This window comes from Melospiza georgiana, chromosome 3 (genome assembly GCF_028018845.1).
Source record: "Melospiza georgiana isolate bMelGeo1 chromosome 3, bMelGeo1.pri, whole genome shotgun sequence".
Lineage (NCBI taxonomy): Eukaryota > Metazoa > Chordata > Aves > Passeriformes > Passerellidae > Melospiza > Melospiza georgiana.
The window spans coordinates 62,777,205-63,023,395 of NC_080432.1; the positions used below are offsets into that span (position 1 = coordinate 62,777,205).

Here is a 246,191-nt window from a genome sequence, read left to right on the forward strand (position 1 = left end):
CAATATTGAGCTGACATTTTATTCAATTAATAAGGAAACTTATCAAGGTCATGAAATCAATCAAAAGCACTTGATTTATATTTTCAACCCTTATCTTTATAGCACCTGATTTCAGAGAATGTTTGAAGATCTGTAAACCAACCTTCCACACTGCTTTCAAGCATTTGTTTCAAATCAAAGAACAATTGCCTAAGTCATCAAACTATGTATTAGGACACCTGAGTTTTATGCCTCCAGGCAAATTATAGCCTAATTTTCAGGTGTCATGCACTTCTTTAACTCCCACTTATCTAAAACAGAGTTGCAAGAGCTTGGCACCGCTGAATCTTGTTTTTAAACCATTTTGGGAATATCTTTGTTGTCATTACAATACAAAGGTTCCTTATTGCTAGAGTTTCATACCTCCTCAATGTTTCTTGTACGCATCTCCTCTAGGCACTGACTCTTCCTTATCCTCACAGTCACCAACTGACTCCAGTTCCCCCCCAACCAACCAATCCACTCTTTTATAACACTCTTCTTTATTGGCTACAGCTGTGGCCTGTTAACATCAGGCCTGCTCCTAAGCCTTAATAATTAACCCAGCTGCAACTCTTTAGGCGGTAAAATTACTTTCTGTACTACCTTTGTTTTCTAATATTGTATCCTCCTACAAATCTTCTTTACAGATGCATTGGAAAGCTGTTTTTAGTGTTCGCAGTAGATTTTGAAACGTTTAGTAAGAGTGTTACAGAAATGCAGTCATTACTAGCACATGTATCATTGAAACAGTCCTGTTGTTTTCTCATCTCAGTGCAGTACCGTTCAAGTTACCTTTAAAGAACCTCAATTAACCATTAACAATTAACCATTACAGTTTATTAGACAGAGCAGAGCAAGAGACAGAAGGAGCATGTGATGGGTAGCAGGCTTTTAGGATGAAAGCTGAAGGGTGGAAAATGATGAGCAAAGGTGAAGAGCAAGAGGCGGCAAAAGGAGGGCCTGGCAGTCACATGGGCTCCCTATTCTTTAGAAGAGCCCTACTGAAAGGATCCAGAAAACATGACAAGAAAATAGACATACTAGCCTAGCTTTTGGTAACATTAAGAAACCAGACAGAGATGAGAACTCAATGAATTTGCAGATCTGGTCCAGGAAATAGCCAGAAAAATCAAAATTACAGTTCTTGGTAAAGAATTGCATTATGTATTAGAAGTGTCATATCTTTTGGTTTACCAGTGTAGGTAAACTTGTGACAGGTGGTATTTGTGATTAAGAAAATTACATCAAGAGAAAAAAAAAGCAGTTGTTGGACAGACCAGAGGGGTTTGGGTGAGTCTGTTCATGAGTGTTTGGAGATGGGTGCAGAACAATGGGTTGATTTTCAAACATGATTTATTTAGAAAATAAAGATTCATTAAAGGACAGAGGTGAAAACTTCCCACTAAATGTATCAAATGCAATCATTAGAATAAATCCACCAGATCTATGAATAAGAAGTTAATAAAAGTGATTAACTTTCAGCAGACTTGTACCTACAGGATCCCTAATTAAGGTGACCGTGGATCAAACCAGGTTTTACTGGAATTCTCAATATTACAAAAATCACCTCATGCTGCAAGAATTAAACCAGGGTCATTTGTAAATCTCTTCAGCCAAGGGTGGGCACATGCACCAGACTGGTGAATTAAGCAAAAGGAGAACTGAACATTTTCCTTCACTACCTCTTTCTGCATGAAAACAGCAGATAATTTTTGCATCCTGCCATTGCTAACTTATCCAGCCCATTCAGCAGGACTGGCTCAACAGGAAGAAAATGGTGCGAAATTCATGTGGCCACTGTCTTTTTTTTTTTCCCCTGTTTTCTGTTCTTGCTGATTTGCAAAGTGTCAGGTGACTGAGTTATGAGTTGTTTGTCCAACAGCTCCTTTGTTCTGATCTGTGCTTCAGCAAAAACTGGAAAAACCTGTTCACTTGCCTTTTTTTTTTTTTTTTTATCTTCCTCTCTCCAATTGGTAGCTGCAGCTTGTACACATGCAGACAAGGTGGTGCCTACCTTTCATGTGGAAAGCTGCCTTACAAAAACAGGTTGCATTATCCCAGAGTTTTCTAGTCTCATACAGGCTTTGTTGGATGATCCATAACCTAAGCTCCATTTGCTCTCTATGAAATGTGTTCAGGTCATTAGCTTACTTCTCTTCAAGTGAAAGGAAGGTGTGTCTCCAGTGCACTCATTTTAAATAATAATAATAATAATAATAATAATTTATGAACTTCAGGAGATCTGCAGAAACCAGCCTTGTGAAATGTATTCTTTTGGACTCAGAAGTCTGTCTGCCTTACAGCATCTGTGCACGGTGTGGTGTTAATATCTATAAGACAGAACAAAGAGTGAGGAGGCAAGCTAGTGCAAAAAGTGGACAAATTGAGAAGAAACTTTTGTTTCCATCTCCTTCCTTTTCTTCTTGCTTTGTGCTGCTGCTGGAACAAGAATGGGTCAGCTATGTGGACGATGCATGCAGCTCCTGCGGGACTTCATAGGCTTTGTTCAGAGGATGTCCTCTGACTTGGTGCAAGGCATCAAGGAATGCTTAACTCTGATAAGCAATTGCTCCTGCTTAAAACAGAACAGCTCTAAAAACAGGCAGCTGTACAAGCCCATCCTACAGCCTCATGAGAGAGTGACTGCACAGGAGTTTCTGCAGCATATTGAAACAGGTGAGAAGACTTTCTTTTTCTAAAGGATTGTGAAAGAGCAAGGGGATTAATTTTGTGGGTTGAAAGCAAATTGCTATCTGATCTGCTCTGGTATGGCATTGAGCAGCTCAGTGATGATGAGGAAAGGCCAGAGCTACAGAGCATTTTTTTTGTGTACAGGGCACCAAGGGCTCAAGTCGTGCAACAGTTGGATCTGGGTAGAAGTGGTCAATAACTTTCTTGCTCTGCCACCACTGTTAATATATAACCCATGTAAATGTGTTGCATAAAAGTGAGTCCTTCTAGAAATTAAAGTTACTTTTTTGAAGTCAGTCAAAAAGAACTGACAAAATTGGACATAGGCTTTGATAGGACTGGATGCTACGTGAGTACTGAGCTGTGAGTGGGCAGATCACAGTGTGATGTGCACAGTTGTGCACCTCTGTGTTGGCTGAACTCTGGGACTTATGCTAGGAATGTCTGGGCTACACATGAGGAAGATCAAAGTCACCCTGGGACAAGCATCGTTGAGTTCTCAGGATTCCAAGCAACCGTGCTTTTGTGCAAATGTTTTAGACATCAGGCTTAATCACAATTGTGGGATTCTGTTTGAATCAAAGCAGATCCATAACTCTTCATCTGTCTCCTTTGCTTTACAGGTTATCTGCCTAATTCCTCTGTTTTTCTATTTGTGATATACTCTTTGTCCCGTCCTAGGATACAATATCAATAGGAAAGCTTTTTTTTTTTATTATTTCACTTCTGCAGTCATCTTGAATGAGTGTATTTTGTTGGTTGTCCAATCTAAAAATACTCCTTATCTCAAGATAAAGGGGTCATTGCTTGATTGGTTTTGCTTTGTCTCACAACTAATTTGGTATACTTTATGTTTAACAGCTTTGGGCTAAAGCTACTACACAAAATTACACAGTCCCCTACTTTGGTTTGTGTGAAGGGTGTGGAACTACTATTCGTTTACTTGTCTTTTTGGGAACATGAAACAATCTTGTAAGGGGAACCAGGAGAGACATTTTTCCTTGGTGTGACATGGTTAATTCTATTTGAAATGGTCTGTCATGGAACAACCTGTGGAATAATTGCTGTGACTCTGGTAGTTGGGAACATGTGTGGATTAGCCTCAGTTGGTATACAACAAGCTGGTGCCATTATCCAGCGAATGCGATGGGTCCTGTGCTGCTGCTAAGATTCACTGATTGTTGCACCTTTAGACCTGGTTTAAATCTTGATATTCATGTCCAGAATAGGGACAGATCTTTCAACTTGTTATACAGTGGAGATCTTCCAGGGATGAACTTTCTCTTCCAAAGTCCAGTGTGCTCCTGAGTGTATTGGAGACTGTCTTGGCTGTGTCCCTGCATAGCTGATGGCTGAGATGTAATGAAGGGGAGGCCAGAATAGCTCCTTGTAGCAGCCACTGGTGTTCCCTGAAAAGACTAAATGTGTGTTTTCCTGAGAGATCCTTTCCTCTCTGAGATCTGTCTTCAAAACTCTGCTCTGTCTTGGATCCCTGGGAGCTGGGGCACAGCAGCAGGAAACCTAGGGCTTCTCTGACAACAGTACCCATGACAATGAGGGGCGTCAAGGAGGTCCCACTGTGAATGACAGGACACATACAGCACCCAGGAAGCAGAACCAATCTGGTTGTCTGGATGTCCAGATCTTACTGCCTAGACAAATGGAGGCAGGGAAGCTTCACAAAGAGAACCAAGGCACATTCCTCTTACTTTAACACTCACCTTTGTATTTTATTCCAAGAGGGAACAAGCCTATCCTCAAAACAAAATATAATAAACAAAATATAATAAATAGGAACAAAATATAATAAGCAAACAAAATCTAATAAGCAAAAAGACAGTGTTTGGACAATTTGGGTGCAAGGAGAGACTTCATGGTTGATCATCACACTCATCTGTTCACCAGGGCAGCAAATTTTGATATTTTGAGCAGGTGAAGATTTTGAGTGGTTTCAGTTTTATCACTCTCCCAGATAAAACCACATATAGAAGAATCAGATAGATTCAGGTTCAGATAGTGAAAGGAACAGAATTAAACCACATGAAGAGATTTTTTGGGGTTTTTTTGTCTAAAACCTTGCACACACAGGCGAGTCCTTCCCTTGGTGTATACTACTAATTATTTTTTAAAATTATCTTTATATGAAGCAGTTCTGTGAAGCTCACTTGCCTAATTCTGAGGGTAGGAGTTTGCTAGTCTTGACATGTCAGCAGCTTCTAATGGCTTGAGATATTGGCTTTGTTTTGCAGTGAGGCATGAACACTCATGCTTCTCACGTCCCTCACATTTCTTTGTCTCGTGGGAGGTAATAGCTAGATACTTTTCACAGAATGTTTCAATCATTATTGCACAGCTTTAATCTATTGCCTGAAAATACATCTTATCATTGTGTGCTCCACCAGTTGACCAATCATATTTCCTTTTTAACTCTGTTCTTTCATTCAATGTCCCTTTCCTTTTCCCCTCTGCTGCTCCATTCCACATATTATATTATATAATGCAGTGACTTACAGAAGTCATGCATGACTGCTATTGCTTGATGACTGTTGTTGAACATCTGGTTTATTCATAGGGGAGCTATCATACTCAAGAACAGGTAGACTCATGCTAGAAATTTAAGCCTGAGGCAAGCCAGTTTGCAGTCCATGTTGCTATTCCTTTAAATCCTGTATTTCAATACCCAAGACAGGAAACACAGTGAACTTCAGATATGGTAACTTAGAAATATATACTCTTTCTATACTTATAAATATATATAGAAATACAACATACATTAGAAACATATACTCTTACTTAACACCATGTTCAGTATTTTAACAAAGATTCAGAAAAAGGTAAAGATTTTTGTGGAGAACAAGAACACCTGCATTTATATTAGATAGCATAAAATGTCTAAAGGTTATAATTTATCTTGTTTCCAATCACTAGCTTTATGAGCTTTACAAGAGGTATTGTCAAGGATAGGTTATTCCCAGTTCATCTATTGCTTCTGCTCATGGAAACACGAATAAAGATAGATGGGCTTTATGGAGTACAAAAATCCTTATGTGTTTGGTTGGCTTTAAATTTTAATTTCTTTTTGTAAACTAACCCTTTACAGATGTAATTAAGCCTGTGCTGTCATTTTACATCTTCAGATTTTGAAATGTCTCCACTGGGAAAGGACCCTCTGGAAGCCTTGAGGACCTTATCCTTTTCAGAAAACCCAGGTTTACAGCAGTCGGCTGCGCTCTATTACTTGCACGTGAGTCAGCACAGTAAGTTCTCTCAGTAAGCATTTGAAAATTTTCATGTAATTATAAATAAAAATATTATTTCAAACTGTGAAACTCCTTTTGATTCATTAAGCAAGTTTATTTTTTTGCTTTCATGCCATGTTGTTTGCTAAGGAAGATGGAAAACTGTCATTGCCACATAGGCAGAGTCAGTTCTGGTTTTGCTATAAGGAGATATCTCTTACAATTATAAAAAACTGTTACTTATGAAATTGTTACACTAAAGTGAAGCTCAGCAGAACCCAAAGTATTTAAAGTTAGTGTATACTGAATCTCCTGAAAGCAACACAGTCAAAATATGGTGAAAGGAAATGGACGTAGTGACCAGTTAATGTTAAAAATTATATACAAAAAAGGACAATGCTCCAGAAGACAGATTATAGTGAAAAGTTATGAAGGACACATTCTTCTTTGTTCCAAATATTCTGTGGGAGCACTTGGCTCTTTAGGTAGTTTGTTAATGGTTAGGAGTCAGCCTAGATATCCCAAATAAAATATCAGCAAGAGTTTGAATTCTACAAAAAAAAAAAAAAAATACTAGCAATAAGCCGGTTGCAATTTATTTATTTGTTTATTTTAATTTTACTTCAAAGAGAATATTCTGTCACTTGGATTATAGCTTTATCCCATGTGTTATTTGCTGGATAAAAAGTGCAGGTGGCCATAAGGCAAGGACATGCTGTGAGGCAGAATGACTTGTTTGGTAGCAAGGCACACTGCTTCCCTTCCCATGGTGTTTTTGAAGTACTTGATTATTCAAAACCTCTTCAGGAAACTTGCCCTGTTTGCTAGTAGCAGTGGAATGTTGATGAAGGTGAATACAACTCAGCCTGTGCATGGGAGCACCTCAGGCTTGGGTCCATCAAGGGAAAAATGTGACTGTGATGAACAATGGGACTCATGAATATTTCCTCTCACTCTTGCAGTGAACATCCCCCTGCCTGTGGAACATCTGGAACCCTTCTATGCCTTACTACGTTCTGCTGACCTGGAAGTGCAGCAGATGTCTTCCTTGTCCCTTGTCAACTTCCTGCTGGAAGGAAATAGTGAGTAATTAATGACACATCTCTCTTCAGTTGAAGAAGTATCTGTTCAGCCAGACTCAGACAGAAGGTGGGCACTTTATGCAAATCTAGATTCCTTTTTTTGTGTTCCTCATAGGACAAGTGTGAGTCTGATTCTGAGTGTAAGATACAGAGCTTCTGGTGGCACCAAGATAGATCAGATCCCTCCAGCCACATTATATAATGTGACAAGAGTTCTTGGATCTGTGTGCAAAGGCAGATAAATTATTCCCAGGCCAGTGTGGGAATTCTATTCTCATTCTTGGATCTACAGACATTTTTCCTTTCAACCAATGGATACAGCTAATAGAAATAAACTCTGTGTACAAGACAGTGCTGATTTTCTGGTTATTTATGAACTGGTCCTTAGTCTTAAATTGCTTGTAGAGGAAAAAAAAGTTTAAATGCTTAGTATAATTCACTTGCTTCTGTAACTAAAGGGGAAAATAGACTTGAGATAGAATTTGGGAGATGCAGAAGAATAACTTCCCAATAAAGTTTATGTTGATAGACAGGGCATGAACATGCCACACCTCATCAGCAGAGTCCTTGTTGCTCCTACTACTGCACTCCTGGTCACCCGGGCCACAACAAGTGTTCTATCCTGCAGTCCCATAATAGCAGAAGACAGGGTCAGTCTTCAGTGAAGTTAGCTTTTTTCTTTGCTTTTTTTTTAAAGGATTATGCTGCAAATAATATCATATCCCTGTTTACAAAGAAAAATTATATTTAAAGGGTAGACCTCAGAAGAAAAAGAAAGGGGGGAGCAGGGTTGCTGAGTAAGTTGTGAACCTATTGGAAAGTTGCAGTTGCTCTTGCCAAAATTAACCTGATTTGGGACCTTCTGACCTAAAACCTCCAAACATCTGTTACACTCTTTCATGCATTTAAAGGAGAATTAGGCAAACCTAGCTGGAGACTGAGAGTGGCTTTCTGGCTGTTTCTATCTTAGTTCTATTTAGTATAATCTTAATGTAGATCTCCAAAGCAGTCAATGGATGATGTATTCTTTCCACAAAATCACTGACTGCTTACTTTTTTATTTGTCAATTTTTCTTGAATTTTTGAATAGTTGACAAAGAATTAGTTGTCCAAATGGGTTTACTTGAGCCAATTCTGGATCTGCTTGAATCAGAGGATCCCACTGTCCAGTGTAATTCCTGCGCCTGCATCATGACTTTGGCTGTTTCAGGTGAGTGTTCTTTTTGCCTTTATCCTCTGCTGTGAATTCATTCAACTCTTCCATCATATTTTAAGATGAAACAACCTATTTGCAATTGGTTTAAAAGTCATAAGATGCAGCAACAAGTTTTGGCATTCCCACATCATAAATTCAACCTCCTGAAATTTCTCAGTGTTTCTTACCTTTGTGCTCTTATGATTACAAACCTTTTTCTGATTTTCATCCTAAATGTATTCATGACTGGCTTATCTTAATTAATGTCTGCATTGGCTTTTGCTTCAGGAGTTCTGTCCCTCTGATGTCTGTGCTTATGAGGTTTCTTCATTTTACTAGACTGAGAAAGCCAAGGTCTTTTAAGACTCCTCTTGTAAGTGAGACTCTCCATTCATCTTCAGAGTCCTTCCAGGTGTAAATGATATGTTCCAGGAATGGAACTTAGCATTTGCATGTGCCATATCATGATACCACAGGCCTCAGGCATTGTTACAGTGCCAAGATATAGATAAATGCTACAGGAGTTCTGGTTTGGATTCATCTCTTCTGAAAGAGAAGTCACCAGAAATGTGCAGTACTTCAGCTGGGGTCTCAGCTGTGCCTTTTGTTGTGGCACATATGGAAATATGTTTTGTGGTACATCTCACAGTAACACTTGCAGGTTTGGTCATTGTGCCATGGTGATGTTGTCAACCTACAGCTGACTTAATGACTTAGGCTTGCTCCTCCTTTGCTGCTATTTCCAGCAGACACCAAGTAACCAAGGCTCTGTACCACACGTTTCCAAGTGCACATCCCTGCATTTTGTACAGGTTTCATTCTGTTTCCATTGCTTCAGTATTCTAACTTGTCTGCTATTTGTAAGATATTCTGGTCCTCCACTGCTTTGACAGTTCTACATTCGTATCTTTGTGTTAACTCTCTGGTTCAAAGCAAATATGGACTAGCCCTCATGGAATTCCATCTGTAGCGTCTTCCCAGGTGGTCATTTCCATGCAGCAAAATTTGCTGCCAGTTTGCTTTCAGGCAGTTTTTTATCCATCTTGTACTACTTGCATTTGTCATCTTCTGCTTAACTATGAATATTTCATATAATGATATGAATATTTTCCTGGTATCCAGACAGGTAAGTTCAGCCACTGATACCAAAAGAAAGGTTATCATATTAGTCTGTCTTACTCTACCTTGTGCAAACTCATAGTTCTCCAGAACAAACCGTGTACAAGTCTGTAGAAAAGCTGTGTTTTCACATTTGTTTCCCTTCTTGTAGCCAGCTTCCTTTTCCAGCTTGGGAAGGTGCAGTCTGATGTCCCAGAAGGTTGAGGGAAGCATGATGAAAGTGTTAATTTCTCATTTAAGTATTTATGTTACAAAGGAGGAGTGGATAAGCAGGATCAAACCACATGAAAGTGCTGATTTGCATTTTATCCCACTTTTTTGTTTTATTTTCAGGTTTTTAAACACTCTTCCCTTAGGAGCTTATTTTTAAGCATTGTATATTATTGTCAGGTTAAAAATTCTACATGCTACATTACTTTGTGTGGAATGCAAATTGCCTCATTTAAATGTCTTAATTAGGCATGACATCACTAAACTTTTAGGTACTTGGCTCTAGAAGGACTTTCTTTGTGTAGAATCACTGAAGTTAAGCCCCTAAAAATTAGAGAGATGTCCCTTCACCTGTTTTAAAAAGTCCACAGTGAAAATGATTTGTTTGGGCATCTAAGGATGTTACTTAGTCCTGAAGGCACTCATACCCTTCCAGATGTCTGACCTGGAATACAGGGAGGGAACCCTCAGCTACTGTAGATCCAGGCTACCTTCATTTCCTGTGGTCTTCTTTTGCCTTTGCACACTCCCTTAAGCACCAATGTCCTTCTGAGCACAAGTACTCCAAATTAAGCACTCAAAGAGCTGAACATAGAGGTAGGCAGTCCTGCACAGGCTGGGTTGCTCCCTGGTGTTTGATCAGGGTTGAGGATCTCTGTCCCAGTTTAACTAGAATTCAAATGGGCTGGATCCATTTATTTGTTTTTCAGACTATATTTAGATACCACAGCAATGAGACTAAAGCAAGAGGCAATTCTCCAGGGTTTATTTTAATTTTAGCTTGCAGACTCTGGTATTTTTAGGTGTTTGCTTGAGAAAAGTATCCTGTTCAGTCATATCCTTCAAGAAGACCATTTATGCAAAAGAGATAAATATGGAAGCACAACCAAATTAGGAGATCCTTAGATGGCTTTAAGGTGACTAAAATTCTGCATCTAAGAATGGTCTAATTCTTTTGCAACAAGCATGCAAGACTATGTACAGAGTGAAACTGTTTAGCAGTGTTACTGCAGGTCATGTTACTGCAGGTCATGTGTAAACTGGGTTGTCTCCCTGCTGCAACAGGGAGCTGAAAGTAAGAACAAACTAACTCATTCAGATGAAAAATATTTGAAACTTAGTTTGTTCCAACACCAGCATTTGTTCATGAAGCTAAAGGACACATGCATAGTTGCAATTATCTGCAGCTTTTTAATCACTGAGTGAAAGTGAGTGAATCAGTTCTGAGATAAGAACTCAGAGTACTTCAGAACTAAATGTTCACATGTTCAGGGTTTAAGGGGGTCTGAACATCTGCTTTAAGCTAAAACAAGAAGGATGCACTGAGTGTAAAGCACATTCAAAGTTGTTTTGATGGGAATTTTTAGGTACACAAATGTCAGAGAGTGGAAAGAAAGAATTTATAAATTAGTGAGTTATTCATACACAGCTTGAGTAGACGTTGATTTCCCCACTTTAGAGTAGTGTCTCAAACACATGGCTTCCTTCTAAAAGCCTTCCAAGGGGTGTCAGTGGTTGCAGTGGCATCAGTGGAGGGACTGCATTTTTTAAGATAAACAGGTGGTCCAGGAGAGAAACATGATCTAGCCTGCCACCTCTCATACAGAGATGGCAAGAGTTACGCATCTTGGTGAGATTGATTTCCCCATCCAGTCTGTCGTCATAAACTGGTGAAACAAGTGTTCAGACACACTATCTGATAGAAGAAAGAATTTGCCTAAGTTTTGTCCAAATGTTCATAATCCCTTTTCTCGAAGGTAAGATTCTTTTCCACATTCACAAACATTTATGGAGTATATTGTGTACAAGAATAAGGGAACCAGTGATATCTAAATTCTTCCTTAATCTTTTTACTTCTCTTTTTTATTCACCTGAGTAGTTTGCATCACACCCATTGGAGTCATACAAAAGACTTTCTGCTTCTACTGAGGGAAACAAGAGAATGGTATGTAGGCAGATTAGATTAGAGAAGGGCTTGTCTATGAAAGGGACCAGAATATTTCACCAGAATAATAGCTTCCCACATGGAAAAGCTATTTTCAATAGATTAGTCTTCCCAGAACAGTTATTTTTCTCTATTTTTTTTCAGAATAAAAGTTATTTACTTAAATATATACTCATAGGAAGACAGAAGATTACTTGCCCTGGAATATTAAACTGATACTCTCTGAACTATACTTGAATAAACATCCTGGCTAATCTATGTCAGTTCCTCACTATATAGGTTTAAAGTATAAAACTAGCCACTTTGTTCTCTTAACTCTCAAAGTTAGTTAGCACCTGAAAACTTGATCTCATCCAAATACCTTTTTTTATTTGCTCTGTCTGCTTCATGTTTCTCTCAGCAAACTTCCACAGACTGGCCATTGTTTAAATTGTGTATAAATATTGTTAATTTCCTTAGAAACCTCTGCACTGTTTGTAGATGTCAAGTGAGTAATACAGGGAAATTCCAAGAATGAACTTGGCCCTGAATATACCCTACTAAATTAATTAAACCTTACCTGCAGTTAATGAGGTAGCTTTTGGTTATCACACTGTGAATAGGTTGGCCAGACATACCAAGGGTTTGAAGCAAGTACAACACTCTGTTAACCTGTTTAAAGGATCTTAAGGATATTTTAATTATCGTAGTTACAAACCAAAAGCATTGAACCAGCTGTGATTTATGGCTAATCCAGAAATCATGAATTGGTTTCCTTCCTGTTAAGCTCTCAGAATTTTAAGAGTTTCCTTTGAGCATGCAGAGAAATCAGAGAAGAGAACACCAAGGGATAGTCCTGCTGGTTGTCCTGCTTGTGGCTCACAGTAAGATGGCAGTAAATATTTCTTTCTTTCTCTGATTCTTTTCTCCAGAGTCCAACCGAGAGGCTATTGGTGCTGCTAGAGGAGTTACGCCCCTACTGTCTCTTGCCAATTCCTATGATCCCAGAGTCCAGCAAAATGCAGTTGGTGCTGTTCTGAACCTCACACAATCAGGTACTTTTGGACTAATGGTTTACCTAAATTGCCAAAAGAAAACTCTCTGATAGAAAAATAATCCTAAAGCTTCAGGCAAGAATAAAAGCATATCTGAGCAACAAGTTATTTCCTCTGCATATGGCATTCATGTTGGTACCACAGGTTGATGATTTAAGTTTAGCTGATACAGGCTCTTTTTTGCCTAGTAGCAAAACAAAAAAGCTTGATTTTCAAATCCAAGGGGCTAGTGTAAGAATATTTAAACAATCAGTCAAAGAAATAGGAAAAAAAAAAAAGCTATTTGTTAAAGAAACATTTTGGCCTAAAAGATTAGCAGGACATTTGGTGTACTTTAAAGCAATCTCAGGAGCTTATCCGACAACGTTGAGCTTTAGGAGTTTTTTGCTTGTTCTGACTAACTCAGTGCTGGAATATGCTAAGTATAACTATCACGAGTCAGACATTAAAGGCTTCTGGAATATCTGCAAACAGCTTTATCAAAAGTAGTACTTGGTCCTCTGCAAATATATGTAGACTACCATAATTAACTCTGAAACAAACCAGCATTAAATTTCACCTACCAAGATGATACCATTGTTCCACAGAGCAAAACGATAAAGTCATGAGTAACATCTCTGAACTCTGTGTTCTGGAAGGAAACAGTTGGCAAGAACTTATACAGTTGGCTATTACATTTCTGGTATTATTCAGAATATTTTAAATAATTTGTTGTAAAACACAGAAATAATAGTGAAGATCCTACCGGAGGCTTTTCAGCTTCTCCAGCAATTCAGATTCTCAGAACAGTTTTATCATAAAACCATCTAAGCTTAATCAGACAGCCTGCTTTTTTGCTAAAATATCTGCATACTGCTGCATTACACAAGCATTATAAACTTTCTAATCACACTGACTGGCATATATTTGGATAACATCAGCACTCTTCAGAACCCAAGAATTGTGCACATCCCTTTTGAATGGTGCCTCCAGATGAGAGGGAGGGAAGGAGGAAGACACTTTTACTTTTTCTTTTTAATGGCAGAGAAAATCCAACAAGTTCTATGCAAGGAAGGAGCCCTACCAGTTCTTGCCTTGCTGCTGGAATCTCCTGACTCAGAAGTCCAGGTATGACTAAAATAGGTCAGATTTTAAAACAGTAACATTGTGACTTACTGTAAGGAGAGCACAAACCTCAGTATGCAGAAATGAAAAGGGGGAGAGGAGGAATGGTTTCTCTAGTGAAGTGGAGAAACATGAGAGAGCATCTTGATGAAACTCAGCTCAGTCACATAATATATATTAAAAGACCCAATTTGTCTCACTGCACAGGAGAAAGTTTGTGATCCAAAATTTCTTCTGCCAGCACACATTAATGTATGCACAGGGTTGTTATGTGGCTACCTTCTTGTGTTTTTCAGATCATCAGACATGATGCAGATAGGTCTCTTCCTCTGGGTTTTGTTTTTTTGTTTTGTTTGGGGTATTTTTGCATCCTAACTTTGATCATCCACTCTAAGCAATGTTACTAAGTATTCTGAGAAGACAACTTGAAAAGATCTTTTTCTTCTTGTTGTACATATCTGTAAAACATCCTGTTTTATGCCTATCACAGACACCTGTTTCTGATTCTGCACACTCAGCAGAGAGCTCATCTTAGTGCAAAAGTGTGCTGATAAATAAACTAGCAATCAGAGTTGTAAGCCTTACACTCTGCTAGTTTGTTTATTTAGTCCTTTGAGTAGCACAAAATTTTTTGCCCCATCATTTATGAAGGGATGGACCCTCTGGAGTTGCTTTCTGCAAACTGTTTCTGCATTTTTAGATTTCTCTGAGATTCATCTTGTCTAGGTTTGGAAAGACCGGAGTCTGCTAAGGAAGGCAGGAGCCTCCCCTGAAATGGAGAATGTAAACCCTCCCCACCCCTCCAAATTGCTATAAATTTTAAATTAAGGGGGCTCTCAGGCAAAAATATGGGAGCAGGAAATAACAGTTCTTTAATAGGGAAAATAAAAAAAATAAAGGATAAAATAAACAGTGCAGTACACTAGAACAACACTGACAGAGTCAGAACCCAACCTGACACCCTGTGGGTCAGGGTGTTGGTGGCAGTCCAATTGGAAATGTGGCTGCAGTCCTCCTGAAGTATCAGGTGTGGTTCTGTTGGAGCAAGGGGAATTTGTAGAGAAGGATGTATTCTACCCCTGAAGATCCAGTGGAAGGAGAGGCATCTGCTGTTTCTCTGGGGAATCCCATGGAGAAAGCTGTGCCGGTGTCTCAAAAACCTCTGGATTATATCTGAGTAGCAATGCTTGGCTCCTCCCTCTGGGCGGAGCATCTCACAGTGGGATGTTATAGTTCTTATCAGTCATGCAGTGACATTCAATAGTCTGTTATCAGCAGATGTCCCCTCCCAAGGGAGGTGTGAATGTGGTCACTCAAAGAGATAAAGCAAACTGCCCACTTGACAAAGGTAATCTGCCATACAGGTGGTAATGGAAAACAGCTTACATTGCAATCCTCAACACATCTTAAAATTTCCAACTCTGTAGCTCAACATCTTCTAATTATACCTCTCTAGTAATAGATAATTTTATATGCGTAGTCCTCCTTAGTGTTAATGGTTAGATCCTTTGGAAATGATCTCTTGGCATGCTAGGGCAAGAGCTACATCCAGCTTGAGTAAATCAATGTAAACATATAATACAATAGATGCAGATGACTTAGATGCCAGCAGCCATGTCATTGCAGCAGCAGAGCATGTTCCCAAACAACCAGAGTCCTAATGAATGTACTACACGCCCCAGCAGGATTGCTGGAGCAGCTACAGCGTGTTGTGTCAATCCTATAAACACCCTTAGGATGAAAAAGCATATTATTTTTATTGGTTTTAAATCTGAGCATTTCTCCAATTTATTTGTATTCTCCTCAGTGTGTCACCACTCTGACCTTTCTGTCTACATTTTTTCTTGGTTCTTTGCAGTACTACAGCTGTGCTGCCCTGAGCAACGTGGCAGCCAATGTTCAGCACCACAAAGCCTTGCTGGGACCCAGTGACAGATTCCTGCTGCGGACACTGATCTCTCTCCTATCCTCTTCTGTGGACAAGGTAAAGCTGTAGCTTTCTCTTTGTGAAAAGACTTAGCATCCAAGTAGAGCTATAGATTTGGGCTTCCAGTTTCAGCTTCACATCATTCTGTTCATCTACTGTACAGGTACCTATGCAGAATCTTTCCCATGAGAAAAGACACCTATAATAGAAAATACATGGGTTCTACAAGGTCAATGTATGAAGAAAGCAAAGGAAAATTATTAAAGTTGTTCTACAGCCCTGGACACTTCCTTTAGACTAGGATAGCCAGTATGCTATTAACTTGAAACATTGTGTCAGAAGTGCCCTGTCCAGGCTCTGTCTTTGATCATTGTGTGTGTGACAGAAGTTGTGTGACACATCTGTTGTGCTACTTGTTTTTTTCTTTTTGGTATCCGGAACTTTTACTGTATGGCTTCAAGCATGACATCTTGAGAATTTTGCTTTGTTCGAAGCCACATCAAGGAAACTTCAAGAAACCACAGTTCCTGGTGGAACTTGAAATTCTGTGTAGAAGGGAGGTGAAAAAAACTGCAAAGCAAATGGGACAATTTCTTTCCCTTCATTTTCTTATAACTTATCAGATGTCCTAAAATAAAGCCAACACCTGAGCCCCATTCTTCATCAACAATAGGATGATTGATACTAGGAGGTTGAAAAAAAATTTCATCAAAACTTGAAAAAAAAACATGTGCCAAAACTTACTATTGAAGATAATGTAAGAGCTTACTAGTGTTGTCATGTTTATTTTGTGTGCAATAGGCAAGAACATGCATTACTGAAACTGCTCTTTTTCCTCCTCTCTCTCATTTTTAATTTTTGGTTTTCCTCTTTGACACAAGCAGGTTTCAAGCCAGGCATGTGTTTGCCTAAGAAATTTGGCTACCAGTGGTAAGCAATGTCTTGGAGATAAAGAAACCAAACTATTTCTATCTCTCTCTGCCTTTCAGAGTGAGCACAGTGGGCTGGGAACCTTTCCTATCAAAAGCAAAGAGACATTTTCTACATTTTAACTGGATGTTAAGGGAAGAGGAAGGTGCAGTGCATACCCTAACTAAATCTATTTTAGAGCTCCCAGGTAGCAAGGGGAGTATCTGGAGAAAATGAGAAAGGCAGCAGAGGTGTCCTTATGTACAGAGCCTTAGTGAGTTGCTAAGCTTTCATTCTTTCCATGTTTCCTAAGCATTAAACCCATCTAGGACAGAATGTCTTCTGAAAATGCTTATTGAGTGGGGACCTGTCTTCTCCAAGGCATGATTCTGTCTATCATTAAATATAATTTTCTCCCATGCATTTGTCATTCTCCTAAAAAACCCTATTAAATGTCCAAGATTCATTTCTATGACATATTCAGGAAACAGTGGCAGAGGACTGGCACACTCAGTGCTAAAGTCCCAGACTCCAGGGTAGAGTTTTTCATCTAGAAAATGTAGAGCTGCTTAATTCTCAAGCAGTCACAATTATAGAGGAGTTGAGAGCCAAGGAAGTGCTGTGCCACTCCTTGATTAGTTTGAAACACCCGGTCTGCTTCACCTTTTAGATCTGCCTCTCCATCTGCTGGCTGCTCTGGCATTGCCTTTTAGTGCACTCACTGAGGTTGCAGGAGCAAGTGGGGTATAACAACTCAGTGGGATGGCTGGGCTCTCTTCTGGCTAACCAAAACTCTGCAAGATAGGTGGTGCTTGGGAGGTCTTTCTGTTTGTTAGCAGAAGCTGCCACCTTCATACCTGGCCTTATGCCAATGACAGAGTCAGAAAATTCCCCTCACTTGTTTTTTTGAGGTTCAGACACAGACTGAGGGTGCCCAAACCTACATTCTGCCATCAAGCTTGTATTAATCCCTCAGCAAAAGGAGGCAGAACAAATGAGGGTTTCTTTTTATAACTGAACATCTGGCATTACCCCATCGCACAGAGATGGGGAGGTCCCCTCTAATTTGATACAACAGTCAACTGTTTGAGTCAGAGCCTGAATTACTCCCTGCAGTGCTCTGAGCCCCCCTGACCTCCTTTGTTTTCCCACACCAGTGGACATCCAGGCCGAAATGGTTGCTGAGAACGTCCTGCCCCAGCTGTGCTCTCTCCTGGCCTCTGGAAGTGAGGACGTGCGCCGTGCCTCCATCGCTCTGCTCTGGATACTCTCCCAGCACCCGCCCAACCAGGTATGGGAGATCATTTCCCAAAAACAGAGGGGAAAGACTCCTTCTGGCCACCACCAGGGGTAACACTCTGTTATGGCAAAACAGCCTATGAAATGCAATTTGAGAATGGCCAAGAGACTCTGGGAGCCTTCCCAACCCTTCTCTCTCCTACCCAAAATATCCAGGCTTTGTTTACTGCATCTGCACTATCACCAACTACCTGAGGAGCCATCTGTTGTGCTGAGGGCTATCCCAAGGATACACCAGTGAGAGAGTAGAGAGGCAGATGGGTGTCATAGCCGTTGGATATGTGGATACTGCCTTGCACTCCTTGCAACTCTCTCTAGTCTCCTCAGTCCCCAGATCTATGTATGAGGGGAGGACAAACCCAGCACCATGAGAGACTGCCACCATGAGGGCAACCAAGGAAGTTGTCTCTTGGCTACAGAGCTTCCCCACCCACTGAAAAGCAGAGAAACTGATTTAGAGCACAGATTTAAAGTGCACAAGTGCAGAACAAAGAGCAAATGTATGTTACTCCCTACATGGACAGTGTTATTCAAAAGTGCATTTGTAGAATACTGACATATTTTGAATTAGCATCAAAACAAAAAGGGGGACTGACAGAATTTGAAATCTTGTCTATCTTTAGTTAATGCATTAGGACTTTCACCAGGACTGTGTATCCTCATGTCCTAAGTTACAGAACGATTCTTTTGCCCATGTTCAGGGTAAACACCACCATTAATAGTGCAACACTAGCAAATACATGAAGAAGTCTAACTACAATTAAATTATGGCAAGTACTGACAGATTACTCTCGTTTTTAAATGAACTTTTCTTTGCAGTAATTAAGGACATTCATAAGAACAATAGATGTGAAAGGTTTTGATAAGTGTTTTAAGCTAACAACAACATTTGAAGTTAGTCAAAGGTTGCGTGCATAGAGCAAAACTATGTGAGAACCTTTACTGCCACATTGCTTCAGGCAGCAGTGACAGGGTCTGAATAGCTTCAGGTGGCCTTAGGTGCTTCTTGTGTCTGAAATACACTCAGCCTGATTGGGAATTTACTCTGGGTTTGGAAAGCTTGGTGTGTAACAATTAAGTTGTCTGTATGCAAACCAAAATTGCATCTCCCCTACCTCTGGGATGTGATGGGAAAATGGGTGAGCTCAATGCCTGGGAAAGCAGCAACTAGAGCACAGATCTACTCAAGGCAGAGTGGCTGCATGAGCACAGAACATCCTCATTGATTGTCAAACTGCCTCATGGAATCAAAACACAATTTGCTCTCAACAAGCTTACAATTGAAATGCATTAAGTTAGTTGAAGGCCATTTGCACAGTAAATATGTTATTCAGTAGCAGACATTATGCTGGAGCATGGTCCTCACTCAGATTTGCTTTTCTTATCTCCAAATATCATTCACATTTTTTGTTCTCCCAGGAAAGAGTACCCACAAATCCTTTTCTCCCTGGTCCTGAAACTTGTCTTTACCAGTGTTTCAAATTCCTGGCCACAAAGAGACGTGGTCAGGATCAGTGGGAACAAAGGCACTGCGAACTCAGCCTCGCTACACCAGTGGTGAAACAGCCCATCCTTCATGAGGGAAAAAGGGTCAGTAGCAGGAGGCTGGAAAGCAAAGCATCTCACTTTATTCCCCAGTAAGAAGTATCTACATCTCTGAAATTGTTTTAGCGAGCAAACACGGCTGTCCCTGACTGCTGAATGTTGCTGCTTTGTGCGAGCGAGCCCTGGGCACTCTGAGAAGAGTCTGACCTCTTTGTATTCATATCCTGCCTCCCCATCTCTCTGCCTTTTCTGGCCTGCTTTTCCAGTCTTTTCAACATTTCTTTCTCTAACTCAGGCTGAATTCTCCGTGACTGAAAAAGGGACTTCTCCATGGGAACAACTGTTGGAAAACAAACCACTGAACAAAGCTAACCTTTACAACCAAGTCAAGTGATGCTTGAATTATTACAAATACTATCCAGGATACAATGGGGCAGGATCTGTCTGCCCTTTAGTTACCATGAAGCAAACCCCCAGGAATGCTTCACGGGAACTCCTTGCCCTGCTTCATCCCCCTTTTTGCAATCTCCTGGTCAGGCTGTTGACAGGGATTCCCAGCAAAGGCTGGAAAACTTCCCTCTTGCAGAGGGAATTTTATTCAGTTTTCCCGAGCACAGCCCAACCCTGAAACACTAAAGAAACAGTCTTTGTGAGAAAACAGTCCTTTAAGTCAAATTCCTTTGAGCAAAAGACCTGGAAGTCAGGGTCTGTCTATTCCAGATGGTGCCACTGAATCTCCACTCCAGGTACAAAATAACTTTGCCTTGACATTTTGCTAACTGGTAAATGGGATAATATTTACCTTGTCAAGAAATCCCTGTGTAAGGAGTACGAGTGCAGCATTGCAACTGTAAGCACACTTGCTGTTGGAATTTTTTTCCTTGCCTTTATTTTTTTTTAAATATTCTAGTCTTGGGAGAAGTTAGATCAATATCCATCTGAACCACTCAATCTATTTTTACTCACAGTTTTCTCATGATTCTCTTGCACTGTGCAGAATTGAGCCAGAAAACAAAATCTGGATCTCAGCCATATTCCAGCCAAAAAAAGAAGTTCAGCAAAATTCAAGTACTGTCACTTGCTAATGTAGGTTCTAAATAAACAAAATATCTTGGCAGGGAAGTCATTATGTATTAGAAAGTTCCTTTATAATCCATAGAAAATTTCCTCCTCTCAGGTTGTAGCAAATCAAAACGGGTATCATAGTTGATGGGATTATGTAGAAAAGAGGACATTTGGCCCCAAAAGCGTAGAAGACAGTCATCAGTGGTAATTTAATTGGATTATCTAAAACTATATTATTTCTTCCTTTAAAGAAAATCTAAGGAAAATTTACTGTCATGTCTGCATATAGGATTTTTTAAATGCCCTGTGGAAGAACTGCCCTTTCAACTTACTTTCCTGTCTTATTTTAGGATTGCTGGTTGTGACAGTGCTTAAAATGAGCTAAGTGAAGATGTCAGCTAGTATTAAAAGAAAATAAGATACACTTTTGCAATTTAGCCTAAGCAAAAGAAATATTAAAGTTAAACTAACTTTTAAAGACATCTGCTCTTCACCACTGCTTTAGTGTTCCTGATGTTTCACAGGTTTCAGAATTATGTGATTTTTTGCAGCTATGTATAGGACTAATGATTTGTTTTATATTGAACTCCCTTGCTAATGTGTCTCAGTTTCCAGGCAGTACAAATTATATAGTTCATTGGGAACAAACAGAAGAACTGCATTAAAAACTCCTAAATTCCTAAGGGAAGGAGGTTGAATGAAAAAACACTCCCAAGAGGAGATCTTTTGCTTTTAACTATAGACCTAAAATAAACTCTGTTGAAGTCAGGTTTCTCTTACACACAGCAGTGCTCCCTCAATCCATATGGTTATTGAGGTAACTACCTGTGCAGTAATCCAGACTCCAATCTGATACTACAGGACAAGAGTAATGGCTGCAAAATAAAAGAAAGTAGGTTTAGATTTGATATTAGGAAAAAAATCCTTAATGTGAGGGTGTGAAGCACTGGAACACGTTTCCCAGAGAATTTGTGGATGCCCCATCCCTGGAAGTGTTTAAGGCCAGGTTAGATGGGGCTCTAATCAACCTGGCCCAGTGGAAGGTGTTCCTGCCCATGGCAGAGGGTTGGAACTAGATGATCTTTAAGGTCCTTTCCAAGCCGGGTCATTCTGTGATTCAAGTAATATTAGTGGTAATTGGAGGAAGGCTAAATTCAGAGAGAGATACCCAGCAAAGTACCTCTAAAATATCATCAGACAGCATAGAAAAGTGTGTAAAGAAGATGTTGTTCAGGACATGTTTACTGAAGAGGTGCCTGATCACAAACTGATCTAAAGATACAATCCATTGTTGTAGCCAGGTAAATTGCTGAGCTACTCAAGGATGCACTGCTGCTGCTACTTCACCGTGTAGTTCTGCCTTTCACAGCAACCCTGACAACCTCTCCTTCCAGTCAGGGTTGCACATCCTTCCCCTGACTAGCAATGACCACGGTGAGGCACCTGATGGAAACAACAATAAACTACAGCCTTGAAGATTCCAGCCTTCCATAGCAAGTGCTCAATAGTCAGTGCAATCAGACCATATTGAGAGAAGCAGCACTGGACCCAGCCACACCCTTGGTTTAAATAAGCAAACTAATGCTCTTCTTGCAGAACTAAATTCAATCTCTCCATAGCTCACTGCAAACCTACTTTGTGTTGTCCACACTGGATACTGAGATACTGGTTGTTCTCCTCAGGACATTCTGGCATGTGCTGAGCTACTGCAGAGCCTGGGGATGTTACTGGCAGCACATAAAACAGACCCTGTGATTGTTGGACATACTGCTTGCATCATCAGAAACCTTTCCAAAAACAGACAGGTAGGTACACAATGTTTGTCACTGAACTATACCCTGTGAGGTTGCCATTGCGTTTATGTCAAACCAGCTTTAAAAAAATAATTAATGCTGTGGGTAATTAAACATATGCCAATTTGCTATATATTTTACACAGAATTGAATATATGAATAAAAGGACCATAATGAAAGGTAGTTCTATTCATATTTTCCCAATACAATACAAAACAGCTAATTAAAATAATAAATATCTAATTTTTGCTATGAATGATGCGGTTACCTAATTTGACTGCATCATAGTATAAAAACTTCAGGCAAGAACATTTCATACTAATTAAAGGAATTGTTCAGGAAAATCTGAGGTCTGTTATGAACTGAATTTTTATTTCCTGGCTCTCATGCTTCAGCTGCTGTTTGCTGTGAAACAAAACCCCAGCTATTGATGAACATTTTGCCTCTTTGGCAACACAACTACTTATGCCAAAATGCTATAAAGATCTCTCTTGCTGACTTTGCTTCAAAATCCATATGCAAGGATGCACTTCCTTTCTCCTTGCCTTTTAGAGTACCAACAGTAGCAATCAATAATGAGGAAAAAACCTCACCAAATCCTCACTTCTGCTTTGTTCCACTTCCTAGTACACACTTTTTAAGACTCAGTTCTTTATTTCCCCCTTTGTTCACAATACAATTACTACTAGTTCCAGAGATTTAAACCATCCAGAAGGAAAATTACAGGGTTTTTTACTAAGATAAGAATTATATAAATTTCTAATAGCTGTGACAGCGAGTTTTGCAGGAAACTAGATTCCCTTAAACTCAAGGCCCACAGTAGGAATAAAAATGGACCATCATTCAAAGTTTCACAAATATAGTCTTTTTTTAAAAATACTTAAATTCTGTGACTTTATGCTGTTATCAGCTGGGACCTGCTTTACCTTCAATAAAGCTTTATAGTGTAGAGAGTATCAAGCTCTTGCTGCATAAGTGAATAAACAGACATGAGTGGGAGTGCCAGGTTTCCAGGATCAATTCTAAGGAATGCTCCCTAAAACACAAGTCCTTGGCACAAAAGGAAAAGGCAGTACTGTTTTTATGCCAGCAGGACAGAAACAGAGTGTGGGAGCTTGAAAAGCAGCAGTCTCAAATCCACCTTGAACCTCTAAGCAGCAAGTTAAAAAACCACAGCAAAAAATGCAGCACAAAATGAGTATCAGAAAAAGATACTCCATTTTGCTGATAGACACTTGAGCTCAGTTAGGGAGCCATGAGCAGCTTCCATTGTTAGGACACCCCAGAGAGCTGATGACTTCATGATTCAACTTCACTAGCAACCAGTCACCTCCAGCTGACTCATTCAGAACTCATTTCTTGGTCTCATTTTTTGCTTTTAGTCCAGGCCAGCACAAGTTAAGCCTCCTATCTCTTTTCAACTCAGTCTATAACATATGTATCCCAGTACAGGTGATCTCTGAACAATCCGAGGTGTTTTCACCTGGTTGTGGTAAATCTGGGAGGCATTTCCATTATTGATGGTTTCACCTCAGTACTTCTGAAGCCCCCAGACATCACTAAACCCTAATGGAAGTGCTAAACATGCCTCTCTCTCTTGTGGCAGAGAATCACGGAGAGCCGCTGTGTCGAAGGTCTCCTCCAGACCCTGCTTTTGACCGACACTCAGGAAGACTCCCTTCATTACGTGACATCCTGCCTTGCTGAGCTAGCAAAGCAAGGTATGGCAGCAACCCTCCATCAAGGGCTGAATCAGAGAAGTGCTCATGTGCTTTATTAATTCTAACAGTAGATGGAGCACAGCTGGACACACAGCCCAAGACTTTCCTTTTAAATTCATTGTAAGTTTCAACAACAAAATCCAATTCACTGGCAGGATACATGGGCTCCATTGTCTGCACTTTTGTTCAACTGTTTAAAATTCTTTATTTTTTTGTTTTTGCTGAACTTCACTGCTGTACATGGCCTGTCTACTTCTATTTCTAACATTTCCCTGTTTCTCAGGCTGAAATAATTTTATCATTGCAGAAACTGATATAAAAGACTAAAATACTAAGTAGGTCTATATCTTGAAAATTTTGCACATGGATTTCATCAGAGATACCAAATTGGCACTCATCAAAGGTACAGCACTCTTTAAAGCAGAAAGGACGAGTGTAAATTTTCCCAACATGCCCTAGCATTGGATATTGTCTGTCAAACAGGTCGTCTCTTCTATCTGGTGTGATGCAGCTGGCAACACATCACATTTAATTTTGCGAGTGGAGCACACTCCTGGAGTAGCTGCTGGACAGACTGAGCCCAATGGGCCAAGAGTGGATCTTGCACATAAAGTGATTCATTTTTGCAGAACAAAAAGCCAACAAAATATGAACCAAATCCATGGCCTTACCTTACTGAGAGCATAACCTCAGAACATCACCCTTTTTAACAACCTAAACGTACTTATTAACCAAGTTCAGCACTTATTTTGCTTCTCCAGTTGCATGAAGGATTCACCATTTCAGCAGTTTCTGGCAGAACTCTCAGCTTCATTGCTTTGACACTGGAGTTCCTATTTAGAGAGTATTCTCTTACCTTTCTGCCTTCCAGAAGGAGCCATGTTACACATGGTCCAGTGGATGGATGAACCTTTGACAAGGTGCTTGGTGAGACTGGCTGGCCAACTGGAACATCCTGAGCCTTCCTTTCATGCTGCCTCCATCATCCAGCACATGATCAGTCATGGTAACTCACACAGGAATAACTGTGCTTTGGAAGAGACTTATGGATGTCTGGAGTGAAGTTAGCCTTTTCCCAAAGGACTGTCAGGCACTGAACAACCTTAAATATTCTTCTATCATCCCCCCACTTGGTGTCTACACATTTTTCAGAGTACAAGTGCCCCTTGAAATAAAACAGTCCTTGAGTTGCATGAGAAACTCCAGGGATGAAAGTGGACCGCAGATAAAGGTCTGATTTACATGGGTTTTGGCTTCTTCAAGAACTGCCATTCTGCAGAGCTGGTCCATAGCCAATTCTGAGGTCCTTGCAAACAGCTTCAGTTGGAAGGTGGGAGACCATTAACATGCTCCTCACCACGGGAAAGATGAGAACGTGTTTCAGACAAGGGTCACTTCAAATAAGGTTATATCTTGCCGTTTGACCTTCTTTCTCAGTATGTAAAATGTGATGGCATCCCCCACAGACAGCTGAGGCTGTGTTCCAAAATTTTAGAATAACTCTACTTCCTGATCAGCAAGAGAAAAACTCTTACTCAACCAAATCCTGCTGATATAATTCTAGACTAAATTACCAGGAGCAGTGAAGTAGTTTTAAGAATGTAGCCAAAATTTTTCAAGTTTCAATGAAAGAGAATAAAAAAGCATTATTTTTACCTGTAGAAAATAGTTTTATGCTTAAATACTTGCCTCATGCAGCTGAGAGCCTTTAAGACTTGCAAGAAAAAGCTGTTCTGATGATACTTGCCAACATTCTCTAGAAAGGTATAGTTAGATTTTAGACATTAGACATAAGTAAAACTGAAATGTGTGGTGAGTCCCCATTAAGGGAAAATACAAATCTGTTTCGTTTCTAGCATTGAGGATTTGCAACAGAGCAGGCTCTCTCTCAGGTAGTGAACAGAATCCAACAGCATAATCATCTAATGGATAGCTTCACCTACCAAGCCAACCACTGTCAATCAGTAGGCCCCTTGCACAGGGATCAGATTCCCAGCAGCCCACTCATCTTTTTATTTACTGGAAGTATCAGCAGTATTACCAGAAGCTGTGGTACAGGGAAGTCGCTTGTCAGTCTTTGCAGTAATGTTGGTTTTAGCTGAAGGTGGATGAGTCATTATTGAAATGTTACAAAAATCAGTTTTCAAAGTGCTTAAAGGCTTGTATTGATCTCCGTTGTTTCTCCCATTTACGCAGAAAAAATGATGCTTTTGTGGAAATATCACATTGAAGAGATTCAAGCCTACCTCAAGAATTTTCTTACCCACCAAGAGGTCCGTTTTCAGCAGCTGGGCATCTCCACACTCTGCAGACTACGAACAGGTATGTCCTTCCTGCCAAGGCTGCCTGCACCCATCAGCAGCAAACAGGCACTGCTTAGTAACACAGATCACAGAATCATTAGGGTTGGAAAAGACCTCTAAGATGAGTCCAACCACTGACAGTGCAAACTTCTCCAGGGACTAGCTCTGCTCATTTAAGAAAACAGAATAATCTCAAGGGTAGCTGTTACCTTACATGTTTTTAAGCAGCTCCTCAAGAGAATCTCCCAATAAAGGCAGGAGGATTTTGTTTGTTTGCTTTAAAACTAAAGGCATTCAGAACAGCAGGGAAATGAGACTTCAGGAAAATCTTATCCTATATAAGAACTTTTGGCACTTATTGGAATAAAATCCCAATATTGCTGGATGGAACGTGCCTGGGCTTGTCTGACCCTTGCTCCTTGCAACCTAAAAGTTTTTCAAATGTGATTTTAGTTTATTTTGACGAAGCAAGCAAATAAGAAAGTTGCATGATTAGCTGATAGTAAAGCTGGGAAGTCTCACATCTTCATATTTCAAAGTCCATTAATATTACTTAATATTATGCTGAGTTAAGTTAGTCTTCTTGTCTTTGGATAAAAGTTGAGTACCTATGAGGGTTATAATGTAGCAATAACTGTATATTGCACATATCTTTATGTATGTAGAGCCAGAGCCAAAACCCCACTATATCTAGATAGGCAGCTGCTGCATAAGGCTGAATTTGGCAACTGATATTTATACGTCTGGATCAGGAGAATTTAGCAGCAATCTTGAATGGTTGTAGGGATGAAAACTGAATTTGTTTGTGCTTTGTGTGGTATTTTTCTGTCTTACCTGTAATAAGAATCACCAACCAACTGTATCTAACCTGAAAAATAAGTTTTCTATGCATCTGCATTAGAACATAGCAAAAAATAGCAGGTTGGATCTGAATAACACCTGTTATTTCTCTTCAGATCCAGACTTTTCATTAGCATTCAGAAAAAGCCAAATGGTCAAACTCCTCGAGCAAGTCCGTCAGCAAACAGAGGAAACTCAAGAGCTCCTTAGGGCAGCTATGTGCCATGAAGACAGTTAATATTTAAGCCAAATGGTTTATGAAAACTTACCAGATACAATGGCCTGAACTTTCAGAGCAAACAACTCTTTTTCTTGGTTCCGGTAATTTTCCTGCTACTTGCAGTTTCATCATACAAGAGAGATGTCCCGATAACAAGAATTGGAGCAGGTCAAAACACAATTCCTTGCACCCTTTGGCTGGCTGCTTAAGTGTGCTTGAGGACATGGCTACATGTTGAAAAACACCTGCTATGCTTGGTTAACCTTCCATGGCTTGTTTTTGGTTTCCTCACCCCACCCTTCAGAAGAACCAGCACTGTATTAATGAGGTTTTATTCATGCAACAGGCTGATTCCATTGATGAGGCATCTCTCAAGTATGCAGGTCTGCATTCATCTTTATTCTCTTTCTGTTCCATGTCCTGTATTTCAGAGCACACTCCAAGGACTTTAGAAAATAATTGAATCACCCCATACTATAAAGGTAGAAAACTACATACAGGTTACTACAGAAAGTAACTGCTAAGGGACAATTCTCAAAGTACAAAAAATTTGTAAGAAACAAGAATAGGTAAAGTCTTACAGCTGATCCTTGTCCACACTATAGGCTCTACTCTCCAGCAGACGAGCAAAGGCATGTTAAGGCAAGGAAATGTTGCACAGAGCAAGTACAGAACACAGCAGGAACCATGAATGATTTGGGTGAGATGTGTTTAAGTACAGAACTGTGTTCTGCAAATGTTAAATTCTTTCTAAAGCTACTCGCAACAAGGGATGAGTGAAAATATTTAGCAAAATTAGGATTTTTTGTTACATTTTGTATTGATACTTCATTTTAAATGGAGTTAAAGAACAATAAAAAGGTATTCGTGTTTAAATTCAACTTATTTTCTTACACATATACTTCCCATGGGCAAGCAGATGTTCAGCCATCTCCAGGAAAACTGGCTTCCATCATGTGTTACTTGGGAAGACACACACTGTAACTTCAAACACCCCCCTTTCCTCTTCCTTTCCCCAGCTTTATATGCCCAGCATGACAATGTAAGGTATGGAATGTTCCTATGGTCAGCTGGTGTCACCTGTCCCAGCTGTCCCCTCCCGGCTTCTCATGCAACCCCAGGCAGGTGGCGTGGGGTGAGAGGCAGACTCTGTGCAAGTGCTGATGAGCAGTAGCTAAAACATCCCTGTGTTACCAGCCTTGTGTTCAGCACACACCCAAACACAGCCTCCTTTGAGCTACTGTGAAGAAAATGAACTCTACCCCAGCCAAAAGCAGCACACTGTCTTTTGAGGCACTTCTGACCATCCCATAGCTCTTATGTGCATGTGGAGCTTTAGAGCCGACACTGGGTACAAACATGCTATAAAAGTGAGATTAAAAAAGTAGTTTAAAAAAGTTATTCTGTCAGTTAAGAGCTCAATGTTCCATTTTATTATGGCTCAAATCTCTGAACTTAATTTTGGTGCTTGAGGGAGGCATTTTTGATAATTATTTCTTTTAATATCTGCAAGTTCTTTCCAATGGTACTGTTTGGGAAAAAACAGAACAAAACAATGCACCTCCCCTCCAAAAAAAAAAAAAAAAAAAAAAAAAAAAACCAACCAAAACCCCAAAAAAAACAAAGCAAAAACAAACAAGCAAAAAAAGTAAAACCAACCAAAACAACACTCAGTGCAGTAAAAAGGCCTTATGAAATTGCATGGTAGACAGAAACTTTGGATAAAGCAGTATGGCATTTTCAATGTTTATCCATGACAGGAATTCTATTTTGAATTCTCATGTGACAAACCATGTGCTCAGCCTTGGGCAGGTGGACTTTCTAAAACAAAGGACTGGCTGAATGACACACCTGGGAACAAAAACATCTCATACTGTAAACTACCCCTGTAGGTGATTTTAGATCAGTTTCCAAAAAGAAACAGTGCAATATTAAGTAATGATATTAGAATGTGTCCTGTATCTGTATTCTTAGGTAATCTCAAACATTATTTCAATGTCTTAGCAAGAAAGCTAACAAACAACAAAGGACTCTTCATCAGGAGTGAGGAGATAAAAGACATGAAGCAAACAGAGCTAATGGAGAGCAATGCAGCAGTTGTGATGTCCTGAAATAACTCACAGAGCATCGTCCCTGTGAGCGTCGATGCCGTGCCGTGGAGATGGGAGCACAGAGCTCAGCCTGCCCCGAGCACACAGCTCTCTGCTGGGGAAGGCTGCTGCTCCCAGCCCTCAGAACAGCTCTCTGCACCTGCTACTTGCACCTCACAGAGCAGTTCCACCTCACCCCTCATGGTACAAACAACACAACCAGTTGCAATAGCAGGCAGAGGAGCTGGCCTTCCTCCCATACCATATTTTATTGTCAAAACCAACACTAAACAGAAGAGAAACTGTTTTCCCTGCATTAAAAGAGGCTTAACCAAAAGATTTAAAAATTCAATATTAAATCCTTTTTTAAAATTTCATACACCTACTCTCAATTCCCTTGTTCTTACATTGTATGTCATGCCCTTGAAACAGGAAATTCTTGCTCTCATTTGAAGCAAACCTGGATTGACTGTAATGACAAACTGTTTTTAATCCAGCCCTGCTTTAAAAAAAAAAAAAAATCAAAGCAAAAAAAGCAAATGTGAGAAATAAAGCCAGCCCATTTTTCCACAAACAGTGAAGCAAATGTGCTGAAGTCTCCCCAAAAATAGACCAGCATAATTTATAACCAATCCTAAATAGCTCAAGATCAACACAATTTAAACCCGATCCTAAATGAATCCTAAGACTTAAAACTGAAGCTAAATGTAACTGCCTATTTCATTACTCTCCTTCTTGTTGCAAGTGACTCTGTACTGATTTTCAGTAAAGAAATTAGAGAAAATCTGAAGCAAAATTTTAAACAGACCATGAGTAGCAAGAACAGTTTTCTATCAGAGATTGACTCTTGCTTCAATTATGCGAGAAAATGAAAATATAAGTAGAAATAAATATTTCAAACAAGTTTTATTTGGTACTTACATGCTATATATAGTTTTAAAGAAAAACTACATATTTTGGACACTTCAAAATATTGTGGCTATGTACATGGAAAACTAAAGAAAGCAAGAAAGGAACCCAATTCATTTTACTGTGTCACAAGTTACTATTGAAAGCACTCTGACTGAATGGCTGTTTTTTCCCTTCCATAAATATTCTGGCAGATGAAGTCTCTTTCATTTTATTTCCATTGCTTTTGTCCCATCTCCTCTATAAGATGAACACTCGGCAGCAGCAGAAATTTCTTCAAAAATCCTTCGGCTTTTGTCTCAGAGGATCTCTTCTGCTAGCACAGACCTTCTGCACAGCTTCCTAGAGGCCTCGCTCAGTGCTCACCAGAGGCAAGTGCAGGAATCTTAATGGAAAATTCTCTGTTAGCAGGAACTGAGAGCCCATGAACCTCCATTTTTCCCTACCCAAGGATCTTCTCACTGATTCAGAGAGCAATGCCTCAAGCCTTTGGCGATGCTGCAAACGCAAACACCCAGAGCGAGCTCTGCCTCCAACAGCATTGTTTAGCAAAGCACAAAAACGTGCAAGGTTTTACAGTTCTGCACAACAGCAACCAAAAGTGTGGGATGGAACAATGAATGACAGTAGAAATCGGCATCAAACTAAAGAGAAAGCAACCTGCATCGCTCCTCTTATCACTCAAGCTGCACTGCTTTATAAAAATCACACACTACATAAAAAAGCACAATGACCATTTTCCATTTGCTCTGAAACGAGCAAACCCCAAAAATCCCTGAACCTGCATCATCATCCAAAACTCAAATATCCCAGGTTTCACACAGTCTTCAAAAGTCTGATAAGGCAAAGGAAAAGTCTTCCATCATTGGGAACAGCAGCAATTTACAGGACTCAGAACAAGGTAATTCCTTTTATGTCTGCACACGTGTGTGCACATATGCATACACATCTTTTATAGTATTGTGAACATGGATGTAACTAAAAAAAATCAAGTTTGCAGTATCTTTTTCACCACATTTGTCTAATTTATTCAATCAAATGATTTATTTCTGTACTGAGCAAAATTCATAAATACATCATCTAGGAGAACAATAGGTTATCCTCTTGTCCATGAAAAAATAATGCTTTCAAATTTTCACATTTTAAAACCTTTCTTGTTTTGTGTTTTTAGAGAAAATGTGAGAAGATCATAGTGACGTCTCAATTTACAGAATGTCCCTGTAGGAATTACATTTACAAGAACCTGATACAGAAGCCTATAGTTTGCCCCCATAATTAGAGTTCTCTGCAATAACATTTAAACCAACAGGTTTAAATAAAACACCCCATTAACTCTACTTGTAGAGCAATGAGGCATTTATTTTTCAAGTATTAGAACCATAAAGTGTAAAAGATTCTTTGCCAATTTTACAATTATGCCTTTTAAACCAACACCCACCTTTTTTAAAAACAAAAAAGAATCAGTCCCACCACCCAAATCAGCCCGTTACTTTCAGATTCCAGTGTCTTGTGTCTTAAGGAATGCAGAAATATTCATTTACTAACAAAAAAGCTTGTTGGAAATAGCCATATTAAGTAACGCACATGAAGCATGATTTTTCTAGTGATGAAAGCTATTAGAATGGTGATCCAAGTCTATTCCCCTCATTTCTTCTGCTGGTTTTACTAAAGTCCTTCCAAAAAAGATATTCAAGAAATCTTTAAAAAACTGGAGAGAAAAAATAAAACACTCCTTCATAGCATGGAAGAAACTCCACTGACTGCAGAGATGCTCATATCACCTTTGGTTCTTCAGAAGAAACAATCAGATCACTTCTAAAACAGAACGTAAATATGACAGGTCAGAGTGGCAATTCTTTCTTCAAAATGTTAGGTGTTTATGCAATTATTTTAATGTGAGATGATTTTCCTTACATTTTTAGGCCAGAGAAAAATACAGTGCTATCCAATTTAATTTGCTAAATCAGTATTTGTTTACCTAGCTTTCTTGCAAAGTTATGATGTAATTCAGAAAAACCCAGTGTCCTGGAAACCATCCCTCGATGCCTGCAAGAACTTGACGAGGAAAGCACATCCAGAATTTCAAAAAGTAGTTTTTAAGAAGTAGTTACTCCCCTTCTGCATGTGCATGTCAAGCACTGCACTTGCAAAACTGGAACCCAGCTGCTGATCATAAGGTCAGAGCAGCAGCTGTCACCTATCACTTCTGCCTGAAAGCACAGGGCAAACCTTTCCAAGCAACTCCAAAGGGCACAAAGTAAAGCGTATGTGAGAAGCCCTCATCCAGCAAATGATAAGGCCTCACCACCATTGCACTGCATCTGTATGTGCCCAGCATGCATAGCTTTGCAAAGAGATGTGCCCTTTGTATAGATTTGTTTAAAATTTAAACAAATAAAATTTATTTAAAATTTAAACAGAGTTTAAATATTAAAAAAAAAATAGAGTTCAAAAATCCTTAAATGAATAAGCTTGTCAATATAAGCTGATTGATAGCTCTGAGACTTCTCTCAATTACAACAAATTACAAGTGTTAGTGAACCACAGCAAACCTACCTGCTGTTTGATGTGTTTGAACACTATCTACCTGAGGCAAAAGAGTGCCCTTTTCTTCAAAGGCTAGAATTGGATTCAAAGGAATTTCGGGACTGTTGCTTCCATCATTGTTCATAGCATCCAGCCGGGATGGTTTAGAACCAATAGGCAGGTTCATGATCTCTTCAAAATTATCATTCTGCATAGACATTCCATTTTCATTTGCATTCTCCTCTGGATTGAGATTGCTGAAAGAGAAACAGCAATTTTTCCTTAGGTACTTTATCCAGAACTGAAGTTTAGTCATCCTCAAAGCAGTAGTACAAATGGAAGAGAAGTCTGCATCAATCCCAAGCATTCTTTTAGCCAGTGAAAGCAAAACTATGCTTCTACCACAGTAGGAAAAAATGGTTTTGCAGCCAAGTACTTGGTATTCCTTCCCTCAAACCCGTGGGATAGTAGTTACCTTTGGTTACATGATAGCCAGAACTACAGGATGGACACTGCAGTCTGAGAAGCAACTGCAATGGGAATCAACAAGGAAATTTCTGCAGCACCACCACTACCTGGAACCACCCACATAATGCAATTTACAGCTCCTAACATCTTTTTCAGATCTCATAACCTTTGTTGTACCCTTCCTCTTATTGCAAATCAATGTAATCGCCCTTGGATAAGATCACTGTTATTACTTCTTGGATCTTTTATTATTTCTTCTGCCACCAGTTTCGGAGCAGCTTCTTCTATATGCCACTTATCCAGAGAAAAAACTCCCCTTTCAATATAGTGCTCCTTTCATTCCCTTCTCTCATAAAAGATCTTAGGGGCCATTTCCAAGGCACTACCCAGCTCCACACTTCTCCTATTGATATCATCCAAGCCAAAAGAGCCCTCTCCCAGAACCCCTCATCAATCTGGACCTTCGTTTTCCATCTGCCATGTGAGAAAGGTCCATTATGAGCGAGCTCCTGCACATCTCCCCCATCCAGAGCAGCACAAGCACAGACACTCTGCATTTACATGTACTGTCCCCAGATGATATTGCTCACCTCTTGCAGCCTTGGGCCTCCCCTCCCAACCCCTTTATTAGGTGCTGCATCGTCAAATCCTTCTGACTCTGCAGATGGCATGTCCTATTCTGCCAGAGAGGAGAAACTAAGGTGCTACTTCAGTGAACAGGATGACAGTAATGGGACCATAAGCTCCTCAGGCAAGAGCAAGTGCTCAACAAATACTCAAAAATCTTGCGATCTTTCACAGGTTCTTCCCAAAGCCCTCAAACAGTTAGATCCTGGCAATCCTGGATACCTATTCCCTGTCTGGCCCCATTGCAACTGTTCAGGTTGTTTGGAAATGTTTTGGCCACAAAGGCACAGACACAATTTTCCTAGATTGAAACTTGGCTACCAATTTCCTCAGGCCATTTCTCAGAAGGCAGCTTGGCTTCACAGGCTTATTTTCTGACAGCACATTTACTAGTCTGAAAAAGAAACCTGCTTGTAATTGGCAGACAGTATATTTTCATTTGCCAGCTTCTTTGTACAGCTTTGCACAAACAATTAAAGAATTGTTTTACAGTATTCCCCAAGAGACAAAAAACAATCATTGCTCTTTTGAAAGTGGCAGTGTCTTTTTATCCAAAGCTCAGATTTCCTGTGAGAATCACATGCTGGTGTTCATATCAAGCCTTCCCAGTTTTTCAAACTATCACCAGTTCTTTTTCAGAAAGGCACTCCCCTTTTTTTCATCTGTGGATATGCTGGGCAAATTTCAAAGTGAAAAATATGTTTCACTGCACTGAGTTTGAGAGCAGGCACAGAAACCCTGCTCGGTGCCACCCTTTTGTGCCAAAGACCCACACGTGTAAGAGGAGGACCAGAATCAGTGAAATGCTTTAGGACTATTAAAAGCTGCTCTGTCATGTATGGTCATTAGTTCATTATTCACTAGAAGGTATCCTGCTATTTACTTTATCTCCATATACTGCCAATATCCATATCAGAACTAGGATAAGAAGCCAAGTTTGATGAACAGGTTAGAAAGAGGTGGAAAGAGAGCAACTGCTCATTCATACAAATCAAACAGTGCAGTAGTTCAACAAGTATTAGAGCAATGAAGAACCCTTTTGCTTCTGCAAACATAATTTTTCTACCCAATTTATCAGCTGACTTAGTGAATAAATAATTCTTCATCGTTTATATTTATGTGCCATGGCATTGCCAGCATTACACATGGAGTTAGAGCATAATTCATTCAGACCTGAATAATGTCTTTTGAGACAGAGGAGTCTACAATCACAAAGGGGGTACAGAAAAGGAAATCAGAACGATAAATATTCTAAATTTTGAGGTATAAAATTTTCTAGATTCTATGCTGCTTGATCCACCTAAGGACTGGAGGAGCAAATTTAGACTAAACAAGGGAAACAGAAGAGTGGAATTAATTTCCAGTGGACATCTTAGAGGCCACAAGCTCAAAAGGAGATTAGATGAATTCCTAGGAGATTGGTATGCCCTTCAGCTTCTGGTAATTAGCAGCTTAGGGACTACTTGAGCCTATGGTTGCATTTGGACCACAATGCTTAGCAACCCTTCATTGGCCAGAGGATCTCCTGGTAATTACCTTTTTTCTTTTTTTTCCCTCTACGTTGTGCTACAGGCCATTAAAACAAAGAACACAAAAAAAGAGAAAAGGTTTTTGACCTGCTACAGCTGTTCTTACTGTCTTGTGTTACATTCTTAATGTTGTCTAAGTGTCTAATGCAACACCAGAGATATCCTTTTCAGGCACACAAGATTGCAGAAAGAACTGGATAATTTTGGCATTCTAACATATTCCATAAGTGTGCGTGTAGCAAGACACTTATGTAATAGAGGGAGAAAAAGTTGCCTAAGTTGTTGAGAATGCATTTCCAAACATAACAGTCTTGCAAGCATCTGAAGGACATCTCCATGGCAGCTGAAAAGTATCTCTGTAGCTTCACATTTTGACCTGGACACATCAATATTAACAAGACAGACTGGAGGATGTTGGGAAAAGGGAGCCAGTTTAATTAAAGAATTTGGAACATGCAAACATTTAAAATTACTGAAAATTATATCTGTTGTAGATAATTTTAGCCAAAACTCTATGTAGACACAGCCTGAAATTAGAATTTGAAGAGACTAAAAAATAAAGAAAGCCAGAATTCAGTATATCTGCTTCCGATCATTCATCAGAAATCAACACTGAATAGGAAAAAACGGATTTGCAGGCCTTTGAAAAACACCATTTTCACAGCTGTTACTTCTGATCTGAAGGAAAATGTCAGATACCCCATTTATTGAGAGGATTTTTGCAGAGGAGACATAGATAGACATTAACAGCAAAATGTATTCCAGACTTCTGGATTACTTAAATAAATGGTGCTTATTTTTAATCCACTGAGACAACAGCACTGAAACCAGCCAGCAATGAGGAGCTTTCTTTTCCAGGACAAGATATGAAGGCAATCACACAGACCAACTGTATATTTCTAAAAACTGGTTATCTAACCTGCCCAGACCCAGCTCCATGCACCCAGGATGGAGACACATGAGGTGAACTGTACTCACTGAGGTGTTTGCACTGCATTGCAAGTGTTTGTAGAAAACAGCACAGAAAAGAGGAATTACAGAGTAAATACCATAAGGAAAGTGCTGTCAACATAAACCAGTGGAGTGAAATAACTTTTTCTAAGAAGTAGCAAAGAATCTTGGGCAAAGAATTAGGGAATGGAGTATAAGCAAAAAATCTGTAAGTGGGCTATGGATTAGGCCTCTGTAGGGTTCTGCATCACTCCAGCCTCTCACCCACACAAGCACATGACACAAATCCCCCAGGTAACACCTTTTTGACTTCTGGTCAGAATCCTCAGCACTCTTGTCGTTTAAACATGAAGAAGTATTTTTCAGACAAAATACAAATCTTGCTGAGGGCCAAAGTGAGCTGCTCACTCAAGAGACAACCTGCACCCACTCCCCTGTGTGTGCCACCATGTCAGGGGTATCTGGATGCCAGACAACCACAGCACACAAGATACAGTAGCAATGGTGTTGGCACCTGTGGCTTTTAAAATGTGACAAAAATCTGTGGGACACTACCAAGTGCTTCAGGCTTCACCTTCCCAGTCACTGTAGATGTACCTCTGAAGCGGACACATTCCAACCTGGCATGCCAGTTTTCCCTTCCACATGTGCTTCCTACTTTTGTCAGTGTTCCTCAATCTCATTTATTCATTCTTCACTGTGGTCATTCTGAGGTTCCTCCCACGCAGATTATAATGGTACAGGACAGCACTCATTAGTGTGGAACATTTTATATTTCAAACATCAAGGTGCTTGTAAGGCTGAGAGTGATTAACATTTTAATAGCTGCCCAAGACAATTATGAGGCAGCTCTGTGCAGCTCATCCAATGCACCTCAGTGTCACTGACAGAACTTCCCTCAGCAGGAGCATCCTTGTCAGCATGACAGCAGGCTAAGATCCCCCAGGCATATGGAGGGATCGAGAAAGGGCAAATTCCTTCTTCAATTAGTGCCAATCACACCCTGAAGCATACTGTCCATTACAGACTGCACAATGGCTTCCCACATTCAAGTTTTTCCATGCATATTCTGGCACTACCTACATAAAACATGAAAGGACTGCGAGATTATTTGGCTTTCTGCATCACTAAAATTAAAATAACTGACAGCTCATGCTTATGTAACAGATGTCACTCAGTTCAATATTGAGGTTTCAAGCTTTTCAACAGTTTCTCAGAGTGGCTTGCTTCATGGCTACAGAGCACCCAATCTATAATATCTGCCTCCTCAAATACTCCTTATGAGGAACAAAAGTGTTTTTTTAAAATGCATAACCAAAGTGACTAATCCTGTATCACACACAAAGGACATATGTACATCACCACTTGCTAATACTTCAAGCAGTTTAGAAACCAAAACATCTAGGCTGAAAACCACAGTATTTGTTATCTGAATTAAGAAAAGCAGTGCAAGCCCAGAGTGGGTTTTATAAGCTTAATTCAGGGAAAGAAACAGAAAAAATTCCCTTTCCATTAAGTTTCAATATATGTAATAACTGCTGCCAAACACATTGTTCCAAACACTGCAAAGAACATGCTCTATTTTGTAAAAATTTCTTCCCTATCATTTAGCAAAAATCAGTTACTACTCCTTGAAATGTGATAAAGTTCTTTCCTTAACAGAGGAAAAGATAAAAGGCAGATTGAACAGTTGCTTCTTATTTCATTAACGAACTCACGGATGTGAATACGATTTATCATTCCGGCAGCCCTGTCCCCAGCCAGGGCTCCTCACGGCACCTGGCAGTGTTTTACCTGTCCACGTTCCCGGGGGGCTGGTGCGGAGGCTCCCCACACACGCCGGCGGCCGCGCTCCCGTTGTGGCTGTGCGGGGCTGGCAGCGCTGCGTGCTGCAGCGGGGGCCCTGCTGCCGGCTCCGGGGGACACGCAGGGCTGCCTGCGACTGGGCAAGAAACACAGCGTTGCATTAAACCAAGCAGCAGCCTCTGCCCCGTAGACTGGGGGAAAATATTTTCTACAAAAGCCAGCACAGCTAAAGCGAGTTAAGTTTTAAAAAAATAGAGGGTTCGCACACCCCTCCCCGCCCCTCTACCCAATTCCATCTCCTTTGTCAGCTTTTTGGGCACACAAACCCCATTTCAGGTCCAAAGTAAATGTCAGAAAGTCAGATTTCAAAGCCATAGCTTTGTGAACAAGAATAAACATTTTACAATCATATGCACAATTCCAACATATAAGCCAGTGGGCAAAAGAGGCTGATATCTGATAGAATGTTATGCTGGCACTTTTCAAGTAGCAATAGAGAATGGAATAGAGCAAAACTTGGATATTACTAATTCCATACACTGGTATTTCTTGATTCCAGTGACTGGATGGAACTGAAAAGGAAAAGGAAATAAAGAAAAAAAAATCTCCATTGGGAAGGACACTTCTTTTAATAAGTACCAAATGATTACTACAAAACATTGCAGAGAGCAACATAAAATGAGATTATCCCTGTCCCTCATGCCAAGACCACGTAATACATGTTTCTGGCCTGCCTTGTGGCTTTCTTTTAAAGTACAACTACAGCCTTCTGCATTGTATTTAGAATCCCTCTATTCATATTCAGGTCAGTAAGAGGAAGCAACTGCACCCCACCCTGCTAACATCTGCCACAGTAATTGCAAGGACAATTCAGTATTCATAGGCTTGGACACATTTATCTACATTACCTAAAACCTCATCTGGTAAGCCCCTCCTTCAGCTGCTCAATTTCACTGTACTCCAAATGTCTGGGTAAAGATTTTTATAATGAATGTCTTAGTGTGACCTTTGGCCAGCTTTTATATGGAAGATACTAGAAATAGAGGTTGCTGTGCTTCTACAAATTGAATAACAGGAAAATACTTTTGCTTTAACATTTAGAAGGAAAAAACATTTAGATGTGGAACAATCTCATATTTTTGAAGCAGAGGCCAAACAAATGACAAAAAGCTGATGGATTTTTTTTCATTGTGTGATTTGCCCATTCCCATAAATGCCTCCTCAGGTTTTGGCAAACAGTAAGACTTAAGAAAAAATTTTAAAAACAAATTGTTTGTGGAGAGTCAGGCAAATTTATGTGGCTGGAATATACATTTAACTCAATGGGACATATAGATAATGCAAAGTCAAACAGCAGAGCAGCCCTGAGGCTGAGAGCAGTTTTCTCTTTATTCAGTCATTCAAGGACTCTGGCCTTCCCTTGGGCCTGAGGAAATGGAGATCCAAAGTTTCCTCTGCCTTAGGAAACTGATAGAAGACTACTTTTTGTCTGTCTCTAGAGGGAAAGCACTAGCCAACGGTGGTGGAAGCCTTTATAGTTTCAGGAATTCTTTAAATGGTTTATAACAACTTCAACATTGCTCAAAGACAAAGATGGCATCCCAGATGAGTCCTGTATCAGTAGCTCACAAACCTTTTTCCCCTGAGATAATATGTAAACAAAGAAACACAGGTAATGAAATCTGTGTAAAAAAGGCTTCCTGACAGTACTAATTAAAGTGTTGACTTTAAAAATCAAGAAAAAAAGTCATCCATCAGTCAGTGCTGCTCTCTTCCCTGTTACTCCACCCAAATACAAAGGAGAAAAAGATTAATGTCATTTAATATGTTATGCTACAATAGGATAAGCCATTTGACAGCTTGCCTTCAGTATCTTTAAACAGTGCTAATTCACACCTGGTGATTGCTGAATATAAGCGATATTTTATTTTTCTTCCTTTATTATAAGTATATAATAAAGGAAAAAAAAATATATTCTTATATAGAAGATTACCTAAAAAGAAATGGAATGGAGTAGAAGGGAAGCATAAGAGTGTGAGTGTGACAAGACTAAGCTTTAATAGCAGCTCAATTTTGTCAAAAAAAGAAATAAAGACCAAGTGAATAAGACAGCAGGTGTGGAAGAAAGAAGTCACAGGGAGATATTTAGAACAATAAATGCTTTGTTGTAATGACTAACAAGAAATAATAATCTTTTAAGAAAGTGGACTAAATCTGCAACAACCACATCTAAAATAATATAAAAAACAAAATGTAGAATCAGTTTATTTTGTGATCCAAACCACAAAAGAATTTCTTTTCACTATATAAGTAATTAAACTTATTAAGAAAATTCCTTTTGCTAAACACCAATGTGACAAAGTTGCTAAAACATTGGACTCATTTAGTAACGGCTAACTACCTATACAGAAAGCCTAAATAATTAATGTCTATTAAGATTTCATTTATATTCCTCTCATAGTTTTTATTACTGCAGTTAGTGTGCCAAGTTCCAGAACTGTTTCTCAAATCATTGTGCTCAGTAGGCATTTATTCACCTGTTGTGCTCAGGGCACAGTTAAACACAATACCTGCTTCTCCAGTAATATTTGCCTTTGATATATGTCCATTTTGCTGGTCATTGGATTTCTACAAAGGAAGCACAGTTTTGTAAATTAAGAATGGCACTAGGGAAAAAACCAGAAACGTGTTCAACATTTACACATGTTAAGTAGCAGCACTGACCTTATCTACAGCTTCTACACGCCTAGTTCTCTTCATGATCTCCTCAAGCCTCTACAATGAAATGTAAAGGAGTAAAATAATGTTTGGTGGCATTAATTTGAATATCTCTCTCCCAAACCACAACTGCTTGTCATTTATCAGCTGTATCTGTTTATTGCAAAAACTGAATTATTTATTACTGTTGGCAATATTCCCTTCATTGTCACATCAGGCCAATAAGGACTGCAGCCTTTCTGAGAGCACATTTACATCATTTGCTTCCTACTGCTCAGGTGGAAACAGACTGCTAAGGCACAACCAATCACAGTTTGTCTGCATGGACTGAGTTACCTTCTTCCTTTCCAAGCGCTCTTGCTCTTCTCTTTGGAAATGCTTTTCACGTTCCAATCGAATCCTCTCGGCCTCTTCCCGCAGGCGAGCTTCCTCTTCTTTCTGTGTTGGTGATAAAAGAAAAAGCAGAGAGGAAAAATAAGTGAGGAATGACAAGTTTTATACTCTATATAATTATGTGTGTCTACAACACCCTGAAAACACACTCTTGGGGTTTGCAAGTCAACAAAAATCTTTTCAAATGGAATTGTGCATTTCTTGATTAATTTCCATGTTTTGCATAGTATTAGGAGAGAATAACCAAACAACGGACATCATGTTTGGTTCTGTACCTGTTCCAGAACACAGCACATGACAAATAAGGAATAAATTTTCTAGCCTTCAGCCTTAAAAACAGCAGCTAGGAAAGTATTAGAGAGATCCATATTTTGTGTAGTGGATATTTTTGAGGGTATAATAAATGCAGCTGAATGTTTTGTTTGGCCAACAGAGTAACTGTTTAACAGGATCAAGGGCAAACAGCCACAGGCCCATTTGCACAAACTTTCCATTTCTGCTTTTTTAATGAAATGCAAAATTTGTCTGGAATATACTGGAGAAGGGCCTTGCTCCTTGACTGGGACACTGTTATATGATGGAACTACAACAATAGATAATTTTTTTGCATCTCTAACATCCAAAAAAGCCTTGGTCACGTGCTATCTTTCAGGGCTAAATTGAGTTAAACCTCAGTTTAACGTTTCAAAGAAAGTTGCACAAATTTTCTGGAAAAGAAGAATGGAATTTCTCAGCCATATTCACTAACACAATCCTTTAAACATTTATTATCAGAAGCATACATTTATACATCAGAAGAAAAACCTCGTGTCTACAAGGCAAATTGAAGTGTTGGATTGTGGAAGAACAAAGCACATGCAAGAAGTAAGAGGACATGTGAGAAGAGAAGAATCCTATCCAGAATGCTTACCACAGCCTCTCCTGAAGTCAGTAAACCAACATTATGCCCATCAAAAATGAAAGCACTTGAAAAACTTCATTTTCATTTATTATGACTTTTGACTGATTTCTGGAGTACTGGGCCAGATAAAGGTTCTCCTTGGATTGATTAAATTTACCCCTTCCCACCAGCCCCACACAAATGCAGTATTTGACATAGGATTAGAATTCAACACAGTGAATAGTTATCTTTAGATCTGGACTTGCTATAACTCTTGGGACAAAGAATTCTCTGGTATAATAGCACTTACCAAAATTCCCCAACACAACTATATTGATCTTTTCATCCTAATTTATGAGGAATAAGAAAGGATTTGTTCAAAATACATTGAAAAGGAAGAGAGGGAAAAAGAAAACCCAAAACTCAACTCCCTACCATATGTTTCTGTCAAGTAGAAAGATCTCTCTCTTTGAACTACTTTATGAAATGAAGTCTGTCCCAACACTTTTCAGATAGCATTTAAATTGTAGATATTGCTCTAGTTTGGGAAAGAAGTGCTGCTACACCCACTTTGCTGCCAGCTAGACTGGCCCAGAAATTCCAAGAGGGAAGCATACTTGTCTCTGAACACGCTCCATCTCTTCTTTCTCCCTCTGCTCTCTCTCTTCTGCCTGGCGGCGCAGCCGCTCCTCCTTTTCCCGCTCCTCTGCATCCTTCCTTTGTTTTTCTGCTTCTTGTCTGCGAGCTTCCTCCTCCTCTCGGCGAGCTCTCTCTTCAGCTATCCTCTGTGACAACTCCTCTTTCTTTTGTCTGCAATCGTTAAATAAGCATAAGAAAAACAGGTAATAAAAGTAGGGAGAAAAGCCAAACCACCAGGTTCCTTATCCAGCACTGCTGTCCCAAATTGATAAAGGGTGCACTGCTGTCCTATTCTGTTCTGCTTCCCATAGGGGCCAATATAAAAAACTTTGCAATTCAACACTAATAGTTTTCCAGCATATCTCTGCCTAATTGATGACTTGCACACTTTCTGAGTCAGAAATAGTATCTTTGATTAACACATTCTGCAAAACACTCCTTTCTGCTATAATCATATTTTAAAAAGTATGCATTTTTGTCACCCATCTCACTTCATGGCAATGACTCCTTGATTAAAAAAAGTATCTAATTCTGCCAATTTTTGAAGGTTTCCTCCCAAGCTTACTAATGGCCCCTCATATCCTTGTGTTATGAAGTGAGTGACTTTTCCCTTCACCTTTGATATTTCCTGAATTATTTAGGACTTTTTAGCATATCTTCCCAGCTGAAGAAGCCTCACCTGCTTAGTAGATTTTTATATGGGAACTACTTTGTGCTTGTGATTTTCTTTGGTGTCTGTCAGCACTTATTTTTCTAGTTTTACTAATTTTACAATTGTAAAGAAAAAATAAAACTCAACATTCAAAACATAGATTTATCTTGGGTCATTCAGAATGACATTTTCATTTTGTTTTTGCATATGTTTCACATATTCAACGCCAAACAAGATCTCTTCCCTCAGAAATAATCCCTCAGAGACCAACACCAGTAGTCAAGTTAGGATTATTTCCTATTCCTACATTCCTTTATGCTTATTAGTACAGCAATTCAGCTTCCATTTTGTAAGACATGGCTCAAACTGTTCACAACTGATTTATCTCACTGGAGACCAACATCATCTCACTGGCCTCAACTCCTTTCAAGTTCCTTTACGAAGGCACTGCACAGACACTGAAAACTCCTTTCTGCGAAAGCTGATTATTCTTTACTTTTTATTTTTGATCTTTCTGACTTAGTATTTATTCACTGTATTACACTTACTCCACAGCAGCATTTTTTCTTTAAAACTCTTTTTGAGAGAGTCAGTGTTGTGAGCCTTTCGGAAAGCCAGGCTATTTTAACTAGTTCTGCCTTGCTTCTATTAGCAAAGTGGTTAAAGAAATCCACCAAATTCCAGAGGCACGGCAGCCCTCCAAAAAACACAACTTGTAGACTTGCAGCCAGAGTCATGAGTATCCTGATGGGCTACTCATTTGCTATTAGAAAGTGAGATGTAACATTAATTACCCTCCAAAGCTTCTGGGAGGGTGTTGGGGGTGTCTTTATTTTAAACAAGAAAACAGAGGTCTAAGTCACACCTAAAGCACCACCCACAACAGAGATCTTACAACTCAAAGTAAGAGGCTTTGTGGTGATCACAAAGTTGATAACAGCTGTGCCGAGTTCTCTAGCCAGAATAAATCTCTGAGGAAAAAAACGAATCACAACTGCAAGGATCTACTCTCGCCTCCTGACTTATTTTAAAGCTCTACTTAGAAAAAGTTTTAACCTTACACATCTGCTTAGGTACCACCACCAACTGAAAAACCCAACAGGAAAACATGGTTTTGGGGAGGAACTTGTGCTTTCCGCACTTCAGAGCTGTGCTTCTCACTTACCAATGTAACAGCAGAATACACACTGCTAACAAGCTGCTAAAAACATCTACGTGCTTCTCTACTGCAGAGGCCTGGAATTACCTTTCAAGCTCTTCTCTCTCCCTCCTTTCCTGCTCCTCCCGTTCCCGCTGCTCGCGGGCGAGGCGCCTCTTTTCAGTCAGCAGCCTTGTTGCTTCTTCGGGGTCAGTTGTACCTGCAGAGGGCTTGGGCACTGCTGGGGCTGGAGAAGGAGCTGGTGGGGCAGGAGGTAGGGATGGGCTGGCTGCTGAAACAAATGGGAAAGAAAATTAGTTTGTAGACACAGTAGCCAAGATGTTACTCTCTTGAAAGGAACATATTTCTAAATGCACTGCAAAATGTTTTCAAGCCTATGTGGTTTTTTAATGATTTAGAGGAAGAAGGTTCTAGATGCCAGAGGTTCACATACTTCAGGGAAGTTTGGTTTTGCAGGGTATGTGAAAGCATAAGCACCTGAAAGTGTAAGTCAAGTTTTCTTGACTTTCAGAACAAATGCTGACAGGTGCTTAACAGCAGTTATGCTGACTCAGCAAGTCCCTACCATCACATTACTTAAGCTTGCCCAATTCTGTTTGAAGAGCAGAAATAAAACATTGTGAAATTATATTTTCTTCTGTATGATCATCCACATCTGAAGATGAGAACCAGAATTTTTGGTGACAGTCACTTTTGGTGACTTGGTGATCTCAAACATCAACTGGCTGATGTGATCTGCACCAATGATAGGACACCAGCTATCATCAGTTTTGCAGCTGCTCCGACCTGAGGCAACTCATGGGACATAGCTTTTTAAATTTTGCCACTATTGGTGAACTGTGGCTTGTGTTCAAATTTCAGTAGTGCCTTCATATCAATTCTTTATTCAGGGCCAGCTTTGTCCATGTGGCAGAGATGTTGTTACAGGTTTTTTTCATATTTCTCTAAGTTTGCCTGGCATTCTCTAGCACAGGTACAGAGTGACCTATCACCTTTTCTCTAGACACCACGGACCATTACCAACACACAAGCTAATGTTAGGAAGCATTCCCAGAGTAATCCCATCTGGTAATGCAGGCAAACATGGAGAGGGGAGACTTTGAACTGTCAATGAAATCAGATTCTGACTCAGTAATATATATGTAAAATAAGTCATAAGGAACAGCAAGCAGATGATTACAAATCTGCATTTCTAACCATACACTGAGATGTGGCAATTTTCCTAACCTCACTAACAACTTCTGAAGAGGAGTCTCCTCCCTGATTCCCCCCTTCCTATACCTCATCATGTAAACAAACAAATTCATTTGTTTTCTGTGCTGAATTCCCATCTGTTGACCTCTCTGCTCTCCTCTTCTATCAGCTAAAAACCACAGAGGTCTTTCTATAACTGCTTCAGGGCTTTGAACATGAATTTAAATGATACTTCTACACCAGTAATTCAAAGAGTGCCAGTGCCTGTTCTCTAGCCTTGAGGTGAGCTGGCACAGTTTAGCCCTAGTGCAATGGAGCACTGTTCTCTCACATTACCAAAACAGGTATCCAGCCCAACGGAAGGGAACAGTCCCGAGCTGGGCTAACCTCCAAGATGTAGCTCGGAACTTCAAAAATTCTGGAATGTTGAAATAAAAAAAGGTAAGCAATTTGATCACTCTGAATCTTGGGAGCCATTTAGAGCCATGCTCTCAGTAGCCTTGGGGACAGAAGGTAAGAAAATGAGAGGCTGCAATTATAGCCTGGATCAGAAACATACCAGAGAGCCTTTGTAATTGTAAACAGTATAAATGACAGAGCTCCTGTACCTCAGCCCTTTTTAATTTACTAACATGGGCCGAGGCAGGGCTGTTGCTTTGAAGGGAGCACAGCTTTGTGCTGCTTGGAGCTCGCTTCTTGCCTCAGGCGCTGAAGTTGGCAGCATAACAAGCAGCTTAATGCACACCTGCCCTGCTGTCAGAACAGATAACACCCAAAAGACCTTTAAAGCTTCACTGGCATTAGTAAAGTTGTGTATTAGATTTGCCTGCAAAAGCTTGAGCAGTTTCATCAGCAATTGCCATCTGCTGACCTCCTGGCTCCTGTGAGCACAGAGCCAGCAGGCAGCGAAAGGCCAGTGTGTTACCTGTAGGGAATGAGCTGTATTCACCTGCAACACAGTCCCAGGAGAATCAGCAACGTTCCTCTAGCCCAGATGCTGTACTTGCACCTCTCTAGATTCTTTATTCAACCAGTGACAAAGTTTTGGCAGCTAGAACCTCCACTGGCAGCACAAAGCCATTCCATAACCTCACATGTAAAATGTTCTGCCTGAGGTCTTCATCTTTTGTCCCAACCATCACCTCTTCTGGCTTTGGGAAAACACATTCAATTTGAAGGGCTGCTCACTGCTTTGACTATAGTACCCTTCTCTTTCATTTGTCTCCACTTTATATTGTTGTTTGTATTCTTTGATGTGAATACAAACCGCTTGACTTTTGAATACCTTTATCACACATAACTTGTTTCAATACTAAGAGATCTTGTCACAAACTCAGATATTGACAGATGCTGCAAAGAAGTGGAGCCTCTCTTCCTGAACTAAACAGTCAAACAAGCATAATGGTTTTTCTGGCTGGCACCTTGAACTGGAGAGATACAACTTGTAAACACTTGCAAAGTTATCTCAGCAGTATCTCTGAAATAGTCTTAAAAGGAAGTTTTCTCCTCCAAAAGGAAGCAGGCAAAAGATAGCAATTAAATCTCCTTTGCATGCCCGTGGCCAACAGATACATCCATTCACCCTTTTTGTGGGATTGCACCTTCTGTAGTAGGACTTGTGTATCAGACAGGAACTACTGTAACAGGACTTAATAAAACACAAGAAATCAATCCACGTGAGGTTTTTTTTCACAGAACAGCCCCAAACTATACCTGCTGCAGTTGAATGCAAGATTACTAATACTTAAAAGTGTTACCTGAAAGACATATACAGGGAAGTCTACGAATTTTAAGTTCAGAATTGTAACTAACCCAACTTGTGTATCTCAGTGGTCACACTGGACTTTCTACCTCATCTGCAAGAGACCGTTTATGCCATATTTAGAATGAACTAAATTGTCTGCTAGAAGAAACCTATTTTTTTCATTTTCAGATTTGCCTTTTGCCCTTTCTACACTTTACTGGTTTTTTTTTTGTGTACATCCTTTTCTGCACCGCTACTTTTCAAGGTTGGTAGGGTTTTGTGTGAGTTTCTTGTTCACTGGTTAACTATTTTTAATAACTCATTTTCCCTTAAAAATTCTCCCTATTCCTTTTTACTCTTCTCCTTGCTTCTTTGCATTTCACTATATTCTGCTAATCTCTCCTGTGATATGGTTCTCTTTCAATATTATACACAAGCCAGCAGTGTTACCAGCACAAGTGCACTCTGTCTAGCAGAGCAGGACATTCTCACTGCTCACACACCTTATGTGGTTGCTTCCTGTACCATCTTCAGACCATTATTATTCTACTTCAACAGCTTGTAAAGAAGCTATGTTATGATATGAGGGACAAAATTCCTGTCCAAAAGGGCAGAGAAAAAGCTTGTGAAGCTACACTGTGTGAGGCAACTTGGCATGTTGTTTTGACTTAGAAGAATGAGGGCTTCAACCTGCCTACAATTTCCTCATCATGAACATACATCAATAGGAGTGTTGTGAAGAATTCAGACTGCCTTTGACAGAAAAATACTGTAAGCTACATAATTTCAGAGAATGGAAAGGAAAAATATAAGGCGTCTCCTTACCTTCAGTTAGCTGTGCTTGGACAGTGAGTTGCTCCTGACTTGTGGGTTCTCCAGCATCTGCTGAAGTTCCTTTACTCTCTTCTGTCCTCACCTCATTGGCCTTTTCAGCCTCCTTTTCTGGTCTTTTCTTCTCACCCTCTGGTTTGATCTCTTTTTTGACTGGCCGGATGTTGCCAGGAGAGGGAGGACGTGTCTGAGCAGAGGAAACTTTGGAGGAACCAGGTGGGGAAGTTATCTGCTTGGGCGTGCCAGGCAAAAAAGGCAAAGACTTTGATGCATGCCTGTGTAATCAAAGAGTGACAATGCTGGTTTCCACTTATATATCACTTCTACAACCATAGCAGCTAAAAATAAAACCACTTCTCTGTTTCTCTATCAAGCAGGACTGCTGGCACAACCGATTTGGTTTCACGCAAAATGCCTCTCTCCAACTCTCCAGATGTGTGAGCACTGAGCCCAACCAGGAAGGAAGGAACCAAGAATTTTCCTGCCCCTTCCCCTTCTCCAGAACAGTAGCAAGATATCTTAAAAGCAGAACTGTCTTTCCCTTTCCTTGCAGAGAGAAAACATCTACATCATCAAATACATTTGCCCTGTTTCACATTTGATTAATAGAACAATCAGAGCTGCCTCTAGCTTGTGTCCAGCTAAGCATGTACTTGACTCACCAAACTGGAGAGGGAGCTGATGATCTAGCTTTGAGGCTGGAAGTAAAATGACCTCCTTTAAAGTTGGCTGAGAAGCTGGATGACAAATGGTCCTTTTCTCTTTTGTCAGTCTATAGCTCAGCAAACAAAAAGACAAAGTCAAGCCAGAGTTCACACAGCTAAAGAAAGCAAAGCAAGCTTAGTTAAGGACAAGGAGTTGGGGGGCTGAGAAAAAGCAGTGCTGAGTCAGTGGTTTCTACAGCTTGTTTAACAAGTTCCTTAATATAGCTCCGGTAACCTGACACCATCTTTGTCAGTAGATGTGCATTTGACAACAAGAATCCTTCCTAACCATTCTCTCCTGTCCTAAGATGTAATGGGCTAATTTGCAGAGGCTTATTTTTACACAGGCAAAACAATTACCTTTTATAGTTTGATCTTTGCTGACTGCCACAGAGTACCTTCCACTGCTTCCCAAAACCACAGAATTTCTTTCAAAGAAAACACAAAACGAACTCCCCCTTCCCTTGGCTCATACTTGGTCACAGTCCTTCTACATAGCACAATATTTTGGATTCATGCTTACAAGTGAACACCACAGATGTCCTCAAAGCTTCCAAATATGGTACACCAGCTATCCTAGTCTTTCTTTCCTTGGATGATTTTACAGCACTTACTTTTTGCCATTGGCTCTTATACATGATAGTGATTTCCTTTTTCCTTCTTTATTTTTAAAAAATAAAATCCTAAATTGAGAAACATTTCTAATAACACAAACCAGAGCTACAACAGAACAACTGCTTTAAGGCAATATATCAGAATTTAAGTATCTATATACTCCCCATATATAAGTATGGATGAAAAACTTCATGGTTTTGGAATAAGGAGCTCAGACCCCAGGAGTCTGAAGTACACTGAGCTGCCACTCAGCCAGCATGATGCAGGGGCTGCTGCTCACCACCTTGGCTGGGGCTTAAACACAACCCCTGTAGCAGGTGCGTCATGAGGCTTAAGAGCCTCAGCAGCTGAAAGCTGTGCAATGCTTGTCCCCTGAACTGAAAGCCAGGTTAACAGCTGGAAAAGAATGACTGAAAACAACTTCATGAGCACATGATGTGCTGAGTTGTCAAAGTAAACACAATCAGAACAAATGCACTACAATGAACAAGAGTTTTGGCTTGCTAACAGTAACTCTCTATTGTATCTACTTTATTAGTATTGAAAGCAGAGCATCAGAAAATTTTTCCTCATATCAATAAAGTAAAAAACTGAATTAATACAGAAGTTTGCAGAAGTGTAAAAGATTCTCCACATCGTATAGGCTACTGGAAACAGCTCTTAACTCACTCATTTTATATGAACAAGAGTTTCATATCACCTCCTCCACCAAAAAGTAACAACCTTTCTTCTTTCTAATTTAGGAAAACAAAAGCCAAACCCCAAACCTCTTGCAATCAGAAAGACTTAAGAGGAAGAACCATCAGGCCATGCTCTATGCACGTTCTAGGAAATTTCTCTAAAGATACATACCAAGGCTATGCCTTAGCTTAAACTTCAGTATACTACACTCTGCCTGAAAGATTAAGTAGAGGCTATGATTTGTGGCACTTTAACTAACACTGCTTCCCACAAGGATGGCAATAGCAGCATTGCCTCTTGACCTCCTGCCCATCAGGCCAAACAAAAATGCAAGCACCTCTTACACAATGTTTTGTAGAGATTACTTCAACTCTTCTCACACTCTAACTCAGGTTGTGGAGTACAAGAAAAATAAACTGCTCAGGTTCAGCAAATGAATCTGAACTGGGTCTGACTGCATCCTATTGGCTTGGAGCACAGTCAACAGGAGTTTGTTCTACTGTTTCGATTTTCCTAAAAGTTTAGATCAGCCCTAGTACTGCTATTAAATAATTCTGAATGAACAGTGACCTGTGGAAAGCCTTGCTTATAAACCATGCTCCTAAACCAACTTCTTCCTTCCCAGTGAGGAAACATTTACTAGCCTTTCTTAGGTTCTGGTACCTAAGAAAGAACAGATGAAGTGAGAGTACTCTATGCATTTGTGACAGAGACATGTGAGTGCATGCTTTTCCTCCCCTCTTTAGGGGCTCAGCTGAATTTGCTAGAGGCCTCAAAAGACATCAAATTCTGGAACCTTTGTGGAAACAGCCTGCTGGGATAAACAAGTTCCCCACTGAGGGAAAAATGGCAACATCATCTTGGGCCTTAAAAGGCAGCAAAGAATCCACTTGAGAACAGAGCACTGTGACTGCCTCTGTGCCTTGTGAGAAGCTAAGGCACCTACTCTGCAAACACAGGTGTTTGGAAAACATCAGTGCTTTTCCACATGGATTCTTTGGTGCATAATCAGGCTGTGCCGCCACATAACGTAGCATGTTTCAGTTAAAATCCAGCCAACTACGACACAAACCGGAGAGGAGGGGACAGTGCAGAGGGGAGGAAGTATCCCTGCAGCTATTCCAGTCCCAACAAGCACTGCAGTCAGGTGGCCATGGCACAGGACACCAAGGGCACGCTGGCTGCCAAGCTTACCCCTGAAAGGTGCGTTGTTCTCCGACGTCCAACGGCATCGGTGGAAGCATAAAGTTTTGCTCTTTCTCCTGAATTCCTGCAGGTCAGGGCCTTGTAGGACAGAGGGCTGAGGGGGCTGCAAGATGCTGAACGGGGACAAACGGGGATAACTACGGTGTTGGTTGGTTTTGTCATTTATTAGTTTTAATTACAGAGTAGCATTGGAGAATTGACAGAGGAAAGCCAGCAGGAACAGAAACGACCGAGAAAGACAGAAAAGAAAGAAGGTATTAATACACAGAGAAATGGCTAAGTATCAAATCAGAACCATCATCTGACACGTTAGCTTGGCCACATATACAGTAAGGATGCAAGTTCAATAGGTGCTCATGCACTTTTGCATTTGTAAACTAATAGTTTCTTTCTAAAAAATTAAGAAATATGCCATGACACTGGGTAATAGATAGTATTTTCCCATTAAGGTTTTGTACAACTGGTGGTTCTGAAAAAGCAGTAGAAACAATGGCTGCTCTGACAGATTAGCTTAGTAGACACATTGAAATGAGTTTCAATTACATTCAGAACAGAAAGCAATCAAATGAAATCAGAATGCCTAGGAACTGCATTGGAAGTGAAGAAAAATTAAAGGAGACATACACAAAAAGATCAAAACCCATTAACAATACAAACCAGTTTCAACTAGGAAATCAATGAAATTGCTGTCTACAATTTGCAGCAAATTATTTTTTTTAAATTCTTGTTTTTAGGAATATTTTAGCCCATTATATTTTTGATATTTCTAGAATAACAACTTATCCAAATACATTCTCAAGAGCAAACTATTTTATGCATTAAAAAAAAAACGGGCTGACAACAACAAATTAGCTTGGAAATTAGTTTTTGAGTAACCAGGATGGCAGCTTGTGTTGGTCTGCACAAGCAAAAAGACTGTTACCAAAAGACCTGACAGTAGCAGGTATCAGATATACAATGCTCTGATTTTATCTTCAAAGAGAACTTTAACTGCAAAACATATCATGGGAAACTTCTTGCAGTAAAGTGTTCTTGGACTTTCTCTTGATTTAACTGAAGGAGAAGATTGGGAAAAACTACGTTATTACTGCAAAGTTTTATTTTTCAGCTCCTGTTTGTCTCTTCTAGTCATTTAATTGAGTCTTAGCACAGTTACTATCCAGCATGTCACTTGAGGATAAAACAGGGGCTCTATATAGTATCTTTCCTATTCCTTTCTTTTCCTCCATGTCAAAGAAATTTACATCCTCTATTTCCTTGATGAAAAGCCAAACCAAATGAAACCAAACCAATATTTCTTGCCTGTATATCCCTCCCTGAGCACACCTGAAAGAATGCAGTTCCACATACAGTTAATTCTTCTAGTCTTACAAAAGTACAGCTGCTGCTACAGGAAGAGCTCATAGACTTAACAGTACTAATGCTGCAAATTCTCCTGTACCAAGAGATTAACATTATGAATAAAGAGTCTCATGTAAGTGTTACAGCAATGGCACTAATGCTTGCCTTATAGTTCATAGGGATTTATGTTTAATGAGGAGTTATGACTAACTTAAAAACAAGCAAGAAACAAGAAAATAGGGATTTTTGCTTGTGGTATTATTTTGGTTGAGGGCATCTAAACCAGACAGGAGGCAGTGGCATAATGCTTTACACACCTTATTTATTTATGTGGCTCCTGCCCTGTGATTCAATTCCCCTTCTGCATGCTGATTATGTGAAGTTACCACCAAGGAAGACAACACAAGTATTAAAAGAGAAACAGTTCATTTTCCTTTGTGAAGTTGCCAGACAATGCTTTAGGCAGCACTTCCAATGATTCATGTACTAACAGGATTACATCTATTCAGAGGAGCTTTTTGAAAGCTATTTACAAAACATTTTGGTTTCGAAGGATTTATTTAAAAAAAGATCCAGAGGTATTCTTATACTGGATATCCCTAATATTTCCTTAAAATTCAAGGACATGAGTACATATTTAACTCAGTTTGGAATTTTTACATTGCAATTTATTTTTACAGCCAAAGGGCAGGGTAATTTTCTAGGGAATAATGGCAGGCTGGGATGAGTGGAGTGTTCAGAGCACAGCTGTGAGCCATTGGCATCACTTGATCATTAATCTCCAGGAAGCATCCTGTATGAAGGGGCTGAAGTTACTGCTCCTAGAGAATAATACCTGGAAAACAATGAGCAGATGGATCTTTCTTCTGGTGGTATAGATCCAGTTAGCATAGGGAAGGCATTTCAGGGATGTGCCTTAGACTGAGCTGACAAATAGGCCTTTCCTGCTTTTTGTAGCCTTTCTCAATATTCCACTCAGTTTAGTTGTGCAGTATAAACAAGTATAAACAAGAGCAGTCACAAAAAGCTTCATGCTTGTTCCAAGAAGGTAACACTTACATGAGGCCTTCTCAACTATTCCCTAATGAAGAGCTGAGTTTCCAATATCCTTCTTGGTAGGTGACATTAAATATTAATTTTATGAGTGATTGTTTTTGAGGAGTAAAAAAGAATGCTGTGCTTCTTAATTTTACTATTTGTAGAATATCATCCACATTCTTGCTCCTACAGCATCACCCCTGTGGAAACGTACCACAGCCTAATTAATTATAAGAGCTCTTAAGTGAAAGCTTCTTTAAAAGTAATCTTAGCAGATCTCTGTTCCTTCTTACCTTCTATGTTCTTTAATTAGAATAAAAATCCTGTCTCCATCAGACAAGAAAAACTTGTCTCAACTTATCATAATATATTGCTGCACGTGCTGAGGGTGTAATGGTAAAGTTCCTAGTGGATGATTACAGAACATTCTATTATACAACATCCTATGATAAAAGAAGAGGTAGCTCTCACCTACCTAAAATACATGATAAGCAAGTATGCCCTGGTTGTATTTGGAATACAGTTTTGCCTGGGCCTTCCATTACCACCTAGCAATATCACCACATTTCCGCACATTAATTTTCCCTCAGTGAGTACCATCAGGGAGTTGTTCTGGGCTTGGCAGACAATTTTACAATTATTATAACCCCACTGAACCTGCACACTTAACTTCACAGGTATTAAATGCACAGTAGCCAGGGCCTATCTTTATAAAAACCTCACTTTCTCCATGTGGGAAGTGCTCAGGTAGGGGCTGAAACTCCTTTGCAGCAAGCAGCTCACAGCTTTAGCAGTGGATGTGCTAAATCAGCTCTTTCCAATAAGGTGTGCATTTCCTTAAACAGCCATGGCCAGCATGATGTTGTTGCCTGCATGTTTTGTATGTTATGTTTTTATTAATCTATTGCATTGATGAAGAGGCACAAGTAAGAAACAGTTAGTAGGAGAAAGAGAAAGAGGCATAGCAAACAACTGTACAGGGAAGCTTTCATGCTGTCATGCACACTAACCACAGATTTTCAAGTTCATTCTGGGATGCTACCATACACCCATAATTAGATCAGTGACTTTACAGCATCCGGCAGGGAATCTGGAAAAATAAGTGTCTGAGACATGAAGCCTCTGCTGTTACAGGATTACCTGCATCTCCAGACAATGCAGCTGTGCTTTTACTCCGAGCCAGGAATGAGTGTGTGGGCGTCAGGAGCCTGCTAACGATGCTGCTCTCCCATGGGCTGAGCTGAAGACGGCGAGCTGAACGTGCACCAGACAAGCAAGATGTTAGACCAAACACTTCACAGATAACCACATGCTGCACAGCGTTAGTACTCTCCTCCACTACTGCATACCATGGAAATCTTGAAACTGTCCACAGTAGTTCAGTGTTTTGTATTTTATTATTACTCCTTTTTAGTAGAAGAATTCCTATGGAAATATTTACATCTGAACATTTAATTTATGTTACTGCCTGTGGCATTATGGCAAATTGTTACCAAATGAGTATGGATATTCCGCACATCTGCCATGTTCCATGTTAGAATAACATGATAATTTCCCTACTAGAGGAACAGTTGCCCCTCCTAAATACAGACTTCAACAGAGACATTTGTGTCCCAAAGGCTTCCTACACTAAAGATATAGTGTCATCCAGGTACACTTAAACACCTTCCAAAGTTTTCCAGCCTCCCTAGAAAAACCAAAGAAGGCTGCTTACTGCTATGCAGAGAATTGTGTCAGTGAGGTTTTATTCAAAGCACTGCAAAAGGACAGTGTGCCTCAACTGCAGATACCAAGCTCAGCAGCTGCAGTTGTCTCAGTAATAGGTGAAGCCACCGAAAACAGTAAATATATTTGGTCATTAATTCTCTGTCCACAGATCCTACTAACAATCAGTTTCCATGCAGAACACTCTTCACATAGTTGCTTTGTTTTGAAAATGCAATACATGCTGACCTGGCTGCAATCACACTGCTACTTTGCTTTTCCCAGTGTTGTCTAATGCAAACATAGCTTGTCAATATAATCCTTTTATGTTATAAAGTTTCTTTACTTTTTTTTTTAATACTAATTAAACATTTATCATGGCAAAGTGTTAACCAGAAGAATCCTCTAAGTTACTTTCTGTATTGAATTGATATTTCTTTGATATTCCAATGCAAGAAATTGTTTCATAATGAATATCACAAGCCAAAACATTCAACTACTTCCCAAAGTAGTTCATTACAGTAAGCTTACACCATAGCAGCAATCTTGATATTGCAAGCAAAAGCAGGTCTTTTTACACCTCAGCAGTCATTCACCTTAGTTTAGTGTTTGCAGCAACAAAACTGCAGCTTGAATTTATGAGGCTCAATCTCTATAACACTCATTGAAGTGACTGGCTGTAACAAACTTGACATTCATTTGCATTTTTAAAGGAAGAAATCCATCACTTTTAATAGACATAAACTCTGAATCTGTCTTTAATCTAAGAAACCCATGAAAAGAAAGGCTGATCTCAATCTCCTCCTATGAAAACATAATTGCTTAATCTGCCCTCAGTGCTGTTTTGCACTGCTCAAATTGCTCCCTTAAATTCCAGAAATGCAATAAGGGGCATTACTACAGAAATATAGGACTCTTAAACACAGCAGGCTCTTTTCCTAACTGTCCTTTTACAGAATGCACTATTGCTGGAGCTTTTTGTGATTAATGGTTCCATTCTGCAATGGTAGAGATCACACAGACACATAAAATACCCTACAGAGACCTCCACAGCACACACATTATCATTAAGCTTGCAGTTTAACAATGAAGAAATCACAGAGCTACCATTAAACTGGATGCAGTAATGGCAAAGTCTTTGCTTGCTCTCGTCTCCAAGCCCCATGCTCAGTATGAGCACTGTTCAAAGCTACTGTTGCAAGATAACATTCTTTTTTGTGGTCTCAGGCTTCAGTAGGTGAGGCTCACAGGTATGATTCTGGATGAGTTTGGAGAACTCTTCTACTGTAGTTTAACATAAAGATCACACAACTTCAGAAAGCAATCCTTGATATTTTAGGCCAGTAAACCAGTACTATATACACTATCCATTTCTGGGCATTTATCTTTACATGATAAGTGAATGTCACCATGTAATTACTGCCGTGTGGGGCAGCTGCAAGCCTTATGTCACTATAAAGGCTTATATAAGCTCCCAGAGATGAAATAATCTCAAGAGGACACAGCTAAGAGACTGATGATTTAGAACACCAATGTCTCACCTGCCATGTCTCACATATCTCATATTCCTTGCCCTAAAGATGAGTATGGTTTAATTATCATTGGCCCTAACTCAGGGAAGATTGTATCCACATCCTCTATTGGAAGCAATCCCGTGTGGCCACAGCATCCAACTGAAGCACTGAGGCAGTGTTTGGGAGTGAGCTAGTTGATATGCACAATTGTGAACTAAAACCAAAAACTTTCTTCTCCATAGAAGCAATAGGCCTGCTTCAGAGATGTCAAAATAGTTTTAGCCAGGACCTTGGAGTGAAGTCACCCTGATTCTCTACTATGGGTGTAGATCAAAGTTTGTTCAGATGCACCTTGGCTTTGCGGGCCAGGGCCATCACATAATGAATTTTCCAAATGCACAGCTACCTGAAAGCATCACACTTCACACATTCAATACATATTTTAACAGATTAGCACCACCATTCACCTACAACAGACAAACTTTCCCCCACTGGGTTCCAATTACAAGAGTATTAATATTAAATGCATTGAACAGCTTCAGTTTGATGTCCAAACCACAATGAAGCAAAACTGAATACCAAACAAAGAACATCCCAAAATAATACGATCAACTTTAATACAATGAGGTCAGGGATTTCTTTTCTTGCTCTTTTTGTTTTTAATGCCTCAGGGTGATGTTTTCAAGATTTAGTTTTTCAAACCATCTGACAGACAAGGGGAAACAGTATTTTTTGTTCTCATGATGTGTTAAGCTATCACTCTAAGGGCTATTTCATAGAATTATAAAATGGTTTGGGTTGGAAGGGATCTGAAGGATCATCAAGTTCCAACCTTCTTCTCATGGGCAGGGACATCTTACATTAGACCAGGTTGCTCAAAGGCCTATCTAGCTAGACCCTGGGCATCCACAATTTCCATGGGCAACCTGTTCCACCTGCCTCCTCCAACCTATCTCACCAGCCTCAGAGTGAAGATTTTCTTCATAATATCCAATCTAAACCTTTCATTTTGAAGCAATTACCTCTTGGCCCTATTACAATATGTCCTTGTAAGAAGTCCTTCCCTAGCTCTCTTGGAAGACCCTTTTGCTGTAAAGTCTCCCTGGAGCCTTCTCTTCTCCAGCCTGAACAAGCCCAAGTCTCTTAGCTTTTTTTGCTCCATTTTCACACAGGAAGCACATTTGCGATAGGCTTGCTAGGACAAGGAAGTACGCTTAGCCCCAGCCACAAGCAGGTTATTTTTAACAGATTAAAGATCTTTACAACCTAACTTGTAACTAAAAAACACACAAAGTTGCAGGGTGCTGGCAAAAGTAAATTGGTTACAATCCCCTGTATTTGTCTTCAGGATATACAACCTGAATACTGGAAAGTTGTCTTAGCAGCAGCAGAATAATTTGCAAGTAAGCAAACAGCAGCATTTGATTAGCTGTAGGAACAGATGGGAGGCAGGGATTTAACAGGCCTTCTGATGAGCACCACGAAGGAGACTCTCATTGATAAATGTGGTGTTTGCTTATACACATACACAATATGGTGAGCAGTACATAGGGGGAAACTTCCCTTTCTACAGGAAACAATACTGGAGCCCCTGAATGTCTTCTATAATGGTTGCAGAAAATGGTGATGCAGTGATTGAGACAATCATCTGCTTGAAGAAAAAATCACTGCAGAGGGGGAGGAAAACAACTAGGGTGCAAGTTTTGCAAAACTTCAAGTATGTAACTCATACCTCATGAAAAGTAGTATCCCTTTGCTAAGCTCTCCTTAAAGAGCAGAACTGCCAAAATCTATTGGTCAACAGCAATTTTCTGCAGTTGAATATGTGTTCATGTTCTGTTACAGTTTTAACTATTCACTAATTACAGTAAGATAAAAGCATGAGAAGCATGTTCTAGCTGCCCGATTGTACAACTGTGATAAAGAGCTATACAGCAACAGAATGCTTGAAATGCCATAAACCAGTCTTTTAGCCAATTAGCTAATGAAAACTTTTGTCTTTTGCTGCAGCAAAGCAAAAAAGAAATTGTCCTTCAAATGATAAAAAGGTGCTGCACAACAGATGACAAGTTCTTGTTGACAGCTATAAGCCACTTAGTAGGTAAGCTCATCATCCTTATCTGCAGCTCACTGTTTTGCAGGTAGGAGTCTGTATCACAGAGTGTGTGTGATTGGGTGCCCTCTGGAAGGTGAAATGGGGAGCAGGCAGTCACAGCCTTCCTTTTCCTTTTAAGCACCTGCATTGAGGCCACTGGAGAGACTAGTGGCACTTCTCCAGAAACATGGCTCAACTAGATTTAGATATCTGACTTTGCATGAGAAAAAGCACTCATAGCATTTGGATTTACTTTCTGTCTTGGAGCCTGAAAAAGTCACAAGAGACTCCTAAAGGGCTCTGTGCTGTTTTAGTAAAAATGCCAAGCAAAAATGCCTCAACATTTTGACAAATGGCCATCTCTTCCATATTCCTTTTTTCCCCCTACCATTAGACTGCCTCGTATTCTGTTTACGTTCTCCTGAACTTGAAATGGGTGGCAGAAGCTAAAACACTGTGTTACAGTCCATAAGAGATTATGCTCCATACTTAATGCCTGCTGCTGTTCACCTGCCCACTTCACCAAGATCCTTCCTCAAAAAAAGCATTTGGCAAAGAACAGCAACCATTTGAAAAATGTTGCACACCTGAAAAGCTAATAAAGTTAAAACTGATTGGATTTCGACATTTAGAGCAAGAAATGACTAGTGCTTAGGAATAAATTATTTCCTAAGGTAATACTGTATTTTTCACAAGTTACCAGACTGTACAACTAGGTTTGTCCCCTAAGATGAACATGGCACATCAAATCAACCAGATACACATGTTCACACAAACTTGGAACTTGGTTAAGACACAAAAATAATGACATCAACCAGACAATGCAACTAAAAAGTCCATTAAAAAAATTCAAAGATAATTTTATGGATTGAAATGGGACAGAACTCAGTAGAGGACAAAAAAATCCCTACCAAGTACTTTACTGCAAAGCTCTTTGCACAAGTTACACAAGAGACATTCTTTTATAAAACTTTTAAGCTCAATGCTTCAATCTCATAAGTCCTCAGAACAGCAGCAGCAATTTAGCTAAGTTAATTTTTAAAAGCTTGATGGTTTGTCTTTTTTCAGACTTGTAAACACCAAACATGTACACTGAAATGAAGCAATCTTTGAGAAATAACTGGACATAAAATGTCAATAAACAGACAATATGAAAAACATCCATACCTCTTCCATAAAAATAACGAAAATGGTAATAAAATCAGAAAATGTAATAAAATAACTGCTTGAAAGCTTCATGCAACATGTTCTTAAACATTCAAGAGCTATTACGGAAAAAGAAAGGAAAACAAAATAATGACAAAATGGTCTAATGCAAATAAAAGGTCACACATGATTGCATGCACTATGGAGTGATGTATTTCAATAGTTGTACCTCATTTACTAAAAACCTGACAGAAGCACTGCTTTTATAATTTGCTAAAGTAGGATTGTTTAGGTAACTTCTCTTGTTTTAAAAACAAGAATTATTTGTTCTCACAGGAAAAAATGTTCAACCATTTACTTGTCACATTTGAAGTCTTTCCACCACCACTTAGATGAAGTACAGAAAATGACTTCAGAAGCTTGTTTTATGTGCAAAGTAATACATCAGTATAGAACATTCTTTCTTGCTGCTCTTTAATGCTTTTTTCTTCAAAACTGTACCTCTGTCTGGAGAATTTAGTAATGTTGCAGATGAGGAGGAGAGCCGCTTGTTTATGACTGGATCAACATGTTTCGAAAGGTTCATTGTTGAAACAGACCGCCTGTCTCGATCTAAAACAAATGGAGATAATGCTAATTGACAGCCCACATGCAACAGTGCAAGTTCCTAGCTCACTACTGGGAGGAGGAAAACAGGACTAGGTCACTCCTGCTCTACCACAAGAACTTCCAAAATAGAATGGATTTCTCAGTAGACGTTGTACAGGTGACTCAAAGACTGGGCACAACACAATTTAAGCTTCAAATGTGTAAAATATTCTGTTCATTATCACTCCATGGGTTGCAATCTAAAGACTTTCAATATTGTCAGAAAATCTCTGCTCACAACTTAGAATAGAAAGATTCATGGAAGGACCAAGATGCTTGGAAACACCAAGCTATTCACTAAAACACCACCCTGCCATCTGAATAAAAGATGACAGGGCACTGTTACTAGGCAGATGGCCAATATTGTGGCAATGGCCTGCTGAAAGATTAAGGGAACATTAGTGTATAAAGGAAGTAAGAGTGAGCACAAAAGAAATTAAAAGATTTAGTTAAAAATCCCACAGTTATGTGTAAGTTCTAAACCACCTACCAGAATTATTTTCAGAGTGCTGAAAATCCAGCATAGCACACACCTTAGCAGATTTAAAAAATCAGCCTCTGTGGAAAGTACTTGTAATGCACCTACTTGGCATACATAACATGAAAAATTTATAATTTGATTTCAGTTTCTCTACGTTTTAAGAGTGGTATTCCATCATTTGCTCAAATGTTGCAGTCAGCATCTGCATCCTGCTGAGGGGGTGATGGCTACTTCAAGAACAGAGACTGCACACTCTTTGTGCCTACATCTGCCACGGAAAGTTTGCTGTGTCCCTTCTCTTCTCTCACTCAAAAAATGCCCCAAACAAAAAGAATTCCAAGCTCTGTGCTTCAACTACACATTCCCCGTTACAAACTTTCATCTGCAAATCTGAGATCCAAAAGATGCTGTGAGAATCAATTCTGCTTTCGCTTACGTTTTAGCATGTACTGCACCTCAGCACGACTCAGCAAAGCACTCAACCATGCTGAAATGCAATGAGGCTTGAGCATATGCCTAACTGCTCTGCTGATTCATAGTCTGTGTCTCCAAAAATGTGGCCCCACACTGCAAAGCAGATACAAACTCAGGACAATGACAGCATTAAGGATGCTGCTGCTGAAATATTATTTGCCACTGTTTATTTATGACTAGTGTATTAAGATTGTATTTACCTGTTCTGTCCCAATAGATTAAATTATATTCACTGTGTACAAAAGAATTCATAAAAATAGAGTCTATGAAAAATACCTTAATTCTCCCCATATCTATGAACTATATAGGATCCACTATAACTTGTTGGGCTGAAGAAAGATTCTCCCTACCCCATGTGATTATTTGCTAACTTTAACATTAGAATGACTTGGTGAGGGCATAGAACTGGCAGATTGGATACCGGTAGGGGAATAAAACTCAGAAATGGGTTATAAAAAGGAGAAAGCTAAACGTTATAACTAAGAAAAAGACCTCTGTAGGCTGTCAAGATGATCCCAAATTGATCTATGGGGTAAACTGGAGAATGCCCTGCGCAAGTCACTACTGGACACACTATGTTCAGGCTTCCTGAGAACAGGAATATTTGTGGGAACGGGAGGGGGATCTTGATCTCATGTATAATCTGCCACTGAGAAACTACACAGTGTATCAGTACAGCCATAAAGCTTCTACATTTGGCAGAAAGGATGTACTGCATAAACTGACTTTCTGAAGATGACAAATGACAATATTGAAAATCACCTCTGTTGTTAGGCATGACAACATTTCTCGTGTCAATGAACCTTATTTAAATGAATGACATTCAGCATAAGGATTTGCATACAAGTGTTGGCAGTACGAATCCTATAAATGTAGAATAGGCCAAATGCAATCCGTTGCCTTGAAAATTGCTGCTTTCTTTATCCAAAAAAACCAAAAAAGAAACAAACAAAAAAGGAATTAAAATACCCATGAGCAACGAAACAGCCAACGCAGCTGGTTATGTGTCTGTGTTCATGTGCAAAATTGTAAATCCTACGTGCCAAAAGGGTTTTAGAAAATAACAAAATATTCAAATTTGCTCTCCTTGAATTCCAGCAGATAGAACATTATGCTTCATTTCAGTGAATTGTGCCAAATCTTTAGAGTCAGCCAGCAGTAACTCTCCACCAGAAAAATAAATAATAATGAAAAATCTGGTACTAACAGTTCTAATCTATCAGCATGGTGTTAAGCATGCATTGCAACTACATGAGGGTGGTTTAGTTACTGATGATCTCACTTCCTGAGAACTAGCTACAGGTGAAGGAATAACAAACCACAGCATTATGTACCAGGTTTTCTAGCACCACCCAGAGATTTGAAGTGGTGCTCCAGGCCTGCTAAATCGAGAAAGGTGAATGATGATTCAAAATAATAACCTAGGGACAGAATGCAAGACAATGATTTTTCACAGAAAATAAAATAAAAATCAAATAAGTTATATAAAGTTAAGCAAAAAAGTAACCTTTTATGAAAAATAAATGTTTATTGAAATTATATATGGCAAAGATTTCAGAGCATTCTTTTCTCAACTTTTTTTTTTCCTCCCCTGATGAGAGGCTAGACACATAGAAATTAGCATAGGAAGAAAAGAACTTAAAGCATCACCTCCTGTTAAAAGAAGTAAAGGAAAAGTTCTCTTTTGGGAGACTTGATTCATATTGAACAGGGCATATACACATTAATCATTGGCAGATTAAGTTAGAGAAGATATTTGGGCGGAAGAGCATATAGCTGAAATTCACTTAATTTGCCAATCTTTAGGGGAAGAAAAGGGACTTCTATTTCCCCAAATTTCAGTACACAGCGCAGATCTCTTATTATAAAGAACACTTTAACTTCCTTGTGTCTACTTTAATCTCAGTATTTGGCCATTTCTACCAGACCTACTTTCAGAGGCACAAAGCTAGCATTTGCCACAGTAGCTCATATCACAAGATTGACACAGCACAAGCACACCCACATATACATACACACACGAACAACAGCAAAGCAGCAGGAGCGAGAAGCTGTAGCAAGGTAGTTACAGAGTAAGTCAACTCCCAAAACAAGCTGTAACTTTTGTTCAGATTTCTTTCTCCTTGTTACCTTTTTGCTACACAAGAATGTCACAAACATGTCACTGTTAGCAATAACAGGACCAAGAGAAAAGAATTCAAACTAACATACACTGAAACATCCTTCCTTTCAGAAGAAGAAATGTAAATTCCAGTTGACTGGTGGGGAAGGGAAACTGGCAAGCAAAGCAAGCCTCCCTCTTTACCTGTGTTATTAATGCGGTTGTGCAGTGCTCCTCCCCAGGACCACCTGTTCTGCCTTTGTTTTGGCTTCTGGCTTCTTTCAATTGTGCGACGTACAACAGCTTCATGTCGTTCCTTGAGTACAACAGGATAACACATTTGGATACTACTGGGTTCTTAACTTAATTTTCTTATCAAACCCTGCTACCCTCCACCACATGGACAATACCAAGTAGGCATCTTAGGTCTTTAAGCTTATGTGCTGCCTACTTAAGACACACAGACTAAAACAAAATTAAGCAGCAAGTAAGCCATAAATAAGTTAGAACATAAAACGAAATTTTGAAAAGGTAAGATCTGTTTAAGTGGCCCTGCCACGACACAAACACACCCTAGTGCTACTTCCCATGTACTAAATACCAGAAGAGTGGGACAGATAGGAAACACAACACCCACAAGGATGAGGTGGCTTTGATAGGATCACACTGCTCATACTTCCCAGTTTAACTGGGAGGCAAATCAACCAAGAGCATATTTCACTGCACACTCATTTCTGAAAAGGTTTTCTTAGGGCAACTTATATTTAACTACCCTTAAACTGAATGGCTAAGAATTAACGGATAACCATACAAACCTGACCCAAATTGTTTTTCTGCATGAGTTTGCACAGTGGCATACACAGTAATCCAGGCAGGCTCAACTTACTGCATTTGATTCACAACAGAAGCAGTACCTGTGGAAGTAAGGCTTAAAATCCTTCCACACACTATGTCATACTGACCATGGCTCATGTTGCATTGTCTACATCTGCTCTTAGAGAAAATGCTGATAGTACTGTATCTTAGGGCAAGAGAAGTTGAAAAGCTGTCTCATGACATTCGTTCTTACCTTCTCTTCTTCTAGTTTCTGCCTTCGCTTTTCCTCTACGGCAGCTCGCCTTCTCTCTTCCTTTAGTCTCTGCTCTTCTAGCTTCTTCCTGCGTTCCTCTAGGTGCTTCTCATAATGTTGCCGTGCTCTCTCTTCTCTTTCTAGCCAGACGGATTCTCTTGCAGCTGTGAGAAAATTGAGAAATAAAAGTATTAACTTGTTTTATGTAGTGAAGTCTTTAATACATTTCGAATAACCACGGTAAATGGAAAGCCTTTTCAACTCTCTTTCTTCAGAGATACATAATATCCTTATCTCTCTTCATGTATTAAAATGTACCCTGGCCACACACAGATTTTATCTAATCTCAATATACTTATTATGAATTACCAACAGTTATTTGAGCAGACAGTTTCTTCATGGAAGAAAGGATTTTTTGCCAGTTTAAAATGCCTAAATACTGAAGTCAGATGCATGTGAACAAACTTCTGTTACATAAACCATGCTAAATCTCTGTAATACTTTACTGAAAAAAGACAACAAAAAGAGAGGTGAAACTATCAGAACTTTCACCTTTATTGATCAATACAGATCTCTTATGATAGAAGTGGATGGAATAACAATTCTAGCACCTGGACCAACAAAAGGAAGGAAGTTACCCACCAAAGAAGTCCAAAGGTAAACATTAATCTGTCACATAATTCCACTTATACACAGCTTCAAACAACATGTTTCAGAAGAGCTAATCAAGACAAATCAAGAAGCCCTACACAGGACCAACTTTTTTCCTATCAGGATCTGAATTTTCATTAATTTTGTAGATGCAGGCTCAGACTGCAGTCCACATGAAACCACTGATGATACTCTGGATCTCTCTGCACTGGTGTCTTGAAAGCTTTGGGACCCAGAGTGGAACTAGAGTGTTCCCTTATGCAACACTGTATGTTTGCAGTCTAAGTCAGTGCTACCATCACACAGGAAATGCTCTAGACTCTTACAGAATCCTTTCACTACAGTGACACAAAAGTCAATTAAAAAAAACCAAAATCCAGCCAAAGCAAACCAACCTACCACAAAAAAAAAAAACCCCAAACCCAGTGCATACATCCTGTTACCTAGACTCTGAACACACTAAGTAACCCAAACAATGTAGTTGTTCAAAACTGGAACTCAATCAAACCCTTTTGTAGAAGATTTGGAAAATCCATTATCTTTGCAGGAGCTAAGAGCATCTAAGAAGCATATATCTTATGAAAACCCAGCTTGCTGTAGCATGTTAGCTTTTAATGAATAGTCACTTATGCACAGACTATTGATCATATCAAGACAAGTTGCTGCTCTGAGCCACAAGACTTCCATGGATCCTGTGATGAGCTGGCTCTTTTGTGCCTGGAATATGCTTACAATGCAACCCAGCACAAAAAAGCTCTTTGGTGGTCTACTGAAAATTAGTAAATTACACAAAGGAGGAAAAAACCCCAACAAAACCTCAACAGCTTTCTTAACTGATGTCACTGGAATATTAATTTGCCTATAAAAGACATGGAGATTATTTGTTCTTGCTTTTATTAATGTAAATGGCTAAACTTCCTTGAGACACTGTTCATGGTGATTTCCATAGGATTCAGTCTGTCATGTTGTTTAGAAAAAGCAATGAAAATAGGACATTTGAACTTTTAAGACTAAATTCAAGAAGAGAGGCTAAAAAGATATTTATGTGCATTCTTAGTTCTGGTACAACAATTGAATGCTGGACCTCTGGACAGAACACTTATCTTCATCTTTCTGCTTCTCTGAGAAGGGGTGATAAAAATCACACTATTGTGATACAGCAAGACAGCTCAGTAAGAGAAACAAGCATTAGTGAGGAATTAACCCAGGCAAATGGACATGTTTGACTGGAAGAACTTTTAACAAAAATAACAGATGTGATTCAATACATCTTTCTACCTCTAGGCTACAGGCAAGACAGCAGAAAATGTGCCCACCTGCTAACATGAGGAAGTTACTAATTTTATGCTTGGACCAAGTATTTAACAAGTACATGAAAGTATGATTTATGATATATCTGTTTGCTGAAATAAGTGTAATATCTATTTTCATTAATTTAACTTTTTCACAGATAGAGATATAATCTTGACTACTTTTAATTTTTTTCAATTTTCAATTCCTGCATTTTGTCTTATTAGAGAACCAAAGGAGAACATCTGCTTTGTTTACACTTCTTCCTGCATGCACTACTGACATTCTTCTATGAACTTAAGGGCTCAGTTGTGGTCACCTATAAGGTAGGAATATACAGGGACATAAGTTAGTGTTCTTAGATATATAAGGATAGCATCAGGAAAAATAAGAAGTTTAGAATATTTTTCTTTCATTCTTATGTCCCCATTTATGAATTTTCAGAAACATTTTCCTGCCACCCCAAACAGCTAAGAAAAAATTATCTTGTAGAGTAAAAAGTTTACTCTTTAGACCTCTGCTCTAATGTAAAAAATATTTAAAAAATATATTAAGCTCTATTCTGGATACACAGGCATGCTTCTAGAAGCACAGCATCAAATGCCTTGCTGAAAGAAAGAATCAGTAGATGAGCCTACAGGAAACTGATGATATCTCTAAAAGGTCTCATCAACCTGAAAGAGCAGCCAATTAGAGGATGTGGCAGGGAAGAATAAGAATACCAACTTCTATAATGGTGTCTCCAGAAACTGTGCCAAGAGCTCTGCCTGCTGCTAAGCCAACAAAGAACTCCACTGGGGGTATGGTCCAACAAAAAAGCATTTTCTCAGGCCTGAGCATTAACAGGTTCATGGTCCTTCTCTCCCTTGTAATATCTCGTATTGTATGACAATGTGCAAGATTCATTCAAGGAAAGTCTGGTCACCATTCAGAGAGCACCTGCATGCTGAAAGCTTAAATTCCATTGGAATAATTACATTAAAGCTGGAAAGTACAAACAAAAGTCACAGCCTGATCCATTTTCAATTCCATTCCTTAGTACAATCAATATATTTTAACCCAGTCATGTGATACAAGGACACAAAATTAGAGCATAAAAACAGGATTTAGAAATTGAGCCCTAGACATGCTGTTGAATACCTTCTGCTTGTATGCAAACCAGAATGCTGGGTTAGATTACAAAGCAACATAATTAAGGCTGTGTTTCTGACACTTCTGAAGTGAATAACAGCGAGAGAAAACAAGGTCAATCAAGAAAGAGACACTCTACTATCAAGAGACGCATAAGACTTGAAACCAATAAATTTTACACTGGAATTAACTAATGTAATGTGGACGATGCTAGCTAGAAACCTTGCATATTTCTTTCTTGGAAATAAATTTGCAGTTTATTTCCCCAGCCACACATACTAGAACTATTCTTTGCAGGGGTTTTAGGCAGTGAGGGAAGGAGGAGCATGCACTAAGTGTCAAAGCCTTTATTTTCTGTTTATCTCTGTGAAGCAAAGAATGTGCCCCCAGATTCTCTTTTTCTTTTGGTTTACTGCCTATACAAAGGCAGATCAGTCTATCACCACGCTTTCTCAGTCTGCCTTTTGAATCCACCTCAGATGGACAGCTCACCTGAGCTGTCTTTGCTAGTCTTTGTCATGCTTTCCACCCTTTATCTTTTCTAACTTTACAGCACTGACCTCAGCAAGAGCTTTCTCCTCTGACTGCTTTTTCACCTTTGCTCTCTGCCAGTTCTGCACTGAGGCTGTGATTGCCTCCTTGCTGCATTAGCAGTAAAATGGATCAGTGATGCTTTAACCATACCTAAAAATGGGGACATTACACAGAAGGGGCTGACTGAACAAATTAGAAGGTGAACTTCAGAGCTGTAATTAAAGGTGAAGTTAATGTGAGATTCTCTAAGCCAACCTTTCCCCAGTAACCACAGTCCAAGGGACATTTATCACATAAGTTTTTAAACCAGTCTTCCTTAAAAATTGTTCTCTTGTCTTATAAACTCTTTCAACATTCAAATTCTCCAAGGAGATCCCAAAATTATTCATATGCTAGAGTCAATGATTCCCAGTTTCTGTGGGGCTTCTTTCTGTTGGATAAAGTTCTGCCCCCAAGTGCCAGGGAAGAAAACAGGCCAGAAGGAATTTACTCACAGAAAAAAAAATTGTAATTTTTATTAATGTTATTTTTATCCCAGTGATCACTTTCTGTGATGTTTAAAATACTACTTTAGTGCTTATGCATTGTAAGTATTAAGAATTTAATGAATTTAGCCAACTTGAAACTCAGACATATTCTAAGAGCTAAGATTAATCACTCTTTATTTAAGGAAGTGTGCTAAGTCAAAAAGCAGTATTACCATCTTTTGTTCCCAACACCAGAAACTAAATTAACCACGTGTCCTTGTGGATTAATCAGGATCATAATTCTGATTAAAAAAAGATCAGACTTCAAGCAGGATTAGTGTAGATAAAACATGCACAGAAGTGAGACTCATAAAAGTGAGACTCAGTTTTCTCAAGAATCAGGGACCAAGATATTGCTAAGTAATAACAAGAAAATTCTTCCTCTTTGCCAGGCCACCACCTAAGTTTACCTGAATGAAATCCATTTTAACACCCCAGTTATTTTCCCTGTTGAAAAATACGTTTTGATTTTTCTTTCCAGTTAGGGAGGACCAGGTCTGTGCTCTGGAACCAGAGACTAACTGGCATGGAACAACTTTCATCTCTGTTACTAAACTTCTATCCTCCAAAATGGTGACAGCACTTAATGTGCACATGCAGAAAAGCCCATGGACCTTCCCAGACAATTCCCAAACCTTGTCTGGGAATCAGCAAGCAGACAGCTAGCTGGCTGGAGCCAACACCCTGCCAGGATCCATCATGACAGCTTTATAGTAAGAACAATTAGGTTTTAGCATCAGGAAATGCTCTTCAACACTGTTAATTTGGCAGTACAGATACAATCAGTACAGCAGATAAGGGTAAAACCCATATGATGAAAAAGCAGCAATTTTCAGTAATGTTTTCCAGTTTGAGCAAGCCATCTACCATGGCTGCCTTCATAAAAAGTCAGTTCCAACATGTTTGTCTCAACATTCAGGGCCAGAATACATCTTAGTGCCAAGCTGGAGCCAGAGTGTGATAGCTCCCTTTGCTCTGGCCTCCAGGAACAGAGCCATTTGACCTACCACTGCCTCTCTTGGGATTTCCATTTTGCACAATTCAGGAGGGTTAGTCTCACATAGAGAGATGTGATATCTTTATTTTAAAGGGCAGGTGTTAACTTTTATGCACAGGTGCTATGGGAAAGAGCACTAGTGGAAAAAGCACAAAAATTAAAACATGGTTACTAAAGCGCAAGTGACAACTCTGGAAGCATTACTTAGAAAATCAATATCACCCTAATCCTTTAAGGCCTGAATGTGATATCAGCAAAACACACAATACCAAATGGTCAGGAGATTAAAAAGATTGAAGTAGAAAATCCTCCATGAAATTGTTACAACTTTAGTCATGCAAAAGGAACTGCAAAGAAAAAAGTCAAAGAATTAATATTTTAGAAGTGTTGGGATGGCATTTCAAAAGCAATGCCTTTCCTACAGTGAAGAAACTAAAACAATCACTTTTCGATGGTGTGATTTGCTGATTGTGTCCCTGTGTATCTTCTAGGTTACCTGAAGAAAAGTCAAAAAACCCCCATGAATATACTAAAGGTGAAAGGGGCATTTTTTGTAGAAGCTTCTTTAATCTTTTCCATTAGGTGGCTCAACATGATCCTCAAGAAACAGCAGGTACCGACAGTCCCAACACATTTATGTGCTACACATATATATATATATATATATTCAGACAAAAATGATAGCATTTCCTATTCTCTAAGCACTCATTAAAAACAATACTTAGAAACCCAAGTGTGCTAAGTAGTCTAAGACTGCTAAAATACTATTTCCAGGTGCAAGGAAATCCTCAGGAGTTCAGAGCACATGCCAATCCACCACAGGAAAGCCAAATCTATTACAGCACAGTGGAACTTGAAAAACATAGAATTTGAGAGTAAAAAAGGGGAAATAAAAATGGTCTTAAATCAACTCTTCAATAACAGAATATTACCTAATAAATAAATTTAATCCTTATTCAAGTGGTACTCCACATGTTCTTAACAGAAGCGTCAACAACTTAATTTTCCTGACCCCCAGGAGTTCAAGTTGCTGAAAGTACAAAACAAAATTACTACCAGCTCTACACCTAGAGAGTTGAACCCTGTCCTTTCCTTTTTTTAAAACAAAGAATAATTTTATTTGAGGTAGGACTGAAATTCTCAACTTCTGTATAAAAAGAAGTCTTTGCTAAACCTGACAGATCCCTTGAATCAAAAGGAAAGGAATTAAGTTTAAATCCAACCTAATTCTATTGAAAAAAAATTAAAATTCCTTCCTTCAGTTGCTTTACTGTTGCATGGCTGATGTCCCAGTATTAACAAAATCCAACTCTAATTTTTAGCAAGACACATTTATGTAACAATATTATACAACTTAATGTTTAAGAGAGACAGCTTAGGAATTTCTTTGCTGCGGTTCACATGACATGAGTGACTGATTATCTAGGATCTGCACTAAATGCACTAAAAAAAAAAAAAAAGAAAAAGTTACATGCTGTTGTAAAAATCATTGCTCTGCTGTACTGGAACACAAATCTCAAGAGACAGCTTGAGATATATATACACTAAATCATAGCAGACAAATATACAGATGAAAGTACAATGCAACTTTCAATTTTCTTGTTAGTTCAAAATAATTCTCCAAGCAACAACACGCAATACAGTTATCTATCACAGGGACATGCAAAACTCTCCCATGTGGAAATGAAGGATTCCACATCAACTTACAAAAACTTCTGATGTTGCTTTGATGTTGCTTTTAAAACACATCACACAAAATAGCACATTTATCAACAGAAGTCATGTCCTTCTGGTAATAAATAGTCACTTATCAATAGCTATAAAAATCAGAGTTAAATTCAAAGAAAGTATCTTTCTCTTGCATTTGACTCAAGCATTATTATACAATGATAAAGCCTGAGAAAAAAAGAAATTCAAGACATGGAACAATCATATGTGAATAATTAATTAAAATGAGCCAGTAACATCCATTTGCTCTGAAACCTGAAGAAACTAAGCCTACACATACCATCAACCTCAACTCGAGGAGCAGCTTTTCAGGGATTATCAAATATCCTGTCATGTTACCCCTTGAGCAAGCCAAAACTAAAGCTTTCCCTTTCCCCTCCAAAACAATCCTAGTGATTCATGCATGGCTACTGCAATGTTATAAGGTGCTGTAAACAAGGGAGAATATAAATGCTATCAAGACCTAGGTGACAATTAATGATGGCTCTTCAGGTTAGAAGAAGCAGCATAATTCTGGCTGGAGTTACAATATAGTTCAATAAACTTTCAGAATTGGAAATGGGAAATAAAGAACTTCTGTTTCTCAAGCCCTTAGAACAATTCAGCATTGAAATAAATCAGAGTAAACACATAAAAAAGAGGAAATACTTGTATTTCCCAACATCCCAATTACCACAGAACCTTGTGGCAGCCAAACATTTACACATTTTTCAGAAAGCCGCCAGTCTGGCTTCACATAATTCTCAATTCTCTCACCATCATACTCAGTACACTGTCCATCTGTAGTCACTTGTTAGGCAGCCTTCACTATTCACTCAAACTACGTTATACTTATGCAGGCCTAGCTGACATAACATATTGAGCACACCTATTTGATTACCACTAACGGTTTGACCTGAAAAACGTACCCTAAGTATACATTAAAAAATTCAAAGCATACATTGGCAACATATTCTTCAATTCTATTTTATGATATTCAGCATTTCAATCTTAATTGATAAAATATCCCAAAACCTCAAAATTCCATTTACATCAGCTAAGTTCCCTTGCATGATTTCAGAATTAACACCTACTTTTCATTCACATTCATAGAACAGGTGAGAGATACAGTACTGATGAACTAAAAGATTTGCTTTAAAGATATGGTAAAGTATCTGAGATGATACTATTGCAAATCTAGCACTATCCTTTTGCTGACTGGCCCTAAAAGTAAGCTGGCAATAATGCTGCATGCAGATGATAGTCCAGCAAAAACAAACAAAAAACCAACCAACCAAACACACACAAGAGGGGGCCTTACCTAGCTGTTTTTCTCTCTCTTCTCTCCGTTCTCTGGCAAGCCGTTGCCTGTCATCAACCCTTAGTACTGTTGGGTGATCTACAAATGGAGAAAGAGGAGTATTAGGCACACAGCATAAAATCAAATACTACCAAACCCAAACTTAAAGGACAATGGCTGTTTAACAACCCTAATTATTCTGTCAAAATAATGTTTTGAGAAATCCATCTTACTTTAAAAAAACCCATAAAACTGATAATTAGAATGCATTCCTATTTTTTAATAAATAAAATACTTCTAAAGAATATACTAACATGTGACTGCAAATACCCAGCAAGACTACTGCTTGTGAAAAACTAAGGAAGAAGCTTTATTTTGTTTCCAAGCCTAAAACAACTTGACTTCTAGAGAGAATACTGCTTATTATTCCATAATGTCTCTCCAAAATGCATGCATAGGAAAGGCTGTTATAATCAAGCTTTGTCTTCCCCTTGATATTGCCTCAGAACAGCCAATAAGCCCTATATCATGACACAAGAGCCTCAGCATCCAAGCAAAACAGGCTGGACCAAAACACTGCTCTGGCTGAGTCGTTCTAAAGCAGTTCTGGCTGAGCCTCTGGAAAAAGCAAGATATTGATCTCAAAAGATGTTTGTGTGCACATGTGTTAAAAACTCTGGCAAATATACTAAAGGCAGTGAGGCATCACATGCATGGACTTACAGGTCAAGTAAGATGAGAGTTTTATCTATTGTACATGGAAATTTATCTACATGAGTACTTCACAACTATCTGCAACTGGCTGCTTGGATCACAGCAGTAAGACCGAGGATCACATGAAAGATCTGTGTCAGAGCCCAGGCCTGACGTTAAAAATTCAGGTTTGGTTGGAAAACATCACTTGCTCAATGATGGTTCTGGAAGACAACAAAGTGCTGAACAGCTAGCATCCAACTTCCAGTCTCAGCAATGGAGCTTTTCCAGACAAAGGGAACAAAATCCAAGTTAGCAATTCATCTCAGCATGCTGCCAAAACCAATTTCCTACTCAGCCTGTTCTGTTAAACCTGGAAAGCTTTTAATTTTATGGGGTTTTTTTTCAGTAGCACTGAAAAAGTCTGCTTTGCATAAGAACACAATAAACAAAAAACCCACAGAAAAATAAAAGAGATTTCTGGATATAATTAAATGGTCTGATTTATTTTAGTATTGAGAGGAACTCAATTTTAAAGTATTTTAAGATAAAGAGCTTTTCAAATACTGTCATCATGAAAGAACACAAGACAACAGAACTTTTTCACTATTCGGTGTGAATACACATGTAATCAACTTGTAAAAACATGTAGAGTCAGCCTACTTGTATATAGGCTGCATACCTATGAAAAAAGTTATTAGCAAACAATACAATGGGTCATAAAACTGAGGTTAAAGATATTTGCAAAGTATGTCCCTGAAGTGAGGCTGTGCTAAACTAATTTTGAATAGATATTTGAGTTAGACTTAAAAAAAAAATATGCGCATTTCATCCTCTAACAGAGTTTTCTGCATGAGAATGACAGGATTTCTCAGGTGAACCAGTTCACCAACAGCTACCACACTTTAATTACACTTGAACTCTAATCAGTGAAAAACTATTATCTCAACTACTGTCGGACTAGAGCCCCAATTAAGAGTGCTAATAGCAGTGCAAAGTAACAGCTGCAAGGAGCAAACCCATTGCACAGCTGGCACGGAGAACCTTCACACAGGACAGCCCCCATGAAGGGCAGAACCAGTGAAAAAGTCACCAGCAAAGGTAAAGGTAATCTGTCACCCAGCTGCAGGTCAAAACTTCAATGTTGGCTGGCTAGCCCAGAGTGCTGCCATTTATGACACTGTGCTCAGCCGTGGCATGGCAGAGATTTGCCCACTGCAGGGTGTCCATCTGCGTTTGGCTGATGTTCAGCAGCACACTGACTCACACACAGTCCCTTCAGCATGCAGACACGGGTCAAAAGGGTAATAATATTCCTTCTCTCTGGTGACTGGCACACAAGGTTCACAAAACATGAATTTCTGCGGCATGAGTAATTAGTGCTTGTGGAATAATGCACATTTTCCCTGGAAAACAAGGATTCCCTTCAAGGGCTGTCAGCAAAGTCAATGTAACATTGAGTTGACAGAAAATGATGAGGCACTGGGGAAAAATGTAGAAACCTGCTTCTTTCAGAATACCCTTCCAGTTCACGGTTTTTTTCCCTTTCTTGAGAAGAGAGATTTCCCTAACGGAGAGAGGCAACAATTCTTCAAAGAGGCAGGAGGGTTGCATGGACAGGCAAACTGAAAAGGTCTCCCTTAAGAATTCCTAATTATAAGCAATGAAGGAATAAAATAAATTTTTAAAGTTGCCCTCTGCCACCCTGTTTGAAGATATCCAATTATTTTTTCCATATCACACACCTGATAGTGCTCACACAAGAGCAGCCCCTCTCCCAACACCGCAGGATGTTAGAACAATCCTAAAGAATTCACATTAAGTTGCAGGCTATGCAGAGTGTGTGTCTTCAGTAACAATTGATTTTGCACACATTTGGGATCACAAAGAGCTAAATCAATATTAGCACAAAGATGAGGGTAACACCTTTGCAGCAGACCATCATTGCATTTGCTCTACTAGACGCTGGAGCACATATTATCAGTGCAAGATTTACACTGATAATTAAAATATCTTCTCTAAGTCTTCAAAATGATCCTTCATAGTTTGGCTAAAACCCCAGCCTCCAACATCTGCATTCTGAATCCAGATGTTCTGCTGGCACCCTCAGTGCAGAGCATCAATGGTTTCAAACTGTGGCAAAAGAAGAGAGTTCACTGGGACTGCTCCCCATTTTATTTCTCACATCTTTATTCATTAAAAACCCACCAGGCAAATACCTGGGGGATTGGCATTTCTTCTTCTTGGTTGGAACACCAAGACAAACAAACAAAATATTTTGTACACTCTTTTGCTCATATTCCTCATCAGACCATAAGCTTTAAGTTACTGTGAAAGGAAATGGGGAAAATGTCAGCTGCAACAAATCCTGCAAGAATTTCTCATTTCTTAGAGAAATAATTGCCAACTTGGCATATGCAAAACCTAAGAGACAACACTCCAGGAAGACCCACATGCTGCTTTGGAACTTGCAGTCTGGTAAAACTGCAATATGTGGGAACTCACACTCAGCAATCTATTTCCCTCCACTTATGTAACAGGCATATAATTAAGCATATGTATGATAGGGATGTTTGGAGAATAAATAAGCCATAGTTCTACATAGGAGAAATTAGTTTTTTACCTGCTGCTGGAAATTAAGCCTTTAAATTCCATATGAAAACAGTATATGTCCATATATTTAGAACATTTAGTGTGTGTTCAAAATTCATTTTAACAAGTTAATAGGTAATTTTGAAAGCTTAGAAGCCTTGAACAGTATATTGCAGAAATTCTGCACTGAAACATCAATAGGTTTTTGTCCCTAATGATAGCAACAAAAGGAAAAAATAACTTTTACAAATCTATAGAACTAAGACTCAACAAACTCTTAAGCAAAATTTATCTTTGTAGAAATTAAGTTCCTAATTTAACAATTGTCATATATAGTTGTAAATATGACCAGTTTTTGGGGCTCATACTGTCAGCTCACTCTGCCTTCCCTCACTCCAGCCCCAAGAATTTTGGATTCCTTCTACACACCACCACAGATGAAGGGAACATTGGAACAGCTAAGATGCCCTTCTGAGAAATGAAAACAGGATTAAACTACTGTAGAATAAAGCAAGTATTGAACATTGTCCCCCACAAAGAGCTGTGGAAAGAGGTAATATCTTCTTTGTTTTCTCCTCCTTTTCCAACACTGTCTATCTGATTGAGAGCGGCCGTGATTCCTGCTCTGTGCGGGACCCAGCGTGCCTGGCAGAGCATGCCAGGTGGGATCTGAACACAGTGCTGGGATTCCTTCCCTCTGGGGACACAGGCCAAGGCGCCCCTTTTGGGGACAGAGAACATCTGTCAGTACAAAACAGGCACTGAGCTGCCAAGCTGTCAGGGAGCTGAAAGGGGGATGTTACAGTGGGCCTGGTCCTCAGCACCACAAGCACCTCTGCTTTCCCAGGCATCTGAGCAAAATCATTACTAATTGCATTATTCAACCTTGGGTACCTGAATTGCAACATAAGCAGAATTTAGATATCTGAGTCCTCTTCTGGATCTTGGTCTAAGCATTCAAGTGGAGCAGACCCATGACACCAAGGGGTACAGTAAGGTTTTTAGCACATACATTTTCAACTGTGTAAGAAAACAGTGAACTAAATCCACACAATGTACCCGTGAGGTATGGTGACATAATGAGACACATCTGCCCACTGCATAGCATATGTTACAGACCATGGCACGCTTTGTGGTAAGTGAGGAAATGCCTCAACAGAGGCACATGTATACAAAGCTGCAAATCTTTGCCTACAGCACATAATTCTCGTTCAAGCACAGATGCAAATACGGTGGCTTCTGTTGTCTTCTCTCACCTCCCAGCTCTCATTCCTGAGCTATTCTAAAATATAACTAGATTTTTCCAGTTTTGCTTCTTTGCAAACAATCACATATCCCAGCCTATCTAAACATGAACAGTGACTGATACCAGTTTTGTCTGAAACAGTGAGGTACAAAAGCAACAAACTTTACAAGTTTCTGTGACAACAGCTGTTTTCCATGCACCATTGAGGCAAACAGCCTTAAAACATGGAGCACGTGGAACGGCGTACCTGGTTTAGTTCCAGCATTGCTTTGTCCTGAAGTCACTTTCTTATCTTGTGTTTCAGAACCTTCAGTTCCTAAAATAAGGAAGAAGATATTAATTAACCATTTTACTTAGTAGTAGATCACTCGCCTAATTATATTGAAACTTAAATATTGCTGTATTCCCTTTAAAATCAGACTGTTCCAAGATTTCACCTTAATGCCATTCTACATAATTTTGCATTAAAAAAACCCCAAAGGCAGAAAGCATTTAAGCCACAATACAAGTTCCCAATTCAAGTTGAGGAAAGAGCCACAAGAAGATTTTGTTTTAGCAATGTGTTTTAATAAGACTTATAAGATGACTTGCAGATCCCAGGTTTCTAAATGTATGGTATGAGATACTGGCAAAAACTTATTTACAAATTGCACATCCATAATGCAGGACTGGAGAGAGGACTTTTAGGGACCTGAATGAAATATAACTGAGGAGATATTCCCATTACTTGCAACAGACTTTTGATCAGCCCCTAACAGCCTAGAAAGAGATCTAATTTTGGAGTTCTGAATGCCCTTTCAACAACCCTTTATAAAGAAAAAAAAATCTCAGAAGATTCATTACTGTTACTCAAATCAAAACCATATCCTTGTTTCAGCATCTATCTCTAACTAAAAAAAAAAAAGAAAAAACAAAAAACAAAAACAAAAACAAAAAAAACCAAAACAAAACAAAAAAAAAACAAAAACAAAAAAAAAAAAACAAAAAAAAAAAAAAAAAAAAAAAAAAAACAAAAAACAAAGCAAGAAATTAGATGCCAGGATTTTTTCATCTTACTACTCATCTTTGTACCCAGCAGTTCCACTATAGGGGTGCTGAAGTCCAGAACACACCAATCTGGGAGCAGCCTAAAGGCAGACTGTAGGAATTCTAAGAAGCCCTCCGAAAACAGCTTGAAAGCATTTGCAAGCAAGGATAAAGAGGCAGTTATAAATAAAGCCTAGGGGATGAAAGACACCAATTCATTTGAACAAAAATATCACTAGAAATGAAAGTTGGAAAAAAAAACCCTGATTACTCCGGATTTAAAAGCTAAACAGGCATTACTGTATTAGATCCACTTCAGAAAACATAATTAAAACAAATTTTCCTCAGAAGGCTCCAAGCAATTTCTTATGCAGGTCAGCTTTAACAATACACACTCAGCATTTAATACCTCAGTGAGTTCATTCCCTTTGTTGCCTCACAGAAATCTTTGTTTCCCTGCTTACCTCCTTCCACAGGCATGTGTCAGGACTAACACAGAGGGTAAAAGGTAGCAGGAAGAACCTGTATGCTACACATACTGTACCATTTTTGCAGGGGAAAGTTGGGCGAGGGAAATAGAAAAATGCTGTTATCAAATGTTTCATGTTCAAGAGCAATGTTTTACCAAGAACAGCGTTCAAAAATCACGTCGTCTCACCAAAAAAAATTGTGTGAAACCTTAAATAATTGTCAGACACTGCTCTTCTTGACACCTGTATTAAGTCTCTTGCAAATAACCACTGTTCAACTTAAAAAATACTGATTCCAAATGACCTTAAAGGCAGCCCAACATAAGATTTTAGTATTTACCATTTTAAAAGCTCATACAAAAGATTAGTGTGACCTATGGGTAGATGGATCAATTTTTGGCAAGATAATCTGAGCACCACTGAACTTGGTAGGATCTACCATTATAAAAATCCATACCTGCTGCTGGAACAAGTCCAGAGAAAGCCAAGAGAGCTGGCGGAGTGAGTGAAGCACAAGTGCTGTGAGGAGCAGGGGAGGGAGCTGGGGGTGTTTAGCCTGGAGAAAGGGAGGCTCAAGGGGAATCATATCACTTTCTACAACCGCCTGAAAGGAGCTTGTAGTCAGGTGAGGGTCAGCTGCTTCTCACAGAACAAGAAGAAACATCATGAGAAGGAAATGGCCTCAAGTTGCACGAGGAGAGTTTTAGACTGGATATTAGGAAAAAAAAAAATCTTCCCAAAAGAGTCATCAGGCTGCCCAGGGAAGTGGCGAAGCCACCATCTCTGGAAGTGTTAAAAAACTTGGGGATGTGGCACTCGGGGCCATGGTTTAGTGGTGAACATGGCAGTGTTAGTTTAACTGTTGGACTTCATTTTTAGAGGTCTTTTCCAACCTTAACATTTCTGTGATTCTAAACTCTTCATATCTTACCTCTCCCTCAAAGTTAAGGCACTTGTAAAACAAGCTTTTCTCCTGCATGTATCAACTACTTGGAACATTCTCAGAAAAAGTCCTACTGTAACTCAGTGGGACTACATCACAATTCCCATCAGCCTGGCCTAGGGCATCATCTAGAAGAGGAAACTGTCATATAAAAGTAAAAATACTGTTTCTAAGAGCTAGTGAGAACACTGATGCTCTAATAGTGTCAGCACAAATTTCTCTGCATCTTTCATACCAAGTATGTGCATTATTTTCTACAAGCACTGCACCATGGGATTATGCAACACTCCACTAACTTCAAAACTGTGGTTTAAATACTATCCAGAAAATACACTTGCAAAAAAGGCCTAGGTACATGAAGTAATACTTTTTCCCCATATTTCCTTGTTGAACATTTCCTTGGAATATTTTTTACATGGTTTGAATACACATTCATATGACCACTTATATGACAAGTGATGAAAAGAACAGATGGCACACCATGAATTTTAACGATGCTGGAGATCAAATAGGAATTGGCACAAGCATTTAGTAACCAGTGTAGGTGTGCTCCCACACAAAATACCTCCTGCTCTAGGATACAAACAGATTAATCAGACAACCAAACATCTAAAATCCACACCTAAATATTGACAACGCTGGTTTCAATACCTAACAGATGCCGGAAGAGATATAATTTAACTATCTAATATTTGCTCTGCTGTTTATCTTGGACCACTACCTTTCCATAAAGGAATAAAAGTTGCATAAAGAAGTGTTAGAGATGGATCATTTTCTGTGAAGAACAGCTGTCTCTCCAGCTCTGCCATTACTATATGGCACAGCTTTAAACAGAAAGCTGAACCTCAGCTTCTTTTTGTGAAGAGAGGGGAAAAAATAGGGGGGAAAAAGCAAGAAAAGACATATGTATTGCTACTAAATATGCATTTGTAAATGTTGAGCTTTCAAGTAACACCAGTGGCAACACAGAATTCAGCATCTATACCAGGAGCAGAGCTGAAAGGGATTGATCCGTAAGGATGACTAGTGCTAGGGAGGACCTCTGCAGGCTCAGCTTTTAGCTTTGCTTTGAACAAAGACAAGTTAAAATTTGAGAGATTATTCGTACAAGAACAGTTTTGTAATGGAAATGAAATCTATTTAGAAGTTTCTGATCAGTTTCAATATATCTATGTGTTCACAATCAGACCGGTTTAATCAATACTTCTGTTACCAAGATAAGTACAAGGTCTAGAAGGACTGACAAGCAATTTCATAGGATGTCAGCTCACCCCATGTCTCACACACAGCCATTATAATTACAGTAAACTCCTACAGCAGTTAATAATCTCTGTACCAAATACCAGTACCAAAGTTTACTTCCTAAAATGGAAAAAAAACCACCCACTTTATGATGGCCAGAACTACTTTGAAAGAGCTGTTCCATGATCAGCATCTGTCAGAGAAAAATGCCTTTAATGACCTTACAGTCTAAGGTGTTCCTCTTGAACTAACAAAACCAGTTATCTCCAGCTTGTCCAAAGGAGGCCTGTGTGAGGAGAAGTAGAAATTGCCAGCAGTGGGAAGCAAAACAAGCACAAAGAGAAAATTTATATTAAAAATATTCAAAGTTGAGGAAAAGGCTCACAAAAAACACTGAGAAAGGAGGAAAACTATAAGCTTTTGGTGCTTCTTTACATGCCAGATAAGCTCTGGTCAAAGAAGCCTGGCCTGAAAGACAAGGTAACATATTCGAGGGGAAAAACTTTGTTGAGAATTTGAGCCTCTGCGAGGATGTGCTGGAAAGCAGAAGGAACATTCACCCAGATCCTGGAAAAACACTGAATGCCAAACATTGAGAGACAAAGCATCACACTGGCATTTTGACAGGCCTTTTTAAAAACACAAGTGTTGTGCAGAATACGAACACTTGTTTTTCAGCCTGTTGCACATCAAGCACATATTTGCACAGTGTGAACCAGCTATTCCCAGTGAGGCGAATGACAAACCAAAGGCCCCACAGCAAGGCTGAGGAGCTGGAAAGAAGATGCTTAAGCTCTGTTCCATGGGAGAAGGGAATCAGCCCCAAGAAAGAGGCAGGTCTATTTCCAGAAGGTCTCTACCACCAGAAGTGTAAGCCTCAGGAGGTTAAACGCAGGGTGAAGTGGCACTTGGGGAACACAAGCAAGAAGTGCTGCTGAGACCTGTGCCAAGGTGAGGATGGGCACAGCAGCCCCCCAGAACTGCATCCCAACACGGGTCTGGAAAGGGGAGCTGTACAAGGGCTGCACAGGTGTGGATGAGAGCACAAGCACAGGAGAGCCCCAGGCCTGCAGGCAGCCATGGCACGGCAGGTACGCCTCTGGGCACAGGGTGCTCTGAGCACCAACGGGGAAAGACCACCCTCCAGCTCCCTGCTCTATTTCTGCCAGTGTGAGAGAAGTTACTGAGAAGCAGTCATGAGAAAAAAGAAACAGCTAAATCAGAGGAGGAGGGATTACAGGGAAAAAAGAAGAAAATCTAGCTATTCTGTACCTGCCACTTGTCATCTAATCCCCCTGGTATGACTGAACAGCTACTTTTTTTAGCTGTCTGAGAGTGCTGGGGGCATGTGGGATGGGGAAGGCTTCAGAAATGACAGCTGGAACAAACTCATGCCTCAGTAAAAAAGCACTGCCAATACACAGCAGAGGAAATTCAGCATTAAACTGGGAAATTTAAAGCAGAGCTAACTGGGAACTGATATAGTCTTTACTCCTTAGCATCTAATCCTGCTACCTCCAACTACTTCCTTATGAACACTGCTCAAAAAGAAAACAAAATAAAAGTCCTACTCGTAAATCCCCTCGTGTATTTTATACAGCATGTCACACCTGACATACACAATGTAAAAAATGCAGAGTTTGAATTACCCAGAATTAAGCAGAGAAGAGAGTAGTCTAAATTTGTACATGTTATAATAAAGAATTGGGGCTAGTCTAGGCAGTTTTGTCTAGACACTGGGAACAGCGGCTAGCTAGCATGTCAGTCCAGTCAGAGGCATTGCTGTGCTAGGTAGAGCATGTTGAAAGTACAGATACAGGTCAGAGCTGACAGAATTTATAATTTATTAATTCAGAAACACATTAAGACCAAAATCCTGAGTACCTGGCTCAGAATAAGCATCTGAGCATTCAGCAACTAGCTATTCTGTTCTAAGGCAGCATCACTGAAATTTAGGACTGAAGAGTCTCTTTAATGGCAAAACTGGGTTGTTTATCCTAAAAGCAAATTCTTGTGAGCCATGATCCAGGGGCTGAATACATGGGAAAACAGAAGTCAACACAAATTAAAGCTTTTCCAGTACTTGTGACTTTTGCCTCTTCTTACATCCATAGTTTATGAATAAGACATGCAAAAACTGCTGTCCATATTTACAGTAAAAATATATTTTGCAAGTCCTTAGACTTTCACATTCTTTGTGTTATCAATATCTATATATATTTAGACAAACAATATATTAAGTAAAATTTTAGTGCAATTTATTGGTTTAGAGTTAAATAATGTGTTCATTCCATACTTGCACGCCATGCTTACTTGCATTTTTAAACTGCAATCTGAGGAACAAAGGACAGCAATCTTTCCAAAGATAAATAGGTCTCAAAGTTCTATGGCTGGCCAAAAATTACCAAGATGCATGCAGTACAACTGACAGATAAAAAGGTAAAAAACCAAGTACCTGGATGTTTAATACTAAAATCCTCAGAGTAAGTCTGGACAAAATTATGATCTGCTCTCTTCTTTAGAGTTGTTGGAGAGGATAAGTTGCAAAGAGCCTCATTTAAAAACTCACTTGTCAGACGCTAGTTTTCTAAATCTGCTTGTCAATAATGACTCTAAAACTTCCCCTCAAGAAGAGAGTGGGGTGAGTGTTGGCCTGGAAGCCTGTTCCAGCACAGCTGGGGACAATATTTTCCAGTGCTTCTGCACTATACTGAACATTGGACAGACTAAATTTCTTATGCTGCTGCTTCTACTATCTCTGAGCTGAACACTAAGTCAATGCTACTCCTCGCTGTCACAGCATAAGCACATTGCAGCCCTAATCTTATTCAGGGCCTGTTACGCTTTTCCGAACACTATTATAAAACAGTGCCTTGAGTGAACCAAAATCACATGGCCACCAGCACTGGCTTTGCTTTTGTAAACTCCTATGCACGCAAACATAACCATTACCAAAGCCAAGTCCTTCAAAACAAGATAAAGGGAAATTCTCGCCTTAAATTAACACATGCTACAATGAGACCCTGCTGAGAGGCTTGAAAATGGATTAGAAACCCAAACCAACAACAGCTGGTACACAAAACCAAAGCATCTCCTCTCATCACCAAAATCCATTTGTACAAACTGCACAGAAGAGCTGTGTCCAAGACAGTTACTCCAACACTTCAACAGAAGCACAGAACTAAGCACTGGCACTTTATCAGTATAAAACAGCTCCTCCTTTTCTCCCTTTCTGTAACAACTTAGAACTTCCCTTCTGTACAGGAGGTAATAAATGGTGCCTTGCATGTTGCTGCTGGCCTCCAAAGCGCAAGCAGCCTGGCAGCAGCCAGCTCCTATCCACAGACCATTCTGAAGCAACCTTCATCCTTTAAATCCCTGCCTGCAGAGCCCTTCCTGTGTGGCAGATGTGCTGTCCTGGTAGTTGGCAGACGCTCCCTGAGCAGTAGCTGAGGACAGGAGCAAAAGGGCACACTAAGAAACCTTTGCTAGCACTTACTGTGGACAAGGAGATTCCTGGTGCTTCTGGGAAGGATCAGTGACCAGTTCAAGAGACAGGCTCAGAGCAGCGCTGGGGGTGAGCTCAGATCCTACAATTCTTTTAGTGCAACATGATGGGAAACAAGGGAAATACCTCTGGAGATTGGAGGACTGTAAGACTCAGCAATAGGTTGCAGGAGGGACAAGGAGAGCACAGCATGAACGTGCCTTTTGCAGAAGCTTGCTCACAAGAGATGTCAGCTTTCTAGGGAATGGGGAAACCAAGACACTGATGGTGCACTACACTGCACTTATTTCAGGTTAATCCTTTGGGGAAGGGCATACAAATAGGAATAGAACTGAACCATCGGCTTGGAAACTTTACACATGTACTGTCCATTCTATTCCACCCAAAAAACCCAAGCCCTCTTAAATGAACTGAACACCAGGTTCAAAAGAGACACTAGAAATATTTCTCTAGCAGAGCTACCATTTCAGAAGAAAAACAGAAACACATCAAAAACAACTCTTTCAGGCTTCTTAATTTAAATTCTTCAGAAAACTCTTGGCAGGATGGGTAGGACTATACCATCAAATCAAAATATTTTTGTAACAAATTTTTGATCTAATTAACAACATAGATAAAATTATTTCAAGAGATTTTCAAGGTTTTGCCAACTACTGTAGCAGTGAGGGAGAAAGAACTGCAGGAATTCTGCAGAAGCCCTGGATCTAATGCATTCCAGTGTGTTAAAACTAAAATCTAGATTTCTGTTTTGAAACGACAGAGACATGTACCTAATTCTGGTTGGATGTCAACACTCAGATTATCTTGTTAAGGGAAGTAGGTTTAAGTGATTTCTAAACGAACTTAGGTGAAGAAAGAGTATTTCCAGACTATAGACCAGTTTGCTATTTTTAGCACAGGTAATACAAGTCTTCACAACTTCAGATAAAAACTTTTTGAAATTTCCATCATTAGCAAATGGAAAATGCCTGTTCTTCTACAGTCTAAACAGCAGTACTTACAAAGTACATTTGCAAGTTGGAGGTTTGAGTCAGAAAAGTGACAGAATATCTGTGTTTCACTTCTATTCACTGAAACATGAAAGCAAAGTTCACGCCTTATTTAAACATGCCTATTAATTAAGTTTATATTAAAATATTTTCAATTCTTAAAAGGTCAGTGCTTTAGTACATCTTTTTGTACTTCCAACAGTGTGGAACTTACCAGTCTGGTTTGCAAATATAAATAAATTATATGACACCAAGCTGCAATGACCGTCCCAGTTCTTTTTGCTCTGGCACTTATCACACAAGTCTACAATCACAGTTGCCAAACAAAGCACTGCTACCAATGCTCCTCATCTCTAATGGCCTGCCTGAGCAAAGCAGAGTGAAAACTCACCAGCATTAGTGCTTACTACTCCCAGAATGGTATAAAACTTGCATTGTTTTCATCATATAGACTAGAGAGATAAACACAGCTAATTCAGCACTCAACTGTAAAACATTAAAGATAGAAGCACAAATAGATTCATTTGGAAACAATCCACAGACATAAATCTGGATGATGCAACTGGCTATAGGGAAAGGGTCAGCTTTTTTTTTCTTTTTTTTTTTTTTCTTTTAAAGATTAAACTTGTATAACTGCTCCATTGGGAGATGCATATTTATAAAGATTACTTTTGGCTGACTACGTCAGCTTTAAAAAGCATTGTATCCTAAAATATTAAATAACATAGAAGATACCAAACCAAATGCCTTTGTAGGGAGAGTTAGGATCTCTTAAGGATGATAAAAGAAACACAGTGTCTGGAACAACATTTTTAAAAAAGCTGACACTCATATTCTCTGGATAATGATATTTCATTATCTCACTGCAATATAAAACAAGGACACTAACATGAAAGGAACCCTGGCAAAAAGGTTTTCTGTTGAAAAAGCCTGTGCTATGAAGCCAGTTCTGCAGTTGGCCAGAAGCTGGCAAGCTCACCCAAACACAGATGAGACATGTGAATGGAAGCTTTTTAATTACACATCACCAAAATGAATTCTGAAATGCCACTGCCTGAGGGCATGCAGGACAACCTCAGTTCCAGACAGCCAGCAATTTGTGCTGTGCAGCCTGTCTCAGGGCATGGGCTCTCCAAACACCAAAAGCAGGCAATGTGCAAGATGCAGTGATTTATTTGTGAGACTGTTACACAAGGGCAAACACCTTCAGCCAAGGTACAAGAGTACCAGCTGTTTCTCCTCAGATTTCCCACTGCTGCAGGCAGCATTTGCTACCACGATGTCAGAGAGATTCCCATACCCAGGATCAGTGTCAGTGTATTGCTGCAGTAGCTGTACATGGAAGGTCACCTCAGACATTATGAAATGAAGTACCTGTACAGTTTTCTAGATGAAAAACTCTTCTGGACTTAAACCAGAGATCATTCTCCAAACTATGAGGTAATTCGTGTGAGTAATTCCAAGGTACAATGAAGCTTACACCTACTGCTGAGAAATGGAGAATCGGGCACAGACCAGCCAGCTTTCTGTATCACACCGATTCCAAGGTGAGATTGCTTGAATTGCAGAAAGAAACTTGAGTGTCCCATTATTTGATACCCTCGCTCAGAGGGCACAGTGATCAAAGCATATTGCAGCCTGTGAGTGTTAGTGAGATAGCAACTGCAGCAAAGTGAGTGTGGGCATGGAGAGAAGGGGAAAATGGATACTTTGCTATACATTGCTCTATTGAGCAATTTGATCTTGAGATATAGTTATTTCTGAAAACAATGCAATCTCTTTAGTCTCAAAGAAAAGAGGACATAATCACTTCTCCCCACTGAAGTAAAATAAAACGAAACATTATTTTGATGCAATACATATTTTTAATTTAAATGATTATGCTGCAAAATAACAATATCTACTGATTAATTTAGGATACTCCTGCCAACATAGAGCTTTTCAGAAAACACAGTGCTTTCTTCTTGCCATCCCACTGACATACACAAGTCACCACATCCCTCCTGAACTCAGTGCATACCCATGCTTTCAACTCTTCTGATTTAGCTCCATGTGCACTGAAGTTCATAGTTACCATCCAAGTGACTTCATGTTTTAGACAGAGTAGGCCCATAATAGTTGTTCTTCTGCCACCACAGAATCACAGGATGAATCACAGAATGGTCTGGGTTGGAAGGGACCTTAATGACCATCTAGTTCCAACCCCTCTACTCTGGACAGGAACACACTCCACTGGAGATCAAGTTGCTCAAAGCCCAATCCAACCTGGCCTTGGACATTTCCAAGAATGGGGCATCCACAACTTCCTAGGTCACCTGTTCCAGTGCTTTACCATCCTCATGTGAAGAATTCCTTCATACACGGCAGCATACTGACCATTCAAAAGCATGGCACTACTCTTTTCCTGTGTCACAGTAATTAATTCCTATGTACAGCACCAAGTGATTCAGTTGCCCTGTGGGGACACCCCCCACACATATCCCATTTTCAGGCGCAGTCTCAGTGTGCCGTGTGTAAGAACAAACAAGTGTTATCTTCTCCAACATACAAAAGCTGAGCCTTGCCCTTGCCAGGTGAGGTTTAGACCAAGGAAACAAATGAGGTTTTAGAACTGCTTTTTTCCACAGGTAGGAAATTCAGATTTTTGCTTTAATAATCTCTCTCTGCTGCATGTGCAGCTGCAGGCACACTCTAAAACTAGGGCACTTCAGCATTTTACACACACACAAGAGCAGCTGCAAGAGGCGTAAGACACTTAACAAATGAAATGATATTAACTTTTTAAGCATAAGAAAGTTAAAAAATAAAACTATTCTCCTTCAAAGCCTTCTTTGTTTGGTTACTCTGCACTGCCACCTTACACAACTATACAAGTGAGACTAGAACAGAACTCTCCCACTGCATTACTTTTAGAATACACTTATCTCCCTGACCTTCTGGGTAGCTCCAATCACTTTCTTTCTACAGAGCTTCAGCCAACAGTACAGCAGCTCTCACTGGATTCCAGGTTACTGGCCTGCCACACAAATGACAATTCCCTCAGTACTCACACCCATTAAAAGACATCTACAATAAAGCTTAAGAGAAATCCATTATCCAAGATCTCCCATCCTCTGCTTTCAATTACTTTAAACTCAGAATCACTGTATCTGCTGAACTAAGTGAAGTCCTGGCCTTCATCCCATAATTGCTTTAAAGCATCTTCAGTCTCATCCTTTTGCATCTAGGAAGAAGATGGGGTTGCAAGAGTAACTTTGTTCAATTACCTCATTTGGGAGAGAATAAATGGGCACTCATCACAAAAAGAGAAACAGGACAATTTCAACCCAACCTATTGATTTAGTGGCTATTTTCCTCAGTCATAACAGAAGTACATTTGCACAGACAAGCGGTTTCAGACTGAAAGTGTTTCATGCCCATTGTGGTTTAGTTTCACAGGACAACTCCCAAGAACTCCTCTGCACAAGCCCTGACAACTGCCTTTGGTGAGATCTTATCAAATCTTTCACCAGAGTTAAAATAAAGGTGCTCAAAACACAAGAAGAGAGGATAGAGGGGGAAAAAAAGAAGTATTATTTAACACTAATAGTCTAAGGCATTAGTACTCCATGCAAACAAACATGGGGTAAAATTTACTATAATTGGCTATAGAGCTGCAGAGTTTTCTGTAGGATTCAGCTTCTAAATAAAATAACGAAATAGCACAACCTTTTTTACCAAGAAAAAGTTCATTGCCACATGGGTTTCACCTCCCGACTTGGCACCCTGAACTGAATATGGGAGAGCCTGTCAACACCAGAGTGCGCCTCAGGAGCTTGACTTGGCTGAAAAGCCAAGTTAGGCATTACACAGAGATAGCTACACTGCTCCTGGTACCCAATTATCTTCACACAACAACACTTTAGGCCACTTAGATTTATGCCTGGCACATTTGCTGTGATTTCTCTTCCAGAGAGATAAAATCTAGATTACCTACAAATTAGTGGGATCAATACAAGTAACATAGATATTCACTTCACTGCTGCGGGTTTTCTTGGGCAAAGCTCCCTGCAGCTCAAATTTTGTGGAGATGTTCAAAGTCCCCCTTCCAGCCTCAGGAAAATAAAACATGAATGATGCCTGCAAATTGCTATAGCAACAACCACCTCTCAACTAAAGTCAGCAGGAAGATTCACAGAAGCTGGGCTTTGTTTATATAGCCTGCTCTGTAGAGACAATTATTTCTGAAACAGAACTACAAAGGCTCCGTGCTGTTATTTAGCAGTTGAGCTCCTGGATGCACACGTTCAAGCCATTACTCTAATTCAGAGTACTCTTGCCTGAGGAAAACAGGCACTTTTCTGGTAGCCTGCCCCTGCCTCGCTGGAAGGGATGCTGTAACTACTTAGAGCAAGTGCAACACTCCATTTGCTGCTTCTTCTCCTGTTCTTTTTATATAAAAGATCTGTGCTATGACTGCAAGCCAAATAAAACGAGCATTTAGTGTGGCACAAAATGCATGTACACAGAAACAGTGCAACAAAAAGGAATATTTCCTACCATTGCTGAGCAGGGAACAGAGCTGAAACACTGACTTAAGAAAATATATTTCTGTTGCATGACTTATCCTTAATCACTTCAATCACTGTCAAAAACAAAAGCTGTGCCAGGCCCACACTATCATATTTAAGGAGGCAGAAGACAAATATAGCTAATAGCAGCCAAGAGCTCAACAAGATTCTCAAGACATCACTTTCTGGAAAACTTGTGTTTCAAAGCAAGCAGCATAGGAAACTGGAAAATTTATTTTCAATTCAGGGAGCCTTTCTTTACTGCTGTCCAGCTGTCATGAAGTAGGGCTTCCTGAGGAGCTATGTACTGCTTGGCAGAAAGGTAGAAGATTCTAATTGCTAATTACAACACCCCATGCACAGAACTGAGTCTGCACAAACAATCTTAATAATTCCTGAGCTCCATGCATTGGAAAAATTATAACAAATAAATATGTGTTTAGGAAGCTAAAGGTATATATTTCAATCAGAAGGTATTACATGCAATCTTTAAATAACACCAACAGTTACTTTTAAAAAGTCTTTATTATGAATACATCAAATGGTTACTAGAGATCTTTGGCCTTTGTTTAAGAATAACTCACCACAAAAACCAAAGTATATTTTTTACCCAGGTTCTCTCTCGGACCTGAGGCTGAGTGGCACACCACTAAAAAGTACATCTTGTCTTTATACACTGCCACCCTACACTCTCCATAGAAATCCACAGCCTGGAGAAGTCTTTTAAAAAACCAAACTTGTTTCTCTACAGGATCTCCATGGGTAGGTGATTTCTCTTAGACACAGACCGCTCTATTGGCAGCACAAACATTTGCCCTAAGTCAACTACAACAGCTCTTTGTATCTCATGAAAGCATAAAACATTCCAAGTCCATGAAGGTTCTCTTTTAGTTCCTTAAGCATTGGTGTCATTGGCTTTCCAAGCAATCACTTGTTAGCTCTCTTGGTGATTCCATTGCCGGACTGCCATAATTTGCAGTTCTTAGGCCTTTGGGGACATAAATTTCATTTTCTGCCCCTCTACAGTCTTCAGAGAAACCTTTTGTCTCTGACTGACTCACTTTTATTTTAAGCATGTTCCAAAATTTCAAAACCAGACTGAAAGGATTCAGCCACATTCAGGTTATAACAACCACTGAAAATTAATTTTTCTGAGAAAAAAACCACATGAATGGTTACTACTGAAAGTAAATCAAACCCAACATTTCTGTTTTTTAATAGAAGTAAGAAAAATCTTTCCTTACCCCCTTCACTGCTTTTAGTTTATATATATATATATATATATATATATATATATATATATAGGTAGCCTCTATATCCAACAAATCAAACAGGATGTTCAAAAAGTGTTACTGTCATTGTATTTGATGCCTTATTTAACTTGGAGAAAACCCACCATGATGCTGTTTGGATTGTGTCTAAGAGACAAAACACAGAATAAGTGTTAAAGTTGTTGCCTTGCTTTTGTGCTCTAATTTTTAATTGGTTTATAATGATGACATGACAGAATATGCAATGTAAAATATCTGACTAAGCACAGCAACAAGCTGTAATCAGAAGAACTCTATTTACCAACAAGTTTCAAGAATAAAAACCAAACCCAGATATTATTTCAAACTTAAAACACCCCAGTGTTCAGTATTTTGCTACAAAGGCCTCTCATTCTTAATACAAAGAAATCTTTGCACAAATCTTTGCTTTTGTACTGTTTCTAGTAACTCAACTACAAACTTTCAGAAGATATTGAAGTTTCCATTAAATTGTACCATCACAGCCTCAGGTATGCAGGGCTACTGAGATAGATCAAAGTCTGACTTCCTCCACAGTTATTTAGCCTTACTGATGGGAGGGCTATTAATTTCCAATAACACAATCACATGCTTAATTATTTGATATATGTCATGTATTAGTTGTATTAAACAAGCTGCAGGGTCAAATTTCACACTGAGATTTCCTAACTTTTCAGTTCTTGAACTTGAAACCCTAAAAGTTAACCAAAAGCTTGCATAATGCACTGACATATATCAGTCAACAAAATTTAAGAATATACAAGCATTACAAACAGGTAACTTTACATACCAGCAAGATTCCTTTTCACTAGATGCCCTCCTGTTCATCTTGTCCTATTGAACAACTTCTTTGGCCCCTTTCCTCACCTTACATCCCCCCTCTATAACTTCTCAGCCTCAATCTCTTGTTTCTGAAGCTGCTACACTGCAACTCTCTTCTATGGCCATTCTCCTTTTTACCCCTGTAGTTCTCTGGGCAGAGAGAATTGCTCAGATTGTTCTAACACAAACACCTCCTCACGCCCACCTCTCCCTAAAGGCATCACATCACACTCCCCGCAAACCCAAGCAGCAGGCATCTGGGCAGCATGGGAGACAAACAAGCCTCTCCACATTCCCAGCTGGTGCACCTGGTGCCAAAGCTGCCTGCAGAGACTGGGACTTGTTTCTCTGGCTGCTTCCCCTCAGACCCCAGAGCTCTAGGGAGGACCATGCTCAACTCGTTCCAGGGGGATCGTGAATAATTTGAACACTGATTAGACCAAAGCATTTGAGAGGAAAGTCTGCTGCCTCAGTTCAGCCAAAAATCCTGGACAGAAATAGAACACTCAAATGCTGAAGTCATCCCTGACAGGCATGAGCTGTGACTCTTTATGTCGCTAATTTGAATAGATCCGCATAAGGTCAAGAAGAGGCATAGCTCTAAAACCAAATTCATACTGTTCCCAGTCTTTTCATTAAAGCCTTGTGCCCTTGAGCCATCCCTTGAGACTGATACTAAGATTTTATTTTTTAAATAGCAGAATTTCCCTATTTCTTTCCTATGTCTCATTCTTTAGAAATTGGTCCATTTGTTGAAGATGAAGAAAACAAGAATTAGGGAGAGAACATGGCAAAAGAGAAATAGAGACCAAACCTTTTAAATCTATCAAAGTTGTAATGAGATTGAAATAAGACTCTTTAAATGGGAAATGTTATGCAACCTTTATTATTTGCCATCTGCCTTGGAAAATTCAAATTAAGCATAAGAACGATAAAATTCTCACTTGGGGTTATTTTATTATGCAAAGTATCTTGATTTTACAACCTCACTGAAACGCTTCATGGAATTACAGCTCTTTAATACAATAAAGTGGCCCCCTCTTTATCATGGATTGAGAAAACAAAGAATTTAGACCTCGAAGCCACATACTTCATGGCAGCAGCCCAGCCTCCACAGATCCACTAACAAAGATGAAGGATTCCAATCGCTCTGATAGCAATGCTAAAAATAGAATTTCATGAAAAGTCTTTAAATTCTATCCCAGAAACAATGAGGCCTTGTCAACAATTTATATAATGTTTTAAACATTAATAACAAGTTTTATATATTTCATGTATTTTGAGTCCCTGACTTTAAAGAGTTTTACAAGAATCGCTAGACTAAACAACAGTTTACCAAGCCTATCTCTGGAGGTATTTTGTTTCAGACCATGTTCTTGGTTCTGATTCTTTTGTTTGGTCAACCAAAAGAGGAAAAAATGGACTGTCTCATTGGGGTGTTTATTGCAAGTGACTTACATCAGTGCAACACTTCAAAGTCAACCTATTGTTCTATAATGCACATCAAATATTCCACTTCAGCACAAAAAATGAAGCCTCACAAAAATTTATGCATTACATGAATAGTGAAAAAGGAGAAAATGGATGATGCAATCACAGTATTTGACTCTATGCAGAAATGCATTGTTCAGCACATTAGAGTTCTATATCTGAAAGCCCAGGCAGCCTCTGTTGGATGCCTGAGATAGCAGGTCCAGTAATTTCAGACAGGCTGACCACACCTCCCTTCTTCCCCTTGAACAAGTGAAGCAGAGATGGAAAAGTGCTCAACACTGCTTCATCGTCAGGCAGGTCACTCAGGCACTGTCCTCCAGCCCTTCCCTTTGCTACAGACACACTGGTTTGGAGGCTGGTTGCCAGAGCCATTAAGTCTTCTTGTGTGCAACCACCAAACAGAACTGGTTCCAAACCAACAATGCAATGGTTCCCAAAAATTGCCTGCAAGATCCCCACACTCCCCTTCCTGGCTAGACTGAAGTATAACTACAAAACTTTGGCTTATATGGGAGACACACGTTGAGTTTTGTTGCACAAAACTTGGGACCACATAGATCGGTTACTGCTGGAATCAGGCTGGTACTAAGTGCTTCCTGAGCTCCATGTATTGCACTGTGGAAATTATTTTTAGGATGCAAATGGACTTATCTAAAAGGTTGTTCATTAAGCCTTGCCCAGGTGGATTGCCATTCCAAAGGGAGACAAAACTCATCAAACCTGCTTCAATCTTTCATAAAAGTATTTTTGTGGGTAGTGAGTCGCTTACTACCAGTGAGGTTCCAGACTACAAGATTATTAAAGCTCTATGGAATGTGACTAAAATAACATAATTCATGTCCACCTTTCTGGTTTATCTTCATTCAACACAATGACTATTTCGAAGTCAATCACTTTGAAGCATGATGCTGCTGTGTAAGAGATCACCTTGCTTCACAGCCCCTTGATCAGCACAGCCAAGCAGAACATCGCTGACCAGGCTCTGAACAATTAGGACTCATATCACAACTATACAACAGAGGACACAGCAATAAGATGCACTCTGTATCTTTTCACAACACCCTAAAACATTGCTTCCAGCAACTGGAGTGCCAACTAACTTATTTTGATTAGTGCTTACCTATTGCTGTGCCAGCTTTGTAATTAAAACAAACAAAAACAAAATAAATTTGGCAGCACTTTTTACTTCCAAAAAGCACTTCTCCTGCTTTTAATAGAAGATCAATGCCAAAAGCTGATGCAACTAGAGACAAACACTCTGCAAAACTAAGGTTTGCCAGCCAGCATTTTAAAGGTGCCCTCAACCTTTTCATCACCTACCAGTTCTTGTCTGTGAGTAGCAGGTTTAGCAGAGCATGAGTCCTAGTCAGTTCACTCATTATCTGCATCAAGAATTGTTTTGGAATGCGTTAAACTCATCTCCTGGTTTCTAGCAGCCAGCTGCATTTCCCTTCCAGAACAGTGTTTAAGAGACACCCGTGAGTACTACAGCCTGAGGCTCTCTCCAGCTACCTCAAGGCAGCACCACCAACATTTCCGCTGGCCTGCCCCAGTCCAAGCTCCAATCATTCAAATATTCCTTTATAGAGAGCACAATCCCTTCTCATTTACACCCTGAGACTAGCTTACTTGGTGAGAACATGGTGCTAAAAACACCACGGCCTGGGGTTTAATCCCTATATGGGCCACTCACTTTAAAGTTGGACTTGATGATCCTTGTGCATCCTTTCCAACTCAGAATATTCTGTGATCTGTGACCTGCCACTCTCCTTTATCTCTTTTCACCCAGTAAAGGGCCTGGAATACCTCTTGTGGCTCTTCAGCTGACAAGTCCCATGCTATGCATGGCCTGACAACAAGCCTGGGGGTGGATTCTCTCACAGTTGAGTGTTTACTCTGCTGCCCATAGTCTGCTTTGCAGCACAGATCACAACAGATAAGTGGGAAAAATGGTATCATACCTTTTAAATAACTTTGTTTGGGAGTATGTTTGAAGTGGAATAAGAGCAGTCTTATTCTAAGGCCCAGAAAGCAGAAAAATAGATTCAGAAAAAAAATGAAGCAACAAACATACAAGCTCATGGATCTAACAACACAATAAAGCTGAATATGATTTTTTTTTAATGTTAAAAACAAACATGTGATCTTCAGAGAGGTCTTAGGAACAGAGTGATTGGGAACTGATTGCAGCCTTCATAATAAGACAAATTATTATTCTTCTCAGTGTTCTTACACAATACAGACTATTTTGGATGGGAATTAGGCTGCCTGTAAAGCATACAAAGCATCCTAACTACCACAGCTTTTCAACAGACTGCTTTTTTTAACTATTTATCAAGAGAATCACCGTTCTATGCCAATTTTTTGAACATTCACACAGCTTTATAAATCTGTCAGATTTTTGGACGGATCTTTCCTTGGTATTTCTACGCCACCTTGAACAACAGCACCTGATGCAAGGCAGCACTACATCAGTGCCACTATGCAAAGCCAGAGAGAAAGAGAACTACCCTCTATTTTTAAAGTTCCAAAATTCACTAACAAAACCTAATGCCAAACCCACACATTTTCAAACTACACAAATGAACAGTAATTAGTGTCACAGTGAACGGATACTCATACCTGCATAATTAGCAGTAGGTAGTCCTAGCTGTCATCTCCTCCTACCCTTCTGCAAATTAGGAGCAGTCTAAATTTAGCTATACAAGTTAAACCTCCTGCTATTGCTACATATAGACTGGGAATTATAAGTATGTATATACTTAAATATATTTAAGTTAATTTGAGATAGCAGCAAGAAAATCGATTAGTTTGCACCCTATATAGAGTTTTATTTTGTCTACATTTGATTTTATTTTGATGACACAAACAGTCTCACAAACCAATAAGATTTGATCTTGAGTTCAAATTTTTTTTCCTGAATTCTGTTGTTAATAATGTGAAAAAATAATATGAATTAAGAAGTTCCAGCTTTTATTATTTTCTGGTAAGCCAGGAAAAGATTATTTTTATTTTGGTAGAAGACTAGACCTATGCAATTAGATTGTGCTAAATGTGTAATTTGCTTTCATTTGCAGAATGCTTATCACTTCATTCTTCCTCTCATACCTGTGCTCAATGTATACTGGAATAAAGTAGTGTAGTTTTAAAACCAAAACAATTATCATTCTACCTCAAAAGAACAAAAGTTCTATTGAAGAGGACAGAACACTTGTCATTTCCCTATTTGGACAAAATTCAGATAACATGCCAAATTACATGTAGCAGTGAATATGATTATCTGGGAAGATCATTCTGATAATATTGTAAAATTTCTTTTAAAATAGGGCTGTAAATTATCTTCCCCTTGGAAGAATTAATGTTATATTTAGATAACATGAATTGGTCTGTGATGCTCTCAGATCTCCGCTAGAACAATAATCTTCTACGGACGTTCCAAGGAAATCTCTTAAAGACATGCTAGTGAGTCATCTGGTCAGGAGCTAAAGAACACTCACTGGCTTTGGAAACTGTTCTTCCTCAACATCTAATCTGGGATTAGATATTGTAATGATTAAGAAGAGACTGCAAGCAACCTGGGAGAAGGACACTGTACTCCAAGCAGTTCATGCATCACGTGGTGCTACTGTGAGTCAGGCTGTACAACCTCAGTAGGAAGCTAAATGACACGTTTGCATATGTTGAAAACTTCTTTGCACAGAAGCAGTACTGAAAGCTCCCACCCTATAAGCACCTCCTCCTATGCAGAAGATCTGCAACACTTCCTTAAGCCATGAGACCATAATGCATATATTTAAGCCCATTCAGGCTCTTCATCAGATATCTGGACTGACAAACCAATCCCCAATTGCTACAGAACAAGGTTTACTCTAGGTTTGCATGGCAAAATGGGAAAGTGAGGCAAGTTACAGGGACGGACAGAACAGAAAACAACTAGATTCCTCTGAGGTAAGTACAAATCAGAAGGAACCATGCCAGTTGAGTGGAAAGAAAATGTCTCTCCAATTCCAATACTATAACCCAGAAAGTCTTAAATATGTCCCAGATTCACCAGTGGCGAATTGCTACTATAGGACAAGTCACTACTTCCCCCCAGAAAAGCTCTCAAAACAAGTCTTATGAGAGCTTAGTTTCCTAAGCATATGAAACATTGGGCAAATAATAAATTACAGTGTGACGTGTAGGTTTTTTTCTGTTTATTAATAAATATAAAATTTATGAATTCAAAATTTCCAAGGTATCCTGTATTGCTTCTAACGGATACTTTGTGTTCCCAGGGATGTCTGAAGTTTACCATGCCCCACAGACCACTAGCTATTAACAATTCTGGCCTCAAAATATTCTGAATACAAAGAAGTGCTCAAGATATTCCTTCTCTACCTCACAAAGCCCTTAATCCTTCCAACGTAGATATGAGTGCCCCTTCCCCTACAGCTAAGCAGCCTAAGGCAGCTCTTCCTGTTTAAAAGGTGGCCACCCAGCCAATTGCATACAGTTAATTCTCCACCACCAAAGGCAGCACACCACCTAAACTCACTGTAACAAACCAGAAAGCCCACGCTGTCATGCTCCACCCTGCCCTTAAAAGCAAATGGTGGAAAATATTTTGCATTTGTATTCCTCTTCTTCTATTTGACTAAACCACACAAGTGACCTGAAATAATAAGCATGGGCTGATTAATTACTGCATGTGCTCCCTTCTGCAGAGCTGAAAGGTCAGCTGGGGTAAAAGCAGAGGGTGACTTGATGAATAAGACTAAACACTCCTTTTTAAGCAGCCACCTTGTTCGATGAACCACACACAAACCAAGAAAGGGCCCTTTTCACTACATGCACTCAGGCTTAAACAGACCAGCTGAGAAATAGTTACTGAACTACTAGCTCTGAAGATGGAGAAAAAGCCTTATGTGGGCCTCCTTCCCAAGGCTAAGCGCTTAATGGTGTATTAAATATGTAGACATCTTAGTGCAGATTTCTAAGGATTTCTCTATGTTTACATAACAGTTGGCAGCTCTCTCATCTGTGGTTGGAGTTTTTTGTTTGGGTTGATTTTTTCTTCATAAAACCATCTGCAACAGTGTACTTGTTTTTACAGCTTTGTTTGTGTAGAAGAGGTGTTCACAACTGCATTTTGTCTTACTAAGTGCCACAGACATCATTAGTACTCTTCTGGGTATGAGGACACAGATGTACCAAACAGCAGCAACCATCCCAAAGTGCATTAATCTGAGATTGCATCTTAGAGCTGATTTTAACACTTTCTCTGACATGACTTTATTACATTATTGCTGTACTTAAGTGCTGAAACGGAGGGAATCATATAGCGTATAATTTTCAGAAGTCCTTCATGTTATACTGATTGAGGACTGAAGAGGAAATCCAGAAGGATCAGAGCAAGGCAATGCTGAGTTAAGTCAGAAAATTTAGACACTTCAACAAACAAGGACTATTTCACTCTTCTACTCAAGAGTGGTCCTCCTGTTCTAACCATCAGGTAGAGAAAATTTACTGTGAAGAAGTTTCAGCAATCCCCAACAGTTCTTGAAGTCACAAAAGTTAACACTGAGTCCATTCCTAATTTTGCCATCAATAATATCAGTCTTTCCACAGAGAAAAAGCAACAAGAGAGCAAGCAGGTGTTTTGAATCTAGCAAGATGATTACACAAATGAGTTTTTCAAGGTATATAATTATCAAATTCTTAAATCACTTACTTCAGAGACTGTAACAAGAGAAGGCAAGCAGACAGGCTGAGCCACGTAGATTAAGCAATGAAAATGCTAATTAAGAAAGTTATAGAAGGGAAAGGAAATAATCCAGTTCCTCTGCATTAGCATGTGGAGCCGTGGACTCAGTTGCTACGTGGTGAGGAAGACTTTTATAAAGAAAAACCAAGTGGAAAGTAGAGCTCAGGCTTCAGAAGGGGAAAAGAGAGGGTCAAATTTTTTAGTGCAGTCTCCTGCCCTCACTCTTTACACATCCTTCTGCATGCCCAGGGGACAGAAGCAGCAGTCTAACAAAAAAAGGGGCAGATGTTGATACACACTCTACACTACACCAACTCCCAAGGGGCTCCATGGACAGCGTGTCAGCCAGCTTCAAGGCTGAAGCAGTGAGCAAAGACCCTTATAAATCTAATCTCTATTTTTCCGTTGTTGCAAATGTACATATTTCACCAGAAGCAGACTGAATACGTAAAATTATTTTTTCCAGGAGAGATGAACAAGCTTCATAAATCATGGGCACATCACCCACTCCAGGCTGACAAACTAGTGCACAGAGGGCACTACATCATGCATAAGTTTGCAGGCCCCTGGGAGTCTGGGGACACAGCTTCATTAAGCAAAAAGAGCTTACTAACACTGACTGCAAGGATTGGGGCACCAGGTCTCACTGGGCCACTGTGAAAACTACGGCAAGTACAGAAAGAGCCTAAGGACTCATTGACTGCTTCCAATGTCACAGCCTCCTTTAGAGGTCATGTTTAGATCTGCTCTAGTCCTATGGAATATCACCTTTGCTTCCATAGATGCATTCAGGCCATTAAAGTGTGCATCATTAAGAGCTACCTTTGCATTTCATATAGCTGAGGGAAGGACTTGGCTATGATCTAATTAAACAAAGTCACTGGAGTACCTCCTCCAAATCTGTCCTCCTAAGACTACCATACCCCTCTGCCATTGTACAAGTATAGATCAAAGCAGCAGGGATGTATTTATCATGGCATAAAACATGCTTTAGCACAAAACCACCATATTTTCCTCAGCCAAAAGCGCACAAATAATCTGTGACTGCAACAGTAGCAAGTTATTTCACAATAACCTAGTTTCTGAACTAACAACTTATCTGGCAGCAGTACTTCTTGTTCAGGACATTCCTAATGGATGTAACACATTCAAACCACCTACTCCCTGTCCCAATATCCCTCTTCACACACTCTTTGCTTGCTCTGCAGTTTGATGCAAGTCTAGCGAAAGCAGCATTAAGAAATTGAGAACAGGGGCATGTCAAGATGAAAAGCGCTCTCAGTAAAGTGAGTAGAGTAGGGGAAAAAAAAAAATCTGACTGTACCCAAACACCAGATTTTTAAAGACTAAATCTAGCATGTTCCAACAGGCCAAACAGCAACCTGTCACTGAAGTCCAGAGTCACTCAGCTTGAGTGACTGCATCTACAACATGAGCTCTCACCTCCTATATGCCTTCTTAAGAATCACCCAGAGTTATCCTAAAATTTACCAGGAAGCAGAAACAGTCCCAGAATACTAAGATATTTTCACATGTGTATGGTCTTGCCAAGATGCCAAAGTTGCTCTTTTCCAAGCACTACTTGCCTGTATAGAGTAATAAACTAAGAACACTAAAGCAGGCTTTACAGTAAGAGCCTTAGAAAAAACAGATACAGTGAGCTACCAGCTTGAAAGACTCATTCAGCTTCCAGTAAAGAAACTCTCTGACATCTCTTGAAAAATCTTCTATATTCTAATATAAATTTTATCCTTCAGCTTGCTAGGAATGACCTACACTGAAAACTAGGGGAGCTTAAGGAAGTTCTGAATGTATCTCAAGACATCACCTTAAAATTATATGTCTGAAAACCAGGCTTCACTTCCCTACAGTTCAGGCCCTTTATTACCTGCTATCAAACTGCTTAATATTTCTCTGTCTGTTAATACTCACACCCTTGGAGCCCACTGAGTGCAGCTGTTAACAGAACTGATTGAGAAGGCAGCTACAAATGCTTGAGCACTCGAGGAGACCCGAGGGCAGAGAACAAGCAGGGCACACGCGCATCCTCAGAGTTGTGGGCACTGCCCAGCTGAGGCCACAACTTGGGATGAACTCCTCCTGCCCCTGCTGAACACAATTTATTGTCTTGTGTGCACTTGATAGATAGATAGTACAACAGTCAGAACACGGGGTTGCATTTATTAAGTTTAAATACATTTTAGTGCGATTCAGATCTTAATTCAAGGAAAGGCTGCAACTTCAACATTTTACCCTTCCATTCATTTGCCTCCTTTTACAATGAAAAGAGTGCAGAAAACAAGCACACTGAAATAATATGTGCTCCTTTTCTTAATCACCAGAAATATTATTTCCAGTTATCTGGACAAGAACACCAATCTTTTGTCTTCATCTCTAGAACAGTACTGTAGTTCTATAGATAAAAAAAGCAGCTGACCTGTTAAGCAAAAGAAAATACATGCATGTTTTAGTTTTAGATAAGACTAATACCAACATCCTCCTCTTCACACCTCAGTCCTCTCTCCCAAAGTGTTCCTGGGTTACCCTGATATAGTTACACCAAGAAATTTCAGCTGAAATCTGGTCTTTAGTTAGGCATCCCAAGTATTTACAGGACTTGAAGGTAAAGATTTTAGTTTCCTATTTTTCCTTTCTCACAGAAGGAAAGGTTGTGAAGTTAGTTGACACCACCTTCCACATCCCAATATGGTCTGGAAAAGACAACACAAACTAAAAGAAATAAATCTAACAGCCAACTCTGCACCCAAAGGGACTCCATGGTTTCCCACAGCCTTTTTTTTTTTTAACATCATTGAAATCAGTTTACGCCTCCAAATTCAGTGATTCATCCCTGTGTCATGACATTGGTTGCAGTACCAGGTAAAAACCCAAATCCTAGCATGGGATTTTAACTCACTGTAGCCATCTGTTTCAAGAGGATTACATGGATTTTTTTTTTAAAGTGCTAGACACATTAAAAATAGCAGAGAGCCATTTCAAATGCTTTTTCAGCTACCTTGTGTTAAAAATATCACTTAAGCTTGAAAGTCAAAGCTACATGGCCCTATAAATTTGCTGTGTCTATTATGTCCTCTGACATCATAGAAAACCCAAAACTAATACTATAAAAGTAGTAGTACAAGCATCAGCCATTTATTAGCATCTCCATTTTTATTATTCATGACTAAAGGTAGCAGATGTAGTCCCTGTCTAAGTCTCAGCTATCCTCAGGCTTTCATTTAATAGCATAATTATAATTTCATACAGGGCAGATCTTCAAACACTGCTTCATTTTTATTTTGACAACTTAGTGTTAAAGTTTTCAAAACCAGGAAGAGAACACTTCCAAAGAACATTTGTTAACAAATGTGAAAGTCTCTTCTTCATGCACTCTGCTTCATGCATTGACTGCACACTTTCAGAGGACAAACAGCATATGCATTTCAGGGAGGTGGATAAATGTCTTTTTCCAAGACATTTTGCTGCTGGCCAATATGTGTATTTCTAGTCTTTTACTGCCTAGGGAAAAAAAAAAACAACCCACAGGAATTTTGTTTGCTTTGATTCAGATAGCTGGAACCGATTTGCTTTCTGTCTGAGCTGTGATTTGTTCTGCATACACGACAAAAAATTGCTTCTATCCTATTCCCCTACACAGGAGAAGCAAACATTCCATACACATTCTGATCTATGGATTTTTTGTTTCTTTTTCTTCCAAGAAACCTGTGCAATCTTCTTTGTAGATTATCAAAAGGCACCAAATGAAAGAAGCATTATCATTTCTATTTGATCAAATAGGTTGTTCAGTTATTGGAGATGCGTGATGCACTTGTCATCCGGGTAATAACATACCTGCCTAACCACAAGCAGGAAGAACATAAGTGAAGCCACACTTCAATACATGACCCTAGATTTGAAAAGTCACGACAAACCTTTTGTTTCATAGGAATTTGTTGTCCCTACTCAATGCCAACTTTCCAACCAGCTTTCCAACCAGGCCAGAGGGGCGGGAAGTCAACTACTAAGGATGTGCACACAGAAAGGTGCCTGTGAATGTACAAGCTACTCCACGTTGCCTATCCCTCCCACTTGCATCATTTTACACTGCCTTGGCCTCTGCTTTTGTTTCCCATACAAATGCTGGTCACCAGACACGAGTTTTAAGAACTGTAGCAGCTCTGACTGCGTAGCACTGCACAGAGACATTGAAAAACCCCTCACTTTGTACTATTTTCATATTATAAGTACTAAAGAATTCCATATTAGCTCTTTACTCTTCTTTTCTACTAAAAACCCTCAAAATACAGGATTTTCCTGTTTAATTTAGTATTCTTTCATTATTCTGATTTTTAAAAATAGCTGAGTAAAAAATTGTATCAACTTAAGTTGTAACAACCTAAAAGTTTGCCTTGTTTTCTATGAATTCATTTAATCAAGGTCTTCTAACAAAATGCTGTCTCTGTTCACATCCTCCAATAACGATTTTTATTATATGAATTATTAATATATTTAACTTCCATTTTTACTTTCCAGCATCATCTGACAGCTGCAGAATTCCTCAGCTTTGGTAACCAATATTAGGCTTTCAGAGGAATTCAATTTCCCAAGATTTTGGCGATGATACAACATATTACAGCAACAGCTTCACGTCTGAAGTTCCAAATAGCTTTTGAAATTAAAGTGAGGTGGATGGTCTCAGCTTACTTTTACTGCTGTTCCCCCTCACAATTACTCCACAGTTCAGCATCCCCATTTTTCCCTTCCATGAACTCTCTACTCCCAAGAGAAAAAGCCTGCAATCTAAGATCAGGAACAATAAAAAGGGAGAAATTCTTACACCCATCAAGGAAAATAGTTAAGCATGCATGAACAGTAATAAGCCATCAGATAGTGCTAGCAACTCTATTTCCCGAAGCACTAAGTTTCATTTGCCCCACTTAACTAATAAATTCAAAACCCCCCAGATTATTCATTGTCATAACTTCACAACCTTATCTGGAGATTTAAGAACCTCATACTCAACTCACTTTCAGAATAACCCCAATATGATAGCCATGATTTAAGCAAATGAAAGTTGCAGACATCAAATCAGGCCACATTTACTAGGACCTCTGATAGTTCAGTGGGCACAACTGCATCGTGTGCTGGGGCTGTGCCCTTGGGAATGGTGCCACGATGGGCAAGGGCTGATTGATCACTGCTGTGTGCTAAAGGCAGACACCACAACATAAAGCAACACCAGCAGCTGCTGGCTCTGTTCACAGCATCTGTGGTGAGCTCCACCCCTCCAGGTTAGCTCAGGAGCCTGACACAAATTGCAGGGGTGGGGGGCAGAAAATACTGCTGCAGCTGACACCTGGGATACAGAGGATGAAGAAAAGGACCATCCCATACAGGGACTGTGAGCTGACATTCAATGAGGGGAAATAAGGGTCAGATGAAGGTGTTGCACATAGAAAGCCTGATAGCATCAAGCTGCTATTCAATATCAGGCTACTTCCAGGTATGTTAAATAGCACTTACAGCAAAGGAAATGAAAAGCAATTAAGTGATTACTTCAGAGACAGTTCATAGTGAACAGAAAGGATAGCCTTAAGTTTACAGAATAAACACAGGAGGCAGCTACCAAAAAGTCAAATAGACATGCTGAATGACAAAATAAGACAGCAAAAAGGCACCTTCATCAAAAAATGGCTTATTGTTTGTTTTAGGTTTTTTAAAAATATTATTGCTATGTTTATTCACCAGAAAATAACCTAAATGGAGGTAGAAGGGAAAACACAAAATAAAACTCTTGTTTTCATGCTGTGCCTGTACAAAGTTGAAAACTAAAGAGATTAAAAGTTATAAAAAGCACCACTAATTCACCCTTTGGAGAGTAACTCTGGCAGTGCTTCCATACCACAGAACATCTTTTGCCAGTTGTCTGGCCTAGAGTGGATGAAGGAAAGGAAATATTCTGATACCAAAGCTGTCAGTACTTTTGGAATTGAGATGTTGCACTGCAGCTGTTTCAGCAACTGCAGGCCCTAGCTTATGTAAAAGACTTCATTACAGACAAACAAGCCCCTTCCTGTTTTTTCAGATTTGAAGTTAAAAGTAATTAGACTGAATGATGTTGTGAACAAATAGATAATTGCATCATATATCAAGAGCATGGCTACTTACAACCAGTAAGTCAACCTTAGTAAGTAATCTGGTGTTTTAGAAAATAATTAGTAACAAATTACTTAGATATTAACAACAGATACTGTAGAAAGAAAAAACCTTCACTTTCATAATCTACCTTGAAAAAAAGAAAATCAGAATATCAATGTATTAGCAGACTGCTCTTCTGCAACCCCTTGCATAATGTTAGACTCTTCACAGTTAATTGTAAAGTGAGAGTACAATGGAAAACTACTACATGCATTCCACAACTAGAAATAATGTTTTCCATTTGCAAATTTTAATTGGAAAGACATTTAAAAGGTCTTTTTCTGGAAACACGAAGAGCAAGGTGCTTACCTATTTCATCCATTATATTCAGTACTGAACACTCATTTGCACTGCAGAGGTCTACTGTGAATCCATAGCATGATCCATATCACCCTGTATGCATGGCTTCAATCTCCCAGCCTACATTAAAAATATTCAGGCTGGCAATTTTGCAAACCTGAAGTAGAAAGGAGGTGGTGTCACGGCAGAAAAAGGTGCAGGTTCAGAAGGCGTGGAGAGCGCATGCCATCAAGGTATCCTTCCGAGGTCAGAACTGACCCACTCTCACCATTTCTGGCCCAACATCTGATCAAAATGGAGTTTGTCACATCCACAGCATCATGAGATTATATTCAAGGACAGGGAGGGGGGAGAAGTCTGCGGAGCACTTCCCTGTGCTCTGCGTCAATAGATTTGGGCTTAGCCTCTGTTAAGCAGCTCAAGCCACCGGTTATTGGTGCTGGCAGCTGTCTACCACACTGCCCCACTTCCTATTTCAAAACACACTGCCTGGGAAGGAGGCCTTGGGCAGCCAGCTCCAACCTGCTCCCAAATAAAATGGAGAAGTCACACAGTGGAACCTCCATGTTTGCCTTGAACATCCCTTCAACTGTTTAAAACACATCCTCACCTCCCTTTTCAAACAGTTTAATGCAAAAATCAGTTACAGCAATACTAAAAAATCCAACAAGCATTTCAAGATCAAAAACTGAATTGAGATGGGGCCTTGATTTTAAAGAATTTTTGCATATGTACATAAGCAGATTGTTTACTTAGGCATTTCCAAGATTTTAGTATTAAATATATTATTTGGCATTTTAACATTTCTTGGACATCAGGTAACTCTTCATGTGTTTCTACTGTCTTGACAACAAACCAGCCTTTTCAACAATCATAATGCAGTCATTAATGTCAACACATTGCTCAATATGGCAAAACAGTTACTAGCAAAATAATAGTAACTACTATACAACTTCCCTCATTCTCAAAAAAAAAAAAAGCTAAGAGCATATTTAATCCAGATTTTAAGAAACACCTGTGCTCTAGAGCCACCTACTCTATGCCATATTTAACTTAACACTAAGAAATAACACACATCTATGTAATATGACCAAAACTAATTCTCCTCTGTAATTCACTCATTATATATTTTGTTAGAAAACAATTAAAATCAGATTTGTCTCACCAACAAAATGATGGCATCGTTATACCTCCCATTTCAGTACCAACAGCTGATAAACATGTTGGTTCTACACTAACCATTTGCTAAGCCATAATAACTCTTGCACTCATGTGGCACAAGGGCTTTTCCCACCCACTGCGTGCTGGCCCATGCACAGGAGCTTAAAAAGGCACACAGCAGTCAAAGTCCTGTCCTGCAATGTGAAAAGCAGCCATGTGGCTGTGGTATAACCAGGGAGCCTGGGAGAGTGGCATTAAGCATGTGGGCCTGTCAGAGCCTTCTCATGTGCGCTCAGCAATGAAAGTCCCAGGAGCACCAGCCAGCACTTAGCCTCTCACAACCTGGATCTACATCTTTAGATGAAAACATTCCTATTCTCTGCTCTTTTACCATTCATTTATTCCAATTATTGGCTCTGATGCAAATATTCTTCTTCAGTCCTACAATTGAAAAAGCATGAAACCAAATTTTGCAGGAGGACTGGCTACCCTGTCATTGAACTGTAACTAAGGCTCTAGAGCTGCTCCCATGAAACTGAGCCTGACGGTTCTATGGAATAGTGGGGAAGTAGATTGCTAAACATTATGTAGTTTGAGTTGCAAACTCAAAATAGAGTGTAAATATTAATTACCTTAGATTAGGAATACTAAAGATTTATTATCATAAATTTTATTACTTTTGTTTGGATGATGAGCAGGTAACTTGCTCTGCAAGAGGTCCCCCTGAGGTACAGCACATGAAGTATGGAAAGCACACAAACAAATCCAGAACCCAGTTCACTCAGAGCATGTCCAAGAACGCTCCACTTACAGTGACTGCAAACCAGAATTAAAAACCTAGGGAGAGAACAGGTTAAACTAACAACACCTCTACCACCAATCGTTCCAAAAGGAGTGTTTGTGTATTCTGATACATTCACACACAGTTCAGATCACATTGCCTGAGGAGGTAAAAGCTATTCTATCACTGGCATGTAGGGTAAATTAACTTGCTAATTCACTTTCTAATGCACAGTTCACTGAGCGTACAATTACATAAAAAAGGAGAATAAAAACTCATGCAGTCAAGCATAAAAAATTTGTAAGGGTTTCTACATTATACAGAGTAGGGTTTTTAAAAATCTGATAAATACATATTCATAAACAAAACCACATAATTCACCTTTAAATCAAGTCACATGCACAGCAGTGAGCATATGCCATCCCTCTCTAGCACTGCCAGACAAAAGCTACATTGCCAAAAATAGCCACAGAGTGTGCTGGAGTAGCTGCAGAATGCCCTAGATACATTTAGGCCATAAAGACTGAGCAGCACTAATGCAAGTAAAACTTAGGCACTAAGGTTCATAACAGGCCAGGGCTGCAAGGAGAGAGGAAGATGAATTTCCATCCTTGAAGCTAATTTTTAATAGATGTTGTTTTAGCTCAGTTTAAAAGGGAGACTTAAAAGGCAGAAAGCTGAGAAATGCAGAGCCAGAACACATGTATATCTACACAAATCATTACAGAAAAAGAATGTATTAAAACCCTTGGTAGAGGCTTTCTATGAAAAAGTCAGCTAAAAGAAAAAAAATGTGCTTTTCTTTGTTTTAAGAGAAAAATATATAGAGAGTTGACTTTACAAGAGCACTGTCCTGTGCTCTGGTAGGTGTTTCTCCTAATCAGTTTCTGAATTGTTTTTAAAACAGGATTTCGTCCTACTCCTCTTCTGAAAGGAATAGGAAAATTAACCAGGTTTTTTCCTAGATCATGTAAAATACTATATGCTGAAAGAGCTAAACAGTAAAGATCAGAGAGGGTGCTAAGTGTTTAGGTCAGTTTCTATTGCACCTGGGCTGCTGGCAACAAGTAGGCCCCTGTCTGTCTGTCAGCAGGGTTCACTGAGAGAGCTTTAAACTCTTGAAGGGAGCTGGGGACATAGGCTGAACAGATTGGGTGTGGAAGAACTATAGCAACCACACTAGGAGTAAAAGGAGGCTAAAGAGAGAACACCTCAAACCAGCACAAGCAGCCAAAGACGCAACCACAACACAGGATTATGGAGCATCCCTCTGCATCCCCACGGGGATATTGGCACAATCAAACAGTTCTGTAAGGTGCTTGCACACAGGGCACACACATGGGAGACAAACAGAAGGAACTGGAGATCTGTGTGCAGTCACTGGGCTTTGACCTCATCACAGTTATGGAGACATGATGGGATAGCTCCCATGGGATGGGATTACTGGAATGCTGTCATGCAGGGCCACGCGCTGTTTAGGAGAAACAGACCAGGAAGATGCAGTGGTGGAGTTGCCCTCTATGTGAGTATCAAGCTCTGTCTAGGGATGGATGATGACCTAAGGGCCAGGAAAAAAGGACAGACCAGTAAGAGACACAGTTGTGGTTGTTTGCTACAGGCCATCTGATCAGTAGAAGGAAGCAGATAAGCCCTTCTACCAGCAGCCTCAAAGTCACAGGCACCCCAGTTCTTGTGGGGGTCTTTAACCATCCTGACACCTGCTGAAGCAAAGAAGAGTCTAACACTAGAGAAGGTTCCTGGAAAGCACTGGTGACAACTTCCTGTCACAGGAAGTAGAGGATCCCACAAGGAATGGTGTGCTCCTGACATCATGCTACCAAATGGGGAAGGCCTTCGTGGAGATGGGAAAGGTTGGGAGCAGCCTTGGCTGCAGCAACCGTGAGATTGTGGAGTTCATTATTAGGTGAGGAAGAAGCAGGGCAGCAAGAAAGATTATAACTATGGACATCAAGAGGGGTGACTTTAGGCTCTTCAGGGGATTCTTTGAAGAATGCCATAGGAACAGGCCCTGATGGTAAAAAGGATTTATAAGAGTTGAGATTACTGCAGCCAGGCTCAAGAATGATGCATTCCAATGAGAAAGAAATCAGGCCAGCAGGGCAAGAGACCTCCATGGATAAATGAACTTACTCCATTCAAGTAAGTCATTACTTTAGCACAAGCGTCATCAGAGTGTCATTTCCTAAACTTCAGCCATTTCATTTCAACAGATTTTGGATGCACTGGCAAGTGTGTGCTTCTCAGTCAAATACTGAGAGTGACCAGAGCTAATCTCTGCAGTGGAGAGAGCAGTGTTCTCTCCTTCTAATGCCATCCTCCCAGTTAGCTCTGAGGAAGAAAGCTCAGTCTGAGTGAAGAGATCATTGCCTATATCAACTGACTGAGACAAAATGGATTTCCCCAGATTAGCAGAGGATTGCCTTACACTGGCAGGCAAGGCTTCACCTTTAGGAGGCAGACCAGCAGTAGAAAGACAAGAGGCATCTCCACACATGCCCTGCCCCACTTACTGAGTGACTCTCCATGTGGGCCTTCTTAAATTGTCTGTGAACCACCTATTGCTCTTCCTTTGTGTCTATAAATGTCTCCAAAATAAACTACCCTATCAGTTATTTATCATACATGTATAGATATATTCAATTTATATTTCCTATTCTTTACTTGTTAAACCAAAAAGTGGATATTTGAACTACTTACTTTCTGGTAGACAGGAAACAATCACAATTATGGGGCTTAAGAGTCTCTTGGCAAGACATGCTTTCACTGTAGATTCAATGTCCTCACAAAATTATTTTAGCACATTAACAGAAAAAGCTTCTGAAAATCTGAACAAGCAGTCAGTTCCTTCCCCCCCCCTCCCGCCCAGCAGTAATAGCACAACACTTTTTTTTCCTGTAGAAGTCAACAGTCACTGTGACATAAGAATAAGCAGAAGTCAGGTGTCCCTCACTGTTCTGTTGACTTTGCTCCTGACCCACTGTGTGAGCTCTGCCCTTCCAACTGCACACAGAAGGGCAATGCCCTCATACCCAAGAGCAAGCCAGTATATAAACATCAAAAAGAACAATTAAACAGAAGCATTGGTACTGAGAGCAGATCTCATGTTGAAAACACTCCCCAAACCCCAAAGAGCATTAGCTGAAAACAGCTGAGTGCATTGGCACACAAGAACAACAATTTAAAGATCCCTTTTGAAAGTTCAGTCTCTTCCATGGCTGTTCTGAAAACAACCTGTGTAAGGCAAAGTATGGCTGGACAGGGGGAACACGGCTGACAGATACCACAAGCGTGCTACAATTCCTATTCCAGGAAGGGGAGGGAAACACACCTCTCTCTTGGAGTTCTCATGAGCCGTTTGCCAGGAATAAGACCTGTAGGTGATCCAGGTAGTCTGAGACAAGTCATTAGATGCTAAAAAATGCCCTCTTTCTGCCCAAAAATGTGATCCAAACATGCAAAATATTTTTTTTATTCTTAACCCATAACTGCACAATTGATCATACAGTTTCAGTAAAAAACCTTCTCCAACTATTTTGTATGAGCCTTAGGATGCCAATTTGATTTCAAGTTTTTTTTTTTTTTTAAGTGTAGTTAATGTCACTATACACATTTGGACTTCAGTTAGGCCTATATCCACAGATTTTGTTTTTAATCAGCGATTTTGATTAATAGTATGGTTATGAGGGAATTTACTTGAGGGTGAGATTTGCTTCCCTTGTACCAGTGTCCTAGAAGAGGAGAAAACTTAAGAGTTATTCCACACATTTAAGCACCTAAGCAATGATGTCTAATACACTCTTCAGTAGGAGGCTGTCAGGAGAGTCATGGCTTCCACTGTTGAGCAAAAATAGGCAAGTTTCAGTCACAAGAACTCAGAGTTAAGCAGCAGTGCTTCCTTAATACGGAGAGACAGGTAGAATGCAGAATCTTGAAGTGCCATAATTTGCAGCTATGTAGCATTAAAGAAAGAAAAATATTTCTGTTTATTACCATCATTATGGAGCTCCTAGAAATGCAGGCTAAAGCAGCTAAAGTTAGTTTCACTAGGATGTTATTACTGGAAGGACATAGGAACTTCAACAAACAGCTCCAGGATAGGCCATTTTCCTTAGGAAGTGCACCACCTTTTCCCAAATGCTTCAGTGTACTGTCAAAGTGTTATACATGTAACTGCTATACAGCATCCATGGGAAGCAGGTACCCTTCAGAAACACCGTCCATTCACTTTGTTAATAAGCACATCTGTATCCAGATGTGACTACACACCTACACATCTTTTCTGTGAGAACTGCCAGGAACTGCACCTTGCCTGATGTGCTGGTGCACCTTTCATCCCAGCTATGTCCTTTCCTCCCAGCAGACAAAATTCTGTGCAAAGTCTGTTCTGCACTTAGTTAAGCTGTATGCTTGGCAAGTCCTTGAATAAACTGCTCTGGACCAAGGAATTTGGCGAACAGCTTTAAAAGACAGAGCCACACTATCAAACACTGCAATTACTGAACAGTGAATAGAGCCTGAACAACCATGCAGCAGTTAAGTATTTGATTCAGTGGCAGAGTAGGCAGCCTCATTACTCCCCAAAGTGTTGTTTGAGGCACTTCATAAGCTGCAGCCAAATCCTAGTCTTAAGGCAGCAGCCTTGTTAGCCGATGTTAAAGTACTTGCAAAAAAAAAAAAAAAAAAAAAACCACAACACAAACAAAGAAAAAACAAAAGCAAAAAGCCCCCAAACAAACCAAAACTAAACAACAACAACAATCCAACCAAAACAAGGAACTGAAAAGCCTCCCAAGCCTCCAAATAGCCAATAACTTTTGGGACAGGTTCACTGTTAAATAATGCAGACTTCAGAGACCACATATCAAAGAATTGAGTGGACCATTTCACTTTTTTGCAATAGTTTCCCTGAGGCACAGGCTAACTGTATCAGTACAGTCACTTCTGTAGCTTTTGTGTTTGAAAATGCTGACTTTGTACATCCTGGATGACATCCACAAGCCATCATTTTAACACCTCTCTCTTTCTGACTCATGATGCATCGTTTGCAATAAAATAAATGCAGCAAAGTCAAATTCAGTGCCAGGTCCCCCCAGCATAAGCAGTGCAGCAAATTGATGGTATGGCTGCAAAACAATCTAGACAATTACTGCCAGCAGCATGAGAACAAACCCAAGGAATCTGGACCCAGTCCAGCATAGCTTCTCTCCCATTCTTGTAAATGCAGCTTTGATCTCTGGGAAGCTCTAAAACACAAGTCAGATGAGCTACTGGCACACAAATAGCCACTATTCCAGATAAACAGACAGTGCAGGCTTCTGGGAAGCCCAGGTAAGTAAACATTGCAATAGAACAACAAAAAGAGTGAAAAAAGCAAGATTTTAGTCATAAAATTAAAGCAGAAGTAACTCTTCTTCATAATGCCTCTCTTCCTTGTGCCAGACATTCTTGACCTGTCTTCCCATCAAATCCTAAGGAGCCCTGTTCTCTGATGAGTAGCAGGCTGGGTATTTCAGGACTGAAGCCCTTTGTTTCTCCACACAAGCAATACCAGGCTGTGCTGGAGCAGCCCTGCCTGCAGTCCTGCCAGAATGCCTCAGCCCTGACTGAGGAGAGAGATGATTCAGACCATTCATTTTATAAGTCCCTTGCTCCAAACTCCCTGTCTCCAAGGTGCCTAATAGCCTAATAATTCCCCACTTTCCAGAAAAAAAAAGTTTTAAAAAGTAGCTACTCCACTGCGAAATTATCAACCTTTTTAGAGTTCTACTATTTTGAGATATCATGTGACAGCAGGATGTACAGGCCCACCAATAATTCAGAAAATAAACAGATCTGGGATTCAAAGGCTGATGAGAAACCTGCACCAGTTTCTTCAAGGCAACTTGAGGTACTGTACTTGTCCTTGGGAGCATTCTCATTCTTTGAAATGGATATTGTATGGTTATTTTTTTAAAGCAAGAATTAGACCACTAATTGTTTACCTGCAAAAGGCAGTTCAGTTCAATAAAGCCAGAGAGATCCGGACAGGGCAATAAGTGCTTTCAGTCTATTAAGAAAAGGAAAATATAAATGTTTTAAGCGTGGTCAGATTTGCTACATTTTCAATTTACTTTGCTTCAGTAGAATGACAACAGGGACAAAGTTGGCCCAGCATTTTTAATGGTGTTGCACAAGCCTAAGCATGCATCTTCTTGCCAGACATCTTTAAAATTCCCCACACATAGCTCTTCTTAGGACAAACTGAGCTCTGCACTACTCATGACTTAGAACTACATAGGGCAGAATTACAGTTGTGCAAAACATTTGCAGTTCCAAAAAGAGAAAACCATTCAGTTGCAACTATCCCAGGCAATATTTTAAATACTTCAAGGTCAATAAGCCTTGTTTTTATTTCAACTATTATTCAGAGAATTTATTAAAAGACCTTTGGAAAAGGTTTTTAAAATCATGGGAAAGGAGCGCATAAACAGAAGTACCTAAGTCCTTTACTAGGTGGACTTCAGCTGATACCATGGGATATCTTTCCAGTTCTGACAGATGACTACAAAATTTAGTGTCCATCTATTTGTAGAATTAACTACAGCAGGTAATAGCCTAGCTGAGCTTTTTCACCCACTCTCTTAGAAGGAAAGCACTTGACACAATACAGCAAGAACAGGATCTAGAATCACTGTCTACAAGCCTTGTGTTTCATTTTGCCAAAGCCTGTGACACAATCAATAGTGTAACTTCTTCCCACACCCCTCTGGCATTAATAATCTGCCTATGTCTGTATTTGTTTAAGGATTTTCAGAGAAAACCCTCAAAACAAACCATATCCCATCTCCTCCCCATAGATAAATGTTCCTACTTTGTTTACCTGGGGGTGAAGGAATGGCTTAGCAATATTAACTATTGTTCTTTCCCAAATAATCTATTTCAAGTATTGGAAGAGTTGTCAATGATGCCTCACAAACACCTATGTCACAGTATGTGGGTGAAGGGTAGTACCCTACTTGCTCAAGGGCAGATACAGGGACAGAGGCTTCTCTTCATGTCAAAAGCACTAAGCACATAACCACAGCACTGCTCTGTGCTTTGCCACAGCAGTCAGCAGCAATCCTTGCTTGGAAATCTCTGACAATAAGATATCCTCCACAAGGTACCCACAGACAGCAAAACTACAAACACCACTGATGAAAAAAGTTTAGACAATAAGCTTCACCAAAATCACAAACCACACTATAATATGTTAGAATGTCTTACCCAGGTGGGACAGGGAATGGAAATACTTAAAATTTTGTTATTTCCCAGGCTGATCAGGCAGCTCTGTATCTACAAAATTTACCAAAAGATACTCAAACTGCATAGAAGATTATAACAACTGCTGTACAAATCTACATCTCAAGTCCATGAATAGGCAATCCAATGCAATGGCAGCAGAGTCAGCAAACCAGCCGGGCAGGCAATCTCCATTTCCATCTGCTTGGCCACCAGCACCTCAGCACGCAGAGCTCTTGGCTCCGCTGGCACGTGACAGCAGAGCTCGGAGCACCACGGCCATCGTGCCACGCAAGTGTCCATTAAAGCAGCCCCACTCTGCAAGCAGCAGCATGTGAGCAGCTCGGACCAGATACAGGCCATGCCAGCCTGGCCCAACCAGGTCACCGAGTACAGCACCAGGAAACAGCAGAAAAGGCACAACTGCCAATTAACATAAGCCTCAATGCTCCACTTACTCAGCAGCCAGTTGCATTCAACACAAATTAGCTTCTCTTTCAGTACAAAGTCCCAATTAATCTTAAAGGCATGCAGGGCACCAACAGACTCCCAATTTCCCTCATTTTACTTTTCTCCCATTAAAAAGCAAAGCATAAAACATAATCCAACACTGCACTGCCCTGTAATGCAGCACAAAATAAAGGTATTTGGAACATGGTTTTAGCATTTATAATTGCACAACAGTGTGTTATATAACAGAAAAGCCAGATCTCATTGGATTTTCCCATTTAAAGATCCAAGAGTGCAATAGAGAGCAGAGGTTTCAGCACATGCACACAGTGATTTCACATCTTTTAAAACCTACATGTAGTAAAGTCGTCTCAAAAATTTACAGGCAAAACATGTTGTTAAAAAAAGTATTTGTGATATGTACCTCACAAACATATATATGTTATGCTCCATATTAAATCCATCTGGAGGATACAATAAATACTGGTTTAACTAAAAGAACATTTAAGCAAAAGCAAAGTCTGACAAAAAGAAAGGGAGAAAACCTTGTGCAGAGAATGGAAAGGAGGTGTACTGTTGCTCTGCCAGTAAGTAATTAGAACCTCTTTGTCTGACTGTTTTTATGCAGAGTAATATTCAATAATCCCTACACAGCATGAAATATTTGAATCAGATGGGAAAGCTCTCATTATAATCACTATTGTCAGGATGTTCTGCAAAAACAAGTTCCCTCTCCCCAGAGAGGGAAACAGATACTGTTCCTGTAAATACTACTAGACATGATATTTTTTCTGTAAGTCACAAGAATTTCCATGTGAAAAGGCTGTCGTTGCAGCAGAGGTCACAGAGGGACTGTTAATCAATAACTGGTTATTTTCCAATAACCAGTCTCAGATAGCAGCAGCTTTAAAACTGAAAAACAAGCTTTCCTCAAGTGAAGAGCATGCCTCAGTTTTTATAAATATATTGTTATGCCATCTGGAGAAAAATTGTCACGAGCATATGTAGTGATAGGACAAGGGGGAATTGATTTCTAACTGAAGGAGGGTAGGTTTAGAGTAGATGTTAGAAAGGAATTCCCCATGGTGAGGGTGGGGAGACACTACAACAGGTTGCCCATGGAAGCTGTAGATCCCATCTCTGGAAGAGCTTAAGACCAGATTGGATGGGCCTCTGAGCAACCTGGTCTAATGGAAGGTGTCCCTACCCACAGCAGGGAGGTCAGAACTATATGATCTTTAGAATTCCTACCAACTGAAACCATTCTGTGACTCTCTTCACTTGTGTCATTCTCGCTCACTCCCAGCCTCCTAGCTCGGTGTGCTTCCACTACCTCAGTCCACCAAAGTGAGGTCAGGTTGGATATTCTGTGAAGAGAATTTGCTAAGGATGAGGATGGCAGAAGTCCTTCAAAAGTAAGGAAATGCCTCCCCCTCTCCTCAGACACACATTACAACAGGTTTTATAACCACAGAGAAAAAAATCAAAATCTTATTCTTATTAAGGGTATTGGCTTCTGTTTACTTCAGAACAGAGGTTACTTACCGAACACTCCATTTATAAGCATGCAGTAACTCCACAATCCACTATGTTTTAAGAAATATCTGGGCTCACTTTAGGCATAAAACATGTTACCAACACCAGAAATGCAGAAGTGAAGCTTTTCATGAAGTTGCTCCCTACTTTGTTTCCTTCTAAAACTATATTAGCTTATATAATGTCAAGAGCAGAGGTCTGCTTATGTGACTCACTGGATGAAGTGTGTTAAATGACACTCCTTGGAGCCATGAAAGGGGCACACAGAAGTGGATGGAAGAGGCAGCATAATCCCTCACCCTAACACAGACTCCTTTCTTTCTGAAAGCTCCTGGGAACTCATCAGGATTACAAACCCATATTGGTGTTTCCCAACCTAAAAAATAAAACAAAACAAAACCAACCACACCAGACACATCTCCCCCACAAAAAAAGCCAGGAACACAGAAGAGGCCAATGACATCTTTAAAGTACCCCTGCCCAAGAACTCTACTGAAAACTGGCTGGCAGACTTTGACATCAGCAAACCTTTGTGCCTTGATGTATAGAAAAAACAAAAAAAAACCCAAAAAATTTCAGTTTAACCATCTGGGACTAGATTTTAGGGATAAGAACTTGCTACTGGCAATTATCTAGATATTTTTGAAAAGAAATCCTAGGACAAGTTTAAGAAAAGTCTACAATCCCAGCCTGGAGTATAAACAAAGACTAAGTTAAGAGCTCACTTAAAGGAAACTGCTAGTAGCAGCAAAACACACTGAACTGTTTACAGTCAGGCAATAGCAGGGCCTGTTTGCAGAGCTAAAATGAGCAGAAATCACCTCTGCAAACCTTGGGGTCAGGAGCCTTTTCAGAACTGTAACACAATTATCATGGAGGTGCTGTCTTCACTTCTCAGGAAAGGAAGATCTGACCATCATACTATCACCTTAAACATTTTAGTCCTGGAACATTGCTCATCATGCAGATGCCACAAACATGTGAAATCTGAGAGGAATTTTTAAAAAGCCTAACCAAAACAGGAGGCATCCACAAGCATCTCTGTGCTGTGTGTGAGCACCCCAGTCTGCACAGTACTGCATCAGTTACTGACTACAAAGATTGAAGTTGAACATACTGTAGTGAAAAGGCAGGCTGTGCTGCAGGCAGCCTGCAGTGACACTGAGCATGTGAGGTACGGTTTACAGCACCATAACTCTACCAAACTCACAGGCATGGTGAGGCTCACAGAAACTCACTGGACACAAACTGTGACAACTGTGTTTCCTAAAACTGACAATAACCTCATAGAGAAAAATACTAGCACAGAAGTAGATCAACACATTACAGCATAATTCAGAAAAAAACCAAATTGGAAGTGTAAGAACATATCAAAACAGTGATAACCCAGACACAACAAGCACAAACTAATTGATCTGCATCTGGTTTTATTGCTAATACCTCCCTCAGCAGCTGGTTGTTGCTGTCCTTTTCTGGTTTACAGATGGCAACTGCCATCTGCTTTTTTCCTTACCTCTTATTTTGCAGTTCAGACTGCAAGGAAACACATCACTACCATTGTTAGGTGGCTAGTAAAGGTTGTGTTTAGAAAAACCCAACAAAACCAAACATACTTTTTCTTCCTTTGTTGCAGGGAATGAGAGTGAGGTAAACATGTTTTCATTTTTTAGTGAAAGGAGATGCACACCATAAGTGAAAGTGGCATTATCTACAATTTGTATGGACCACATGTCCAAGATGGGATGTACATTCCTCAATGAAACCACTGCTACAATTAAGAAATGACAGGCAAGAAGGTTCATCAGTTTTTCCACCACACTGCCACTCCTGCACTATAAACTAGTGCAAACTCCACTGACATGACATCTCTGTCTTCAGAAACAGCTCAGATGTGTTTGGTGTGATTAGTGGTGTCTTAGCACACACGCCAAAATTCAGTACTGTAATTTTACCAGTGCATTTAGTCAGCGTGCAGGCGATGAGGCAATTGACACTGAATAAAGGAAAAAAACCCAAAGCCAGAACTGGCTGTGTTAAAGAATTACTTCTTATGTCAAGGGCGGGTAACTGGATAAACCTGCATTTCCAAAACAGCTTTCAGAAAAGCTTCCTGAAGCAGAATTGAGAAACAAGATAGCTTTGTACACTAAGATACAACAGTATGAATCAAGTTCTGTCAGCACTTCTATAATACACCTTGCCTGTGCTCGAGATTAAAAAGAAGCTGAAAAAGATCAGGAATTCAAGAATGAAAAACCCCACCCAAGCTTCCTCAGCACATTTAACAAAATGTTCTAAAGTATCATGAGATTTTAGGTCAAGGATCTTTCACTGGACTTTTAACTTGTCAGACTGTCTGCCTAGGACATCAGCACTACAATCGTATTCCCAAATCAAACCAGAACTCAGGCATCCTACAGAAAACTGAGTTTTGAAAGTGTTAGTTCCTCAATCCTTTTCCTTATTGCCTCCCAGGAGAAAGATGATAAAAAATTTTCCTATTTTTTTCTGTGTCATTGACTAACCTCAGATCTTTCAGGGAGCATCCCTCTTTTTGATTAGGAAAGAGCACATTTTTAGCACAGCATACCATGCAATGGTAGGCTGCAGCAAAGCTCTTGTGAAGACAAAATTCACCAGCTGGAGTATTTCCTGTAAGGGTGTGCTGTGGCACCAGCCTCTTTCCATAGCCCTTCAATGGTAAACAAAAAGCCAGTGGCAGAGCACAGAAGAGATCTGTGAGCTGTTGTGCCTGGTGTGACATTGCAGAAGGAGACTTGGTCCTATGTCAGCTTCAGATATAAGAAGACTCAGAAGAATGTTGACAGGGAAAATAAATCAATCAATCAACCTCTGTGTGAAGGCCAATGAGTAGGTATTACTGGAGGCTCAGACAGCAGTGATGTGAAACAGAAGAAATAAAGACTGATGAGCAGGTGGCCAGCAACCAAACGACAAACTCTAAGTACATTGACTCCCTTCTGGGAACTCCAGTACCTTGACCATTTCTCCTGGCTTCTTGAGGGTTTTGGATAACTCTCAGAACAGGAGGCAGAGAGTCTGTTTGCCTAGGAGTTAAGTTGATTGTAGATCTGGCCTCTAACATACACTATTGAAGACCCCTTGCTGCAATTAAGAGACCAGTTGAAAAACCACAGATGTGACTTCTACCGGGAAACTCCTGCTTTCCCTGAAGCCATCTCTACAGACACTACTACCAGAAAAGGAGGACTGCTTCATCTAACTGAATTTTTATTCCTGTGTGACAGGCATCAACTGGAAGACCTCTATAATTTGGAATCTCTGCTACTTGCCACATTTTACATCTCAGCAGATACCTATGCTTGATTTGTTCCAACTCTTAATTCGAAACCCAGCTTCTTCTTGTTGACGACTGCACGGATAAACTGCATAAAAATGCGCAGAAATACAGCTAATCCCTGAGAAAAACTATGTTTCCTCCAGAAAGCTGAAGAGCAAAACTAGGCTTCAACAGATCTGAAGTAACTGGATGAAAATCTATTTGTCCAGAATAAAACAGAACAAAAACTTCAATGGACAATAAAAAGCAATCTTGTACCACCACCCCATTGAAGCTAGAGAAGCTATTCATCTACTTCAAAACAACTCAGAGTTCCCCAGCAGAAAGACACAGAGTACAGCTACAGGTCTGTGCCAGTACTGACAAAGCAGTTCAGTTTTCCACTGGTACAGTCTGCTCCAAACCCCTTGTCTCCTCCACTGCAACAGGGACACAGTTCTGCTCTCTGGAGAAACCTGCATCCAGGTTAAGCTGCAGTGACCTGCCTTCTGGAGCTTTGTTTACTCTAGCCATTATCAGCAAGTTAATCATTTAAAGGAGAAAGTGAAGCTAGTATTCAAGTGGCTCTCCTCTGAAACTGCCAGCATAAAAAGAAAATTTATGAAAATTTATACCATCTGCCTGTTACCCCTAGTCATTTCTCCCTTGAACCTGACTAAGCAGTTAAGGCTACATCTATACACTAAGATGGGGGTTGGGACAATTCAGTTATGGGTTTCATGGTTAGACCTATAAATCAATGTGAGTTTTATGCAGAATTTAGTAAATGTGATTCCATTCCACTCTGCTGAAACAGAAAAATAATTTACTTCAAGCAACAAGTTTTCGAAGTCCGAGTTTTAGAATACTCCCTGATTCAATTTCTGATATTTCATCTGCATTTTTATTTGTTTATTAAATATTGGCTCTTAGTGTCTCTTACATTCATTATACAAATCTGACCCATAGACATCAGTGCCCACTCTAACCATGCTTCAACTCAATGCATCTAAAACTCGTGAGTTTCAAGCAGTGCTTGGCTGCAAAAACAATGCACTGTGAGATGCACCTTCAGTGACTGAAGGCAGTTCATTAAAACACAGCAAATTGCATCAATCATTGTGGCATTTGTTCTGGAATATTACTGTTGTGGTCTGAGGTTGGGTAGACTAGATTAAATAATACCATAGCATGTCTCAGCAAACAAACAAAAAATCCCACATCCACAAATCACTTCTGAAGAGACCTCTGATAATGCCACGAGACTCTTATGAGATGCTGTCATTCAGAACTCCTAATTCTCTAATAACAGAAAAACAAGGTTGCCGGCTGTAAAGTACAGATTGAATTTAAAGAAGCCAGAAAAAATTAAAAAGGCACCAAAATTATTCTGTAGGTAGATAAGAAAGCAAAGAAGGCACACATGTGAGCTTGTGTAGGAAGAAAAATTATGTACTCCCACTGAATCAGCTGATCCTGGTAATACATAGAGCTCCATCACCACTCATGGCCACAAGCAATGCTCTAGGCCAGTGCTCATTAATTTCTCTGGAGTTCAACATGACAAGCAAAAGCTTTTTCCTTAAAAATAAATTCAGACTGCTATGTACCTGGGTACAAAGCCAGCTTAGAGGGAGTGAACAGATACAGCAGTTTCTGAGCAAGCTTTGCAAACAGCAGCAAGAGCACTAAGACTCTTGACAAAACCACAATCACAAAAATATCAGGTGATAGAAGTGCAACATATTTCTTTTAAAAACATGAGCTTAGCTATTGCCTCAATTTTTCACTGCAAAATAAAAACATGGTACTACCTAGGTGTGTGTCATGGGACACAGGAATCCATTTCTTCTTGCTGTCAACTTATTCCAAAATTGTGTTACTATATAAAGTCCTTGAAATAGTATTATTGGCATATTTTCAGGGAAAAAAGAATGCAAAAAGACCTCAGAGAATTTCAGGATTCTTGGACAGATCTATCACTTTCCAGGTTTCTCTTTTTCCCCATAAGAAATGGCCATGAACCCACACTCCCTTCACACTTATTTTCCACACAGAATCATATACCAAATTCCAGGTTTTTAAAGTCATGACTTTTACAGAGTTAATAGTGAATAGGGAAAAACTCCACTGCTTGCTGTCAATCTTTCATGAGTGGTGTTTCTTATACAAAAGCTTTCTTGAGAATTATCTCAAATAAACTGAACACATATCATTTTGCAACTTTAACAAGCATCCTGTCCTGCAAGTACAGTAGCCAAATGTTGCATCCTATTCTCCCCAGGACAGTTCTGCTGAACACTGTGTTATCATTTAGACCTTGGATGAAATAACTGCATTTACTTAACAAAAGCTATTTTGCAAAATTCAGTCTTTCCTTAGAAGGGGTTATCCTAGTTCACATGCCAAGTTCAACTGAGTGCACCTTAACAAATAACTTAAACTTTCAAAACTATCAACATCATACTTTTTTTTTTTACTTTTGCCATCAATGCACTCAATATCAAGTATGCTCCCTGAGCACATGAACAGACCACAGGCTGTTTCCCCCCAAAAAAGCAGTCACCAAAAGAACTGAACAAAATCCTCCAGCATCAGCAGTAGAAGCCTCTTCTCATGGGGCTGAGCTAAAAGTGTAAGATGATTCTCACCCAGCACAGATAAGCACTGTCAGTAATCCCAGCACACACTTTGATGAACAGGCTGTGTTACAATACAAGCCAAGTCCTCAGACCTTGGACTTTCACTCTGAAAGCCAGAGGGACTGAACAAATCAGATTTGCTCTACTGGTCTGTAGACATATTCCCTGCTATCCCACAGACTTTCAGCATAGTCTCTTTCCTTTACTGCTTATAAATTTCTTCATGTTAGTATCTCTTTGTCATGGTTACAAATGGGATGCTTCCTGGTACCTAGCACCTACAGCTATGAATGGGGACTCCCTACAAACAGAGGCAGCAGTTTGCTGAAAAAAACACCAGTTCATTTTGTCTCCCCAACAGCTACACTGTAAACAATGAATGTAGGGCTTTTTCAAGAATGTACCTCCCAGACACTTTGAGAGCCATTTCAAAAGACCTCATTGCAATCTACAACTGCCTTGTGAGGGGAAGAGGAGGGGCAGACACTGATGTCTACGCTGACCAGTTACAGGACTTGAGGGAACGGCCTGAAGTTGTGTCAGAGGAGGTTTAGGTTGGACATCAGGAAAAGGTTCTTCACCCAGATGAAGGTTGGGCACTGGAACAGGCTCCCCAGGGAAGTGGTCACAGCACCAGCTGACAGAGTTGGAGAAATGTTTGGACAATACTCTTGGGCACATGGTGTGATTCCCAGGGATGGTCCTGTGATGGGCCAGGAGCTGGACTCAATGATCCTTGTGGATCCCTTCCAACTCAACCTTTTCTGTGATTCTGTAAATAAATGTCCAGAAGAATCAAAGATACTTTTGGATCCCTCTTCTCCTGGCCTTAGCTAGCAGAAAGAAAGGAAGTGCAGACACATCAGCAGAATTCAGTGGAAGGTGCAGGACACCAGACCACACTGTCTGGGTTCTCAGCCCTGCCCCTTTACACAACCAACATTGAAATGAGAATTGGTTCCTTTCCTTCCTTCCATCCACTCCTTTCACTCACTTTGCCTCAAATGCAGATGGGCAAGATAGGGCTATATATTGTCAGGAAAACCTCCAGTATACTTGATTTTGGTAAGCCAGCTCATCAGCCTTTAACAACTGCTCACCATTTTTTGCCCCAAACAAACTGGAGGTCAGCCTCCTGACCAGCATCAAGAGGCCCCATTGTTAGCCACCATCCCAGGCAGTTTTGCTGGTTTAAAGTGTGGTGAAAGCCAGAGACTCCCCTGTCATGCTGGATCCTGCCTGAGGCACACTCTGCAGCGTGGGATAAAATTACACTTCCACACCCCATGCAATACCTGTTTTGTAAGTATACAGTTTCAGTTTCCAGGACTATCAGTTTAATGCACTTGAAGATGCCAAGTTCCCTTTTCTTTCAGGCATTTTAAGTTTGTTTTGGGTATAGACACACAGTAACAGACAACAACTGAACTAAAAGTTAGAGAATCTGAGTCTAAAAAGAAATAGGTGTTTCACTAACACACACAGAACACGGCAACTAAGCACCCAGTCATGATATAAGAAATCTCCTTCATGTCTCTGGAAGAACAAATCATTCATCTGAAATGAACAGTATGCACAAACATAACAGACGACAGTGGCAAAATCTGCTGGTGATCACTGACATCACTGTCAGTGATGACCAGCACATTCGCCAAAGGACTGAAAAAAGCCCTTCTCTTGTTTTCAAGATCAGTGAAAGACAAAGAATCAGTGCTACTCTTCAGAAAGCTAAGGCAGGTATGTCTAGCTTTGTATTAGCAATACTCACTCAGTAGATTAGAAGTACCCTCCCTTGATCAGTTTTAAATAAGCAGGATGGTGAAGGATTCCATTGCTAAATTGAGACTTTTCACTAATTTGTCATGAATGTCATAATTATTTCAGTTATTAAGTATTCAAATCCATAACCCAGAAACATGAGCATTGTTTTTCCAGCCTTGTCAAGTGATAGTTTCACATTGCCAACAGTTGAGAAGGTGCTCCTCCTAAGAGGAAGGAGAGGAAGCATCACTTCAAAATTTCATAAGATTGAGTAAGGTTTTAAGACTACATCCAAGGAGCACAAAATTAACAAAGCAGAGGAGGGAAATCCTCTAAGGCAGATTTAATTGCTTGTGCCTGAATTCAAGGAATGGCTAAAGCTGAAGTTCACACACACAGGATGGATACCTGTAATTAAACACTAATCTACTCAAAGTCATGTATTTGTGATTATGTACAGAACCACATACACACATTCTCTTCAGTCACAGAAACAATATCTGTTTAACTACACAAGCTTTAGGGAAACATTGAGTCTGTTAAGTGTGTGGTTCTCTTCCTGTTTGCCTGTTTTTTTGTGAATATAGCTGCAGAACTTCAGGAAAGCTGGTAACTAAACCAAAAACCAATTCAAGTGCAGAATAAGCTTCTGTAAACCCATAGAAATTGTATCTGAAGAGTGCACTATGTAGCAAAATTCCTGAGTGCTATAACAGGAAAGGAGAATAAATACTGTTAATAAAGGTTAAAAAGGTTATTCGAAGTAATTTTTATTTGCACTCTTCCACAACACAACAGGATCTCAAGACGCTGAAATAATGGGTGCCATACAGATATATAACAAATATGCAGGCCTTGTCCCAAAGACAAGAGGAGGAAGGGAAGTTAAAATATTTGTTGAAAAAGCAGTAAATACGGTTCACATCAAAGCAAAGGAAAGATCAGGAGCACATGGCTATAAAGGTCACTGCACGCTTTTAATATCTCCAGCATTGTCATTATTTGTTTTCACTGGAGAAACAAACTCATTTTGCCTACCAGACTCCTCCAATTACAATGCAGGCAGCCACACAAGCAAAGGAATGGCCAGTACTAAAATCAATTTACAGAAAACCTCACAAAGGCCAGCCACTTTAAGATCCACATAAATGTTTGTTTCTGAAGTAAAACAACTCTCATAAAAAGTCTAATCAAGCCTTAGTAGTCTGAGAAGACCTGAAATATTAAAATATTGATTATTTTAAATCTTGTGATGATATTGAAAGACACTTAATGGAGGAAGGAACTTCTTTGGAGTATCAGATCCATTAAAGGACTCTTGGGTTTTAAACTAGCATGATAACAGAAACTGCAGATGAAGACAACATTTAGCCCATCTCCCACAAAGAGGACCCTGACTTAAAATGTGCTAGAGAGAAAAAAACAAATAGACATCTCAGTAGCTGCAGGTGCTTGCTGAGCAAAAACAACAGGTAAAGAACTAAGAAAGGCAAACCCTGTAAAGAAGCAAGAGAAAACAGGCACTAAAGATTCACAAAAGCCCCATGTGGGTCCATCACCCAGTCAGAGTCGCACAGGAGTGACCTTTCTTGGTACCAGGGGAGAAGAAGAGCACCCTGAGTACAAGCATTCTTCACTTCCAGGCATTCCAGCCTAACCCACCTAATGACTGATAACATTCAGATGTACAGACGTAGGTATTTACCCACAGGTATCACTGTGCAAGTGGTGCACTGTTCTAGAGACACTATGAGCTATTTTAAATATCTAGTAAAATGAAAAGCAAATTAATATCGTTGCAGCATATTTTGTACCATTTCCTATATTATTTCTCACCAGGAGCAGTCAAGGTAAGCTGACAAATTTTTTATCTTCTTAAAACTGCATGAACTTGTTTGCTTGCTATCTGTGCTACTGCTCACACACATCTGCTTACATTTCACAGCAACAAGAGAAAATAAAGGAATAATCAAAAATCAAATCTCAGTTAAAACAAGAGAGACAAAGGATAAGCACATATGTGTAGCTCCTGCAAGTAGAAAAGAGTAGCTAAGTCAACAAAGTCTTGGGAAACTAGCAGTGCCATTGAACAAAACCAGGCAAATTATTGATTTTTAGCTTTATGAACTGTTGACTCTGGAAGCCATCCAGTGGGTGATAAAGTAAAGTAATATGCTTCTTAAAACATTAAGAATTCAATAACCTCACGCTAGAGTTTGGATCTCCATTTTATATGGGCAGTTTCAAATACACAGAAGAGCCGGTAAGTGCAAACAGAAGATCCTAACACAACAGGCATATTACAATGACTAGCAATATATCTTTTATCATGAAGCTCTAACCAGTTAAGTCTTTTACTATTCTGAGAAAAAAAAAAGTACAAGCTGTAAACTCAAAAAACCCCAACAAATAAGACCTGAGTTCTGAAATTGCTTGTAAAAGCTACCAAGCTAGCTATCTTTTTCCTTCAGAAAAAGAAAATAATCAGCTGTAAATTATTCAGATCTAATAAATACACATACTATAAATTTGCTATTTAAATGCTTTCTAGGCTCTCCTGTTACTGGTAGAATGATAATAACTGAAATTTAAAACAGTGTCTTGAGGCTACAAACTAACATTTGTTTTGTAAACAAAAACTGGTACAATCCACCCCTTCCCTCCACCCCCCCCCAAAAGGAGTGTTCATACACACAGAACCACTCGAAGACAAAAAAAACCCAAAAAAACCTCAAAACTGTAAGTAGCAGAATCCCTGACAGACTAAGAGAGTTTAAATACTAGGATCCATATAGGAAATAGGAAATAAATTATACAAGGCAGACAGTGGCTACACAGGCTTGACAGACCTGCTATAAATCAATGGCCATCAGCATCCCTCTGCCACCACTGCTTACCTACCCTATGCACCATAAATATTTTTCTTTAACAGTTTGTTGGGTTTGTGTTTTCTGTCTGTTTTGTTTTGTTGTCAGACAAAAAGTCAGCATGTTAGAACAATGTGTATTTTTTTATGCTCTGCCAAAGGCACACTGCCCCTCCCGCACACGAGTGGAAGTATAGACAGTTTCACATTGTCTTTGGCAAAGCTGTCTTCTGTAACAGGCAGGCACTGCATTCTGTACTCTCCAAGCCTACCCTTCTTTTTAACAGTTATTTACCCAGACTGTAAACAGAAGTCAAAGTAAACACACAGAAGCTCACCCATATATTTCAGATGCAGGACCATTATCCCTACCAGAAGAAATGTGATTAATAACTAAAAAGTATTGCTTTCTTCAGAGCCAAAGCAGCTGATGGCATAACAAGCCAGGGGATTTAAACACACCTATCATGCACAGCACATTTGTGAGTGCCAAACTGCACCAGTCACTTACAGACTCTCTGTAGCACACAGAGGAGCTAATAAAACCCTGCTGTGCCTGCTGTGCAGCGTATCCCTCAGGCAGCCCTGATTGCACTGCAGAACAGCAACGTACCTTTCAGTCTTGTGGAATTCCCATTTTTTTGCTGCTCATCCTCTTCATTAATGGTGAATAAACCTGGGGGACTTGGCCTGGCACTTTTCTTCAGTCTCTCTTGTCGGAGGGCAATAGCTGAACCAGGCATGCTGCTGTTGCCTCTTGCTTATTAAAAAAAAGTAAGAAACTCCAGCCCCTGATTAGCTGCTAGCTGCAACGCTGTCTGTTCATTTGAGCACTTGTAACAGATCCCCTATGGATAAGCAGTATGCAAACAGCTGACAAATACCAACATCTAGTCGGCAGGAAAGGCTTGCAGTCGTTTCCCTCCTTGAAGAAAAGCCCTAATCAAAGGCACATTGGTTTGGATGCTGCTCTTTGCTGTCTTAACCTGTTCAATCAGATCCCGGCCCACAGCTCCAGGTTCCTTGCAGCAGCACCTTCTTCCAGCCACAGCACACTAAAATATTCAGCACGCAGTACAAGAGGAGAAAATATGATACGCCGCTGTTAACAGTTGCCCTGACAACACGGACACATCCTAATCAAAGGAGGGTCTATGAGTGCTGTCTCCTCAGCTGCAGCGAGCCGGCCTTGGGAACGCTGTCTCCTGCACGCTTGTGGAGAGCTGGGAGCTCCTCGGCAGCAGGGGCTGCTCCTTCCTCCTCTCCAGGCAGCGGGAGAATGGAGCTGCGGTTGCACAAGCACTCGAGCACTGAGCGAAAAGAAGCCTGGAAGGCGCCAGGCATGAACCTGCTTTTTGCTCAGCTGTTCTGCTTATTCATGTTTAAAAATTTCAGCCTAACCTAAAACAATGAGGATGAGTCCTCTTCTGTATCTGCGTGTGCTGGGTGTCGTGTGTGCCACCGCCCCCCCACCCCCTTAATCACCTTCCTATGCAGTACATACCTTTTGCATTAGGAATGCATACACCCACAATTACAGGCAGGTGTTGGAACATTCTTTTCCACATGTGAAAATGCAAAAATGAGAATTTCTAGTTTGTGTGGAAAGCATGGGGCAACAAAATTCTGAAAATTCTGTGCCACGCCATTAGTTTTACAGCACCAACCTTTAACATACACTTGACAAAACGAGCAAAGTCCAAACAGCCCAGGTAGTTTTAGTTAATTGATTTTCCTCATATGCTGGCATTCTGGATTTTCTCTAAGCCATTTACAACACAATGCTTGCTCACAAGTTTTGCAATCTGAATGTTTCATCCTTCACAGCTGCAAATGCCACTATGCAACATGCCGGATATTTCACCTGAGAGACACCTTAAACTTCATCCGCTTCCACCTCAATTCAGGGTGTGCTCACCATTTCAAAATGCTGCCGAAGAAAAACTGCCAGCTGGAATCACTCTGTAATTTTAAAAGTACATTATTTTTCCTCACTTCAGGGTTGTTTTGTTTTGGTTGGTTTTTTTGTTTGTTTGTTTTTTTAAGGGCATCTTGATGTAACCTGATCAGCCACCACAAGATGGCACAGACAGTAGCTGACAAGTCTGTAGGTGGCTCATTGAAAACTGCGAGTCACACAGATGTATGTGATCACCTAACGACACAGGTAACAAAACCGAAGCAGGGTCAGAATTTATGACACGAACTCTGCTGACTGCCACAGTGGGCTGGGGTGCTCTTTACAGAGGAGTCCTGGATCATGCTCAGCTGGCAGGATAGCTCTGTCCTTGCACATCTCAGGCTCATGAGCCAGGATCACAGCGGATCCAGAAGAACACAGCACCACCTGAAGGCTCAGCTGCACCGTTCCTCCCTCTCCAGCACAGCCACAAAACACCCAACCAAAACAGAAGCGTTCTGCAGGACCAAGCCCAGAGCCCACCTCTAGTATGTATTTCCTCCTGGCTACACCTTGGACTCTGGGCGTACACGGAAGCTGCACATGATGTCATTTGTGTGCAGTTAGAGACACTTTGTACTACAGGGTGTGGACAAAGGAGTAAGGCAAGAAGCTCTAACACAAGCTGCTCTTTGCCTCAGCAATTTGCCTTCTGGCGTTTATACAGGCACCACTACTTTATTCCATAAAGAGAAAGAGCTTCATTCCTGAAATCCCATCCACCTAACCACAAACACTACCTAACAGAACACACATCATCACACAAGGTGGACAGTAGTTGGTACCATCACAATTTTTCATACGTGCCAAGACCTGCCAACAGAAAAAAAAGTAATAGAAAACAATATTTATATGGCAGCTTCATTAAATATTGCTCCACCCCATTTCACTGCTTTAAGTCACTAAGTATGGATTTCTACCTTTTAAAAATGATGTTTAATCACCTTTGATTAGAAAGTCCTTAAATAGGCATTTCAAAACATGTCAGAAGTATACAACGCGCAAAAATACACCTGACTGGAGCAGCTTCCCACCTTACAGGTATGTTTACTGTTTCAGCATGTCCATTTCCCTATTATTGCAGGAGTCATGCAGGACAGCTACAGGACTGAGAATTACTTCCTTGGTCCTTGCAGAATCCCCCATACCCATAAGAGTGACTTGACCTCCATACAAAACGTAGTAATAACCAAGTTTGATGCTTCAGGGGCTGGTGCAGATGGATTTGAGCAATGACACACAGGCAACTGAGGTGTTGGCACATTTTCCTTCCTGTTGACTTACTAATGCAGAGGTGACAGAGGAAAAGTATCAACAGCACATTCAGCTTGCACAGCAAGATTTTATTTCAAGGTCCCTGTTGTTAAAAACTATGCCAGCTCACAACATGTTTTCAAATGCCTAATAAAATACAACCTACTACATATAAGGGACACCTATTATAATAAAAAACCCCATAACTTTAGGCACTTGGGCAATTTTTTTTTCTGAAAAAAATTTCTAAAAATACTACTGAATACACATTAAAGGTACCAGCACTGCATAAGAGACTGTACTGACAACTCCCCCTTCCTCAATCCACTGGTTTAAGGAAGAAAATGAAGTTCCTGAGGTATTCCTAGCAGGAAAGCTTTGCTTATTTCTGCCTCGTCTCATCTACGTGGGAGCTTCTATATGAAAACTGGGATGAAAGCAACATTCCCCTGAGGGAACAAAGGGGGGGCTAATTTTAGGAACAAGGCTGTTAAACACTTGAAAAAAAAAAAAAAGACAAAACAAACAATTTTCTTAAATAACCCTTATTATTGATATTTTTCCCCCTCTAACCATTAGTCATCTATGTTTTTGTCATTAGGACAATCACAGCTGAGGTCTCTTACTGACTGAGTAAAACTCTCAAAAGATGAAGTGAGGGCAACTGTGTATCTTGAGGGCACTGGGTCATTATTTTCCTTTTTACAACACCTGCAAACTGATTATCAGTCAAACCATGACACTTAAACACACCCACTTTCACCCACTGGACTCTATAGGTATAATTACCTGCACAAAACATCATCTGATATGCAGCAGTCTTTAACAGCAGTTTAACAAGGACTATTAGGACACTTATATCATGATACAGGGAATGTAAATATTTATGACAACACACTGAGAGATGTTTCTGCTTTACCCTCAGGTATTAAGACTTGATATCTTTACCTATGAAATGCAAAGGAAGTTGAAGCCAGTCACCATGGCTGAATTTTAGATTTGCTATCTTCTTTCGTTAACAGGATTGTTTCATTCCCTGTAAACTATCCAAACTGTCCATGAAGCTCATTACTGTGATTTAGAGTATAATGAATTGCATGTAACTTTACATTCCACCTCCACTACCTTGTGAAAGCTTCCCCTCAACTGGCATGTATTTTGTATCAAGAAATAGATCAAGTAAATATATTATTTTAGCATACATTCCTTTACAGATTGCCACTATTTCATTGTTTTTTTCTGATTTTCTTACAACTGAAGAGGTTAAGGGCAAGGTAGTTATCTATCTTAGAATTTTGCTTTCATATTCATGTTTTCCCTCTCTGAAACAATAGGGTTCTATTGGGAACTAAGTTCCAAATGTTTCTTTCTTGGAGAAAAAAAACCCAGGAAAATTCAATTAAAATCTCCCATCCTGTTCTGCAAAAAACATTATACCAAAAAATTTTAACATACCTAATCATCAAAACACACAAATCATATTTTGTATAGATTTTTCATATTTTCAATATTAATCATCTGTATTAAAAGCTTTTTCTAAGAACTCATTTAAAAATACATATTATAGGCAGTGCTGGATCATACAAATCTCAAATTTGAAGGGATCCATAAAGATCATCAACTCTCTCTGCCTCACAGGGCTATGTTGAAATATACATATACTAACTAAAATCCAAACTCAATCTATTCCTAGTTTTCTTCAGGAATCACATGTCTGTTTATTTTCTACTTCACCAGGTTTTGAATCAGGAAGTCAAGCCTAAAAGATGGAGTAAGTAGGGCCTGGTTTTTTTTGGTTTTTTGTTTTTTTCCTACTCATATGAGAAAACAGCTATTTATCCAGCCTTAAAGGGCTGGAAACTTCCTTTTCTCTAGCATTTAAACCTAGGCCGAAACAAACCAGCCTTAAAAAGACAGGTGGGATTCAGCTTCGTACCTCGCTTTGGGGTTTTTTTACAGTTAATTTGGAAATAACCAAAATAGCCGCTGTATCAGAAAAAAACACTTTCTTCCATTAAGTCAACCACTGTCTCAAACACCTAATGTTTTCCACTGCTGCTCTCTATTTTCTCTTCCTTCTACCTCTTGTTTTCCAAAAGTTACACATAATAACCTTGTCTTTATAGAGGTTTCTGAATTTCTCTTCAAAGATATCTCTAAGGCCTCAATTTTATATACAAGATAATAAAGGACCAACCAATTATTTTTACTGCAGTTAAGTTTAACTTTACTCAATTATTTTTAAACAATTTCAGTATATAAACATCTGATATAATAATTGATTTCTTCTTTTCCCCTTCTTGGAAGGAAAAAAAATTGCCTCTTGAATTAATCAGTAAGACTATAAAATGCTAGAGAATAAGAAGGGAAACCTTCTTCCCAGTCTGCCGTTCTGACGTGCACAGTGCCACACACTGGACCAAGGGCTGTTAGAACTCATCAGAAGTGACAAGGCAGAAGGTAAGTGTTAACTGTTTCCGCTTCTGTCAAAGAAATCTAAACCTGTGTGCATTTCCATGCATAGGAAAAATTTAGGAGAATGCTGGAAGCCCTACCAGCTGTTTCAGTCAAACTCATTCATCAGCATAAAAAGGCACACGAACACGAGGAACTCATCAAGAATCTCATCGTTCACAAACACTTTCCACACATACATACCAATAAAACAATCAAATACAAGACTTACATTAACAAGTCTGTCACATGTTTTAATTAAATTGATCTGCATAGTATGACTAACTATAAACATTGCACAAGACACACCATGATGAATCAAAAACATACTTGATCATTCTTAGTCAACACTATTTATATATAACAGAATGGTGTTGGAACAGGCCCTATAGTAGAACATATCATGCAATTTCAACCAATGGTCAGTTAAATAATGAAAGGCAGCAAGGAATTGGGAGGTCACAGGACAGTAGCAAACAGGAATTTGGTAGAAGACAGAAGTTATAAATTCTAATTGCCCTAAAACTAATACCCAGGGCAATGTTGTCACTGCTTCTGTCTGGGAGAAAAAAAAAAAAACCCAAAAAACAACAACAACAACAACAAAAAAGCTTATTTTTTTAGAGTACCTAAGTTTAATACGTATCAAGAGAACCAAGCATTTGTATAGCACTCAAAATTAAGAGCACTCACATACTAAGTTTTCAGTAGAAATGAATACTTTAAAGACAAGGCTCCAAGCTTTTTTTCACAGAAACAGGGACATGAAAGAAAAGGAGCTATGCCAAGACCAAATTAAAATTTTTTCCATTGTTGTATTACCGGCATTAGTATCTGCTAGATGGAATCCTGTGAACTGTGTTAATTACCAGTGTTAATTACCAGTGCTTTACTGACATCTTAGTTTCCAACATGTTTCTTAGAGGATGACCAAGATGTCTGGACTTTTGGATAAGGAAGAACAGAGTTTCAGACAGAGAGACAAGGATATATTTGGAGACATCAGTAGTTTATTTCTCCCCTCATGAGTCTCACAGTGACTCTCCTTCTGGAGCACAAATCATTCCATCACCTCTCTGAAGAATCTCATCGTCAACAAGAGTCAGGGTTTCTAGCTCCATTTATATGAACAGCAGGGCAGCCTAGTCCTGCATGTCATCTTAGCAGACACCTTACAGTTGTTTCCCCTGAACTCTGACAGATCTCCTAGAATACATATTTTCAAGCTTTGTCCCTAAAGCCTACTGGTTTTCATGAAAGCAACTATCAACACTAAGGGAGAGGTGCAGAATTAAACCTGAACCAGTTTCACAAATACACCATTTCTCATGCATATGTAGAGTAAAAGAAGAATATAATATACACAGAACCTTTTCTGCCATAGTTCCAGGCAGACCACTGCATTTGTCTAATGCAAGTCACAGAGAGGGGATCCCCTCCCCAAAGGAAGGGCAGATATACACAGACACAACAACAGCAGCAGCACACTGTGGCTTGTATTGTGGATGTAGACTTACTTTGTTTTCTGCTTGAAGAAATATGTGTATGTTGCTGCAAGATGATACAGTATTTACATAACTGAGGCAATAATTTCTCTGATCATTTAATTACCTTTAACACCACAAATAATTTTCAGATCTAAAGTATTAAATTTGTTTATCTGGGATAATAATAAATCATGCAAATAAAGTATCAGCCATCTCAGAGTACTGTAAATTTACAACTTTTTGCAGTTTGAAACAGCACATACACAAGTACATCTCTTTTCAAAGCCAAGCCCAAGGAAAACAGCAACACATACTACTTGAACTAAATTAGTAAAACCTCTTTTTCTGTACTGGAAGTACCACATAAGCCAGCTCTTTGACCATCACTTAACAGGCCTGATTCTTCATAAACTTTTTTTTTAATTGCAGTGTTTGGATTTGGGGCTTTTGTGTGCGTAGAGTTTCTGTGGTTTTGAACTTTTGGGGGGGAAATTTTTTTGGACAGGGTTGGATTTTTGTTGTTGAGTTTGTGTTTCTTGTGGTTTGTTTCACACACATACCTCATTCTTCTTTTTTTTTTTTTTTTACACTAGTAATGCTGGGTGTAGGTGGGTGGAGAAAGCCTGACTCCCATTACACAATAAGCACAGAAAAAGGCACGTTTGAACTCTTCCATAGCGTGTAGTCCTTGCATAGACATTACTTGACCAACAAGAGATACCCAGACACAGTACTTGAACAGCTTTCTGAAGCTGAGGGATGGCTTCTATGAGGATCTTAACCTGAATTTAATTTAGTTGTATCATTTTCATTCTACAAGGTACTGAAAAATCTGAGTCTCTGTGCATTCAGTACGGCCTCAAAAATCGTTAATGTGGGACCAAAGATATAATCACAGGCTCTGAGACACGATTTCATAGCTTGAATAGATTTTCTTTAGAGGGGAGGTGGCAGTAGAAGAATTGCAGATCCACGATTTATACACCAAGAGATAGAAAGGGTTCGCAATGTGCTAACGTTCAGATAATCACGGGTGGAATTCAGAGCACGCCCACCACACACAGGCATCGACACCTGCAGCGTGTGTGAGCGCACACCCTCGCGGCATTCCCTGATCCCCACGCCTGGGAACAGCTCCCACAGTGCTGTTCACGTATGGGTGAGCGCAAGGAGCCCTGGCTGGGGCAGAGGTGCCCTCGGCGGTATCGCAGCCTGTACCGGAGCACCGTGACATCCCTCGGTGCCGGTGCCTGGGCACGGGCATATCCATCCCCTCCTCCGGCCACTGTGGCCGCCCTGCACCCGGCAGCTCCCCTGGGAAGGACATGGATCGTCTGAGAGACAAAAACCGCGCGTCTCAACACTGCCGTGTAAATCCTCCCCAGTAAAACACACTGGAACCGCTGGGAAAGAGCCATGGGAACCAGAGCACGCCTTCAGCTCCCAGACACTCTATGCTTTCTGCACTTCTGTGTTTTCCCGAATAATATATCTCTTTGTTAGGAAATAAAAAATAAACACAGAAAGATGAAATTTGATTTCTTCTCAGATGGAGAAAATACCAGGCTAAGCAAGCAACAAATAAAAAGTCCCATCGGCAGTTAAAGAGCAAACACCTCAAGTTTTCAGCTTTCACAAGCCACCAGGCACTGACATGATTTAAAGGGCAGATTTGTTTTGTAGCAAAAAGCACAGAGTAATACTAAGCTCACTTAGAAGAAAGAGCTAACTACAACAGCACACAAAACCACAGCATTAAAGCTTCTTTGCAATGTTACGAACACATAGCTCTCTCTGTTATCCCAGAGCTTAAGTAAATTGTTACCTGTGCACAGAGCTGGCCAAGGCAGCCCAGAGCACGCATGGGGAACTCTCACAGGCAGAGACATGCCTTTGTTTATGGATGGGCAGCCAAAAAATGAGGCGCCTCAGAAGCTTCTCCATGTGGCATTCCCCACAAGAGGGCTCCTCTCATCTCAGGAATCACTGAAGAGCTTATTAGCACTATTAGATGCTCAAGTAGCTATGACTGAAAAATTCTAACTGGTGTAACTTAGTATATCCCCTGAGCACTGTACTCACTTTGCCATCTATAAATTTATGAATGGCAGAATAAAAAAAAACCCTTCACCCTGATAATTAAGCCATTTACCCAAAGAAAGCTAGTTAAGTGCAGCAGACCATCTGCAAATAAAGGGATCCACCTGTAACATCCCCCTGCAAAACTCTTGCGGTGATGTTGAAGCTTTCCCCAGGATCAGCCCTGAAAGTCCATGTGTGTAGCCACAGAAGGCGAGGAAAGAAACAAACCAGCCACGCACCACAACACACACAGAGCTTTGTTTTTCAACAGAGGCAATAGTTTTACCGGTAGCTAATTTCACCAAGCACAGATGGGATGTTGACCTTCCTGAGGAGCCGGATCCAAACACAGGTGCTCCGCCTGCAGAGCAGGCTGCAGCCACAGCATGGCCCTCCCTGGGCACACACATCTGCTCGCTCATGGATGGACCAAAGCAGCAGATCCCTGATGTGCTTTGAGGTTCTTCCTGTTGGTGAACACCTGCAAAGTGGTCCCTGTGATAACTCAGAGACCTAAAGGATCTCAGCAGACAACAAACGTCACAGAAAAGCTTCATAGTTAAGCTTCACAGATGTTTAACTCCGACGTTTCACTCACAAAGAAGTTTCAAATGAACTTTGACAGCACAAAGTAATTTGAATTCAAAATACTCAAGAACTTATGCAAGCAGATCCTTCAGTCTACAGATGTCCCAATGAGTAAAAGTTCAACACAGCAGCTTGAAATGAAACTATAAAGCGAACACAGAATAAATCTAGGCACATAAGTAATTTTAAAACAGAACATATGCAAAATACATATAATCTGTTGACTCATCTCTAGTTTTGGTAGGTAATTATAAAAAGACTGATAATCCAGTTAAAAAAAAAAAATCACATCAGCAATGTAAGGTGGAGAACTGGAAAAGAGTTTGTTAGAAATGGCTTCAATAAACCAGTCAGTTCTTCCCGTGGAAAGGGAAGTCAATGTGGTTGTAAACTCTGAACACATAGGAACACAGATGCACATCCTTTCTGAAGATGAACTTTATGGTGATACCTGGGAGTGATTTGTAAGGATTTCTGAGCTATATTCTATACTTCTAATGAGGACAGCACTTGGGTGAGTCTGCCCACAGTCATTGCTTATGACTGCATGTCTGCGTTACATAAAGTATGTATTAAAAATATTATACTGAGAAAACACAATCAGCCAACAGCCATATGGCCTATTCATATGCTGTTTTGATATAAAAACTCACTCTTTGATTTAGAGATAAACTTGGGCTTATGTTAGAGAAGGACTAGCAAAGGGTGAGTGGAATGGGACTGGGGAGGAAGGTAAAAAGGGAAAAAAAGGAGAGGACTAAAAGTTGGACTCAGACTTCACAGTCCAGCAAGCAGCAAAAGCAAACAGCATCCGCGCCTACAACAGTGATACAGCGGTCGATCCGCTTGCGTAAGCCAAAATCTCCTCCCTGCACCCTCCTCACCCTTAGGGCCAAAATAAAAGCGAGTTAAAACGGTCTCGCAGTGTACATCCCTCCTCACAGGAGACATCTGCAAGGTCATCTCCCCGCTTTCCCTGTAGGAAATAAGGGCTCGCAGCAGCCCGTCGCTCGCACGCGTTTGAGGCGCAGCCAAAGCCCGCAGCGAGCCTCGCTCGGCGGGCACCGGGGCGCTGCCACCGGCTACCTTGACCCTGCCGAGCCGTCCCTCCGCCCTCGCCGGGGCTCACCCCGTCCGCTTAGCGGCGTCTTGCGGCTGTCCATCCTCCCTTATTGCGGGAGCTCGGCGCTACCTGCAGCCCCGCTCAAAGCCCGCAGCCCGGCGGCCGCCCCCCACAGACCCCTCCGCGCCCGCGTTAGCCCCGCCGCCGTGCGGGCCCCGCCGCACTCCGAGCCCTTGGAGCGGAGGCTCCAGACGAACCAGCGGCGACCCGCGAGCGACGGCGCGGCCCCGCCGATGCCCCTGCGCGGGGTCGGGACGGGTCTCGCCGCACGGTTCGGGCGCGCCGCCCCCTCCAGCGCAGCTCTGCCCGCCGCCCGGGCCGACCCCCCGGCTGTCCCTGGCTGTCCCCGCCGGTGCCCGGGGAAAGGCAGCGAAGTCCCCGCACGGCCGGGCGGCCGCCGAGCGCCCCCGCACCTGTTGCGGACGAGGCCGCCGCCGGGCCCCGCCGCGCTCCCGCTCCGCACGGCGCCCGCAGCCGCCCGGGAGAGCGGGGCCCCGCAGCCGCGGCCCGATCCGCGCCGCCCTCCCGCCGCCCCGGCCGGCCGCGGCCCCTGCTCACCTGCGGGCCGCCGGCGCGGGCCGCTCCTGCCCGCGGCCTCCGCCATGTCTCCGTGCTGCTGCTGCTGCTGCTCGCCGAGCGCGGCTGCTCCGCCCCGCGGCTCCGCGGCCCGGGGCAGGTGAGCGCCACGTCCCCCGCCCCCGCCCGCGGCTCGGCCCGGCAGCAGGTGAGGGCGGGACCGGGCCCCGCGGCCCGGGAGCAGCCGCCTCTGACGGGCTGGAGGCGCTTATGCGGCGGCAGCGGTGGTGGTGGCGGTGCGGGGGTGGCTGCCCGCACTCCCGGCCCCCGCGGCGGCCCGGGCTGCCGAGGTGCCGCTGTTCACACAGGTGTGATTAGTTTTTTCTTCAGAGCAGCTCCCGCCGCATTGGCACAGCTCGTTCGGTACCGGCGCCGAGAGAAAAAACAGGTTTGGGGATGCTCGCCATCTCGGCAGTAGGTGGGAGGAGTGGCGGCCGCCTCGCAAGCCCGGGCGATGCGCCGCATCGTGTGGGAAAGAGCTGCACTGCCGTAGACTCGTTCCTGCGGCACGTGCTCCTAAAGTGCCGCTTCTGAAGCTGCGTGCAACGCCTTGCTTCCAAAAAAAAAAGGCTCTGTGAAGAGCTGCCGATGTATCAGTCACTTCTGTAAAGGTCATGGTCCTGTTACCTTTCCTATGAGTTTGCCTTAACTTGCTTTATGCTGCTTTTCAGGCTCATAAGAGTGTTTCTCTTTAAAGTGTTCTAGTCTGCATCAAAACATCACTGAATATTTCATCTGCTTGTAGGTAGCACCAATCATCAGAACTACAGGTGAAGGAGGGTGGGTGAATTGGGGAACTCATAGGATGCAGCTGTGGATGCAGGCAAGCAGGTGGAGAGGGGCAGCGCCCTTGGTCTGATGCACTTGGACCAAGCAAACTTCAGTCACCATGCAGAGAACCCCCCTTTCAGTAACTGCAAAGTTCAGAGCACAAGGTCTTCTAGGGGAAGGAGAGTTTAATATTTTGCTGTTGCACCAAGAGCCATTTGTGCTCTAAAATAAAGAGTTTGGGGCTTGGGTGATAAACACGCCCTGTGGCTTGTGGGCAGGAATGTCTGTAATAGAAGAATAGGCTGGGCTCTATGCTGTAAGGTGCAAAAGACAGCAAAATCAGCACTGCCTTGGTCGAGTTTTTACTTCTATGCTCCCTTAAGGGAGATGTAAGGGTGTCAGTCAGCTTGAGCCCTGGATTAGAAGAGCACTGATCAAGGACTAAGAGGCTATCCAAGTTCAAAGCCAGTGGTATGCCCTATGGTCAAAATGTTGCCCTCAGCAACATCCTGCACTAAGATAATCTCAAAGCCCTCACCTGTGGTCTATCCACTCACCAGGGAGCCAGGCTGAAGAATCCCAGGCTGACCTGTCTGATGCACACCGTCCCAAAGTGTTATGTCGTGTTTTGTCTGAGGATGTAAAAGGTAACATCTGGTACAATCTATATGAAGTAGCCTGATGTAGGGATCTTACATAAGCTTTTGTGCACAGATCTAGTATCTGTATGGATTAGCTGTGCTGCTTAGGGAACCACATTTAGACCAGAATTGCTGGAGGAGCATAAGTGTACGTGGCCTGGCCTGGGCATGGATCAGATCCATCTCACCGAGGAGAATACAGAACTGATTGCTGAGCAATGCTGCAGAAGCCACCTTGGGTCTGGCAAAGCCAGCAGAGAACCACAGGAGTTAATTCCAGCTGGTTCCAGGCTAGGTCTCATGGAGATGTTCAGTGGAAACCTCGATCACAATTTTCTCCCTTACATAGCTGGCATTTCTGAGCAGCCTGAGTCATAGAGAACAGGCTGCATGCTTTCCAAGTAAACAGAGCAGTGCAATTGCCTTCCAGTCACACTGCATGAAACCAGAGGTTTCCAAAGCTGGACCAATACAGGATCATGCTTCACACAAAAATCAAAGGGGGGGGAAGTTCATTGTCTTAGGGTTACTTCTCAATGGGTGAAGTCTTTTTTAAGTTTTGGGTTTTACAAGTCAGCTTCCACCTCTGGTCCTTCTAGTGTTTAAAATTACCTCGAAAATGTATTGTTTTCTGCTGTAATAGCAGTTGAAATTAATAAACAGTAGTTGTGTTTCTCGTGAAATACAGTGAAGTTTTTGGAATGAGTTGAATACATCCATGCCTAAAAATCAATAGAACTATCTTCAGAGTAAAAAAAAAAAAATCTGACTAAAATGATTTGACTGTTCTGTGTCTTATTTTTTAATACATAATTGTTGCACTGTAGCCAGCAAAAGTTACTGTATACACATTAGGACAATGTGTTTATGTTTAAAAAAATAAATTAGTTTCCTTTGAAAATACCTGCTAGACCTGAAAAATGAAGAGCATAAGCCTTTTACTGGTTACCAAGGCTTATGGAAAAAGAAGTAGCTTCTTGTCCAGGCAAGTCTTACCCACAATGGAATTTTTGCAGATGCCCCAGAAGAATCTGTTGATACCCAGTGCTAGAACAGTGGAGTGACAATGACAGTGGATGGACAGGGAACACCCAACCCCCTTTTTCATTGCACACAAGAAAAAAAAAAATCATTGCATAAACAAAAGCAGAAAAAGAAACAACAGTCCACAATGACTATTCAGTGCATGGAGGCAGGACTTTTCATTTCTCAAGTACAGCACCCAGAGAAGAATTTTGTTTGGTCTTGGCTTGTTAGTACTGTAATTAGACTGAATAGAAAAAAAACAAAGAAAATATTCAATGCTATGGTTATCATACTCAAATCACAGTAAATGTAAGATGCATCAAAAAGGTTCCCTTAATACTCAGTATGAATTTTTTTCTTTTTTTTTTTATTCCAATATTTTCTAGTTCTACACCACTGTTATTATTTTATAAGTCCAAAAATATAGGAAAAAGTAAGTCTTAGGTTATTTTTATTTTCAATTGTGTATGTCAGAGATAGCTTTAGAACAAGCTAACATTACCGTGGTTCAGGTGTATACAACTGGTACAGTTCAGTAGTACATAAACAACTCTAAAACAAATGCACCATAGAACTTAAATTACCAAAAATAAACAATATTAAACTATGTAGGGCAGTAGGTAAAAACAATTACCTTTAGATCTTGCACACTAAAAGAAAAATATCTAATTATGATTGAAATTATGAAGTTGTACTACAGATAATATTGATATATATTACAAAGAAATTGAAAATTGTCACATTTTGGTTTTGTTCCAGTGATGTACTGTTACATGAAATCTTACATTTCAGCTTGTCATGAAATTAACATCTGCTTACTTTAACTACAATATTTCATGAGTTTATAACTTTTGTGTGTGTGTTTTCTAAAAATTGTTGAAAAACTTGCATGTAAAAACATTGAAAGTAAAATAATGTTGCAGGTTGTTTACAGATTCCTTATGGATTTTAGGAGTAAAAGCAGTCAGGAAGCTGCAGTGTTTTTAACATTGGTAAACAAATACTGGATTAAAGTGCAACAGTCCTTCTGACAGCACACCTGCTCTGGCTGAAAGGAAATCTTTTCATCTCTGCAGAGAAGCAAAGAAAAAAATATCAGTGTCAGGCGTGTTTCTCTCGAAAGTCAGTGATCGCCTTCCAGAGCGTGCACAGCATTCCTCCTCTGTAAAGAAAAATCATAAAGACACTCAGGTACAAAGAAACTCTAGTCTGAAAGCCTTCCAGCTGAGGTGCTTTCTGATTTTCTTGCTCTGGTTTTGATCAATGATATTCAGTGGGAAGGTTGATCAAAGGTGAAATCCAACATGCATTACTCAAACAAGGAACAGAGTCCTTTTCTGATTACAAGACAGGGCAATCTTTCCACTTGGCAGATGCCTGCTGTCTGGAATTCAGACTTCTGGTCCAAAGGACTTGCATAACCCACATTTGACTTCCAACATGATGCAAGCTGGTGACCTATACACCTGGCATGATCAGGTGAAATGTAGTGTTACTTACAGTCCATGAGTAACGTTTCTGAAGTTTGATGATGATAATAAACTACTGAAAGTTTTTCTAGCTCTTCTTTTTAAAATAAAAGCAAGGCTCTAATGGGATATCTAGGGTCTCCAGTTGTAAGGTAAATGCTTTACCTTAAAATTTTGCCTTCAATAGAAAAAAGCTTATTTTGAGATTTAAATAGTATCAGCTGTTTGGCAGAAATGTATCAGTATACAAAGACATACTGCAAAGTTTTAGTTATTTTAATAGAATTGCACACAGTGCAATAAATAGAGACTTAGTATCAATTTTTCTTCTTACAAATAACTCTGAAGCATTACCTCAGTCTCAAACATTTCAGATCATCTCGTGTAACATAGCAGAGAACATCCGTTAAGGTATAGTCTTCAGCCAAGAACTGCAGAAAGAAATTTAAATGAACATTTTGTTAGAAATATTATTTAAATTCCTAAGCTCATCTTGCTAGAATCATCTGCCCCTAAAAATAGAAGGGTAAATTTGGGAGAAACCTAAAATTGGGCTGAAATGTAGTACATGCAACCGAAAAACTTGGTTTCTACAAATACAGTGAAACACTTAAATTTTACACTGTATACTCTGCATCGGCATACCAGACACAACTTGAAAGATGTAATGCTTTTACAGCTACTTAAAACCTTTGTCAACTGGCATTCCTATTGCTACCACTGGTATCACAGAATTACAGACTTCACTGAACACAAATTGTACCTTAAGTAATAGCACATTTAACCCATGAGGAAATTCAAACAGTTAAGATGTACATTTTCAAGAATGGCATCTAAATTTGATGTCATTGAACCTGGAGGAACCTTTGGTCTGATCTGTAGGAGTGATAACTACATGCAGGTATTCCTAAATTAGCTGAAATCTTTAACACCTCTAAAGTTATATAATTTGCTGCAGAGCAGACTGATCTACTTCAGGATATTTCACTGTAGCACAGCTAGCTAAGGGTGAACGTGTATCCTGTATCCAGAGTATCATCAGCAGGAATGCTGCAGTGTGTAAAGACACTGAAAACCCAAGAGTGTCTATTTACCAGGATATTTTATTGCTTTATTCACAATCATATTTAGGAACTATTAATGGTACTTTATATTTATGAAGGCCTTCACATTCATGGCTTTTCCCTATCCTCTGAAAACAAATTAATCTCTCAAAATGTGCTGAAGTAATTAGAAAGGTTTGGTATTTTTTAAACTGAGTCACAAAACAGTTCTGCAGCTGTGCCAGGCAGTGGATGGGATCATTGCTACCTTGTTTATTGTGGCCTCATCAGCTCCATGAACTCTCAGCCAGTTTATGAGATCAGGGTCTTCGGTCCCTGTGCCAGTGGAATGACGATGACGGACAGACAATCCAGGAATATCTGGAACAAGCATATTTGAGACAAGGTTTTGTGTTGCCAAAGCAACCTGTTGTCATTTTTGACTCCTCAAGCACTTTCTTCAGTGAGCTTTTCCTTCAAGTGTAGAATACCAGTATACCCATAAATAAATGCCAATTCCCAAAGAACACACTTAATTCCAATTTATAGACAGTTATACAGTAATTTCTCTGCTTGGTTAAGGGTACAGTTAGAGTAGTGTGAACATTGACACACACAGCATTTTTTTGCCCTCTTCTGAAAATGACTTTGCTAGTACAAAGCACATCAATTTCACTGTCACTCTTTCTGCACTAAGGTTGTTGCATCAATTAACTGAACTGTTCAGTGTAACTCAAAATTGCTGCACAAGCAATGTCTTAGGCTGAGGATCAGCTGCTTTTGGAAGCAACACTTAGAAGAACATTATGAAGAAGAACATTTGACAGAAATGTCAAACTGCATTAGCACTTCCACCCTCTTCAGGGCAGACACAGCAAACTCGGCTTTTCTCAGTAACATTTAAGTTGTATTTGCATCTGACCAATTAGGTGTATTTGCATCTCACCTCTTGAACTTTCACTGTAACAATTGGAACAGTCTGTAATTCAAGGAACATATATCTAAACATACTAGATTATCCTCTTTAGGAATAATATTTATTCAGTAGGATATGAGCCTTGCTCTCTTCCATATAATCACGAACAAAAATATTCAAATCATACTCATTCCTTGTAGTGTGATTAACAAATCCAGTAATTTGTTTCCACGGTGTACATTCTTACTTTAAAGCAAACCCTACCAGAAGCAGCACAATAAAGCATCTTTGCTGAGGCTACCTCAATAAAATGGACAGACTTTTAGCTGGCACTTTTTCATCTGTAGCGAGTATGAAACTTTTCTTCAAAAATTCTTCTCACTTACCTATTGGCTGTGACCTGAGCTGTAGGTTCCTGATCTCTTGATCTTTTTCTTCTATAGCTTGATGCAAGAGGACTTGAAATTCTCTCTCCTTTTGAACTAACTCCTCCAATAACCTGTGAAGTAATGAGAACAAAAAACCCATTTCCTTCAGTAGCTTCAAATTTTGAGGAAAGGAAAGATCTTACTATACCTAAACTGGAAACATTCGTGGCAAAGACAAGGACAGAATTCTTCAGGTTTCACTGAAGGTCTATTCTTTCACTACAGATTGATTCTGATCTATATCAAGACATAAACATTCATACAGAAGCCCCAAACACAGCAGCATCCACATAAACATTCACCCACTAAACAAGTGGCATGGTAGAATATTTCAGTAAAATTTCCACAGCCTGTGCTCTGTTTTAAACAAAACTGGAACTGAGAACAAATATCAAAGTGGTTCATAATCCAAGGGCTAAACTTTTGTAAGGAAAAATGCCAGTTCACATCTCTCCAGCAGACATTTTCAAAGGTATGGAAAGGATAGAGCAGTGATGAAAATGTGGTGAAAACATATGGTTGCATTTCATAAATATGAAAAAAGCTTCTCAACCACACAAGGGCTGTCCCTTCCTCACATATAAGGCACTTTGTGCCTGCCCTTCTAGACTATATTAAGAGTGAGAAAAGAGGAGGCAAAATACTTGCCTACTTCCCTAAGCAATTATTTCCGAGAATGTAAAGCAGAAGTAAATTGAAACTCATGTTTGACCTCCTTCATAAGACAAACCCAGAGAGAAACCTGTAGATATTCAGTGGCTAGCACCATTTGAGCTGATCAAAAGAAAATAGAATATAATGGAAAATTAGTATGTAAAACTGCTGTAATTTGTTCTTTTAGAAGATTGGTTTAGTAAAATGCAGGACTTATGAATGATATCTTATTAGCAACTTGATCAAAATTTGCACATGGAGAGCAGATTCATAAACCTAAAATTGACTCCTGAGTCTTCAGAATTTCTGCCTTGAAAGGACTGCAGCATCTTCATCCTTTTCTTGAAACCTCTGTCAGCCTGAGAACTATGCAACAACTGTTCTATTTCAGCATGTTTCCTTTTATTTATCCATGTATTAATTTTTTTTTCATTTATACCAGTTGAGCACTGCAACCTTTTTCTGAAAGACAGGAATTCAGTTAGAAAATATGCCACAGAAGCCCCTTACCTGCCTTTGCACAGGGGCAAACTGAATCCCACATGATTGCATTGTAAAAACATCTTGCCCTACTTTTAGCTTGCATGAAGGCCCACTAGAAACATATTTGCACTTGATGCTTCCACACCTGAGCTAAGAAACCTTACCAAGTCCACCCTGCATGGGAACAGAGCTGCTCGCTGCATCTACACCCACAGCTTGGGTGTAGGGTGTATTCTCAGTGCAAACTGATACTCTGTCCAGACAGGTCACCTTTCAGTTAACTAATTCCTAGTCTATCTATTCTGGTTGGAAAAGGCCTTCAGGGCCAATAAAATAATCCATTTTTTTTCTCCTGAGAACTGCTTGCTGCTTGTGCCAATAAAGCTTTCATAAATATTTTTTTAAAATTCTGTATTGTTTATTAAAAAATTCTGCATGAATGACTGGATGTGATTATTTGGCCAAAGGCTTTGCATTTGAGAAATTTACAGAAGCAAAATGCTAGCAAAAAAAAGTACTTCTACAAGCTGATCACTTCGGAGGCTATTCCCCACCTGAAGCTGGGGAAGAAAAGTGAATCAATCTAAAATATTTATTTATTTCTCCAGGTATAACAATAAGACAATCAAAATATTTCTCAGTGGTCACAAGTAAAAAAAAATAATTGTGACATAAGGACCCCAAAATACTGATACTTTATTAAATACAGTACAGCCTAATGAATTACTTTAATTATGGCAACCTTCTCAGACACATGTAAAAGTAAACTGTAATTTAATATTTTAATTTCAAATGAAAATATAGCTCCAATGAATTTTCTACCAGGATGACAACTGTATTATTGAAGACATGTTCTCTATCAAGGTCACATGTAAAATTTACTGAGGTCAGTGTCATAAATCACATGCTGCAAAAGGGAAATATCTATTTTAACTAGACTATTTGGTATATTTTAATGAAAGGAAAACAAAATATATAGAAGATGATTTGGATTTTTCTCTGACATTTCTTAAAAAAACAACAAAATCTTAAAGAACCACTTTTCACTTGCACAAAGTGCAAGACATATTTCTGAAAAAAATGCAATATCCAATTTTCTGGTTCATTTCTTCTCTTAAGCAAAACACCTATTTTCCCCATCTTTCTCTATTTAATAAAAAGCTAATGGTTGCTGGTAAGCACAGATCCTCCTTGCAGTGTGCACAAAACAAATCTGAAGTAGTTTCCTTATGGCGTTCCTGTGTAGCTGTCTATTAGCTTGAGTTCACTTGCTGAGAATAGCTATAGAAAAGAACAGCAAGTTCTGCCCTTATGGAAACAAAACACAACACCATTTATCAGCCACACAGAGCACACCAAAGAGAGAAAAAGCAGAAGTTTGGCAGCAAGTCAGTGTTTTACAGACCTTCCCTGAAAGGGCACCTGAAATCAAGTCTGACCTTAATTTGCTTCACTCGGGTTTTGTTGAAATTCATACAACTATGTAAGTGATCAGTCACAGCTAAAAAAGGATGATCATTAAAGGGAACAACTTACACTGCAATGGAATTTTGGCACTGTCACTGGTATTCCAGCTTATATATATTTTGAAAGCTAACCAAAGCATACTGCTGTGAGCAGGCTAGTGTCCCTGTCTCCTGATGCCCAGACTTACCTGTTTGTCTCTAATTTTAGCCTGCCCAGCTGGACACTCAGTGATCTGTGAGCAGCCTGGGAGTCATGGGACACCGTGGAGCTGAGTGTGCTTACACCTGAGGTAGCTACTGCATCCTCCAAGACAATGCAAGGCTGCTGGATGGTTTGATTCTGAGGCTGTTCATCTTGATCTTCAACTTCTATATCATCTTGATCAGCTGTATCACTTTCAGATGCAAGGCTAAAATGTGGCCTCAATTCTATTAAAATATAAGCAAGAGAAAAACCACCAAAGAAGGTAAACATAAGTTAAATATTAAAACAAAAGCAGACCCAAGTGACTGTTTCCAGATCATCCTATAGCTTTGGTTACAACAGACCTGAAATTTCTGTAACAGGACAAGAGATATTTTCTAGGGGTTTAAGATCACTCAAAATATAACAGCACCTTTATTTATGCAGATTATTATTCTGCCTGTCAAAGAGCTGTAAAAAACAAACGTGTATGAACATGATTCCTGATTTGGCTACCATTTAATGTCAAATTGTGCTGAAGTATAGCAGGGTTTCTTTTGTTTAATTTCATTCTCAGTAGTTTGCATTTTCTTATGTGTCTGACTTGAAACATTTTATTGAACAAATAACCATTATTTCTTTTCTATCCAGGTCTTCCTGCTGTTGCTGCTCTGGCATATTTAGCATTCCATCCTTATAAGAATACCATGTTCACCAAAAAATTGCATTCAGACATAGAGAAGAAATTATAAAGAGGCCCCTCTCCCAAGAATTAAAAGCACAACTCCCTTCTACTTATCACAGGGAACGCTGCCTATTTTGTAGTGATGCACATCCACCAACCACAAACACAAAGCTATACCCTGGTTTCTGTTCCCTGTTTAAACTACCTGCCAGAGCCTCCCAGGTATGCAAGATATGTATACTAGATCTGACACTCCTACACAGCCTATTAGTGTTAACAACATCTGTTTGTTTATTCTAACTATTTAATATAAATCTTTCTTCTTTCTTTCCTTCAATTGTGGCTCCTTATTGCTAAGAACTCCCTCTAGTCTCCTCACCAAAATGTAATTTTTTTCCTGAATCCCACTTGCTTTATGCCCTTTCTGCTGAGTAACTAAACTAACAAGTATGTTTATCTTCCTTACAAAAGACGCGTTTGTTCCTTGATCTATTTCACCTCTTTATTTCAATGCTACATACCTTTCTCAAGGCTGAATATAATAAGGTCAACAGAGCTGTGCTTCCTCTAAATTCAGGAAAGCAGATTTATTATGTAGCAGTTACCCAAATATTGCTAGGCAAATACGTCTGGATTTGCTTTGAACTTCTGTTCTTATTACCAGGATGTACAAGTTCTTTGCCACTGTTCACCACCAGGCAGCATAAAATTGGCTTTGTACCATTCCTTAAACATCCCATAACTTTTAGAAGTGTTAAGGGCAGTGATTATTATCCACATTATAAGAAAAATAATTAAGAAAAAAAGAGTGAGACGAAGGCAAGGGAAAGTAATCAGAAGTAGAGAATCAGCAGATGATCAGTGCCTGAAAACCACTGGGGCACAGAGGATTTTGTTTAAGCTTGACCACCTACAATTAATGCTGTCACTGAGCTGTATGGGGAAGAACAGACAACTTAGGAGGAATTGTAGTTACTCCTATAACTACAGCAATGAAGTACATGCCTGTAAGAGGTGTTCAGCATTCTAATCAGAAGACAGGAGTTTCTTTGTGACTTGAAAGTAGCACATAAACTCTACTTATATCTTGCTGTTTGTGCTAGGGATATGGAAAGTAAGGAGAATAGGAATAGATGTAACTTTCAAAGTAATTTTCAGATCCCCTTATTGATAATCTAAGACAACCCACTGCAGGAAACAGAAATGTAAGTATTCTGACTTAAAGCATTAAATGAAAATTATTTTGTGATATTTGAAAATATCACCATTAATTCCTTTACCATTAATTCCAGCATTAGAAGTTAAGAAGAAGCAGAAAAACTAAACTTGGAAATAGGTAGAGAAGTAACAGAATGGGCTACAGTTTCATCTAAACAGACTCTTTCCCTCAGTGAAGCGTACACTCTAAATCCACATTTAAAATACAATGTAGAAATTGCAGCCACTGCAGACCTGTTTGGTTGGTTTTGGCAGGTTTTAAGTCAAGGTTTTGGGGTTGTTTGGGTTTGTTGTATTTTGGGATTTTTTAAAGACAGCTTCTGGCCATAAGCAATAGGCCACATTTTGCACCTCAAAAGATTAGGTCCCAGAGCACCTTAACCTACTACTACTCACCGTGTTGCAGAATCATTTAGATTACACATTGTGGAAAGGTGCTTTCCAATGCAGCTTGAACAATACACAGATTAATTTCTGAATTGCAAAGCAGACAGTGAACAGGAAAAAGGCCACTGCTGGTTTCAAAATCCTAAGTGAAGCATCATGATCACAACTCTAAAGCATGTTTAAAGAGATCAGCTGATAAATATTTGCTGAGTATTAAGAATGACTCACCTGGGACCAGAATTGTAATAGCAGTCTGCACAGCTTTTCTGATTATGCTGTCCAGTGCAAACATCCAATGTGGCTTAATATTATGATTTCGGAGAACTTTATTGACCTAGTGAGAGAAAATTCAGTTCAGATATTACATATCCCACAGCTTAAAATGAGAATATATGTCATATGAAGTGTTTAAACTTCTAGATGCTATGTCCAAGCAGATGATTACAATTATTTCTTGATAGCAACGTTATCAACTTCATCTATTTTAATATAAGTCATGCAATATGTTGTATTTTTCATCAAGTACTGGTTCCTGTGTTAGGTGACTGTGGAGAGAAACTTCAAAAGAATGCAAGCAAGACAAATAACAAGGACTATGTTATGAAAGGCTTGCAGCTGAAGCTAATTAATCTTGTTACTTTTTTTGGCATCGCTTTCACTGCTTGCTCTGAGCACTACTTGTCTATTCTAAAGTACAATTGTAGGAAATATAAAAGAACTAATGTAATGCTGCTCCTACTTAATTCTGAAACTAGTTAATTAATGTTAGTTTAAACAATTAGGGAACTTCCTTTGTGTGCTGTACCATTTTCTCTTTCCTTCTGCTTCTTACTTTATACAGTCTGATGGTTTTCTACACTGGGTTGCTCCTACTTGCCTACAGACCTGCTTACAAACTGCTTTGAGTCATATTTTACATACAAAACTATCAAGTTACAGCATTATAAAAAAAGGAGCAACTACTGATAATGAAAAAAAGTGGAAAAATTTCACTCTTCCTAAAAAAGAGATAAGTTCAATTCCCTCATTCTGTGATAACTTTTCTGTAAAAAAATGACTGAAGTCACACAAATTATGCCTTCAGAGGATATGGAAAAGTTATTAGTCCTACTATTTTCACTGCCAAAAAGCAAGAGTATTCAGTGATGCAGTAATTTATGCAGGTACCTGCACTGGCTTTGGTTGGGATGGAGTTAAATTCTTTCACAGCAGTCCACATGGTGCTATGTTTTACACTGTGACTAAAACAGCCTTGGTAGCACACACGTTTCAGCTCCTGCTGAGCAAAGCTTACATGCTGTCAAGGCTGCCTCCGTCCCTTACACTGCCCCAGCAGTGAGGGGGCTGTGGGTGGACTAAGGGCTGGAGGGGCACATGGCTGGCACAGCTGGCACAGCTGGAGCAGCTGACCCAGGAAATATTCCCTTCTGTGTAAGGTCATGATGGGCAATAAACTAGAGGCTGCTTTTTCCAAAGGAGCTGCTGCTCAGGGACTGGCTGGGCACAAGTCTGCTGTTGGTGACTGACTGCTTTTGCAACACTTGTGAGATTTTTCTCCCCCTTTTACTTATTTAACAATCTTTATTTTGACCCACAAATTTTCTCACTTTTGGTCCTTCCAATTCTCTCCCTCCTCCTGTTGGGAGGGAGTGAATTAGTGACTGGGTAGGGGTTTTCCTCTAGCTGCCAGCCAGGGTCCACCCAGCGCAGCAGTACCTGTGTCTGCTCCGTTCTATGGCCAGTGGCCACGAGATGGCACTTGGACACTGTGTTTGGGTTTGGGAGCTGTGCAGTGCCAGGGGAGCCTGCCCTGGGCCTGGCACCCGGGCAGCAGCTGCCCCTAAGGCTTGCCCACTGCCCCCTGAGGCAGCACAGCCACGCTGTGCCAGCACTTTACACCTTCCCAAACCGACTGCCACAGAGACAGTGACGTGTTTAGCTACGTCTAGCTTTATTGAGCGCTGAAGAAACAAAATCTAACTTTGTCAAGATCACAACCATCCATAGTAATGTGATTTAGTTATTTATATGGCATCACAAAATTACTTTTTCTTGGTTGGTGAGATAAGGATGTTGTGATTATTAAACACTGTAACCTAAGATCAGCTTATTTAAGTACCAAAAGCAAGGGAACTACTTTCCCTCACTTTTAGCAGTGCCTCAGTCTCTGCAGCATCTGAGGTCTTGATACTGTCCTGGATTTCAGTGTAGAATAGAAATCTATGGTATGGCCAAAATAATTAAAATTGCACACATATAAAGCAAAGTTTTTCTTTTCACTTTCTGTGGGTTTAGTTAAATAACAGATCGTAAGGAAAGAGACACTTATCAGTTAAAAAAAAGCAACTTGTAATTATGAAGTTAACAGAAAGTAAATTTTTTACTGATAAGAATACAACCCAGGAAATTACTACCAAGCAACTGATGCCCAGCAACATCTCTATCAAAACAGTACAAATATTTGTACTATTACCCCCTGCATTGTTTTCTTGACCTTGTATGCTTGTTTTTTCTAATATGAGATTAATAGAGAGAGCTGAAAACATGCTCAAAAGAATCAAAAACTTTTGATTTGTAGAAAGATCTCTTTCACAGATTCATTTAACACTTATTTTTAATAAAAGCATCTAATCTTGTTAGTGTAGTCTATGCAACACTTTACATGCTATGCCATCCTTCCTGACTTGTCTTCTACTTGTCTGAGTGCCCCAGGTTTGAATTCTAAAAGGCTCATCCACCTCAAATACCTACCTGAACTGTCATTTCATTTTTACTACAGGACTTCAGTCTGGACAAGTGATGTTCAGTACAGCTGCACCCTCCCATGTTCATTATTCTCTTAAAAATTAAGCCTAACTGTTTGGGCACTAACAATTAAATACATACCTTAAGAAAACATTTGCTGTTTGTAAACTGGCTATTTAAGGGCTACCCATGCATCTGTTTGGCTGCTCAATGTAGGAAATTATAAATCTTGCATTTATTATTGGTAGAAAAGTAACAATCCTCCTTATCCTGCTTATTATAAATTGAAATGAGAATATTAGTTTGGCAGAAATCTGCTAATCAAAATACTAAAAATAAGAATTAATATAGCATTACAAGGTAGATAGACTACTATGGGGGCAATGCATTAATTTTTAAGAGAAGTTTAAGAGATCTGCATTTATGTAGGATAAACCTGACATTTATTGTTAGTCTTATGACCCAGGAAACCTTCAAAAATGAGATTTTTTAAAAAGGCTTTCCCGCCTGACTATTATGACACAATATTCACACAATTATTCTGAACTTGCTATATCTTTAATCAGTAAGATCTCAGTAGTGTTCAGGGTCTGTGTCCTGCCAAAGGATCACAAGGCAACCAAACCAAGTCACTGCTGTGGGTTCAGATTTTGCTATTACAGTTTCAAAGCCCTCAAATATTATTGTTTCAGCAGCTCTGGGTGGAAGTTAAACAAGTTCACTTTGGTCCTGGCTTGTTTCATTTTTTTCAGTTTAGGTGAACAAGTTTCTGAGTAAAAATGCAACTTACAGCATCTTGAAAACCAAACAGCACAAGCTGCACTTGGCTGATACCATGGCTGTCAAAGTCCAACTCCAGCTTCAATTTTGAAAGCGTGGTTGCGATGATTTTGCGATCAGTGGACCGTACAAACTCTCTGAGGCTGGAAACGAGTGTTGTGATATGTTCCCATTTTAGCTTGGGTTCTTCAGCTCCCTGGCAGAAGAGAGAGGAAAAGAAATAGTTTTGATAGTCATATTTTTGAAACATACATCCAGAAAGACTTTAGTTAATAATGTCAGCTGGCAATATGGGTTTTCAGAAACTGCTGCTATGGTTAAGGGGAAGGTGCAGCTGCAGGTCAGGTGCTGGTGGCAGCATAACTGCAGCAGCACAGAGCTCTGGGGCTGGGCTCCCTGGGGACAGGCAGGGGGGAACTCATTGAACAAGTAGCTGACTTCATTTTACACCATTTGCTGAAGAATGTGTGCACGCTGCACTGTGTATGTGTCTTTGTACAGCAATGAATAAAGATATGAATAAATGTACTGTGCACTGGGTGCTACAAATGACTCATAATTGCAAACACACACATGCTTTGCAGCGCTTCTAATTTCTGGGTGCCTCTCAGAGACAATGTGCAAAGTCCTACAGCAGCATTTTAAAGAAGAGATTAGTCAATTATGCAGGAGGCTCACAAAGGTACTGCTTGTTTCTTATGTAATTTCCTAATTTCCCTTAATACAGAACTTCTACACTTGGTTGTTCTTAAAGCAAGTCTACAAAGATCTCACCTTTCTAGTATAAATATTCATATGCCTATTTTTAAAAGCTTTTGTGAGCATGAGCTACCAAAAGCAAAAAGCTCAAAAGCATTCATCAGACTAACCAGCCAAAGTAACCAGGAAGCAGAGCACTGTCTTTACTCTTATAAGTAAAGTTATGCCAAGTGAATGCAAATTTCAAAGCCAAATCTTAAATTAAGCCAGAGTTGTAGTTCAACATGAAGTATTAGATTCTTATTCTGAAGGAAGTAAAGTAAATATTTATATAGACTAAGGACATCCAACATTGATTTCTGTAAAAGAAGGACATATGGTGTTTGGTTCAATTGCATTTGCCAGTTTTATGCCATGAATGTTATGGCTGGCCAGACACCAAGAGCTCTTGTTTGCCAGTAACACTGAGCTTTTAACTATAGTCAAGCAATTCTGATCAGGATGAAACAAGAATAATTTTATTGAGAAAGAAGCTTAAAAAAACTTCTTGTGCAGTCAAAAATATCACGGACTAAAACATCCACCTAAGATAAAAGGTCCTAGCCTCTGAACTTGATCTGCTTTGAAGAATTCACCTGATGATTTTCTATGCAGAAGTGGATCTCTCACTGCTCTGCAGTAGTCAATCTTCTTTCCAGGTAAATAATTAAAAAGCCATTAGGGCAGATAGGTAAATGCACACCATAGCCCTGGACTAGAAGATCCAAGTCCACCAAGGCACTAGGCACTATGGGGACAGGAGGAGCAGTATGACTTGCTAATTAGAAATAGTGACCCATTTTGTGAAGGGGCATTCTCCTCCCTAGCCCTCAAACCCAATGACTTTGCTGAAAGCTTTCTTGTGAAAAGTGTTTGTGAAGAGAAAAACTCTGTGAAATTCTAAACCCTGATGAGGCCTATCAAGCAAGCCAGGCTTGTTCTATTAGTAATTTCTTGCATTTCTCAAGGGAGAAAACAGTCTTTGGGAGTCAGAGCTCATCATCCTTTTGAAGGGCAGCCAGTCACATGAACATGGGTTTTGAACTCTTTGGCTCTAAAATTCTGTGTCTCTGCTTCTCTCAAGCTGTTACAGCCCAAGCTGAGAAAGGCATGAAACACTGAGCACACTCTCTGGGATTTGTGATTGAGTTTCAGCCTCTCACAATCACTGATTATTACTTGCATACACATGCAAAAACTGTGTCTTTTACAACAACTCTCACAAAGCACAGATCAAAAATGTCTCTCTCACTGCCTTATCTTTTAACATTTTCTGTAGTTACCAGGATAACTGTGGGTTACTCTCTCCCCCTCCCAAGAGTTCGAAGCTGTTTTTATTTACATGGCACCCATTTCCATTTACATGCATAATAATCATACTGGTTTGCATCAGTTTCTAAACACTAGTGTCTTTAGAAGATGAGTTGTCATGTTTTACAAATGTTTTAGACCAGCAATACTTTGCCTTGAGAGTGAAGTGAATCAATTAACTACTAACACACACACAAACAAGAACAAAAAATCCTGTCATCCAATTACAGTGTTGCAACACTTAGCAGTGAGGTCATGATCTGTTATTTCTTCAGTGTTGTCCTGAACCGATACATCATCATAATGAATCATCCCCACAAAAGAGTACCAAAAGATCATTCTGCAATTATTTTGTTGTTTGTTGAAGCTCTCACAATTACTACATCTTCCCTCCATCCCGTGATCTCAACAGCACTGAAGGATAGCTGCAATTTCTTTTCTTCCCAGCCCCCTCTTTCCCCTGTTATGGCTGTTGGCTAAGAGGCAATGGTGTATCCATCAGCCCCATTTTTTCTATACAATAGCCTAACATAAGGCCAGAGCAGGCCAAAGGACCTAAACCTCCCTTTGTCAAACCAGTCAGTTGGAAGACAGAACTTTAAAAGGAAGTCAAGATAATCCACTCCTGGAGATCATCTACCTCATATGAGTTACTCAAATTTGAAAAGCACTGGAAAAATAGAGTATCATGAAAACATGTTTTTCTGTTGTGTTGCCAGTGCTAATACCCAGGTATATACATAGTAATTACAAACAAAAAAGGCCTATTTAATGCATCATGGACAATTTCAAAGCATGTTTTTAATAGCCCAAATCAAACAGTAAAAAAAAAAGCTTACATGGTGTATGCTTTCTTGTTTAATCAAACTTCAGTTCTAGCTGCTCTACTATGTTTAATTTCAAGAGTTCCAGGTAACTGCAGAGAAGTCATAGAATTCCATAAAATTCTTGCTGCCCTCTGGAATTACCTGAGTCAAAGCTTCCATCAGGTTCCTCACCACCTGCTCTTGGTCCTCAGTTAATATTCTGTGGAGGGTGGCTCTCCTTTCACTATCCTTCTTCAGCATGAAAAAGCCAGAATCTTTCTCTTCAGGTGAAGGAGGTGCACTGTGATCCTCAAAATGTTCATCTGGGATGCTGAATAACACAGTGAAAAGAAACATTACAAAAAACATCCTGATGCACACATTCCTTATCTAACAAAAATGTCAGGTAGCTCTTTACCTCAGAAAAAGGGACCGGATTCCCTTCCCATCTTTTTCTCCACAGGATTTGGCTCTTGTTTTGAAAGAGAATGGATCAATTTTTAATTCTGTATCAGGTGAGACAGAACCATATTCACTGCTGCTACTTGTATCTTCCACCAGAACAGGGACAGGTAAGGATACGCTCCGAAGATACTCTATTTGTATAGGAATATTCAGAAATTAGAATTTAATAATGCCATCAGAGTTTTGAAGTGAAGATTATTTTTTCAGAGGAGGCAGAAAAACTCCAGCCTTCCCACACACAAATACAAAATATTAGAGAAAAATTGACAAAAAACACCTAAAACTTTTTTGTCTGGAATAGAGTTATCTTTCAGGTATGTTTTTATTCCTGAAAGATGGAAATTCTGGGCTTCTTGAGAGTTCATTCACAGAACTTCAACACTGAAGTGAATGTGCATCCCCTGTCATGACTTCCAGCAATAGGAAAACTTTTCTACAGGGTAAGTCGTCCAAGCACCTTCCAAGATCTTAATATTATGGGTGTATATATTTATATATACACTACATATAAGTGTAGATACTAAAACAGATATAAGATACATTTCTTCATCAAATTCATTTGTACAAGTTTAATTAATTCATAATCATTGATTAATAATAATAAACATGCAGTTAAGTCATAACTTTTAGTTTTAAATCCAGAGCACACATTGCCACTGCAGGAAACTACTCATATCTATTTCACATATGCACATTTCAAAATGTACTTTAATATCAATTCAGCATGAAGGTAACTACGTGTGTGCTCAGTTCCCTCCTGCACTCTTCCAGGTGATTTCCTGAAAGAGAGGAATATCCTGTATCCTGGTCTGACAAGGGGTCCCAAATGCATTCTGGTTTGTCACTTGCAGAATTTAGTCTAACAAAAATCTATGCTATCATTCTCCATAAACCTTGTCTCTGTGGCTACTATGAAACAGCCATTGGTTTCCACCAAAAGTCCCCATAAACAACAGCACAGCCCTACAAGCCTGTATCACTCACTCACAATTAAGCCACAGTCTGGTAGGATTAAAAACAGTATTTCAGATATGCACAACGAATTAGATGTTCCTAACAGAGAAGGGTCACTTATCTTCACAATTGTGATCACTTCTCTTTCCATCTTTTTAGTGTTGAGAAATTATACCAAGGTAAGTGATAACTACAGTATCTACACAGGTATGGTTTTGATGGAGAAGTAGGTTAAAACTCACCATTTGTGTTGGCTGAAAGGACTGTGTGAGAAAAGGAAAGAGAAAAAAGGAAGTTAAATATGCTGAAATTAACTGAGAAAAGTCTAAAGGATAACTTCCCATTTTTATGGATTATCTCAATTCTCCTGGCTGCAGTCTCCAAAAGTGTAATTTATTGCAATTTAATTTTATTCTGAGGCAGTGGAAACTACAATAAATGTGATCATCAACTATCATCTCTTTACCTGATATTTTTCTTTCTTTAATCATCTAATGCTAAAAATATACAGAACATATTTTCCCAAGTATATATCTATACACAATAGAATATGTTATTACTGCTCTCAAAACTCCTTTGCTACTTTCCATAATTTAGAACACTACAGGAAATGAACATTTCCTGAAATGAAATTTCATGAAACAAAAATAATGCAGTGTATGCACATTTCCTTTGGGACAAAGATTAATTCTGCTTATGTAGAAAACTCCACTGAGATTTAATAGCTTGTTCTAACCTTACACAAAATATACTCTATATAAATATTTTTTCAATGAAAACGTATGCAAATTTAAAAAGGGAAAAAGTGAAACAAAAATGCAACAACCATAAAAGCTGTACAAAATCACAGACCTAAAAAATACTAGAAATATTTCTATAAATTGCCTTCTGCATCAACATGGTAACAGAATTCTGACACAAGGGCATTTCTGCAGTAAGCTGCTGGTAGAGAAGGCCACAGCTGAGCATTCACATGGGATGGAGATCCACTGTGCTCACCGTAAAGACTAAATCAGCAGTTCCAGGAAACATGGGCAAGAGGAAACTTCCAGATTGAATTTAGCAATGCTTACCTGAGAGCTTTGAAGGAGACTTTCTTTTCTTGCTTGAAACCTTCAAGAATTCATCTATAAGTAACTCATGAGCAAAAGCTCGTTTATCAGGATCTGGTTCAAAGCAACGCAATATGAAAGCCTTGGCTTCTGCAGACATGGATTCAGGAATTTCTGGGTGTATTTTAAACATCCCCACCTGAGACAAATAAAGGGAGAAACAATGGCCTGAACTGTTCTTCTCCCAAACACTAAACATCATCAAAAAATTGTTTAGATAGTAGAAGTGGTATATCATTTTCAGGTTTTAATATTAACCTTATACAATTGGTTTATTAATTCAGAGAAAAAAACCCCAAACTATTACAAACTGCATAAACAATTGCATTTAAAAACCCCCACAGCTGCAAGTAGAGGCTCTTCACAAGCAGAGAACTGTTTCTTTTTCTCAGTTTGGTGTTCTTTCTTAGCACCCAGGCTGCTGAATAGCTGCTATCTCTCTACTAATCTATTCAAAAATACACAGCACTCCCTCTTAGGTGAATCAGATTATTGCTCTTAACAGAATCCAGGCACTTCCTTTATCTCCCTTTCTTGCAACCTTTAATTCTCCAAAACAGTCATCAGATTTCCTATGTTCAGAAATATGACTCAGCTGTACAAAGAAGATATCTGACCTTAAACATGGCTGCTTGTGGTTCTCCCAGTTCATAAAATGGGGGTTTCCCTGTAGCCATCTCAATGATTGTGCATCCCAAAGACCAGATGTCTGCAGCCTTCCCATAGCCACGTGGCCCTTTGTCTATGATCTCAGGTGCCATATACTGGAGGGTACCTGTTTAAAACACACTCTTTTTTGTTTACTTAGGTGTAATAATGCTGCAAATAGCTAAAAGACAAGAGGAACAAAATGACTGAGGAGTGAGCAATATCAGAAGAGTTAAAAAAATCTCCTTTTATTATTCAAATTCAAAAATTTTCACATGCATTCTATATAAAACTCAAAATACTGCTCAAGATATTAAAGCACTTGGTATCATCTACTGATCTGGAGATCGCTTTTCAATGTCAATGACAACTGCTAAATGTTTCAATGAGCTTTGGATCAGAGAGAGTTTTCTTTTTTTTCTTTTTTTTTTTTTTTTTTTTAATATCTTAAGCTTAAAATATGGGAAAGCGCTCTGAATTGTACCCAGAGAGGAAAAGGAAGAGAAACCTGAAATCTTAACCTAAAAGAGTAGATGAGATGAACATTTTCTTCTGAAGTAAGGGAATTAACGCGACACATCATGCTGCACTCCGTTCCTTTTTCAGAAGCAATGGAAGAGCAAAGGATGGAATTAAAGTAACAGCCACTTCTCATTTTACATAACTATTTAATGCAGTGTCACTGAATGATTTACCACCCAAATCAAATTCTCAAGCAGAAGGAGGAGCAACTGAATGACAGGTTCTGCAGATACGCAATTCTGGCCATGAAGCCAGGATGTCCAAGCCAATCATGAAAGAAAAAGATCAGCAAGATGAAAAAGCTACAGGCACAAAGGAGACAGACTCAAATAAAGCACAGGAGAGACACAGCTCTTCTGTTGTAGAGGACTTTGATGTCACAAGTGGAACATCCAAAACAGCACTCTCTTTGAACAGTGCATACAAGTACAGCATGTAGCTTAAGATTATATATCCCAAAGTTATTCTTCCAGTAACCTTTTATACTGATTTGAAGTCAATGAAAGTTCAGCATCTGTGGATTCTGACCCTACATACACAGTTCGAGTAAGGATAAGAAAAATCTCCTCTGGGAACATACCAGTGAAGGTTTCAGTACAAGGATTGATTCCTGCAAGTCTCTTTGAAGTTCCAAAGTCCGAAATCTTTAACACTCCACTGTATGTGTTGATAAGCACATTATCACCCTGAGGAAAAGAACATGCAGAGCAATTATTTTTCTCTGCAGACCCTTTATCTAAGACTTTTTGCATAACCTGTTTCTACAATACACTCCTTACTAAGTAAGTGACTTCTTAGGAGACGAGATGAAAGAGAAATCAATACTGTTCCTGCTGTATGCAATCCCATTAACAAAACCTTAATCTTGGAGTGAATTTCCCCTCTTACCAGAAGGAGTTCCGTTAAAGAATACTAAAAGAGGGAAAATGGCTTTTTTTAAAAAAAACAAGCCAAGCACTTTTTCATCTGCAATCTCCTTGGAAAAGAACTTGCTAATTATACCATCCACAATCTTCTTCACTTCAATCAGATTTTATGAAAGTTCAGTCATGTCTTTGAAACCAGAAAACAAAGTATCTACTTTGTCACATATGAGGTTGCTATATGATAATTTTTCTGAAATAAAAAAAAATCAACATATTTTGTTGGTGCAAATTGAAATCAACAATGGTTCATCTATGTAACCCATGGCTGAGAATAGCAGAGAGCTTTCAGAAAAAAATTTTTTAAATTGCAGGATAAATAAATGGTTATGCAGCTACATAACACTGTCAGGCTTAATTCTCTGCAAATCCTTACCTTTATGTCTCGATGCACTATTTGATTATCGTGGAGATATTTTAATCCTTCAAGAATCTGCTTGGTGTAAAAGCCAATTGTCTGCTCATTATTTTTTAATGGTCCCCATTTTGATCGTAGAAGAGCAGAAAGACTGCCTGTAATTTTGGAGAGCAAAAAGTAAGAATAAAAACGCAATTAAATTCTGCTTTCTCCCCCAAAGGAAAAAAAAAGTAACAAGAAGCATCAATCCCAATCCAAGTGTAGGCATCTCATCTATAACCAAAGTCATCTCCAGTCAAATGCTTTCTTGCATCACCACTGGCCTGTGCAATTAAAGAGAGAGACTCAGTCTCTCCTGGGCAGTTTGCAAAAACTGAAGCCCATGGGAAGGACTTGGATTGGAGAAGCTCATGGAGGACTGTCTCTCTTGGAAGGGACCTCATCCGTGCTGGAGCAAGGTAAGGAAGTCCGGAGTCCTCCTCTTGAAGAGGAAGGAGTGACAATTTCCATGAACTGATCGCTTTCCCCATCCCCCTGCACCACCAGCAGGAGAAGAGAAAATCCTAAATGAATCTAAGTCCAGAAAGATGGGAGGGGTAGGGGGAACATGTTTCTAAGATTTGGCTGTATTTCTCATTACCCTACTCTGGCTGGGTTGACAATGAATTAAATGAGTCTCCTCAAGTCAAGTCCATTCTGCCTGTTAGGGTAACTGATGAGTGATCTCTCCCTGCCCTTATGACGACCCATGAGCCTTGGGTTGCATTTCTCTCCCCTACCCAGCTGAGGAGCAGAATGACAGAGTGGCTTTGGTGGGCACCTGGGATCCAGCCAAGGTCAGCCCATCACTGATTTGCAGGTAAATGGAGCTCAGCTGCTCTAGCAATGATCTGAGATTTATTGGTAGCACACCATATCTAACTACTCAAGCAGTTTGAAGACACAGTTTTCCCTACTGATTTCAGAAAGAGACACTGTAGAATATTACACCTGTATGAAATATGTCTCATGGCCCTATTATATGTTTTTATAATTTTAAAATGCTAAAAAACCAAAAACACCGATCAACCACCAAACCAGTCTTCTTCCAAAACTTACCACCTGGCACCTGTTCCATGAATATTTTGATGAAGCCATTCTCACTAAGAGAACCTAAATACTGGACAATGTTCTTATGTTTGAGATGCTTATGCAAAGCTATTTCTTCATGCAGAGGTTGGGAGTACCTGGAAAGCAAAGAAGCAGTTTATTCTTCACCTTGGTGAAAAAAGCCTTGAAAGAGCTTACTTTGAAAATCAGTATTTGTTAAATGAATTTAACAACACTGTTTGTGACCAGCACATACTAAAATATTGTGTGTTCATATGTAAATACAAATAACATATAAAAACATATAATATTGTGTATTCATACAAACAAAATGTTACAAACATACATAGAGTGAGGAAAAAAAATTCTGAAAAATAAACTACACTCCACTCTAATTCCAAGAGAACAGTTGTGAAAGTGGTTGGATTCATATTGGTGCCAAAGTGAACTAGTAAACTATAAAGCCAGTGTATAAATAAAAACAGTTCAATAATGAAAATTAATCACCATTTAAATTTTATGGTAGAAGCCTTTGCTGAAGTCTACATGGGGCATCAGAGTAAGAAAACAGAAATAACTAATCAAGATATAATTAAAACAACAGATTGAAACAACTTTACCAAATTCAATTTAGTCCAAGGTAAAGTATTTTTAAGAGATATGCTTTTCAACAGTCTTTTTGGCAAGAAAGTTTCTGGAGTCAGGATCTGTCTCCAGTGTTGAACACCACCAGAATTCAGCAGCTGATGTGCTGAGGTAATATATTAGTTCCATCCTGAGACTCTTCCTAACTTAGGCCTGCCCTAACCCTTCCCTTGGAGGTGGGTCAGCTGCCAGATTTTGTGTATTTTCTGTGTATTTCTGGCAAAATGTAGACAATATGCTGACAGTCTGGTAGCTATCTTCTCTAAAGCACTAACATCTGTGGCAACGCTTTCAGGGTAGCTGAAAGAGAGGAAGGACACTGACCTCCTTCTGTCAGTCCAAATGTGAAAAGTACTTGCAGCATTTGCAATTGAGGTTGTTATGGGAAAAGTACCTCTGACTTCCTTTTATCACCTCTCCCTCAAAGAGCATCAAGCTACCAGTGGAGGTTGAACTCTTAATATAGTGTAGGGAAAAGAAAAGAAAAGTGATCATCTGAAAATCCCACTGGAGAACTGTTGCAGAAAATAATTATTTGGTTAATGAAAAGTATGATTATGCAACTCTGAATCCATTTACTAAAAACTAATTTGACTTTTGTCTTACCTCTCCACATGATTATAAATATTCTGACTACATTGTTAGTCATACAGAAATGCAAAATCAAAGATTGTATTCCTGAGTTCTGCTAATGAGATATTAATTCTGAGCAGCAGCAAAAAGACCATTATAATTCTTCTTCCTGCACTTTTAAACAGCACAGTTGAGACTTGAGCAACAAAATAATTTTTCAAACAAAGTAAAGCCATAAGAAAATTTTTCCCTAGGATGAAGCACTTTTTGCTTTAGAATTTAATCACTAGAAGACTTTAAATGGTATGAACAAAAATTCTTAATCATCATCATAGAATGGTTGGAGTTAGGGAGAGACTTTAAAGCTCCAACCCTCCTGACATGGGCAAGGATATCTCCCACTGGACTAAGTTGCTCAGGGCTTTATCTGAGCTGGCCCTGTCAGTCACTCTTCCCTTATCTGCCACTGCTGTAACCCTGTCACAGAAGGCCACCAAATTTGTTAGGTGTGATTTGCCCTTAGTGTTGCCACGTCCACTGTCACCAATCATCTCATTATTTTCCATGTGCCTTAACACAGTTTTAAAGAACACCTATTCCATGATCAAAATCAGCAGAGAGGTGAAACCTTCATCAAGTTCCCTGAGTCTTCCTTATTCCCTTTTTAAAAAGAGGGGGTTTATTTCCCTTTTCCAGTCAGTGGGAACCCATGGATGCAACTCTTCAGGCCCCATGGACATGTGCATGTTCAGGTTCCTCAGATGGCCTCAAACCTGATCTTCTACAGAGGGTGGTTTTTGTTTCTCCCAATCCCTGCCCTTGCCTCCTGTGGCTTGGGTGGTGTGGCTGGAGCAATTGTTGAAGACTCAGCGTTCTAATGTCCTGGACACCCAGGCCTCCTGTTTCTTCCTGGAGAAGGTCCACATGTTCCCTAGCCCTTCTGTTATCACCATGTACTTACAGAAGCTTTTCATGATGCCCTTGACATCCCTGGCAAGATTCAATTCTGTTAGGTACTTTTGCTTTCCTAACCTGATCCCTGGCTGCTCAGACAATATCCAATTTCTCTATATTCCTCCCAGGCAACGTGTCTTTGCTTGCACCCTTTGTAGGCTTCCTTTTTATGTCTGAGTTTTCCAGGAGATGCTTTTTCCTTCAAGCAGCTGTCGTGGCTTTTTCTCCTGGCTTCCTCTTTGTTGGAATGGAGAACGTGTCTCTGTAGTCTAACATTTCCTGACAAGTATATTACTCAATAGATTTTATTCAACATATAGCAAAATTGAAGACTCACGGTTTTTTGCAGGAAATATTTTAATTTCCAGCCCTGCCTGACTCAGAACTTAAATATTTTTTACAAATCCAAAAGGTGGTAATTCTCACTTATAAAATAATACAAATTAACTTCAGAGATTGTTTTCTTTCTATAGACTTCTTTCAAAGTGTGAAAAGATCGTGTTACAACTAACCCTAAATGAATTAATAAAATTTTTTTTACTTTGCTATTAAAAGAATAATACTTGAAATTCTTTCTGGAAGCCTCTAAACATTTAGATGAAAGACTAACAGCCTTCTAACAATCTCTTTTTGTGGTATCCTTTGCATACTGAACCAGCAACCTTTTCTGTTAAAAATTCTTTTAAAATGTGTATTGGAGAAGAAAAATCTGATTTTTTTTTTCTTTGAAGGAGTTACTGCTGTATTCAGGCTATCTTTCTATTAATCACAGTTGTTACAAGAAAATTTCTTCTAACATACACAAAACTTGCAACTATTTTGGGTCAACAGATTGTTATATGCAATAAGGCCATACTTTCTGGGAAATCATAACATATATTGAAGTTCAATTGGGAATAACAATATAGAGGATGGAAGGATTCCCCTTTCCATAATCTAAGTTCTAGTACCTTTAAGAGATTATGAGAATGGAGAAATTATTAAACCACATATCCATTTGACCAGCCAATCTATAAATGAGTTCCAAAAGATCAAAAAGTGCTAATTCTTAAACATCAAAGAAAAAAATAAGTCAGAACAGAATAACCAAAAAGACAGACCCATGAAGAAGAAACTGAGCTAAGCTTGACAGTTTAATACAATCAGTTTCCCTTGGAAACTCTTTAGATTTCATACCACTTTTATCACAATATTTGTGGAAATCTGTGTATATAAAATAGCATAAGACTATGAAGACCGGTAGACTTTTTGTACACAAATACTAAGGACATGAAGTGGCTGGTCCTTACATGGAAAACTTAATACAGGAGAGAGGGTTACACATACAGAGACATTCAGCATTAAAAAGAAATTAATGAAGAGATTATTCCACATGATTTATTCTAATGTTGAAGCTTCAAAATATTTGGTGCAAAAAGAAGAAAGAAAAATGTCTTTATCAACAATTCAGGCCCAGAATTTTAAAGGACTGCACAAATAATGAATTTCAATAGGTCTTTTATGAGGACATGCCAGAGTATGTCTAGGTAGATAGGGCTCATGACCAGGTGTTTGAAGTAATATTCTGCACTTCAGTGGGTTTTTTGTTTAGTTTTATTTTGTTTCAAAGAAAAAACACTAGTACCCAACCCAGCAAACATCTAAATTCTCAATTGTGATCACAATCTACTCCACAACTTGGAAACATTTAATTACAAAGAAAGGGAACACTGCTATATACCGCAGACAGGTAATTTATTGGCAGCTTTGTAGAAGAGGCACTCTTTGATCTGCAAATTGATTGAACACATTAATGATGAAATCATGTAATGCCCCAAATTTGGAATTAGCCAGAGTTACTATACCTGCTGTCTCTCTCTGGGATTTCTTTAATTGCAATTCTGACTTGATTGCTCAGATCTCGTCCTGCATACACAATGCCGTACGTCCCTTTTCCCAGAATGACTCGCTCACCATTCTCATCATACTCATAATCATACTGCAGAGCAAACAACAACAACATGAAATGGAGCAGAAGGATAACACTTATTCCATCTGACCCTGTGATCATAACTGAGGCATCCAAGATGCCAGTAGCTTTCTGCAGAACACAGAGGACGAAGTGAAAAATAACACTTCAAGATGACAACTGGGATGCCGTGCAGACACACCGATGATTCCCCAGTGGCTTCTGAGGTAGCCTTCTCAGGGAAGAGCTGAGCTGGGCTGTGCCCAGTCGGTGCAGTTCCAAATCGTGTCTCAGAGAGCAGCTCTGCCAGCAGGAGCTGCACAACAGCACTCACTCTGCTGCACAACAGAGGGCACTCACTCTGCGCCAGACGGAGCGCCTGGCTGCTGCTCGGGCTCAGGGAGCAAGGCAGGACACGCTTCATTCCTCCCAGGGGCTCCCCTGACCTCCCCACGGCTTCCGAAACCAGCACAGCCTCAATTCTGACACTGCCAGGTCTGCCAGCAGACTGTGCCAATGGAGGTTAGTCAGCACTGCAGCGCATTAAGCGTGGTTTCAGCTGAGTTTGAATTTCAAACAGTCGAAGGCCAGCCCCAAAACATTTGTTAGAGAGATTACCAATGGGTCCCCTTGAGTAACACTGACACTGAATTTCACAAGCTCACTCCTGGGCTAAACCCAGTAGCTTAGGCCTAGTTAAAGTATTTTATTTTTTATTTTCTTCCATATAAAGACAGCTATCTTTTTTAATAAAAGAAAGAATTCGCTACTTCTTTTAATAGTTTGTTTAAACAATGAATTATTCTCATGGTAATCATGCCTCTTAATTCAAACTTTGCTATCATTATTAAATTACATTTTTATTCAACAGAGTAAAGAGACCATTAGCACATTGCTATTTTTCCTGCAAAAATACTTACCACTGTAATGAAGTCACCCACTGCTTTTCTTTTTGCTAAAATAAACAAACAGGCACCCTAAGGTTCTCCACAGAGGCTCTTTTTCTCTGCCACAAGTCACCCCAGTGGTTTCCCTGTGCTCAATCTCTGATTTCAGAGAGAGAATGTTATAAAATGTGTTATAAAATTCTAACATCAAAACGGGGACAGAGAGCTGTCTGTATTCATCACATAGCACTGACTCTCTCAGTTAGTTATGGATGTCTCTAGAGCTTCAAAACATCAGAATTTCATGTGATAGGACAGGGGCTTAGGTATGCTCCCTGCCACCTCAAAGAAGGCTTAATCACCTTAAGAACTGCATTGCACCCAATAGTCCAGTACCCCCTCTCCAACTATGTGTGTGTCCAGATAAAACTCCAGGTGAGAACACAGTGTAAAAAGTAACTTCACTAATTAACTTCATTAATCCCTAGAAAAGGAATGAATAATTTACTTCAGAGAAGCGCTAGACTAGAAGCCCATAATTTTGTATGTTGAGAGAAAAAAAAGTACAAATACCTCTAGAGAGTCTCCATCACATTCCCCTTCCTCTGTAGTCTTCCCCATTTCTTCAGTGATACTGTTCACCATGTCAAAAAATCTGTACCAAAAATAAAAAGGAGAGGAAAAAAGCAAACACACACTTGAGACAGTAACTTGAGACAGTATAGGAACAAAGTGAAGGGATCTTGAAGGGATCAAGAGAGGAATTAAGTACAGTAATTATTATTTTATATGACTACATATTATGTAATAACAATGTATATATAAGTACAATTTATACAGCCAGTATAAATTCAGTATTCAAGTTTGCATTTCTTGCAGAAGAAAAATTTTGTTTACATGATTATTAAGCCATCAAAATCTGAAGTTTTTCCACTCCTTTTGCATGTGCAAAAAAATCCATGATATCTGAAATTACCAGTGGAATTAGTATTTCAAAATCCACAGCTCAGTTGAAATGCTCATCCTCTACCACATTTCTTTATGTCCATTGAAAGCACTGAAGCATCATGAGAAGTGCTGGGAAGTTTTGCTATTTGGAAGAGCTTTTGTAGTGTAGGAATGCTAGCTTCAAGTTTTTCCTTGAATGGAAAGGATTTCATAACTTTACATTTAAAAAAATACTATTATAATTTCTACCCTTTTGAAAGAAGGCAAGTACAAAAACCATGTCATGCTAAGGTATTGCTTACTTATCTCTTCAGAAGAGCTCAGATGTGAAGGGGAATGAACATGGTAAACTATATGAACTGGAATGGGTGAAGGACAAGCTAGAGATTGGGCTTTGAGGTGGATCCAGTCATTTAATAGAGAGCTCTGCAGTGCTTTTAGGCAAATTTGCAGCCATTTTAGCACAAAAAGATGTGAAATTTCTATTGGGAATGCTTCCAGGATCAATTCAACACCACAGCCTCAAGCTTGTGGAGCAGAAACACAGCTTAGAGAAACTGAGACACCCCTAATTTTGTGCAACAAAGCTTCGCCAAGTTTCCTGCAGGGACAGAAGAACAATCTTATTTATGTAAACATATGCTAATATAAATTAAATCAAGTATGTTGGTTTTAATTGTAAATAAAGCCGTATTTACAGTTACAGAGAAACTTGACCAGACTTTGTTGTTACTCCAAATGTTCCCACTTCAATAAGTCCTTCTAAAGTTTAGGATGCTTTGTTTAAGTGGGGGCACACATTTTTAGTAAAATGTAATATTGTAAGTTTCACAAAACTAATCCCAGAAAGGTGTGTGTAAAAAATAATTAGATTTATAATCGTAGTTGCTTCTAATGTTTGCCTGAGCTTGCTCTTTGACCCTTCACACATCAGATCTCCAGTGTATTAAGGTACACAGGGTGCTGTGCATTAAGCTTTAACACAAAACACACTGATCACTGAGGACGCTCAGATCAACTTTCCCATAGTTCTGAAACAGTCAGTCCCCATTGTGCATGCAGGGATCTATCCCATCACAGGCCATGGCTTTTTGAAATAACACTGTGACCCACCTTCTACAATGAAGTTCTGTGCAGAAATAGATTTGAAAGTCATCCGAATTGTGCAGCACATACAAGAAACAGCATCGTTCTTCAAACTTTGAAATGCTGAAAGAACAGCCAAGAAAGTTATTGAAAGATGCATTTAGACTTCTACCAGCTTTGTCAAACCATACAGATCAATCCATTTAACATGCGAAAACACAAGATTAAATCTGAGAATCCACAGCTTTTCCTTATTATAAAATCACTCTTTTGTATCCTCCAAAGTTCACATTCTGATGTTTGCTATCATTCAGCTTGCCCCGCTAGTCTACACATTGCCCAACAAATAGTAGGAGCAAAGAAATTCATAGGAAGATTTCTATTGACCTATGACATTTTTGTCTTCAGTACATTTAGGTAAGGGTCTGCCACCAGAGTGAAACATTCTTTAAGGATCATATTAGAAAGTTAGACTTTGAACTGAAGAGTTCTTTGTGCTTTAGACATCAGCCACAGCTCAATTTTGAACACAAAATTTTCTACTCAGCTCCTTGTTAATTGGAACCTTGATAGTAAGTAGGAAAAGTGTTTTTAAATTAAGTCAGCATCTAAATATGAGATGAATTACTTTATTACACTTGCCTGCTCACGTCTTCCTTCAGTTTTGGTTTTATCTGCTATAACTGCAGAGCAAAGATAAAAGAGGAGGCATTTATGCCATTTTCTTATGGGTGCATGAATGTCTCAGTGCAAAAACAGAAGAGGTGCAAACTCTTGTACAGTTGCCAGTTTTCCACCCCAAGTAGGCGGCAGTTCGTGCAAAGATATTCATTCACCAGAACTGTTTTATATGCATGTCATTACTCTGCTCCTTATAGAAAATATTAAATGTAATTTGAAATAGCTCTTTCTTTAACTTTGTTACACATTGAGTGCCAGCTGTCAAGCTGATGCAGTATAATTGATTCTCACTATATTGGAAAAGGATGAAGGGAAATGGCTAGAGGTGTTACAAGGGAAAATAATGCAGTATTTGAGAAACCAAGACAAATTAAGTCTCCTTATTAAGCTTATTAATATACTGGAAAAAATCCATAGTCCTAGTGAAATCAATCTATTTTAGATGGATCAAGACAGTCATCGTGTTACTACTTAATTTGTAGCACAATAAAGTAGAATTATGTATTATGTTGTACCAAAGGATTGATGATTTGATTAATGTAACTGGGTGAATTTTTTTAAGTATCAGGATATACTTGGAATTTTGAGCCTTTAATAGGTGTTTAAGATTGTCTGATACTTGCTCTCCTTCATGGTTGCTCTATTGTAAAACCCTCTAAGTTTTGATGAACAAATGACTCTAGACAATCTGGGGTGTCTGCCCTTCATAAAGCTACTTATGAAAAGAGTGAGCTTCATTGTAAGAATATTTGTCTCTGGGTGTGGTGACTCATTTATTTTTACATTAGGAAAATTCATAAATGCTAACTAGTGCACACATTTAGGGAGACAGTCACCATCCTGAGCTTATAAACTAACTTTTAATTCAAGCTTTTCAAGCATAAAAGTAAACTCTCTAGAATTGGAGTAACTGGTATTAATAGAATTACTCATTCAATTTCCATGTGCAGTGAAACATTTGACTGACTAAATTGTTAGCTGAAACCTGACATGCCCAGAAACCACTGACAAACACAGCAGTGAATAAAAGGGTAAGAATGTGAAGTGTACACATAGGCCAGGGAAATTCATAAATATTTAAGACCTTTAAGTGAGGGTTTACATTGCTTATATGTTGCTTCCCTCCCTGGGGAAAAAAAAAAAAAAAAAAAAAAAAAAAAAAAAAAAAAAAAGCTAAACTAGAAAAAGGAAGACTAAAAAAATCACCTGAATGATAAAAAGACACAGGATAATTTGTTCAGAAAATGCCTCACTCTGACAGTGTCCAAGCAGATGTAGTATCCACTGACATCTGCGACAGCAGAACTGGGGCTGAATTTGCTAAACTCCACAAACACATGGGGAAGCAAGAGCAGCATGGCCTTGTGCCCAGCTCATGTGCATCCAGAACTCCCCTTAGTCGATAAGAAATACTGCAAATGCTGTAACTACTGATTGCTAGTACTTCCAGAAGAAGCAGCAGATTCAACAGGTGAACACTGGCAGGAATCACAGAAAAGAAGGTGTGTGGAACTTCAGTGTGTTTTCGAGAAGTCTAGCAGTACTGGCACCTCTTGTTGTAATTAAGTAGTCTGATGAGATTCAAAGCTCCAAGAGCTTGGGATGGAAAACAAATATCCTTGTCTCAAGCTTGTCTAAGTTCTTGAGCTACAAAAGAAACAGGATGCAGACCTCTGAAGCACACTCCCACAGAAACAACACGAGTAGTGGTTATTTCATAATCCAGAACTTCTCCTGAACAGTGAGTAAAAGCCAACTTGTAGTCTAGCAAACTTCAGACAGCCACTTAGTCTTCTATTGGAAAAATAAATTTCCTACCTTCTTGCTCATATGCTGCCAGCTCTGCAGAAGAATAGGAACTTTGCTTGATAACCTAAGATGCAAAGTACCTTGAAGAAACAGCCATGTTCCAAAAGCTCTGATAAATCCTTTAAAGAATAACAGCAGTTTCTGGGCTGATTCAGTAAGAAACACTCGTATTAAAGAGGTCAAGAGGGCATATGGCAGAATCAGAGGTATTTACATTGGCACACAAACCGCTAATCGATGAGTTTCTTACTCCAAAGCCAACTCCTATGACTTCCCGCATACAGAGTGTGCTTTAGTACTGTTCTGCTCAGGGAGTTCTACATACATTCCAAGTTGTTTTGCAGCTCTTGAGAGCTGACCCCTACTACTTGTGAAACAAAATGCTGATTATGCTGGCTGTTACACGGCATGCAGAAGAAGTGACCCTCTGTCACTGCAGTGAAGTATTTACCAAAAACGTGAGCCATTTCAAAGCCAGGTGTCTCTTCAGACCCGCTGTTTCCTTGTGGAGTACCATAAATATTTATGGAGGCCTTTGTCATAAAAGCCTCCAAGATCATGTACAAAGGCCTGCTTTGTACATTAAGGCTGCATTTCTAAAGCTGACTCTTACTAGTCTAGAAGGGCTGAGAATCCTTATAAAGCTGGGAACTGCCTCTTCCTAGACCGCTTTAAGTCTAGGAGCCTCAAAATAGCCAAAAATAGTCTTGATACAAAAATAGATTAGAAGCAGGCCTAGTTCTGCAGACTCACCCACTCCAAACAATACTTGCCTTCATAAAAGTAGGAAAAAAGCCCCGTAGAACACTGAAAAATTAAGTGATCAGAAACTTGCATATATTTAAAAGAAGAAGAAAAAACCTCATTCAGCTTCATGCTTGCATAAGATAAATATTTCCCCCTGCAGCTCCTCATGGAAGGAGCCAGAGAGTTCTCTAAGAATTCACAGTGACTCTTGGCTCATTGTAAAGTCATCTGAGTTGTTTTGGACATCTGTTCAGATGAACAGATTGGAAAATCAATTGAAAAATTAAATTATAATTCACAGTTTAAATAACCAAAGCAGGAGGTTGCACTAGAAACTGTACTGACCACAGCATGGCTTAATAAAGGGAAGGAAAAACCAAAATGACACTAAATAAATAAATAATTTCTTTCTTTCCCTCTTTTTCTTTAGAAGCACACAAAAACATACTGTAGCCAAAACCCAAACCAGACTGAACTAAGCATATTGTTGCAATTTTTCCTTAAAATAAGCTGAATCCCACAGGATTGAATTTTCGTGCCTACTGATAGTTTGGTGTTTTTAAGTTACTTTTTGGAAGGAAAAAGAATCATCCATCTGTGCAAAAACGTCCTGCAGACATAGCAACAACTCTGTGTATGGAACAGTTATTATTAGAACAGAGCAATGACTATTTTAAAAATGTAAGTTTTCTGGACCTTTTTTATCCAATTACACTAAAAGGAAAGTGGAAAGTTGCAGGATAACAAATATAGATAAATCCTAGGGAACAGAAAAAAACAGACTGAGGTGAAGAATAGATTGCAAGAGGTTACAGCAGTGATAAAATATCACTGCCACTCCAAGGTCCACAGCAGCAGCATAATACAAAATTCATTCAATTACTCCTTTTATTTCAAAACAAAAAAAGGAAACAACTTACCTTACCCCCCTAATAGAAGCAGCGCAGAAGTTCCACTCATGGATGCCTTTCTGTAACACACAGTAAAAAATAACTAAACAAACAAAATATTCCTCCTTTATATGAAGAGCCAGTAGAAATATCTTCTAGAATGAAACTCATGAGATGGAAAGGGAAACACTGAAATGACAATAGTCTATTTGTTCATTATCTGTTAACATCTATTTTTCAAGGCATTTTTTTCCACCTGTAATAGAAGTTTGATAGAGAAGGAATTTGGGTTATTTCTTCACTGTTTATGCTGCAAGCATAATTTACTATTTTAGAAAACATACAAAAGAGCAGACCAGAAGAGATGCCAGTATACTCTTGTTTGGATACTGAACTTGGGATCACAAGATACTCAGGAAAGGAGGGGGAAAATATTCCACCTCTGACAATAATGAGAGTTTGCTCTGCACACTCAATCCTTTAGTGTAGGGGAAGGCCAGGTGGAGAGAGCTACAAGTAGAAAGCCTAATGCAGGAGAGCAAAGTAGGAAACTCTTGAAAAGTAGAAAGAATTGCTCAAATATGAAGGAAAAGTGTCCAAGGAAACAGAAAGGAGACTATTTCACTAGGAATCCAGAAGAAAGCAATAAAAATGCACCAAAATTCCTAAGAGCTGCTGGAGTGAAAACATGGCTGGAAGAAAGAAGCCACCTTATGAAAACACAAAGGGCCAGGTCTCATTTATTTTCAGATCTTTCAGATTTACAGCTGTCACATTCAGCAGAATTGAGTTCTCTGTAGACAGTTATATTGCTCTATGTTTATGTTCTATTAAAACTTTTCTGAAGCAAATAGAAGCCTTTTGTATCTTCTAAAGAAAACATTCTCCTTTCAGGAAAAGTTGGAATTACACCACCTCACAGCCCTGGCAACATTGGGATCCCATCACAATGAGCCCCATATTTGAAGAACCTTTCCTTTCTGAAGCTGAAATTCATTTGTCATTTTAGTGATCTGAGCAAGGCCATACTTGCTATACTTTGCATAATCAAATATATTCCAAAAGACTGAAAAAAGTGTAGCATGTAAAATGAATAGAGAAAGATACAAAAGTCAGAACAGATACACCAGTGAAATAGTTGCACGATGTGCAGAAAATGACAGTGGAAATTACTCTCCCAGCTATAACAGCTTTCTATGATGATTCCTACATCAATTTTTTCCCCCCTCTGTAATTCTTTCCTTCCTGCTCAAATCACATTAAATGCTGTGATGCTAATATGGAATGCCTAACACAATGGACCAAAAATACAAGCAAACATCTTTCTTGATGCACAAGTTCCATAACTATGATAAGTGTAAAGTAAAAAGCAGTAATTTCCATATCTCTTCAATGTTAAATGGGGTAAGGTTTTCTTTCAGGGGGTAAAGGAACAGAAGAGTAGTCCAATATTAGGAAAAGCTGGATTTGCATCTTAAAGTGGAAGTACTAACTGATGCTAGTTATGGCACGTTTGTGAAATGTTGCCTGGTTCTCTCACATGAAAGAAGATCAACTCAATCCCTATGCTAACAAGGAGGGGTTTCTGAATATCCTTTTACAACTCCCTTCATATACAAAATCTGCTAGTTTCCAATTTACCATGCTTACAAACTCTCTTCAGACCTTAACTATTGGTATTTGTCCAATTCCCACTATTGGGAATAATATAAAATCTAAGTAAGTTAAAATATACGTCCTCCTGAGTGGCAGAAATGCTCAAGAAACATAACAAGAAGCATTAGAATTGGTCTTTTACCTGTCATCTACGTGAAATTAATCTCTTAAATCTTAATTATCACACAAAGTTCTCAAGCAATGAAAGTTATGTCCCTTCATGATCATGCCAAGGTTTGAATACATTGGAGTAAATATACGAGGCGTGCTATCCAAATTCAGCATCTGTTCTTTGGTTAGGCAAAAAAATCATCAACTACCCAAAACAAAACTCAAAATGGATTCAGAAGCCAAAGCAAAACAGAGACAGGCTGTTCTATTTCAAACTTACAAACAGCACTGCTGCATTCCTCTAACCCCATGCGGGCAGGGCTGCTAAAATTAGGGAATTGCAAGGTGAAGGTAATGTGCCTTCTACAAAATAAAATGCTGTCTGATTTTTCTTGGCAGTTGTTTATCTAAAACTCAGTATTATTAAAAACATAAATATTAAAATACATAGCAAAAAAGCAATAGAAAAGAAAGAGGCTGCATTATTTATCCTGGTATTGACTGTCATTTGTCTATTTAATACAAAAGTGCCAGCTGCAGACTCCACTGAGTTTCAGTTTGGATGTGAAATGGAAACTCAGCTTCTTTGTGCATGAAAGGAAGTTCATACACTTTGTAACTCACAGATCTTATTCTTGGAGCACTGACTAAACTCTGGAAAACAAGTAGAACCATTAATTTATGGGCCAAAATTAACTGAAATCTGAAGCAGGAATTGCTAAAGCTCTGACAGACCTATGGTTGCTAGATTGAACTTGGATAGATGAAGACATTTCCAAGCCCAGCTGTCTAACACACCCTTTCAGTAGAGATAGGTGCTTGCTTTTTAATCAACCCCAAAAATGCTTATTTTCAGGCTACTAATGGCCAAAGTATGAGTCTTCCTCTGTGCAGTAGACAGACAGATAACACATCCTTTTCCTTCACAAAATATCTTAGCAAAGACAAATATTATACTGGTTATATTCAGCTGAAAAGGAAGTTGGTGTCTCCAAATTCTTCTAGTCCCTTTTCTCCCTGTGAGGTTTCTGATGGATTCTAAGGACTCTGACAGATTGCAACAGACCATAATTGTACAGCTGAAGGTGCAACTATCAAATTGCCCATTGCATTCTTTCGATGGGTATGATGGCTCACAGGGTACAGACTATCAGTCAGACTCCTGGCTACTCAATAAGCTCACCACAGTAAGGATCCTGGCCAGAGCAAAAGTACAAGGAGTTCACTTAATATCTAACGTCAATGATTAAGACTAGGCCAGAAAAATAGGAAAATACTATTCTGCAGAAAATACACATGCCTTACATCAGGAAGGAGAGGGGGGAAATGGAAAGAAATGTTTAACATGCTACCTATCTTCAGAACACCAAACAGGCACAGACTAATACATTCAAATCCTTTTCCCAGCCAGAGGGTAACTGGGCAGCCAAATGACACAGCTATGAAAAAATATCATTGCTGAATGTATCAGGCAAAATATCCCAGTAGCTAAAGGATAAATGAATGCACATTTTGGAATATGAGTGCACATGCTCAAGGAAGGTTAACTCTAAGTAGAACATGGAAAGTCATGGCAATGAGGTGTCCTGTGTGGCCAGTACGCCAAGCCTACTTGTTTTGCCTAAAAAGAAAACTACACAAAATCTCCACAGTAATAGACACTAGGATTCTCCTTTAAAATTCTGTCAGGTAAACCTCAGAGAGAGAAAGGAAACCGCTTAATATAAAGACTTTGTTAGCAAAAGAACAAATGTGTATGAAATGTCAACAAATTCAGACTGAAAACTAGAAGACTTAAGGTCTTTTCACTTCACCAGCAATATTCCACTCTTTGTTCTTCTACAGTTGCAGTGGAGTTATCAAACCACTTTTCAGCATGATTGGTGAACTGTGAAACCTATACTAATATTCAGAAAGAGCTTGACCACTTTATAGGAAACATTGTATGGGGAGAGTATCTGCAACAGAAGTGGACAGACCTCAACAGTCCAGAAAATTTCTTCTAGTCCTATGTTCCTTCTTACACTACAGTTAAACCACTTAACAGAATGAAAAGTATTGTTAGGAGGTGAACCAAATATAGACAAAAAAGTCCACAAAAGAATACAAAAAAAAGCATGTTCAAGTAGTCTCTAAATAGAATAAATTCTGAATACATAAATACTTTCCAAACAGGTATTTTAGAATAGCAATATTAAGTCTGTAGTTCTGAGAAATAATTACTTACTGTATGGTAAATTTTTATTTTGCCCAAGAACCGCATACATTTATTTTGTAATTATTCTCAGAAAGCTGAGTCTACTTCAAAAAACATCAGTCAGTATAAACCACAAATAAATAGAAATTTATTGGTCTAGGCAAACATTTCAGTTTGTTCTCTAAATATGCTGTTTCAGCTGCCATTTACATTTTCTCACGAACTCACAACAAAAAATCTAAGCAGTAGAGTGTCACTGTATTTTGTGTTCAAAAACTTTTACTAGCAGGAAAGCAGGAAACACTTGCTAGTGTTAGGTTAACAATTAGACCTGGTGATCTTGAAGGTCTTTTCCAACCAAAATGATTCTATAGTTATCTGAAAAAAAGGTCTTCATTGTCCTATCCTGCAGGCAAACAAAATGCTGCCATGGAAGAATGAACAGTGCTGGTTACAAATCACAGCATCCCCAGTGTTCTGCCTCCAGCTGACTGAGTGTCTGTTCACTCCTCGTATACTCCTTCATTTTCCCTTGCTGACTTCCTTCTCTAAGGTTCTATGACATCCTCTCTGTCATCCCTCTTGCCAACATTTTGCTTCCTAAACATCCCAGAATATAATAACCATGCTAGGTTTTCCCCACTACTTCCATCTCCAGATTTTCTAAGCTCCTTTCCAAATATCTCTGGTTATCTCGCACCTTGACATACAGACTTCTTAGAATTTTCAGTTTCTAGAGCATCCATCTATTCTTCTGCCAAATACTACTTTGGCATTTGATTGATTCTGCTCCCATTTTAACATATCAGTCTCTATTACTTTCATATTAAAGGAGTATTTATGGCAGCTGACATGTAAAACTGCAAGGGCAGGAAGAAGATAGTTCTGTAAGCATAAGTAATTTTATGCTACATTATTGGGATGATGGCATTAAATTGTAAATTACTTATGAAATCTTAAGCAACAGATTTGCTGTATATTATACAATGGCTTAAAACAACCTGAAGGAAAATGCAAGTTATTTTGCAAAATGATGGGAAACAAAACATTCATTGAAAATCAGGACAATCTTAAGCACAGCAGAATATCTCAGCATCTTCCTGTGTGTTACTAAAACACTTTTCTACTTTCTAGAATCATAATTAGATGCAACCGGTCACATACTACATGCCTTATGTACCGTGCATACTTTTAAATTGTGAAAAAAGTTACAACTACAAACATACTTTGTCATCAGGGAGCACATGCCAGATGGATACTGTCTTCTCCTCGGCTTCACTGTTGATGGAGAGATATGAGGGCTGATAGATTTTTGTTGGTTCTAATATTAAAACCTTGCAGAAAAAAAAATTTCAATAGTTAGTGCAAAATTGATAGAAATTCAAAAGGTATTGAAAACTGTCAAAACTATTTCTTTAGTCATACCATAGCAGAAAAAACTGGGAAATAATAAAATGCAAAATTTTAGGTACTGGGTATCTAAAAGGTACTAGGTACTAGCCACACTAGTTTAGTGTGGCTGCCAATAACTTAAGATTAAAAAAGAAAAAAAAGCCGACTTTAATTTTTTTTCATAAGGCTATTATGTGTACATTGGTAACATGTATCAATTTTACAAATTATTTTTTTAAAAAATGTCAGGTTTTTCTGTCACAATTCAGTCTCCTACAATGCCACTCTAGAATGTTTATCTCCCATGTGGAGAAGGTTCATGGTACACCTTTATCATCTTTTGGTAGAAGCATATTTAGGTGAAGCAGAGAAACAGATTAACCTAGAGCTAAACTGAACAGCTTTTGATTTAGGCCACCATGAACTGCAGCCACTAGATGAAATTATTTTCTCAAAAGTAACAAGTACCACTGCAAGAGGCTGACAGCTGAAGAGTATAGAAAATGTTGTGGAATAAGATAACAAAAACTAGAAGCATAATTTAAAAGAGATGCAACAGTGATTGACTAGGACAAGTTGGTCTACATCTATTTAAAAAGTATATAAACATCAAAGTAGAAAGTCTTGGTAAGAGCCATGGCTTAGAGTGAAATCTTAGCCATGTCTCTTCCTTCAGAGTTGATAAGCACAGAGATATACTGGAAGCAGCGCGGGGCAAAATTCTGAAAAGTACCTACACATTTAACTCTGTAAATTATAAGCAGTGGGAATTAAAATGTGTTGCTTGACATCTCCAGACACCTACAACTTGTAAAATCTGATTTAAGCCATTTCACAAACTGTGGTCTTTATCCTTTAACAAGTTGTCCATGCACTGGCATTTCTTCCTCTAAAGGCCAAAGTGATGATACTGATGCTACTGGATAAGAGAGTAACTAACAGCTAACTTAGTGCCCATGGACAGTGGAACACTTAAGCTCAAACTCTCAGAATACACAGAACAATGCACAATAAGGAAATATGAAAAAAGCTTATTTTAGAATAAATTAATTGCAATTAGGGAGAAGGGAGGGAAAAGGAAGTTGCTAATTTTCATTTTGTTGATTTGTTGAACTGTGTGATTTTCATTCTGAACAGGCACAAAGAGAATTTTTGTATTATGAGAAATCCCATATCTCTGTCTGCAACACCAGTGTAGTCAGTTCACAAAATCACAGAATAGACTGAGTTGGAAGGGACCCAGAGGGATCACTGAGTCCCTATAGGGATGACCAACCTCCTGTACAGCACCATCAAACCTGGTGGACACTGGGTTTATCCCTTGGTTCATGCTATTGCAGTGATCAGCTTTGGTTTGCCTCTTAATATTAATAAAAATTCAAACTATTTTATTTGGGCATTTTATATGTCAGAGCCTATGGTAAGTATGTAATTGAACTATTTCAGCATCTAAAACCTAAAAGGATTATGCCTTGTCTTGTACAAAACCCAGAAGATTCAAAATATCTTTTGTTTCCCAGCAAAACTTTCTACCTGTTCTCATTAGAAAAGGAAAACCAGGCTCTTTAAATGGTCTCATGTTGTTTTTACTTTACTGCCTCAAGCTCTTGCTGTTTAACATTGAAGTCTTCCTAAGAGTTTATTAGCACATCTACACATGGAAGGTAAATGAACTGTACAAAACAACCTGTATGTACTTTTAACTATCTGGGAGGCAATAGCGATTGCTATTTAAGACAAAAAGCTGGTTTTACTGATGGTTAGCTGAAAGGAATACCCATATTTCCTGGACATATACAGTTTAAATGTACAGAAAACTTAGACTTATTTACAGTATACTTTCAGGATACTGTATACATGGTGCAGCACTGGGGCATCTAATAAAAACTCTCAGCAAATTTTTTGTGGAAGGAATCAGAAATAAATATATATACACACACTTATAGTGCAATGCTGTTGAAATGCATTTTCTAGTAGCTGGAACAATAGATTTCTGACTGTTTGGGCTGATTTTTAACCTCTGAAAGGGCACAGTCTTAATTGGTACTAGAGTATACAAAGTCTGCTGAGCCAGAAAAAGACTGAAATTAATTAATTTTTTTTTTTCAAAACACCATATAGTTAATATATAATCACCTGGAGTACACTGTAAATGTTTGCTTTAGAAGTAGACCCATTGGTAGCAAACAATAAATACCAAAATTGTATCTTGACTTTTTTCCTCATTAATTTTGTATGGAACACATTGTGCAATCCTGTTGTACCCACGTGCATTCAATTAAAATCAATCTAAGATTCAGGCCAAATACATTTATTCTGGACAAACAGTTAGTCTGGCCACCTAAAAAGAAGCAGTGCTTTGTGCTCATTTCCTTTACATCACGATTTGTTTCAAAAGAGCCCATCCCCAAAAACATTACCAAAAAAAGCCTCAAAGACCCAAAACACCAGCCACTTACTGGAAATCGAACTACAGTCACATCTGTCTTTGTGGCTTCAACTAGGAAGTCCATCCAGAAGTCCACAAGTTCCTGTTTGGCTGTATGTTGCTCTGGGGTCAGTTTCTTAAAATGCTGATATATCAAAATAGTCTCTACAATAGACTTCAGGTACCTGTGACCATCCAAACATACACAGATAGTAAATTCAGTACAGTTTGTAAGCAGTAATGTCTCTGCCTTTAAACACAACTGAAATATTCACCATTGCAACACCAAGGCTGCCAGTAACTTTTCACTTCTCTAGGATTCTTTTTCATAATAACAATTCCCAACTAGAATTGGAAACACAGCTGCTAAATGACGCAACTGAAACATAAAAGAGTCCTGGAACACTCCTTCCTGCCCATATACCTAATACCATATACTGTCCTCTATCCTAAACCATGAAAAATTCATGAAAGCTAAATCCTCTGCCTAAGGACAAGCTGAGCCCATGTTAAACTTGTTTCAGTAGTGAACTGCCTCAAAGAAAAATTAGGTAAAAAGTCCACTAGTTTAAGTATTCTGTCTCCTATATTGTGTCTGCGTAGGCAATTATTTCACACATTTCTAAAACATGATGCTTCTGGAGCTGATTATCCTGCAAAGATGACAACAGCTCTGTTAAACACTCTTTTGGCATTGCTGGGGAAGGACAACTGGTGTGTTGAATGTTTCCCTAAATGCAGTTAATCCCTCTCTCTGTTGTTTTACTTTCTGGGGCTGATTTATATGGCTACTTGGTACCATTGCTTTCTCTTGGCATTTTTGAAAAAAAGGTTGTAAACATAATCTCACACAATTTTTATGAATACTACAGCAATGAGATATACACACTAAAAGAGGATTTATCACTGCTATCACTTTATCACAGTTAGGCTATTAATGAAAACTTTTGTTTCATCCTCAGAGGGTCTTTATTGAACATTTCCATAGCTGTGCAATTTCCAATTATCCTGCTTAGGCCATCAGGATAGCTGGCATAAGGTACTGTGTCTACTCCTGTTTGCACCAAGTGGGCCCTGCTATAAAGAAGGCAACAGACTGGGAAGGAATTGCTCACAGGAGAAATTCTTCACGAAGCACAAATGAGTAAGCTGTATTTTCAGAGTTTAATCCACAGACTTAAACCCCAAAGGCACTGGGGTACATAAAATCCTGACAACCAGGCATTCATAAACTCCAGAAAATTCTACCAGGAGACTTCCAGAGAGTGTTATCCAACTTCTTAGAAAAATAAACACATAGTAAAAATTGAAAACCTTGCAAATAAATACACTGCAAAAAGCCTTCATGAAATATTTTGTCTGAAAATTAGAGTTTTTAATTATGACAGTTTCTATGTTATGTCAATACAGCAGTTTAGCATTTCTGTACATTAGCATCCCTCTGATCACCGTCTGGAGGCGCAATGTATCCTTTATAAAAAGATAAGAATATATATGTTGTGATGTTCACTCTTAGAGTTAGCAGAGTGACAACTCTTTTAGTCAGAAAGGAGTCTTGGTTCTCCCCATCCCAGATAATCCCAGCCCTTGATGAGTAGGTGACTGGTCCTTAACTGCTGCCTATACTCACCACAGGTGCTGGGAACCTGCTGTCAGAGCACACATCTCTGGGCCTTTGCATAACAGATGTTGAGTTTACAGGGTTGTCTTTAACCCTGGATTTATGGCCTTTCTATTAATTGGACTTTGATTTGCAGTCTTCTCAATCGCTACAAGATGCAGCTTGCACCACACAGCTCATTTGTACTCAGTTCCTAAAACAACTGCTGTGTGCCATAACCTTAACAATACATAAAGGTGCAGCCAGGCCTCCCTAGCTAAGCTGTCTTCATTGCCCAAAACCTTCAGACTGTTATGATTAACCTCACAAGCCACTACCACTTCTCTTCAGCAGTGTAGCCACAAGCAACTCCTCCTTTCTCCTTTGCCCTCAGAAGAGCTTGAAGTCCACGATGAATCTGCCCTTCTCATACATCAAATAAAGACCCATATCAGATCTACCCCTGAATAAGGGCAAAAGGAGAAGAAAGTCCCTTCTCTGGAGGGGAGAAAGTCCCTTCTTTGGATAAAAGTACAGTGAAATAATATACACAGAGTAAAATCTGTTAAAAACCACAAAACATATCTCCTGTCAGCTGAGTACAGTGCCTAATGTGAAAGCTGAGGCAGTCCAACGTTTTCAAACATAGGAATGTACATGGCCTTGTTTATCACCTTACCATGCTGGTGCCTTTAGTTTAAACAGCTTTTCTGAAGCCTGGATCACTCGTATATGATCATTAGCCAACATACTGGCCCCCAAGAAAGATCCCACTTCCCAATAGCTTTGCAGTTTCTCCAAGCTCCCCTTTTTACCAAGCAGGCTGCTGATCTTTACTCCTGTAGCAAAGAGAATAACAAGTCACAAGAATTTGCATTAATGCAATTTTAAAATAACCATTTCCCTTATTCAAAATCTTTTAATTGCTTACATGACTATACCCTCTCCATTTGGATAAAATAAGATGGAAATCATACTTACCAGTTAATGTTATATGCCTTCCAAACCTTCTAATTGGTAGAAAATTCTTTTTTCCCCACCCCCTCTTCCTACAGGCTTCTCAAGAAAGGAATGTTAAGACATCACTGTCAGGACAAGGCCACAGTCAGATTACCTATGTTCTTGCATGGACCTCATCTGTAAAGGTAAATTGGGGCCTTAGGCTACACAACATAGCTGCAAAAACTTAACAGATGCTGAATAAGGCACCTATTATGTTTTTTTCTGCTTTGTTTTTTTAACTTACAAGCCCCAAGCCCCAAACTTACCTTTATAGACAAGGTCCCATGCAGAAGGAACAGATGATCCACTGGGCTTCTTCCAGCAGTGATGTTCTTTTAACTGCCGCAAGTCCTACCCCAATGAAAGACATCTATTAATATTCACAAGCCCCTCAGCAACTCAAGACTACGGTGAGCCTCAGGTTTTATTTTGACTTTCTAAGTTTGCTGAGAACTACAGGCTCCCCTGTGGCCTTCAAGATGAGTTTTAGTTCATATGAGATGCTACATAGAGCTAACATGAGATACGCTACACCATCCTCTGCAAAAAAAATCTAATTTTCAGCTTACACAACAAGCTGCTCCACCACTGTAGTGTTTTATTCACTTTTCCCACACTACTCCACTATGACAGTTTCCCTCCCACATCATCTTCCATTGTCCTTGATATTCAAGCTGAGTATTCACAAGAAATTTCAATGCAACTGTTGATCTTGTTTTTTTCCTTAACCTTCCCTGAGTAGCTAGCAGACTAAACTTCATGGTGGAAGCAGTAATAAATATCAAAATGGGTATCATTGCATAAGCTACATTTCAACCTACAAAGTTTATCTTGTTTTATCACATTGCTCACATTTTTATGACATCTATGTCAAGTAATAAAGGCTTTTAAAAATGCCATAGATGCTACAAGGTGTCTCTGATCTGCCTGAGAAATGTCACCTCCATCAGCTCCACGGGGTACCATGGTGACCATCTCTGCAAGGCTTTCAGGCAGGGCGCTACACACACTCACACTATCAAAGAGACCACTTGAAGATGCACACCTCCACTAGTCAATGCAGAATAGGGAGGGGGAATTTGTGTTGAAAGTGTTCCACTTTAGTTGGGTTCTAGAGAACAAAACCTGAATGCTATCCAGAAAACACAGTAAATGGAAAAAAATTAATCTTTTCCAGGACTTTAAAGTAACACTCCTCAGCATTATCTGCAAAGGCCAAAGGGCCCTATTAGAATGTCTAAAACATTTGCATGTACTTGATAGCAACACACAATAAAAGACAGACACCTACTAACTCCCACAGGCTTTTAATGTTACTCAGTCACAAGAGGTGTAAAGAACTGGTATCCCAGGGACACCTGGATTGTTTCAGTTGGACGTGCCCTTGTTGATAGCTGTGCACAGGGCTAAAGTGAGGTACAAACTGAGCGTGTGGGTCTGATGGAGAGTACAACTCACATGGGGAGGGACTACTGGCTGGCAGGGAGAGGGGTTTGTTAGGAGGGTAGGACTGGTGACAGCAATCATTTTGAGTCCCAGCTCAGTAAGGGAGACTTATAGGAAGACAGGGGGAGAAAGGATGGATGTGTGGCAGTACCTCGGGACACCAAGTTTGGGAATCATTACTGCTATGTAGCCTGGAGAAAATGGAAGTTTTACCCAAGTGTTCTGTGAAGTGGATCCTATTTTCTTAGAGAAGACATCACCCTCTCATCAAGTTCTTCTGAGAAAGGTGAGGTACTTGGTACTAGAACTCACTCTAGTTTGCTGACCGTGCTCTGCAAAGCTCATCTGTAAAGTTACTCATCCCTGAAAGGCGAGTTACTTATCTCTGAAATGTAGTTGCTTTGTGATGACATTAGCAAGAGGCTGTAAAGATCATTACTTCAATTTAAAGAACTTGGTGGGGTGGAGGATTAATTTGGAAACTTGCAAAGTGAACCTTCATGAATTTAATTCTGAGTTTATGGTCTCCTTCTATAATTTCTCTTTTCTAAGTTTATTTTTACTTCATCATCTTTAAAAGGTTCTTGAGAGTATAAGAAAATCCAGGCAAAGTCAAGACATTCTCTCCTTCCATGATAAACTTGGCATTCATAAGGGGAGGGGAAAAAAGCAGCAGGAATTCCAGTATATTTTATCAGAAATATTTTGCCTTTAAAACAAATGAGGCAAAATAGAGGAACCATTAATGCCAGAAAGGCCTTTGTTTTTATAACACCAAGAATATATCCACAGCTTGTGATGAAAATAAGATAACAGTAAGTAGATATTACCAGTTAAATATTAATATGAAGGCTTTACAAATAAACTGCTATCCTTGCTCAAGTATTGATGGAACAATTCATATTACAGGATTCTTTGTGAGTCAGAGTTGCACAGCCTGCAGAGATCATAACTGACAATGCAGATCACAGCATTTCTGTTCTGGTCTCAAAGTTATTTGTATGGTTTAGAAAGCAATACTACTCAAAAAATAGGCGAGTTTTTATTAATAGTCTGCTTGCTCATTTTGTTCTGAACTATTATCTGACAAGTACAGGCAGGAAGTTTTAGAAGGCAAATTTTCTGATCTGGCCCAGATTGGTAAAAATTCTCTTGGATTTATTCTTATTTTACTGCAGTTATAATATTCCCAATGTAATCAGATATGCATCTCGTAATTACAGTCTCATGTACCCTCTGAAGAACTGAAAATGACTACATCCTTCCCTACACCTTTCCCAGCCTAGCAATATAATTTCCATATAACCTGGACTGAACTTGATGAGTTTGTTCTTGCATCTCTCTTGATCTCCCAGCAGAAAGCAGAACTTCTCTAATTTCTGTGTACTACAGTTAATGCTGTGGGTGGACACCAAACAGAAAGCACTGGCTGGCAAATCTAACTATTGCTAAAAATTATCTTTACACACAGATCTAAACAAGAGGTGTCATCAAAAGAGTTACAGATATGGAAGAGATACTTAGCACCAGAAAAAAAATCAAAACATTTTCCCATACAATCTCTGTGATATTGCCTGATTTTGTTTAAAACATTGACCTCAGACAAAGGAAATAGTAAACTATCCTCAGAATCTAGCACAACTCCAGCCATCTGATAAACCTTGTACAAAGATCATTGTAAGGTTTGCATCTGGGAAAACATAATCTGGGAGTGCAGCACAGGCTGGGGTCTATTGCACTGGAGAGCAGCTCTGTGGAAAGGGATGTGGGGGCCCTGAAAAACAAGCAGCTGAATATGAGTGAACAGTGTTTCTTCAGCTAAGAAACCCAATGGGATTTTGGGATGTATCAACAGGGGCATCATTATGAGGGATAAAGAAGCCATTATCCCACTCTATTCAGTGCTTGCCAGGGCAGTTCTGGAATAATGTGTTCAGTTTTGGTTCTCACTATACACAAAAGATGTGGACAGGCTGGAGAGGGTCCAGAGAATGGCCACAAAGATGAACAAAGGACTGGAAGCCTGCCATTTGAGGAAAAGCTGGGTTTGTTCAGCTCTGAGGAGCAGGCATAGGGGAGGTGTTATCACCATCCAGTGAGTAAAAGGTGGCTACAAAGAAGGTAGAGACTCCCTTTCAACAAGGAGTCACAAGGAAAAGACAAAGGCTGATAGTACAAGTTACTACTGGGGACTTTCCAAATGGGCACAAGACAAAAATTTTTCAAAATTTGAAGAATCAGCTCTTGGAATCATCTCCCAGGGAAGCAGTGGATTTGCTGACATTGAACATATTTGAGGTTCAGCTGGACAGGGTGCTGGGCCATCCTGTCTAGAGTGTGCTTTTCCAGAGAAAGTTTGTAGCCATGATCCTGGAGGTACTTTTCAACCCGACATTCCATGACAGTGACCACAGTCTTATCAACAAGAACCAAATGATACACATAGAGTATACTACACTATAAATGTATTTAAAACATGTTTCAAAATAGCTGAGTCAGTCTGACTAAAAGTATTTTGACAATATTCCCCGTACCTAAAAAAAAGAAAGATGGACACCAGTAGCTAACAGGAGGGGTTGCTATATCAAGGGTTTCCAGCAGACACCAACTAAATGTTAACTTAAGACAGGCAAACAAACACACAAACAAACCACCTAAGGAACAGGATACTTCTGCACTAAATAATTCATGAGCTGGGGATGGAACCTTATGTAAGAATGAACAATTATTTCTGTAATGGTCTCTATACAAACAACAGGGAAAACAACACTGGACAAATTTATACGAATATGATACCACAGAAACAGCACACAAATTTCATCAGTAAAATGAATTTGTACAGATCTAGTTGGCTGTAGTCTGTATGCAATTAAGAAGTTTCTTTAAAAGTAAAGGATTCATATTAAACTACAAAAAAATATAGCCCAGATCAATTAAGCTACCTAGTTTAAAGTTAGGCCAGCAAGTGAGTATTTGTAAATGCTATGCAATGTATAGAACATATCTTCTTACCTCCTACTCTGGCACAAGAATTCAAATTTCAGCATAGGATGTGGAAGTATTCTATGCCAACCAAAAAGCAAAATCTAACCCACTCACAGAAGGGCAAACACAGTAGTTGGGGCAACTCTACGCAGCCTCACACATCCAAATTAATACCTTCATTTACACCTGAGAATTTAAATTTCACTTCCACTATTTATGTGAAAGTAATCATCTAACTCTGACCTTCATACCCAAAATTACTCAGGAAATTACTTCCAGACGTACAGTGCACACCCATCTTCAAAACTAGAGCAGTCACTGAATACAGATACATTCAGTGGAGTGAAAAAATTTGTTTCTTTCTCACTTGACAACCTCCTCAGGAGAAACAAAGATAAAAAAAGACTTTACAGAAAGTCAAGAATTATACAAATTCATGGAGAAGAACACCAAATGCAATGCGTATTACAACATTCAGTCCTTTCTGCCAAATCTTCCCTGAACATATTACTGAATAATCTTGAGTTTTCACTCTCTTCAAATCCAGAAAACCACAAACAAGATCATAAACAAAATCCTCCTAATTCTTCCTTCTTAAAAAAGAATTTTTTTATGACAAGAGTGGTGAGACATTAGACCAGGTTGCCCAGGGAAGTGAATGCTTGTTGGAAGTGTCCAGTGTCAGTCTGAGCAACTTGATCTAGTGAAAGATCTTTGTCCACAGCAGGAGCTTGGACTAGATGGTCTTTAAAGGTCCCTCCAACCCAAACCACTGTCATCCTATGATTCTATGAATACAGACATTCAGAAACCTCTAAGAATGTATCAGAAGAGAAATATTCTTCTGTCAACTCAACTCAAGCTCAAGTCAAGTGCATTTTCCTCAGTCTTAGGATAGACTTGTCATCCATATTCCCTCCAGGGGTTTGTGTTTGCTTGTTTTAAAGAGTGCTAGCTGGAACTGGATTCCCATTCCAGGTGCTCCTGGAATTCACACAAATGATGCCTCTACAAAGAAGCTTAGCTTTTACTGAACTCTGGTAACCATTTAAAACCTTGACACTGAAAACAAGTCCTCATGACAGCACTCACCTGCAGTCAGGTGGGATCAGCAGTGGTGTGAGAGACCAACTTAAAAATTCACATGCTTTCTGTCAAAGCTTTCACATACAACCATCCAAGTTTTCCCCTATAACAGTGGGTGGTAGTGTACTTTCACTAGAATGTGATTTCCCCATGAATTTGCAAGTTATAATTACCAACTTTCCGCAGCTCAAAGGAAGTATCAAAGCAATGTCCAGCTGCCAGGAGGAGTACTGCATAATTAATTCCTGCTGGTAACGTTGGCTCTGACTCAAATGCCTTCTTGAACCTAGAAAAACAAACATTCAAGCTTACTTTGTAAATAATGCAATCTAGTTGGGGCATCATTACAGTTTTAGGTAATTTAAGAGCTTATCTTCTGTTTACACAGCAAGAATCCATAGAAGCAAAAATATTTTACTGTTTTCCACACATTCTTTGTGGTTATTTTTAGGAGTCTGGTATTTATACATCCTCCTCCCATTTCCTGTCCCCCCACGCAACAAGCACAGATCCTAATCATCCATCCCAGTAAAATTATCCCAGTAAAGTTACAGTATCTTACAATATTACTTTAAGACCAAATAAAACCGAATAATATTATCAGTCTGTAAAAGACCCATTTCAGAGTTATATTTATTAATAAGCTCATTAATTTAGTCTTTAATATATTAAATTTCATTGACTTGAAACCTTAGATTTTATTGTGGATCTGCTACAATGGCACACGCAAAAGCAAGTGATAGAAGAATATACCTCACACTTAGCTATGATTTCAGCTATTCCAAATTTTATTCTTTACTGAGTGTCATATTGACACTGTTCTTATCAGTTCACATAAAAAAGGACTATGCCATATTTCATTCTCCTCAAGAGGAACTGAGCAATCAAGAGAAACGGCAGAGGCATTCACCTAGGCTCAATCTTGTCTTAAAAGAGCTGGAGGTGCTTCACACCAACACAGCACACACTGTCCTCATGCTAGCAATGCAAGTAGCTGTGACAACAGCAACAGGACATCTACAGTGGTTTAAACTTATTCCTCAGAATAAGAACACCTTTGGTTGCAGGTATATATACACATATTCACATCTCCAAAAGGAGAAGGCAAAGACTACTATCGAATGTGAGTTAAGGAGCACAAGAGGTTTAGTCAACACAACTCACTACCATAAAAAAAATTACTTTCTAAAGGATGAAAGAAATACAGACAAACAAATGGAATACACTTAAAAATTAAAAAGGTTGTGAGTTTAGTACATAAGGAAGGAAAGAAAAACAATCTGCACAAAACTTAAGCATTTAACTTCTAGACCATGCTTTGACATGCAAGCAAAGCTAAGGCATTTTTATCCCACCAGGTCAAAAATAACAGCTGGTTTTTAATTTGTTTGTCTGTTTTTCGGCTCTAATGATTAATGCCTTCGCATCCTTTAACATAAGCTCTGCTCTCCAAAACTGTAAAACAGGCTTCTCTTCAATCTGCTACGTATATATACTTTTTATACTTCAGCTGCCCACCTCCAAAGAACTTAATCATTAAACAAGCGCCTACTGTTCTACAGAAAAGCAAGAGAATCAGAGAGTACTAGATCTTTTTCTTTCATCATCTGCAATTTTCTCTCTCTCTGCGAGTTACAAAAAAGTGAGGAAGAAAGTACATACAAAATGTTTTTGGCTCATTTAAAAAAACCCTAACCAAAACCTAACAAAAAAACCATCCAACCTAAAAAAAAAACAAAAACAACAGAACAAATCAACCAAACAAACAAAAACTAAGCAAAGGGGAAAAAAACCAAACCAAAAAAAACCATTAAAATCTGCCAACTGAACAGGACAACACTCTCATTGATTCTAATTATTTACATCTAAGGGAGGCCCTTGAGCTGGCATTATCTCTTTGGAGACACAGTGATGTTGGGAACTGGACCACCTTCTCTGCCCTAGAGATCTTCCATACTTAAATTCTCATGCAATACAAAAAGCAGAGAGGAATGATTGACAGAAGAAGAAGAAAAAGCCATGGAAATTAGTATTTTTGTTCCAATATAAGAAAGACTGTACTTTTGGAAAAATGTTGCGGTTGTTGACATTTGAGAAAATGTTGCAGTGCAGACACTGAATTAGGGGGTAGCGGTGAAAGGATATGAATAAAGACTTGGTAGCTTTGGCAAGTCTGATTCACACTGTCGGTGTGAAACAAGAAAGTGACAGTTAATAATTACTCTTTCATTTATTCTCTCATATTTATATGAAAGATGTCTTTTATTCTATTTTCTAATTGTCAGAAAAGCACATTGTTGGTTTGTTTTTTTAAATTGGAATAGGCCAAATTACCTTGGCATCACCAGTTGTTGCAAAACCAATGCTTTGGTTCTGCTGCCAAATTCTCTTTATCTCATGCAATTCACTGTACTTCCCTTACATCCTTATTTTTCTAAGACTGAGATAATACCCTTTATCTCAACATAACATAGCACTGCCATTGCTCCTGCACACACCTTGTCCTGTTGTGGCCTGCTGGAGCACTAGAGTGGACCTGTTCCTTTCTAAGAGCTTTTCACTGAGTTATGAGTCAACCTTCCCTGTCAGGCCTGCTGTGTGACTAACACTAGAAACTCAAATCAATATCCAGTATAAAATATAAACCAAAAGCTATTGGACCATCCGGTAGAGCTTCCGGCCAGACTCCAGCTTGACTCAACAGAGATCTCCTTGTTCTGTGGCAGGAGGTGCACAGAGCATTCTGCATTGGGTCTCAATTGCCAGAGTCCTTTCCTAGACTGGAATGCCTGCAATCACTTCCTGTCATCAGATTATGAGTGTCATGATTGCTAAGATGCATTTATTCAAAGTGTGTTTAAATGGCTACATTAACTCACCACTGCTATACATATAATCATTCTTAGTTCAATTATGTTTGATATATCAAAGTTTATCTGTTCATAAGGCACCATGAACAAGGAGAAAGTAAGATGTATAATAGCAAGAGTAATTTGTATTTAATTAGTCTGCAATAATGCCTAAAATTTGTATGCAAAACTACACTTTTCTTTATATCTTTATATTTATGATATTAGCAAAATACAGTGTTTACAAAAGACCCCTGAAAGTTTTTTACAGGCTTTGCACTTTACAGGAAATGAAACTTTTTAAAATGCAAAATTATGCTAGGAGGAATGAAAATAATATGTAGCATTCCAGTTATTTCAACATCTTTTAAAAGTCCAGTAAGAATTGCCAAAACTGACCAGAAGTTGTAAACTGCATTTGCATTCTGAGGCCATAACTGGTAAACAATTTTATCTTATCTTTTATGAGAGGCAGCTCTAAGCTGAAGTTTACCGAAAACAAGTGATAAATAACAAAGAAAGAAGAAAGCTTTCCATTTTAAGCATTTACTTCAACAAGTAGCTGATGATCACAAGACCAGAGCTAAGATGTGATCTGCAGGACACATAAATGCAGATTGTCTGTATCCTCATCTGAATGCAGAAAAACAGCTCATCCTGACAGAAGTCTGGGATGACATCCCATGCCTTCATTTTCTAACGTCTTCCATGTAACAGTGATTTACAGAGTGTTCCAAAAGCATTAAAAAAAACAAGATTCTTGTCTCTAAAATGAGGATAAGAATTCATCTATTATTGACTAGTTATTGTGTGCTTTTTTGACTACTGATGCTACTGTAGTCCACTGCAATGTGCCTGTACTATATGACAATGATAAAACTTTTACCACTAAACAGTGATAAAACTTTTGTCAGCAAGTTTGGAACAGCCATACTGGTTGTGAGTTAAACCTCTAAGCCTTGCTAGCTAAAATCTGTCAGATTCCAGGCATGCCAATCAATTCATGACTGATTACTCTCTGGCCCAGATTCCTAAGAATAACACAGTAAACAGGAGACTTCATATTTGGGAAAAATGATGAGCTTAGTTTATATCTAAACTTCAGGTCTCTGAGGCACTTGAAGAGCTTTGCAGAATGAGATGTGGGAACAACAAAAATCTGTCATTCTCGACAAATAAGCAAGGCAATTTAGAAGATGCATTCTATCCCCTAAGGATGCCAAATATTTGGAAAGTAAAACCATTCAAATATATTCTTGTTTGAGGAATATTTTCCCAAAGCTAACAAAAGGACATAGACCAGGAAAATAGTACTCACCAGAAAGTTGCTTTGTCCCTGCTTTCCATATCTATGAACCCAGATTCCAAAAACATGTCCTTGTAAATTCGACCAACCAGGCAGTACATATCTGAAGCTACTTGGTCTTCCTGCTCTACAAGGGGAATCATAATTTCTAGAGCTTTCTGTCTGTCTCCAGGCAGATTTCTCCTGTTGGAAATAATAATTTTGATTTAAAAAACAACAAAGTTAACAAGAAATAATTTTTCATGACTGTTTTTAATAGACATATGACTTCATCCATGTAAAATGATAGTGTACTATGTTATATATACATACTTACCCCTTCTTCCTTTTTCTTTATGTCATGGGAAACCTTTATAAATTCCCTTAAACATAACTTCTCTCTCTCATGAAGCATCAGCTATAGCAAAGCACTGAAAACAGCATCAAGAACCTCCAGGGAAATTCTTAGAAGGGTCACGTGTTACTTCCTTATAAAATAGAAAATTACAAACCTGGATTTCATGTCTAGGTTTTCTTTCAATGTAATTCATGCTCTAAAGGAAAAAAAGATTCAACCTTGTGTTTGTGATTTTACCTTTTATATACAATTTGACTGTGAAACAAAACTTCCAAAAAGCACAAACCAGATTGAACTCCCATGATAGGGAAGGTTTAGGAGTAAAGCCAAAAAGGCAATATTAAAAGAAGTACTTCAGACAAATAAACCACGTAATTGCAAGCATTAGACACTTCCTGGTGAGTCATAGCTTTGGTACATACATTGTTCAGTATCAAAAGTTTAGAATTTTAACATGTTTGTGTACTGAACAACCAAATGACTCTGTTTTCAACTTTTCCACATCTTGTATTGACTATCACTAATCCAGATTAATGAATTTAATGAGAACAAAACCAGTAGGGCAAATAATGTTTTGCAACATGGATTATTTACACTTAGCTGGTCTTCAGAGACAGAGGTCCCTACTTTTATTTCTGTTTACTTTTCCATCATCAATGCCCTCACACTTCTTGATTTAGGTCAGACTAATCCTGACTAATTGAGCTGCTCCATCCTTCCGTGCTAGTGACCTGGATTAGAAGCAAGAGACATATTTTTTTTACAGCAAAGGTTCAGAAGCACAGAGTATTCCAGACCTGCCTCAGCTCACAAAATATCCTCTACAGTCTCAGTAAGGAGAAAGTTACAAGGAGAAAGTTAGCCAAAGTAATTCCTTCTTGGCACACCAAAGCATGAATGTTTTCATGGCTGTCATGGCTTCTAATTTAATGGTCAGTCAGGAAAGGAGAGGAATAGGAAAATCTCATCTGGGCTCCTTTGGAGGTAGCGTGTCAATCTTCTGTCAGATACTCTCAGAGGCAGTATCTTGAGTCAGAGAACCAGTGAAGTATAAGGATGTGCCTGAAAAGATTATGCTGCAGTTTTCCAGGTTTTTAGTGCCTCGATGAACTAGTCCTGTGTTCAAAGACAACTTTGTTTCAGAAAACTGTGACCGTGAGGTCTAAACAACACATTACATGTCCAAGGAACACCTTGTGACCCTTTTGAAGGCTCTGCAGAAGTGGCAGGTATAGGCTGGACTATTTAATCTTCAAAACTTCATATATTTATGTCAAAGTGGAATAAAAAGGCACAATATTTATACTTTCATTTACCTGGTATAAAGGCAAAAGTACGGATCTGGATATTTTATTCAGACAAAAAATGCCAGACAGTTGTTTTTGGTTTTTTTTCTTTTTGTTTCTTTTGTCTTTCAAAACCAGGTTTATTTTTTCAAGTAATTCCTTGCGACATGTTTTGACACCACTTTCACATGATGTGCAGTTTTAAGCCTCCTCAATGAACCTAATTACAAAATTCAAATCTGTGAGAAGCAGAACCACCTATCGACATTTGCTATACTTGACAATTTCAATACCTGCTGACACCTGGTCTACTCTTCTAAAAGTCAACAGCAAAATGTTCACTTTGATAACAGCAATGGAGCAGAGGACATCTGTAATTTCCTCTGAAAAAACACCCCTCTTAGTCACTTGCCTAAATGTCAGTATCTTAGAAAGAAAATCTAGGCTTGGCTTTTATTTAATCCATAGAGGCAGTGTATGTTGCTCCATGTATCACATTTTGCCCATGTTATCAGAAAATGTGAAAATTATTTTATCATCATAATACAATAAAATCTTCCTATGGACATTTGATGAAAGGTCTGCTTCTGTCTCCTGACATTACCAGAACTCAGACTTGAATGAGATGATTTCTTTGCCAGCACAAATGACGCGGTGCTGTCACTCACACAGCAATGTCAAAAGTGTATTTTACAGGAGGATAATATTGTTAGGTATTTGTTTTCTCTAATTTAGGTACTGAAACAAAAAAAATAATACAAACCTATGGAAAGACAAATCAAACATGCTAAAGGAAAAGGAATAAAATTTAACAGTGCGAGATAAAAAGAAGCTTAGAATCCCCAGAGCTGCTTCAGTCAAAATCATAGGATTTTATATAAAGATTCCACTAGGGAACTTCACACAGTATTACCCACCCCTTACAAAGTTTGAAGTTTTGATTTACTGTTCCATAGTAGAAAGAAGGGTAGATTCTTACCTGTTTAGGGCAAATGCATAATGCAACCTCACATGGTGGTGGGAAGCCAAGTCAAAAGTGGGCAGTTTTTCTAAAGTTTTCACCAATTTCACAATGGAATCGTAATCCTTCCAAAAGAAAGGAATAATAAGGTTTTAAGGGGCTGTACTGAGGTATGCCTCCATAAACTCCTCTTCAACCTAAGCAGCTATTATTTCACACAAAATATTTTCAGCCCATTTTAAGTTTTATGGATTTCAGTTTCTTCAGTCTCAAACTGTAAATGGCCTGTCACTAATCTGAGATGGGAATATGCACAGTATTTAGCAGGAAAGTCCAATTTGGTCTCCTGTCCTGCTTCAATTTCCTGTGGAAATTTTCATATACCTGTTTCATTATTAAAGTTAGGAACTGAACGCATCTCAGTGCTCTTATTGTCCAGACATTAAAAAGCTAACTGCATTTGAATTAAGGCATCTCAAATCTCTGAAGTAGGCATAAGCCACAAAAACAAGATTCTTTAATACCAGAGTTTTTAAAGTAGCTTACTCACTGACAAATTTAAAAAACAAAAATAAAAAATCAAACTCAAACCACTTCATAATGTTTAAGGAGTGACAGTTGAAATTATGGATAACAAAGCAGACAATTACCAGCATCATTCCAAAACCTGAAATATGAAATATTTATCTTTCCATAAGAAATGTCACCAGCTTTGGTGAAAAAGAATACATTTGCCTATCAGTTGCAGAATGCCACCACAGCCTTTAACTACATGCTGTTCATCACATAGCAGTGCTGAGATGGAGAAGAGTTATTACACATCATGTACTTTTTAGGTACTGCCACAAAACCCTTTTCTGCTATGGAAAGGCAAACAGTGAAACTACAAGACAAAATAAAAACATCAGAGAAGACACCATAAAAGATTTTTACTAGTGTGCTTTATCCACATATTTTATTAAAAACTCTGCACCAAATGCACCAGAAGTTTCTGTGAGAATGTAATTTAATTCACTATTCTTAGTAGCGAACTCCTACCTGGATGTCTCTGTAGGACAGCAGCAAGTTTATGACAATGTCAGCAGACAGGACTTCAACGTTATCGACGCGCTGTCGAATCCTTGCCAGCTCTGCCGCGAGCTCTTTGCCCGTGTAAAGCGTCCGGGCCTTCCTGATGTCGTTCAGAATGGATTCCCGGAAATACTGGCTGCAGGGAACAACTTCACATCAGCACAGCTCTCTCACAGTGTATGTGCACAACATGTATGGATGGAACAGTGTCAAGGCAGAGATTTGGTCAAGCTAATCCATTAAACATCAGTTTTTCTGAGCAGAAGGCAAAAGAGGCTGACATTTATCTTGTCAGCTGGAATATTTTCATTTTACACAGGTGTACAAGAAGACAACTCACCTGGAACTGGCCTGTGCCACCTTCAAGAGCTGAATAAATCGATCCACCAGAGGTAAGCATATAGGCCCAAGCAGAGACTCAAAACCAGGTGGCATCAGCTCTGTGAGTCCCTTCACGAAACTGCTATCACAGCAGTACACCTTGTTATGTGGAGTTATCATATAAGGAACAAATATGTAATTCCCAGTGCACATCTGCAGGGAAACAAGGGGCAATATTTAGTGCAGTTATGGCTTGGCAGGCCAAAGTATGAAACCATTGCATGTACTACCTGTTAAAGCCAAAGGGAGACCTGCTGCTTATTTTAGCAAGACTAAGTTTGGATTCATAAACTCAGTTTTCACATCAAATATTATATACACCTGAAATGTATTCTTTCAGAATTCTGATCTGCTTCCTGTAAAATCAGTCTTTCCAGAAGTAATCAAGTTCACCTTAAAGTTGTAATTGGCTCAATAGTAGTAAAATAATTCTCAGGCCACACTCTGAAGAGGCAGATGGAATCAAAAGAAGCTGAGGTACTTGCTTTTCAAGGTGACATGATCAGAAGAAAGCAGAACAGTTTGGCTCACTGATACTGGAAACAGTAACACAATCTAGTTGCCTCGCAACAGGACAACCATAGAGAAAATTAATCCTCATATGAACTGCAAAATTACTCAAATAGTTTTGCATTCAAAATCAAAATAAATTTTCTACAAATATTTCCTGTAGAAAATATTTTTAATGGGACTTAAGTCATGCATAGTTCAGAATAATCACTTACAGAGCACCTCAGCATTGCTAAACTGCATTGATTTTTATATATCAATGTATGACAGATACTTTGCAAAAAAAAAAAAGAAACAAAGAAAGGAAAAAAATTAAGTGTCTTCCAAGGAAGAGGGAGGCAAGATGTCTGCTGACTGTGATATGTGTGTGAGTACAGATTTATGTGCAGAGAAAGTTGCCGAATACTTGTGTTTTAAAGAGTCTTAACTATGAGACAGAATACCAACAAAATCAGGAGGAGTTCCTCCATTCATCTCTCAAAGCTCAGACTCATTACTGAAGTGCCCAGCAGCCCAACAACAAAAGCCTTAAGGAAGCACTTCTTGGGACCCATAATTTTTAGTATGCCTAAATTACTTCCAAGGTTAATTAGTTTCTGTTCATTTAGTAGCTGCTTTGACTCTCCCAGAAGTCAATACTGCAATGCAGACACTTCAGAAACTCCCTGCCTAGCTGAGCTCCACGAATTGAGAGGGCAGTGACTGAAGAGTTTTTGAATGCACAATACCAGCTGTGTGCTTAAAAAAGCATTTTAACATGCATTATTAGATTTTTAAAACATGGAAGGATTGAGGTAGTCAAGTCTGCAAAACATATGTGCATAGACACGACAGTAAATACACATTTGTGTACAAATAAGAGACTGGCTATGAAAAGTACAGGAATCATTTTTTAATTACATCCATCATACTATGAAATTGTAAGACCTCAATATAAAGGCAATCCCACTGCACTTCTGAGGGGCATTGACAGACTCTGTAAAATCTAAAAATAACTGGTGCAGGCATTTACATGAGATCAGTTGAATTCAACTAACACAGAAGTTGTTTGGAGGTTATTGTGTACTGTGCCTTGCACAAGGGCTTAGTCTTCTTTCTGCAACCATTGTGAACTACTGCTGCTGAAGAGCTAGGGAATATTTATCTCTGTGTGACTGCAGCAATTCCAAAGGGAACTTGAGAACTGGGGAGTATATGACAAATTTTTTAACAAGTAACTAAGGAGTGGGATGCCAGAACCCAAACTGGTTGTCTGTGCAACAGAGAAGTGAATGGATACTGCTATTCAAGAATATCCTAGCATGTAAGGCAATCACATGCTTTCAACAGTGAATGGATGAACTTTTTACCCTGCTGAAATCTAATGAGCCCCACAGTCAAAGGCAGAGGGAAAATTATGAATTTACTGGAAACTGGTTTCAGTAATTTTAAGAGATGGGTACATTGCCACTGGCATAAGAGCCACTATTACACATAGGCAGACAGTTATCCACCTTTCCTTTTCTAGGTAAAGGAGAAAAAGGTTGAGAAGTCAGAGTCAAGAAAAAGGGTGAAGTAGCTACAGATATCCGGAGATGAGCATTTTACTTCCTAATGTTTATTCAGTGCATTAAAAATAAATTCAAAATTGTTTGCAGGAAGACCTTCTCAGACCTCTGGCACACTGTTTCCAATGCTGAGGTCTTAAATAAAAATCAGCTCTGAAAAAGGATGTTCTTATCTTTTGAAATTCACAGAACTCTAGGTTTACCCTTGTAAAATGGTTGTGCCACCTACAGAGACAGTACCAGAGCCTTAATCTTTAATTCTACCAGGAGGAAAACTGCTCTTCCTGCAGATGACAAATGCCTGAATCCATTAGTGAGCATGAGCTCGGAGAAACTCATCCTGAGAACACCTTCTGTAGGAAGTACATATCTATTTCAGTGAAACTAGAGAGCCAGCAAAAGTTAGTTTATATGCATTCCTCCTGTTATCTGAGGGGGGAAAAGAAAAGCTGGTTATAATATAGAGCCTGGCATAGAAGACATGCAGACCCAAGAGTCATTGGAAGCAGTGGACAGGAAAGAACTTAACAGTAAAAGACAGGAGAAAACACTGTGGGAAGAAAAAGGAAAAAAATGAATCCATTTACAATTGTTCAGAGGGCCCCAGGGGTCTCAGGGAATTGTCTCAAGCTAGAATCTCACCCTGATATTCAGTAGCAAGTAGTGTGAAAACACAGTGACCTTTCCCTCAGCCAGGAAATCACTTTGCTTCTTAACTTAACCTAGATAGGTATCTTTTGTATCTATGAAACCTCTCAAATTTGGCTGAAATTCATCAGACAGAAAAACAGGCAGATACAGAACAAAAGTGGAGGATGAAAAACCAGTACAAGCTCTTAAGTTTCATTTCCTTGGGAAATGCACTTAAAAAAAAAAAAAGTAGAAAGAGCCACATGCAATAAAGCTAAGAAACACAAGAAATACTGACCTCAATTTCACTTCCCTAGCTAAAGATTACAGCTAAAACTAACAAAGACAGACATGCAGTAGCTCTAGCATCAAAAAAAAAAAAAAAGAATCAAAAGTTATATATTATTTACTAAAGGTGGTGGTTGAAGAAAGATAACAGTGATGGCAGGACTGCTTTTGTATAACAAAGTCTACAGTCCCCTACTCTGGAGAAACATGTTGTGCCATCACCACAAATTCTCATGGCAAAGAGCCTGACTCCAGCTGCCTTTGGGCTATAATTAGGGTGGGAGTCCAAGAGAACCAAGCTGTGGGGGAAGCAGTTGTGGAGCTACTCTAAATGTCAGACCACTTTCAACCATTTTCCCCAAAGCAGAGTGTGTGACTTGCCTCTTTCCTCATTCATCCGGTGATGCAACCTGTCTCAGCAACTCATACTTCTTTCTCATCTTTTTTCTGTCAGAATATAAACTATGCTAGCTTAAGTCAGAAAGGATCAGGTGGTCTTTCTGACACACACTTCCCATCTGCTCACGCTTGCTTTACATTTTCACTTAGTGCATATTACTAGACTTGGAAGCTTAAATATATTTAACTTATTCTATTATATTTGCCCTGTAATGCTCCATCCCAACACTGATCCCACAAAATTTGGTCTTTTTTCTAACCCTAACTGACTTCCCTTTATACTCTAAGTCTGTTAAGCACACAAGACAGAATTGTTTTACTTCGATCCATTCTTGTGACTCGCCATATCATGTATAATAAAAGTAACACAGAGAAGCCTTTCAATAAACCCAGGATATTTTTGAAGGACAGGCATCTTAAATACAATTGTAATATTCTGTTATGTCAACACCCTTTAAAAAACATGGGTTGAATACAGAGGCTGAAAAATGGGTAGGAATAGACCCCCTCAATCAAGAACAGGTGCTGCAATTTTCGTTTTGCAACCTTCTTCATAAAACTTTCATTATTTAATGTTCAAAAGTCAAATTACTCCAGTGAAAATTATAAAGGCATTGCAGGGCACCTGAGTTGTATGCTGAAAGGCATTACCCAGGGCTGGCACATGCCTGGAGTGTGCATACAGTGAGTTAGATGATAGTTACTGTGGTTCAGACTAATTCACAAGAACTCAGGACATCAGACAGGTTATCCTGGCCTAAGCTTTCAGATCAGCTGAGCTCCTTTTATCTGGGAGATATGAACATAGATATCACAGCCTTGGGCTAGCACACTCAGTACCTGGCAGCACCAGGTCATTTTCTGACAGACTATCCATGCCAGCCCATTTCATCAAGTCAGTCAGACTAATCAGAAGGCTCCAGCCAGCTACACACATAAATGCTTACAACTAAATGACAGATACTGTAATTAATTTTTGCAAATGTTTTAATTGCTCTGTATTTTTCTAATGTCCCTTCCTCATTTACTGAGGACAAATTGAACAATTCCAAAGCATGAGTAATTTCAATTAGAGATGTAAGATCATTTTTAATTGCTCTATAATTACAGAATTTAAGACAAGGCTTCTAGCTAGACCTAGTGGTCATTGGATCATTAAGCACCTCTTTCTTGTGCAATATCCTTCCTCAACTTCTGAAAGAAATTAATATAGCACCTATTTGTATTCAAGAGATAATAAAAATCAATAGCACATACTTACATTTTATTGATCACAATAAGAATATAAACCAGCCCTTCTTTCAATATTCCCCTCTTCTACAGAACTACTTGTGAAAAGGGCAGCTTTTTGGACTAGAATGGGGAGACCATGTCTTCTTAGAAAGAACATCATGAAATAAGATAAACACTTTTCTCTCTCTAAAAAATAAATCTGATGTAATATAAATGATTTTTTTTTTCTGAAAGTTGCACAGATTAAAAAGAAATGGTACTAGACAAAGGAACATTTGAGTTCTGGCCAACTAATTCTCCTATCTTTATTTTTTCTTCAAAAAGAGGAGGAAAACTGAAAAATTGTAGAGAGTCAGCGATGCACAGTTCTTTCAATACCCAAAGGTTCTTTACTAACACTGCTCTGTTGGGATGATTTAGCAGTCAAATACCCACAAAAAGAGAAAAACTTCCTTCAAGGACAAGAAGTGTCAAAGAAAACAAAGATTCCCAAAACAAAAACCATGACACTTTAGCCATGAATGGGAGAATCTAGCAGAATCCCACCCACTTGCCAAAGCTTCAGGTCAGCATACAATGTAACTTTAATAAAAGAAAAAAAACCAAAACAGCTGAAGTAATAAAAATTGCCAGTATCTCTCACAGTAGGAACTGTTCTTCCTGCTGACACTCTTCTAATTAAAAGAACTTTTTTCTATTTCTCCCACTCAGCCTTTTGAAAAATATCTGCTTTTATTTCAATTTTTCTGGTGAAATTTTTAAGGTAGCTCTGTGACTGCACATGTAATTATGTGCAGCAGATGGCAAAATCATAAACCAAGTTATTAAATCTATTCCCTCCATCCCCCAAATACACAGTAAATCAACATGTGCTGATGTTTTAATGAATACAGACTCAGTTTAGGTTTACTTTAAATCCCACTCACATGAACGATAGCCTTACTACTGATTTGAAAAGCAACTTAAGTAAGCCTCATGCCTCAAGTGAATTGCAGCACAGAGACTGGATCTACACTATCAAATACCTCCCCTTTTTTTGAGAATATATTCTTTCTTTATATATCCAGCAATATCATTCTATTGCAGCCATGCTACATCCTAAATGCTTAAAAATCATCTTACAGCCTATATGGTCCTTTCATCATATTTACATAGGAAAAAAAGTTACCAACTTTTTCCTAGGAAAGTATGTGTCAAATATATTAGTCAAGAATTCACAAAATTAAAAATAAGCAAGATGCAGTGTTGCATCATAAATAATAAATACCACAGTTATCATTTCCAGCAAAATATTTACTGAAGACTACATAGCATTTTTACATACTTGGATATCAAAAATAAAACTGGCCACAAATCTCCTGTTGGCTGGATGAAGAGTATTAAAAATATTTACCCCTATTTCCATGGTGAATGAAATCAACAGTTAAACATACCCAATGCTACAGTCTTTTAACAGCAGCTATATGAAAATTCTGAGCTTGCAGATGCCTCTGTAATGCCTCATCCAGAGTCCCAGAATGGGTCAGGTTGGAAAGAGACCACAGTGGTCATCTGGTCCAACCTCCCCACTCAAGCAGGGTCATCCTAGAGCACATGGTACAGGACTGCGTACAGTTCTGGAATATCTCCAGTCAGGGAGAATCCACAATTTCTCTGGCCATTTGGTCCAGTGCTTGGTTGCTTGCACAGTAAATAAGTTCTTCCTCATATTCAGGTGGAATTTCCTGTGCACCAGTGTCTGCCCTCTTGTTCTAGTCCTTGGCTCCATTGAAAATAGCCTGGCTCCATCTTCTTGACACCCTCCCTTCAGATACCTATAGACATGGATGAGGTCCCCTCTCAGCTGTCTCTTCTGGAGGCTGAACAAGCTCAGCTGCCTCAGTCTTTCCTCCTCAGAGATGCTCCTGTCCTTTCAACATCTTGGTTGCCCTGTGCTGGACTTGCTCCAGGAGCTCCATGTCTCTCTTGCCCTGGGGATCTCAGAACCAGATGAGTTCTCCCACTTACATTAAAGGAGCGCTACACCAAACTGTCTCTCGAGCTACACCTTAAACAAGAGGCACTTACGAAAGACTCTGGAAAACCAGCCAAAATTACAATCACAGAGCCATAGAATGGTTTGAGTTGGAAGGGACCTTAAAGGTAATCCAATTCCAACATCTGTGTTGTGGCCAGGGACACCTTCCACTAGACCAGGTGGCTCAGAGCCCCATCCAATCTGGCTTTGAACACTCCCAGGGATGGGGTATACATAGCTCCTCTGGGCAACCTGTTCCAGGGCCTTACCACACTCACAGCACATAATTTCTTCCTAATACTTAATCTAAACCTTCCGTCTTTGAGCCTGAAGTTTTGCCCTTTGTCCTATCACTACAACCTGATCCCTCCAAGTGTTTGAAAAGCAAAACACTGCTAATGGTGCCCGGCCATACAACACTAACCCTGTTGCTCAATTGCTAATGCTTGCAAGTCAGCTGCCCAAGAGAACAATTCCCATTGCCTCCAAGGGCCCTTCCGGTCAGACCAGGAGCAGTACTGCAGCCTCACAGCCCAGGCAGCCCCCAAAGCTATCCACTGCTCCAGCCTGGTGCAAGCAAGCAGCCTGAACTGAAAGGTGTGCACTGTGTCAACGTGTAACTTACTGCAGTGGGCTGCAAACCAAATGTAGAATACATTCATATTAAACACTCAGATTCAGCAAGAAGTCAAACTTTTAAAAAAATTTGAATAGCCCTGCAACTTTCCTCCAAAGGTGGTAGAATTCAATCACCATGGAAAATTATGATGAAATGAAAACTGGTTAGCTAAGACCAGCAATGCACAGTCATGAACCATAACCTTTATAGCAACATCTTATGACTGAAACTCTTTACTAGTAATTTCAAAAATGCCTCTGCTGCTTGATTGACCTCAAAAATCAGATAACAGCAAAAACTAAACTAAAGCTTTCAACCAGCAACATAACAGGATACCTCCTGTTAAGGTATCACTCCCTGTAAAAATGTATGGTTTTGGTATTACTGCAACATTTGAAAAAGGTCCAAATAAACGGCTATAAAACCACATATAACAGGAAATAAGCCAATGTTATCTTGTACTGCTCTGCCCAGACAGGCTCCAGGCAGCTTATCCTTGCTATGCAACATTGTATTGACTATTATTAGGAAGCACAAAAATCCAGCAGAAGAACAAAACAGTTGGCAATAGATTTTTTTTTTTTTGTTATCCCACTTATTTTTAGGGAAACAAGGTTTAGGAAAAGCAAACATAAGGCATTTCAATTAGGCAGATATATATAGATACACACACACTTGTTTTGCAACCTTTTTAATCCCCTGGTGCCAAGGATACCACAGTCCTGATATGGCTGATGTTTGCATGCTATTAAAAAACATGTTCTAGAACAGCAGGACTGTACTCCTTGTTTGTCCATATGTGAATTTCATTTTTTTTTTCATATCAGTAACCTCACATGACTATTTTTGGTAAGGGTGGGCATCAGAGACACGGCTTTTCTAGAACAGAACCTCTGTCATACCCATTTATCCAATAATCTTATAATTTATGAAGAAACACAATTTTTATGAAGCAGGCATTATATTCAGTAGTTAGGCATGCAGCAACATTTTGGAAAGTCTACTTCCAGGTAATTTGGCTGAAAAAATGAGGAAAAGGGAAACGAAGGAGCTGCTAAAACCATTTCACTGACTTCCCTATTCTAATACCAGGGAAAATACTTCCTCCCAGAAAAGATGTTATGTGGGTGTGCTTGAAAACATCTGAGACTTTCAAGGAACACATTCTTTTTCTGGCATACACTGAAGCATTTCTAAAAGTGATAAATGACAGTGTCACAGTCGCCTATCCAAATTTAAATGAAAACCAGAACAATCCTTTCTGAAACAGATGAAGGCCAAGTTATCATACCTCTCCTTGAGCTTCGGGGACTGTCATTTAAAAACAGGACAAGATGACATCTCCCCTTTATTCTGTTGTACCAGTCATCTCCTGCTGGTTTCCTGCTAAGAGAGCTCTTCCTCTTACCCTCCCAGGAACATTACATTAGTCACACATAATTTTCCCTAGGTCCTAGGCCACCAGAACAAAAACACAGAATGTAATACATTCATTTACAAGAAAGGCCTTACTGTTCTCTTTTCATTTTATGTAAAAGGTCTAACTGATCATTTCTTCCACTTTCATTAGAGAAAGGCGAGAGATTTCTAGTCTAGCACATCTTTCACAGCCTTCTGTGAGTGTCTGAAAAGCACTTTTTGGATAAGAGCTATACAGAAACTCTATAGGGAAGCCTTTTTGCTTTTTTTAACAAAAAAAAAAAATCTTTAATTTTTAAAATGCAGCATTAGATCAAAACTTTCACTGATTTTGAAGCCATCTTTAGAAACACCATGCAGAGAAAAGAAAAGACTGCATCTTTTTCAGAGTCACATTTTATACTGGCAAAAGTAATAACTTAATCCACTGTTAAATAAAGAAGTAAAATCAGGAATGCTGCCGTTTTCATGGCATAGAGGAAAATAAAACCTGGCCAGTTTCTGAAATTAAGTACTTCATATCCCCATCTAGGAAATTTTATTCAAATATATGGAATTGTGCAGCATGCACATAGCACCTCAGGGTATCAGCACAGCACTGGGTAGCCTCGCTGAAATTATATCTTAGCAAATGTGGCTACCAGTAAGTCACGAAGCAAAGCCAAGAACAACTCGACATGCCAGATAAATACTCTGACATGACTGGCCCTGCTGCTCCAGAAAAAACACTTTGGAAAAGCAGTGTTCTCCCAGCCACAAATCTGCCTCCATTGAACTTGGAAGTGAAAAAGGGGAGGGAGATTTGGAAGGTCAACCTTAGAAATCAAAGGGACATCAAGCTGGAGAGACCTACAGTTTAATAATGACTGGCACTCAGACCACTGGGACCTGCACTACATTTGGACTAACAGCTCCAGGACACAACTTCTAGAAATAAAAACTCTCTTTATAAATGTACTTTTTACATATATATACATACATATACATATATATATATCTGTACATATATATACACATAGATATACACACATTTACATACATACATATATATATGCACATACATATATTTACACACACATGCATACATATATATATATATATATATATACACACTTTTTCTTTTCAGAGCTGTAGCCATGGGTTTCTAAAATGACCAACCGTTTCCAAATAACTCTACTTTCTAATAGAGTATTTTTAAAAACATTAAAGAATACTGAATAGAAAAAGGCAACAACAAAAAAAAGGATAAAATGACAAATGCAAATGGGTGTGAGATAACATGAAAGACAAGTAAAGGCAGCAGAGAAAATACCACTGATAGATACAGGCAAGGTAAGAAGTGAGCCTGGTACCTAGCAACCAAGTGATTTACTCAGATTTGCTGCTAGAATTTCCAGAATTCTACATCAAACTCTGTAAAATACAGTAGGAGAGTGCTAAATGATTTGAGTGGAGAACAGAATATAAACAACATTAAATGAAACCGATCTTTGGAATGTTTATAATTCAACTGAAATCCATACATCATACTTACATTATTCTTCTGGAAAATAATTTCCTGAAATAAAAACAAAAAAAAAAAGAAAATGTTGATAGCACTAGGAAAGATATTTGATCAGTATGACTTTCTAATACTATTGTTTGCACACATGACAAGAAAAGATTGGTTGACAGATGTTTTCTTATGCTTGTCAAATCAACATAAATGAGGTATTGCCTCAGAAGAGACAAAATTACCATGGAATAAAGTAGATACATACAACTTATGTATACATAAGAGCATACCTACTGTCTGCATGTTAATAGACATATATACACCTACATACATGTCCCTCCATTTATAGATTTTTTTCTAGAGGGATGATGTCCAGAAGTTGTCTATTAATAAATATCTATTCTTATTTGAAAAGTCAAATATAGTAAATAACATTTTGCTACCAGGAGAAGCAATCAAAAGGAATAGTAAAAGCAGCATTCATATGAGGTTTTAAAATATTCCAAAACTGCTTGAAATTCACTTGGCTCTAATAATCAGATGCAAAGAACATATCTTCACATTTTCAATGTGAATTTTCAGAGAATTAGAAGCACACCCAGATGGAAAGAGCTGATTCCTGCACACTAATCCAGGTGGTACAGCTCAAGTGTAAATCACTTCTGAACAATGATCATCTTGCTTCCAGCAAGTTCTGATCCCAGGAATTGATAACCATAACAGATTTATCAGACAGCTTTTCCTGTGCCACTGGGACTGGTGAGCAGCTTCACCAGCACAACAGCATTAAAAACAAGCACAGTGTCAAACCAAGGTCCCTCCTACTTTCCGTGTTGTTTAAGTCAGGCTTTGATGAAACTGTTCTTCTCCCTGTAGAGAGGGCACGTTTCACATAGGACTGTTTCTAGCTTTCCAAGTGTGGGTCATAAAGGTCTGGTTAAATCCCCCAGCATGGACAGGGATATCTTCAACTAGATCAGGCTGATCAAAGTCCTGCCCAGCCTGGCCTGATTGTTCATGCAGAAGAAAATTTCACCAGCAAAAGTTTACTGTTTAGTGCCGTGATTAAATTGTGTGCTGCAGTTCTGTATTTCTTTCATTTTCAGTTTTTTTAATTCCCCTTTTCATACTGGATTAAAACTGCACATGCTCTCCTGCATTCCTTCTACTCTTTACCTGCTGGCTGTAACAAACACAGAAACAAACACTGCCTCAGAAGATGTCCCAATATGCCCACAACTACTATTTTTAGGCAGTTACTTACTAAATAGTATGGAAGGGGTCTCACTCTTTGACTAATTCCCTATAGGCTATCAAGAGCAGAAATACAAGCCCAGTTCAAAACTAAGGGAAACCAAAGGGAATCTTTCAATCAGCAGAGTACTGGTGGCAACTGTGACATCCAAGTCCCCCTGCACAGAACTGAGCTTCCACTGAAGCCAGTAGGAACCCAGCATGTAACCCATTTACAAATCCCAGCTCCTAAACCAGTAAAAAGTTCTTCCAAGTGCCCAAGAAAGCCTGATGCCTCACCCCAAGTGATTTCTCCGTGGGAGTTGGGTATTTGGCTCTTTGCCCAGGACAATGAATTTCTTCTCTGCTTATACTGTAGAGTATTGTACTTACACAACTGGATTAAATTCCCAGATACATCTTTTATCATTAGCATTATTTTTAGGGCTTTTATCTGTATACTCTTTGTGTTGCAAGAAGAAAGGAAATAATTGGATTGCAAGAGGTCCAGTTAGCTGAGAGAATTTATTGGGGAGAGCAGGGGGAACAAACGGAGTTACTAAGCATTTCCTCCAAAATATAGGGCCAGTCTGAAAAAATGGGACAGAATCAAAACCAAATAGCCTGCACTTGCCAGAAGCAGTGGAAGCAAACCCTTCTTGAGTGGTGCTGGTGCCCAGACTGCAGTCTGACTCACCAAGCTGCTCATTCTAAATTCTTCTTCTCAGCAAAGCTTGGAAGGGAAGTGCAAGAGCATAAAACACCTCCTGAGTAAAGCCAATGCATCTGAGAGAGGGGAAGTAATTGAAGAGACTGCCATCCAAGTTGTCTGTCCTTTCCCATCATGGAAGTTGCTAAACTTTTAGGATAGTTGCAGTAGGATGCAAGTACCAACTTCTTGGCTGACAAAATCCACAGCCCCGTAAATTATCTTAAAACACTCTCTTGCCTTAAACCAAAGTACTGTAACTGTGCACTGAGACATGAGTTTTGTTCTTACTGACTCTGTTACACTGCTGTTAATCCCCAGCACAGCAGTCCTGCAGGTACCTGATGCAAACAGCTGTAACTCAGCAAGATTTAGTAGGGGGTATCAGGAGGCCTAATAAGGTTTAGCAGAAAACTGCTAATTTAGACAGAATCTAAAGCCTAAGGATTATTTTACTGCCTACACACTACCACTCTCACAGGATTGTTATTACTGTAACAGTTTACCACAAACACCAGTAATTCCCTTGAATGACAAAGTCTTGCACTTAGTTTCACATCTCAAATTTGGCAAACCTCTGTTTCCATAAACAGCCATTTAACAGCTAGGTATTTAACTGACTGCAACCAGGCAATCTAAATCTTTCTTTTTAGAAAAGTAATCTGAGTTTCACAGCATTGCATTGTAGACATCTTTGCCAGGCCTCATAATATTTTTTTGCTATTCTGTTCTGAACCTCAAGCTGCATGTGTATTTCTTACAGAAAGAACTTATTTCAAGGGTTAGACTAGCTGCAACTTCCCCTCCAAACCCCCTTTTCCATCCAGAGCTACCTTCAGTGACTGTAGAGACTCTGCATTTGTGTCACAGTAGAGGATAATGTTGTTGGCCATGCTGAAGCTCTCCCTGACTCCCAGATGGTAGAACAGGGAAGGTTGACGGAAGGCATCACTCATCTCTACCACAGCAATATCTGCAGAAATAAATAAAAAAAAAAGTCAATGCCACACATTTCAGACAGTCAAATACATCTAGGTCGTGTTTCTTCACACAATATATTTTGGTAAGAAGGCCTGGCTTTAAGTAGGAAATAAGAGATCTAGAGGGATTTCCCCATTTTAGCTATTATGCTTGAATTTTGAACACAGTCAGCAGGATGTGGTTGAGTTTTTTTCTATTTCACTATTACTCCTCTATTTTTTCTTTAAATGAGACCTTAAAATGGGAAAAATGGATAAACCACTAATCAAGAAAAGGAAAAAAAAAATCAATTGCTGTCTTCAAGAATAAAATTTGCTTGGTAAATCTATACATGGTGAATGATAACCTTCGCAAAAAATAAAAGAAAAAATTACACTAGATGCACTTTTTGCAAGTTGCAATAAAAATTCATGTAATCTATAACATACTGTATAGATTCTGTACTAGAACTTGGAAGAAAATGAACTGAAAGGTAACATTCCAATATAAATTACCATTCAGATCTATTTTGATTCATACAGAGAAATGCAGAGAAGCAAAGACGGAGTGAATATATAAAGCCAAAGAAACCCCATATAAGTAAAAACTTTACTGCACAGAATTCTATTCATAACAAAGTTTACCTGTGTGAATAATGCATGCAAGCACATACATGAATGCTTCGAGAACCAGGAATGTAGTCCACAATTTCTCTCAAACCATGTGTTTATCTTGACAAGATTTGCACCAATGCCAAAGTATAACAAGAGGCAATTAACTATTTCTGCTGACTCTTTGTAACATTCCTGTTATACCAGGCAGCCTATTTCCATGGCAAATGTCTTGTGGAATCAAGAGAGCAAAGCAAGAAAACTGACTCATCTCCACCTCTTCTACAAACACCTTTCTGTCTTTTCACCCAATTAAGTTTTTTCTGAGGTTTAAAAAAAAACAAAACAGAAACCTAAGCCCAAACCAGAGAAATAAGCTTCTGTTAAAGAGTGGAAAAAGAAAAGCAGCCTGGTTTCCAGTATCTCTCTATGCTTTGCCATTCCTTTGGAATCTTTCATGACTGAAAAGACAGATAGCAAGGCAAGCTCTGTAGCGAAAAAGCCTATGCCCTCAATCTTCTCTACTCTACTTAATCCAATCAGAGATTCTACCTCTAACCACAGCTTCTCACCTCACCTATTTACTTATATCATCAAAACTGAAATGAAGATATTCAATAAAAGACAAGCCTTGCAGTCACACTCTGAACTGGGGAAGCTGTGTCTCTCCAACTTGTTGAAAAGGAATACCTTTGAGACATCTAGTCTTCAGTAATGTGTTTCTGTAACTGGCCTACAGGCTTATAAATTATTAAAAGCCTGAAGGAAGGACAGATGCATACAGGGGAAAGGGTGAACATTTGCCTATACAAGCCTTGGCTCTTCAAGAAACAAAATTTAAAAAAAGGAGATTAATATGGTATAAAAAAAGATATTTTTTCACACTTAAAAATCTAATATTAAACTATGTTTTCTAAAAGATTCATAACTTGTGTTCTAAGCATCTCCCTCTGTCCAATTCCACATAAATATTTGCAGTATAGATGCCATCAAATTTTATTGAAGCAAAAAAACGAGTGCACTACTAAGACTACACATATACTCATTTTCATTAATTTTAGGAAGCTGAAACATCACAAAAGCCAAACAAGAATGACAATACCTCTGCTATATTTTGGGTGAGATTACAGTCTGTTTATTTTCTTCTGAAACTTGCCATAATACAAGTTATATTTTTAACCTCTCTTACTCACATAGAAGTCTAATCTTGAGCAACTCCAAATCTATGGTACATATCTGTTAGTGCCAAGCAGGAGGAAAATTTGCGCAACGTGCCATGACTTCATTCTGCAATCTTGCAAGATCATGTGCTCTCACTAGAGTTGCAAAACTAAGATTAAAATAAAAATATTACTTTAGATGGAGCCTGATCAAAGCTAAATCACAAAAAACACTTGAGAAATCCAAAGTTAAAATGGCAAGTTCCTAAGATCATGAAGAAGGAAGGAGAAACTCAAAAAAAAAAAAAGCGTGTATATAAATATATTACTGTCAAGCTGGCCAAATACATTGATCAGAGTCTGACACAGGACCACACTGTAGGAAACATTCTTGGGTCCTGTACCATCCCTACCATAGTAATAATAAAATAAAACAAATTAAAATAAATTAAAATGAAATTTAATTTAATTTAATACCCAAACCATACAAAAACCTTGAGTTACTTACACAGATAAGGGAAGGACCATGAGTAAAGAAACATCTGTATGACTGACACTGAGTTACAAGCATCACAAAAGAGTTTATGCCAGTATTTTTTTTATGTAACTAAAGAAGAAAAGATATGTCAAGACTTCTGTGAAATCCTTCTGGATAATCTCACTTGATAGACAAAGCAGTGTCTTCCTTGGAATAGGTCCATCTTTTGTGAAGTTTTCCAGCTCATTCTAGCAGTTATGTATTTACAATGTAGATGTCACTCACGACAAAGAGATCAGATTTCTCCAAGTTCAGGTTAGGCTTCAGGGCTGGTATTGCAATTTCCAAGGGGAACAACCCAAATCTTACCTGCAATTCCAGCAAGCCAGAAAAGGTATATGCACTTTTGAGATCAGATGTCTATCCAGATAAAAAACATATATCCTAAACCAGCTCTTCTGACAGACCTCTTTCTGACTATCATCTTTCCCAACATCAGGAGAGAAACTCCTCTGAGCAAAGGAGGGATCAATTTACTTGACAGAAGTCAAATATTATGTAACTGATTTGGGAGGTTTCTATAAAGCACCTGAAATGTACCATCAAGTGCATTACAAAACAGCCAAACACTATATTCAGTTACATAAAAATATGATTAGAAGTTTAGCAAAGATGAGCAAGACTGATGGTTTTCAAGACAAATCTAATTAAAAGTACATATATATATATATATATATATATATCAATATTCTCATTAGTTACAAAGAGCCAGGATTTAGCTAAGCCCAAAAGAACTTTTTGGTCATCAATACATAAACTGCAATGATCCTCTTTATCAGGTTCTCACTCTCATTTCCCCCAGATGAAATCAATTGAACATTCTGATGCCATAGAGGACAAGTTTTCTATTCACTGGAGAACACAATTTCATAAGTGGAAAAATGGTATTTCAACAAAAGTGGAGGAATCAGCTCCACACTGGAACTACCCCGTTACCAAAACATCTGTGGTTTGAGTTTCAAGGCAAAGAAAAGCCTGATCAAGCACAGGAATCAGAGTTGAGCTCTCTCAACACCTAGGACCTCAGAATGAAGCACTCTAAAGACCAGGAACATCAATTCACTGACAAATTCACTTCAAATGCTCTTGCACACTTTCCATGTTGCAGCAAACAAAGTCTGTTCAGGCTCCAGCAGACTAATGAGTAGGGTAGGTGTGGAAGCACACTGCATAAAACAGGAGAAAAGACAAAAAAGTGCAAGAACTGCAAGTTTTGCAACCATCACTGGCTGCAAGAATGTGAAATTTAATTTTGTGCCCAAGACCAAAGTAGGGGATAAAATTTACTCCATCTCATGAAAGTCAATCTGGTGACAGATCACTGAAACTAAAGAAAACAGGTATAGAACAGTCCTTACCTTTTCTAGTCATTTTCGACATTACAGCTAGAAAGTCTTACAATAGGTCTTGCAGTAAATTATTGTCTCCTGATAGTTTATGAACAATAAAGTCTAATTACAACCTTCTCTCCCATCTCCTTAACAGCTGGCATGCCTAAATAGATAAGACAAGTGCATCACAAACATAAGATTAGAGCTTCATTCACTCTGGCCTAGGCACCAAAACCAGCATAAACCCAGCGGCAGGCAGTTCAGTGGCCATGCCCTAAATCACCCCGAGCTCTGTCTGCCTGCTGACAGCAGCCAAACTGCCTCTAATGAAGCTGCCTGTGTACACATTAGCTGAGTAACCACACACTGAGCAGCAGACACGCCAGCTACTGCGCAATCACAACCTAGCCTGTTATTAGGCTAACTAACATCTACACCAACAACAGCTTGAAACATGCTATCATGCATCCAAGAGAACAAAGTATCACTGCAGTAGTAACTGGCTTCTTATTACTCTGGAAAATCAGATTCATGAGTTGGAATTGGAGGTTACCTACTTAACCTCTTTTACCTGAGAAGCAACGTAGCAGTACACATCTCTGTGAAGTTTGGCATAGATTAAAACTATCTTACCATCATTCCTAACTGTGATATAAATCCACTTCGTTCGCTTTAAGATATCTGTGCAAAGGCTGAGAAACTTACACATAAAATCTCTGCTAATTAACTTGTCTTAAGAAATGGTAAAAACTCAAGAGTATACGCATTAAGATGGCGAAAAAAGGGAAAGTGTCCATTAGTGGATACAGAGCCCTTTGCTCTTTGCTATTAGCCATGCCTTTAGTCACCAAGACAGTGATAAATGAAATGCAGTGGTCAAAGTTCATCTCCTACTCATTGTTTTAAATGTAACAGGGCAAAGAAGAATGTTTAAGTAAGTGCTCTGAGATATCTCACACGTACACCCTGCTTTTTGATACTACCCGCTTGCCACAGTGCTGCCAGGAGAAGCAGTGAATACAAACAAAGCAGCTATACAACCAATGAATGTTTATGTTTGCTATTATCTTCTGATTAATTGGTACTAAACACATGACCATTACCTTACATTCACTGTCCCACAATTAATCAGGGGAAAAGGAAAGATGATAACGGCAACTTCTGAGACCAGGATTTTGTGTTCTTTTCCAGTTGAGGGCTAAAAGAGTAAGATATCATTCTGACAGAGATATAGAAGAAAAGAAAGGAGGGCATAATTTATTTCAGAGCAAGTGTGAATACCAAACTTATTTCACACTGCAGTAGTAGCTCTCCATTCAGCCTTAGAATGATGATAAGGTGACACTTACTATTGGGCAAACCTTTAGAAATAAGCAAGGAATATACTTACCTACTTCAACTTCTGTATGACTCTCTGTGCTTGGCATAGATATTTTCCTGTTTACCAGAGACTGCCTGCACGAGGTAGGAAACCTGTTTTGGCAATCCCAACGCGTCAGTACAGATTGGTATTTCTGGTTCAGCCGTGGAAACCACAGTACCACTGACTTGTCAACAGCACTGGAAACAGACATTTCCTGTCAAGAGTGTCTCATATGGCTCCAAGACTGGAAACTATCGATGGGAGCCACTGAGGTGAGAATACCCAAACACAGGTGAATGGCCAACCTCCCAGGAAATCAGTCCAGTCAAGCCAGTCTGTTGGGAGAGGCTAACAAAAAACGCCAAAAAACAAACAAACAAACAAACAAAAAAAACCCCTACCACTTTGTAAGGGTGTCTGAGGCTTGAATATGGGAAAGGAAAAGCAGGTGATGATGGCACAGGCAAGTTAAGTATGCCATATACTAGAGGAAAAGGATGATATTTGTAGAGGCTTGAACTTATGCACAAAGTAGGCTTAAGAGCATCAAGACAAAAACAAATGATGGACATGAGCTAGTTCTTATCTAGTGAAATGCATTATGACTTAGGAATCTTATCTTACTGTCTCAAGAAGTAATCCTGTATTGAGCAGTCTCATTTTTATGCAATGGAAGCAGAGATCCACCATCAATGAAGTACAGATCAGAGCCTGTCCTGCAACCTACCCAAAAGGGAGTTTGTGAGCACAAATTCCCAGAAGATACAACACAAATCCAGCTGTCTCGTGGGTGGTCCCTCTCCAGATGCTGCATAACACATAGCATAACATAAAGTTGAGTTAGAAATAATTAAAGCACTTAGTACTTGCCCAAAAAGCACCAAGTTACCTTTGGATACAACAGTACCATTTTGTCCTCATGCTAGTATTAAGAGCCCACTGTTCCTTGAATAGCTAAACTGAGTTGAGCTGCTCTTGAATTTCAAAGTGCACTCCTACACCTAGACTTATAAGCAAAAAGGTATGATTTCACTTCAGATAAACTCAATAAACAGCTTTTACTGTTGGGGGTGGTTCTGACTCTCTTCCACATTTGTATCAGATTTAGTGTGGTCAATACCCAGTGAGACAACTCAGTCTCTCTGTTTGCTTGCAGGGGTGGGGTGAGTGTGCAGGATCAGCTGACTCCTGGATCACTTAAATGATCTCACTTTCCACCCACACAATCACTAGGTGCTATATAAAGAAGGCACCAGACATCACAACATCTGCAAGGATGCAACTGAATACCTCCTTAGTCCTGCTTGACAGTCACATATTGTTCCAGGGGGGGTAGGTAAATTTTAATCTTCCATACAGACATGGATGCAACATCCACTTGTTAAGAATCCCATATATAACATCACAAGAAGAAGAGTTCCTTCAGGAACAACACAGAAAAGAAATAAAAAAACACATGCACAGTCTACCTCATAACATTAGGCATCTATAGCCGTACAGACAGACTCTAAATTGAGTATATGACTCAATTTACATCTCTAGGAGTCTGTTCATTACTTAAAAAAAAAAAAAAAAAACCAAAAAAAACCCAACAAACTAGCTACTCATGTAAAAGCAATCTTTCCTCCTTTTAAATAATTAATAATTGTTGATTTCTTTCTAGTTAAGGTAGAACTACTTAAGGATGGACAATGTGCAAGAGCAAATATAAGATGTCCCTGTATAAATTTAAACCGCAAATCACAAGCAAGTTCATAATCTACAAGCCCAAATGTCCTGGAGAACCACCCCAAAAGTTTAACTGATTGGCAGTGACCTGCTGTCAAATGGGAGCATTACAAAACTTGCACCCTGTCCCAATACATCGAGGTGCTCCTTAGTAACACCTGTGCAAATTAATTCCTGCCAACTTTTGTAGCTAACTGGCTCAGATCATTCTCACAAAATCAAACGTAATACTTCACCAAGTAGAACCAACCAAGCAAGGAGGTGAGAAAAACAAGTTACTTTTCTTGTTGCAGCAACAGTATTCAAGACCAAGATCATCCAAGTGAAACTCTGACCTTTTTGTCTGCACTATGCTTCAAAGATGTGAAGGGAAAAGAACCTCTTGCTTCTGTAATCAAAAACTGATGAGAGATAAGCTGAAGGCAATTACCAAAATAAAACAGCAGAAGCTGGAAATGAGCTGGTAACAAAAAGAAAGTTATAACAGCTGTTAGAAAAGAAATGAGACAGAAGGATAGAGATGACAAACAATAAAGGGTTGTGTAGGAATTAACACATCAAACTACACATCAAAACCTAAATTACTGTGTCAATGATCTGAAGACAACTGAAACAATATAGAAAGGCTTTCTGATAAAGAAAAAGAAAACAGAAGAAAGCTTGAGTTTCAAAAAATACACTCTCTCCTGGCCCAAAAGAGGATTATAATGTTATCACATGATTCCAACCCCCAACAATTCAGAAAAACCACTCTCAGATTAATGCATGTGGGAGGAACTCAGGATCAGGCAAGAATAAAAGATGACAAGCAGACAAAGAGCCATTTATTCAAAAATAACTTCAATATGTTCAGATTCACTGCATCTGTATCAACCCTAGTGAAACAGGCCCCCTAGTACCAATAACACCAAATACTAAAGACCACCTTAACTCTGAACTTTGCATCAGAAAAAATACTCAGATCACAATGGGGTAACTACCGAAGCTCAGCTGAAGGCTGGAGCACATTACAGAGCTAGAGTAAGGATCTGTACCAAATGCTATTTAAGCAATCCACAGACACAACAGCAGAAGCAGTCAATGAAAACAAGGCAGACCATAGTAAACCAGTACTTCTACACTGAGAAGTTTTTTTCAGAAGATCTTCATCATTGCAATTTTTTTCAAAAAACCAACCCCCCTTGGCCTGGATCTTAAGCAGGCAAAGAGATAGGGAGATAATAGAGAGATAGAGAGAGAGGATGTGATGGTATTTGTGTGATTATTTTGGTTTATGTTCCCATGTTAGGGGTCTCGGAAAAGCAAGATGAAAGAGTGATTATTTATTCTCTGGAGAAGTGATTGAGCCTACCCAAGAAGAAAGAACTTGCAAGAGCACAGGTGTGCCAACAGAAAAGTTCAGAGACGAAAGGAGGGTCCTATGAAAACCAAACAGCCAGGTCTCATGGGTGGTGGAAAGTTTTCCAAAAGTCTGTGTGAAATGTTGAATTTGCTACAGCTCAAAAGTTGCAGAGAACATTAAAGCCAAGGAAAGAAACAACAATCCTCAAGGACAAGACAGGCAGGAGAAAAACCTGATCAAAAGTTCTCCTTATTTCTGTCTTTCCTGCTCTGTTTATTTCTGACTTAATGACCTCAAGTTTCTCCACCTAAGAAGTCTTCCCACTTGGGTTTTTTTACCCCTAAAATCTAACTATTTTCACTTATAACACAGTTCTATATTTGGTTTCTTTGCTCAGCTCACTGTGACAAAAATGTCTAGGCAGATTCACCTCCAAGCTTCAAAACTAAGTCTGGGTTTCATTGCAGCATCTGGAGGGATCAGGTCAAAACTCTGTTTAACTCAGTATTTCTTCTGTGCCAGAAGCCAGCAGGCAATGTGGCAGGGATGGTAAGAACAGTGCAAGTAAAGACCGAGCTTTTTAAAATAATCCACACACATTTAGACTAAAATGTTGAGTTACCTAGAAAGCTGAATATCAACGAGTAATTTAGTGCTCAGTATTATGTGAACAATTAGAGCTGCTTTTCTTCATGTATGATACTTTGCATCCACTATCACTGAACTTCAGCTGTCCTTTAGTTGTTCGTTTCCCTGGTACCATAAAACCTTCTGCAATTCTTTACTGCCTATTCTCTAAAGTTTTGACAAGCCCTGCACCAGAAAGACATTTTCAGATCAGCCGTGAAACTTCTGAAAAATCCAATTCAAAACAAGAAGGTACAGAACAATCCTTTTAACAGCCTGTTTTTCTACAGGCAACCTTGCTTCATTGCAAAACTTGTCTTCTGTTCCTTTCCTTTAAGAATCCACTTAAGGGTTATAAGGATGTCATCTCCAGATATTTTGTCCCTTTAAGAGTATTTGGTAAAGTATGCCATCAAAAGCTTTTTGACATTTCGATATACTGTCTTAAATGGATTACCCTTAAGTACAGGCTCATCAGAAGAGTGTGATTTCCTTCTACAAAAAACCCATTTCAACTCCTCCCTGCTGCCAGATTTTACCCGTGATGTGCTCTTCATGTATATTTTTAACCCATTTGCCCTAATGTAATACCAATATAATCTCCCACTACAATGCTGCCGACATCAAATAAAGTCAGAAGTCATGCACCAAAAAAATAGTAGTCCTCAGCAAGTATTACTCAAACTTTTTTGGAAACTGCCTTACTAAGGCTTACATACCTTTTTACACAATTTTAACTTGTTTACTCATCCGAACCAAAGTTCTCCTTCCAAAGGGCATCATTACATTTCTTCAGCTTCTTAGCAATGCCACCTGATGTAGATTACTTTAAAATTTCTGTTCATAAACAGCACACATTCTCTGGAAGGAGTTTTCCTTAGGATGTCTTTATGCCATCTGAAAGCTCTTCCTTTTTGTAGCTAATCCTGTCAATTTCTTGTTGAGAAGCTTGCTCATTTTTACATAGGTTCTAGCAGAAATGTGGCCTGCACCAAGAGGAGCTAAATGTCTAAGACAGACTGCAGACCCTTCTCAAGAAGGCAAGAGCCACACCCATTAAGCTACTGAAAAGACTCTGGAAGTGTTTCTAATACAAAGATGCGCAAATATTTCTTATAACATTATTTTCAAGTAATGAGAATTAATGTTTTCCAATCCAGTGATACAAAAAATGGTTTGAACTTAAAAGATTCATGAGCAGCAAGTACAGACTTAAAAATAAATACAAGCACATCAAGATTATGATGAACAGCATCTAGAATGTCTGTAAAAAAAAGGAATCTTCCTAAACTTCTGAAAATTTGGACGTACAATTTTTCTAAGAGATGTAAACAAACACATTTGTTAAATGTCTTTATTTGGTCATGGAAATACTTCAATTCTAAAAAAACCTCATATTTTTCAAAAATAATACAGCACTTGAGAATTTTAGACCCCAAATTTCATAATAATCAAAAAATATGCCCACCACTCCTGGTTCTCATCACCCCCACCACAAAAATCTCTAGCTTGTAGAGATTGGACACTGTTGTGTCCGATGTTTTTGACAAAACTAACTGCCTAAAGGATTTGGAATTTCACATGCCATATTTTCTGATAAGAAACACCACTATCTCTTAAAAAGTTCACAAGTCTTGGCAAAAAGGGAAAGAAAAAACAACTGCAGAACCTCATGGTACATTCTAAAACATCTGGAAATTCAACAGTCTGAAGAGTTTCCAAGTCATTCCACGTGTACACAGAATATAGCAGGTCTTAGCAAACCCATCCCTCAGGAATGTTAGTCCTTTTGAAGACTATTTAACAATGTCCTTGTACGGAAAATTGCTTCTTTTAGCTTCTTATGAAGCTGCTTACAGATAAGAATTAGAAAGTCAAAAATTAACAATTAGTGATTACTCCGTAATAAATCTTCCCTTTCCATTCCTGAAATTAGATTACACCACCTTTCACTTAGGATCTTTTCAGAAGAAAAACAATCTAGTCAGTCTCCATCTGTATGGAAACGATTCCATGAATGATTCTGATAATCTGGTTTTTCCCTTGTCTGTGTCTTCCACCAAGACCCAAATTCAGTTTTTCAAATGTGATGATGCACGTGGTAAAGATATAGCACATCACATTTATACAGCAAAGATCTCTTATAGTTTTTCCTTTCTTTCTTTCTTTCTTTGTCTCTTTCTCTCTCTCTTTCTCTCTCTCTTTCTCTCTTTCCTTGTGACTGCTGACAAGTTTATTTATTACTCCTATGAGGTTTTCAGTAATTCGTTCACAACAGCTCTAACCTCTGTTACACACCCTAATAGATTAAAAAATAAGCAGACCCTGCAGCATTTAGTTGTTTTGTGTCTCTGTCTATTCATTTGATTTTAAAATTGGTCTAGTGACTACATTGACCAATATTTCCCAAAATAAACCTGTATAAGCATTAGTTTATCAATTGTTTCCTTGCTCACAGATTTCTGGGTCGCAATGGATGTTCCTTCCCTATGAGCACAGCAGTGAATTTATCATTGCTAGCATATGAATTTATTATTATCTATTGTCTATTTGCAATGTCCTAAATATTTGTTGCTTAAATTCAAAATATTATGTCTTTTCCTACTCATCTGCACCTTACAAGGTCTATTTATGTTCTATTTCAAAGAAATCCTTGAAAAAACATAAAGACATCAGTACCCCATATACCTTATCTATTTCCAGCCCCTCCTTTAAAAAACAAAACAAAACAAAAAAAGAAACTACCACCACTTTCTTTCAACAAAGCAAGCTGAAGAATTACAGTTAAGCTGCTTTTCCCACGTAACACTACTACTAAGGCTTCTCAAGTCAAACATGATTTGAAAGCAGGTAGGACAACCTTCACAGGGCTTGGTCAGACCTCAGTGATCTGTAAGTCACAAGTACGACATTTGCACGCAGCCTCCCTTGCAATTTAGCAGGGAAAAACCCACACACAGCACTCAACCACACAAATCAATTTACTTCAGTCAACACAGGTGAAGTACAGCGTAAACAAAACACACCTGATTAAACCTAGCTTGAAAGATCCTCTGGGCTCCACCAAAAACACTGCAGAAAAAGTATCAACTTCACACAGAAAATAAAGTCTTAAAGATGAGACTATTGTTTGCAGAATTCAGAAATTAAAAAAAGCAACCCTCCATCAAGCTAGACACATGTCACTAACACAGCACATGGCACGATAATTTTCTTCTACTGCAACAATTCACAAAAGACAGAGGTGGAATCAATGTCCTGCTTTGCAAAGCACTCCGCAGTACAGATTTGGGCAATCTTGCCCCGTAACACAAAAGCCTCAAATACTTGTAAAAATGTAAAGGACCCTGTTAGAAGGTAACAAGGACGAGGAGTTTATCTCCAGCAGAAAGAAGCAAAGTTGCAGCCTTGTCTACAGTTGCAGACATACAAGTTACAAGATTACAGTATTGTTGCCAAGTACAAGAAAGTGCAGAGGGGCTGTCCTTTGGAAGACTTCATCTCTCACCAGTTCCCAAGGACAGCAATTACACAAGTCTAGGATAAAAGTTCAGACAGACACAGATCCATCCAGCCTGCTTTATTTAGCTTAAGCTCATCTCCCTTTTGCACAGACCAAGCCTGAAATTAATTTCACAATTTGAGCTGTGATTTTTTGCTTTAGCTTACTGGAACACAGATCACAGAACTATCCCTCGCCTTTCAAGACTGTCAGAGTAACAGTGAAAGTATCAATAAAGAAAGGGGAGACAAGGTGACAAGCTATTCTTATTAAAGAGGCCAAAACCTCCCACATTAGTTTTCTACCAAAATAATCACATGTGTGCACAAGTAGTAACTTGGTATTTTAGTTACTGGAAAAATCACACTCAAAATTCCTGAGAAGCAACTACTAATTTGCAAATTAATACAGCAAATATGACTGCTCACACCACCACCATCTGCCTCTAAGGCAGCACAGACTGCCCAGCCTCGCGAGTAACAGCACTATTGCATCCCCCAACAGAAAACGGATATGACTCATCTGAGTTAAATTCTTTAACGCTTGACATGATTGCTGCTAATTGTTGCAAAAAGAGATTAAACAGATCTGATAAGAGTTTGGCTTTGTCAATGGTAACTCCAGGTGGCCTGTGATAGCTATGATTCCCTTCTCATTCAATTCAGTTTTACAGCAAAAAGAACAGCCTTGGATTATTGTGGCTTGTCACTCTATTAATACAAGATGCTCAAACATTACTTCCAAAGGCAGCCCATCTCTGCATATGATTCAAGTACCAAAACCAACTTTTATATGGCTATGGCACTAATTTAGAATTACTGCAGTACAATTCAATATCCAACCACTGTGTAACAGTGTTTCAAATCTCAGATTTTATGTTAACTATCATGGAGGTTCTTGTCTTCTTAACAGAAATGAGTCATATCTAAATCACCAGTGATCACAACAGCAGTGCATCTGATCTAGCCAGCAGCTCACAAACTCAGGAAAGCTGAGTTCTTCTCCTCACCTTTAGCTACGGTCTACTGCCAAACCTCAGGCAAGCCATTTACTCTCCATCCTTTTGGTTTCATTCTCCTTAAAATGATGAGATGGCTATCTGTTCCCTCCATAAAGTGCTTTAGCCCCTATGGATGAAATCCTTAAGTACATTACCCATGAAGGGGATCGGCCAGCACCAGAGCTGGCAGAAGCAAGATAAAAGACTTCAAGATAAAGCACTTGGAGCATTGTAAAAAATTAATTCAATTCTGAAGTATTTATATATGGACATTCACCAAGCTAGGACAATGCTGAACTCCAGGTACAGAAAAAAAAGTATATATTGTATCAGCAGCAGAAGCAGAATTAGCACTGCAAAGAGGTTTTAAGTGTCTTGCATTGCATCTTATTTTTGAGTAAGAACAAGGACTACAAAATAGAAACACAAGCAAACATTTTACTTGAGAAAATAGTCTACAAATGAATCCATTACCTATATTTTTTAAATCACAGTAGACAGCAAAACCTTATGCTAGCTAGCCCACAACTGAACCAAGGAAAAGATACTAGAAGAACTTTATGAATTCATCAATTCCAAGTGCCTAAATCAGTGGAGCAAGAGAAAGTTTGATGACTGGCATAGGTTAATTAAGCCAAAGTGGCAAGAATTACCATTTGCATATGAAACGGGTGATTTGCCTTATCTAATCTAATCTAATCTAATCTATTTCTTTCTGTACTCCATGTACAGGTAAAAATGTTTTCATTCCAAGTGACTTCTGGATTCAGTTAGTGTTCCAAGTGTTCTAGTACCAATTAACTAAAACAACTCAGTATACATAATCTCACTGCAATATTCAACGTCTTCAGCCTCCATTCAACCTGCAGTGCTGAAATGGTAAAGATAACAGTAATTTATGCTAAAAACAGAATTCTTTTTTTTTCCTACAGCAATATTGATGTGAACAAGAAAGCTACACAGATGTAAATATGAATAACTTCCATCTAAACAGATATTCAGCTTTATACAAACTAAATTACCCATACAACTGGTAGGAAACCCAGCTCAGTTTGCATTTGTATCATATAAACATTTAAATTCTCATGCTTCAGGCTCTTTATTTTCTATAGAAGAGAAAAATAAATATTTAGGATGATAAAACACTTGAGACACTAAAGAAAAAAGGGTGACAACAGCCACCACCTACTCACACATTCAATTTTTAGCAGAGTAACGACTTTTTACAGAGATTGTTCCAAAAATATCTGGATATAAAGGCCATCAAATTAAACCACAAACTCTAGGAAACAAGTTTGCCAGCATAGACCGAGTAATTTACAACAGCATAAGCCAAAAATTAAGCTCCTGAAATTTAATTTGTTTCTTTTGCAGTAAACCTTCTTCATTTGCCACACTGAAGGCTTTTCAATATAACTACAGGGCAGTTACATTTAAGCAGAACTTAATAACTGAAAATATTACATTTTTTATAAAAAAAAAAAACTGAGATGTGTTCTCTGAGTTATCAGTTTTTGACTACAAAAATCAAATGTATTAAGATGGAAAGTGAATTTTTTTACATCATATTCAGTCATGACATTTCGTACATTTCCTGCAGAAACAAACTGATGATCTATGCTGGAAAAGATGCACGAATGTTATGCTTGCAATCCAGTTCTATATGGTGGATCTGAAAGATTCTTATTCAACCAACAGCATGTATTAGCAGGTTATTTGCTGAGTGACCATTGAGGCCTGAGACTTGCAATAGCTGCACACTGCCCTTCATTCAATTTAAGGGCCTCAAGAAAGACTGTGAATTTGGAAGCTAAGGTAGCTGCTGGAACTGTGCATTCACAAATACAGTATCTTTAACCCATCTTCCTGCATAGATAGGGCACTGCAACTGCACTTCCTCAGCTCTAAACCAAAGCTTCAAAGAAGCACACTCGTTACACCTAAACTAGGAAACCAGTATAGCCATGGTCACCAATTAAACATGCCCCAGGTCCCACCTCTGCATCAGGACTGAGTGGCTTGGAACAGTTTACATCAGTCTTAAATTCTCCTAGCCTCCTAGCTCCCTTCAGACAGGTCACTGGGAATGCTACTGAGGCTCTACTCATTGGCACAGCCCAAAAGCATGCCAGAAGTGATAACAGCTTAACAGTAAAGGCTGCTGAACTCTGCTATCCATGTGTAGAAGCATAGAAGATAAGGGGACTAATGTGTGTGTCTCCAAACACCAATAGCCGGATAACTGTGGAGCCAACCAAGGATTGTTGTGAGAAAGAACAGGATGTGGCTGGAGAAGGGGGCCATATAGAGGTAGAGCAGCACTTTTCCGGGACAAGCATCCTTGTTCTGGCTCCTGGAGATAAGCACAACACAGTGCAGCATGTGAATCAGGTCAAGAAGTGGGCATGGACTATAGGGGGGACCAAGACCACCAAAGATCTCCAAAGCCCTCTGACCCATTTCCAGAAAGGTCTAAAAGAATGGACTGAGTATGATAAGTAATTTGCATAGAAAGTGAGACACTCATCTCCAGGGCAAGAAAACTTATCTATAAAAAGGTACCCCCACAAAACCCAAGTGCATGTGCATCCCAGGACCTCAGCCACGCACCATCTGGATCAACACTGGAGCCAGGACTGCTGATCTCTCTTCCTTTTTTGCTCTTTCACCCATCTTTTTCTCTTCCTTTTCACACTGCCCCTTTATTCACAACCCACTGCTGTTGCTTATACTGGGAAACAATGGGCTAAAATACCAATTTTCATGGCAAGTATATAACCTAATGAAATTTCATAAGCTTTTGCAGACCCTCTGACTTTTGTCATTCCTTTCGACCATGAGTACCTATGGATCTTGGGTGCTCCCCTTAAGAGTGGGACACCACACCACAAATACTCATTTGCTAGCAAAGATGTAGTCAAAATTTCAATTCAGGTGGCAGAATCTTTGAACTTTCAGATTATGAGAAGTCATCAAGTTTTGTTGTAGTACACAGCAAAACTCAGAGAATGTGTTCAAGCACTCCTGTAAACTGAAAGTATCTGAAAAACATCAGACTGAGAGCACAAACAGCTGGCACAACAGCATGAAATACATTCCTCAGCCACCCTGACCGGAAGAGGAAAGGATATGAGGCAACCCACAAGGAGCCAAGATCAAGAATAACACGAAACCACGCCTTTAGACAATCTCAACACAGGTGTCTGCAGTCCCGCTTTTGGTCTGTCCTCTGGAATGCATGCACAGCTCACAGAACTTACTCAACAAAAAGCTAACCAGAAGGAAGTAAAGGAGTGAGTTGGCCATCAGGCCAGCTCTGTGACCTACCTCATCATGCCATTCCCTGAACACTGAAAGCACCAGGGAGAAGTGTGTTAGACCATTTTCTTCTCCACTTAAGCTGCTGTGGGACTGCGTCTCAAAGGACACAATATACTCAGCTATTCCAGCAGTTCTACTTAATGAGAGTAAGTGCACAGAAAAATGGATTTTATGATTGTCTTACCCTACTTAGCACTGCAACTAGAATGAGGCAGCACTATACTCTTAGCAGGAGAGTAATTATCTTTTCTAATATTAATATGCATATTACAGTAACTGTCATCTTGCTTGTATTTATTTATTGGCATTAAGGTTATTTGAAAATGTGCCACGTCAACTTTCAATGTTACAAATCTGAGACAGTACTTGACATTACTATGGCAATAGCTCTAAATCACAAAATCATAGAATGGCTTGGGTTGGAAGGGACATCAAAGTTCACCCAATTCTATCTCCCCTGCCTTGTGCAGGGTGCCACTCACTAAATCAGGTTGCTCAGGGCCATCCAAAGCAGCCTTGAACACTTCCAGGGATGGGGCATCCCCAACCTTTGGGCAATCCTTTCTAGTGCTTTGCCACCTGCTGAGTAAAGAATTTCTTCTTAACATCTGCTCTAAACCTACCCTCTTTCTGTTTGAAAACCAGTTTAACCTTTCAGTCTAAAACCACTCCCCCTTTTCCTGTCACCATCTACCCATATAAAAAGCTCCTCTCCCTCCTTCTTATAAGCCCCCTTAAGGTACTGAAGAGCTGCAATGAGGTCTCCCTGAAGTCTTGTCCGTGTTGAACAATCCCAGGTCTGTGTCTGTGAATCAATATCTTCAATTCATAATAGATAAGGAATATATAATTTCTTACAAACTGAACTAAATATTGAAGACAAGTATCTGCCAGTTTACAACCAGCCACAGCATCAGCTGAAATCCACTAAGGTTTGGTAAGGTTTGCCTACCAGGAAATTTTTCAACTGAAGCTACTATTAAAGTACTTAAACAGAGAGGATACAGAGACAAGTATCAGGTTGTCAACACAGTGATCACTCAAAGCAGAGACACTTCTGGGATGCTGCAGAACAGAGACCAAAATGCAAGCAGTTAAGCAACAAAATGGACTGGAAATTTTCCAGTTCACACCCATTTGGCAGGGCTTGCTGCAAAAGTTCTTGCTTTAGTTCAGTCCATTTTCCCAGTGCTCTTATTGCATTTTGGCCTTCTCGCATCAGCTGGAAAAGGGAGATCATGGTTTCTGGACCAGAATTAGTGGCAAGAATCCTCATTTTCTTGTTTCATTTGTGGAATGCTTTTACAACACATACTTTTAAGACTTTCTCCATGTACCTCAGAATTGTGAAATGCACCCAAATGTGTATTTAAACCATGTTAAATCCACACTTAATGACCTCCACTGTCTTCCGTTGTTATTAAGCCTCAATCAAATCAGCATATTTAAGTAAATCTTTAATACAAGCTCTTGAAGCGGCTGCTAAATCCAGCCTGAGACACTTCTCTCCCATAAACAGAGCATTCTGCAATACACCCTGAGACTGGTCCAGCAAAAAGCTGCTAGCACAGCTGGGCTGGGCTCCATCACAGTCTCAGCTCTGGACAGTGCTGCCCACAGAGGCTCCAGCCTGAAAGGCTTGTCCAGAACCAAGCATCCACTGTGAGTCCCCAGTTCTACCTGAGGCCAAAGGGCTTCCTTCCTCATGCTGAGGGGCTGATGAAGTATTCTCTCCAGCTACAGACCTGGACTCGGCACAGCCATGGGAAGTTCAGCCTTCACTACTGGAAGCCTTCTATGGTTGTTGTGAGTCAGGGTACACACATGCTGCCCTTAGCCTGTGGCAGCAAGTAGAAGAAGGAAAAAAAACACCTCTGTTCACTCTGATGTAGGGTTAGGAAATACCATACTTCAAGAACAAACCAGAACTGGGCACTGCTGCAAGACCCCAGCATTTCCTCAAAGTTTATAGCAATAGTATCATATTATATAATAATGTAGCTGTACAGCTATATTATTTTGGAAGGGCCACTTCTTTTCTGGTTTGTCCTGCAATGTCTGCCATGCTTCATATGTGCCACATTCACTATACACAGAGCTGTTACTTCTGGCTAATAAATCAGGAAAATTCCCAAAATAATAAAAACCCTGAGAGATGTAAAAGGAAACTAGAACAACCAAGCACAGTATAAAAAAAACCCAAAAAACAAAACCAAAACCAAAAAAAAACGTCTTTAAGAAATTCTGTTCCTCTTCTAATTAACATGCAATCATAAAAATAGTTTTGGAAATTAGAGTCATCACAGTCTTGAAATGTAAATAATATACAAATATTGAATGAGTTCATCAGGAAACTTTACCTCCCAAAATAAGTTTCAACATAATAAGCAAAAGAAAATAGTTTGTGCACAGCAACTTGAATGATTTGCAAGGTCACTGAAAACCCTTGTAAGAAATTATATATTGAAGGACTTCAAGTATCAAAGGAAGTATATTTATTTTCATATGAAGTAACAGTCAAGTTCAGCTCTGCAGAAAACAAAAATTGAAACTGATCTCAGGGAAACAGAACATAAATACACAGAACTTCAGCTTTTTTTACACATGTAACAATCACTTCTTGTGAAAGTGGTCAGCGTGGTGTCACTGAGCCTTTTGCAACTGCACTTAACCCAGGAATGATGACAATGTTAGAACTGACAAAATTCCACTCCGAAGGAGATTTGGAGGGATCCTCTGTTGTTCACACCAACTGCCTGGCAAAAACCTCTCATTTCCAACTCTGATCTGGAAGACAAGGTTACATTCAAGAGGCAAATGGCTTCTCCCCTTCTCCACAGATGCCACATGTCACTTCCATTGCTGGCAAGAGCTGCAAGGAGTGAGTGAAGACTGGATGCAGCACACAACCAAAATCCTGGTTTCATTATCATGCTACATTTTTGAAAACATAACCAGTACTCAGCATGCATACATTCAGGTTAAAGTCAATCTATTTTCACTCAAATCAGCTAGAAGGTTCCTGGAGGAAGGTCAAGAAACCTTATCTGAGATATTGTACTGAAAGGCAATAATAAACCAATAAAAACCAAAATTATGGCATACTTCTAGTGTGTTTCCCTTCAGATACATCCTTCTACAGAAAAAAAGCCAGTACTGTCATGCTTTAAAAAGTATGTGTAGCTGCAAAAATCATATTGAAGGTGGAGCAGTGGAAGTGGAAGCATTTAATCTTTTGGGTGTGCCTCTATGGTGGAGTTAAATGAAGTACTTGGCTACTGTGTCAAGATAACTAAATAAATTTATCCCAAGCAGGAGGGGGCCCACTTCAGAACCATAAATTAATTCCTACAGTGGTACAACTGCTCATTGACTTTTGGTATATCATTGGGTCTGCCTTGGTCACATCCAGGGCTTCCTGCGCTACAGTCAGGTGACTTGCGAACACTGCAGAATAGACTTCTGCCAGGGGTTTAACCTGCATCTTCACAGTTCAAAGACTGCAGGTCTCAGTTTATAGGTCCCTAATAAGCCTGTAATGAAACCAGCATTAAAACTGTATGTGAAGGAGAAGAGAACCAGATAAATTCTGCAAGAAGCGCAGATAACTCTTCTGTGAAGATATCACTGAAAAACTGTCTTCACCACTGAAAGCACCAGCTGCTTACTCACCCAGAGTGCACTCCCTGCAAGAGACACCCACTGACACAATCAGCAAGCAAGTCCCAGAGCAACTCATTTACTTTATTACAGTAAGGGAGAAATGCAGAGCCAATTTTTTACAGGGGTGTCTAGCTCTTAAATCAAAACACACATTTCTTGTGGGATTTGAAAGAGCACTGATTCCCACTGGCTTCAAATGATTCAGACTGTGGGAAATCTTTAAGCCCCATGCTGCATCCAAACTCATCCCAATGTTTATTAATAAAGGCAGACACGATTTAGAAGAGAATTCAACTCTGGCATGCCGTTGTTAATAGTTGATCAGCAGCTTTTCATAACTGAAATATTATATCTGCATCACTCTAGGCATAAATTTGGTCTCAGAGGAAAAAAGTAATATAAACCAAAAAGCAGCCTGTGCTGGTATGTCAAGCTCAGCCTGAGGTTCATGTTCTCTTGGAACACAAACAATTACAAACTTCTTACAGAAATCTACCCACCAGTAATTACCAGAAAATCCCCCAATTGTCAAAACAGATTCTTCTGTCATCTGTCACACACACACATGTTCTGTGGTATGAGATGACTTTGCTGACTGCACAGATGTTTATCTCATTCTAACAACTGCCGCACTTTGAGTGTGTCTGTTCTGCTGAGTATCAACCCCCAGGGAAGCCAGACTGAAAAAGCAGGAGCAGACTACTGTGGACAGCGGATGTTTGGGGACAAACTAAAGCAGGGAGCCCACAATAACAGATGTGAATCCCAGCAATAACTTCCATTTTATTAAACACAGACTTGCAAAATCCCCGTCACTATAGAGCCACTGAGGTTTTATTATTCCTTTGGGTATAACTTACAAATAAACTTGCAGGTTACCTATGCACGCAAGTACAACAATTCCAAATACAGACTGTCCCAAAGGTACTGAGGAGACAGAGAAACAAATTTTAAATTATCAGCACCACAGAATACACTCAAAACTCAGCTGTTCTAAAAGAGACAAAAGAAAAACTGCCATAAAACTGAAGTTTTCCCTTGCTTAACTTAATTTTTTTAAGACATACCAAACAGTGAAATTTACTGAGGACAAGGTTGCTAAAACATGTATACAAGGTCTTTTCTAATTTTCACTTGAACCTTTAGGCTTTAACACAGCTTGTTTCAGCTGTTGTCACTTGCTACATTTACAGCTTTTTGTATTGTGCTTCTTTACTTTGGAAAGCTACTAAAAAGAGAAGCCAAATTATTATCATGACTGCAGCAAATTCAAGAGTAATTTCTTTATGACACATCCTCTTCAGATCTACAGAAATGCAAACTGCAGAAAAATCAGTCACAAGCTTTCTTCTGCATTACTCAAAAAGCATTCATCTAGTTTCAGTCAGCATTTTCTTCAGTGGGGAATAAACTTAGATGATGTCTGCTCATACAGATGCCTCACGAGTTTTACATCTTTAAAGTATTTTAAGGGCCCTAATAATTTCGTAACCTGCTTTCCTCCCACCACTTCAAATACCATGAAGTATTTCTAACTAACTTCTAGTAACTTCCAGTAACTTCTAAATAATCCAACAAAAGCCTTCACATGGAGTCTCTAGTCAGCTGTCTCACTGATAATACTTGAGTAAATAAACCCATCAGGAGCATACCCTTAATGTTATTTATGTATTTATGCACACCCAAGGCACATGCTGGATAAGCCTCTCAGCTGTGGGAGAGGCCTGAGGAAGTTCCTTCTGCACAGCAGAGCTACAAATTGCTGTGACAGGCCAGTGACAGGGTCTGAAAGAGAACTCAGGTCTCACAGCCCACATACATGGAGTGGGTGTATCTGCTGTGCTCCTCCTGCTTCAGACAGAACCTAGGGGAATATTGGTTTTCCAGTCACCTATTGACAAGCAGCCTGATGAGAGTAGTGCAATACAGCACCAATATTGGAATTTGGTTATAAAAATGTACAGCTGGTCCAGCAATGGAAATATTTGTGAATATGTTGTTTCAAATCCCATAATTTCTTCATAAAATCAGAAGTTCTCCACTAGCACTATGAACACACAAATTTTGTATCAGGATTACGGACTTTTTTCCAGACTCATATTTTTGGTTGTAGATGTAGATGACACTCAGGTGCTTTGGAATTAAATACTCTTCTGTGTCAAAGATATGCCATGCATTTGGTTTGTGTTTCTAATGCTGCTTTCTAAGAGAATCTGGACTCAATATGCAGAATCAAAAAGAGCTTTAAAACCCACCCCACCTAAACATTACAATATGTTCTTTGCATTCTGACACAAAGATTCTGTACTCATAATATTTTGCATCCCTGGTGTGATTATGGTCATACTCTCAAGGCAGCCATCAGCTCAAGTCTGCACACCATTATTAACTTACTTGGCATCTCTTGCTCCAACTCATCACTTGCATCATTGCTGCTGAAACACAGAATTTTCCAACATGGTTTCCACCGACAATGGGACTAAGATTCTTTTTATTTTTTTAGTAGTTGTCCTGGACTCTGAAATTGGACAAGAATATTGCATGACCTGCTACACTAATAAGAACTATCACTTGATTCTCCAGTCATGATGCTTTAGAAACAGTAGTGGGGTTACAGCAGCACCTGGGGGATGATGGAGAAGGGGGGGAGGGTGTCAAAAAGAAGTAAAATAAGATATGAATGTAAGTGCTGCATAATCACAGAAAGTATGTGCAGTATTTCAAGTGTCTAACAAAACTCTGTCAGTGAAATGAAAAAATATGAAACGGGAGGCACCAAGAAAAAGGTGGTGAAAACACCTACTTGTTCTGAGAGATAATGTGGAATAGAACAAAAGTTCTGATTACTGTTTCCGCTAGTGACTTTTTTTGCTCCTACAAACAGCTAAAATGGTAGGATACATTCTGCTTTTTACCACAGAAAATATTTACATCAACCTCTAGAATCTAGAACATTAGTTTTGAATAGAATATGACCCTCTTTGGGTTTAAGAGGGAAGTCTGTGTTAGGATGCCACAATAACAAACTTCAGGAAACTTCTATAAAGGCATAAATCCCACTCGAAAAAAATAGCATTCTAGAATTTATCATATTTAGAGGAAGAAACCACAAGAATGCTGTTGAGCCCTGGTATTGCTTTACTACATTTCTGTGTGCCTGTAAATGTTTCTAAATGCACAATCCGCAAATGTTCTGTAGAATCTGCAGAAACAACTTAGGTGTAGAACATCTTTGAAGTAATGTTCACCTTCACACAGTGACTGTACTCGTTCCCTGAACTTTTTGTCATTTTTTATATCAATTCCCAAGAACGTTGCACACTATGTTTCTAAGCCCAGTAAGCCTACATGCCAATCTCAAGCTCAAGCCTGCATGAATTCTGAAAGCAATAATGCTGAATTCCATAAATAAAGATAAGACATTAGACCTATTTTATCATCTCTTATTTGATGAACTGTATTTTAGTTGATCATTGCTGTTCTGAAGAATTATCTCAATAGACTCACACAACAGTGTTAGTAGAAAATGCTATCTATCCTAAGGGCCATTGATGGATGAAACTTGAGCATAAGAAGCTAATGAAATTGAAATTCCCCATTATAAGACAAGGTTAAAGTTAGAAAGAGAGTTTTATATGAAAAGCACATCAGGTAAGCTGTTTATCTTGAGAACCGACCTAAAACCAGTGATTGCAAAGATTAGAAAACTCATATCCTCCTCAGTAACTGTATGATCCCATATTTCACCAGTCCCTCTGAGACCGTATCTAAAAGTCAGAATGCACAATGTTTTGCATCTAGCAAACTACCATACACATCCCTGTCTGATTCTAAAAACATTTGTGAAGAAATTACCTTGACTTAGAGCATCTCCCTCCCATGAAGAGCTGACTTCATTCAGACTACTGAATTCATGAGACCTTTTTTCCTTTTTCCATACTTTTACCTATTTTGCTCTACTCAAACACTCTGTTCAGCTAGTCCTTGAGTCACTTATGTAATACAAAGTGACTATGTAAAGATCTCCTCAGAAAGAAAATCATTCTAATTTCAATTACCAAAACCAAGAATGCTTACCTAAGCCAAACAATCTCTAAGTACTTTACACCCATTTATGGCTGTTTCCAAAAGAAACTGAGCAATTAAAGAAAAACCAACCGGATATGCAGATCTAGTAATTAAAATTTAGAGGAAATATAATTTAATTACAAATACCAAGAGCTTCAGTGACTTTTAAAATACCATGACAATCTACTGTACTGTAGAATAGTGTCTCAGATACATTTTGACATATCTTTAATTGCTCAACTCTTACAATATTCCTGAAGTGTTTAGAAATTAAATTTAGAATTTAGGAGATACCTGTAATTCACCTGCACCAGCTTAAAATTACTGGAGACAAAAAAAAAAAAAAAAAAAAAAAAAAAAGCAACCAAACTCTAGCCATCCTCTTTACAAAGGAAAAGAGCTCTTAAGACAGCTGATTAAATCCATATACATCAAGGTTTGCAAGAAATTGAACTACATTTTCCTCTCTTTACCTTACTCTTTAAGTGGAAGAAAATGTCATAAATATTGAAGTCTCTGTTTTTGTCAGACCCGTCTACAGCAGTTTCCAGGACTCATTTGACATTTGCTTTTTAAGAAACAATTTTCAATTTTTTTGCTGAAATCAAGTGGAATTTAAGCCATGCAATCAAAAATGCTAGACTAGGCTCACTCTTAATATTTGGTGCATGCATGGTTCAATTATACATAGCTGACACCTACTCACTAAATATGCACTGCTAATTATGTCTCAGCACTTAAGGGCCATAGTTGACTGAAGCTGGCAGGAGATTATTAGTAGGCTAATCTACATTTAGAGCGGATGATGAGTATTTTCATCTAAGATATTTTAGTTAATACTCCTTCAAGTCCTCTCTGAAGCAGTGAAAGGCATGAAGCAAACATCCATCAGAAACCACCAAGACGTCAGACTGTGTTATACAAAGCAAAAAATGTGACATTAAAAAGGGGAGCCTTAATGATGTACAGGTAGGTTGTACTGTAGGTCTGTCCTTGTAAATCACAGTTAATTTACATGCATTACAGGAGTTGAAAGGTTTAATGTTTTGTTTTGTTTCATATAAACACAGTTACAAACTTGATTTTCCAAAACTTAATGAAATCACATCATTCCTTACTCTTGCAACTTAGCTGACCTTTAGCATGAATCCAGGAGGACTTCATACCCTGAATATGACCACTCAACTATCACGTAATTTGAAAGCACTTTCACTGCTGAAATTTTACTTCATATTTACTCACGCTGTGCTATTTTAATACACTTTTTTTTTTTAAATAACATACTGTGCAGATATTCATTATTTTTATTATTATTATTACCAACGTCACCTTTGATCACGGAAAGCACACAGCAAAAGAGGAGAAGAAGGGTAAGAGAGAATGTGAAAGCAGGTGAAAAAAAAAAAATCTGTGCAAAAGCTACACCCTCCAAGGCTGTTTCAGTTTTGTTTCCTATGCTGTTCCCCATTTGCATTCTTCTACTACACAGCTTCTACTCTTTAATGCTGTTCCAAATCTGAGAGAGATTTTCTCACTATTCTAAAGCTACTGGAGAACAATTAATTCCTAAAAATAGAAAGAGTGTAGAAATTGCAGCAGAGATAAAAAAACAAGTATGAAAATCCACAGATCCCTCTAGACCTAAGATCAGCAGCATAACACAGTTTTTCAGATTGCAGCTGGTTTATCAGTGGTCAGCTCAGATGGTTCAGAGTATATGTGGAGCAAACTTCTACATCTAGCTCTCTTCAGTCCAGGCACTGGAGGTGATCAACTCTCCTAGTTCTTTACATGTTTATGGACTTCACTACTAAAGCAGAATGCCAAAGTACTTTCTCTGGTTTGCAACAGTTCCATCAAATTCCAGCCAAACAGGACAAAAGACAAAGTAGTGTTTTCACATTTACAGCTTGCTGAAAAGCCATTGAAATAAGCGAATTATATTACATAAGCATGCAGTTATGTAGCACTGTAAGCCAGACGCCTACTGCCAGAATTAAAAGGGGCCCACTTCAAGTCAAATCTCCCATCACAAGAAAAGCGTCCATGAACTATCAAGACCCCGCCTACTGAACAGCTCGGAGTCAAAAAATTAACCAATGTCAGAGGCACAAAAACATCACAGATAATTCAACTTCTTGAGCCTCACTATGCAACAGCTTCCACAACAGAACCATGAGACTCTCAGGTTTCACCTGCCCTGGAATGAAGAGATGTCAGGGTGCTTGAAATCCCTCTGAGCTGAATGCAGAGAATATAAAGGCTATAATGAAACTCCATGGCCTTCCTATTTCCACCTGTGAGGACAGCTCCTCTGACTTCTGAGAATTGTTACTTTTAAGGAAACAGTTCTGCATAGGGCAAAAGGAATAAGCTGTAAGTGCATGCTTAAGAATTGCCCACCTCACTGGCCTGAAAGCAGCAGTCCATGAGGCAAAGCTTGCAAAGTTTCAAAGAGGTGACAGGCATATGCATGAAGAGTTTTTGTGAGAACTGGTTACAATACTGCCAGGAGGTTTTTGTTTGTTTGAGTTTTCTTTCCCTTTTTCTTCACCCCTCCCCAGGAAAAGAGGAAACTACAGCATCTGACAAAAAACTTGTTAAATGCTTCTTTTTAGCATGTATTTCATATACACCAAAGCTGCTCCACACAATAAGCTTAAAATTGCAGGCCAGGTCAATTGCCTGCTTCTGATTTTTTTTTAAGCAAAAAGTAATTAATTCAGTACTATAACCTTAGGTGTATGAAGTCTTTGAAAATCTAGCAAGCAGGGGTATTTTTTATTCTACATTCACACCACGTATCTGTCGGTAAGATAAGTAGATACGGAAAAGTTTTAGTTATTACTTTTACAAACGGGGCCATGTAAATCATAACACAGAGCCTCAGGCCACCTTCAAATAAAGGTGCTGTCATTTTATTGCCATGGAGCTGGCAAACTGGAGTGAGAGGATGCAGCCTGGGTACTCTTGCCAACTAACCCGACCGGCGTGTGAAGCTTTTTGTTCAAACGCATCCATCATATGTATTATGATGCATTATATGAAATCAATATCAAAAGCACAAACTTTCAACCACAAACACATGGAGCTTCCCAGATGCCGTGTCAGCATTGAGAAATTGTCCCTACGCGTCTGGTGTCAAATCTGCTTTTCAAAGCTCCCACGGCCTCGCAGCTCCTGTCTGTTTCAGCCCGCACTCGTCGTACTAGTACAAATTTGCATCCTTGCACTCTGTTAGGAAACCGAGAGAAAGCAGCCAGGGAGCGTTTAACCCGCCGCTAGCAGCCACCAGCACTGATTCACAGTACGCTTGCTGACCTAAGAGTTTCTTCTTCATTAGCGCGGCGCACAAGAGCGGGTTCTGGCACACTTTTGTCCCCCCACGTACCCTCTGTGACCACCCCGGGGGTGTCGCTGCAGCCGGGGGCCGCGGGGCACCGGGGCTCGGCCCCCGGAGGAGTTGGCGGCCGGAGCTGCTCCCGCCGCCCCGCGGTGAACCCGGGGCGGTGACGGGAGCCCCGGCCGAGCCTGTCCCGCGGCGGCGATGGCCAGCCCCGGCCGGGCAGCCCTTCTCACCTGCGTTGTAGAAGCGGTCCAGCACCGCCGTCTCGCCGAAGTCCAGCTTGCCGAAGTGCAGGGTCTCCAGCGCGGCCCCCACCGCCTCGCACGCCTCCCGCAGGCTCTGCAGGGCGCCGCTCTCCGCCGCCAGCAGCGGCCCCTGGCTCGCCTCGTTGATCACGTAGGTGACCGCGGTCCGCCGGCCGCCACCCTTGGCCCGCGCCGCGGTGCTCGGGCAGGCGGCGGCGGCGGCGTCCTCAGCCCAGAGAGCGGCGGGCGGCGGCGCAGCCAAGTCGGGCGGGAGGCTGCGGGCGCCCGCGTCGGCCCCGGGCGCTCTCCTGCCCAGCACCTCCTCGCAGGGCGTCCCGCCGCCGGGCGGGCCGGGCACCGGCAGGCTGACGGTCCCCTCGCTGCTGTCGTTCATCCCGGCGGTGAAAGAGCAGCCCCGGGCTCTGTTGCGCTGGCCGGTGTTAGGCGGATGCCATACTGCGCCGCCCGCCCCGGAGCGGTCCCGCTGAGCTGCTGGAGGGAAGAGACGACCGGGCTGAAGCGAGGGATTCCCACTCGGGCGCTAGCGAAGGTTGCCGGAGACAGGGAGACGAGCACAGCCTCCCTCCGTGCCCGCCACCGGCACCATGACGCGCCGCTCCCTTCTCCTCCGCACCTGCAGGGACTACCCGGCGCGCCGACCCCCGGCAGCCCGGCCTCCTTCTCCTGCCGCCCCCGACACCTCGCTCTTGCTCCGGCCGCTTCTTTCCTTGGACGAAATTCCTCGGCCGCCAGGAGAAACCACTTGTGGGATCGCTCTCCGGCGCCCCAGCTCCAGCCGAGCGACAGCTGCGGAGCCACTGGCAGCGCGGGCTGGGGCGGCCCCAGCACCGGGCGCCTCCTCCGGCCCCGCCTCCGGCACAAATAACCTTTCCGCCCCCGTGCTCCGCGTTCCGGCCGCGTCCCGAGTGGAAGCTCTCGAGGAAGTGGAGTCACGTCGTGTTCCTCACGGGCTCGTCAGCCTGGAAGCACGCCGCTCCCCTTGGGAAGTCCCGGCTCGGCCCCCCCGCGCTCCTCGGGGCGCCCCGGGAGGGGACGGAGTGCCGCCTGTTGGAGAGGACCGGGGGCGGCCCTGCCGTCTCCTGCGGGGCTTTATTTTGTAATGTCCTCCCCCCTAACACGAGCCCACGGTCGCGCTTCAAATCTGTGGGGTCAGGCTGAGCCTCCCCGGCGCTGAAACGGCGGGGGCCCTGCCTCGCCCCGGAGCCTTCGGAGGTGCTTGGGGTTCATGTGAAGGAGCCTGTGTTTGCAAGAAGCCAGGTCCTCCCTGTGCGCTGAACCTGGTCCTGCTAAAGGGATTTTTATAATTTCCTCCTTTTCTTGTTTGTTTTTGATGGCACACATACTCTAACTAGCTTGTCAGGAGTAAATGCTTTGCGTGTTTGTAGCGAGTTGAGAGCAGTGTCAGGACTGACTAATCATTAGCCTTTGCCTTCTGCTGTTGTCCGCCGCCTGAACCTGCCTCGCTCTCTGTTCCCGAACGGCTTCAAGTTCACCTAAAGGTTTATGGCTGCTTTGAGCAGGACCAGCCTCATGCCTTGCAAGTTTGAAAATGGAAAACTACCCCTGTGTGTTGATTAAATATGTCGGTTTCTTGCTTTCGAGCCGGATCAACCTCACGTTTTGCACGTGTTGCGCTCGGAAACTGGAAAACTTTTCTTGTATATTGATTAAATATGTCAGTTTCTTGCATTCACCTGCAATTTACTTGTCAAGAATACTTGAAAGCTTGGTAATTACCAAAAACATTTCTTCACAGAGAAGGAAACTAATAGGAAAAACTAGCATATAGCCAAAAACTGTGCTGTGTATGGTATGGCACCCAGTAGAGGACAAGATCCTTTGGTGTTTGAAATAATCCTTAATTTGAAGAAAAGATGCCCTAAAATTTCAGATTATTTGCAGTCCAAGACTGACTATCTGGGTAATTCAAAATGGATTGGAAAAGGAAATAATGTTGAGACTTCTGCAGTCTGTTTTTGGGTATAAATACTGTGAAAGTGGAGGATTTATCAATGGTCTTTTTTATAAGGGCTTCTATTAAACAGGTACAAGAGAGAAGGAAAAATAGCATTTATTAGCTTTGTTTATATGTTATATCAATAGGTCTCATCCTGTTAAAATTGATGTTAAGACTAATCCACTTGTTGGCACAAAGCCTCCTCCTGTATTATTGTTTTCCATTACTTCTGTAGATCAATTCTGGAATAATTAGAAAAATTACTCACTGCAGTAGCTTCAGTAGCTCTGTTTGCTTTTGCATTGAGCAGTCCCCTTTTCAACAAGATATGCTTGGCATTTGCTTCTGCTGATAAGAAATCGGTAAATGGGGTGGGAAGATGACAAGCAAACTAAAGACTAATTTGCAGGGAAAAGTTAATATTTGCTCATCTGCCAGATACAGTAGGTTATTGTTTCTTGCCACAGTCTGAATGGCAAAGTTTTTTTCTAAATTATGGTGTTTTCCACAAAATGCAGAGTTGGTGTTAATCCATTCAACATTGCACTTACATCACCTTACAGGAAGCAAGAACAATATGTCTCTGTTGTTCTCAAGAACAGCCCGTGTTTGTCAAGTGCAGAAGGAAGTCGTGGACTGAAAGGAGACGGAAGAAGCATGCTATTCCACTTAGCGTTACTGACTTGAGAGGCTTGCTTCATTATTAGCACCATGGCTGTTCCACATACAAGGTAGTTTTTCTACTGATTTGGCTGACTTGAGTGAGATTGAGCACTAAACTGGAAAAAAATCAAAATACTGTTGAATAACTAATGCAAATTGCTGATGCTTTTATAAGGTGAAAATATATCTTTTAATCTGTTAGCTCTCTGAAACAAACAATTAGGCATTTAGGAGCTCTTATGTTTTCATGTTTGATTAGGAGATAATTCCAAGGACTTTTTAAAAACTGAAGTAACAGCCCATTTGTTATCAGAAGTACTCTTACCTTGTTCACTTGTTTCTCAAGGGCTGTGAAATTAACATCTTTAACACCAGATGGTTTGTACATAATCACGATTCAGTACCATCCTGTTGCAGCTCTGTTGTTTCAGAGACAAAACAGACAAAAACTTGGAACAATCAGTTGGCTGTAGACTTGTTGAAATAACAACCTTCTCTTTGTTATATATTTCTACAGCTATAAATCATTTACCTCTGGTATTAACCATAATTATAATTTTACCATGCAAGAGTTTGCCAACTTTATTAGTTGCAAGTATAAATGCAGTAGTTGATGAGTTACAAAGAGCACATGACAAATACCACAGGCTCGATTTAGCTGATCCAACTAGTGTAAAAAAGGTCCAAGACCAAAAAAGAGAATTCAAATGTGTCTTGATTTATAGAGATTAAATCTAAACATAACTCTGTCCAATTTTATTTTTCATGTATTGTGGCCATCCATGTCCAGTAGAGGGAGAAAAATTATTTTAGACAAATCTGCATTTTGAATGTTTACAGTATTGTGGATGGAATTCAGGGAATAAACTGAGATTTATTGCCACAAATACTGGGTTTAAAATGGATGTGAAATTTCATTAATCCTTTATGGCCCTCTTATTTAACTACAGGATAACATATAGGAGTGTGAGATTGGAGATTCACTGTAAATTCTTCACTGATAAACAGAAAAAAGTTTCCAGTGTCCTTCAATTATGAGTGTCTAAAAATCCCAAAAGAACTTAAAGTAACTTGGAGATCAAAATTTTGAACAAGATACTAAAAGTAAATATGTTAATACGATTTTTGTAACCGTTAGCCCAAAACTATCACAAGCACTCAAAATGATTAAACTGAAATTAAAAAAACTTTGTTTCTAAAAGCTATCTAAAAAGTTAGACTAAGTATATCACTGTAGACAATGAGAAGTAACTTTTAAGTTCAATAGGGAGAAGGCAGTATTTTGAGGCAGCCAGCTGCCAGTCTTTAAGAAAAGATACACTTATGGTCATACTGCACATTTAAAACCATATTTAGGTGGGGAGGTGGGGCATAAATAGAGACTGGTGGCCATTGTGTAGGGATGCAGCTGATCGTGGAACAGGAATAACATGGGGAATCTGCTTACCAAATTACAGCATGGTGCACATAGGTGGCAGCCAGCAAAACCTGACCGAACAATGTGGATACATCGTCAGGGATGGATATTTCACCAGTCAGGATTGTCCTTGTAGCACTTTTCTTGTGAGCATGGTGAAGACTCTGTGCTGTTCTTGCTTCATACTCTTTCCTCATAATTCTCACATTTCTTTCTAAATCTCCATATCTAAATCTTTGCTGTAGTGTCTTTCCCTCTTCTTGCTTCTTTTATTCTTTTGAGCTTCTAGAAAAGCCTCCATGCTAACTGCCTCTTCCTTCCAAATGCCATAACCCTCAGTTTAGCCATATGAGGGGAGCCTTTTCCCTTTGCATTCATTACTGCAACCCCCTTGGTTACTTTTATTTGTTTATTTTCAATATTGCCAGTTTTTCAATCTTAAATGAACCTTGGGATTCTAAATGCTTTTTCTAAAGCTGCAACACATTTAGCTTTATGATTATATGGGGATTTCAGCTGGAAACATCTCTATGCTTCTATCAGGCAATAAGCATTCACTTGTAGAAGAAAATCTTCATGGCATGGATCCTAGGGGATGGTTCAATAGTTAAAAGGTAGACAAAAATTAACTGCAGTCCTTGAATATTTTTCAAGTGTTTTAAGCTACCTGCCCTTGCACATGAGGAAATAGCTCACAATACCACTTTCTCTGATAGAAAAGATCTTTTTATAAGTTGTTCAAACTCTTGGACTTGAGCCTTTCTGATTACTGTTCCTGCTGACCAGCAAGGGCTTTGGAAGGATTTGTGCACACAGTAGTGATGGTTACCATCTCAACTCACACCTAAGCTAGCTGCCAGCTAGCAAGCTGAGGAAACGAGGGACATGTGTTTGTAACAGAGCAGAGCTCTTGGGTCCAAAAGTATGGAGTTACTGCAGTAAGCATCCCAAGCACCTATTCTAATGCTAACGAGGGGGTATGTCTGTGAGCTGAGCCAGAGAAGTGACAGCTGCATAAAGATAGCCTCAAACTGCATACTAAACAACTTTCCCGTTTTTAATTGAAATTATGTTGTGTTTTCAATTTCAGTGTAGTTGGGGATTTTTTTCCTTCAACTGAGGGCTCTCGTTTTTTGCATAGAACATGTCTGCCATCTACTGCTGCAAGTGGGATCCATCTGTTTGGAAGAATCTGTCTGGGTTCTTCCTCTGCACTGATGAGGCCACACCTCGGGTATTGTGTCCAGTTCTGGGCCCCTCAGTTCAGGACAGACATTGAGGTGCTGGAGCAAGTCTGGAGAAGAACAACAAAGATGGTGAAGGCTCTGAGACACAAGTTTGATGAGCAGCAGCTGAAAGAGCTGGGCGTGTTCAGCATGGAGATGAGGAGGCTCAGGGATGACCTTATTGATCTCTGCAGCACCTTGAAAGGGGTGTAGGCAGGTAGGGGTCAGCCTCTCCTCCCCCACAATTTTTGACAGGATGGGAGGAAGCGGCCTCAAGCTGAGCCAGGGGAAGTTTAAACTGAACATTAAGACGAATTTTGTCACAGAAAGGGTGATTAGACATTGGAATAGGCTGCCCGTGGAGGTGGTGGCATCACTGTCCCTGCAGGTACGTAAGGAAAGCCTGGACATGGCACTGAGTGCCATGATCTAGTTGACATGGTGGTGTTCAGTCATAGGTTGGACTTAGTGATCTCAGAGGTCCTTTCCAACTTGACCAATTCTGTGATTCTGTGATTTGGTGTTAGCTGAAAGGAGCTGGCTGGTAGATCATTTGGTTTCAGTGGCTGCATATAAAATGCTGCTATGATTGACAGTCCTTGGTGTTTCTTGCATTTGCTCAGCAGCCCAGGGGCTGAGGAGGAAGTAGAGTCATGTTTAGCAACTTCATTTTTTGGGACCTTCTCTCTTTGCCTGTAAAACAGCTTTTGTTTCTTTTGTTGTTATTCTACCTTGAAACCATCCTATTCAAATACTTTCACTAACTGTATTATTTTGCTTTCTACTTCTGTGGATCTTCAAAACAAGAATTCACAAGTTTGTGGAAAAAAAAGTTTGAGAACTAGTCCTTCTTTCAGGACTTCCTTGTAACCCTTCATCCATTTCTTGATCTTTATGTCTATGAAAATTCTTTTAATGGTGTCTTTAAAATAAAGCTGGGCCGCTGATAAGAACTGGTTCCTGCTTGCATAACCTCTTTGCAGAGTTTTACTCATTAAGAAAGATCTGCCTTGGAAAAAATGCACTTGATGAAATCTTTCCAATTCAGTGATAAATTATCTATAGAGTAACTGGACTTTACACCATTAAGCATCTGACTCCCTGACACCTTGCAAATGACAGTGTCCAAATTTACTTACTGTACCCCAGTGGTGGCCTTATGTCTTTTCAAGTGTT

At 39.4% G+C, this 246,191-nt stretch overlaps 3 protein-coding genes across 8 annotated transcripts; 1 reads left to right on the top strand and 2 right to left on the bottom strand.

Moving 5' to 3' along the window:
• The first annotated feature begins 2,471 nt into the window (after positions 1-2,471).
• LOC131082001 (uncharacterized) lies at positions 2,472-27,280 on the top strand. Its single transcript, XM_058021469.1, has 14 exons — positions 2,472-2,697; positions 5,850-5,969; positions 6,914-7,033; positions 8,124-8,243; positions 12,414-12,536; positions 13,561-13,643; positions 15,499-15,624; positions 16,452-16,497; positions 17,634-17,767; positions 22,068-22,190; positions 23,785-23,899; positions 24,771-24,905; positions 26,096-26,221; positions 27,159-27,280. Exons 1-14 carry the CDS (start codon positions 2,472-2,474, stop codon positions 27,278-27,280), a joined length of 1,719 nt encoding a protein of 572 aa, XP_057877452.1.
• Positions 27,281-30,243: 2,963 nt separating this feature from the next.
• Positions 30,244-139,826, bottom strand: MAP7 (microtubule associated protein 7). Of its 6 annotated transcripts, none has more exons than XM_058021478.1 (18): positions 139,726-139,826; positions 78,111-78,179; positions 73,354-73,431; positions 65,196-65,359; positions 64,331-64,442; positions 60,924-61,034; positions 55,104-55,217; positions 51,573-51,721; positions 49,041-49,150; positions 48,373-48,653; positions 44,697-44,880; positions 42,777-42,969; positions 41,223-41,324; positions 40,893-40,943; positions 40,739-40,796; positions 38,157-38,304; positions 32,818-33,044; positions 30,244-32,076 (listed from the first exon to the last, which is right to left on the bottom strand). In XM_058021478.1, the coding sequence occupies exons 1-18, from the start codon at positions 139,769-139,771 to the stop codon at positions 32,066-32,068; spliced, it is 2,208 nt and encodes a 735-aa protein (XP_057877461.1). In that variant the 5' UTR covers positions 139,772-139,826; the 3' UTR covers positions 30,244-32,065. The 6 variants fall into 6 exon arrangements, with proteins under 6 accessions (XP_057877461.1, XP_057877460.1, XP_057877459.1 ...); XM_058021477.1 differs by lacking the exon at positions 139,726-139,826 and adding an exon at positions 128,833-129,431 and having other exon boundaries at positions 51,573-51,697; XM_058021476.1 differs by lacking the exon at positions 139,726-139,826 and adding an exon at positions 128,833-129,428 and having other exon boundaries at positions 44,697-44,877.
• A 2,640-nt stretch (positions 139,827-142,466) lies between these two features.
• On the bottom strand, positions 142,467-240,520 carry MAP3K5 (mitogen-activated protein kinase kinase kinase 5). The gene is made up of 30 exons (XM_058020791.1): positions 239,720-240,520; positions 211,760-211,899; positions 209,024-209,047; positions 198,787-198,980; positions 198,414-198,582; positions 197,394-197,500; positions 194,804-194,974; positions 190,810-190,922; positions 184,797-184,956; positions 182,549-182,702; positions 179,924-180,031; positions 174,764-174,813; positions 170,634-170,729; positions 169,146-169,227; positions 167,582-167,715; positions 163,575-163,702; positions 162,495-162,631; positions 161,776-161,881; positions 160,643-160,800; positions 159,987-160,164; positions 159,156-159,176; positions 157,913-158,090; positions 157,657-157,825; positions 154,650-154,835; positions 151,343-151,448; positions 148,829-149,069; positions 145,996-146,108; positions 144,962-145,074; positions 144,005-144,081; positions 142,467-143,343 (listed from the first exon to the last, which is right to left on the bottom strand). Exons 1-30 carry the CDS (start codon positions 240,123-240,125, stop codon positions 143,283-143,285), a joined length of 4,080 nt encoding a protein of 1,359 aa, XP_057876774.1. The 5' UTR covers positions 240,126-240,520; the 3' UTR covers positions 142,467-143,282.
• Positions 240,521-246,191: the final 5,671 nt, after the last annotated feature.

Coding starts and splice junctions, on each gene's coding strand:
- MAP7 (XM_058021475.1), bottom strand. CDS start 128,962: ATGCCTGGTTCAGCTATTGCCCTCCGACAAGAGAGACTGAAGAAAAGT. Junction 44,881..48,372: donor CCAAGCACAGCTAACTGAAG/GTAAGGAGACGC, acceptor CATTTGTTTCAG/CAGCCAGCCCATCCCTACCT. Junction 41,325..42,776: donor TGGAGCGTGTTCAGAGACAA/GTATGCTTCCCT, acceptor TCACCAACACAG/AAAGAAGAGGAAGCTCGCCT.
- LOC131082001 (XM_058021469.1), top strand. CDS start 2,472: ATGGGTCAGCTATGTGGACGATGCATGCAGCTCCTGCGGGACTTCATA. Junction 5,970..6,913: donor CTTGCACGTGAGTCAGCACA/GTAAGTTCTCTC, acceptor TCACTCTTGCAG/TGAACATCCCCCTGCCTGTG. Junction 16,498..17,633: donor AAGAAATTTGGCTACCAGTG/GTAAGCAATGTC, acceptor TTCCCACACCAG/TGGACATCCAGGCCGAAATG.
- MAP3K5 (XM_058020791.1), bottom strand. CDS start 240,125: ATGAACGACAGCAGCGAGGGGACCGTCAGCCTGCCGGTGCCCGGCCCG. Junction 184,957..190,809: donor CTTTGAGCTGCGGAAAGTTG/GTAATTATAACT, acceptor TCTTTGCTACAG/GAGTAAAGATCAGCAGCCTG. Junction 159,177..159,986: donor GTCTCCTTCAAAGCTCTCAG/GTAAGCATTGCT, acceptor TTTCTCACACAG/TCCTTTCAGCCAACACAAAT.